Here is a 273,853-nt window from a genome sequence, read left to right as displayed (position 1 = left end):
ACAGCCAAATACACTTTCCTCAAAAAAATATTTTTTTTTTTTTGCTAAATATATTTTTGTTTAAAAAAAATAAAATAAGAATAAAGAGAAAAAAAAAACCTAAAAAAAGGAGAAAAATAATAATAAAAAAAGGAATTAAAAACAAAGAAAAAAAAGTTTTCAGCGCTTCTTGCTAAATGACAACGCTCTGCTTTGAGTTCCCTGTCGTATTGGGGAGGGTCGAAGGGGGTTAATCCATCAAAACTTGAAGAATGCACTTAGCAATTTTGAAGGGGGGGCGGGAATCTGCATTTTTAATGGTTATTTTTTGCACAGATGTAAAATGTTGTGATTTTTTTTTTCTAACAAAAACAGCTGAAAAAAAAAAGAAAAAAAGCCCCGATCCCTTTTTGAACTGTTAAAATTGTGCTATTTTCCCTTCTGCTCATAAAGGATGCACTTACTTTTCAATAGAAGATGCCCATGAAGGATGCAGCATTTGGAGCATTACTGGACGCCAGGACTTGGGGCCCTCGGCCACATCTGTCTGGGGGCCCCGCACCGGACCGCTCCCCAGTTTTGGGCCTTTCAGTGTTTATTTGGAGGATTTGCACCTTTGCCTTCTGTGTGACTTTTTATTAACCTGATTTTTTTTTAATTTTTGTTGTCTGAGGAGCCGGTACCTGTTCTTACCCCTGACTTCTCAGACCTGTTTGTGTTCTCCCTTCCTCCTCGGTTTAATGTTTTTTATTCTGCTTTTGTTTACAAACTGTCCCGACGTGGACACCAATGTCAGAGATGGCGGACCCCCTCGGACAGACTTTCCCAAGGGTCCGGAGGAAGAGACGACTTAGCTTTGGGCGTGTACGGTGCCGTTGCCTTAATATTGACACCGCCGCTCTGCGGAGCAGACGGGACCAGCTTCTACGACCCTTCTTCAGGAGCTGCTCCGGCAGTCGGGAAGCTGTGGGTCTCTACGAAAACTTTAGGAGTGCCACCTTCTAACAAGCTAAAAGGGTTTATCTGTGGACTGGCCGAGAGACTTGGACCCACGAGTGGGGGAAATCACAACGTGAACCCTTCCAGGAGGTGCGCTCCAACAAAGCAGTGTTTAAAGGCCGACCAAGGCCGCTGGACATTGTTAGGACTTCCGGGGGCCAGGGATGGGGGGACCTTTATGTCTCACACCCCACCCTCCAAAAAAAAAAATAAAACTTGCAAACTTTCTGGAGCTATACTGTGTACATAGGACTTTAAAGTAGAAAAAAAAAACGCTAATTTGCCTAAAGCGAAAGGAAGGCGTCTGATGTTTGCTGTGGGCTTCATGTTTCCCTTCACCACAAGAATGTATTAGGGCAGGAGCTGGTATCCAGCACGCCCGCTGCTCCTGGTCCCCACCATCATGGGGGGCCACGTGTATATATTCGGTGCCCTTGTTTTCTGGGGTCGTGTACTGTGAGGCCCCTGCACTCGGTGACGCCCCCACTGCTTGTATATAATTCTCGTATATTGTGCTGAATGTATAATGTGTGCATATGACGTCTGTACGGACGAGCCGGGGGGCTGTGCACCGCAATGCTGTGCCGCGGCCCCCAGCTCCTGCATACAGACCTAGGGCAGGTACGCTCCCAGAGCCGGGCTGTCGGCTGTGTGACTGTATCGGCCCCTTGATATGTGGCCCCCGGATTCTGGGCGCTCCTGTCCGTCCTATAATCCGGGGGGTCTGTCTCCATCTCCGTACGTGTTATGGCGTACGCCCGCGTTCACTCTCTACTGCTATTTTGCCTGGTTAATTCCTCTTTAAGGTTTTCTGTTTTTTTCTTTCTTGTTTTTTTTTTTTTTTGTGATATTTTGCCTTATTTCAGTATTAAAAAGAAAAAAAAAATAAGGTTGACGTGAACAGAATTAGCTTTACCTGCTCGCAAGTTGGCTCCGCTGCGCACCGCGAGTCCTGTCGCTGGGCTGACCATGGTCCTGTTAGTATGTACACCCCTCTGCTTATGACGTGGGGTCCAGACTAGGGGGCGGACGGAGGGATAGCCGCAGCCTCCAGTAGTCTGCTTATTTTACAAGACCCTCGCCGCTCCATGTAGCGACTTATCCTGAGTGTTAAAGCTCTATGGACAGTGGCCTACTCTAGTCACTACCGGAGCTGCAGTCACACACACAGCAGCCGAGCACCAATCCCGCTCTGCTGTGTCGCATCGTGTGGGATGTAGTGTTTAGGTTTTTTTTTTTTTTCTTTTAACCATACAGTGCCTGGTAAAAACACCATATCTCCCATAATGCAGCGCAGCAGGACTCACTCCGCAGCCTTCACAGGAAGCCAGTAGATTTGTGTCTGCAGCACTGGATGTGACTGAAGTATAGGAAGACATGATGTAAATTACAAGCAAAAAATAGAACATAGAGCAAAGTCATTTAATTTTTTCTTTTTCTTTTTTTTTTTCTTTTGTACATTAAACCTGGAAAATGGTGATCAGAGGTGGAGCGCTGCAGAAATATAGAAAGCGCTAGGCGTAGGGATAAACCTGGAGAATGGTGATCAGAGGTGGAGCGCTGCAGAAATATAGCGCCAGGCGTAGGGATGAACATGGAGAATGGTGATCAGAGGTGGAGCGCTTCAGAAATATATAGTGTCAGGCGTAGGGATAAACCTGGAGAATTGTAATCAGAGGTGGAGCGCTGCAGAAATTATAGTGCCAGGCGTAGGGATAAACCTGGAGAATTGTGATCAGAGGTGGAGCGCTGTAGAAATATATAGTGTCTGGCGTAAGGATTAACCTGGAGAATCGTGATCAGAGGTGGAGCGCTGCAGAAATATATAGTGTCAGGTTTTTTCTCATGACCACAGGATGGCGCTGTTGTATTGATATCTCTATGATGGAGCAGTTACCACTATGATGAATAAAGAGCTTCTCTGTGCAGATATTAAGCTGTTGCCCATGTATTTGCCGAACGTAGAAAATGTGACAATAAATCTGACTGTACAAAGGAGGAGAGGCTGTGTGTGTTCTCTGCTGGTGGGGGATCGGGGTGGTCACTGCTGCCATGGATCCAGGGGGACGGCCGGGGGCTAGTGCTTTCCATTGTGGCAGGAGCTGCCAATCACCGTACAAACCCCCATACCCAGTCACCGGCTGAGCGGGTTATAACTTGCAGAGCACGGCCCCCAGAGAGGACAGATGTCCAGGGGTGCGCACATCAATCCAAGGTGTCCCAAAGAGGCCGGACGTCCAGGTGTTGCCATTGTCTGGGCGTGTAGGGTGGTACCAGAGAGGCTGGACAGGAGGTGCCCAAGTCAGTCCAGGGGTGTCCATGTCAGTTGGGGTCCGAGAGGCTGGACGTTCATGGGTGCCCATGTCAGTCCATAGGTGCCCATATCAGGTCGGGAGTCCAGGAGAGCCCACATAGGTCCAGGGGTGCCTTTGTGAGTCTGGGTACCCAGGCCGGAGCCTATCACACACTCGTATCGCTCCTCGTCTCGGATGTGAAAGTTTTAAAAGAAAATCTGCAAAAAGAAATAAGCTTGGTTCTCCCCGGATTGATTGCTTTCCACATATATTACAGGCAGCATTAAGGGCTACATTTGGATAGCAGACATTAATGGCTACCCCACCCCTGTAGACCCTGCCCAGGAGGAACTTGCTTTCTTGGGATGTGATGTATATCTGCTCTCCGGAGGTGAAGGTGCCGAGTGGTGTTTTTTTTTAGGCTAGACGGGAGCGATGTCTCTTCGCTCTCCTTTCACATCGGTATCAGTCAGAAGGGATTGTGTGCCAATTCCTGATTGTCAAGTTACTAATTTGTCATGAAATAAGTCTTACTGTTCAATCACGCACACTGAACTCTGCTACATCTCCTTGATTTTGTGACTGTCATGCTGCAGCCACAATTCCCCCTTACAGCTCTCCCTTTCCCCTCCAGCTACACACTCCGTGCAACGTGATGCTGGTGGGCTGGCAGCCCCCACTGTGAAGTTTTATGGCCCTAACTGGTTAGAAGCAGCCCAAGCACGAGACGTTCTTTGTCTAAGACTGGGTTTATTACAGATGAAATATAATGGCCCCAATTATTGATATAGGTGTGAATCTCACATTTTCGGCATCTACATCGGTAAGAGCCACCACCCCATGAATTTCCTAAGCACCAGCAGAATCCAAGAAATGGATTTCCACGTAACCGGGTCATACAGCCACTTCATGTTTAGGCTTAATAGAACATTAATTCAAAACAAGAGTAATGATGGACCCGCCATCGCTCGGTGAGGTTTCCAGCCAGAAATATGGAATTAATAAGGTGTTACTAAGTTTTCACTCCTTCGATCATCTCTGTTCTCCAGCAAGATTTCCTGCTGCTAAATCACATTCTGATTTTGAGATCCCAGGAGAATTTCTTAGGGTCGCACTATTCTTAGGGTACTTAGTCCCTTGTTTTCAATTCACCACTGTCCCTTGTGGTCGGCCTTCATCCCTTTGGTCTTCAAGAAAGTTAACTGTTGATCCTCAGAAATCAAGGAGTATTTCTTGTCTGGACAATTGGTTTCTGACTCAAAATGTGAGCAGCTTCCCTCACGTAAACGCCACCATCACTGTCGACATACAGACCTCTCCAGTGAAGGGAAAAGAACTGACATTTAACCTTGTGAAGTAGGCCTTCACATTGAACATATGGGGAAGTGAAAAGAACTAATTAAAACAAAGGAGCAACGGCCCCCTGCAGTGGCCAGGTAATGAAACAAGATGATCTGTTCTGGGAAACTGACAATCATTCTGAAATTTGTTTACCGTGGATGAAGCATGCTTTCCCAGGCATAGGGCTTTCATAAACCACAGATTGCAGATGTGCCAGTGGTTGGGAATGAATATTGAGGTCTGCATTTATCTGATATTTATGGGGTATAGATTTTTGATGTTATAACGAAGGGACGAATGGAACGCATTCATAACAGTCCGATAAATGATGTGACCATATTTGGTCTCTAAAGTAAAATTACGATAAATGAGATCTGCTCAGAATCCCCAGGGTCGAAGATATCTTGTAAGCCGGGGATCTCCTTAAATGTTAAGAGACCCAGCACATCCCACAATCCTCCACATAAGCTCATCAAGGGACGGTGTGTAGGCGTAACCTTAGGGCTAATAAAATACAGAAACTGGATTTGGTCTTTGTCATTCTGGGAAGACTTAGTTCGTTGTGTGTCCATTTTCCAAATCTGGAGTACCTCCCTCTGCTAATCTCAGCCATTTCTGTGACCAGGTTTGGTAAGTTTATTTTGTTATCCCTTTTACTTTATGTAATAGTATACATCGTGTTTTCTCTTATCCCCATGACGGCACCACGGAGAGAGGGATCTGCCCTCAGGGACCGGAAACCTACAGGTGAAAAAGGCGGTACCTCCCACATCAGTTCGGTTTCCTGTCCCCTGACTGGGAACCTGCAGCATGATCGTCGTGGGATGCCGGGGGTCCATCGCTTTGATTACTGGCAGCGGGGGGCCCTGCGTCGGACGCGGTGGATATCCCTCCCCCCGAAGGCCACGATCCCAGGGTCGGTGGGCCTTGTGCATGAGCGGGGGAGAAGCAGTGAAGAAAGACCCAGTCTGTTTCTCATAAAAAGATTTAGCAGCCGGTAATAGGTGACGGCGGTCACCTGGTCTCTTACCACCGGTTTTTCCTGCTGCAGCGGTGCTCCCTCCGTTGTGGAGTGCGCCTGTAATCCCAGGGGAGGCTGATTGGATGCGGTGGTAGCGGTTTGGCAGGTGATGGAATGGGGAGCTCCAGCCAGGAAGCAGGACGCCGGGGGAATGAGCACGCGTGTACTGGCCGCAAGGCATTATGGTATTCCCAGAATGCTCGGCGGCGGGGGTCACTTTCAGGGCAGCGCACGGCCTCTCTGGGTAATGGATGCAGCGGTGCGCTGCCCCGCTTAAGGATAAAAAGAAGCAGAATTCAGCGTGACCGGTGCTCAGCAAATTGTCTCGCCATGAGTGAGGAGGAGCAACCAGCAGAAGAACTTCTGCAGTCCCTGCCGAAAAAGCGCCAACCGCAGCAACGTCAGCAGCATCATCACCAGCAGCGGCGACAGCATGACACTCCTTCCCAGCGTCGCAGCTCAGGATCTGAACGTAGCAGAGGCTCGGGTGGATCCGGAAGACCAGTAACGGTTCAAGTCAAGGAAGCTACTCCTACGCCAGAACCGGTATCCCCCTTAAATTAGGAGGGTAAGTGATCTTCGTGAATGCTCATTTTCTAAAAAGGTTTTTTTTATTGTGTTTTCCTTAGGGGATGAAGTGTAAAACGAAAACCAGACACAGAGTATGTCCCATCTGCTCGATAGAACTGCCCGCTATGTGGGTAAAAAAATCTCTGTGCCATATGCATAGAAAACACCATTTCAGAAGAGTCCGCAAGTTTCGCATCCGACTTAAAACAGTTAATTAAGTCCCAGGTAGAGGATGCATTAAAAAGTGCCAAAGGTTTAAAAAGGAAACACAGGTCTAAATATAGATCCCCGGAGCCAAGTTCCAGCGAAGAAAATAGCGATACCTCTAATTCAGAAAGTTCGCTCTCCTCTCTATCATCCTCTTCCTCCTCGGAGGGTGGCCGCAATTGCTTTCCCATTGATGAAACAGACGCTTTAGTAAAAGCGGTAAGAACTACCATGGGACTAGTAGAGACCAAATCTAAAAAACCGCGCAAGAACAAAGGAAACCAAGGGCGTTTCCAGTAAATGATAAAATACATGCCCTAATTAAAAAAAGAGTGGAAAAGGCCAGACAAAAAAGTCCTCTTAACCCCCAAAAGGAAATATCCTTTTGACGACCCGGCCTGTTCTTCCTGGAGTAAGGTGCCAAAACTAGATGTCGCCATTGCAAAGGCATCGAAAAAATTTGCTTTGCCTTTCGAAGATATGGGGACCCTAAAGGAACCCATGGATAAGAAGGCTGAGGTATTTTTAAAAAGATCTTGGGAAGCTGCTGGGGGGGGACACTAAAACCAGCTATAGCCGCCACATGCACCGCCAGAGCGTTAATGGTCTGGTTAGATCATTTACAGTCACAGCTAAATGATAGATCTCCGAGAGTCAATATCAGATTCAATCTCAATAAAGAAATGAGCAGCTGCGTTCCTAGCAGACGCATCTATAGACTCTGTGAGACTGGCAGCAAGGGCTGCTTCCTTTTCAAATGCAGCTAGGAGGGCTTTATGGCTCAAATGTTGGACGGGGGACCTACAAACGAAAGCCAAATTATGTTCCATACCCTGTGAAGGAGAGTTCCTATTCGGCCCTACCCTAGATGACATTCTGGAAAAAGCAGGGGACAAAAAGAAAGCCTTTCCGGGGTTCCCTAACCAATTATATAAACGGTCCTTTCGGAACAGAAAATTCATGCGTAGAAGGCCCCCAAAAAATCAGAAAGGATGGGACGATAAAAAATTTAAAGGAAAGGGCTACTTGTTTAACAAGCCTGACACCAAAAAACAACCCCAATGAAGGTGGTCCCCTGGTGGGGGGGAAGACTGGCACACTTTCTCCCAGCCTGGGAAGAGATATTGGGGAGCCTATGGACCCTAAATATAATAAAAACTGGGCTGAAACTAATTTTCCATACAATGCCGTCTCGTCACTTTGTAATAACACCACAAAGGAAAGCGGAAGCTGAACAACTGGCCCTTCAAAAGGAGATTCAAACGCTATTAGAAAAGAATGTACTACAGGAAGTCCCAAACCAGGAGAAAGGCATGGGATTCTATTCTCTATTTCTTCGGACGAAGCCAGATGGAACTTACAGGACGATAATAAATTTAAAAAAATTGAATCAGTACCTAATGACGGAGAGTTTCAAGATGGAAACAATAAAGACATGTGTGAGAACGCTTTATCCGTCTTGTTTTATGACTGTCATCGATCTAAAGGACGCATACTACCATGCGCCCATACACCCAGACTACCAGAAATTTCTCAGAGTGGCGGTATTAATGCAGGGAGAATTAAAGCACTACCAATACAGTGCCCTTCCCTTCGGCCTAGCCATAGCCCCGAGGGTATTCACGCCGTTGATGGCGGAGGTCATGGCTCACGTAAGAGAGCAAAACATTAATAGTTCCATATTTGGACGACCTCCTGGAAGTGGGCAAAACTCCCCGCCACTGCACTCAACAATTGAACAAAGTAATGACATCCCTGACAATCCTAGGTTGGATGTTGAACCTAGCTAAGTCCAGAATTATTCCAACCCAAATACAACAATACTTGGGGTTAATAATAGACTCAAACTGGCAAGAATGCCGCCTTCCAGGGGGAAAAGTTTCAAACATGGTCCAACTGGTAGCACATCTCAGAAAGTCTCCAGTAGTAAATCTATGAAAAGCAATGTCCATACTGGGATCGATGACAGCCTGTCTTCCAGCGGTCCAATGGGCCCAGAGTCACACCAGAGACCTCCAGTGGGAGATCTTAGAAGCAGATTCTATATTAAAAGGGGACTTAAAAATCTCCTTGCAAACAATACATTCCCTAGCTTGGTGGGTGGACCCACACAATCTAACCAGGGGTGTTCCATGGGTGGGTATGGCCAACATCTATAACCCTAACTACCGACGCGAGTCCTTGGGGTTGGGGGGCTCATGTAGACAACCAGGTTGCTCAAGGGCCATGGTCGGAGGAAGAAAAACTGGGTTCCTCCAACATGAAAGAACTCCTAGCAGTAAAATATGCACTCATCCACTTCCTACACTCCCTCCATTCCCATCACGTGAGGGTATTATCGGACAACAGGGTAGTGGTAGCCTACTTAAATCACCAGGGGACACGAGATCTCGTACACCGATGGAAGTGACAAAATCCATTCTATTAGCAGAGGCCAATCTGTCGTCACCGTCAGCCCTTCACATCAGGGGGTCGGAGAATCAAACTGCAGATTTTCTAAGTCGAACACAACTCAAACAAGGAGAGTGGGAATTGAATCAGGCAGTCTTCAACCACATAGTACAATTGTGGGGTCTCCCAGAAATAGATTTATTTGTGAACAACCAGAACCGAAAGACTCGGGCCTTTTGTTCAATAGACCCGTGCGGGAACCCAGTAACCCTAGATGCCTTCTCAATTCCATGGAATTTTCATCTAGCCTATGTGTTTCCCCCAATAGCGCTAATTCCTTTAGTGTTGAAAAAGATCAGGGAAGACTGAGCAGGAGTCATCATGATCGCTCCTTTCTGGCCAAAGAGAGCATGGTTTCCATGGCTAAGGATAATGTCTGTAACAGACCCCTGGGTCCTTCCAGAAATTCTGAACCTGCTGTATCAGGGGCCGGTAAATCACCCGCAAGTAAACTGGCATATGACGGCTTGGAATTTGAGAGGAAGCTTCTAATCAAGAGAGGGTTCTCTTCAAATCTAGTCTCTACTCCTGCTGAGTAGAAAACCAGTGACTACTAGGGCATATGGGAAGGTTTGGCGTAGATTTTTATCAGTATCAGGGGCCAGTTTATCTGAGGCAATCCCAATTCAAAAGGTGCTAGAATTTCTTCAGATGGGGCTAGAAAAAGGCTTAGCAACGAGCACGCTTAAAGTCCAGGTAGCAGCGCTGGGGGCCCTTTACAACTGTGATTTGGCGAGGAACCGCTGGGTAAAGAGATTCATTAAGTCCTCGACCAGATCTAGACCAGTGGTACACCATACTACACTTCCCTGGGATCTCAATTTAGTTCTCTCTGCACTAAATAAAGCACCTTTTGAGCCATTGTCCCAAGCCTCTTTAAAAATATCGCTCAAAACTTCCCTTCTTGTGCCACTAACATCAGCACGCACGGAGGATTAGTGACTTGCAGGCCCTATCAGCATATCCACCCCTGACACGCATACTAGATGACAGAGTAATCCTTAAAACCGATCCATCCTACCTTCCTAAAGTGGCATCACGTTTCCATAGATCGCAGGAAATCTCGCTACCCTCTTTCTGTCCAGATCCCAGAAATAGGAAAGGGGAACATCTACACACACTAGACGTTAAAAGATGTTTAGTCCAATATCTAGCGGCCACAAAAGACTATAGGAAGGATAGGTCTCTGTGTGTTTTCAGGGTCCAAATAAAGGGCATAAAGGCCACTCTTGCGAGATGGATAAGGGACACCATCATCCTCTCGTATTCGTCAAGTAATGAAGCCATTCCAGGGGGAAGTCAGAGCTCCTCAACAAGATCGGTGGTGACCTCCTGGGCAGAGAGAGCAGGAGCATCAATTGAACAGATATGTAGGGCGGCCACTTGGTCGTTTCCTTCCACATTTTTTAAGCACTACCAACTAGACCTAACTCCCTCTTCAGACCTCACCTTTGGCAGAAGGGTTCTAGAGGCAGTGGTCCCTCCCTAATGTACATCTATGAAATTCTCTCTGGTGCCATCATGAGGGTAAGAGAATATCGTAGTTACTTACCGATAACGGTATTTCTCTGATCCCATGACGACACCCGTACATTCCCTTCCTTCACGTGTGTGAGTGTGAACACTAGAGTTAGTCTTAATACTTAGTCACGCGGTGCCTCTAATAAGTTAAAGTAAAATTTTTTGTTTGATAACATTTAAGTTACAGCTGAAGTTCTGTTAAGGCTCTGTAAACCAACTGATGTGGGAGAGAGGTACCGCCTTTTTCACCTGTAGGTTTCCTGTCCCTAAAGGCGGATCCCTCTCTCCGTGGTGCCGTCATGGGATCAGAGAAATACCGTTATCGGTAAGTAACTATGATATTCTTCCCATTTTTTATCATCTTGCATATCTTTTATAAATGCTGCCTATCTTTCCGGATTAAATATAAAATTTATTAGCTCTGTTACTCTTGCTCTATAAACCACACCCCTGAAGCCATACGATGCCTGTAACCGGGGGTCCAATCGACCCGTATAAAAGACTGATGGAGCCAGTTAGTAGTGGTTCTTGTTTCTACGCAGCTGGTAGTGACCGTACTGAGGTGTCTGTAGATGTACGAGGGGCGTTCATTAAAGATTTCCCCTGACTCACTTCCTGTGGACTGAGAGCGATGAAACTTGGCAGTTACTGTTGAGGGAGGATCTAAAATTACCCTTCAGGGTTGACTCAGTGATTTTCAAATTGATCCACAGGGCATTGCCGGCAACTGAAAATGACCAGACGGAGACGTGTGTCTCTGGGAGGATCGAGCAGATCTCTAAGCCCCATTTATGGTGTCACACTTTTCATAATCTTAACAAGTTACAATTCAACCAATCAACATAAGAACACGCTCACAGTCCTTAACCTATAAGAATGCAGGAACTGCCTGTACGTCAAGGTCTTCATAGAACAATACACCTTCAGTCTTATGTCTTGTTCAGATTGAAACAATCAAGGTCTCATAACAACTATGAACTTTAACCTACTAACAAAAATGTATCTTAAAACAGCAAGATGGAGTCGAAAAGCACAAAATGAAGCCTGCTTTAATATTTCTTAGTTTAACCCTTCACATTATTAGTCCTTCTCTACATAGGTGCCACCTAGGGACACACACTTCTCCCATCTCTTTATGCAACTGTAAACACCTCACTTGTAGAGGTCGACAGGATGCTCCAAAAGCCACGTTGCGACTTTGGAAATCAGTCTCATCTGGAAAACGCTTACCCTTCAAAAATAACTTAATTGTTGGAAAGAGGTGGAAGTCAGATGGCACGAGGTCGAGTGAATAAGGGGATGTGGTAGAATTTCACAGCCACAGGAGCATGCTTTCCATTTGGGCAACATGTGAGTTGTGAACTGGTGCATTGTCTTGCAGAAGGCGGACATCTTTGGTGAGCATGCCACGTCTCTTGGTTCTGATGGCCTCCCGCAATTTCCGCAGCTGTGAAGCATAGTATGCCCCAGTGATCATGGTACCCTTTACTAGAACATCCATCACTACTACTCCATGCTGGTCCCAAAATACTGTGAGCATGACCTTGCCTGCCGAGGATTGGGCAATGGCCTTCTTTGGAGACGGCGAGTCACGCTTTTGTTGCATCAACTGGACATTAGTCTCAGTGTCACAGTGATGGACCCAGCTTTCATCCTTTGTGATCAGTCTGTTCAAAAAGTCCTCCTGGTCTCCATGGCACATCGTCAATAGAGCCTGAGAGCATTCACCTTGTTCCTGCTTCTGGAAAGGTATGAACAGCTGGGGAACCCAGCGAACCGCTACTTTATGCAGGTGAAGATGGTCTTGGATTATTTTTTTTTCCATGGACCCCACACTAATCTTGACATTTTGGGCTAGGTGGTTACGTGGTGATTTTCCATAATGGTGACCTCCACTTGCTGGATGGTGTGTTCATCAATAGAGTGGGGTCTCCCTGGAATTGGAGCTGTTTGCACTGAAGTCCAACCACATGTGAATTGACGATGCCAGATCTTGACTACATCATATGATGGGAATTATCACCATAAACCTCTTTCATCTCATCGAACGTCTCCTTTGGTGTGCGGCCTTTCCAGTAAAGGAACTTGATGACTGCTCTGTATCCAATGGGTCCATTATGAAACCTCACACCACGTCAGCCCTGTAACACCAGGATTGGTATCAGTTCTGAGCTGCAAATTGGCACAAAACCTATAGAGGCTTATATCATTACTCATGTGCAGTGTCAGCGTCCTGTGACAAATAGAAATGGTCAGGGTACAGCTTTAATCAATGCCCCTCGTTTATATTATATATATTTTGCATGTGTTGTACTCTGGTGTATACACCATATGCTCACTGTGAGTCACCCAGTCACTGCCTAGTAGTGGAAGTAGCTGCAGCCTCGTCCATCACTTGTCAGCCAATCGTGTCATTGTACTGATTGGAGGTGGCGGAGTTGTTTCCTTGACAACTGGTGAGATCTCTCTGGTATCATCTGTGACAAACTGGTAACAGTGGGTATATGCCAGGTGAATTGGGGCAGAACAATATGGCGTCAGACAATGAGCGATATACACATTCATTTTGCCTTGGTGATAGACATTTCGGTCACTCTTTTTGGCCAGAAAGGACCTGGTTTCTGAATCATTAGAAGGGCGTTTAGTAGTAAATATTCCCCTGTAGAACTGACCCCCATTACAAAGAGTTTCGGCTCAACCAGAAAAGTTTTATCTGACATCTTATAATCTGAAGGATAAATGATTAATGAGAAAGGGTCTGGAGAAGTCTTTCTGAAGGTCTCCGAGCCTCCAAGTGGACCACCCGATGTTTCTCTTTCCTGGTGCTCAGAATGTTTGATGTTGTCTTCTCAGTGAAAACCTCACATTCATTATTGTAGGGTTGGTTCTCTGGGAATCTCCAGCGGTGATCAGGTCGGCAGGAGGAGAAGCTGAGACATTAGTCTCATTCTCTTCACTGGTCCACGTTTTCTACAGCAAAAGTTTTAACCTCCTTAAGAATCTGAATAGTTTTATGTCTCCACTTCTACTTAGAGATAGTTTTTATTGTTCCTTCAGCTTAGTTATATGAGGGCTCGATGTTTGTGTGACAAGTCATAGTTGTTAATGACACCATTTATTTTTTCATATAATGCACTGAGGCAAAGCAAAAAGGCATTCTTCAAAACCATTAAAGGGGGGCGGGGGAAGAATTCAAAAACTGCTGATTAGCTCAGCAGAGTGAATTTCCCATAGAAATGAATTGGAGCTTTCCTCGAGTTTTTGAGAAGATCACCTTCAAAAAATCTAAAAACCTACAAGTGAGTATAACTTTACCTAAAAAGTCTGCCATCTCACGATCCAAAAAGAATACACTTCGCAACTAGGCCATCAAAACATTTATAGCCAGAGGAGAGATTTGTGTTACATTCATTTTCATATCCTCCCCCAACATCCCGGCAGGAGCTAGTGCCTCTGATCCACATATCGTCCCACAACGTCCCAGCAGGAGCTGGTGCCTCTGATCTGCATGTCCTCCCAAAACGTCCCGACAAGGGCTGGTACCTCTGATCCTCATGTCTTCCCACAACGTCCCAGCAGGAGCTGGTGCCTCTGATCCAATCATCCACAACATCCCGGCAGGAGCTGGTGCCTCTGATCCAATCATCCTCCCACAACATTCCAGCAGGAGCTGGTGCCTCTGATCTGCTTGGCCTTCCTCAATGTCCCTGTAGGGGCTGGTGCTTCTGATCCACATGTCTTACTACAATGTCCTGGCAGTACCTGGTGCCTCTGATCCAATCATCCACAACATCCCGGCAGGAGCTGGTGCCTCTGATCCACATATCGTCCCACAACGTCCCAGCAGGAGCTGGTGCCTCTGATCTGCATGTCCTCCCAAAACGTCCCGACAAGGGCTGGTACCTCTGATCCTCATGTCTTCCCACAACGTCCCAGCAGGAGCTGGTGCCTCTGATCCAATCATCCACAACATCCCGGCAGGAGCTGGTGCCTCTGATCCACATATCGTCCCACAACGTCCCAGCAGGAGCTGGTGCCTCTGATCTGCATGTCCTCCCAAAACGTCCCGACAAGGGCTGGTACCTCTGATCCTCATGTCTTCCCACAACGTCCAGGCAGGAGCTGGTGCCTCTGATCCAATCATCCTCCCACAACATTCCAGCAGGAGCTGGTGCCTCTGATCTGCTTGGCCTTCCTCAATGTCCCTGTAGGGGCTGGTGTTTCTGATCCACATGTCTTACTACAATGTCCTGGCAGTACCTGGTGCCTCTAATCAACACGTCCTCCCACAACATTCTGACAGGAGCTGGTGACGGAGTCTCTGATCCACACGACTTTCGACAACATCCCGGCAGGAGCTGGTGCCTCTGATCCACACGTCCTCCCACAACAATCCGGCAGGGGCTGGTGACTCTGATTCACATGTCCTTTGATAACATCCTGGGAAGAGCTGTGCTTCTAATCCACACGTCCTCCCACAACATCCCGGCAGGGGCTGATGACTGATCCACACATCCTCCCACAACGTCCTGGCAGAGGCTGGGGACTGAGATCCGCTTGTCCTCCTGTAAGCAGGTTGCAGGATGCAGTGACAGAAGGCAGAGCAAGGGTTAACCAAATGTAACAATTTAATAGAACAGGGCATTCTCTCCTGGCAGGGAGATAAATAGTTAAAGAATGGTTAATAAGAATAATAAAAGTAAAACAATAGCAGTCCAGTTAAAGAACTTATTGCGTCCTTTATGCTCCTCCTCAGCAGGTGGCCCTGCAGGGGTTGTAGCATCGGGGGCGTCCGGGGAGATGTCCTCAGATGGGGTCCTTTAAACAATGGTCCGTCTTCTGGCGGCATCGGTCGGTCTCCGGTACCGTCTGCTGAGCCCTTAGTCCATAAAGATGCGTGGCCAAAGCAAACAAGGCCGCGGCACTTTCAGTGTCAAACAGGAACGAGCGCGAAGTCACTGGCAGGGAAGGCTGCATGGTTCTGTCCGGTGCTCGGCTTCCTTTCTGCTCGTGCGCGGTACTCTGAGCACACAGTACCTCTCCTCAGCGGTCCCGCTGGAGACGGTGGGGGCCAGCCAACGCAACCTATTGCGGCATCAGTACTCAAGGGACGGAGCACGGTGCTCACCCGGCTGCGTGCTGCTAGTTCGCCAAACTGCCGGCTGATGTGCGCACTATTGTTTATATCTTGCCCCTCCTACCCAGGTCATGAGATTGGTCTGTGTCACGATAATGTAAAAATGTCATATTGTGAGTTTCAGAACATTACATGGCTTTCCAGACACACGCTGCATTCGCTCACACAAAGACAAAGCCCTATGGCAGACACTCTGCAACTTGATACCAATGTGTGAGCAGTTTATTGCTTTTAGCTGCAGCAGACAAATCCCCCTAAAACTTCTCATTCCCTCCTCCCAACCAATACCAGCCCAAACTGGTATAGCCCCTTCCAAACTGCATGAGATCCTTTGTTCTGTTAAAGTGATATATATGGGCACCAATCCGGGCTAGGAATATAAGAATTATATATTCTGGATATCCATCGATAGATCTATCACTCATTGAAAGCGTTAGTAGCTAAATGCAATGAGTGCAAAGCGTGGACTTCTCCTTAAGCGGTTCATGTAAGTACGCCGTGCTTACACGTAAAAGAATCGCCTCGACATGGTGCACCTCAGGAACCTGGTGTATTTCCTATACGAGATTCATACAGCGAGATATGCATAAAAATTGTTTTCATATTCTAAGTAAAGGGGAGGTGTTAGCCTCTAAGTGATGTCACCACAGGGGGAGTGCCTGGGTTTTGGGCTAGGAATAACTTAGTGAGACAGCATTCTTGCAGTGCCTTTTGTCCAACTCTAGCAGTGGACTGACAATTTGGGTGAAGCCCTTCACTAACCGCTGATAGTACCCCGTAAGCCCCAGAAAGGCCCGCATGTCCTTCACTGTCTTCGGAGTGGGCCATTCCTGTACTGCTGCTGTCTTTTCACGTGCAGGTTGCACTCCCTCAGCGGATTAATGTCCGAGGTATTCAATTTGCTGGCGGAAGAGGTGACACTTCTGAGGTTTCACTGTCAAGCCGTGCTTCTGCAACCGACTCAACACCTGCTCCAGCCGTCAAAGATGTTTCTCGAAAGCTGCATAGACAATGATGTTGTCCAAATAAATGAGTGTGGCTTCAAAGTTCATGTCTCCTAAGTACCGCTCCATCAGTTGCTAAAAGGTGCCAGGAGCGTTGGTAAGACCGAAGGGCATCCGGATGAATTCGAACAACCTCATAGGCAGTATGAGCGGTGTCTTCTGCCGGTCTTGCTCAGGTATGGGCACTTGCCAATGTCCACTGGCTAGATCTAATGATGAGAAGTATTTGGCTTTTCTCAGGGCAGACGACTCCTCAATTCTCAGTAGGGAATAAAAGTCCAGGCATTTAGTCGGCGGTAGTCAACACAAGCGCAGGGTTCCGTCCTTTTTCCAAACTAAAATGATGGGAGCTGCCTATGGGCTCTGGCTCTCCCATATGACCCCACTCTGCAGAATACAGCACTCCCTAATCAGTGTGGCACTTCCTGTAGGAATCCCGTAAGTTATGGCTGTGGTGCACCTGAAATCATCCTCATGACAGCCGAAGACATACTGATAACGCCCTAGCATAGCTTCTACCTGCTGCACCTGTTGCGATGAGAGTCCCATCAGTTCAGCCCGCATCTGCTCCAGGAACCAGCACCCCTTTTTCATGGTGTTAGATGAAGTTTCTGAAGGCACGTTCATGGCTACAGTCCAGGGATCGCCTTGTTTCACCACTAACTGAATGGCCTCTGGTTGCATCAGTACTTCTGGCATGCCCAGTACTTGCGCCACTTCACTCTTGGGCAGGAGCACGAGATTGTCCTCTAGGTTGACACACCGCACCACTACATTACTGTTGTGGATGGTGACTAATGTCCAAGCAATGAGGAGTCCTCAAGGCAGTTGATCCATCAGAGATGGCTCTATTTGGACTTCCATTCCTTTGAGGGGGGGTACAGGCTCGCACGGGCAGCATGAGCATTCTGGCCAGGTGGCAAAACAAGTTTGGCAGAGGCCGGCACAATCACCTTCCCCAGGACTTTTCCTTCTCTCAATGTCTGTTGAGCCTGGGCTACCTGTATCAGCTGTTGGAATACCTTCCTTTGGGGGGTGCGGAGGCTCCATTGATGAAGAAAAGCATCTCGTGACTTACTGACTAGGATGGTCCCAAGTTCCTTCAGCACATTCATCCCTAGCATCACGGTGGGGCCACTGCCAGGGTTTCCAGAGGTCAATACTACTCCTTTTCATCCCACATCCTTGCCACACACGGTAATTTGCATCCAGACCATCCCTGTGACCGGGATGGGCAATTGGTTGGGCGCCGTCAACTTGATCACTGGGTCCCATTCAGGCCTCATCGCCTCGGAGAAGTGAAATAAGTCTCTGGCATGGTAGTCACTTGGGTATCAACTAGACAGCGGACGGCCACAGAGCCCACTAGTTTAACGGTAGACGGGTCGGTGGCCTACCCTGTCTGGTGTATCCTCGGGCATAATGTCTAGTGTCCCCATGTCTAAAAAAAAAAATCTCCTGCCTCCCTGCTCGGCATGGCCCTATTTCCGGATGTGGCTCGGAGTTAGTTTTGCCTCCGGAAGAGTTCGGCACTTCCAGGGGGATTTTTCCCAAGCTGGACCTCTCTTCTCGTATGTCCTGAATTTCTTTCTGGATTTCTCTAACCCAACCTGGTTCAGCTGTGGGCAGATTGGGTACCTCCCTCTTCTGGATCTTCCCTGTCGAGGCCGCCATCCCCTGCTTTTTCTCGTAGGCTCTTCCGCCCCAACTTCTAGAAGACATACGCGGATTGGCTTGCAAGCGCACCTGCTGGGCCTGTTTAAGCAGCGCATCCCTCAGGCCTTCCACAAGTTGGTCCCTCAAAATTACATCAGGGGGCCCCACATCATCCCTCTTAGCAATCGCTGCGTGGATCTCCTGCAGCACGTTCATATATTGGGTCACAGGCTCCCCCTCCCTTTGGACGCAGCTGAACAAGCGTATCCGCAATTCACCGATATTCGTGGGGTCCCCATGCATCTCTTCCAAGATCTGTAACACTTTGGTGAACGTATCCCGCACGAGTGGGGGCCGGAATATAATAGAACATCTAGCCTCTCCATCTAGGGCCATCACAGCAAGCTCAGCCTGAATAGTGGGGGTCACGGGGTGCATCCTTAACATGCCCTTAACCTGATTGGACCAGTCTCATAACAGTGAATTGCTCCCTGTAAACTTTGGGAGATCTCGGAGCATGGCCCCCAACGGTAAGCTGGCCCTTGGGACACCCACGGCCGCTTGGTCTGCCACCTCTGTGCGAGTGGACTGCATCCTGCTGACTACGCCAAGTGTAAGCAGGTTGCGGGATGCAGTGACAAACAGAAGGAGGAGCAAGGGTAATCCAAATGTAATAATAGAACAGGGTATTCACTCCTTGCAGGGAGGTAAATGGTTAAAGAATGCTTAATAAGAATAATGAAAGTAAAACAATAGCAGTCCAGTTAGAGAACTTAGTGTCCTTTATGCTCCACCTCAGCAGGTGGTCCCTCAGGGACCGGGGAGATGTCCTCAGATGGGGTCCTTTAAGCGACGGTCCGTCTTCTGGCGGCAGCAGTCGGTCTTTGATACCTTCCGCTGAGCCCCTAGTCCATAAACACGAGCGGCTGAAGCAAACAAGGCAGAAGTCACTGGCAGGGAAGGCCGCACGATACTGTCCGGTGCTCGGCTCCCTCTCCTCTGCTCATGCACCGACCTCTCTCCTCAGCGGCCCCGCTGGAGACGGCGGGGAACAACCAACGCAGTCTGTCATGGTGCCGGTACTCGGGACGGAGCACGCGGCACGCGCTTTTATCTTGCCCCTCCTACCCAGGTCATGAGGTTAGTCCGGCTCCTCATTCTTTCCCCCGGGCAACAAGGGCGGTAGCCTCACTGGTTCCACACCCGGCTCGGTACAGGTACCCGCGGTCCGGTCTTCCTCCTTACACTCCCACAAGTGTATGCCATGATGTGAAGTGCTGCTCTGCTCATCCTGGGCCCTCCTGGTGCATGACTAGAAGTCACAGATGTGAATGCATCAGACTGCAGTGGTGGTCCTGAGGGGAATCTGAGAATCCATCGTTCTGCACAGAGGCAGGATAGCACAAAACCAGCAGGCGGGCAGTGCGTGCATGCTGAGAGTTGTAGTTTTCTACTCAAGATCCCCAAGATGGTGGAGGTGGAGCTGTAATGAGAAGATGAGGCACAATCCTGATAAAAGTCCTAGAAAATGAATTAGAAAAGGCTCATTGGCAGAACTCACTATTGTGCAGCTTCAGAGCTGAAATCTGACACTATACAATTTATATTCCTGCGTACTACCCGATGCTGCACCATGTCAGTAGCAGGGTACAAATGGTACAGTGCCGCTTTAAGAGCACCCTCCTCCTCTCCGAATTCTTTAAAATCAGCCGACACAATAGTTTCTTAAAGGGTTTATGAGTGGCATTCGTGTAAGCCAATGAGGATGCAGATATGTGTCAGGCCCCCTCTCTCATTGGATCCTGCCCAGAGCTGGCAGCAGCAGGCGGACTCCTGGTTAAAGGGGCAGGAGGTGATGATCAGAGCTGCCCAGACATCGTGTCCTCAGGTGTCCAGACAGGATGAGTGGAGGAGTGTATGGGGGAGGTAAAGCTGCACTGCACCCCACTGCATGCTGGGAGCAAAACCGGCTGTGTAGCATGAGCTGTGCCCCCACCTGCCAGAGCTGCCATCCCCATGCCACAACCTGCTCCACCTGTGCAATGCACCCTGCTCCACCTGTGTAATGCACCCTGCTCCACCTGTGCAATGCACCCTGCTCCACCTGTGCAATGCACACTGCTCCACCTGTGCAATGCACCCTGCTCCACCTGTGCAATGCATCCTGCTCCACCTGTGCAATGCACCCTGCTCCACCTGTGCAATGCACCCTGCTCCACCTGTGTAATGCACACTGCTCCACCTGTGCAATGCACCCTGCTCCACCTGTGTAATGCACACTGCTCCACCTGTGTAATGCACCCTGCTCCACCTGTGCAATGCACCCTGCTCCACCTGTGCAATGCACACTGCTCCACCTGTGTAATGCACCCTGCTCCACCTGTGCAATGCACCCTGCTCCACCTGTGCAATGCACCCTGCTCCACCTGTGCAATGCACCCTGCTCCACCTGTGCAATGCACCCTGCTCCACCTGTGCAATGCACCCTGCTCCACCTGTGCAATGCATCCTGCTCCACCTGTGCAATGCACCCTGCTCCACCTGTGCAATGCACACTGCTCCACCTGTGCAATGCATCCTGCTCCACCTGTACAATGCATCCTGCTCCACCTGTGCAATGCACACTGCTCCACCTGTACAATGCACCCTGCTCCACCTGTGCAATGCACACTGCTCCACCTGTGCAATGCACCCTGCTCCACCTGTGCAATGCACCCTGCTCCACCTGTGCAATGCACACTGCTCCACCTGTGCAATGCACCCTGCTCCACCTGTGCAATGCACCCTGCTCCACCTGTGCAATGCACCCTGCTCCACCTGTGCAATGCACCCTGCTCCACCTGTGCAATGCACACTGCTCCACCTGTGCAATGCATCCTGCTCCACCTGTACAATGCACCCTGCTCCACCTGTGCAATGCATCCTGCTCCACCTGTACAATTCACCCTGCTCCACCTTTACAATGCGCCCCGAGGGGTGGATGGTGGTCTACAGACGCTGTGCGGTTTGGGGGTCTTCCCTTGTTTGTTTGGCCTTCACTTTATGAATATATTAATTATTTATTAACTTCCCTATAAAATCCCCATAAATCTCGGCGGCTTCATATCCGCCCCGACGCGCGTCAGAGGAAGAGGCAGAAATGCAGCATTAATCGGAGCAAATTGTTATTGTAGTTTGCTGATTTACGCTCTGTGTGAACAGGGCCGGAAGGTGAGAGATTAGCGACCTCCCATCCAGCCTCCGGGGACACCGGAAGGTGAGAGATTCACAGCCTCCCATCCAGCCTCCGGGGACGCCGGAAGGTGAGAGATTCACAGCCTCCCATCCAGCCTCCGGGGACGCCGGAAGGTGAGAGATTCACAGCCTCCCATCTAGCCTCCGGGATGTTGGAAGGTGAGAGATTCACGACCCCCCATCCAGCCTCTGGGGACACCAGAAGGTGAGAGATTCATGACCCCCTGTCCAGTCTCCGGGAACTCCGGAAGGTGAGAGATTCACAGCCTCCCATCCAGCCTCCAAGGATGCTGGAAAGTGAGAGAGTCACGGCCTCCCGTCCAGCTTCCGGAGAATCAGGAATGTGAGAGATTCAAGGCCTCCCATCCAGCCTCTGGGAACGTTGGAAGGTGAGAGATTCACGACCCCCCGTCCAGCCTCCAGGGATGCCAGAAGGTGAGAGATTCGTGGCCTCCCGTCCAGCCTCCGGAGACGGCGGAAGGTGAGAGATTCACGGCCTCCCATCCAGCCTCTGGGGACGCCGGAAGGGGAGAGATTCACGACCCCCCGTCCAGCCTCCAGGGATGCCGGAAGGTGAGAGATTCGTGGCCTCCCGTCCAGCCTCCGGAGACGGCGGAAGGTGAGAGATTCACGGCCTCCCATCCAGCCTCCGGGGATGCCGGAAGGTGAGAGATTCACGGCCTCCCATCCAGCTTCTGGGGATGCTGGAAGGTGGGAGATTCGTGGCCTCCCCTCCAGGCCCTGGGGACACCGGAAGGTAAGAGATTCGCGAACTCCCGTCCAGCCTCTGGAGACATCGGAAGGTGAGAGATTCGCGACCTCCCCATCCAGCCTCCAGGATCGTCTTTTACGCCTCGTTTCATCCATGGGGGCGCTTCGCCCTTGCAGGCTGCATGATGCTGGTGACTTGGCTGCTAGGACCAGGTGTTGAGAGGTCCAGTGACGGAGACCACTGGCCATCAATAAGCGTCTCCTTACTGAACGGCATCTCGGCGGATGATGAGGAGCAGATGGCGGCCACAACGTCACCAAAGTTTCCTCCAGAACATGGAGCATATTCTGGCACGTTTTCTGCTCTCCTCCTGGAGGTCTTTTGCCTCAGCCGGCATCTGCACCATCACCACCTCCCAGCACAGTACTTCGGGGGTCTCTCCGGTCTCCAATAGCGGTACCACCATGCAGTAACAGAGTCCTGTACTCATTCTCCAGCCTGGGGAACGCCCTCTCTTCGTCTCCCGTTCTTGGCTCTGTCCTGGTCATTACATCTCTATCCCGTTCTGCAGGCGGCCCGTGCTGCTGGTGGCTCGTACTGTGGTTGGGCTGTCCCACACCTGTCTCCAGTGCGTCACTGTCTTTATGTAGCTTTATTTTGTCCCTTCTCCGGATCTCGCCATTCGCTGCCTCAGTCTCCTCTCACATCGGGGATACCCAAGTAAAGCGGCTTTGCTCAGTGATCAGATAGTAGGTCTGCCTCTATTGCAGGCTGGGCCCTATCTGACAGAAAACTGTCTCTGTCCCTTCACTTCAGCTCTTCCCACTCTGAGCTAGTCACAACTATTAACCCTAATTGTACCTGTTTACTCCCTGCTGCAGGACAATACACAATCTATCACTAATAACGAACATTACTAAACACATTACACATCAAAATACACTACAACAATCCACGTGTCTTTCAGGGGGAATGTGGGCAGGATGTCCTTCTCCTTTATAGATTCACAACCACTTGTCCAGTCGTCAGGGACCAATGACGTGGACCGGAGTCCTGGGAATCGATCCACTCCTCTCTAGTCCTGGATACAATGGACATCCCCAGATCTGGTTTTATGTCCTGCGGTCTCAGGCATCTGCAGAGCATCACGCACAGCCATCGCCCTTCTGACATGTCCTCCCACCAGGGGAAGAAGACATGGCTCTGGGTGTGGATGGAATTTGCGACATCCCATGACTTCTGCTAGGTGGGCTGGTGTGCATGTCTGGCTTTAACAGCAGCTGCATGGCACTGTGTCACGTACATAATGGCCGCTGCCACTGTCTGTCTGGCAGGTGTATTATAACTCTATAACGGACCCTCTGCCTCCTTCTCTCTTGCAGATGAGGTCGGGGCGCTGGTGTTTGACATCGGATCTTATTCGGTTCGGGCCGGTTACGCCGGTGAAGACTGCCCCAAGGTATCAATGTTCTCAGGGAGCTCTAGAGGTCCTTGGTGGGCATTTCACCAGTGGGTCCCACCTTGTATGGACTGAGACTGGCAGAGGCCATGTCTCCACTGGTGACAAACGTGGCCCCTCACTGCACCTCCCTTATGACCCATCTCTCTTCTCCCCCGTTCAGGCTGACTTCCCGACCACGCTGGGGGTCTTCTCTCCGGATGAGTCTCTGTCTTCGGAGCTGGAGAAGGATCGGAAGCTGAGTCGAGTGTATTACATCGACACAACATGTCTGCACGTCCCAAGGCCGCTCACCGAGGTCACGTCACCGCTGAAGAACGGCATGAGTGAGACGCCAAAACTCAACCAAGCCATGTGTTGTCTGCAGCTCCGCGCTCACCATGTGCCATCTTGTGCTTCCCGCTGCCCTGGCCATGCTGCAATCATTACCCATAATTCTTCATTATCAGGGGTGAGGGTGCGAGAGGCAAAATACCATAACTCTATACCGACTAGTGATGGGCAGTCCGGCTCTTTTTGGTGATCCGGCTCTCATGGCTCCGCTCACCAAAAAGAGCCGACTCTTTCAGCTCACGAACCGGCTCTTTTTGGATCCTAAATGGATCCCTATTTAATATCTGATCAGGCGTCCAAAACTCCGCCCACCTACCGCAGAAACTCCGCCCACTTCTGAGAGCCAATTAAATTGAAGAGTGGGTGGAGTTTTGCTCAGGTGGGCCGAGTTACACATGCCGAAGTCCGGGATTTTACGCCCAGTGAGAGCCATTCAGGAATTTTAGTGGCTCTCACTGGTGTGCCGGCTCCCATCGTTCACAGCAGGGAGCCGGCTCTTTGTGTTGGCTCGTTCGTGAACGACACATCACTAATACCGACCACCTCGCTGGGAGACATCACTGATGCTGGGGCATTGCCATAATGTCTGAGAATATAACTAATGAAAAAATTCAATATTCTAAACTCCAAATACAAAAATCACAAAAGAGGAAACTCGCAGTCAGGTTTTGTGGCCTGAAATGTGTCTCCCACAGCTCGGGCCACTGACCTGAGACCTCACCTACACAGAGCACCCTCTAGAGGCTGCAGACACCCTTGAAGCTCCCTCCACTGGAAGCTGTAGATAGTAGAGACCCGTCCTCAGTGCTCCCTCTAGTGGTGCCTGTAGATACTAGAGACCCATCCTCAGTGCACCTTCTAGTGGTGGCTATAGATAGTAGAGACGCGTCCTTAGTGCTCCTTCTAGTGGTGGCTATAGATAGTAGAGACCCGTCCTCAGTGCTCCCTCTAGTGGTGACTGTAGATAGTAATGATACTTCCTCAGTGCTCCCTCTAGTGGTGGCTGTAGATAGTATAGACCCGTCCTCAGTGCTCCCTCTAGTGGTGCCTGTAGATACTAGAGACCCATCCTCAGTGCACCTTCTAGTGGTGGCTATAGATAGTAGAGACGCGTCCTCAGTGCTCCCTCTAGTGGTGGCTGTAGATAGTAGAGACCCGTCCTCAGTGCACCTTCTAGTGGTGACTGTAGATAGTAATGATACTTCCTCAGTGCTCCCTCTAGTGGTGGCTGTAGATAGTATAGACCCGTTCTCAGTGCTCCTTCTAGTGGTGGCTATAGATAGTAGAGACCCATCCTCAGTGCTTCCTCTAGTGGTGGCTATAGATAGTAGAGACCCGTCCTCAGTGCTTCCTCTAGTGGTGGCTATAGATAGTAGAGACCCGTCCTCAGTGCTTCCTCTAGTGGTGGCTATAGATAGTAGAGACGCGTCCTCAGTGCTTCCTCTAGTGGTGGCTATAGATAGTAGAGACGCGTCCTCAGTGCTTCCTCTAGTGGTGGCTATAGATAGTAGAGACCCGTCCTCAGTGCACCTTCTAGTGGTGGCTATGGATAGTAGAGACCCATCCTCAGTGCTTCCTCTAGTGGTGGCTATAGATAGTAGAGACCTGTCCCTAGTGTTCCTTCTAGTGGCTGTAGATAGTACAGACCCGTCCTCAGTGCTTCCTCTAGTGGTGGCTGTAGATAGTAGAGACCCGTCCTCAGTGCTCCCTCTAGTGGTGGCTATAGATAGTAGAGACCTGTCCCTAGTGTTCCTTCTAGTGGCTGTAGATAGTAGAGACCGATCCTCAGTGCTCCCTCTAGTGGTGACTGTAGATAGTAGAGACCCGTCCTCAGTGCTTCCTCTAGTGGTGGCTGTAGATAGTAGAGACCCGTCCCCAATGCTCCCTCTGGTGGTGGCTGTACATATTAGAGACCCATCCTCAGTGAAACCTCTAGTGGTGGCTGTAGATAGTAGAGACCTGTCCTTAGTGCTCCTTCTAGTGGCTGTAGATAGTACAGACCTGTCCTCAGTGCTCCCTCTAGTGGTGGCTGTACATATTAGAGACCCATCCTCAGTGAAACCTCTAGTGGAGGCTGTATTATTATTTTTTTTATTATTATTATTTCTTTCTATAGCACCATTGATTCCATGGTGCTGTACATGAGAAGGGGTTACATACAAATTACAGATATACTGTAATTTACAGTAAGCAAACTAACAATGACAGACTGATACAGAGGGGCGAGGACCCTGCCCTTGCGGGCTTACATTCTACAGGATGGTGGGGATAGAGACAATAGGTTGGGGGTTGCAGTAGCTCCGGTGTTGGTGAGGCGGTAGCTCCGATAGTGATGAGGAGGCAGCGGGGTCAGTGCAGGCTGTAGGCTTTCCTGAAGAGATGGGTTTTCAGGTTCAGTCTGAAGGATCCGAATGTGGTTGATAGTCGGACGTGTTGGGGCAGAGAATTCCAGAGGATGGGGGATATTCGGGAGAAGTCTTGGAGGCGGTTGGGTGAGGAGCGGATAAGTGTGGAGGAGAGGAGGTCTTGGGAGGACCGGAGATTACGTGAGGGAAGATATATGGAGATTAGTTCACAGATATATGGAGGTGACAGGTTATGGATGGCTTTGTAGGTCAGTATTAGTAATATGAACTGGATACGCTGAGGGAATGGGAGCCAGTGAAGAGATTTGCAGAGGGGAGAAGCGGAGGAGTAGTGAGGAGCGAGATGAATTAGTCGGGCAGCAGAGTTAAGGATGGACTGGAGAGGAGCAAGGGTGTTAGCAGGGAGGCCACAGAAAAGGATGTTGTAGTAGTCGAGGCGGGAGATGATTAGGGCATGCACAAGCATTTTAGTAGATTGAAGGTTGAGGAAAGGACGAATTCTGGAGATATTTTTGAGCTGGAGGCGACAGGAGGTGGAAAGAGCTTGGATGTGCGGTTTGAAGGACAGGGCAGAGTCAAGGGTTACTCCGAGGCATCGGACTTCTGGTATGGGGAAAAGCGTGATGTTGTTAATTGCGATAGATAGGTCAGGTAAGGAAGATCTATGAGATGGAGGAAAGATGATGAGTTCAGATTTGTCCACATTGAGTTTGAGGAAGCGAGAGGAGGAGAAGGAAGATATGGCTGATAGACACTCGGGGATTCTGGACAGCAGAGAGGTGACGTCTGGGCCAGAGAGGTAGATCTGAGTGTCATCAGCATAGAGGTGGTACTGGAATTCATGGGACTTTATGAGTTGTCCCAGGCCAAGTGTATAGATTGAGAAGAGTAGGGGTCCTAGAACAGAGTCTTGGGGGACTGCAACAGAGAGAGGGTGGGATGAGAAGGTAGTGTGGGAGTGGGAGACGCTGAATATGCAGTTGGAAAGGTAAAAGGAGATTCAGGATAGGGTGAGGTCTTTGATGGGAAAGGAGATGATCTGTAGTAGGAGGCAGTGATCAACTGTGTCGAAAGCAGAGGACAGGTCTAGAAGGAGGAGTACAGAGTATTGTCCATTAGCTTTGGCTGTAAGTAGGTCGTTAGTAATATTGGTCAGGGCAGTCTCAGTTGAGTGATGGGGCAGAAACCAGATTGTAACATAGCAACATAGTTAGTAAGGCCGAAAAAAGACATTTGTCCATCCAGTTCAGCCTATATTCCATCATAATAAATCCCCAGATCTACGTCCTTCTACAGAACCTAATAATTGTATGATACAATATTGTTCTGCTCCAGGAAGACATCCAAGCCTCTCTTGAACCCCTCGACTGAGTTCGCCATCACCACCTCCTCAGGCAAGCAATTCCAGATTCTCACTGCCCTAACAGTAAAGAATCCTCTTCTATGTTGGTGGAAAAACCTTCTCTCCTCCAGACGCAGAGAATGCCCCCTTGTGCCCGTCACCTTCCTTGGTATAAACAGATCCTCAGCGAGATATTTGTATTGTCCCCTTATATACTTATACATGGTTATTAGATCGCCCCTCAGTCGGCTTTTTTCTAGACTAAATAATCCTAATTTCGCTAATCTATCTGGGTATTGTAGTGCTCCCATCCCCCTTATTAATTTTGTTGCCCTCCTTTGTACTCTCTCTAGTTCCATTATATCCTTCCTGAGCACCGGTGCCCAAAACTGGACACAGTACTCCATGTGCGGTCTAACTAGGGATTTGTACAGAGGCAGTATAATGCTCTCATCATGTGTATCCAGACCTCTTTTAATGCACCCCATGATCCTGTTTGCCTTGGCAGCTGCTGCCTGGCACTGGCTGCTCCAGGTAAGTTTATCATTAACTAGGATCCCCAAGTCCTTCTCCCTGTCAGATTTACCCAGTGGTTTCCCGTTCAGTGTGTAATGGTGATATTGATTCCTTCTTCCCATGTGTATAACCTTACATTTATCATTGTTAAACCTCATCTGCCACCTTTCAGCCCAAGTTTCCAACTTATCCAGATCCATCTGTAGCAGAATACTATCTTCTCTTGTATTAACTGCTTTACATAGTTTTGTATCATCTGCAAATATCAATATTTTACTGTGTAAACCTTCTACCAGATCATTAATGAATATGTTGAAGAGAACAGGTGCCAATACCGACCCCTGCGGTACCCCACTGGTCACAGTGACCCAGTTAGAGACTATACCATTTATAACCACCCTCTGCTTTCTATCACTAAGCCAGTTACTAACCCATTTACACACATTTTCCCCCAGACCAAGCATTCTCATTTTGTGTACCAACCTCTTGTGTGGCACGGTATCAAATGCTTTGGAAAAATCGAGATATACCACGTCCAATGACTCACCGTGGTCCAGCCTATAGCTTACCTCTTCATAAAAACTGATTAGATTGGTGACAGGAGCGATTTCTCATAAACCCATGCTGATATGGAGTTAAACAGTTATTCTCATTGAGATAATCCAGAATAACATCCTTCAGAAACCCTTCAAATATTTTACCAACAGTAGAGGTTAGACTTACTGGCCTATAATTTCCAGGTTCACTTTTAGAGCCCTTTTTGAATATTGGCACCACATTTGCTATGCGCCAGTCCTGCGGAACAGACCCCGTCGCTATAGAGTCCCTAAAAATAAGAAATAATGGTTTATCTATTACATTACTTAGTTCTCTTAGTACTCGTGGGTGTATGCCATCCGGACCCGGAGATTTATCTATTTTAATCTTATTTAGCCGGTTTCGCACCTGTTCTTGGGTTAGATTGGTGACCCTTAATATAGGGTTTTCATTGTTTCTTGGGATTTCACCTAGCATTTCATTTTCCACCGTGAATACCGTGGAGAAGAAGGTGTTTAATATGTTAGCCTTTTCCTCATCATCTACAACCATTCTTTCCTCACTATTTTTTAAGGGGCCTACATTTTCAGTTTTTATTCTTTTACTATTGATATAGTAACTTGTCAAAGAGCAAGTTAGATGGGAGGTGGGAGGAAAGTTCCGCGTGGACATGCTGCTCCAGGAATAGCGATATTGGGCGGTAGCTGGGCATAGCAATTGGATCGAGGGTTGGCTTTTTAAGGATAGGCGTGATTGTCGCATGTTTGAAAGCAGAAGGGAAGGTGCCAGAAGTTAGTGATAGATTGAAGAGGTGGGTTAGGGATGGGATGAGTGGTGGTGAGGTTGGGGAGAAGGTGGGATGGGGTCGAGCGCACAGATGGTGAGGGGCAATTTGGAGAGGAGACAAGCCCCCCTTCAGTGATATTGGATAGGGAGGTTATGGGGTTTGGGCATTGGTCTGGTATACAAAGGGGTTGTGGTGGTTGAACAATGAAGACTTGTCTTGTTTGGTCGATCTTATTTTTAAAGTGTGTGGAAAAGTCCTCACAGAGATGAGGGAGGTTGGAGGGGGCAGTGGGGGGCGGAGGAGGGAGTTAAAGGTTTTTAGATAACTGTTTGGGGTTGTAGGATAGGGAGGATACGAGGGTTGTGAAGTAGGCCTGTTTAGCAGACGTGAGAGCAGATTTAAAAGCGTGTGTTGCTTGTTTGAGTGAAGTGAAATCATGTTGTGAATGCGTTTTCTTCCAGCGCCGTGCTGCAACCCTGGACAATTGCCAGATCTTTTTAGTGATGTTCTTGTGCCAGGGTTGTCTATTGATACATCGCACTCTGCCATGAATGAGAAGGGCAACCGTATCAATAGCTGATGAGTGGCATTGTAGAAAGCAGTGGCAGTGTCTGTGTTGTGGAGTGAGGATATGGATGCCAGTGGTAGGATAGAGTCAGTGTGTGGGTGTCTAGGTATGCGAGGATTCTGCGGGGGTGCGCATGTTGCTGGACATGGGTGACCGGTGAGGAGGACAGGAATGAGAAAGCAGATGGTCTGATAGAGGGAGAGGGAAGGTGGTGAAGTTAGATAGAGAGCAGAGACAGGTGAAGACCAGGTCTAGTGTATGTCCATCTGTGTGGGTGGCTGCGGAGGACCACTGAGTAATTCCAAAAGATGAAGTAAGGGACAGAAGTTTGGAGGCTGTTGACTGAAGGGTATCAGTGGGGATGTTAAAGTCACCCATGATGATGGTGGGAATGTCAGCAGAGAGAAAGTGAAGAAGCCAGGTGGAGAATTGGTCAATAAAGGCAGTGGCCGGTTCCTGGAAGTCGGTATATGATGGCCGGTTGGAGGTTGGAGGGAGAGTAGATGCGGACAGATTGGACTTCAAAAGAGGGGAGGGTAGAGGTGGGATTGGGTTAAAGGTGCAGTTAGAAGAAAGGAAAAGACCCATTCCTCCACCATGTCTGTTGCCGGGGCGAGGAGTGTGGGTGAAGTGGAAGCCGCCGTAACATTAACGCAGCAGGGGAGGCTGTGTCAAAGGGTGTTAGCCATGTTTCTGTGAGGCCGAGGAAGGCAAGCTTGTGAGAGAGAAAAAGGTCAACAATCACATGAAGCATATTTCAGATTAAGCGGGCATTCCAGAGTGCTCCAAAGAGAGGGAGCACGGGTTTTAAGTTGGAAAGATTGCGATAGTTCATATTAGATAGGGAGTGGTAGGAGGAGTAGTAATGGGATGTATGAGCTGTGGGGGTCCAGTGTTGGGAGATATGTCATCAGCAGTGAGGAGAAACAGAGAAAGGAAGAGCAGGTGGGAGGAGAGTGGGCTGCTTGTACATACTAGAGACCCATCCTCAGTGCTCCCTCTAGTAGTGGCTGTACAGAGTAAAGAATCATCATCCGTGCTCCCTCTAGTAGAGGCTGTAGATAGTAGAGATCCTTCCTCTGTGCTCCTTCTAGTGGTGGCTGTAGATCGTAGAGACCCATCCTCAGTGCTCCCTCTAGTGGTAGCTGTAGATAGTATAGACCCGTTCTCAGTGCTCCCTCTAGTGGTGGCTGTAGATAGTAGAGACCCATCCTCAGTGCTCCCTCTAGTGGTGGCTGTAGATAGTATAGACCCGTTCTCAGTGCTCCCTCTAGTGGTGGCTGTAGATAGTATAGACCCGTTCTCAGTGCTCCCTCTAGTGGTAGCTGTAGATAGTATAGACCCGTTCTCAGTGCTCCCTCTAGTGGTAGCTGTAGATAGTATAGACCCGTTCTCAGTGCTCCCTCTAGTGGTGGCTGTAGATAGTATAGACCCGTTCTCAGTGCTCCCTCTAGTGGTGGCTGTAGATAGTATAGACCCGTTCTCAGTGCTCCCTCTAGTGGTAGCTGTAGATAGTATAGACCCGTTCTCAGTGCTCCCTCTAGTGGTAGCTGTAGATAGTATAGACCCGTTCTCAGTGCTCCCTCTAGTGGTAGCTGTAGATAGTATAGACCCGTTCTCAGTGCTCCCTCTAGTGGTGGCTGTAGATAGTATAGACCCATCCTCAGTGCTCCCTCTAGTGGTAGCTGTAGATAGTATAGACCCGTTCTCAGTGCTCCCTCTAGTGGTGGCTGTAGATAGTATAGACCCGTTCTCAGTGCTCCCTCTAGTGGTAGCTGTAGATAGTATAGACCCGTTCTCAGTGCTCCCTCTAGTGGTGGCTGTAGATAGTAGTGATCCTTCCTCAGTGCTCCCTCTAGTGGTGGCTGTAGATAGTAGTGATCCTTCCTCAGTGCTCCCTCTAGTGGTGGCTGTAGATAGTAGTGATCCTTCCTCAGTGCTCCCTCTAGTGGTGGCTGTAGATAGTAGTGATCCTTCCTCAGTGCTCCCTCTAGTGGTGGCTGTAGATAGTAATGATACTTCCTCAGTGCTCCCTCTAGTGGTAGCTGTAGATAGTAGTGATCCTTCCTCAGTACTCCCTCTAGTGGTGGCTGTAGATAGTATAGACCCATTCTCAGTGCTCCCTCTAGTGGTGGCAGTAGATAGTAGAGACCCATCCTCAGTGCTCCCTCTAGTGGTGGCTGTAGATAGTAATGATACTTCCTCAGTGCTCCCTCTGGTAGTGGCTGTAGATAGTATAGACCCATTCTCAGTGCTCCCTCTAGTGGTGGCTGTAGATAGTAGAGACCCATCCTCAGTGCTCCCTCTAGTGGTGGCTGTAGATAGTAATGATACTTCCTCAGTGCTCCCTCTAGTGGTGGCTGTAGATAGTAGAGACCCATCCTCAGTGCTCCCTCTAGTGGTGACTGTAGATAGTAATGATACTTCCTCAGTGCTCCCTCTGGTAGTGGCTGTAGATAGTATAGACCCATTCTCAGTGCTCCCTCTAGTGGTGGCTGTAGATAGTAGAGACCCATCCTCAGTGCTCCCTCTAGTGGTGGCTGTAGATAGTAATGATACTTCCTCAGTGCTCCCTCTAGTGGTGGCTGTAGATAGTAATGATACTTCCTCAGTGCTCCCTCTAGTGGTGGCTGTAGATAGTAGAGACCCATTCTCAGTGCTCCCTCTAGTGGTGACTGTAGATAGTAATGATACTTCCTCAGTGCTCCCTCTGGTAGTGGCTGTAGATAGTATAGACCCATTCTCAGTGCTCCCTCTAGTGGTGGCTGTAGATAGTAGAGACCCATTCTCAGTGCTCCCTCTAGTGGTGGCTGTAGATAGTAGAGACCGATCCTCAGTGCTCCCTCTAGTGGTGACTGTAGATAGTAATGATACTTCCTCAGTGCTCCCTCTAGTGGTAGCTGTAGATAGTATAGACCCATTCTCAGTGCTCCCTCTAGTGGTGGCTGTAGATAGTAGAGACCCATCCTCAGTGCTCCCTCTAGTGGTGGCTGTAGATAGTAATGATACTTCCTCAGTGCTCCCTCTAGTGGTGGCTGTTGGTGGCTGCAGGGTTCTGAGCACTTTTCAGTCTAGATAAAATTTGTGTCTCAATATTTGTGAACCCTTCAGGATTTTCCATATTTTCCATCAGATTTACAGAAGCAAATTAAAGAAATGAGTCAGAAATCTGAGACTTTGTCATTTTATAATGAGGACAATGCTCCAGTATCACGTTTGATAACAGTATGTGAACCCTTGGCTCTGTGCCTGCTGTGTCCCTCGTGCAGCACTGACGGCATCTTAACCTCCCCGGTAATTGCCGATTACTCCGGCACATTGGATGGAGGCGTTTTCGCCGCATTCTCCCTATAAATCAGCTTCTCCTCTGATGTTGGGGTTTTTTCTTCAGCTCTGGATGAAGGTTGGGATGTGACTCGGCCGCTGCAGAACTTCTTCTTTATTCTTCCTCAAAGCGACTTGTGTCTTTGCGTCGTTGTTTTGCTAAAAAACGTAACGGAAAAAGATGCGGCATCACCAAGAGCAGGTGAGATACCAGCGCACCATCAGGGGGCATCAGGCAGACCCCCGTGATACCGGCGGGGGCAGCACCAGCCACAAAGTTATGCAGACAGTCATAAACCTCCGAATCCACAGAGGGGCGTCTATAGGGCGTTCTTATTGTGGGGTGCACTTATATAGCGCTGGGCAGCCGGCTGATCTAACAGTATGGGGGTCTTCACTAGTCTGTGAGCTGACACCGTGCACCACACACACCTGTGTGACTGGCGTCCTACACAAGCTCCATCTGGCCGCAGGTTTACCACTACACAGCCCCTCCATGACTCGCGGGGTCTACCATCAGTATTTGGCATCGGTGCTGCCCCGCCTGTATTGTGGGGGTCTGCTGCCCGCTGCTGTTGAATTGGTGATCTCACCTGGTGTTAGTCAGACCCCGGTACACATCCTGGTGATTCCTGCACCGGAGAAACCAGAACTGGATACGTCAGCGTGACGTCCGTGTGCTGTCAGTGTGACGTCCGTGTGCTGTCAGCGTGACGTCCGTGTGCTGTCAGCGTGACGTCCGTGTGCTGTCAGCGTGACGTCCGTGTGCTGTCAGTGTGACGTCTGTGTGCTGTCAGCGTGACGTCTGTGTGCTGTCAGTGTGACGTCTATGTGCTGTCAGCATGACGTCCGTGTGCTGTCAGTGTGACGTCCGTGTGCTGTCAGCGTGACGTCCGTGTGCTGTCAGTGTGACGTCTGTGTGCTGTCAGCGTGACGTCTGTGTGCTGTCAGTGTGACGTCTGTGTGCTGTCAGCGTGACGTCTGTGTGCTGTCAGGGTGACGTCTGTGTGCTGTCAGTGTGACGTCTGTGTGCTGTCAGCGTGACGTCTGTGTGCTGTCAGTGTGACGTCCGTGTGCTGTCAGTGTGACGTCCGTGTGCTGTCAGTGTGACGTCCGTGTGCTGTCAGCGTGACGTCCGTGTGCTGTCAGTGTGACGTCCGTGTGCTGTCAGTGTGACGTCCGTGTGCTGTCAGCGTGACGTCCGTGTGCTGTCAGTGTGACGTCCGTGTGCTGTCAGTGTGACGTCCGTGTGCTGTCAGCGTGACGTCCGTGTGCTGTCAGCGTGACGTCCGTGTGCTGTCAGTGTGACGTCCGTGTGCTGTCAGCGTGACGTCCGTGTGCTGTCAGTGTGACGTCCGTGTGCTGTCAGTGTGACGTCCGTGTGCTGTCAGTGTGACGTCCGTGTGCTGTCAGCGTGACGTCCGTGTGCTGTCAGTGTGACGTCCGTGTGCTGTCAGTGTGACGTCCGTGTGCTGTCAGCGTGACGTCCGTGTGCTGTCAGTGTGACGTCCGTGTGCTGTCAGTGTGACGTCTGTATGCTGTCAGCGTGACGTTTGTGTGCTGTCAGCGTGATGTCGGTGTCAGTGTGAACTCTGTATGCTGTTAGTCTGCTGGTTAGTAAAATATAGGGGGACCCCACATCATTTATTTTTTCCTATAATAACCAGTAAAGGCTAAGCTAACAGCTGTGAGCTGATATTAATACACTGGGAAACGTTATGGCTATTGGCCGATTCCCCGAATATTAACATCAGCCCCCAATTGTCAGCTTTCCCTCAGCTGGTTAGTAAAATAAAGGGGACCCCAGGCTGTTTTTTTTTTCTAGTATATGCTATACACAGACAGCGGGTGCTGACTACAACTCACATCAGTGTCGCCAGATCACTGGAGACCAGGCGACAACGCTGAGCTGCATTCAGCACCTGAGAACAGCGCTAATTGTACTGCTTTTCCCAGGCGCCGGTATGTGTCTCTCCAACGACAAGCAGATGTCACCCGTGTCATCAGAGTGCACGTGTACAGAACGCATTTTTTCCGTGCTGCGTGAAAAAGAAAGACGTCTGATTTTTTGAGACAGACACATGGTCCATGTGAAAAATCTGACATGTGCACACCACCACTGAATACAATGTCTGTGCGTGTGTCCGTACTTGTGAAGGGGCCTCAGGCTGTCTTTTTTCTGTTATGTTTTTTTTTTCCTTTGTTCGCCAGTCGTTTTTCTGCAGGATCCTGGTTCTCCTGAGATTTGGCTCATGGGCAGAAGTCCGGATAATTTCCTTTACAACTTACTAGTATATATTCATTGACCATCATGGCCCAGATCCAGTACTGTCCTGATGCCACCATGACCATGAGTCACAGACGGAGGAGGTTGTATCCTGTAATGCAGTTTTTCTTTCTCCAGACATAACTCTTCTGTTATACCAGAAGTCTTCATTTTGGTCTCGTCCACAGAACATTGGTCCAGGACCTTCTGACTTGTCCATTGCAACAATGTTCTCATGGAGAGTAGCAGCTTTCACCTTGCAATCCTGCCTTGCACACCATTGTTATCTTGTGTCCTCCTCATGAACATTTACACCAGCCGATGTCAGAGAGTCCTTTAGTTGCTTAGAGGTGACCTTGGGTTTCTTTGTGTTCTCGTGGGTTACTATTCACCTTCCCCTTGGAGTGATGTTTTTTGGTCGCCTGCTCCAGGGGAGGGTAATAATGGCCCCAAATTTCCTCCATTTATACACAAACTGTCTGACTGTGGATTGGTGGAGTCCGAACTTTTCACAGATGGTTCTATAGACCTCTCCTGTGTTTGTGCTGTGGGACACTTCCACAAACATAGTGCCATAGTTATACAGGTCATAAACATCGGGCCGACAGATCCTGCATGTTATATATAACATGTCGCCCACTCTCATCTGACCGTGGTCCCATTGATTGAAACCAGCAGACTCCAATGTCAGCTGCACATGATCAGCTAATCCTGAGGGTGCACATACTTTTACCACTCATAGACCTGTTACATCCGGTCACTTAATGACAAAGTCTCAGATTTTTGCTCATTTCTTTGATTTTGGTTAGGTTTTAGGTCAAATGTATGCAGAAATCTGGAGAATTCTGACAGGTCCACAAACTTTCAGTGGTTGCTGTAAAAATGCGATGATGGTGACGGCTGTGTCTGTGCTGTATCACACGCCCCTGTATCTGAGCCTTACCGCGTTTCACCTCTGCCCTCCACAGTAGAAGACTGGGACGCCTTTCAGGCCATCCTGGACCACACCTTCACCAGGCACCTGAAGTCGGAGCCCGCGCTGCACCCCATCCTCATGTCTGAGGCCCCCGTGAGTAACTGGTGCTCCCAACATGTTACCCTGCAGGGGGTGGAGCCGGCTCCCAGTATCACTATCACCCTGCAGGGGGCAGAGCCGACTCTTAGTATCATTATCACCCCGCAGGGGCGGAGCCGGCTCCCAATATCACTATCACCCCGCAGGGGGCAGAGCCGACTCTTAGTATCATTATCACCCCTCGGGGCAGAGCCGGCTCTTAGTATCACTATCACCCTGCAGGGGGTGGAGCCGGCTCCCAGTATCACTATCACCCTGCAGGGGGCAGAGCCGACTCTTAGTATCATTATCACCCCGCAGGGGGTGGAGCCGGCCCTTCGGTATCACTATCACCCCTCGGGGCGGAGCCGGCTCCCAATATCACTATCACCCTGCAGGGGGCAGAGCCGACTCTTAGTATCATTATCACCCCTCGGGGCAGAGCCGGCTCTTAGTATCACTATCACCCTGCAGGGGGTGGAGCCGGCTCCCAGTATCACTATCACCCTGCAGGGGGCAGAGCCGACTCTTAGTATCATTATCACCCCTCGGGGCAGAGCCGGCTCTTAGTATCACTATCACCCTGCAGGGGGTGGAGCCGGCTCCCAGTATCACTATCACCCTGCAGGGGGCAGAGCCGACTCTTAGTATCATTATCACCCCGCAGGGGCGGAGCCGGCTCCCAATATCACTATCACCCTGCAGGGGGCAGAGCCGACTCTTAGTATCATTATCACCCCTCGGGGCAGAGCCGGCTCTTAGTATCATTATCACCCCTCGGGGCAGAGCCGGCTCTTAGTATCATTATCACCCCTCGGGGCAGAGCCGGCTCTCAGTATCACTATCACCCTGCAGGGGGTGGAGCCGGCTCTCAGTATCACTATCACCCTGCAGGGGGTGGAGCCGACTCTTAGTATCATTATCACCCCGCAGGGGCGGAGCCGGCTCCCAATATCACTATCACCCTGCAGGGGGCAGAGCCGACTCTTAGTATCATTATCACCCCTCGGGGCAGAGCCGGCTCTTAGTATCATTATCACCCCTCGGGGCAGAGCCGGCTCTTAGTATCATTATCACCCCTCGGGGCAGAGCCGGCTCTCAGTATCACTATCACCCTGCAGGGGGTGGAGCCGGCTCTCAGTATCACTATCACCCTGCAGGGGGTGGAGCCGACTCTTAGTATCATTATCACCCTGCAGGGGCGGAGCCGGCCCTTCGGTATCACTATCACCCCTCGGGGCGGAGCCGGCCCTTCGGTATCACTATCACCCCGCAGTGCGGTGCTTATTTTGTGTCTTGTTTTGCAGTGGAATGCCCGGGCGAAGCGTGAGAAGCTGACAGAGCTGATGTTTGAGCACTACAATATCCCCGCATTCTTCCTGTGTAAGACGGCCGTACTCACCGCGTATCCTGCCCGGCGGATGCTGCACACTTGCCACATCTCGTGGGATATTGAGGGTGATGTCCTAGGATGATACTCTGGAGTGGGCTTCTCAGGGGCGATGCGCTGCAGGAGGCTTCTCAGGGGCGATGTGCTGCAGGAGGCTTCTCAGGGGCGATGCGCTGCAGGAGGCTTCTCAGGGGCGATGCGCTGCAGGAGGCTTCTCAGGGGTGATGCGCTGCAGGAGGCTTCCCAGGGGTGATGCTCAGGGGCGGTTCTCTGCAGGGTGAAGCTCGGGGGCGGTACTCTGCAGGGTTAAGCTCGGGGCGGTGCTCTGCAGGGTGAAGCTCGGGGGCGATGCTCTGCTCATTCTCGTTCCTTAACCCTTCTCTGTAGTTTTGCAAACGGCAGATCCACAGGTTTGGTACTAGACAGCGGAGCCACACACACCACTGCCCTGCCAGTGCATGATGGGTATGTTCTGCAGCAAGGTGAGTGACATGACACCCCCAGCACAGGCTGAGTGCGCCCCACCCCAGTGATCCGGACCCTCTTCTCTGCTGCAGGGATTGTGAAGTCGCCCCTGGCCGGAGACTTCATCACGATGCAATGCAGGGAGTTATTCCAGGAGATGGGAGTGGAAATCATCCCCCCCTACATGATCGCATCCAAGGTGAGGCCAGGAGGGGGGCGCCACACCGCGTTTACAACAGAGGCACTGAGTGTATACAGCAACAGGGGGCATACAGGGGCCATACCACTCGTATAACACTATAGGGGATACACTGAGTGTATACCGCTGCAGGGGATATAAAGGGGCCACACTGTGGGTATAACGCTACGGGGCCAGACTGCGGGTATAACGGTACAGGGGGTATACAGGGGCCATACCGCGGGTATACAGCTACAGGGGGCATACAGGGGCAACACTGAGTGTATAAAGCTTCTCTTTATCCAGGAACCAGTGCGGGAAGGATCACCCCCAAACTGGAGAAAGAAGGAGAAGCTGCCGGCTGTGACCAAATCCTGGCAAAACTACATGAGTAACGTGAGTGTGTGATTGTATGCAATTGTGTGATTGTATGTGTGGGTGTAAGGTTGTAAGTGTTCATGTAGGATTGAATGTGGCTGTATGGTTGTATGTGGGTGTATGGTTGTATGTGTGGGTGTATGGTTGTATGTGTGGGTGTATGGTTGTATGTGGGTGTATGGTTTTATGTGGGTGTATGGTTGTATGTGTGGGTGTATGATTGTATGTGTGGGTGTATGATTGTATGTGTGGGTGTATGATTGTGTGTGTGGGTGTATGGTTATGTGTGGGTTTATGATTGTATGTGTGGGTGTAAGGTTGTATGTGGGTGTATGATTGTATGTGTGGGTGTATGATTGTATGTGTGGGTGTATGGTTGTATGTGTGGGTGTATGATTGTATGTGGGTGTATGATTGTATGTGGGTGTATGGTTGTATGTGTGGGTGTATGATTGTATGTGGGTGTATGATTGTGTGTGTGGGTGTATGATTGTATGTGGGTGTATGGTTATGTGTGGGTGTATGATTGTATGTGGGTGTATGATTGTGTGTGTGGGTGTATGATTGTATGTGTGGGTGTATGGTTGTATGTGTGGGTGTATGATTGTATGTGGGTGTATGATTGTATGTGGGTGTATGATTGTATGTGGGTGTATGGTTATGTGTGGGTGTATGATTGTATGTGGGTGTATGATTGTGTGTGTGGGTGTATGATTGTATGTGTGGGTGTATGGTTGTATGTGGGTGTATGATTGTATGTGGGTGTATGGTTGTATGTGGGTGTATGGTTGTATGTGGGTGTATGATTGTATGTGTGGGTGTATGATTGTGTGTGTGGGTGTATGATTGTATGTGTGGGTGTATGATTGTATGTGTGGGTGTATGATTGTATGTGGGTGTATGATTGTATGTGGGTGTATGATTGTATGTGGGTGTATGGTTATGTGTGGGTGTATGGTTGTATGTGGGTGTATGGTTGTATGTGGGTGTATGATTGTATGTGTGGGTGTATGATTGTGTGTGTGGGTGTATGATTGTATGTGTGGGTGTATGATTGTATGTGTGGGTGTATGATTGTATGTGGGTGTATGATTGTATGTGGGTGTATGATTGTATGTGGGTGTATGGTTATGTGTGGGTGTATGATTGTATGTGTGGGTGTATGATTGTATGTGGGTGTATGATTGTATGTGTGGGTGTATGATTGTATGTGGGTGTATGATTGTATGTGGGTGTATGATTGTATGTGGGTGTATGATTGTATGTGGGTGTATGGTTATGTGTGGGTGTATGATTGTATGTGTGGGTGTATGATTGTATGTGTGGGTGTATGATTGTATGTGGGTGTATGATTGTATGTGGGTGTATGATTGTATGTGGGTGTATGGTTATGTGTGGGTGTATGATTGTATGTGTGGGTGTATGATTGTATGTGGGTGTATGATTGTATGTGGGTGTATGGTTGTATGTGTGGGTGTATGATTGTATGTGGGTGTATGATTGTGTGTGGGTGTATGGTTATGTGTGGGTGTATGATTGTATGTGTGGGTGTAAGGTTGTATGTGGGTGTATGATTGTATGTGGGTGTATGGTTGTATGTGTGGGTGTATGATTGTATGTGTGGGTGTATGATTGTGTGTGGGTGTATGATTGTATGTGGGTGTATGGTTATGTGTGGGTGTATGATTGTATGTGTGGGTGTATGATTGTATGTGTGGGTGTATGGTTGTATGTGGGTGTATGGCTATATGTGAGTGTATGGTTGTATGTGTGGGTGTATGATTGTATGTGTGGGTGTATGATTGTGTGTGTGGGTGTATGGTTGTATGTGGGTGTATGGTTGTATGTGTGGGTGTATGGTTATGTGTGGGTTTATGATTGTATGTGTGGGTGTATGGTTGTATGTGGGTGTATGATTGTATGTGGGTGTATGGTTATGTGTGGGTGTATGATTGTGTGTGTGGGTGTATGATTGTATGTGTGGGTGTATGATTGTATGTGGGTGTATGGTTGTATGTGGGTGTATGATTGTATGTGTGGGTGTATGATTGTGTGTGTGGGTGTATGGTTGTATGTGGGTGTATGGTTGTATGTGGGTGTATGGTTATGTGTGGGTGTATGATTGTGTGTGTGGGTGTATGATTGTATGTGTGGGTGTATGATTGTGTGTGTGGGTGTATGGTTGTATGTGGGTGTATGGTTGTATGTGTGGGTATGATTGTATGTGGGTGTATGGTTGTATGTGGGTGTATGGTTGTATGTGGGTGTATGATTGTATGTGGGTGTATGATTGTATGTGTGGGTGTATGATTGTATGTGGGTGTATGGTTGTATGTGGGTGTATGGTTGTATGTGTGGGTGTATGGTTGTATGTGTGGGTGTATGATTGTATGTGTGGGTGTATGGTTGTATGTGGGTGTATGGTTGTATGTGGGTGTATGATTGTATGTGTGGGTGTATGATTGTGTGTGTGGGTGTATGGTTGTATGTGGGTGTATGGTTGTATGTGGGTGTATGTATGTGGGTGTATAGTTGTATGTGTGGGGGTATGATTGTATGGGTGTATGGTTGTATGTGTGGGTGTATGTATGTGGGTGTATGGTTGTATGTGTGGGTGTATGATTGTATGTGGGTGTATGGTTGTATGTGTGGGTGTATGGTTGTATGTGTGGGTGTATGATTATATGTGGGTGTATGGTTGTATGTGTGGGTGTATGGTTGTATGTGGGTGTATGATTGTATGTGGGTGTATGGTTGTATGTGTGGGTGTTTGGTTGTATGTGTGGGTGTATGATTGTATGTGGGTGTATGGTTGTATGTGTGGGTGTATGATTGTATGTGGGTGTATGGTTGTATGTGTGGGTGTATGATTATATGTGGGTGTATGGTTGTATTTGTGGGTGTATGATTGTATGTGTGGGTGTATGGTTGTATGTGGGTGTATGATTGTATGTGGGTGTATGGTTGTATGTGGGTGTATGGTTGTATGTGTGGGTGTATGATTGTATGTGGGTGTATGATTGTATGTGTGGGTGTATGATTGTATGTGGGTGTATGGTTGTATGTGGGTGTATGGTTATATGTGGGTGTATGGTTGTATGTGAATGTATGGTTGTATGTGTGGGTGTATGGTTGTATGTGTGGGTGTATGATTGTGTGTGGGTGTATGATTGTGTGTGGGTGTATGATTGTATGTGGGTGTATGATTGTATGTGGGTGTATGATTGTATGTGTGGGTGTATGATTGTATGTGGGTGTATGGTTGTATGTGGGTGTATGGTTGTATGTGGGTGTATGGTTGTATGTGTGGGTGTATGATTGTATGTGGGTGTATGGTTGTATGTGGGTGTATGGTTGTATGTGTGGGTGTATGGTTGTATGTGGGTGTATGATTGTATGTGGGTGTATGATTGTATGTGGGTGTATGGTTGTATGTGTGGGTGTATGGTTGTATGTGGGTGTATGATTGGATGTGGGTGTATGGTTGTATGTGGGTGTATGATTGTATGTGGGTGTATGGTTGTATGTGGGTGTATGGTTGTATGTGTGGGTGTATGGTTGTGTGTGGGTGTATGATTGTATGTGGGTGTATGGTTGTATGTGTGGGTGTATGGTTGTATGTGTGGGTGTATGATTATATGTGGGTGTATGGTTGTATGTGTGGGTGTATGGTTGTATGTGGGTGTATGATTGTATGTGGGTGTATGGTTGTATGTGTGGGTGTTTGGTTGTATGTGTGGGTGTATGATTGTATGTGGGTGTATGGTTGTATGTGTGGGTGTATGATTGTATGTGGGTGTATGGTTGTATGTGTGGGTGTATGATTATATGTGGGTGTATGGTTGTATTTGTGGGTGTATGATTGTATGTGTGGGTGTATGGTTGTATGTGGGTGTATGATTGTATGTGGGTGTATGGTTGTATGTGGGTGTATGGTTGTATGTGTGGGTGTATGATTGTATGTGGGTGTATGATTGTATGTGTGGGTGTATGATTGTATGTGGGTGTATGGTTGTATGTGGGTGTATGGTTATGTGTGGGTGTATGATTGTATGTGTGGGTGTATGGTTGTATGTGGGTGTATGGTTGTATGTGGGTGTATGGTTGTATGTGGGTGTATGATTGTATGTGGGTGTATGGTTGTATGTATGGGTGTATGGTTGTATGTGTGGGTATGATTGTATGTGGGTGTATGGTTGTATGTGAATGTATGGTTGTATGTGTGGGTGTATGGTTGTATGTGTGGGTGTATGATTGTATGTGGGTGTATGGTTGTATGTGTGGGTGTATGATTGTATGTGTGGGTGTATGATTGTATGTGGGTGTATGGTTGTATGTGTGGGTGTATGGTTGTATGTGGGTGTATGATTGTATGTGGGTGTATGGTTGTATGTGTGGGTGTATGATTGTATGTGGGTGTATGGTTGTATGTGTGGGTGTATGATTATATGTGGGTGTATGGTTGTATTTGTGGGTGTATGATTGTATGTGTGGGTGTATGGTTGTATGTGGGTGTATGGTTGTATGTGGGTGTATGGTTGTATGTGTGGGTGTATGATTGTATGTGGGTGTATGATTGTATGTGGGTGTATGGTTGTATGTGGGTGTATGGTTATATGTGGGTGTATGGTTGTATGTGAATGTATGGTTGTATGTGTGGGTGTATGGTTGTATGTGTGGGTGTATGATTGTGTGTGGGTGTATGATTGTATGTGGGTGTATGATTGTATGTGGGTGTATGGTTGTATGTGTGGGTGTATGGTTGTATGTGGGTGTATGATTGGATGTGGGTGTATGGTTGTATGTGGGTGTATGGTTGTATGTGGGTGTATGGTTGTATGTGGGTGTATGGTTGTATGTGGGTGTATGGTTGTATGTGTGGGTGTATGATTGTATGTGTGGGTGTATGATTGTGTGTGGGTGTATGATTGTATGTGGGTGTATGATTGTATGTGGGTGTATGGTTGTATGTGTGGGTGTATGGTTGTATGTGGGTGTATGATTGGATGTGGGTGTATGGTTGTATGTGGGTGTATGATTGTATGTGGGTGTATGGTTGTATGTGGGTGTATGGTTGTATGTGTGGGTGTATGGTTGTATGTGTGGGTGTATGATTGTATGTGTGGGTGTATGGTTGTATGTGGGTGTATGGTTGTATGTGGGTGTATGGTTGTATGTGGGTGTATGATTGTATGTGGGTGTATGGTTGTATGTATGGGTGTATGGTTGTATGTGTGGGTATGATTGTATGTGGGTGTATGGTTGTATGTGAATGTATGGTTGTATGTGTGGGTGTATGATTGTATGTGGGTGTATGGTTGTATGTGGGTGTATGGTTGTATGTGGGTGTATGGTTGTATGTGGGTGTATGGTTGTATGTGTGGGTGTATGATTGTATGTGTGGGTGTATGATTGTGTGTGGGTGTATGATTGTATGTGGGTGTATGATTGTATGTGGGTGTATGGTTGTATGTGGGTGTATGGTTGTATGTGTGGGTGTATGGTTGTATGTGGGTGTATGATTGTGTGTGGGTGTATGATTGGATGTGGGTGTATGGTTGTATGTGGGTGTATGATTGTATGTGGGTGTATGGTTGTATGTGGGTGTATGGTTGTATGTGTGGGTGTATGGTTGTATGTGTGGGTGTATGATTGTATGTGGGTGTATGGTTGTATGTGTGGGGGTATGGTTGTATGTGTGGGTGTATGATTGTATGTGGGTGTATGGTTGTATGTGGGTGTATGATTGTATGTGGGTGTATGATTGTATGTGGGTGTATGGTTGTATGTGGGTGTATGGTTGTATGTGGGTGTATGGTTGTATGTGGGTGTATGATTGTATGTGGGTGTATGGTTGTATGTATGGGTGTATGATTGTATGTGGGTGTATGGTTGTATGTGTGGGTGTATGATTGTATGTGTGGGTGTATGATTGTATGTGTGGGTGTATGATTGTATGTGGGTGTATGGTTGTATGTGTGGGTGTATGATTGTATGTGTGGGTGTATGATTGTATGTGGGTGTATGGTTGTATGTGTGGGTGTATGATTGTGTCACGGTTCACGGGGATTGTGTGATTGTGAGTGAGTGTGTGATTGTATGTGTGGGTGTAAGGTTGTAAGTGTTCATGTAGGATTGAATGTGGCTGTATGGTTATATGTGGGTGTATGGTTGTATGTGTGGGTGTATGATTGTATGTGTGGGTGTATGATTGTATGTGGGTGTATGGTTGTATGTGTGGGTGTATGGTTGTATGTGGGTGTATGGTTGTATGTGGGTGTATGGTTATGTGTGGGTGTATGATTGTATGTGTGGGTGTATGATTGTATGTGTGGGTGTATGATTGTGTCACGGTTCACGGGGATTGTGTGATTGTGAGTGAGTGTGTGATTGGATGTGTGGGTGTATGGTTGTATGTGTGGGTGTATGATTGTGTCACGGTTCATGGGGAGGGTACCTTCATCATCCCCATCACTAACACTAATAATAATAATAATTTTATTTATATAGCGCCAACATATTCTGCAGCGCTTAATTTGTCATGAACCGGGGTTGTTTGGTTGCCCCTGGTTCTTTCTGAAGGGGATTTATCTATATCCCAGTTCTCAGTTCCAGTTTGGAACTTACAGCTCTCTGGCGCCCCCCTTACCCTCAAGTCAGACACGGTACTGCACCTAGGATAGTTAGTTGCCAGAAAGGCTGCCTTACTTTGTACTGGCTAATGGGCACACTGCTGCAAGGGCAATATAACTACTCCCACTCAGGCGGGAACAATAATTATAAACGCCGCCAGTCTCTACAAAGACTCCCAACACACACAGGACAACTTCGCTGCCACCAGCTCCGATTTCTTAATTATTAATGGGTCCAGAGCAACCCAGATTAGCAGCGTAATTCACTTCAGAGGACGTGACAGTTCGTTATAGAGCAAGGAATGACAAAGCTAGTAATTTTATATATTTTACTCCAAAAAAGGTAGGCAGTGTTTACAGAAGTATAAAAAGATATTATAAAGAAGACAAGTATAGTATGTACAGTACAATTGCAAATACACTGGGATTAAAGATGAAAAGAACACTTACATTGCGCTCAGATCATTTCATCTCATGGCTGACCGTGTGCTGTGGGGGATGGGCGACACATCTAGTTGCATATCACACATCTGTATAGCAGCTAGACCCCGGACAAAAGACACTGAAAGACTGCTGCTTCACTCACTTATTTCCCAGCCTAGAACCAAGACACTCCCCCTGTGATGACCTCACTCAGGGCTGAATCCTCCTCTTTCTTAGCGCTGTGACAAACCATTTTTATACATAGCTCGCTGTATGAGCCTTGTATACGAACGACACAATGATCAGGATGTGCAACACGTCGGGGGGATTCTTTTAAGTGTAAACACGGTGTAGTTACATGACCCGCTTATGGAGAAACCCACTCCTTACACTTGTTGGGTTTAGCTCCTTGCGATTTCCGTGAGCTGTTTATCTCTCGATGGACATCCGGAATATATAATGCTTTTATCTCTAGCCCGGATCGGTGCCAATATACATAACCTTAAAAGAACAATAGACTCCCATGCTTGCTGTACCAATTTTAGCCAGTATCAGGTGGGAGGGGGGATGAGAGGTTTTAGACAGAGTCTGGCTTTCGCAGCACCAAGCCATAAACATTCCTGAAGGAGGGGGGAAATGAGGGGTTTAGGATTACACACGCAGGCACAGGAAACTGCAGCTGAGAGCTCTGTATGTGCAATTGAAGTAATCAGAACTTTCCTATTTCCTGACAGGTTGTATGTGTGGGTGTATGGTTATATGTGTGGGTGTATGGTTATATGTATGCATGTATGATTGTATGTGGGTGTATGGTTGTATGTGTGGGTGTATGATTGTATGTGTTGGTGTATGATTGTATGTGTGGGTATATTATTGTATGTGTGCATGTATGGTTGTATATTTATTATATTATTTATTTATATATATATCACCATTAATTCCATGGGGCTGTACATGAGAGAGGGGTTATATACAGAGTTATAGATATCATTTACGGTAAACGAATTTACAATGACAGACTGGTACAGAGGGGAGAGGACCCTGTCCTTGCGGACTTACCTTCTATGGGATAATGGGGAAGAGACAGAAGGTCGGGGGTGCGGCTGCTCTGGCGGTGGTGAGGCGGCAGAATGGTTATTGCAGGCTGTAGGCGTTCCTGAAATGATGGGTTTTCGGTTCCGTCTGAAGGATAGGAGGGTGGTGGATAATCGGACATGTTGAGGTGTAGAATTCCTGAGGATGGGGGATATTCGGGAGAAATCTTGGAGGCGGATGGGTGAGGAACGAATAAGTGTGGTGGAGAGTAGGAGGTCTTGGGAGGATCGGAGATTACGTGAGGGAAGATATTGGGAGATTAGTTCAGAGATATAGGGAGGGGACAGGTTGTGGATGGCTTTGGCTACTTTCACACATCAGTTTTTTGCCATCAGGCACAATCCGGCGAATTTTGAAAAAAATGGATCCGGCGCAAATTGTGAAAAACTGATGCGACGGATCAGTTTTTTTGCTGGATCCGTTTTTTTGTTTGTTTTTTTAAACCCGTTGATAGAGTTTGGACTTCCTGTCCCAGGGAGGAGACAGAGGAGAGAGAGAGAGACCAGAATGGAAAATTCATGATTTGAATGGAAAATGCATGATTTGTGTAAAAAAACGGATTCGGTCGCTGGATTCGGTCATATCACCTCACGTTTCATACGTTTTTCGCTGGATCCATCGCTGGCCGTTGTTTTGCCACACAGAGAAAACGTTCCTATGTAGGTTTTCTCGGGCCGCCGGAAAAATAATTTTCGACGAATCCGGCAAAAGACGGATGAAACCTGAGGCCATCCGGCACAATCCAGCTCAAGCCTGACTCATCAGGAGCTCCAGTGAACACCATGTAGCCGCTTAGTCATGCTCCTCCACGATATTCCTGGTCCCATGGTGCAGTGGGTCCACACCCACCAACGAGACAAAAGTAAACAATGCGCGACCAATGTGTGGAAGCGAACAATTCCTGACCTACAGTGGGTATGGAAAGTATTGAGACCCCTTTAAATTTTTCACTCTTTGTTTCATTGCAGCCATTTGGTAAATTCAGAAAAGTTCATTTTTTCTCATTACTGTACACTCTGTACCCCATCTTGACTGTAGTAATTTTTGCAAATTTATCAAAAAAGAAAAAACTGAAATCTCCCATGGCCATAAGTCTTCAGCCCCTTTGCTGAGTATTGAGTAGAAGCCCCTTTTGAGCTAGTACAGCCATGAGTCTTCTTGGGAATGATGCAACAAATTTTCACCCCTGGATTTGGGGATCCTCGGCCATTCTTCCTTGCAGATCCTCTCCAGTTCCGTCAGGTTGGATGGTGAACGTTGGTGGACGCCATTTTCAGGTCTCTCCAGAGATGCTCCATTGGGTTTAGGTCAGGGCTCTGGCTCGGCCAGTCAAGAATGGTCACAGAGTTGTTCTGAAGCCGCTCCTTTGTTATTTTAGCTGTGTGCTTAGGGTCATTGTCTTGTTGGAAGGTGAACCTTCGGCCAAGTCTGAAGTCCAGAGCACTCTGGAAGAGGTTTTCATCCAGGATATCTCTGTACTTGGCTGCATTCATGTTTCCTTCATTGAGAACCAGTCATCCTCTCCCTGCAGCTGAAAAACACCCCCATAGCATGATGCTGCCACCACCATGTTTCACTGTTGGGATTGTATTGGGCAGGTGATGAGCAGTGCCTGGTTTTCCCCACACATACCACTTATAGTCTGGGAGTCCTTCATGTGTTTTTTTTTGCAAACTCTGTGCGGGCTTTCATATGTCTTGCACTGAGGAGAGGCTTCCGTCGGGCCACTCTGCCATAAAGGCCTGACTGGTGGAGGGCTGCAGTGATAGTTGACTTTGTGGAACTTTCTCCCATCTCCCTACTGCATTTCTGGAGCTCAGCCACAGTGATCACAGAGAGCCAGATCTGTGCCTTGCCACAATTCTGTCCCTGAGCTCCTTGGCCGGTTCCTTTGGCCTCATGATCCTCATTTGGTCTGACATGCACTGTGAGCTGTGAGGTCTTATATAGACAGGTGTGCGCCTCTCAAAATCAAGTCCTGTCAGTTTAATTAAACACAGCTGGACTCCAATGAAGGAGGAGAACCATCTCAAGGAGGATCACAAGGAAATGTTCAGCATGTGACTTAAATATGAGAGTCTGAGCAAAGGGTCTGAATACTTATGACCATGTGATATTTCAGGTTTTTCTTTTTTATTAAATTTACAAAACTTTCTACATTTCTGTTTTTTATCAGTCAAGATGGGGTGCAGAGTGTACATTAATGAGAAAAAATGAACTTTTTTGAATCTACCAAATGGCAGCAATGAAACGAGTGAAAAATTTAAAGGGGTTTGAATACTTTCCGTACCCACCGTAATCAATTCCTGACCAATGTGTGAAAGTGAATAATGCCTGACCTACTCAATGCCCAACCAATGTATGGAAGTAAACAATGCCTGACCTACTCAATTGTTGACCAATGCCCAACCTACGCAATGCCCAACCAATGTGTGGAAGTAAACAATGCCCAACCTACTCAATGCCCAACCTACTCAATTGTTGACCAATGCCCAACCTACGCAATGCCCAACCAATGTGTGGAAGTAAACAATGCCCAACCTACTCAATGCCCGACCAATGTGTGAAAGCGAACAATGCCTGACCTACTCAATGACTGACCAATGTTTAAAAGTGAACATTGCTTGAACTACTCAATGCCTGACCAATGTGTGGAAGTGAACAATGCCCGACCTACTCAATGCCCGACCAATGTGTGGAAGTGAAAAATACCCGACCTACTCGATGCTTGACCAATGGGTGAAAGTGAACAATGCCCGACCTACTCGATGCCCGATCAATGTGTGAAAGTGAACAAGGGCTGAACTACTCAATGCCCGACCAATGTGTGAAAGTGAACAATATATGACCTACTTAATGCCCAATGTGTGAAAGTGAACAATGCCTGACCTACTCAATGCCCGACCAATGTGTGAAAGTAAACAATTCCCTGCCAACTCAATGCTTGATCAATGTGTGAAAGTAAACAATGCCCTACCAACTCAATGCCCAGCAATGTGTGAAAGTGAACAATGCTTGACCTACTCAATGTGAAAGTGAATAATGCCTGACCTACTCAATGCCTGACCAATGTGTGAAAGTAAGCAATTTCCTACCAACTCAATGCCTGACAAATGTGTGAAAGTAAACAATTCCCTACCAACTCAATGGCTGACCAATGTGTGAAAGTAAGCAATTTCCTACCAACTCAATGCCTGACCAATGTGTGAAAGTAAGCAATTTCCTACCAACTCAATGCCTGACCAATGTGTGAAAGTAAGCAATTTCCTACCAACTCAATGCCTGACAAATGTGTGAAAGTAAACAATTACACAGGTCTGCAAAAAAAATTTTTTCAAGAGCTGTTTTGGTTACTCCACATAATCTTTGTTTTTAAGTGCGCTGAATCCGAAAATGACCTCTGTTTTGTCATAGGACATCCCGTTTTCAGACAATTTAAGTAACTATGTTAAATAAGACAATACCTCAAAATACATGAAAATAGACTCATAAAATTATTTTTTTATTACAAATGTTTAATGAAAATAATTTTGTAACTGCAATGAGCTCACTAACACTCACTAACATCGGTTCTTCTTCCCTGTGCGGCTTCTCTTGGGCCATTTACGCTTGTGAGGAGCATCTGCAATGTCTCTGAAGCCTCCAATAGTCGTCTGCCATCATGTAATGCTCCATCTTCCCTGGTATCTTCTGTCCACCTCTTTAATGTCCTGGTGGAATCGCTCACCTTGCTCTTCACTCACAGCTCCCACATTTTCAGGAAAGTTGTCAAGGTGGGAAGGGAGGAAATGCACTTTCAGACTCATCAGGCCACCTAAGGCTACTTTCACACTAGCGTCGTACGACGCACGTCGCAATGCGTCGTTATGTAGAAAAAAACGCATCCTGCAAAGTTGCCCACAGGATGCGTTTTTTTTCTCCATAGATTTATACATAGCGACGCATTGCGACGGAGTGCCACACGTCGCAACCATCGTGCGACGGTTGCGTCGTGTTTTGGCAGACCGTCGGCACAAAAAAAGTTACATGTAACGTTTTTTTGTGCGTCGTGTCCGCCATCTCCGACTGCGCATGCGCGGCCAAAACTCCGCCCCCTCCTCCCCGGACATTACAATGGGGCAGCGGATGTGTTGAAAAACTGCATCCACTGCCCCCGTTGTGCAGAATTAACACACTGTCCGTCGGCTGATGGTTTGCGACGGCCCGTACCGACGGACTAGTGTGAAAGCAGCCTAAAGCTTGAAATGCTTTCAGCATTTGTCCGACGATTGTTTTGCATTCAAGGTCTTGTATATTTTCAATGCATTGATGTGACTTAATTAATGGTAATTTTGACTTTCAAAACCCTAAGATAAAAAAAATACCAAAAATTGAGAAAAATATACTAAATTTGAAGATAATTTTGCATTTTGTGGCAAATCCTGAGGTCCAGGATTTTTTTCAATATTTTTTTCGTTTTCAGCACACCAAAATACATGGAAATTAGATGAAAATAATCAAACAGCTTTTTAGTCGCAGACCTGTGTTATCTAACAACTCAATGCCTGACCAATGTGTGAAAGTGAACATTGCTTGACCTACTCAATGCCTGACCAATGAGTGAAAGTGAACATTGCTTGACCTACTCAATGCCTGACCAATGAGTGAAAGTGAACATTGCTTGACCTACTCAATGCCTGACCAATGAGTGAAAGTGAACATTGCTTGACCTACTCAATGCCTGACCAATGAGTGAAAGTGAACATTGCTTGACCTACTCAATGCCTGACCAATGAGTGAAAGTGAACATTGCTTGACCTACTCAATGCCTGACCAATGAGTGAAAGTGAACATTGCTTGACCTACTCAATGCCTGACCAATGAGTGAAAGTGAACAATTCCCTACCAACTCAATGCACTGCCATTATCTTAGGCAAACTATTCCAGATCAATTCTACTCCCCCACTGTTACATTTTGTAATTGAGTATTAACTCATATGAACTTTTTTGTTCAGAATAGTCACATTTTCTTCCAGACGTAAAAATCTTTTTCCACTAAACAATTTGACCAATTTGCCCTCTTTCCCAAAAATGTTTCATGGGGTCACATACGTCTTGTATTAATGGCCAAAAACCTTGCATTATTCATGCTTGTATTGAGAAAGGAAAGCTGAACTGTAGGATCCTGAAAAACTCATCAAAAACAGCAAAAAAAGGCAGGAAACCCTGGTTATTTACTGTAGAAATAAAAAGCAGCAAAAAAGCAACATGTGAACATAGCCTAGTAGTAGAGAAAGCACCAGATGAGTCAGAAATCTGAGATTTTGTCCTTTTTTATTGTGGAAAATGCTCTAATATCACTCCTGTGAGAGGCAAAAGTATGTGAGCCCTTAATCTGTTGCTTGTAATAAATAAGGTGAGAGTGGGGGACCTGATTTATGGAACCACTTACAGACCGCCCTCGACTTTTGTGACCTGGGTGGTCCTGCTCCTACTCCTTACATAGAGGTCATGTGATCGCTGTGTGTAAGGAGAGAACAGGCAGATTCCCCTGTAACTGGGACTTATAATATACCAATCACAGTTACAGGGGAAGTAAAGAAATAAACAAAATCACTATTTCAAATGTGTAAAATAAATAAAAATAAATAATAATTACAGGTAAAAAACAAATAAAAAGATAAAAGTTCCATTGGCAATCCGAGTCGCTGTTTTTAGCCCTGGAAAAAAATGTGTTCGAGATATAAAATTATTAATTACAGACAGGGAAACCAATTCTCACATGTATTCTAGTGACCTGTGTGCTCATAAAAAATAGGAAAATCAAACGCTTATTACCATTATTTTTTCACCCCTCCTTGTCATGAAAAGGGGGGGGTGACCTTTGGCCGACACACGCTATCACATGTGCAGGGGGGCTTATCTTAGTTATCCCTCTGCTGCTAACAATGTGATGAAACACAAACAAGGCTATTGACCTATCAATTTACCGCAGGGGCTGATTTTAGTTATCCCACTGCTGCTACAATATGTCAAACTGCAGGGATTTATGTATATCCTGCTTTCCAGTTCCGCGTTGGAACTTGCAGCTCTCTGGTGCCCCCTTTACCCTCAGGTCAGACTAGGTACTGCACCTAGGGTAATTAGTCGCCAGAAAGGCTGCCTGCTATGTACTGGCTATTGGGCATGCTACAGCGAGGGCGATATAACTACTCCCACTCAGGCGGGAACAATAATTATCAATTCTGCCGGTCGCTGCAAAGAAGCCCAATCGCACAAGACAAAGTCACTGCCACCAGCTCCAATTTTCGCAAGGATTAACAGGTCCGGAGCCTACCCAAATTACTAGCGTAATTAACTTCAGGCACGTGTAAATTCGCTATAGAGCATGGAGATGACAAGACTAATAAATTTAATATTTAACTCCAAAAAAGTAAGGCAGTGTTTACAAAAGGTATAAAAAGATTTTACACTATGAGACAACGTATGTACAAAGCAATTACAAAGAAAACAGGGATTAAAACAGAAATGAACACTCACATGTTGCTTAGATCATTCCAGGCTCACCATGCTGGTGGGAGGAGCCAGACTTCACAATGCATTGAGGGTCTTGTGGCAGCAGCTGCCCAGGTAAAACTGAAGGCTGGGCTGAGTGCAGTAACTTATACTTCTGGGCTTGTGGCATCACTAAAGGGGGTTGAGTTACCACCACCCTCCCCTTTTCTCAGAGTTACAGATTTTCTAGCAATACTTATAATTATCATAACTTGGCTTGAGAACCTAGCAGAATAACAGCACACACATCACTTACATTATATTGAAATTAGCTTTCTAATGATTCCAAACTCAGACTAGCTATTCCACTCACTTCAGGAGAACTTCATTTCTCGGCTTCTTTTGGTGCTAGAATTTAGCAAAAGGTGCCGTAGCGAAGCTCTATCAAAGCACGTTCCAAATATTCCCTGTCATATTTCTATCATACACTGGTGTCGCATTATGGCTTCTCTATTATCTCCCCCATACAGCAAGCACATGGGCTTTTTAGACAAAGGACTTCTCTTTTGCTAATTAACATTCCTGAAGGAGGAGGGAAGAGGAAGGAGCGTAGAGTTACAGGCTGTGTGTGAAGAAGCTAGGGAGAACAGACTGCTGGCGAGGAGGGGCGGTGGATCAGGAAGCCTGGGTCTGCAGCTATGAAGGTAGCAGAAAGTTCTAGAAAGGCATGTGAATTAACAAGGAAAACCATTCGTCATTTTCACATTATCGTGACACTCCCAAAAAAGGAACATGACTGAGACATAAAAATGAGGTCCCAGGTATCATGTTAAAAAGATGCAAAAAATAGTTGAAATTATGAATGAAAAAAAAAACATTTTGCAGTAAACTGAAAATGTCTGTGGTCAGGAGAGGTGGTAAGCGGCACAGAACTGGTTAACAAAGAGCGACGTATGAGTCTGATCACCACCAAGTCTGTATTATGGCCGGACAAAGGAGATTTCTGAGGAGCTGAGAGGAAGAGATGTCAATACTGAGCAGAATGGAAAGGGTTACACAACCATCTGCGAGAGTCCGGACTCCACCAATCCGCAGTCAGATGGAGTGAGCGCAAATGGAGCAATATGGCTGTGTGCGCAAGTGTGTGCGAGGGTGTGTCGTATGTGAGGGTGTGCGAGTGTGCCCTGAGTGTGCCCTGAGTGTGCCCTGAGTGTGTGCTGTGTATGCTGAATGTGCTAGCGTACACTGTGTGAGAGGGTACTCTGTATGTCCGAGTGTGCGTGAGGGTGTGCTGTATGTGTGAGTTTTCGCTGTATATCCGACAGTGCGCTGTTTATGCGAGTGCTTGCTTTATGTGTGAGGATACGCTGTATTGTGAGGGCGCGCTCTAGGTGCGAGTGTGTACGAGGGTACGCTGTATGTGTGAGGTACACTGTGTGCGATGGTGCTCTGTATGTACGAGGGAGCGCTCTATGTGCGAGTGTGTGCGAGGGTGCGCTGTATGTGCGAGTGTGCACTTTGCACTGTGTGTGAGTGTGCACTGTGTGTGAGGGTGCACGCTGTATGTGCGAGCATACACTGTGTGCGAGGATATCCTGTATGTGCGAGAGCGTGCTCTGTGTGTGAGGGTGTGCTGTATATGTGAGGGTGCGCTGTATATATGAGGGTATGCTGTATGTGCGAGCGTACACTGTGTGCGAGGATATCCTGTATGTGCGAGAGCGTGCTCTGTGTGTGAGGGTGTGCTGTATATGTGAGGGTGCGCTGTATATATGAGGGTATGCTGTATGTGCGAGCATACACTGTGTGCGAGGATATCCTGTATGTGCGAGAGCGTGCTCTGTGTGTGAGGGTGTGCTGTATATGTGAGGGTGCGCTGTATATATGAGGGTATGCTGTATGTGCGAGCGTACACTGTGTGCGATGGTGCTCTGTATGTACGAGGGAGCGCTCTATGTGCGAGGGTGCGCTGTATGTGCGAGTGTGCACTTTGCACTGTGTGCGAGTGTGCACTGTGTGTGTGAGGGTGCACGCTGTATGTGCGAGCATACACTGTGTGCGAGGATATCCTGTATGTGCGAGAGCATGCTCTGTGTGTGAGGGTGTGCTGTATATGTGAGGGTGCGCTGTATATATGAGGGTATGCTGTATGTGCGAGCGTACACTGTGTGCGAGGTGCGCTGTATGTATGAGGGCATGTTCTATGTGCGTGAGAATACGCTGTATGCACGAGGGTGCGCTGTATGTGCGAGTGCAGAATGTGTGCGAGGGTAATCTGTATGTGCAAGGATGTGCTCTATGTGCGAGTGTGCGCGAGGGTGCGCTGTATGTGCGAGTGCAGAATGTGTGCGAGGGTAATCTGTATGTGCTGTATGTGCGAGTGTGCGCGAGGGTATGCTGTATGTGCAAGTGTGCTCGAGTGTACACTGTGTGCGAGTGTGCGCTGTGTGCGCGCTGTATGTGCGAATGTGCACTGTGTGTGCTAGGGTGCTCGCTCTATGTGCGAGTGTGCACTGTGCGTGCGAGGGTGCGCGCTGTATGTGTGAGCGTGCACTGTGTGCAAGTGAGGGTGGACGCTGTATGTGCGAATGTGTACTGTGTGTGTGAGGGTGCGCGCTGTATGTGTGAGCGTGCACTGTGTGCGAGCGTGCGCTGTGTCTGTGAGAGTGTGCGCTGTATTAGACTATATGTCAGTGTATGATTGTGTATGTGGGATAATGAGGGCAGTAGTTGGCTGGGGATTTCTGTAATGTCTCCTCCCACTTGTATCTTCAGGAGGTGATCCAGGACTTTCAGGCTTCCGTCCTACAAGTGTCTGACTCCCCCTATGATGAGCAGTAAGTGTATTCTTCATATCTATCACCCGCCTGGGCAGGACAAAACACTACATGCCGTTCATGATAGTATAAGTCCATATATACAGTGATCATCATAAATGAGTACACCCCAACCGATGTGTCAGAAAATCTTTAGTTTCCTTTCTGGATCACCATTTTCTATGGGACACTGCACTACAGAACACTCCACAAATGTCAGCCATTAGGGCAAATAAGATTTGTTATTTTCCTAACAAATTAATTCAAGACCATGTTGCAAAAATGAGTACACCCCAATCAAAGCTAAAGTTTAGACTACAAAATTCAAATTAACAAGAATTCCCCCCAGGTCAGTCTGATCATTCATTACACCAGTGTCCAGCAGACGGGCAACTATAAAGCTTGATACCTAACACAGAAACCCTCCTGCCCATTACATGTGTCAGCAATGGCACCACATGGAAGAGAAATGTCATTAGACCAAGAAAGGTGAAGGCTTAAAGGAGATCAGCGAAGCTTTAATTATCAGTCAGTTACTGGAGATAAAGTGATAGAAAATGGAAGAAAGATGGAGGTGCAGCACCTCACAGAGACGTCCAGCGACTATAGAAGTGTCCACCAAAATACAGTGTGTCCGTAAAGTCATGGTGCACTTTTGACCAGTCACTGGAAAGCAACAAAAAACGACAGAAATGTGAAATCTGCTCCAAATAAAAGACAAACTCTCCCAGTTTCATACCTATTGAGTGCAGTTCGATGTGGGCTCCATTTGTTGCCCTACACACATCCAAACGATAGTGAAGTTCTTGCCACACACGGCTAAGGACGTCTGGTGTAACAGAGTGAATAACGTCTGTAATTCTCTGTTTTAAGTGATTAATGTCGTTGATACGTTAAATGTACACATGTTGCTTCACATAGCCCCAAAAGTAAAAGCCTAAGGGCGTCAGATCCGGGGATCGTGGTGGCCATGGCTTCACAGAACCCCTGCCTATCCACCGCCGGGGAAATGTTCTATCCAGAAACTTACAAACAATGGTGGCATAGTGTGGAGGAGCGCCGTCCTGTTGAAAGTTGACACCTTCTGGAATTTGTGGCACTGCGTACAATTCCAACATGTCAAGATATGTGTTTGCCGTCACAGACCGAAAAAGATGGGCCTGTCACACTGCACCAGGCCACACCACACGTTCACTTTAGGGGTGTTACATTTGTACTCAACATAGGCATGAGGATGTTCAGCAGCCCATATTCGGACATTATGGCGATGAACGTGTCCACAGATAAACACAATCTTCTGCAAAAATCTTGCATCATTGTCGATCTCATGAAGCATATCTGTAGCAAATGCACATCGTTTGGGTCTATCCGCCATTTGATAGCGTGCAACAGCCGCAACCCTGTAAAACAGAGACATTTCTTTAACACCTTATGAACCGTAGTCTTGCTTAGGTGTAACTGTCGAGCACACGCATGCACAGATTTTAAGCAGGTCTGATATGATTGGGCCAGAGAAAGGGCGCCAAAATGTAAACTATACATAGATTCTGTGACTGGTCAAAAGTGCACCATGACTTTACGGACACACTGTAAGAGCGTCTTCTGATGAGAAGGGAAGAAAATCCACATGTAAGTTCCCTGCAGTCATCTAAAGAAAGCCGAACCAGGGGACACAATCCGATGCACACTGCAGAGGAGCCGCAGCATTGGGGGCGTCCACGGAGGAATCACTCCTAAAGCCCAATCGCAAAGAAGCCGCCCACAATGGCAGATAAAAATTGTTCTATGAAGCCCAGAAAATGTGGAAAATGTTCTTATGTCCAGTGAGATCATGCTGAAAATGTTTCCTCTTCATAGGGGGTGTACTCACTTATGCGAGCACTGTGTGTTTGTGTGTATATATATATAAATATAGTAATGATTGAAAGCCTTGGCACCCTTGAAATTGTCCCAGAAAATGAAGAATTTCTCCCAGAACATTATTACAATTACACGCGTTTTGTTATGCACAGGTTTATTTCCTTTGTGTGTATTGGAACAACACAAAAAAAAGAGAAAAAAAAGGCAAATTGGACACAATTTTGCACAAAACTTCAAAAATGGGCTGGACAAAATTGTTGGCACCTTTTGTAAAAATTGTAATAAACATCTTTGTTTCCTGCATGTGATGCTCGTTCAGACTCACCTGTGTCAAGCAACAGGTGCGGGCAATATGAAAATCAAACTGAAACCATATAATTAAGGGAGAAATTGCCTCAGTCTTTGCATTGTGTGTCTGTGCGTGCCACGCTAAGAATGTAGTACAGAAAAAAGGAGAAGAGAACTGTCTGAGGATATGAGAACTAACATTGTTCAAAAATATCAACAATCTCAAGGTTATAAGTCCAACTCCAGGGATCTTGAAGTTCCTTTGTCCACGGTGTGCAACATAATCAAGAAGTTTACAACCCATGGCACTGTAGCTGATCTCCCTGGATGTGGACAGCAGAGAAAAATTGGTGGAAGGTTATAACTCAGGATAGTCCTGATGGTGGATGAGCCGCCCCAGTCAAGGTCCAGAGAAATCCAAGCTGTCCTACAGGTTCAGGGGCAACAGTGTCAGCGAGAACTATCCATCCACATGTGAATAAAATTAAACACTATGGCAGGATACCCTGGAGGACGCCACTGCTGACACAGACCTGAAAAAGCTAGACTGCAGTTTGCTAAAATGTACGTAAGCCAAAATCCTTCTGGGAAAGCGTCTTGTGTACAGATGATCCCAAGATCAAGCTTTTTGGTAAAGCACATCATTCTACTGTTCACTGAAAAGAAATGAGGTCTACAAAGAGAAAAACACAGTACCTACAGTCAAATATGGTGGAGATTCATAGATGTTTTGCAGTTTTACTGCCTCTTGCACTGGTGGATTTGACTGTGTGCAAGGCATCATGACATCTGAATATTATCAAAGGATTTGGGGTGGCAATGTAGTGTCCAGTGTCAGGAAGCTGGATTTGTGTCCTATGTCATGGGTCTTCCAGCAGGACAATGACCCCGAAAATACTTCAAGAAGCCCCCCCAAAAACGGATGGAAACAAATCACTGGAGACTTCTGAAGTGAAAGCATCAAGTCCGGATCTAAATCCCATTGATTCCCTGTGGAGAGATCTTAAGATTGCTGTTGGGAGAAGAAACCTTCATATATGAGAGACCGGGAGCATTTGTAAGAAAAGTCATCTGAAATTCCTGCTGAGAGGTGTAAGAATGTGAGGAATTGGCCATTTACTTAAGACTAATGGATGAATGCCCGTAGCTCGGAGTCCACTGCTTTGCAGGATGCAGACTTTTCCAGCACGTAGCACCATTGGCGTCGATATTGTTGTCTTTTTGTGATTTTTGCTTGCGGTGTTTTATTAGTGATTTTCTTGCTCGTCAGTTCATCCTCAGGAATCAATGTTTACATTCATTGACAGTAAGCAGAAGAAGATGTGCAGGTTGGATCTTATGTAAACCTAAGGCCAGACAGGAGATTGCTAGAGGTAACTGTAATGGACAAGGCAACTGTTAGGTGGATTCATAACTGGCTTAGTGATCGGACCCAAAGAGTCGTTGTAAGTGGCGGCACATCCAGTTGGAAGAATGTCTCAAGTGGGGGACCACAGGGTTCTGTCCTGAGCCCTGTATTGTTCAACATCTTTATCAATGATTTAGATGAAGGAATTGAGGGTACACTGATTAAATTTGCTGATGACACAAAGCTAGGAGGGATAGCTAATACTAGAGAAGAGAGAGGATTCAAAAGATATACATAAACTGGAGCAGTGGGCAGCAACTAACAGAATGGTTTTTAACAGGGAAAAATGCAAAGTACTACATCTGGGCAATAAAAATGAAAAAAGCATATACAGAATGGGAGAAATAGGGCTAAGCAACAGCACGTGTGAAAAAGACAGGTAAGACACTAATAGATCACAGACTGAACAGGAGTCAACAGTGTGATGCAGCAGCAAAAAGAGCAAATACAATTCTGGGATGTATTAACAGAAGCATAGAGTCTAGATCACGTGAAGTCATTATTGCGCTCTACTCCTCTTTGGTCAGACCTCATCTGGAATACTGGGTCCAGTTTTGGGCACCACATTTTAAAAAAGACATCAACAAACTGGAGCAAGTTCAGAGAAGAGCGACCAGAATGGTGACTGGTCTGCAAACCATGTCCTATGGGGAACGGTTACAGGATTTGGGAATGTTTAGCTTACAGAAAAGAAGACTGAGAGGAGACTCAATAGCTGTCTACAAATATCTGAAGGGCTGACACATTGTAGAAGGATCATCTTTATTCTCATTTGCACATGGAAAGACTAGAAGCAATGGGATGAAACTGAATAATAATAATAATAATAAATAATAATAATCATTTTTATTTATATGGCGCCAACATATTTCGCAGCACTTTACAATTAAGCGGGGACATATACAGACAAATTGGATACAAGTTAAGACAATTTAAACAGTGACATTAGGGGTGAGGTCCCTGCTCGCAAGCTTACAATCTACAAGGAAATGGGGGGACACAATAGGTGAAAAGTGCTCGTTATTTCAGGTCTGGCAATTATAATACATAGGGATTTTCATATAAAGCTGCATGATCCGGTCATCAGCCCGTGTGTTTACATGCAATAGTCAAGTAGCAAGTGCAGTTATCATGTGCATGGAGGGTGTGGAGACAGATGGATAGTAGGGTGCAGATTCAGAGTAATATTTGGAAGGAGGGAACAGGGCAAAGTTAGTTTACTGAGTAGTTGATGTGGTAGGCCAATTGTCACGTATCCCTTCTCCGTGGTGTCACTTATTCGTCACATGCCTGCTCTCACACGTGACTTGGGATTGCGCCTGCAAGGGTTAATCTATCTCCCCTCTCTCAGTCCAGCATTCAACCTCTGTCCTATGCTGTAATGGGAGCATAAATCACACACTGACCCAGGCCACACACCCGCTCATACACGCTGCCACCACTCATCGAATACACGGGCGATGAGTCCCGGACTAATAATAATACTAATAAAAATATGTCTATCACTCATAAGGCTCACACACCTTTAGGCTATGGATTCTTTAGAACATTCAAGGTTCAACTTGTTAAAGTTTTATACTATAATAACAAAAGGGTCAGTGCTTACAATAAGAAAAGGTATAAAAATATAATAATAAAAAGACATACAACTTATGCAAAACAGTATCAAAATAAACAGGAGAAACTTACAGAAGTTATCTAACTGGTAGTTGCTTCTGCTCCCTGAGGGTAGGACGAATGTAGATTGGATCACACCAGCTTCTCAGGCTGCCCTCACATGTGAACACAATTCTCTGTCTGCAGCCTAAATTTATAACTTTGGCCTGGAGGTCAGGTTTCTAGACCGGCCCCTCAGGCCAATATCATAACTGTTGCCTGTTTGATTGGGCCACGGCTGCGCCCCCAATGAATATATTATTCTCATTTGTGGAGAGGTTCTCAGGGTAATCTCCTCAGGCTGCAATTTAGCATCTCCCCTCCAAGACCTCAGAGGTGTCAAGTGTTCCTTTGTTCTTGGCCTTAGCCAGACCCCCTGGTGAGATCTGGAGACAGCATTTCTACTCATCCCAAGGAAGTACCTATTAACACCTAGCTGCGACTTGCCTTCAGGACAGATGTTACATTATCACTAGTCACACATATAACCCTAGACATATGTTACTACACACATATAGATATATATATATACATATTTCACCACACCTCCCTCCTTCTGAACGTGCATGGGGGTTGACTTACAGGTCAGCTCCCGAGCACGTATCCAGTTCTGCCCCATCTTGGCGAGACAGGCCATCAGCATTGCCATGATCAACCCCCTTGTGCTGAATTGTGAAATCATATTGCTGAAGTATCAAACTCCATCTAAGCAATTTCCCATTGAATGGGAGGAGACACAGGTTAGATATTAGAAAAAACTTCTTGACAGTTATGGTGATCAATGAGTGGAACATAAAATAACATATATAATCAAAGCACTCGTACAGGATAAGGTTTGCTTCAAGTGAATAATTGTGATCAAAGCCACTGATTGGCCAAAACGTTAATTTTTTCTGTCGGGAGGGGGGACAGAGTCCCACACTGGAGTTTCATGTTACAGCTGTATTGTCAGAAGGGAGCAAATGTTGGGAGGAATGGGGGTCGGAAAGCCCGCAGCACGTGTCTGTGCTCTGCTTTAATGGATGTAGCAGAGCTCAGTGTGCATGATCATAGACAAACAAATATATCATATTCCTGACAGGGTCTCACATGCAATTCCAGGTGATGGGGCTCAGGCTGAGTGAGACGCCCCTACCAATGCACATTTAGCTTTGGGAGGGGAATGTTTCTCGAGGGCCGGGCTCAATTCCGTGGGACGGCTTGAGAACAGACGAGGAAATGTTGTTGGAGTGATGTTGAGGGGAGAAAATGTTCTAGGCTGTGATCCTGGAGACATGGATTGATGTTCTGTGGAGTTTTGGAGATCAGTTGCTGGCTGAGCTGGATCCTCCTGCCACGGTAGAGGGATCTGTTGTCTGGATTTCGCTAATTTTCTGAAGGATTGTTGGTCCTGGAAACATGGACTTCGGTTGCGATATTTGTCACCTGGAGGAGCCTGGACTGTGACTACAGACTATACTGGCAGGAGATGGGGAAAGATCTTTAAAGGGGAAATGTTCGTGACGCCACCTGTGCTATTCGGTCAGGGTGACCGACGCTGCTTAAAGTAGTCCGCTGGGGTGATGTTATGGCAGCTAGATAGTATACCTTCCCACAGGTGAAGTGTATCCCCAGGGCTTCCCCGTGTGTAGATGGTGGATGGTGAAAGGCGCAGAGAAGAACGAGGACACAAGGTTGCAGTCTCTTTACCTTTACTGACGGTTTCAGCATCCACAGTCCAGAGTACCAGATCACAGGGCAGGCAGAGTCTGGCCGGTTTGGAGGCAAGTCCAGAGTCCCCTTATCCAGGTAGAAATCAGTAGCCTTCCTCTAGCGCCTTTCTGCTAAGCTTCTCATAAGGTCTTCACAACTGTTGAAGATGTTGTAGATGTTATATCTTTCTCTCTGTCCCCCAGATGGATAGGACAAACCCGTATGACCGGTGGCTTGAGGCGTTTTACAGGGACTCTATCATGCCCCAGCCTCTCATGGGTGCCACCGTGCCTCCTGTGTATAGGGCGGGCAGGTAACGTGAAATTAGCTGTCCTGCCAGTCTCTGGAGCAAGGCATAAAGGACTGTTGCTCCCTCGGTGTTCCAGCTACCGGGATCTTGCACCTCAGAAAGAGGCAGCCTGTGCAGGGCAGAACTCCTCAGATATCCACTCTTTTGCTCCGACTTCTTCACCCTCTCTACAATACAGTTCTCCTTCAATGTCTCTTTCTGGGAGGCTGCCGCACTCAGGGCAGGTGCAGCTCCGTGTCCTTCTGTCTCAGCCTCTGACAAGATCCCACCCCTGTCAGGGACCAACTAACTGAGCGGAGCTCAGCCAGCAACTGTCTCACTTCCTATCCAGGCAACCAGTTTTACCTAAGTGTGAAGAGTGCCCTAATAAATAGGAGCATAGCTCCCCCTGGTGGCCTGGAGTGCGAAATGTGTTGTATGTTTGTGATACCTGGATTCAGTGGTCTTTCATTGCCTCCAAACGTAACACCACTCCCCCCAGAGGAGAATGATATTACTGCAACGACCAGGACCCTGGGGCGCTGCATTTACAGTTCAATGTAAACCTATGGAAAACAAAAAACGCTGTGCACATGCTGCTGAAAAAAATGCGTGGAAACACAGCGGTTTACATTCCGCAGCATGTCACTTCTTTCTGCGGATTCCACAGCAGTTTTACAGCTGCCCCTATGGAAAACCGCAGTTGTAAAACCGCAGTGAAAACCGCAGAAAAACCGTGGTAAATCCGCGATAAATCCGCAGTGGTTTTGCACTGCGGATTTATCAAATCTGCTGCGGAAAGATCCGCAGTGGACCAGAATACGTGTGCACTTAGCCTAAAAATCCTGAACGTGCGCACATAGCCTTAAGGAGGGCGCCAACAATTTTGTCAGGCTCATTTTGGGGGTTTTGTGTGACCTTATGTCCAATTTACATTTTTTCTATTTTTTTGTTTTTCCAATAAACACAAAGGAAATAAACCTGAGTATAACAAAACATGGGGAATTGTAACAATGTTGTGAGAGAAATACTTCATTTCCTGTGACAATTTCGAGGGTGCCAACACTTTTGGCCATGACTATGTCCTGGTGACACATAATTCAGTTTCATTACCACTCCTGTCTCCTCTCTGAAGAGTCGCTGCTCAGATGCCAACTGTCCATTATGAGATGCCCAACGGGTACAACACGGACTACGGAGCCGAGAGACTGCGCATCCCAGAGGGACTGTTCGACCCGTCCAATGTAAAGGTCTGTGATTATACCCATCGCCATAGCGTAGTACGGACCCCGTGTGATGTCGCACATATCATGCACGGCTGCTCTATTCTGCAGGGTCTCTCTGGGAATACAATGCTCGGCGTGGGACACGTGGTCACCAGTAGTATCGGCATGTGTGATATAGACATCAGGCCTGTAAGTGTCAGACACCATATATACAATGTGTGTGTGTATACTGTATATATGTGGGGTAGGGGCCGTGCATTAGGGGCCACTAGGAGAGTCCTCGTCACAGATGATCAGACATGTCACCTGCAGCTGGTTTTTCATCAGGTCCAGACAGTATTATCCGACCTGCCCCAGAGTGGGGCATCTGCTGGAGGTGACAACCCATGTGCTCACTGTTGGTGCTGTTGGTGCTCTGAGGAGCGTGGGAAAGTCAGCTAATGTCCTCATGTTGTTCCTCAGGGTCTGTACGGCAGCGTCATTGTTACTGGGGGGAACACTCTGCTCCAGGGCTTCAATGACCGGCTGAATCGGGAGCTGTCACAGAAGACCCCACCGGTAAGGTGATCAGATGACCAGGAGTGTCTTGCTGATGGGCTCCCTGGGTCTCGGTACCCCTCGTACATGCATGATTTCCACAAAGATTCTCTGCAACCTGAGAGCCGCAGTCATCGCTGATCTGTATCTCTGATGACTTCGTATCCCACGATGTATTGCTCAAGCCTCACATAGGTGGGGGTGAGCGGACCCCAACTATCAGATCAGTCCATGTTACTGGCTGCTACATAATAGGAAGCAGAGTAGAAAGAGGTAGCACTGACCAGTCTGAGCAGCACCATAACCTGTAGGCATGGATCCTCCATAAAGCTGTGGATCACAAGGAGACTGCACGGGACATAGGGAACAGCAAGAAACACGGAGGTTACAATGTTCTTCACATTGTATTATGCTGACAGGACAACGATAAGGCAGATCATCAAGCTTCCTCAAGGCTCTGAATCAGAAGCATCCACACTTAGTAATTAAACCTTGATATCAATTATATCTGAGAGAAGGTTCATAAGAAAAAGAGGAAAAAAACATAAAATACGACAGAAAATAAATTAAAAAAAATTATTTAGCATCTATCTATTACACAGGTCAACAAAAAAAAAAAATTTTTCTGGTGTCCAAAATATTTTAATGAATTTGGGGTATTTTTGGGGTGCTGATTCTGAATATGTCATCAGTTTTGCCAGATTGGCTCAAGTTTTTGAGATTTTTGGTATCTTATTTATAGCACTTGTTGGTAAATGCGACGCATCATCTCATTAATTTCTTTGGATTAGTACTTGAACTGAGCAGTTCTCAATATAGTTTTGTGTTAATTAGTGTTCTAAAAGTTTGTTCATAGCTTGATTTTTGCACTAACTTTATGTTGTTGTCTGTTTTCCAGTGAAAAGCATGAACTCATCAAGAAGAAGTTGTCTTAACGATCCAGACTCATTCTGTTACATTTGTGGTGAATACACACTGCCAAAACATAGAAGAAACATAACAGACTTCGTAAAAAAAGTGTATTTTGCCTATTTTGGGGTTATGCTTGGGGACCAAGACAAGTTTTGGGCACCACACATAGTGTGCAAAGCATGTATCGAATTATTACGAAAATGGAGCAAAGGACAAAGAAAAAGCTTCAAATTTGGTGTTCCAATGGTGTGGAGAGAGCCAAAAAATCATCATGATGACTGTTATTTCTGTGCAGTGCATGTGCAAGGATTCAATAAGCATAAGAAACGAAAATGGGAGTAACATGGAATCTGCAAGAAGGCCTGTCCCTCATTGTGAAGATGTGCCTGTACCTGTGTTTACCATAAATAACAGTCATCATGATGATTTTTTGGCTCTCTCCACACCATTGGAACACCAAATTTGAAGCTTTTTCTTTGTCCTTTGCTCCATTTTCGTAATAATTCGATACATGCTTTGCACACTATGTGTGGTGCCCAAAACTTGTCTTGGTCCCCAAGCATAACCCCAAAATAGGCAAAATACACTTTTTTTACGAAGTCTGTTATGTTTCTTCTATGTTTTGGCAGTGTGTATTCACCACAAATGTAACAGAATGAGTCTGGATCGTTAAGACAACTTCTTCTTGATGAGTTCATGCTTTTCACTGGAAAACAGACAACAACATAAAGTTAGTGCAAAAATCAAGCTATGAACAAACTTTTAGAACACTAATTAACACAAAACTATATTGAGAACTGCTCAGTTCAAGTACTAATCCAAAGAAATTAATGAGATGATGCGTCGCATTTACCAACAAGTGCTATAAATAAGATACCAAAAATCTCAAAAACTTGAGCCAATCTGGCAAAACTGATGACATATTCAGAATCAGCACCCCAAAAATACCCTAAATTCGATGAAATATCTTTGGCACCAAAAATGCTGTTGACCAGTGTTATCTATCTAGCTATCTATCTATTATCTATCTATGAATCTTGTCATAGAAAATATAAAAATCTCTAAGCACTGACCCCTCTCCCTCCTCCACTGTCACGATATGTAACGACCCAACAGGGGTCGGTCAGCGGACTGCGCAACAAACACTCAGCAGGATAGAAATGAGGAGAGGAAGGCCCTACCAATAGGCAATGAGGGATGGACACCTCCTGTGCTCCAACCTGAGTCTGTCCCTGCACTCCCCTAACGTCATAAGTGAGTCCTTCCCCCCACCGCTGTCACGAACCTCGTCTTTCGCTGTCACCTTGCTCTGCTCTGGCTAGGTCACTGGCCAGCAAGGGCGCTAGCCTCACCACTGCAGATGGTGCAACACAGGGGGTGTGGTGACAAGCACGAGACAGATAAAAACACCACACTTAGCTTCCAGACTCCACTGCCAAGGTCCACACCGCAGATGACACAGAAACAGGATTCCAAACTCGAGAAGTAGCTGACACCAGAGAGCGGCAACTGCAAGCCTGGTCTCCATAGAGAAACTCTATCACTGTTACAGACTGACCTGGTTGGAGTAGTGATATTGCAACCACAAGGCGCAGTGCCGGGCAGGTAGTGTAGTCTGGAATAGCGAAGGAGTCGATACGCAGGAACAGCAATGTAGTTTGAAGGAATAAGCAGAAATCGTAGTAATGGATAGCCAGAGGTCGTTTACCAGGAGCAGCAGTGTCGTTTGGAGGAATAGTAGGTTGAAGGAGGCTTGACTGAAGGCAGATAGCTCAATAATCACGCAAGTAATTGAGAGCAAGGTCAGGTTTAAATAGGGTGTGCAATCAAAATGAATCAATCAGGCACTCAGGGTGGTAACCAACAGGAAACTCAGGGAGGAGACATCAGCAACAACATAGGTTCAAGTATTTGGATAAGCATGGAACTGTCCAGCGAGCTGAATAGCTCAGAAGGAAGAGCTGCTGACTGGTGCACAGGAGCTGCTTGGCTCGAATCCTCACAATCACCAACAGTCAGCTGATGCATCAGGTGACCATTTAAAGGATGGTGGGAGTGGTCACCACCCACATCAGCTGACCGAGCAACTCTACAGTGGCTGCCAGCAGAGGGAACTGACATTAACCCCCGCTGGCCTGAAAGGAAAAAAGCTACATTTAAATCATAGTGGAACCAGAGCTGCCATGAATCCAAATATGGATCTTGACACTATCCCCCTTTCAATGAGGGGCCTCTGGACCCTTAACACCGGACCTCACTGGAAATGACATACGGTGAGGTCGCCTCGATCCACAAAGATTCACCTCCGCAGTCACCTGACCATCAGGTTTACGGCAAATGCAGCCCAATGGAGATGGCAATAACGTAGGCTCCAGTGGCGCAACAAATCTACAGAGCGCCGACCTGTGGAATACGCTGTGTACGTGCATTACTGGGGGTAACTCCAGCTGGAAAGTTCCCGGGCTGAGAATGGCCGACACCTGATCACCCTAGAACTCCAGGTCCTGGAAGCATACTTCCACCTGATGTTTTTGGTGGACACCCACACGTACTTATTCACACACAGATCCGGACCTGCACGTTTATTTCCACGCATTCGTTTGCCAAAGGATGGAGAACTCTTTCAGGAACCGACAGCAGAGGCTTCCCTCTGTGTAGCCAAACTCATACCCTTACTACATACAAAGGGAATCACCACCCTCCCCTGATACCTCCTCCCTCAAGGACTATGAGACTCAGGGTTTACTTGTGGTGAGGGTTGAGTCTTGCCCCAACTCCCTGGCAGCACCTCTGCTGCTCCCACTGGAGAAGAAGGGGTAGGTTGGAGAAGGATGGCAGAGATCGTAGCTCTCAGGCAGCAGTCCTTACACGACTGGTCCCAACTACTTCCCTGGACCGCCAATTTATGACCAGGTTGTGTCTCTTCAACCAAGGAAGGCCTAAGACGATGGGAGTTGGCATATCCTCCAAGATGTAGCATGACAAGGACTCCTCATGAAGAGTCTCTATGCACATGTTAATATTATCTATGACTTGGGTCACACTCTCCTAGCTGAAAGGAACAGAGTCAGTTGCCTGACAGCTAAGGGGTCTCGCCAGCATCCTACCCATCAGACCATGGGTCTGAACAAAGCGAGAATACACCAAATTGACTCCAGCTCCACAAGCACCGATATAGTCTCAGTAACACCGCCAACCACCACTTCAGCAGGAATGGTAGACTGAGTTGAAAAGATGGAGGAAATATATACACCCTATTCGCCTCCCTCCACACGACCAGGGGGACGTGGCTTTGGAGATGCAGTACCAACTTTGGCGTAAGATGAGAAAACATTAATGTAATGACCCGAAAGACCACAGTAGAAACATGCCCCAATCCCACGGCGAACCGCGGGCAACCCTGTTTGAGAAGAGACTTCTCCCATCTGCATGGGTTCGTCCGTCAGCACCAGTGTGTTCTTCCTAGAAAGAACAACAGGGGGCAGATTCGGTGTATGTCTCTCCCTAAGGCGTCCTAAGACTCCTAAGAGCATGGTCATTCCACTGTGTTTCAGTGGCCCACCTCCTAAACTCTGAGCAGTACTCCTCACCCGGCCTGCCCCCCGGCTTGATTTAACTGGGTTTAGACTTAGCCAGGGAGATGCCATCAGGATCCCCATACACCAGTGCCAATGCCGCAAAAAACTCATCCACCGACTGCAAAGATGGTGAATCGGTCAGCAGAGAGAAGGCCCAGGATTGGGGATCACCCTTGAGAAGGGAGACCATAATCCCCACACATTGTTCCTCACTCCCTGAAGAACGAGCATGGATCCTGAAATATAGCTTACAGGCCTACTTACAAACCAAAAAATTATCTCTCCCTCCAGAGAACCTGTCAGGGAGAGATATCTTGGGTTCCGGTTGAGCCTGGACTTGAGCCGAGACCCAGAACCCCGACACCTGCTGAAGTTGCTGCACCACCTGACACCACAGCTCATTAACCTCATCTGTGAGGGTCTGGGTCAGCTGAGCAAAAGTCTGTGCTTGAGCCATCAGTTCACCAGAAAAAAGTATGGGTTGGTGATAATGTCACGATATATAATGACCCAACAGGGGGTCGGTAAGCGGACGGCACAACAAGCACTCAGCGGGATGGAAATGGGGAGAGGAAGGCCCTACCAATAGGTAATGAGAGATGGACACCTCCTGAGCTCCAACCTGAGCTTGTCCCTGCTCTCCCCTAATGAAATAAGCGGTCATTGCCCCCGCCGCTGTCACGAACCTCGTCCCTCGCTGTCACCTGGCTCTGCCCTGGCTAGTGCACTGGCCGGCAAGGGTGCTATCCTCACCACTGCAGATGGTGCAACGCAGGGGGTGTGGTGACAAGCACGAGACAGATAAGATAAAAACACCGCACTTAGCTTCCAGACTCCGCTGCCAAGCTCCACACCGCAATGACACAGAAACAGGACTCCAAACTCCAGAAGTAGCTGACAGCAGAGAGCTGCAACAGCAAGGCTGGTCTCCATAGAGAAACTCTATCACCAACAGTCAGCTGATGCATCAGGTGACCATTTAAAGGATGGTGGGAGTTCTCACCACCCACATCAGCTGACCTAGCAACTCTGCAGTTGCAGCAGGCTGCCAGCAGGGGAAACTGTCATTAACCACCGCTGGCATGAAAGGAAAAAAAGCTTCATTTAAAACATAGTGGAACCAGAGCTATCATGAATCCAAAAATGAATCATGACATCCCCTCTCTCTTTACAATATGACAACAGCTGACAGTTTGTGTCACTGATCCCACCAATATGTCACGGATCCCAACAAATATGTCAGGGATCCCACCATTCTGTCACAGTGTATCATCCCCACCACTCACACCAATTTGCCATGAACCGTGGTTGCCTCTGGTTCCTTCTGAAGGGGATTTATCTATATCCCACTTCCCAGTTCTGGGTTGGAACTTGCAGCTCTCTGTTGCCCCCCCTTGCCCTCAGGTCAGACTAGGTACTGCACCTAGGGTAATTAGTCGCCAGAAAGGCTGCCTGCTATATACTGGCTACTGGGCACGCTGCAGCGAGGGCGATACAACTACTCCCACCCAGGTGGGAACAATAATTGTCAATGCCGCTGTCGCTACAAAGCCTCCCAAACACACAGAACAAAGTATGTTGCCGCCAGCTCCAATTTCCTAAGGGTTAATGGGTCCGGAGCCAACCTAAATCAGTAGCGTAATTCACTTCAGAGGATGCGACAGTTCGTGTAGAGCAGGAAGAGACAAGCTAGTAAATTGTATATTTTACTCCAAAAAAGGTAGGCAGTGTTTACAAAGTATTAAAAAGATATTATAAAGAAGACAAAATTATGTGTACAATACAATTACAAATAAAAGAAGTATTAAGATTGAAAAAACACTTACATAGCTGTTATGATCCGGTGACCCTGGAGCCGCATGGGACTATCTCTGGAGTTAGTGGTACCTGTACTGACCGCAATCCTAATACTGACACCGCAACTAGAAGTAGCCGTGGGATGTACCTGACATGGCCTAGACACCTCGACACAGCCGGAGGACTAATTACCCCTAAAGATGGAATCGGGAAATCCTATCTTGCCTCAGAGCAGAGTCCCCAAGGATAGGCAGCCCCCCACAAATATTGACTGTGAGTTTAAGAGGAAATACGTACACAGGCAGAAAAGACAGAGTTTAGCAAAAGAGGCCCTTCTAGCTAGATAGAAAGGATAGGACAGAGTTCTAAACGGTCAGTATTAAAACACTAGAAAAATCCACAGCAGAAGATACAATATGCTACATCTAACTAAAGACATAGAATGTATATCTGCATCTCCAGAGAAACCAGCATGACTGAAAAATCCAAACAAGTCAAAGCTGGATAAAAACACAATAAATTGCACTGCACATAAAAGCACACTGCATACGTGCTACAGAGAACGAAAACGGACACTTATCTTAAGCTGAAAGACAGCAGGGCAAGTGGAGCCAGACAGAGAAGCAATCCCTCCAAGATACAATGGACAACTGGCAGGGATTGATGGATCCAACAAACCTAAATACCTAATAGGACTGCAATAAGCAGAAACACCTGCCCAGCTTACAATCCAGAGACCACTGCACTACCACTAGCAACCACCGGAGGGAGCCCAAGAGCAGAATTCACAACAGTACCCCCCCTTGAAGAGGGGTCACCGAACCCTCACCAGAGCCCCCAGGCCGATCAGGACGAGCCAGATGAAAGGCCCGAACCAAATCAGTAGCATGGACATCAGAGGCAAAAACCCAAGAATTATCCTCCTGGCCGTAACCCTTCCATTTGACAAGATACTGAAGTTTCCATCTCGAAAAACGAGAATCCAAAATCTTCTCAACCACATACTCCAACTCCCCATCAACCAACACAGGAGCCGGAGGATCAACAGAGGGAAGAACGGGCGTCACATATTTTCGCAATAAAGATCTATGTAAAACATTATGGATGGCAAAAGATGCTGGAAGGGCCAAACGAAAAGAGACCGGATTGATAATCTCAGAAATCCTATAAGGACCAATAAACCGAGGCTTAAACTTAGGGGAAGAAACCTTCATAGGAACATGACGGGAAGACAACCAGACCAAATCCCCAACCCGAAGCCGGGAACCAACACACCGACGACGATTAGCAAAACGTTGTGCCTCCTCCTGAGACAACACCAAATTGTCCACCACATGAGCCCAAATTTGCTGCAACCTGTCCACCACGGAATCCACACCAGGACAATCAGAAGGCTCAACCTGCCCTGAAGAAAAACGAGGATGAAAACCAAAATTACAAAAGAAGGGCGAAACCAAGGTGGCCGAACTAGCCCGATTATTAAGGGCAAACTCGGCCAATGGCAAGAAGGTCACCCAATCATCCTGATCAGCAGACACGAAGCATCTCAAATAAGTTTCCAAAGTCTGATTAGTTCGCTCGGTTTGGCCATTTGTCTGAGGATGAAATGCGGAAGAAAAAGACAAATCAATGCCCAGCTTTGTTGTGATTCGGTTCGTGGGCTCCCCCGGTGGTCTCTTGTGGTACTGGTGTCCTGCAAGCTTTGCCTTCTCAGTTCACCTGTTCCTATCAGGATGTGGGAGTATCCTATTTAACCTTGCTCCTCAGTCATTCTAATGCTGGCCATCAATGTATCCAGAGTGATTCTGTTGCATGTTCCTGCTCCCAGTTTTCTGCTCAGCTAAGTTGGACACTTTAGTCCTTAAGTCTATTTTTGTATGTTTTGTCCAGTTTGCACTTATGTGAATCTCTGCAGCTGGAAGCTCTTGTTGGGCTGAAATTACCACTCCAGTGGCATGAGTTGTCACATGAGTTAAGGTAATTTCAGGATGGTGTTTTGAAGGGTTTTGCAGCTGACCGCGAAGTCCTCTGTTGTATCTTTCTGCTATTTAGTTAGCGGGCCTCTCTGTGCTAAATCTGCTTTCATACTACGTGTGTCTTTTCATCTGCTCTCACATTCTTAGTACCTGGCAGATACGAAACCACAAAATTAAACCGGGAGAAAAACAACGACCAGCGCGCCTGTCTAGGATTCAGACGTCTGGCCGACTCAAGATAAATCAAATTTTTGTGATCAGTCAAGACCACCACCTGATGTTTAGCACCCTCAAACCAATGACGCCACTCCTCGAATGCCCACTTCATCGCCAAAAGCTCCCGATTACCGACGTCATAATTTCGCTCGGCGGGCGAAAATTTTCGAGAAAAGAACGCACAAGGTATGCTAAATCTGCTTTCATACCTTGTGCGTTCTTTTCTCAAAAATTTTCAATATGGAATTTTTACATTATCGTGACAGTTTGAACAGAATATCTTAATTAACATGCAGGAGCTCCTTTTCGGACAAAAGACTCCGGCAGTACCAAGGAGGATTTTTTTTGTGCATAGACAAAGAGTTATAGTTTGGACAGGTAATTGAGATAGGAGAACTCTTTACAGAGGGTTGGACAACCATAGAGTACATGTGTCTACACATAAATAGCAAAGTGGAAGGGTCTTTGTCCACAGGAAATGCATTTTGAATTCAAGTGACACTGTGGTTTACAGCAAGGGAAATTGTTGTGAACTGTATTTCTTGGCTCCCTCTTGTGATCACTAGCGGTATGACACTTGGATTGTCTTTCTCCAGGTTGGTACCCACCTGGTTCGTTAGGCCTTGGGTGTTCCTATTTAGACTTCCTGGATACTCAGTCTAGTGCCTGGAATCGATGTAGTCAGTCTATGTCTTTTTGCTCCTGTCTCCTGGTCTCCTGCTTTTTGCAAGATAAGCTAAGTCCTGCTTTCTTATTTTTGTTTATTCGCATTACTGCTATTTTGTTCCAGCTTTTTACAATGTGATTCCTGATTTTTGCTGGAAGCTCTAGGGGGCTGATATTCTCCCCCCACACCGTTAGTCGGTGCGGGGGTTCTTGGATATTCAGCGTGGATATTTTTGTAGGGTTTTTGCTGACCGCATAAGTCCTCTTCCTATTTTCTGCTATTAATTAGTGGGCCTCACTTTGCTAAATCTAGTTCATACTTATGTTTGTCTTTTCTTCTTACCTCACCGTTATTATTTGTTGGGGGCTTGTATCATAACTTTGGGGTCCTTTCTCTTGAGGCAAGTGAGGTCTTATTTCCTCTGAAAGGGTTAGTTAGTTCTCCGGCTGGTGCGAGACGTCTAGAATCAACGTAGGTACGTTCCCCGGCTACTTCTAGTTGTTGTGCTAGGATCAGATATACGGTCAGCCAAGTTACCACCTCCCTATGAGCTTGATTTTGTGTTTGCGGACTTAGCTGGAATTTCTGCGATCCTCTACCACTAGGATCATAACAGGAAATGCTATAATAGCCAGCCCAGATGTATGTCTCGAAAAGAAAATTATGAATATTGGAGTTTGTATATATCCGATAGCCATGGGACATACATTTTCAGCTTCAGTGTGAATAGGGGAAGCATATGCATATTTATTCTTAACTGTGACACCTACCTATAAGCTCCAAATCAATAGTGACCTGATCAGGTAACTGACACCAGCCATGTCTTGTTTGTTCTCTGGGTAATGGTAGAATCCCAATAAAAAATATGACGGCGGTCACGAACTTCTGTGTTCATCTGGACAGAAGTTATCGCATAAGTTGAGAATTTCATAAAATCCTGAAGGGCGGAAAACAACCCATAAACAGCCTATGTGAGGTCATCAAGAGGGGGTGTAGGTGTAATTCAGGTGCTGATAAAAGGTCAAACCAAATTATGATCTTGGTTCCTTTAGAGAGATATACATCGTGTATGCATGAATCTCATTCGCTGAACATCCCCAATCAAAGTGCTCTCCTTTGGCTAAGCTGACTCACCCATGTGAGTGGCGTAGTAATTTTCTTCCATTATTACTTTTTATTTTAAGTAATTGTATATGCTTTATTGTTTTGTCCAATTTGTAAAATCTTTTATACATTTTTTAATGAACACTACCTCATTTTGGATTAAGTATAAAATGTAATAGTTCTGTTCCTTTTGTTCTGTAACCCTCACCCTGGAGCCACATGCTATCAGAAATCAGGAATCCAGTCAGCCTGTAAAAAATGAGTGGTGATGACAGCGAGTAGTCTGGGGTTATCATGGAGTTTGCAGTGACTGTATCGGGGGTATGTACAGTGGGTAAAATAAATATTTGATACACTGCCACTTTTGCAAGTTTTCCCACCTACAAAGAATGGAGAGGTCTGTAATTTTTATTGTAGGTGCAGTTCACTTGTAAGAGACAGAATCTAAAAAAAATCCAGAAAATCACATTGTATTATTTTTACATAATTAATGTGCATTTTTTTGCTTGAAATAAGTATTAGAAACAATAGAAAAACAGAACTCAGTTTTTGTACAGAAACCTTTTCTTGCAATTACAGAAGGCAGACATTTCCTGTAGTTCTTGACCAGGTTTGCACACACTGCAGCAGGGATTTTGGCCCCCTCCTCCAAACAGATCTTCTCCAGATCTTTCAGGTTTCGGGGCTGTCGTTGGGCAATGTTGAGTTTCAGCTCCTCCAAAGATTTTCTATTGGGTTCAGGTCTGGAGACTGGCTAGGCCACTCCAGGACCTTGATGTGCTTCTTACAGAGTCACTCCTTATTTGCCCTTCCTGTCTGTTTCTGGTCATTGTCATTCTGGAAGACCCAGCCACGACCCATCTTCAATGCTGTTTCTGAGGTAATGAAGTTGTTGGCCAAAATCTCGCAATGCACGACCTCATTCATCCTCCCTTCAATATGGTGCAGTCGTCCTGTTCTCTTTGCAGAAAACACCCCCTAACATTCTTTGCGGTTCTGACAGTGTTCTTGGGGTTGTACTCATCCTTCTTCTTCCTCCAAACATGGTGAATGGAGTTGATACCAAAAAGTTCTGCTGTGGTCTCATCTTACCACATGACCTTTTCCCATGCCTCCTCTGGATCATCCAGATGTTCATTGGTGCTCTTAAAACAGGCCTGGACATGTGCTGGTGTGAGCAGGGGGACCTTGTGTCCCCTGCAGGATTTTAATCCATAGTAGAGTAATGTGTTACTAACGGTAATGTTTTAGCCTGTGGTCCCATCTCTCTTCAGGTCATTGAACTGGTTCTTCCGTGTAACTCTGGGATGATTCCTGACCTTTCTCATAATCATCCTTACCCCAGGAGGGGAGATCTTGCATGTAGCCCCAGACCAAGGAATATTGACAATTATCTTGTGTTTCTGCCACTCTAATTATGCCAACAGTTGTTCCGTTCTCACCCAGCTGCTTGTCTATTGTCCTGTAGCCCATCCCAGCCTTGTGCATGTTTAAAATGTTGTCGCTGGTGTCCTTAGACAGCTCTTTGGTCTTGGCCATGGTGGAGAGGTTAGAGTGTGACTGAGTGTGTGAGTGTATTTTATACAGGTAACACATGAGCAATTAATCCAGGTAATGAGTGCAGAGTAGGAGGCTTCTTTTGAAGAACAACTAACAGGTCTGTGAGAGCCAGAATTCTCGCTGGTTGGTCGGTGATCAAATACTTATTTCATGCAATAAAATACAAATTAATTATGTAACAATCCTACAATGTGATTTTCTGTATTTTCTTGTTAGATTCTGTCTCTCACAGGTGAAGTGTACCTATGATAAAAATTACAGACTTCTCCATTCTTTGTAGATGGGAAAACTTGCAAACTCTCCAGCGTATCAGATACTTATTTTCCCCACTGTACATATATTCCATGTGTGGGACTCGGAGGTGTATAAACCATACGCTCACTGTTATTTTCCTGATAACTGGCCTATTAGTGGAAACAGCCGCGGCCTCCTTGTCGATCAATCGCATAATTGCCCTGACCGTAGGGGGCAGCAGAGAGCTGCTCGCTCCAAAGTTAACAGTGGATGGAGCTGAGATACGACCCCTCGGCTGCGATCTTTGACAAACCTATTGTCTATCTAAATACCTGAGCAGCAGCTGCTAAGTGTGAATATGTGCAAGCCGCGATGACCACATTATATATATAAAAGGAAACACCGCAGCCTCTGTGTGAGCGAAGACCTGTAAACACTGGAAACATTAAAGCTAAACTATGTTACTACTCAGTAATACATACTTACAAATATATTATTTTTATTTCATAAATTGGCCAATTCATGCGTGCCCATCAACCACGGCAAGGTGACCTCCCTCTACTGATAGTACCGCCCCATTGTCCATTAACCGTTCCACGGCTGATCTATCCCCTGATCGCAATGATTTCTCATGATGTGTTATATTCTCCATCTCTTCAGCTTTAATGTCTTACAGTCTTTACATCTCCCACATGTGAAACCCTCTGATATTTGTGCTAGGACTCTGGACATCTGATTTTGGGAACACTACAAATCCCAGCTGCACAATGGCAGCTTTCTCTTCCTTTAAGCCCATTGCAATGAGTGGGTGTAACAATGGTTTTGTGACATATGTTGTCTCCTACGAATACTGTAAACTCATCCCAGTAATGGGGTCTTGTCCTGAGAACTTTACACCCACCACACAGGAACTGTCTGAACTTCCTACTGTCACTGTCCCAAATAATGAGAATCGTCTACGTACCGGCACCACTCCTCTGACTCGGGTGACACAGCCACACAAAGTTTTTAGAGACTAAACCCTTTTTGTATTATCGGAATCACCAATTATAAATTCTATGCGTGGGTTGCTTTTCTTACTATTTTATTTTATTTTTCCCCCTTTTTTATCTTATGAACCTTGGCTTGAATATATTTGATAGCAATGTTTAAATATCAGATGTGGATGTTTCTGAGATCCCTGTCACGGGGTTACCGTGACGGAGCAGAGCCAGAGGACGGCAGTGTCTGGTTGCTCCTACTCTGGCGCTGAGAAGAAGCACTCCTCCGGCTAATTAAATGTGTTTATATCTTCTAGCAGAACAGGGGTTAATCGGCCCTGTGCTCAGCTGAGCTCGGTTAGCCACTCCTTTTCCCTATATAATCTGGGCTCTGTTACTAATCCTCATCAGAGTTAGCTCTTTGTTGCATGGCTAAAGGATGGAGAGAAGTCGGTATGAGAAGGAGAGCTGGAGGAGTTATAAGCGACTGTTTGGTTTGTACGCTTGGTAATCCCTTATCCTTCCCTGGTTTGCTTTCTTCCCTTCCTGCACACCCCGGTCGATTCCTCTTTTATATGTGAGTGAATATTTTGTGTGTGTGGGCTCACAATCTAAATTCCCTATCAGTATTTCTTTGGAATGTGGGAGGAAACTGGAGAACCAGGAGGAAACCCACACAAACACGGGGAGAACATACAAACTCCTTGCAGATGTCCTTCGTGGGATTTGAACCCACGACTCCAGCGCTGCAAGGCTGCAGTGCTATCCACTGAGCCACCATGTAAGGGCGGAGGCCCCGGTGTCTTCATCATCTGAAGTATCCCGGGGAACACGGTGAGCTAGGGTGCCTTAGGGCCAGAAAAAGAGCCCCTGGTCCCGGGTCACCCAACAGCTGTGTGGTGACAATCCTCCTGAGAAAGCCTGTTGAGGCGAAACCAGTTTTGTGCGGCTGATGTTTTCTCCTATGAGCCTGTCTTCTCTGCACATCCTGTAAGTATAACATTGAGGTGAGGAGGTGTAACTTCTCATTAGTATCTGCACTCCGTATTTTTTCTCGTCTTCCCTATCCCCTGTAGGGTCTCATTATAATTCACAGCTTTGGAGAAGGATGAGGAGCAGTTGGCTCTCACAGCTGCATGGATCCTCAGTGGAAGTGGATTGGAGATGAGCTTGTGTCCATTTGATGGGGCCGAGTTTGACTGAGAAGAAAGAAAATGTTATTCACAGCCTAAAACAGTGAAGGGACAAATAATTCTCAGTGACACCTAAAACTCTCCCTGACAAGGGGGTCCGGGTTCTCCGGTTTCCTCCCACATTCCAAAGACATACTGATAGGGAATCTAGATTGTGAGCCCCATCGGGGACAGCGATGATAATGTGCTCAAACTGTAAAGCGCTGCGGAAAATGTTAGCGCTATATAAAGAAAAAAAAAAAGGAAAAGAACAAGAGATGGCGCTGGTCATAGTCTGAGCAGGTGCTGTAGAAACGCAGGAAGTGTAAGGCCCAGGAGAGGTCGTAGCTTGCGCTCTGTGCAGCAGCATATCACAGGCTGTGGAGAAAATTCTGCTTACATTGTATCCAGAGGGGTAAATCTGTATCGGGCCACCCCCCCACTATAGCCACACCACTGCTGAGTATAGGAGTCACCGGGACGTCCTCCTGCAAGAGATCGACTCTCAGTATTCACTTTTGTCCCTCGATGTTAGAGACCATGGACCATCACAATCTTCTGCTCTCATTCTAGATGTTATGAGCTCCCATTTAAATATAAGATGTCTCATCCCTCTGCATCTCCTCTACATCTCCTCTCTTCACATTTCATCTTTCCACATCTCCTCTCCTCGTGTCTCGCCTTGTTTTCTTGTGTCTTCTCTCCCTATCTCCCCATGTCTCCTCTCTCCGGGTCTCCTTACCTTGTCTCCCCGCGTCATGTGTCCCCGAGTCTCCTCCCCACGCCTCATTTCCTCCTATTTATGTCTCCTCTCCCCATGTCTCCTCCTCTCAACGAGTTTTCTCTCACCACATAGTCTTCTCTCCACATCTTCCTACACCTCCTTTCCCTGCATATCCTATCACCACGTCTCCTCTCCCCACATCTCCTCTCCCCATGTTTCCTCCTCTCCCAACATCTCCTCATCTCCCCACATTTCCTCTGTCTGCCTCTCCTCTCTTCTCATCTCCTCCTCTCCTCATGGCACCTCCACTTTTTACATCTCCTCTACCCACATCTCCTCTCTTGGCATCTCCTCCTCTCGTTACATCTCCTCCTCTCTCCGTGTCTCCTCCTGTTCCCACATCTCCTCCTCCTGTCTTCTCCTCTGTCCGCACCTCCTCCACTCTCTGCATCGCCTCCTCTCCCCACATCTCCTCCTCTCTCCTCGTCTCCTCCTTTTACCGCATCTCCTCCTGTCTTCTCTTCTCTATCCGCATCTCCTCCAATTTCTGCATCGCCTCATCTCTCCAGATCTTCTCCTCTCTCCGCGTCTTTTCTCCCTGTGTCCCTCCTCTTTTTACATCTCTTCTTCTTTCCGCATCTCCTTGCCTCCTCTTCCTGCATCTCCTCTCCTCCTCTCACCTTGTCTCCTTTGCTCCCCTCCACTCCTCCCCATGTCACCTCTTCTTCCTGTATCTCCTCCACTTCCCATGTCTCTTCCTCTCCCCACGTCGCTTTCTCTTCCCACGTCTCCTCTCCCTGTTTCTCCTCCTTTTCCCACGTCTCCTCTCCTTACAACTCATCTCCTCCTCTCCCCGTGTCTCCTTTCCTTACGTCTTGTCTCCTCTCCCCGCATCTCCTCTCCTTGTGTCTCCTTGTTTCCTCTCCTCCTCTCCTCATGTCTCCACTCTTCCACTCTCCATGTCTCCTCTCCCCATATCTCCTCCCCATGTCTCCTCTGCCTGTGTCTCCTCTGCCTGTGTCTCCTCTGCCCGCTTCTCCTCTTCTCTGGTCTCATCTTCCCGAGTCTCCTCTCCTTTTCTCTCTCCATATCCTCACCCCCTCTCACAGCATATTCTCTCCCCAGTTCTCCTCTCCCGCATCTCCTCTCCCCATGTCTGGTCTCCCTCACTACTCCTCTCCCCATGTCTCCTCTCCCATGTCTACTCTCCTCTTCTCCTTATGTCTCCTCTCCCCCATCGCCTCGCCCCCTCTCCTAGAATCGCCTCTCCCCATGTCCCCTCTCTTAATTTCTCCTCATTCCGCGTCTCCTCTCTGAATGTCTGGTCTCCCCTCGTCTCCTCTGCCTGCGTCTCTTCTTCGTCTCATGAGTCGTCTCCCTTGTCTCCGCTTCTTCTCTTTTCTCCTCTCCCCACATCTCCTCCTCTTTCTACGTCTCCTTTACCCGCATCTCCTCTTCCCGAGTCTCAACTGCTACTTTCCCCTCATCTCCTCTCCTCATCTCCCTGCGTCTCCTTTCTTTACAGCTTGTCTCCTTTCCTTACGTCTTGTTGTCTCCTCTTCTCTGCACATGCCCTCTCTCTGCATCTCCTTGTCATGAATCACAGGGGGATATTTTTATCATCCCCACAGCTCTCACCAATATGTCATGAACCGGGGTTGTTTGGTTGCCCCGGTTCTTTTCTGAAGGGGATTTATCTACAGTACCGACCAAAAGTTTGGACACACCTTCTCATTTAAAGATTTTTCTGTATTTTCATGACTATGAAAATTGTACATTCACACTGAAGGCATCAAAACTATGAATTATCACATGTGGAATTATATACTTAACAAAAAAGTGTGAAACAACTGAAATTATGTCTTATATTCTAGGTTCTTCACAGTAGCCACCTTTTGCGCTTATGACTGCCTTGCACACTCTTGGCATTCTCTTGGTGAGCTTCAAGAAGTAGTCACCGGAAATGGTCTTCCAACAATCTTGAAGGAGTTCACAGAGATGCTTAGCACTTGTTGGCCCTTTTGCCTTCACTCTGCGGTCCAGCTCACCCCAAACCATCTCGATTGGGTTCAGGTCTGGTGACTGTGGAGGCCAGGTCATCTGGCGTAGCACCCCATCACTCTCCTTCTTGGTCAAATAGCCCTTACACAGCCTGGAGGTGTGTTTGGGGTCAATGTCCTGTTGAAAAATAAATGATGGTCCAACTAAATGCAAACCGGATGGAATAGCATGCCGCTGCAAGATGCTGTGGTAGCCATGCTGGTTCAGTATGCCTTCAATTTTGAAAATCCCCAACAGTATCACCAGCAAAGCCCCCCCACACCATCACACCTCCTCCTCCATGCTTCACGGTGGGAACCAGGCATGTAGAGTCCATCCGTTCACCTTTTCTGCGTCGCACAAAGACACGGTGGTTGGAACCAAAGATGTCAAATTTGGACTCATCAGACCAAAGCACAGATTTCCACTGGTCTAATGTCCATTCCTTGTGTTCTTTAACCCAAACAAGTCTCTTCTGCTTGTTGCCTGTCCTTAGCAGTGGTTTCCTAGCAGCTATTTTACCATGAAGGCCTGCTGCACAAAGTCTCCTCTTAAAGGGACACTGTCACCCCCCTCCAGCCGTTATAAACTAAAAGAGCCACCTTGAAATCCGGCGCCTGCGCTGTGTATCGCTGTTTGGTGCAGGCGCAGAGAGCTCTGGCCGTCTGACGTCACAGCCAGGCTTGCAGACTGCGCCTGTGCGGCGAGTGCGGCCACCCACCTTGGTAATCCCAGCCCCGCAGTTATGCATTATGCAGAGTGCGGGGCTGGGATTCACAAGCAGGGCGGCCGCACAGGCGCAGTCTGCAAGCCTGGCTGTGACGTCAGACGGCCAGAGCTCTCTGCGCCTGCACCAAACAGCGATACACAGCTCAGGCGCTGGATTTCATGGGTAAACAGCGCTGAGGGGGGGGAGGTGCCCGGCGTGCCCGGCACCCCTGAACATTTGAGTGACGGCAATGTGGCGTTACAAGCAGGGGGGTGAGGACCTGCCTCCCTGGCTAAAGAAAGGTATTTTGGCGAAAATATAAAACCCTTTATTTTGGTAATACATGCATCTAAAACTAAAAGAGCCACCTTGTTAGATTGCAGCATTACTGCTGCACAAGGTGGCGCTTTTAGTTTATAACGGCTGGAGGGGGTGACAGTGGCCCTTTAACAGTTGTTGTAGAGATGTGTCTGCTGCTAGAACTCTGTGTGGCATTGACCTGGTCTCTAATCTGAGCTGCTGTTAACCTGCGATTTCTGAGGCTGGTGACTCGGATAAACTTTTCCTCAGAAGCAGAGGTGACTCTTGGTCTTCCTTTCCTGGGGCGGTCCTCATGTGAGCCAGTTTCTTTGTAGCACTTGATGGTTTTGCAACTGCATTTGGGGACACTTTCAAAGTTTTCCCAATTTTTTGGACTGACTGACCTTCATTTCTTAAAGTAATGATGGCCACTCGTTTTTCTTTACTTAGCTGCTTTTTTCTTGCCATAATACAAATTCTAACAGTCTATTCAGTAGGACTATCAGCTGTGTATCCACCAGACTTCTGCTCAACACAACTGATGGTCCCAACCCCATTTATAAGGCAAGAAATCCCACTTATTAAACCTGACAGGGCACACCTGTGAAGTGAAAACCATTCCCGGTGACTACCTCTTGAAGATCATCAAGAGAATGCCAAGAGTGTGCAAAGCAGTCATCAAAGCAAAAGGTGGCTACTTTGAAGAACCTAGAATATAAGACATAATTTCAGTTGTTTCACACTTTTTTGTTAAGTAAATAATTCCACATGTGGTAATTCATAGTTTTGATTCCTTCAGTGTGAATTGTAGCATGGCTAAAGGTTGGATAGTCGACGGGAGGTATGTATCACAGAGAAGGCTTGTCGCTGTGATGTAACCCGGAGTGTTTTCTTTAAATCTCATAAAGTAATAAGGCATTGTTTGGTATATTTGGGTCCGGGTTACGGGTAGCTATGAGAGATGGGAGGGTCTGGCTACCCATATACCTCACCCCTGGGTAAGGGGCATAACCATACCTATCTATGTTTGTTTCAGGACCTGTGGTGATGTCAGAACCACATGTCTAATCATGTGACAGGTACCTGGGTGTGGTTTCAGGCTACATAATGGAGGTATGTTTGGCACATGCTAGTAAGTGTTTGGAAGTCTGTCAGGGTGGACAGATTTCCACGTGTCCAGGCGGGACACTACAGACAGGAGTCTGTGTATTGAGAGGAAGAAGCCCTACAGAATGTACAATTTTCATAGTCATGAAAATACAGAAAAATCTTTAAATGAGAAGGTGTGTCCAAACTTTTGGTCTGTAATGTATATCCCACTTCCCAGTTTCGGTTTGGAACTTGCAGCTCTCTGGTGCCCCCCCCAGACAGGGAACTGCACGTAGGATAACTAGTCACCAGAAAGGCTGCCTTGCTATGTACTGGCTAATGGGCACACTGCAGCAAGGGCTATATAACTACTCCCACTCAGGCAGGAACAATAATTATCAATGCCGTCCATCGCTCCCAGCGTTACCCAACAGCGCAGGACACTTCCGCTGCCACAAGCTCCTATTTCTTAATAAGAAACCCAACCCAATTGGTAGCGTAATTTACTTCCGAAGATGTACAGGTACGTTATAGAGCAAGGAGAAATGAAGCTAGTAATTTTATATATTTTACTCCGAAAGGTAGGTAGTGTTTACAAAAGTATAAAAAGATATTATAAAATGAGACATTTATGTATATACAGACAGTTACAAAATAAAAAGTGATTAAATGAAGAAAATCACTTACAGTTCTTTCATATCATGGTTGGCCATGCAGCTGGGGGGAGGGGAGCATATATCCCAATGCATTACAGAGTGTCTCTCAGCTAGTTCCCTGGACAAAGACTCAAGGAAAATGAGGTCTCACTGTCTTATACCTGTGGCCAAAACCAAGGCACTCCCCCTTTGCTGACCTCACTGGGTGGCTGATTACTCCCCTTTCTGGAAGATATGAAAAGCCATCTCTAAACATATCTCGGCATATGGACCTCGTAGGAGGATGACACCAGTGTTGTTATGCTCAGCAAGACATGGGGGTTCATTAAAGTATAAACACGAGGTGGATACATGACCTGCTTACAGAGAAATCTGTTCCTTGCATTTCGTTGGGTTTTGATCCTAGCGATTTCAGTGAGTTATAGATCTCTCGGTGGACATTCGGAATATGTAACTTTTATATCTCTATCACTAATTGGGGTCAAGTTATGCCCTAATATTAAGTTTTTACTTGAACAAAAGAGCACATGTTACCACAGCTGCCTTTAGCCAGCTTAAGGCCATAAGCTACTCAGTGGGGGCTGCTGCACATTGGTATCAAGTTGCACAGAGTGTGTAGTGAGAAGAAGAGTTTCCTATGCAGTGTGAAGAGGGGGTTCAGAAAGCCCACAGCATGTGTCTGTAAAGCCATGGAACGTTCTGGAAGTAAACTCAGAATATGGCATATTTATATTATCGTGACACTCCTCTCCCTGTGTCTCCTTGTTTCCTCTCCTCGCATCTCATCTCCTCCTTCCTCCTCATGTCTCCACTCCTCCTCTCTCCATGTTTCCTCTCCCCATGTCACTTCTGCCTACGTCTGCCTCTGCCCGCCTCTGACTCTTTCCACGTTTTCTCTGCCCTTTCCCCTTCTCCAAGCATCTCCTCTCCCCATGTCTTCTCTCTCCATTTCTGGTTTTCCTCGCTTTTCCTCTCCCCATGTCTCCTCTCCTTCTCTCCCTATGTCTCCTCTCCCCATGTCTCCTCAACCCCTCTTTCAGAATCTCCTCTCCCCATGTCTCCTGTCTTCCTCTCCCAGTTTCTCCTCTCCCAGCATCTCCTCTCCCCATGTCTGGACTCCAGTGCTTCTCATTTCTTCCTCTCCCCATGTCTCTCCTTCCCTGGTCTCCTCTCCTCTTCCCTCGTCTCCTCTCCTCTACTTCCGATATCTCCTCTCCCCACATCTCCTCTCCCTGTGTCTCCTTGTTTCCTTCTCCTCTCCCCTCTCCATGTCTCCACTCCTCCTCTCTCCATCTCTTACCTCCCCATTTTTCCTCTCCCTATGTCTCCTCTTCCCGTGTCTCCTCAACCTCTCTCCCAGAATCTCCTCTCCCCATGTCTCCTGTCTTCCTCTCCCAGTTTCTCCTCTCCCGGCATCTCCTCTCCCCATGTCTGGACTCCAGTGCTTCTCATCTCTTCCTCTTCCCATGTCTCCTCTTCCCTCGTCTCCTCTCCTCCTCTTCTGATATCTCTTCTCCCCGTGTCTCCTTGTTTCCTCTCCTCGTCTCCACTCCTCCTCTCTCCATGTCTCCTCTCCCCATTTTTCCTCTCACAACATCTCCTCTCCCTATGTCTGGTCTCCCCTGAGTCTCCTCTCTTCCTCTCCCTGCGTCTCCTCTCCTCACATCTCCTCTTCTCCCTGCTCCTCACCTCTTTGTGTCCTTCTACAGAGTATGCGGCTGAAGCTCATTGCCAGTAACAGCTCCATTGAGCGCCGCTTCAGCTCCTGGATCGGGGGCTCCATCCTGGCCTCCCTGGTGAGTAATATATTGGATGAGGATCTCTGCTTGCTGTCAGTGATTGGAGGTGTACATTGTTAGCTTACATCCTGCTCACACAGCTGATGGTTTGTTGCAATGAGTTGCAGTGCAGGAAGTAGAAGTTAACCTTTTGTCTCGTCTTCTAGGGAACGTTCCAGCAGATGTGGATATCCAAGCAGGAATATGAGGAGGGTGGGAAGCAGTGCGTGGAGCGGAAGTGTCCCTGACCCCCGGACAGAAACCCAGTCACTGAAAGATATGACTCTCGCAACACCGAGACCCCCGGAATCATCCACCCTGTCTGCTCACAAGAGAGCTGAGTGACAACCTGTCCGTCCACCATTCCGGCTCCCACATGGGTTGTCACTAGTCTTGAGCGATACCGTCCGATACTTGAAAGTATCGGTATCGGAAAGTATCGGCCGATACCGGCAAAGTATCGGATCTAATCCGATACCGATACCCGATACCAATACAAGTCAATGGGACTCATGTATCGGACGGTATTCCTGATGGTTCCCAGGGTCTGAAGGAGAGAAAACTCTCCTTCAGGCCCTGGGAACCATATTAATGTGTAAAATAAAGAATTAAAATAAAAAATATTGCTATACTCACCTCTCCGACGCAGCCTGGACCTCACCGAGGGAACTGGCAGCGTTCTTTGCTTAAAATTCGCGCTTTAACTTCCTTACGCGAAGTCCCGGCTTGTGATTGGTCGCGCGCCGCCCATGTGACCGCGACGCAACCAATCACAACGCCGGAACGTAATTTTAAAATCCTGAAGGACCTGAAATTACGTCACGGCTTGCTGTGATTGGTTGCGTCCCGGCCACATGGGCGGCGCGCGACCAATCACAAGCCGGGACTTCGTGTAAGGAAGTTAAAGCGCGAATTTTAAGCAAACAACGCTGCCGGTTCCCTCGGTAAGGTGCAGGCTGCGTTGGAGAGGTGAGTATAGCAATATTTTTTATTTTAATTCTTTATTTTACACATTAATGTTGTTTCGATACCGATACCCGATACCACAAAAGTATCGGATCTCGGTATCGGAATTCCGATACAGCAAATATCGGCCGATACCCGATACTTGCGGTATCGGAATGCTCAACACTAGTTGTCACCCATGTTTCCCAGGAACAGATACAAATAGGTGACAACATAAAGGGAGACTCCCCCACAGTCAATACATCCCCCATGTATAAGACTCATCCTGGAAACATAATAAAACGACCAGAAATCAAAGCGTCCACAGCGTGTGTAATATCAACCCCAGGCCTGACAACCGGCATCCTCTGGGGTGAAAGGTTGTCACCTGGGGGTGTATGCCAACGCATCTGACACCGTCTAATCAGAGCTGACAAATGGTGGACTCTCACCTGCAAATTGAGATTCTGGTTTGGCTATTATCCTAAGTCATTTGACAAGGCTCGTTAAAGGGTCGACATTGACTTGTAGGATTGCTACTTCCAATAGGTGGTGGAGCGCCCCCTAAGTAGGGCAATGGGGTACTCGGTACCGGGTCCTGCGGTTCGGGGGATGTTACGGTGGCTGACCCGGTCCGTGGCCCTCAGGGGTGTCCAGTAAAAGCGTTTATATATGGGCAAGGTGCAATGAAGAACAAGGAGACAGGTTTGCAGTCTTTTACCTTGTTTACTGAAGACTTCAGATGGTATCCTCAGCCCGGAGCGCCAGATGACAGGGCAGGCAGAGTCTGGCCGGTCTGAAGGCAATTCCAGAGTCCCCTTATCCAGGTGGAAATCAGTAGCCTCTAGCGCCTGTGTGTTGTAGTACCTCCCTGCTGAGCTTCTCGGTATAGTCCTCACAACTTTTGTAGATGATTCTGATGTTATCTCTCTCTCTGTCCCCCAGATGATATGGATAGGACAACCCGCATGACGGGGTAGGCCTGGAGCTTATTTATAGGGACCCTAGAGATGCCCCTCTCCCACAATTTGCCTCTGTGTCTTCTTAGGTATTAAGGTCGGGCAGCCAACTTGGAATTGACTGTCCTGCCGGTCTCTGGAGCAAGGCTTAGAGACAGTTGCTCCCTCGGTGTTCCCAGCTATCGGCTTCTGCGCCTCAGAAATGAGCAGCTTGTTCCTGGCTGATCTCCCTATGATATTCCTCTCCTGTGCTCTGCTTTCCTGCACACTCTCTGCAGTATGTTCACCTGTTTGTGTCTTTTTCCAGGAGTTGCAGCACTTCAGGCCAGCAGAGCTCCACTTCTTCTCTCTGCCTGACAGGAACTGAACTCCTTTCCCTCCAAATCAGGATGTAAATAGGGGAGTTCACCCTAAACAGGCTTAGAGCTCCCCCTTCTGGCCTGGAGTGTGAACATGTTGCATGTGTGGAATACCTGAATGTGGTTGTCTTTCATTGCCTTCAGACATGACATCACTTCTCCCCTGAAAGGATAATGACATCACTGCGACAACCAGGACACTGGGGCACCGCACTCCCCCCCCCCCCTGTTAATTCCAGTACTCCGGGACTGGGAAAAGAAGAAGAACAATACATTAGCAAAAAGGCATACAAATGTTTTGGAATGCTTTAAAACAGGTTAAGATAACAATGCTTCCCTTTATGGAAGGTGAGGACACTTGAACGTTGCGAAAGTCTTGGTCATGCACAGTTCATGACTCCCAGTTCAGTGAGTGGAAACTTGAAAAAGCAAGGATCCCGGGTAAACAAAGGGATACTTTTAAAAGTATAATGAAAGTTTTTGAGTAATTCACTGTCCATTACTCCATTGTCCATTTTAAACCTGTAACAAAGATATATATACAGACATTTTCAAACAAACAGCAGCAACCATTAATATTTCCAATTTTTGTAGCGAATTGGGGTCTGATTCTTAGTGCTACGTGTAGACCTCCGCAGTGCAGGGGTTGCTAGTGACCTAACAGGGTCCTTTGCGCTTGCTATCGCTGGTGTAGTGCACTGTCTTCTGGCTACACTTCTAGTGAGTCTAGGTAGCACTGGTATGTGTCAGGGGGAGACTAGGTGGGTGAGAGCTAATAACCCGGGCCCCTGCAATTTCCGTCAGACTAGGGAAATGCTGACTGACCCTCTACCTGAAGTTTACACTGATGGTGTGCATGTCCAGGCCTCGAACCTCACCCTGCCTCCTGTTACAACCCTAAGCTGAAAACCTCCGCCCTCCACCCAGTGAATGTAATACACCAATACCCACAGTTAGCACAGACAAGGATAAAGGAAAATATACACCACGCCGCAGTCACTCAGGAATACACTATAAATGTGCAGGGCAAAATAAACACAAATATAGGAAGGAGTAAATAAGACAAAGGAAAATACACCACCAGCAACGATTCTCCAACAACCAGCTCTCCACTCCAGACCGAGATAACAACGCAAGACAGAAGCTATAATCGGTGACGTCCAATGATCCGGAGAACTATTTAAAGGCCATGGGCATGGCCCAGCTTCCAATCCGAGGATCAGGTAAATTAACCCTGGAACAGCTGGACAAAACCTAGCCGACGCCAATGAGCAAATAGTGGTCAAAAGCGGAATTACCGCTGTCTGTCGAACGACCTGGTCTGAACAGCGTCCCACATGACAGTATGCTGGAGCTCTCAGGACTGCTGCTACTAATTGTGGGCATGGCAGATTCACCGATAGCCGAGGGTGGACTTGCCGATTCAACTGTTGGCATGGCATCCTCTGTTGGAGTCTGCTGTGGCTGAGTTACGGCAGGGATCACTTCGGCTATTGGAATCTGTTGGTGCAGAGTCTCTTTTGGCTCCAGATGATCTGGCATCACATTTGGTTCCGGCGGTTTCGGCTGACGAAACGTCAAAACAGGTACCACGATGGCCTGATTTATTTGAGTCCAAGACTGGGGAAAGTCTCCAGAACAGTGTGTATCATCTTCTCCTCTTCTACGGGTGGAGATGTTCCTGGATCTGTTTCCCTATCTCTCAACTTATCAGGGCATATTTTGAGGTGGTCTCTGGATATTGCTGTGGAGGTTTCTCCTCCATCTTTGCTGATGAGACAGACCTTTGTATTGTCAAAGTCGGATGGCAGGATGGTATATGGTTCCACTTCCCATTGGTCGTCAAGTTTGTGTAGTCTCCTCTTCCGTTTCAGTACTTGTTCACCTGGCGACAAGGGAATTGCAGGAGCATGCTGGTTGTAGTCCCTTTCTTGTTTTTGTCTGGCTTGGGCTAGACTTCTTTCCACGCATTCCTGTACTTTGTGGTACCTTTGCTGTCTTTCTGTATCCCAATCTGCATCTGGTGAGGTATCTTCTGGGGTTAGGACTCCCATGTCTAGATCAACAGGTAACTTACTGGATCTTCCTCGCATCAGGTATGCTGGAGTGCAGTTGGTGGAATTCACTGGGATGTGGTTGTACATGTCTACCAAGTCAGGCAACTTTGCTGGCCATAAGTTCCGTTCCTCCACAGGCAAAGTCTTCAGTAAGTCGATTACCACTTGGTTCATCTTTTCGCACATCCCGTTGGTTTGTGGGTGATACGGTGTCGTTCTGATCTTCTTACACCCGTATAAATTGCAGAATTCCTGGAACACTTCCGCTTCAAATGCTGGTCCTTGATCAGTCAGTACCTTGTCTGCTGGAAGGCTTTGGCTGCTGTCCTGGCCACCAGATCTTTGACAGGCACAACTACCAGAAATCTAGAGTAGTGGTCCACGATGGTTAGAGTGTAGACATAGCCTGACCGGCTGGGTGTTAGCTTTACATGATCTAGCGTGACCAGTTCAAGCGGCCGTTTGGTGATGATGGGCTGCAAGGGAGCCCGTTGGCTGTCACGGTCCTTCTTGCGTAGACTACATGGGCCACACTCTCGACACTTCTCGATGGCTTTCTTCATGCCAATCCAGTAGAACCTCCCGCGGAGTAGCCTCTCCAGCTTCCTCCATCCGAAGTGTCCTTCCCCATCGTGGTACGCTCCCAGAACCATTGGCACATCTTGTCTGGGGACCACAATCTGCCATACCAATTCATGAGTGCGTGGGTCGATGCTTCTCCGGCACAGCTTACCATCGTGAATAAACAGTCTGCCTCTCCCCTTCCACAGCTGTTGTGTTTCTTGTGGATCATCCGGGCCGGGATGCAAACCTGCCTGCGTCAGAAGCTCTTTCACCCAACGGACCGCGGGATCACCATCCTGGGTCTCTGCCCACCCGTGATGGGGCAGGGGATTCAGCGTGGCACCCTGCTTATTCTTGCGCCTGTTCTCCACCTGATGGGAACACTGGGTGGCCTTGGGGCGATGGATAGCGGACAGCTCTACCTCCTCAAGTGCCTCCGGGTCTTCCCCCATTTCTGGCAAGTTGGGCATCCGGCACAATGCATCGGCATTCGCATTCTTGTGCCCTGCCCGGTACTTGATGGTGAAGTCGTAATTAGACAACCGGGCCATCCACCGCTGCTCCAAGGCACCGAGTTTTGCTGTGTCCAAGTGCATTAGTGGATTATTATCCGTGAAGACGGTGAATTTTGCTGAGGCCAGGTAGTGCTTGAGCCTCTCCGTCACTGCCCAGACGATGTCGAGGAATTCCAGCTTAAAGGAACTGTAGTTGTCAGGGTTCCTTTCAGTGGGGCGAAGTTTCCGGCTGGCATAAGCAATTACTCTCTCCTTGCCTTTCGGGACCTGGGACAGCACGGCTCCCAGTCCCACATTACTGGCATCCGTATACAGCACAAACGGTTGGTCATATTCAGGGTAGGCCAGTACCTCTTCTCCTGTCAGCGCCAACTTTAAGCAAGTGAATGATCCTTCCAGTCCATCGTTCCAATCAAATGGGGTACTCTTGCCCTTGGTTTTCTTGGATTGGCCCACCAACAGGTCTTGCAATGGCGCGGCCTTCTTGGTGAAGTCCTTGATAAACCTCCTGTGGTAGCCTACCAACCCGAGGAACTGCCGGACTTCATGGAGGTTACCGGGCTTCGGCCAGTCCTTGATCACCGTGACTTTGTCGGGGTCTGGGGCCACTCCTTCAGCACTCACCACATGGCCCAGGTACTGCACTTTGGGTTTCAGCAGATGGCATTTGGACGGTTTCACCTTTAAGCCAAAGTTGGACAGGGCTTCAAACACCTCGGCCAGGTGCTTCAAATGGTCTTCATAGGTCTTAGAGAAGACAATGACATCGTCCAGATATAGCAGCATGGTTTCAAAGTTCTTGTGTCCCAGACAGCACTCCATCATCCTCTGGAACGTTCCCGGGGCGTTACACAATCCGAAGGGCATGTAGTTGAATTCGCAGAGACCCATTGGCGTCGTGAAGGCCGTCTTTTCCTTGTCTGCCTCTGCCACGGGAACCTGCCAGTACCCACTGGTGAGATCCAAGGTAGAGAAGTAGTTAGCAGATTTTAAAGCAGCCAAGGACTCCTCTATCCTGGGCAGTGGGTATGCATCCTTATGTGTAATGCGGTTTAGTTGCCTATAATCAACACACATCCTCATGGTGCCATCTTTCTTCCTAACGAGGACTAATGAAGCTGCCCAGGGGCTACAACTGTCTCTCACTACCCCAGCCTCCTTCATCTCTCGCAACATGTCTTTGGTACACTGATAATGAGCTGGGGGTACAGGACGGTATCTCTCTTTTATGGGTGGATGATCTCCTGTGGGGATATGATGTTTAATCCCTTTTACCTGCCCGAAATCTAGGGGGTGCTTGCTGAATACTCGCTTATACTCATGAACCACCCTGTAGGCCCCCTGTTTCTGGTGAGATGGGCTAGAGACAGTGCCCACATGTAATTCCCGACACCAATCTTTCAGTTGCCCTGCAGAGCCGTTGTTCTCCGCCGAATTGGATGGGACCAAGGGCCCGGGTGCCTGTATCACGCTATTATTAACAGTAAACAGTTTGGCAAGTGTGGCACATTTGGTTAGGTGGACTTCTTCCTCCCCACAGTTAAGGACACGCACTGGCACCCTCCCCTTACGGACATCAACCACCCTTCTGGCTGTCAGGAGGGTGGGCCTACTATCTGAATACACAGGTTCTACCAGGGCCTGGTAGTCTTTACCTCTGAGGCCTATTGCTGCCCGACACCATATTAACATTTCACTCTTGGGAGGTATCGCAATGGGGTTTGAATCACTCACTGTGACACGGCCAATTTCACCACCAGTCAGCTCCACCTGCTGTTTCTGCATCAGAGCTCTGATTTCTTTCTGCAAGGCAAGTTGTTCACTGTAAACAGCTGTTTCTGCTACAACAAGACAATAACCTCTGCAAGACAATTTTCTATGACATTAGTACCAATGGTCATCATGGGGTTACATTCATGTCGGTCAATATCAACAATGACAATTCCTTGGGCCTCCAATTCTACCCGCCCCACTTTAATGGTGACCTCTTTGTACCCCACTTGTGGCAATGGCTGACAGTTACTGGCTATTATGGTGAAATCATCATCAGGGCCACGAGTAATGTCGGTGTCCTCCCAATAGCGTTTATAAAGGATGTAAGGCATAGTTGTCACCTGAGAACCGGTGTCCAACAGAGCGTTCATGGGAATACCGTCGATCACAATGGGGAGAACAGGTCGTTCACCAATGTACTTGGCTCTCCAGTTTTGTGGGCCTGGTCGTCCTACTCCTGGGGGTTGGCCCTCTGCGCCAGGGGTTGCTCGTTTAAATGACAGTACCTTGCAATGTGGCCCACCTGGTTGCAGCGGCGGCAGATGGGTCGTCCGTCCTGATGAAAGCGATCTTCGTCTCTGCCTCTGGTCGGCGGGATCCTCCTCTGTCGTCGCCAGGGAACACCTGTTGTGAATTCTGTTCTCGAGCTCCCTCCTGTGGTTATGAATGGTACTTCGGCGAGTTCTGTTCATGGACTCCCTCTGGTGGCTGTGAGTGGAGCTGCTGGTTCTGAGATTCATTCTCCAGCTGATCTCGTTGAGGCCTTGGCTGGCTGCTCTATTTAACTCCACTCAGATCGTTACTTGATGCCAGCTGTCAATGTCGACAAATAAGCCCAAAATGGAGGGTATATTAGTCAGATACACCACCATACTCCAAAAACCCACTGGAATGAAGCACGTGGAGAACGAAGTAGGTACCACTAACATGTACCAGGACACTCCAAGCAATAGGTTATAACAAGAAAAAAACGGAGTAAATGTCCATAAACTAAATAAATAAGATATTTATTAGATCAATACGTCACAGAAAATCAATACATACAATTTACAAAAACAAGTAGTTTTACAAATTTATTCAGCTAGAAAGGGCCGGGTAGCACAGACAAACAATGGTGTGGAAACCACTAGATGCCTACTAAGTACAGTAAAGTGCATAGTGCAACTATGTTTAGGTATATACCCCTGGGGTATGGTAATAAAATTGTATATGCACTCACTTGAGCCCTGTACACAGGCTCAGAGGTAACGTATGCATAATAGAAAACCACCAGGTTCTTACCACACTGCCAGCGTCAGGTACGAGTCCACACCGTCACCCCAACGCGCGTTTCGCGTCGGCTTCTTCGGGGGGGGTGAAAGCTGTCAATGTCCTAGTACTGGTTCAGTTCTCTTGGATCTTTCAGATGACCTGTCTACTTCAGCAAAAGCTAAGTCCCTGCTAGCTTATTTGTTACCACTGTTTTTTTGTCCAGCTTGCTATCATGATTTTGTCCTGTTAGCTGGAAGCTCTGGGATGCAGAGTGGCACCACCGCGCCGTGAGTCGGTGCGGTGGTTTCTTTTGCACACTCTGCGTGGTTTTTTGTTAGTTTTTATGCTGACCGCAAAGATACCTTTTCTATCCTCAGTCTGTTTAGTTAAGGCTGGCCTCCTTTGCTGAAACCTGTTTCATTCCTGTGTTTGTGACTTCCATCTTAACTCACAGTCAATATATGTGGGGGGCTGCCTATTTCTTTGGGGAATTTCTCTGAGGCAAGGTAGGCTGTATTTTCTATCTTTAGGGGTAGTTAGCTCTTAGGCTGTGAAGAGGCGTCTAGGCAGAGTCAGGAACGCTCCATGGCTATTTCTAGATGTTGTGATAAGATTAGGACTTGCGGTCAGCAGAGCTCCCTCTTCCCAGAGCTCGTTCTGTAATACTAGTTTGCTCATCTGGTCATTTCTAGTGCTCCTAACCACCAGTTCAATCATAACAGTACAGCTGGCCCGCAAAGTGTTAATGCATCTCAATAGAGGGATAAGAGAAGTTCTGAGACCTTTTTTTTTTCCTCTGCAGTGTGTTTTGTTTCTTTTTTCCCCTAAATCTCTGGGTGGTTCAGGACACAGGTGTAGATATGGACATTCAAGGTCTGTCCTCTTGTGTGGATCAACTCACTGCAAGGGTACAAGGCATTCAAGATTATGTAGTTCAGAACCCGATGTTAGAACCCAGAATTCCAATTCCTGATTTGTTTTCTAGGGATAGATCTAAGTTCCTGAATTTCAAAAATAATTGTAGACTGTTTTTTGCTTTGAAACCCCGCTCCTCTGGTGACCCCATTCAGCAAGTAAAAATCATTATTTCTTTGCTGCGTGGCGACCCTCAAGACTGGGCATTTTCCCGTGCACCAGGAGATCCTGCATTGCGTAATGTAGATGCGTTTTTTCTGGCGATTGGATTGCTTTATGATGAACCAGATTCAGTGGATCAGGCAGAGAAAATTTTGCTGGCTTTGTGTCAGGGTCAGGATGAAGCGGAGGTATATTGTCAGAACTTTAGAAAGTGGTCTGTGCTTACTCAGTGGAATGAATGTGCCCTGGCGGCAATTTTCAGAAAGGGTCTTTCTGAAGCCCTTAAGGATGTTATGGTGGGATTCCCCACGCCTGCTGGTCTGAATGAGTCTATGTCCTTGGCCATTCAGATCGATCGACGCTTACGTGAGCGCAAAAATGTGCACCATTTGGCGGTGTTTTCTGAGCAGAGGCCTGAGCCTATGCAATGTGACAGGACCTTGACCAGAGCTGAACGGCAAGAGTACAGACGTCAGAATGGGCTGTGTTTTTACTGTGGTGACTCCACTCATGCTATCTCTGATTGTCCTAAGCGCACTAAACGGTTCGCTAGGTCTGCCACCATTCGTACGGTACAGCCAAAATTTCTTTTGTCCATTACTCTGATTTGCTCTTTGTCGTCCTATTCTGTTATGGCATTTGTGGATTCAGGCGCTGCCCTGAATTTGATGGACTTGAAGTTTGCCAGGCGCTGTGGTTTTTTCTTGGAGCCCTTACAGTATCCTATTCCATTGAGAGGAATTGATGCTACACCTTTGGCCAAGAATAAGCCTCAGTACTGGACTCAATTGACCATGTGCATGGCTCCTGCACATCAGGAGGATATTCGCTTTTTGGTGTTGCATAATCTGCATGATGTGGTCGTTTTGGGTTTGCCATGGCTACAGGTCCATAATCCAGTATTGGATTGGAAATCAATGTCTGTATCCAGCTGGGGTTGTCAAGGGGTACATGTGGATGTACCATTGTTGTCTATTTCGTCTTCCCATCCTTCTGAAGTCCCTGAGTTCTTGTCAGATTACCGGGATGTATTTGATGAGCCCAAATCCAGTGCCCTACCTCCTCATAGGGATTGCGATTGTGCTATTAATTTGATTCCTGGTAGTAAGTTTCCGAAGGGCCGACTGTTCAATTTATCTGTGCCAGAACACGCTGCAATGCGGAGTTATATAAAGGAGTCCTTGGAGAAAGGGCATATTCGCCCGTCGTCATCACCGTTGGGAGCAGGGTTCTTTTTTGTGGCCAAGAAGGATGGTTCTCTGAGACCTTGTATAGATTACCGCCTTCTCAATAAAATCACCGTCAAATTTCAGTACCCTTTGCCGCTACTGTCTGATTTGTTTGCTCGGATTAAGGGGGCTAGCTGGTTCACCAAGATAGATCTTCGAGGGGCGTATAATCTTGTGCGTATTAAACGGGGCGACGAATGGAAAACAGCATTTAGCATTTAATACGCCCGAGGGCCATTTTGAGTACTTGGTGATGCCATTCGGGCTTTCTAATGCTCCATCTGTGTTTCAGTCCTTTATGCATGACATCTTCCGAAAGTACCTGGATAGATTCATGATTGTATATTTGGATGATATTTTGGTCTTTTCGGACGATTGGGAGTCTCATGTGAAGCAGGTCAGAATGGTGTTCCAGGTCCTTCGTGCTAATTCCTTGTTTGTGAAGGGGTCTAAATGTCTCTTTGGAGTTCAGAAGGTTTCATTTTTGGGTTTCATTTTTTCCCCTTCTACTATCGAGATGGACCCTGTTAAAGTTCAGGCCATTTATGATTGGACTCAGCCTACTTCTGTGAAGAGCCTTCAGAAATTCCTGGGCTTTGCTAATTTTTACCGTCGCTTCATCGCTAATTTTTCTAGTGTTGTTAAACCATTGACTGATTTGACCAAGAAAGGTGCTGATGTGGTCAATTGGTCCTCTGCGGCCGTTGAGGCTTTTCAGGAGCTGAAGCGTCGTTTTTCTTCTGCCCCTGTGTTGTGTCAGCCAGATGTTTCGCTCCCGTTTCAGGTCGAGGTGGATGCTTCTGAGATTGGAGCAGGGGCTGTTTTGTCTCAAAGAGGTTCTGATGGCTCTGTGATGAAACCATGTGCTTTCTTTTCTAGAAAGTTTTCGCCTGCTGAGCGCAATTATGATGTGGGCAATCGAGAGTTGTTGGCTATGAAGTGGACGTTTGAGGAGTGGCGACATTGGCTTGAAGGAGACAAGCATCGCGTGGTGGTCTTGACGGATCACAAGAATCTGACTTATCTCGAGTCTGCCAAGCGGTTGAATCCTAGACAGGCTCGATGGTCGCTGTTTTTCTCCCGCTTCAATTTTGTGGTTTCGTACCTTCCGGGTTCTAAGAATGTGAAGGCCGATGCCCTTTCAAGGAGTTTTGTGCCTGATCCTCCGGGAGTTCCTGAGCCGGCTGGTATTCTCAAAGAGGGGGTAATTTTGTCTGCCATCTCCCCTGATTTGCAGTGGGTGCTGCAGGAGTTTCAGGCTGATAGACCTGACCGTTGTCCAGCGGAGAAGCTGTTTGTCCCTGATAGATGGACTAGTAGAGTTATCTCTGAGGTTCATTGTTCGGTGTTGACTGGTCATCCTGGAATCTTTGGTACCAGAGATTTGGTGGCTAGATCCTTTTGGTGGCCTTCCTTGTCACAAGATGTGCGTTCTTTTGTGCAGTCCTGTGGGACTTGTGCTCGGGCTAAGCCCTGCTGTTCTCGTGCCAGTGGGTTGCTTTTGCCCTTGCCGGTCCCGAAAAGGCCCTGGACGCATATTTCCATGGATTTTATTTCGGATCTCCCTGTCTCTCAGAGGATGTCAGTTATCTGGGTGGTTTGTGATCGCTTCTCTAAGATGGTCCATTTGGTACCTTTGCCTAAATTGCCTTCCTCCTCTGATTTGGTTCCATTGTTTTTCCAGCATGTGTTATGTTTACATGGCATTCCGGAGAACATCGTGTCGGACAGAGGTTCCCAGTTTGTTTCAAGATTTTGGCAGTCCTTTTGTGCTAAGATGGGCATTGATTTGTCTTTTTCTTCAGCTTTCCATCCTCAGACAAATGGCCAAACCGAACGAACCAATCAGACTTTGGAAACATATCTGAGATGCTTTGTTTCTGCTGATCAGGATGATTGGGTGTCCTTCTTGCCTTTGGCTGAGTTCGCCCTTAATAATCGGGCCAGCTCGGCCACTTTGGTTTTGCCTTTTTTCTGTAATTCTGGTTTCCACCCTCGTTTTTCTTCAGGGCAGGTTGAGCCTTCGGACTGTCCTGGTGTGGATTCTGTGGTGGACAGGTTGCAGCAAATTTGGACTCACGTAGTGGACAATTTGACATTGTCCCAGGAGAAGGCTCAACGTTTCGCTAACCGCCGTCGCTGTGTTGGTCCCCGACTTTGTGTTGGGGATTTGGTTTGGTTGTCGTCTCGTTTTGTTCCTATGAAGGTTTCGTCTCCTAAGTTTAAGCCTCGTTTCATTGGTCCTTATAAGATTTCTGAAATTCTTAATCCTGTGTCATTTCGTTTGGACCTTCCAGCTTCTTTCACCATCCATAATGTGTTCCGTAGGTCGTTATTGCGGAGATATGTGGCTCCTATGGTTCCCTCCGTTGATCCTCCTGCCCGGTGTTGGTTGAGGGGGAGTTGGAGTATGTGGTGGAGAAGATTTTGGATTCCCGTATTTCGAGACGGAAACTTCAGTACCTAGTCAAGTGGAAAGGTTATGGTCAGGAGGATAATTCCTGGGTGGTTGCCTCTGATGTTCATGCTGCCGATCTTGTTCGTGCCTTTCATTTGGCTCATCCGGATCGGCCTGGAGGCTCTGGTGAGGGTTCGGTGACCCCTCCTCAAGGGGGGGGTACTGTTGTGAATTCTGTTCTCGAGCTCCCTCCTGTGGTTATGAATGGTACTTCGGCGAGTTCTGTTCATGGACTTCCTCTGGTGGCTGTGAGTGGAGCTGCTGGTTCTGAGATTCATTCTCCAGCTGATCTCGTTGAGGCCTTGGCTGGCTGCTCTATTTAACGCCACTCAGATCGTTACTTGATGCCAGCTGTCAATGTCCTAGTACTGGTTCAGTTCTCTTGGGTCTTTCAGATGACCTGTCTACTTCAGCAAAAGCTAAGTCCCTGCTAGCTTATTTGTTACCACTGTTTTTTGTCCAGCTTGCTATCATGATTTTTGTTATGATCCGGTGGTAGGATCTCAAAACTGACCTGATACATATAACCAGAATGTTAGGACAAGTTCTGGGGATGTGGAAGCTATACTGACTGCAATCCTGATCCTATCCAACACACTAAAGGCAGCCGTGGAGCGTTACCTAAAAACCTAGACGCCTCTTCACAGCCTGAGAAACTGACTGCCCCTAGAGAGAAAGCAAAGACCTCACTTGCCTCAGAGAAATAACCCCAAAGTTATAGACAGCCCCCCCACAAATAATAACGGTGAGTTAAGGGGAAAATACAAACGTAGAAATGAAACAGGTTTAGCAAAATGAGGCCCGCTAACACTAGATAGACAGAAAATAGATAGGAATCTGTGCGGTCAGTACAAAAACTATCAAAAATAAACCACGCAGAGAATACAAGAACCCCCACACCGACTCACGATGTGAGGGGCGCACTCTGCACCCCAGAACTAACCAGCAAGCAAAAAATCACATAAAAGCAAGCTGGACTGAACTCATCATATACTGAGAAACGTTTTCAAGGAAATAATGAGCAAAATGAACAAGCAAACTTAGCTTCTCCAGCAGGAGACTGGTCAAAAGGAATCTTCAGGAGAGCTCAGAATCAGGACTGAATACACCGACAGCAGGCAACAAATGAAGGTCCAGGTGAGTTAAATAGGCCCAGCATAGAAGGAAATGAAGCAGCTGAGCCCAGCCATATCGCTAAAGGCCACAAGAGGGAGCCCAAGAACAAACTCACACAGTACCACTCATGACCACAGGAGGGAGCCCGAGAACGGAATTCACAACAGTACCCCCCCCTTGAGGAGGGGTCACCGAACCCTCACCAGAGCTCCCAGGCCGATCAGGACGAGCCGAATGAAAGGCACGAACCAAATCGGCCGCATGGACATCGGAGGTGACAACCCAGGAATTATCCTCCTGACCATAGTCCTTCCATTTAACTAAGTACTGAAGCTTCCGTCTCGAAATATGAGAATCCAAGATCTTCTCCACCACATACTCCAACTCCCCCTCGACCAAGACAGGAGCAGGAGGATCCACAGAAGGGACCACAGGCACCACATATCTCCGCAACAATGACCTATGGAACACATTATGAATGGCAAACGATGTTGGGAGGTCCAAACGAAAAGACACAGGATTAAGGATTTCCAAAATCTTATAAGGACCGATGAAACGAGGCTTGAACTTAGGAGAGGAAACCTTCATCGGGACATAACGAGAAGACAACCACACCAAATCCCCCACAAGAAGTCGGGGACCCACACAGCGACGGCGGTTAGCAAAGCGCTGAGCCTTCTCTTGGGACAACGTCAAATTGTCCACCACATGGTTCCAAATCTGCTGCAACCTATCCACCACAGAATCCACCCCAGGACAGTCAGAGGGCTCAACCTGACCCGAGGAAAAACGAGGATGAAAACCAGAATTGCAAAAGAAAGGTGAAACCAAAGTAGCAGAACTAGCCCGATTATTGAGGGCGAACTCAGCCAATGGCAAAAAAGTCACCCAATCATCCTGATCAGCAGAAACAAAACATCTCAAATAAGTTTCCAAGGTCTGATTAGTTCGTTCGGTTTGGCCATTCGTCTGAGGATGGAAGGCCGACGAAAAAGACAATTCAATGCCCATCTTAGCACAAAAGGACCGCCAAAATCTGGACACAAACTGGGATCCTCTGTCAGACACAATGTTCTCCGGAATACCATGTAAACGAACCACATTCTGAAAAAACAGTGGCACCAAATCGGAGGAGGAAGGCAGCTTAGGCAAGGTACCAAATGGACCATTTTAGAAAAACGATCACAAACCACCCAGATGACAGACATCCTCTGAGAGACAGGAAGATCCGAAATAAAATCCATGGAAATATGCGTCCAAGGCCTCTTCGGGACAGGCAAAGGCAAAAGCAATCCACTGGCACGAGAACAGGAAGGCTTGGCCCGAGCACAAATCCCACAAGACTGCACAAAGGAACGCACATCCCGCGACAAGGAAGGCCACCAAAAGGACCTCGCCACCAAATCCCTGGTACCAAAAATCCCAGGATGACCCGCCAACACCGAAGAATGAACCTCGGAAATAACTCTACTGGTCCATCTGTCCGGGACAAACAGTCTCTCCGGTGGACAACGGTCAGGTTTATTGGCCTGAAACTCCTGCAACACCCGTCGCAGATCAGGAGAGATGGCAGACAAAATCACCCCCTCTTTGAGGACACCAGTCGGTTCAGAAACTTCCAGGGAGTCAGGTACAAAACTCCTAGAAAGGGCATCAGCCTTCATGTTTTTCGAACCCGGAAGATATGAAACCACGAAATTGAAACGAGAGAAAAACAGCGACCATCGAGCCTGTCTCGGATTCAACCGTTTGGCAGACTCGAGATAAGTCAAATTCTTGTGATCCGTCAAGACCACCACACGATGCTTGGCTCCCTCAAGCCAATGTCGCCACTCCTCAAATGCCCACTTCATTGCCAACAACTCATGATTACCAACATCATAATTCCGCTCGGCAGGCGAAAACTTTCTTGAAAAGAAAGCACATGGTCTCATCACAGAGCCATCAGAGCTTCTCTGCGACAAGACAGCCCCTGCTCCAATCTCAGAAGCATCAACCTCGACCTGAAAGGGAAGAGAGACATCGGGCTGGCGCAAGACAGGAGCCGAAGAAAATCGACGTTTCAGCTCCTGAAAGGCCTCCACGGCCGCAGGAGACCAATTCGTCACATCAGAACCCTTCTTGGTCAAATCCGTCAAAGGCTTAACCACACTAGAAAAATTAGTGATGAAGCGACGGTAAAAATTAGCAAAACCCAAGAACTTCTGAAGACTCTTCACTGATGTAGGTTGAGTCCAGTCATGAATAGCCTGGACCTTGACTGGATCCATCTCAATAGTAGAAGGAGAAAAAATAAAGCCCAAAAAGGAAACCTTCTGGACTCCGAAGAGACATTTAGAGCCCTTCACAAACAAGGCATTGGCACGCAGGACCTGAAATACCATCCTGACCTGCTTCACATGAGACTTCCAATCATCAGAAAAGACCAAAATATCATCCAGGTACACAATCATAAATCTATCCAGATACTCTCGGAAGATGTCATGCATAAAGGACTGAAACACAGAGGGGGCATTAGAAAGCCCAAAAGGCATCACCAAGTACTCAAAATGGCCTTCGGGTGTATTAAATGCTGTTTTCCATTCATCGCCCTGCTTTATGCGCACAAGATTATACGCTCCTCGAAGATCTATCTTGGTGAACCAACTGGCCCCCCTAATCCGGGCAAACAGATCGGACAACAGTGGCAAAGGGTACTGAAATTTGACCGTGATTTTATTTAGAAGGCGATAATCTATACAGGGTCTCAGAGAACCATCCTTCTTGGCCACAAAAAAGAACCCCGCACCCAAAGGGGACGAGGATGGGCGAATATGCCCCTTCTCCAAGGACTCCTTTATATAACTCCGCATAGCAGCATGTTCTGGTACAGATAAATTAAAAAGTCGTCCCTTAGGAAACTTACTACCAGGAATCAGATTTATAGCACAATCACAATCCCTATGAGGAGGTAGGGCACTGGATTTGGGCTCATCAAATACATCCTGGTAGTCCAACAAAAATTCAGGGACTTCAGAAGGAGTAGAAGATGCAATTGACACCAAAGGAGCATCGCCATGAAATCCCTGGCATCCCCAACTTGACACAGACATTGCTTTCCAATCCAGGACTGGATTATGAGCCTGCAGCCATGGCAGACCCAACACGACAACATCATGCAAATTATGTAGCACAAGAAAGCGAATCACCTCCTGATGTGCAGGAGCCATGCACATGGTCACTTGGGTCCAGTACTGAGGTTTATTCTTGGCCAATGGCGTAGCATCAATTCCCTTTAGTGGGATAGGGAATTGTAAAGGCTCCAAGATAAAACCACAGCGCCTGGCAAATGACAAATCCATCAAATTCAGGGCAGCACCTGAATCCACAAAAGCCATAACTGAGTAGGATGACAGAGAGTAAATTAAAGTAACAGACAAAATGAATTTAGGTTGTACAGTACCAATGGTGACAGACTTGGCAAACCTTTTTGTGCGCTTAGAACACTCTGAGATAACATGAGTAGAATCACCACAGTAAAAGCACAACCCATTCTGACGTCTGTGGTTTTGCCGTTCAACTCTGGTCAGAATCCTGTCGCATTGCATAGGCTCAGGTTTCTGCTCAGAAAATACCGCCAGATGGTGCACAGGTTTGCGCTCCCGCAAATGCCGATCAATCTGAATGGCCAAAGACATTGACTCATTCAGACCCGCAGGCGTGGGGAACCCCACCATAACATCTTTAAGGGCTTCAAAAAGACCCTTTCTGAAAATCGCCGCCAGGGCGCACTCATTCCATTGAGTGAGCACAGACCACTTGCTAAACTTCTGACAGTAAACCTCTGCTTCATCTTGACCCTGAGAGAGAGCCAGCAAAACCTTCTCTGCTTGGTCTACCAGATTAGGTTCCTCATAAAGCACTCCAAGCGCCAGAAAAAACAAACGCATCCACATTTAGCAATGCAGGATCTCCTGGCGCCAGAGAGAATGCCCAATCTTGAGGGTCACCACGTAACAAAGAAATAACAATTTTAACTTGCTGAACAGAATCACCAGAGGAGCGAGGTCTCAGAGAAAGGAATAACTTACAATTATTCTTAAAGTTCAAAAACCTAGATCTATCTCCGGAGAACAGCTCAGGAATTGGTATTTTAGGCTCTGACATAGGACTGCGGACTACATAATCCTGAATGCCCTGTACCCTTGCAGTGAGATGATCCACACTAGAAGACAGACTCTGAATGTCCATATCTGCAGCTGAGTTCAGAACCACCCAGAGATTAAGGGGAGGAGAGAGGCAAAACACAGTGCAGAGGAAAAAGAAAAAAAAAAAAATAACTTCAGGATTTCTCTTCTCCCTCTTCTGCTGCATTAACACTTTGTGGCCTGCTGTACTGTTATGATCCGGTGGTAGGATCTCAAAACTGACCTTATACATATAACCAGAATGTTAGGACAAGTTCTGGGGATGTGGAAGCTATACTGACCGCAATCCTGATCCTATCCAACACACTAAAGGCAGCCATGGAGCGTTACCTAAAAACCTAGACGCCTCTTCACAGCCTGAGAAACTGACTGCCCCTAGAGAGAAAGCAAAGACCTCACTTGCCTCAGAGAAATAACCCCAAAGTTATAGACAGCCCCCCACAAATAATAACGGTGAGTTAAGGGGAAAATACAAACGTAGAAATGAAACAGGTTTAGCAAATGAGGCCCGCTAACACTAGATAGACAGAAAATAGATAGGAATCTGTGCGGTCAGTACAAAAACTATCAAAAATAAACCACGCAGAGAATACAAGAACCCCCACACCGACTCACGATGTGAGGGGCGCACTCTGCACCCCAGAATTAACCAGCAAGCAAAAAATCACATAAAAGCAAGCTGGACTGAACTCATCATATACTGAGAAACGTTTTCAAGGAAATAATGAGCAAAATGAACAAGCAAACTTAGCTTCTCCAGCAGGAGACTGGTCACAAGGAATCTTCAGGAGAGCTCAGAATCAGGACTGAATACACCGACAGCAGGCAACAAATGAAGGTCCAGGTGAGTTAAATAGGCCCAGCATAGAAGGAAATGAAGCAGCTGAGCCCAGCCATATCGCTAAAGGCCACAAGAGGGAGCCCAAGAACAAACTCACACAGTACCACTCATGACCACAGGAGGGAGCCCGAGAACGGAATTCACAACAGATTTTGACCTGTTAGCTGGAAGCTCTGGGATGCAGAGTGGCACCACCGCGCCGTGAGTCGGTGCGGTGGTTTCTTTTGCACACTCTGCGTGGTTTTTTGTTAGTTTTTATGCTGACCACAAAGATACCTTTTCTATCCTCAGTCTGTTTAGTTAAGGCTGGCCTCCTTTGCTGAAACCTGTTTCATTCCTGTGTTTGTGACTTCCATCTTAACTCACAGTCAATATATGTGGGGGGCTGCCTATTTCTTTGGGGAATTTCTCTGAGGCAAGGTAGGCTGTATTTTCTATCTTTAGGGGTAGTTAGCTCTTAGGCTGTGAAGAGGCATCTACGCAGAGTCAGGAACGCTCCATGGCTATTTCTAGTTGTTGTGATAGGATTAGGACTTGCGGTCAGCAGAGCTCCCTCTTCCCAGAGCTCGTTCTGTAATACTAGTTTGCTCATCTGGTCATTTCTAGTGCTCCTAACCACCAGTTCAATCATAACAAACACCCTCCGGTCTGGAAGCCAGCTTGATCTTCTCCTTGGGGGCCTCCTGTAGGGCCTGCACGGTCCGAGCTAAGGCAGCAACGCTCTTGGTCAGCTCCTGCATCTGGAGGCATAGTCCTGCAGGGGAATAGTCTTCCAGGATCTGGGCATCGGCCTCGGCAGAAACTTGAGCATCTGGCGCCACCTCCTGGTGGTACGTGAGGGCTTGATGCCTGGGAAGTACTGCACGGCTGGGCTGTCGCTCCTGAAGCACTTGGATGGCCTTGTCTTTAAATTGTGCAAAGGTCAGGTCAGGATTCTGCATGGCCAGGAGGTGCAGTTGGGCCCTTTGGTGACTGCACAGGAGCCCCTCGATGAACCGCTCCTTTAAGAGTTTATCCTCATCTTGCATGCTGTCTGGATCATCCTGCTTGATTGCCCGTAGTGCCTAGTAGGGCATAGTCCCGTAAGCTATCCTGCGGCCTTTGCTTGCACCCATAGAGCGTCAATTTAATTTCTGTAGCGGTGCGGGTGTCAAAGGTGGTTTTAAGCTTTGCAAAGACCTGCTGCGCAGTTCTCTTATCCGCAGCGGGCCGGACTTCACTTCTCTTAGAGCCGCTCCAAACATTTGGCCCGTTACCATGTGAACTTTCTGAGGCTCTGTCAAGGGATAAAACTCAAGCAGGCTGCAGATCCCTACCTTAAAGTCAGTTAATGTATGCGATTCTCCAGAGTATCGTGGGAGCCAGGCTGCTCCCGGTAGGTATGGCATGGAGAAGGGCATTATGGCCGCTGTAGCCGTGGCGGTGTCCGGCTGGCTGATGGAAGCGGCAAACTCTGCGGAACCCGGCGGCGGTACAAGGCCTGCGGCTGCGCCTATTGCGGGCCTGGAGGCGCTTCCAGGTCTGCGGCTGCGACCGCCGCTACTTCCCTTCCCGGATTGGACATGGCCGTTCCTCCCCTCTGCTAACCTGGTGGAAGTCGGGGCTCCTCTCCGGAATCGGCACTTTGCAGCGTCTCTGCTGGTGGCTCTGCTGCACGGTGTCTCCACTTCCGGCTTTCCCAGGCAGCAGCAGGGCACCCGTCTTCTTGCTTCGCGCTCTATTTCGTCTGGCTCCGTCCACGAAGCTATGGCTCCTCCCGTCGCGCTCCACACGGCGCGGCAATGGCGGATTTTTGGCGGCAATTTGCAACACACAGTCTTTAAGCAAATCGCAGTTCACATAGAGTTCTGGCACAGTTCTTAGGCGCACATGACACGATCTTTCCAGGCTTAAGTAGATCCTGTTCGTGACGCCAAAATGGAGCACCCCCTAAGTAGGGCAATGGGGTACTCGGTACCGGGTCCTGCGGTTCGGGGGATGTCACGGTGGCTGACCCGGTCCGTGGCCCTCAGGGGTGTCCAGTAAAAGAGTTTATACATGGGCAACGTGCAATGAAGAATGAGGAGATGGGTTTGCAGTCTTTTACCTTGTTTACTGAAGACTTCAGATGGTATCCTCAGCCCGGAGCGCCAGAGGACAGGGCAGGCAGAGTCTGGTCGGTCTGAAGGCAATTCCAGAGTCCCCTTATCCAGGTGGAAATCAGTAGCCTTCCTCTAGCGCCTGTGTGTTGTAGTACCTCCCTGCTGAGCTTCTCGGTATAGTCCTCACAACTTTCGGAGATGATTCTGATGTTATCTCTCTCTCTGTCCCCCAGATGATATGGATAGGACAACCCGTATGACTGGGATAGCCTGGAGCTTATTTATAGGGACCCTAGAGATGCCCCTCTCCCACAATTTGCCACCGTGTCTTCTTAGGTATTAAGGTCGGGCAGCCAACTTGGAATTGACTGTCCTGCCGGTCTCTGGAGCAAGGCTTAGAGACAGTTGCTCCCTCGGTGTTCCCAGCTACCGGCTTCTGCGCCTCAGAAAGGAGCAGCTTGTTCCTGGCTGATCTCCCTCTGATATTCCTCTCCTGTGCTCTGCTTTCCTGCACACTCTCTGCAGTATGTTCACATGTTTGTGTCTTTTTCCAGGAGTTGCAGCACTTCAGGCCAGCAGAGCTCCCCTCCTCTGTCTGCCTGACAGGAACTGAACTCCTTTCCCTCCAGATCAGGATGTAAATAGGGGAGTTCACCCTAAACAGGCTTAGAGCTCCCCCTTCTGGTCTGGAGTGTGAACATGTTGCATGTGTGGAATACCTGAATGTGGTTGTCTTTCATTGCCTTCAGACGTGACATCACTTCTCCCCTGAAAGGATAATGACATCATTGCGACGACCAGGACACTGGGGCGCCGCAGTGGCACTAGAGTTCTAGTTCGCTTCCTCTCTGAAGAGACAATTTGCATAATTACCATATTTCCCAGAGGAGCATTGCGGCTTTAAGTCTCCTCATCTCGGCATGCTTAGCATGTCAATTTCTGCAAGGAGAAACGATACTTCTTGGATACCTTTAACAAGAGGAATGGTAAATGCTTCCATTTCTAAGAGGAATAAAAGACGAACAGCCTGACGCGGGATTATGTACTGAGAGCTCAGGGGCCTGACCTACCAGACATGGGCCTGACCTACCGAACATAGGTCTGACCTATCGGACATGGGCCTGACCTACCGAACATGGGCCTGACCTATCGGACATGGGCCTGACCTATCGGACATGGGCCTGACCTATCGGACATGGGCCTGACCTATCGGACATGGGCCTGACCTACAAGACATGGGCCTGACCTACCGAACATGGGCCTGACCTACCGGACATGGGCCTGACCTATCGGACATGGGCCTGACCTATCGGACATGGGCCTGACCTACCGGACATGGGCCTGACCTACCGAACATGGGCCTGACCTACCCGACATGGGCCTAACCTACTCTACATGAATCTGACCTACCTGACACGAACCTGTCCTACCCGACACGGGCCAGCACTACACAACACGGACCTGACCTACCCGACACGGGCCTGACCCACCCGACCAGGGCCTGACCTATTGGACACGGGTTGACCTGCCGGACACGGACCTGACCTATCAGACATAGCATCACCTGTCCTGCCACGTGGTAGAAGATGCTGGACACGTGCCCTGATGCCAGGCGGTGCCTGTCCCATCACCAGCATCATGTCCTGTCCACATGTAATCATATGATATCCACACCTATCACCCACACAGAGGGGAGCAGGGCGTCTGACCCATGGCGCCAGAAGGCTGCAGACAGGAGACGGGTTGCCAAGGCGGCACACTGAGCACGGGTCACTTGTTTACCAGGATGAGAGGACAGCGGGCGTCAGCCCAGATGATTGCGGTAACTCCACTTACACAACATACTGAGGTCCGGGAGGCTGCGGCTCCCTCCTGCCTGGACTTTGCTTTATTTAGACATTGCAGGAGAGCTAGGAAGGTAAGGAGCAAAAATCGACATTGTGTCGGCACGGCTCTGGATATTGGTGGATGGGGCATGGATGTGGGGGACAGGGGGCACCACAACAAGCCTCTGTGAGGGCAACAAACTAAAATCCTGCCCCTGAGGGATGGGAGGTCTAACTACAGCTCTATGTATGAGCACGGTCTGTGTATATCTATCTATAAGTATTGAACATGTATAGAATATATAGCTATGTGTGTGTATATATGTATTAGCATGGTGTGTATGTATATGTGTGTGTATATATGTATTAAAATGGTGTGCATGTATGTGTGTGTGTGTGTGTGTATTTATGTATTAGTATGGTGTGTAGGTATGAGCATGTAATGTATATATGTGTGTGTGTGTTTATTACCATGGCGTGTGCATGTATGTGTATATATGTGTATTATTATTTCTATAGCAGCATTGATTCCATGGTGCTGTACATGAGAAGGGGTTACATACAAGTTACAGATATCACTTACAGTAGACTAATAATGACAGACTGATACAGAGGGGCGAGGAGCCTGCCCTTGGGGGCTTACATTCTGCAGGATTATGGGGAAGGAGACAGTAGGTTGGGGGTTGCAGGAGCTCCGGTGTTGGTGAGGCAGTAGCTCCGGTAGTGGTGAGGAGGCAGCGGGGTCAGTGCAGGCTGTAGGCTTTCCTGAAGAGATGAGTTTTCAGGTTCCGTCTGAAGGATCCGAATGTGGTTGATAGTCGGACGTGTTGGGGCAGAGAGTTCCAGAGGATGGGGGATATTCGGGAGAAGTCTTGGAGGCGGTTGGGTGAGGAGCGGATAAGTGTGGAGGAGAGGAGGAGGTCTTGGGAGGACCGGAGATTACGTGAGGGAAGATAATGTATTTAAGTATTAGCATGGTGCCTCTGTATATGTGTGTATGTATTTATGTATTAGCACAGTTTGTGTATAGGTGTGTGTATTGCCATGGTGTGTGCATGTATGTGTATATATTTATGTATTAGCATGGTGTCCATGTATTTGTGTATATATTTATGTATTAGCATGGTGTGTATGCATCTGTGTGCGTATGTATGTTTGTAGATGTTGTTACTCACTACCTGGCAGCGCTTCACATACCGTACACACAATCACCGGAATTTTGTCAAACAAGGTGGGGCTTGTTAAACTTCATAAATGTTCATGGCATATGAACGGTAAAAAACAGCACAAAACGTATAATCAAAAACAGTCCACCCAGTGGGAAGGCAAAGTATATCTGAGCGGCCTCACCCCTTCAGACTCTGGTCCAGCTCTCAGGATCTGCTCCTCGTACACTTAGGACCATCAGCCAGATTGACTGTATCTCCAACTCCGCACACCTGAGTGAATTCAGCAGCTATTTATATGAGCTGCAAAATCTGAACTGGAGACATGGGAGCGGTCATTCCCACCCAGGCTCTTATGGCCGCTCCTAAAACCCAGACCCAAAATCCGATGGCGTTAAAATCTTTTCAGCAATCTACTATTGCTGGGACCTTCATCTCCAGGATCTTCATCACCAAAGAGAGCCACCTCGGTGACACATATCTCCCATCCAGGACTTTACCAACTGCTTCTTTACAATATATATGTATATATGTGTGTATGTTTATGCGTAAATATATATATATGTATATGTGAGTGTATGCAAATGTGTCTTTGCATGAGCATGATGTGAGTGTATATAAATGAGTGTAGGGTGTTTGAATGTATGTATGTGTGTATATTTATGTTAGCGTGGTGTATATGTATGTGTATGTATGAACAAGGTGGGTATATAGATATATGTATACAATGGCTTGCAAAAGTATTCACCCCCTTGGCTTTTTATATATTTTGTGACATTACAACCATGTGCATATGTATTCACCCATTTTGCTATGGAGCCCCTAAAAACTTCTGGTGCAACCAATTCCCTTCATAAGTCCCATGTTTAGTGACAGGATGTTTCCCTGTGAGCAATCTAAGTGTCACATGTCGGACAGTATATACACTTTACCTTTACTGAAAGGTCACAGAGGCTGCAACACCAAGAGGCACCAATAACCAAACACCATTAACAGGAGGCACCACTAACCAAACACCATGAAGACCAAGGAGATCTCCAAACAACGCCATGAAGACCAAGGAGATCTCCAAACAACACCAAGAAGACCAAGGAGATCTCCAAACAACACTATGAAGACCAAGGAGATCTCCAAACAACACCATGAAGACCAAGGAGATCTCCAAACAACACCATGAAGACCAAGGAGATCTCCACACAAGTCAGGACAAAGTTGTTAAGAAGTACAAGTCAGGGTTGGGTTATAAACAGATCTCCCAATCTCTGATGATCCCCCTGAGCACCATCATATCCATTATCATCAAATGGAAAGAACATGGTACCACAACAAACCTGCAAATTGAGGGCCACCCACCAAAACTATGAGCCCGGGCAAGGAGGGCATTAATCAGAGAGGCAGCACAGAGACCAAAGGCGACTCTGAAGGAGCTGCAGAATTCCTCAGAGACTGGAGTATCTGTCCACTTGACCACAATAAGCCATACACTCCATAGAGGTGGCCTATATGGAACAGTGGACAGAAAAAAATCCTTTACTTACACATAGAAATTGTAAAGCTCGGTTTGAGTTTGCTAAAAGACATATGAGAGACTTCGCAAATGTATGGAGGAAGGTACTGTAGTCATGTAACGGTTCCCAGGGTGGTAGCCGCAGGCGAGTGTCATATGTCCGACACCCCGGAACGTTACAGACATTTGTGGTTCCCGGCTGGGTGTTGGTGTTAGTGTTGTGAGGACCTTATGCCCATGCAGGCCCCAGTAACCAGTAGGCTGGCCAGGACCACAAGTTCTTCAGATTACTAAAGGAGACTTCCTGTCAATCATGGGAGCTATTCTGAACTTGATGAGGGTTACGTACAAGGGACAGCAAGAACACGGTCTTAAGCACGTTTCATTCACAGCAAGAAGCTATTTCACTAGCACCTTTTCCTTCCACTGTCATCTGCATCAGGGCCGGCCAAGCACACTGTTTCCCCTTACTTTGTCACAGCCTAGCAGGGACAGGGAAAATGGTCCATGTCGAGGAGAAGATGGATAGTGCAAAATACAGGGATATTCTTGAACAAAACCTTTTTCAATCTGTGATTTGAGCCTGGGACGAAGGATCACCTTCCAACAAGACAACAACCCAATGCATACTGCTAAAGCAACACTCGAGGGGTGTAAGGGGAAACGTCGAAATGTTCTGGAGTGGCCTAGAGAAAGTCCAGACCTTTATCCAATGGAGAATCTGTGGTCAGACTTGAAGATTGCTGTTCACCAGAGGAAACATCTAACGTGAAGGAGCTGGAGCAGTTTTGCCCTGGGGAATGGGGGAAAATCCCAGTGGCACGATGTGGAAAGCTTATTGAGACTTATGCAAAGCGACTTACTGCTTTAATTGCTTCTAAAAGGAGGCTCTACAAAGTACTGACTTAAGGGGGATGAATAGTTATGCACACTGAAATTTTCAGTTATTTTGTCCTATTTGTTGCTTGCTTCATGATAACACAAAACCAAATGTTCTCAGTTGTCGGCATATTCTTTACAACAACTGATGCAAACCCTGAAAAACAGTGAAATTCCAGGTTGTGAGGTAGCGAAACACATATATTGCCAAGGGGGTGGGGGAGTTAAATATTTTCGCAAGCCAATGTATATGTCGGTTTATGTATATCTGTATGAGCCTGGAATGTGCATCTGTGTGTGAATATGTATTAGCATGATATTTATGTTCTATTCGATATCTTCATGGGACAACACTGAAGATCTGACCCTGTAATACAATGTGCAGTAGTCGGTGTACTTCTTGTATAACTGTAAAAATGTGGTAGCTCTAAATGACAGCCATTAATGTCTAAACCGCTGGCAACTAAAGTGAGTACACTCCTAAGTGAAAATGGCCAAATTGTGCCCAAAGTGCGAATATTTTGTGTCCACCATTATTTTCTGCCTTACCTCTCTTCATCATGGAGGTAACTGGAGATTCCTCCTCCCCCTCCATGACGACATCAAGGAGCTGGTGGATGTTAGAGACATTGTGCTGCTCCACCTTCCGTTTGAGGAGGCCCCACAGATGCTCCATACTCGATAAGGCCTAGGTCTGGATACATATTTGGCAAGGCCAGCAAGTGGCCTCCATGTGGTAGTCTTGGAGGTGTTTGTGGTCATTATCATGTCTGAACACTGCATTGCAGCACAGTTTCCATAGAGAGAAGATCATGCTCTCATGCTCTGCTTCAGGATGTCACAGTACATGTTGGCATTCATGGTTCCCTCAGTGAACAATAGCCCCTCAAAGCCATCAGCACTCACATCGCCCCAAACCATGACACTTCACCACCATGCCTGACTGTAGGCAGGACACACTGGTCTTTGTCCTCCTCACCTGGTTGCCGCCACACAAGCTTGACACCATCTGAACCTAATAACTTTCTCTTGGTCTCATCAGAGCACAGGATGCGGCTCCAGTAATCCCTTTCCTTAGTCGGGTGTCTTCAGTGTTGGCGGCTTTCTTGTGCATCATCTTTAGAAAAGGCTTCCTTCTGGAATGACAGCCATGCAAACAATTTGTGATGTACTGTATGGTCTGAGCACTGACAGGTGGACCCCCACCCTTATAACCTCTGCAGCAATGTGTATGGTCTGATCACTGAAAGGTGTACCCCCCACCTCTGTAACCTCTGCAGCAATGTGTATGGGCAGCACTGACAGGTGGACCCCCACCCCTATAACCTCTGCATCAATGTGTATGGTCTGAGCACTGACAAGCGGACCCCCACCCCTGTAACCTCTGCAGTAATGTGTATGGTCTTAGCACTGACAGGTGGACCCCCACCCCTATAACCTTTGCAGCAATGTGTATAGTCTGGGCATTGACAGGAGGACCCCCGCCCCTGTAACCTCTGCAGCAATGTGTATGATCTGAGCACTGACAGGCGGACCCCCACCTCTGTAACCTCTGCAGTAATGAATATGGTCTGAGCGCTGACAGGCGGACCCCCCACCCCTGTAACCTCTGCAGTAATGTGTATGGTCTGAGCGCTGACACGCGGAACCCCCACCCCTGTAACCTTTGCAATAATGTGTATGGTCTGAGAACTCACAGGCGGTCCTACCACCCCTGTAACCTCTGCAGCAATGTGTATGCTGTGAGCACTGACAGGTGGACCCCCAACCCTATAACCTCTCCAACAATGTGTATGGTCTGAGAGTGATAGGCGGACCCCCACTTCTGTAACCACTGAAGCAATGTGTACGGTCTGAACATGGACAGGCAGACACCTCACCCCTGTAACTTCTGCAGCAATGTGTATGGTCTGAGCACTGACAGGCGGACCCCCACCCCTGTAACCTCTGCAGCAATGTGTATGGTCTGAGCACTGACAGGCGGACCCCCCCACCCCTGTAACCTCTGCAGCAATGTCTATGATCTGAGCACTGACAGGCGGACCCTCCACCCCTGTAACCTCTGCAGCAATGTGTATGGTCTGAGCACTGACAGGCGGACCCCCACCCCTGTAACCTCTGCAGCAATGTGTATTGTCTGAGCACTGACAGGCGGACCCCCACTTCTTTAACGTCTGCAGTAATGTGTATGGTCTGAGAGCTGACAGGCGGACCCCCCACCTCTGTAAACTCTGCAGTAATGTGCATGGTCTGAGCACTGACAGGCAGACCCCCCAGCCCTGTAACCTTTCCAATAATGTGTATGGTCTGAGCACTCACAGGCGGACCCCCCACCTCTGTAACCTTTCCAATAATGTGTATGGTCTGAGCACTCACAGGCGGACCTCCCACCCCTGTAACCTCTGCAGCAATGTGTATGCTGTGAGCACTGACAGGTGGACCCCCCACCCCTATAACCTTTCTAACAATGTGTATGGTCTGAGACTGATAGGCGGACCCCCACCCCTGTAACCTCTGAAGCGATGTGTATGATCTGAGCACTGACAGGCGGACCTCTCACCCCTGTAACCTCTACAGCAAATGTGTATGGTCTGAGCACTGAAAGGCGAACCCCCACCCCTGTAACCACTGAACCACTGAAGCGATGTGTACAGTCTGAGCATGGACAGGCAGACACCTCACCCCTGTAACCTCTGCAGCAATGTGTATGGTCTGAGCACTGTCAGGCAGACCCCCCACCCCTGTAACCTCTGCAGCAATGTCTATGGTCTGAGCACTGACAGGCAGACTCCCCACTCCTGTAACCTCTGCAGTAATGTGTATGGTCTGAGCACTGACAGGTGGACCCTCCACCCCTGTAACCTCTGCAGCAATGTGTATGGTCTGAGCACTGACAGGCGGACCCCCACCCCTGTAACCTCTGCAGCAATGTGTATGGTCTGAGCACTGACAGGCAGACCCCCCACCCCTGTAACCTCTGCAGCAGTGTGTATGGTCTGAGCCCTGACAGGTGGACCCCCAACCCCTGTAAGGCTACGTTCACATTTGCGTTGCGTTGGGCGCAGGTTCGGCGATGCATAGCGATGCATGCGTCATGCGCCCCTTTATTTAACATGGGGGCGCATGGACATGCGTTGTCTTGCGTTTTGTGATGCATGCGTCATTTTTGGCGCAAGCGCCAGGGCGCACAGGACGCTACATGTTGCATTTTTTTTGCGTCCAAAATCAAGCCAAAAATGGACACATCATCACAAAACAATGCGTTTTTGCATGCGTTTTGCATGCATTGTGCGTTGCGTCACCAACGCAACGCAAAACAATGCAAATGTGAACGTAGCCTTACCTTTGCAATAATGTGTATGGTCTGAGCACTCACAGGTGGCCCTCCCACCCCTGTAAACTCTGCTGCAATGTGTATGCTATGAGCACTGACAGGTGGACCCCCACCCCTATAACCTCTCTAACAATGTGTTTGGTCTGAGACTAATAGGCGGATCCCCACCCCTGTAACCTCTGAAGCGATGTGTATGGTCTGAGCACTGACAGGTGGACCCTCACCCCTGTAACCTCTGAAGCGATGTGTATGGTCTAAGCACTGACAGGCGGACCCCCCACCCCTGTAACCTCTGCAGAAAATGTGTATGGTCTGAGCACTGACAGGCGGACCCCAACCATGTAACTTTTGCAGCAAATGTGTATGATCTGAGCACTGACAGACGGACCCCCACCCCTGTAACCTCGGCAGCAATGTGTATGGTCTGAGAACTGACAGGTGGACCTCCCACCCCTGTAACCTCTGCAGCAATGTGTATGGTCTTAGCACTGACAGGAGGACCCCCCACTCCTGTAGCCTCTGCAGCAATGTGCATGGTCTGAGCACTGACACGCGGACCCCCCACCTCTGTAACCTCTGCAGTAATGTGTATAGTCTGAGCACTGACAGGCGGCCCCCTCACCCCTGTTATCTCTGCAGTAATGCTGGCAGTACTCATACATTTATTCTGACCAGACGACCTGTGGATTTGACTCTGAGTGTGTACCCTCACCTTCTGTGGTTGTTCCTGGTGAGGTCAGTCCTGAGTGGACCAGTCTTGTTATGTGGCACCCCAGGAGTTCGGGTACCACAGTGATGCTGCCTTCCTCTCGGGGAGGGTAATGCCATGCCTGGAGACAGGAGGGATCCCTTTGGCAGGTAATCTCATATGCAACACTTTCTGACTCCAGGCCAGAAGAGGGGACTCAAAACCTGGTTTTCAGGGGAACTTCCCTATTTTCCATCCTAGTCAGGAGGAGGAGTTATTCAGTCTGGAGCAGACAAGAGACAGGGAAAGAGCAGAGGAGTGATAGGAGCTTGAGGAGGGCTGTGATTGAGCCCCTCAGAGATGAAGCGCAGAGGCCAGGCATCGGGAGCCCGAGGTTGTGGGCAACTGCAAGTCCCACAGCAGAACTGGAAGGTAGAGAGCTGAAAGTAATTTGCCCAAATTAAACCTGAGGTACAGCTGCATTCCAGAACCCGGAGTCACCGTATTCAGAGACTCAAGAGAAATGGCGACTCAACCTTGGGGTCACTAACAGGATTTCGTGCCCTGGTATCGCTAGGTACTGTGTGCCAGAGACTGTGATAGTTTGCTTGCAAGCCGCCATTGCCATGCCGCGTGGAGCGCGAGGGGAAGAAGGAGGCGTACCTTTGTGGGCGGAGTCAGTAAAAGAGCACGAAGAGGAAGCTGGTGCTGCGCTGCCAGAGGAGCCGCAAGTGAAGTCGCCATGCAGCAGAGCCGCAAGTGAAGAGGCGATGACGGAGCCCCGGAAGGAGGACCGGGAGGAGCGCCCGACCGCATACATCAGGAACCGATACAGACTGCGGTGGCAAGACGTCAGTCCTGCAAGGCTAGTAAGGGGGAAGGGGACATGTCTGACCCAGGAGGAGAATTGGTGGCAGTCCAAGCCACAGGCCCCATGATGCCCCCTGGCCCCGCGGTGGTCGCAGCTGCAGGCCCCATGATGCCACCAGGCCCCGCGGTGGACGCAGCTCCTGCAAACCGGCAGGACCCCGTCTAAGTAAGAGCTCCAATAATGCCGCCATCCATGCCCTATATACTGTACCTGGAGTGGCCTGGCTGCCAAAATATTCTGGGGAGTCCCATACGTTAAGTGACTTTAATTGTCTGGTGGAGAAGTTGAACGTGTCACAGTGAGTGATCCGATCCCCATTGCAATACCTCTCAGGAGTGAAATGTTAATATTGTGTTGGGCAGCAATAGGCCTCAGAGGTAAAGACTACCAGGCCCTGGTAGAACCTGTGTATTCAGACAGTAGGCCCACCCTCCTGACAGCCAGAGGGGTGGTTGATGTCCGCAAGGGGAGGGTACTAGTACATGTCCTTAACTGTGGAGAGAAAGAGGTCCACTTACCCAGATATGCCACACTTGCTAAACTGTTCACTGTTAATGTTAATGCAATAAAAGCAACAGACCTATTGGTCCCATCCCACCAGGTGGAGGACAATGGCTCTGCAGGACAATTGGAGGATTGGTGTCAGAAGTTACACGTGGGCACTGACTCTACCGCATCACAACAAAAACAAGGGGCTTACCGGGTGGTCCATGAGTATAAGCGGGTATTCAGCAAACACCCACTTGATTTTAGGCAGGTAAAAGGGGTTCAACATCTTATCCCCACTGGAGGTCATCCACCTGGTAAAGAGAGGTACCGGCCTGTACCTCCAGCTCAATACCAATGTGCCAAAAGTATGTTATGAGTGATGAAGGAGGCTGGGGTAATCAGAGATAGTTGTAGCCCCTGGGCAGCTCCACTAGTCTTCGTCAGGAAATAGGATGGTACAATGAGGATGTATGTTGATTATAGGGAGATAAACCGCATTACACACAAAGATGCATATCCACTGCCCAGAATCGAAGAGTCATTAGCTGCTTTAAAATCTGCTAACTATTTCTCCACCTTTCGATTTCACTAGTGGGTATTGTCAGGTTCCCGTGGCGGAGGCGGATAATGAAAAGACGGCCTTCACGACACCAATGGGTCTCTCTGAATTCAACTACATGCCATTTGGACTGTGTAACACACCAGGAACATTCCAGAGGATGATGGAGTGCTGTCTCGGGCACAAGAATTTTAAAACCGTCCTGTTGTACCTGGATGACGTCATCGTCTTCTCCAAGACATATGAAGACCACCTGAAATGGTGTTTGAAGCTCTGTCTGACTTTGGCCTGAAGGTAAAGCCATCTAAGTGTCACCTGTTAAAGCCCAAAGTGCAGTACCTGGGCCATGTGGTAAGTGCCAAAGGAGTGGCACCAGACCCTGACAAGATCACCGTGATCAGGGACTGGCCAAAACCCAGCAACATCCACAGTTCCTTAGGTTGGTAGGCTACTACTGAAGGTTCATTAAAGACTTCACTAAGGTAGCTGCACCCCTGCAACACCTGTTGGTGGGCCAATCCAAGAAGACCAAGAGTAAGAATACTCTGTTTGAGTGAAACGACGGGCTGGAAGGATCCTTCACTCGGTTGAAGTTGGCTCTCACGGGAGATGAGGTACTGGCCTCCCCTGATTATGACCAACCGTTTGTGCTCTACACAGATGCCAGCAATGTGGGATTGGGAGCAGTGCTGTCCCAGGTGCAGAAAAGCAAGGAAAGAGTAATTGCCTATGCCAGCAGGAAGCTTCGTCCCACTGAAAGGAACCCTGAAAACTACAGTTCCTTCAAGCTGAAGTTCCTTGCCATAGTCTGGGTGGTAACAGAGCGGTTCAAACACTACCTGGCCTCAGCAAGATTCACCATTTTCACAGACAACAACCCGCTGACCCACCTGGAAACTGCAAAACTAGGTGCATTGGAGCAGCGATGGATGGCCCGGTTGTCCAAAAATGAATTCACCATCAAGTACCGTGCAGGGCACAAGAACGCAAATGCCGATGCGCTATCCAGGATGCCCAACTTACCAGAGGTGGAAGAAGATCCAGAAGCACTTGAAGAGATTGAGTTACCAGCTTTCCATCGCCCCGGAGCGACTCAGTACTCCCATTATGTGAGGAACAGGCGCAATAACAAGCAAGAAGCCACGCTGAACCCATTACCCCACCATGGATGGGCAGAGACACAGGACAGTGCCCCAGCAGTCCATCTGGTCAAAGACCTGCTGATGCAAGCAGATTCACACCCTGGTCCAGATGCTCCACAAGAGACTCAACAGCTGTGGAAGGAGAAGGGCAAATTGTTTATCTACGACGGTAAGCTGTGCCAGAGGAATGTCGACCCACGCACTCATGAGTTGGTCTGGCAGGTGGCGGTCCCGAGACAAGATGCGCCAATGGTCTTGGAAGTGTACGACGATGGAGCAGGACACTTTGGATGGAAGAAGTTAGAGATCCTACTTCTTGGAAGGTTCTACTGGATTGGCATAAGAAAAGCCATTGAAAAGACATACTGATAGGTAATTTAGATTGTGAGCCCCATTGGGGACAGCGATGATAATGTGTGCAAACTGTAAAGCGCTGCGGAATATGTTAGCGCTATATAAAAATAAATATTATTATTATTATTGAAAAGTGCAGCCGAGAGTGTGGCCCATGTAACCTGCGCAGAAAAGACCGTGACAGCCAGAGGGCTCCCCTACAGCCCATAGTCACCAAACAGCCACTTGAACTGGTGACCTTAGACCACATGAAGCTTAGGGTACCGTCACACATTGAAATTTCCATCGCTACGACGTTACGATTCGTGACGTTCTAGCGATATCGTTACGATATCGCTGTGTCTGACACGCTACTGCGATCAGACACCCTGCTGAGAATCGTACGTCGTAGCAGATCGTTTGGAACTTTCTTTCGTCGCTTGATCACCCGCTGACATCGCTGGATCGTTGTGTGTGACAGCGATCCAGCGATGTCTTCGCTTGTAACCAGGGTAAACATCGGGTAACTAAGCGCAGGGCCGCGCTTAGTAACCCGATGTTTACCCTGGTTACAAGCGTAAACGTAAAAAAACAAACAGTACATACTCACCCGTCGGTGTCCTTCAGGTCCCTTGCCGTCTGCTTCCTGCTCTGAGTGCCGAACGGAAAGTGAGAGCAGAGCGCAGCGGTGCTGCGCTCTGCTCACTGTACGGCTGCACTCAGAGCAGGAAGCAGACGGCAAGGGACCTGAAGGACACCGACGGGTGAGTATGTACGGTTTGTTTTTTTACGTTTACGCTGGTAACCAGGGTAAACATCGGGTTACTAAGCGCGGCCCTGCGCTTAGTTACCCGATGTTTACCCTGGTTACCCAGGGACTTCGGCATCGCTCCAGCGCCGTGATTGCACCGTGTGACCGCAGTCTACGACGCTGGAGCGATAATCATACGATCGCTGCGACGTCACGAATCGTGCCGTCGCAGCGATGAAAATTTCAATGTGTGACGGTACCCTAACTCCAAGCCGATCAGGGTATGTCTATGCTTTGACCACAGTGGACCATTACTCCAGATTCCTGGTAGTCGTGCCTGTCAAGGACCAGACAGTGAAGACGGCAGCCAGCAACACTTTTGTCGACCACATGGATACCCTGAGAAGTTACTTACCGACCAAATCCCAGCCTTTGAAGCGGAAGTGTTCCAGGAGTTCTGTAACCTGTTCGGATGTTAGAAGATAAGAGCCACACCGTACACCCACAAACAAATGGTATGTGTGAAAAGATAAATCAAGTGGTAATCGACTTACTGAAAACCTTGCCTTTGGAAGAAAGAAACTTATGGCCAGAGAAGTTGCCAGATTTAGTAGATCTGTACAATCACATCCCAGTGAATTCCACCAATTGCACTCCAGCCTACCTGATGAGAGGAAGATCTAGCAAATTACCTGTTGATCTTGAAATGGGAGTTCTCACACCAGAAGCAACATCACCAGATGCAGATTGGGATACTGAGGGACAACAGAAATACCGTCACGTACAAGAGTGTGTAGAAATTAGCTTGTCCCAGGCAAGACAAAAACAAGAAAGAAATTACAACAAACGTGCCCCTGCAATTCCCTTGTCACCAGGTGAACAAGTGCTAAAGCGAAGAAGAATGCACAAACTCGATGACCTGTGGGAAGCAGAACCATATACCATCTTACCATCAAACTCGGACAGTAGTAAAGTGTGTCTTATAAGCAAAGATGGAGGAGAAACCTTGACTGCGGTATCAAGGGATCGTCTTAAAATATGTCCTGACAAACTGAGAGACGAAGAAAAAGACCTAAGTACTTCTCAACACATGGAAGAAGAGGAAAAGAGAATCCATACTGTTCTTGGAGACTTTCCCCAGTCTTGGACTCAAGTGCATTAAGCCATAGTGATACCTGTTTTGACTTTTCCTCATTTGAAAATATCAGAAGCAGATGTGATTCAAAACCGTCCTGAAACAGAAGAGACTCTAGACCAGCATGCTCATGCAACAGAGGTCACACCAGCAGTGGAACCAGAGAATCCACCCTCTGCTATCTGTCAGACTCATGGTGAGTTTAAGAAGTCGCAGACGGTTGCCCAGGTTACCAATACAATGCAGGCCTACAAGTAGCACAGACACTAGTGGGTTCACAACCGCAGCAGACATGGTAGACCAGGCTAGATCAACAGAAGTACCTGAACTGCGTAGGTCTAAAGGCCCCGTCTCACATAGCGAGATCGCTAGCGAGATCGCTGCTGAGTCACTAGTTTTGTGACGCAACAGCGACCTCAGTAGCGATCTCGCTATGTGTGACACGTACCAGCGATCAGGCCCCTGCTGCGAGATCGCTGGTCGTGTCGGAATGGCCTGGACCTTTTTTTGGTCGTTGAGGCCCCGCTGACATCGCTGAATCGGTGTGTGTAACACCGATCCAGCGATGTCTTCACTGGTAACCAGGGTAAACATCGGGTTACTAAGCGCAGGGCCGCGCTTAGTAACCCGATGTTTACCCTGGTTACCAACGTAAATGTAAAAAAAAACAAACAGTACATACTCACCATCTGATGTCCGTCAGGTCCCTCGCTGTCCGCTTCCTGCTCTGACTGAGATCCGGCCGTACAGCGAGAGCGCAGCACAGCAGTGACGTCACCGCTGCGCTCTGCTCTCACTGTACGGCGGAACTCAGTCAGAGCAGGAAGCAGACGGCAAGGGACCTGACGGACACCGAAAGGCGAGTATGTAGTGTTTGTTTTTTTTCGTAACCAGGGTAAACATCGGGTTACTAAGCGCGGCCCTGCGCTTAGTAACCCGATGTTTACCCTGGTTACCCGGGTGCTGCAGGGGGACTTCGGCATCGTTGAAGACAGTTTCAACGATGCCGAAGTCGTTCCCCTGATCGTTGGTCGCTGGAGAGAGCTGTCTGTGTGACAGCTCCCCAGCGACCACACAGCGACTTACCAACGATCACGGCCAGGTCGTATCGCTGGTCGTGATCGTTGGTAAATCGCTATGTGAGACAGGGCCTTAACTGTAGTACCAGAGGTCAAATCCCAGCCCATTACCGGGACTAGTAAAATGTCAATAATTGTTGTTATCCGTTTTAAAATGTTTGCCTATGCTTATCACAGGTTTAAAATGGACAATAGGGTAATGGACAGAGAATTGCCCAAAAACTGATATTGTAACTAGTTGGCACCCTCAAGGTGCACCTTTGGTTCTACCCACATTGCCAGCGTGGGTAGTGCCTTGCTTGTTCACAGACCTGAAGCAAAAACCGTCTGGAGTGGCTGAACCCCGGGTCTGGATGCAAGCATTGTAGCCCGCACAAGACCTACATTGGGGGTTTATGATGGGTCCCTCGCATCAGTACTGTTACTAATGAATAAGGACACCCTGGTATAAGACCAGTTGTATTTTTGTAAATAGGTTTGCAACATTTAAAGCCAAAAGTGCCTCCCGTAAGGGAAGAAAACGTTTAAACCTGTTTACCCTGTTAAATGCTGTTTTCAAAATGTTTTGCACTATCTAACCTGTTTGTTTATGTTTTCCTTTCCCAGTCTGGGAGTACTGGATTTAACGGGGGAGGGGGAATGTGGCACCCCAGGAGTTCGGGTACCACAGTGGTGCTGCCTTCCTCTCGGGGAGGGTAATGGGATCCCTTTGGCAGGTAATCTCACATACAACACTTTCTGACTCCAGGCCAGAAGGGGGAGCTCAAAACCTGGTTTTCAGGGGAACTTCCCTATTTTCCATCCTGGTCTGGAGGAGTAAGTCAGTCTAGAGCACACAAGAGACAGGGAAAGAGCAGAGGTGTGATAGGAGCTTGAGGAGGGCTGTGATTGAGCCCCTCAGAGCCGAAGTGCAGAGGCCGGGCACCGGGAGCCCAAGGTTGTGGGCAACTGCAAGTCCCACAGCAGAACCGGAGGGCAGAGAGCTGAAAGTAATCTGCCCACATTAAACCTGAGGTACAGCAGAATTCCAGGGCCTAGAGTCACCGTATACAGAGACCCCAGAGAAACAGCTCAAGTTGCCTACCATACAGGTACTGTCCCAGGACAGGCAAGAACGAGGACCTTGTTAGGACACTACAGGCAGCAAGGGACTAATAGCGCAAAGTGGAAGGCTCCCAACCTGACCTGTCAAGGGGGTTTCCACCTGTCTTTAGGCTGTCTGGACTGCATCTACACCTGTTGCCAGTATCCTGGACTGTGGCCTGCTACCATCAGTAAACCAGGTAAAGACTGCAACCCTGTGTCCTCCGTTTATTTACCGGCAACCCACCATCCTTGTTCACTCCACTGGGAGCCCTGGGGACCCCGCTTCACCTGTGGGAAGCGTCACCATCTAAGCTGCAGTAACATCACCCCAGATAACCCCTTTAAGCAGCGTCGATCCCCTCTGACCGAGAACCACAGTTGGCGTCACGAATACAAACTTTATTACAAAGCCCCCTTAAAAGACTTCCCTATTAATTGAGTGCCCAGGGCCACAGACAGGGTCTCAGCCACCGTGACATTCCCTTTAAGTGCTTTTCTACATGCATTTGCATATTTCCCTTTAGGGATGGGGGCAGTGTTCTGGATCACTGCGTTGAGAAACACGTGATGGTGTCTCCGCGGTGTTAGATGTTTTGATCTCCCCGAGGTCATTCATCCTTATGTTTACAGTCTTTTCACTAGGCACTGCTCCTAATAGCCAGTTTCCTACTCCACACTGATGAGGGGCAAATACCCCGAAACAGCTGTCTGTGGATGGATACCATGTTTTGGCATAGGTGGTTTTCCTTTATTGGATGCTGCCCTTCCCGTGGTTGTTCCTTCCCGGTGAAAGACCTGGCTATTCATTGCTTACGTTGAGAAACACGTGATGGTGTCTCCGCAGCTTTTCTACATGAATTCCCTTTAAGTGCAACCGGACCCGGTACCGAGTATCCCCATTGCCCTGGTGGGCGACTCAGTTACACTACTGTATGATCTGGGCCCCGTGCTGTGGCTCAGTGTCGTGGTGTCGGCGATCGTCTTATAGCCTTGGCCATCTTTATATAGAGTAACAAGTCTTTTTCTCAGATCCTCAGAGCGTTCTTTACCATGATGATGCAGCGCCCCCACTGTCGCAGGGCCGAGGGGTACCCGGTACCGGGCCTCTGAGTCTCTGTTCTGGGGTTGTCACGGTGGCTAGGCCCGGGCCGTGACCCTGCTGAGGGGCGTACAATGAAGGTGGAGGTATGGTGATGATATTGTGGTGGTGCAGTGCGGGTCGCAGTAAATAACGAGGACACCAGGTTGCAGTCTCTTTACCTCTTTACTGAAGGCTTCAGGATCCTCAGCCCGGAATACGGTTAACCAGGCTGCGCAAGTCCGGCCGGTCCGATGGCACCTACAGAGTTCCCTTTGCAGGTGGAAATCTGTGCCTACCTTCTAGCGCTTGTGTGTTGTGGTCCTCCCCTGCTGTGCTTACGGGATAGTCCCCACAACTGTTGTGTCTGTTTCTGAAGTTCCCTCACAACTCGATTATGATGTTCTTCTTCGTCCCCCAGATGATATGGCTAGGACGCACCCGTATGACGGGTAGGCTCGGAGCTCTTCCTGGACCCTAGTGTCACCCCTCTCCTGTTGTTGCCCCCTATGTCTTCGTAGGTGATTTGTGTGAGACAGCCCGCCTATAACTGACTGTCCTGCCGTAGGTTTGAAGTATTGCTCGGAGCCTAGTACTTCCTCGGCGTTCCGGCCACCGGCTGCGCGCCTCAGTAGGATGTTGCCTCGTCTTACAGCACGACTCCTACTGGTATTTCTCCTTGTTGAGTTGATCTCGTTTCTCACTCAGCACAATGAACCTCGCTTCTTATCCTTTCTTGGGGTACCGCCGCTATCTCGTGCAGGCGCGGTCCCGTAACGTTCTCTCTGTTCGCTAGGCCTCTGTCAGGGTCCCACCCCTGACAGGGACCCCCCTGAGTCTCTCCCCGCAACACCCTCTGCCACAGAGTGTTAGCTGTTCGATTCCCAGTCAGCTTCTGTCTAACTTTCTGCCTAACCCCCAGTTTTACCAGATTGTGAGGAGTGGCCTAATACATAGCACCCTTAGCTCCCCCTGGAGGCCAGACTGTGAAGTGTATTGGTGACTGTGATACCTGGTCAGAAGAACTCCTTCAGTGCCATCAGATGTACCATAGCCCCCCTTAGCGGCGGAGCATCAGTACTGCAACGACCAGGACTCTGGGGCGCTGCACTCCCCCCCGGTTAAATCCAGTACTCCTGGACTGGGAAGAAAACAACAATACATGTCAGCAAAAATACATACAATTTTGAAATGCAATAACAATAAGCAAGTTTGAACAGAGCTTCCCTTTATGGGAGGTGAGGACACTTGAACGTTACAAAACATGGTTAAATATTTTAAATAACACACTATAAATAACTTTTCTTACCCAACCGGGTATTCTACTTAGTGCAAATTTCTGAACAATAGTTTAACATTGCCTTTAAGGACGTACACGCTAAATCCACTAAAGACCTTCTTATAAAACATTATAAGGCTAATCAACTTTTTCTTCATTTTCCATCTTTACATCTGCAGGACCGCCTGTCTACTTGCCCAGGCCTACCGCCTCTCGTTCTATTACAGGACTGCCCCTTTCTGCCCGGGCCTACTGCCTTTCTACTACTATACACAGTATAGAACTTATCACCCATCTCTCATTTTAGGACCGCGGAGCCATCTCTGTATGGCTCCTAGGAGGACTCAGTGACTAACCCCGTACGGGTTTACTTCCTGTCCTCATTCTTCTAGCAACATTATTAAACATTTCTCACAATTAACTAGCTCACTACATATAACTTTTTTATACGTAAGCATTATTAATACTTTCTTTTAAAGCATAATCATTCTTTAAGTGCTATCGATGAACGTTCCCTTTAAGAAGGAACCAAGTCTCTATGAGGTAGTGCAACTTCTCAAGCTGCAAGTCCATACGCAGCAAGGACTCCGGTACTGCTTCCAGGAACAGTTTCTTCGCAAAGTGTCCTTTCTTTTATAAAACCAGTAGAGGGCACCTTTAAGAAGGTGCAAACTATTTACAAGGAGTTTGTAATCATGCAGTGTTCATGATCCAGCAGTTCTTTCAACAATGATAAAACAGGAAACAAAACAAAAAGCAGAAGAAGGGATCCCGGGTAAACAAAGGGATCCCTTTAAGAGTTAACCCTAATCGGGTTGCAGCAGCAATAAAGCAGGAAGACAAACAGTTAAATAACTATATACAGTTTCAGGTTTCCGAGGTTTACTCCTGCTCTGGCGGCCGTAGCTCCGCATAGACTTCGCCCGGCAGGGTGATCGGCGAGATCAGGGCCTTTAAGAAGTGCTCCATACCCGGGGCCTGATCCCCGGGTGTATGGCGCTGGAGTCTATAGGTCCCAGGGAGAGGGGGTGCCGCAACGGGGCCTATCAGCAAGTCCTCTGCTGGCGGGGCAGGGTCATTCTTCATACCTGCTTCAGATGCGGTCCTTCCGGTGCCAATCTGCTCCGTCTCCGCTGGGATCTGGAACGCTGGTTGCAGGGCCTTGCGCTGCGGCGTTGTCATCTCCGTTTGCAGCATCTCGCTTTCCAGCAGGGCCTTGCCTTCTGGCCTCGGAGCACTGGAACTTCTTTCTTACTCCGGACCAGACGAGGCTGCCAACAGACGGCTGATGAGGCTCCCGATGAAGGTCTTCTTCCACCCGGCCTCAGTGCTCAGCTGCGTCCGCCGGAGTTGGTCGCCGAGCTCATCCACTCCGGCCCCACGCTCCGGGTGGCTAGCCATGGCGTCCTCCATGTCGCTGACGACTCCTTCCTCGTCCTTTTCCCGCTCTCTCCTTCGTGGGCGGTTTCGCTTTCTTTGTCTCCGCCCTCCATTGAGAATTAGGAGGCGGATCTCGGCTGCTGACGGACACGTCCTCAAGGGGCAGAAATACTTAGACTGGGCGGCCATTGTCTTTCGCGCTTTTCAGCTTGCCTACGCCCACTCCGCGCCCTTCTTCTCCTGCGCTCCCCTTAGCGCTGTAATGGCGGCGGTTTTGGCGGGAACTTCTGGCGGCAAGTGGCAATACACAGTCTTTGCAATGTCACAGTCCAAGCACAATAAATCACAGTTCCAAGGCACACATGACCTGATTCTTCAGGCTTAAGTAGATCCTGTTCGTGATGCCAAGTTGCAGCGCCCCCACTGTCGCAGGGCCGAGGGGTACCCGGTACCGGGCCTCTGAGTCTCTCTTCTGGGGTTGTCACGGTGGCTAGGCCCGGTCCGTGACCCTGCTGAGGGGCGTACAATGAAGGTGGAGGTATGGTGATGATATTGTGGTGGTGCAGTGCGGGTCGCAGTAAATAACAAGGACACCAGGTTGCAGTCTCTTTACCTCTTTACTGAAGGCTTCAGGATCCTCAGTCCGGAATACGGTTAACCAGGCTGCGCAAGTCCGGCCGGTCCGATGGCACCTACAGAGTTCCCTTTGCAGGTGGAAATCTGTGCCTACCTTCTAGCGCTTGTGTGTTGTGGTCCTCCCCTGCTGTGCTTACGGGATAGTCCCCACAACTGTTGTGTCTGTTTCTGAAGTTCCCTCACAACTCGATTATGATGTTCTTCTTCGTCCCCCAGATGATATGGCTAGGACGCACCCGTATGACGGGTAGGCTCGGAGCTCTTCCTGGACCCTAGTGTCGCCCCTCTCCTGTTGTTGCCCCCTATGTCTTCGTAGGTGATTTGTGTGAGACAGCTCGCCTATAACTGACTGTCCTGCCGTAGGTTTGAAGTATTGCTTGGAGCCTAGTACTTCCTCGACGTTCCGGCCACCGGCTGCGCGCCTCAGTAGGATGTTGCCTCGTCTTACAGCACGACTCCTACTGGTATTTCTCCTTGTTGCGTTGATCTCGTTTCTCACTCAGCACAATGAACCTCGCTTCTTATCCTTTCTTGGGGTACCGCCGCTATCTCGTGCAGGCGCGGTCCCGTAACATTCTCTCTGTTCGCTAGGCCTCTGTCAGGGTCCCACCCCTGACAGTGACCCCCCTGAGTCTCTCCCCGCAACACCCTCTGCCACAGGGTGTTGCCTGTTCGATTCCCAGTCAGCTTCTGTCTAACTTCCTGCCTAACCCCCAGTTTTACCAGATTGTGAGGAGTGGCCTAATACATAGAACCCTTAGCTCCCCCTGGAGGCCAGACTGTGAAGTGTATTGGTGACTGTGATACCTGGTCAGAAGAACTCCTTCAGTGCCATCAGATGTACCATAGCCCCCCTTAGCGGCGGAGCATCAGTACTGCAACGACCAGGACTCTGGGGCGCTGCAATGACTCCAGAGACCGGTGTGAGAATATGAGACCATTGACCCTGAATGTTACACCCCTGCTCCCCCTTTACACCTGACACCTAGTAACACTAACGAGTCACATGCCGCCGGGGCGGGAACACGGGTAATTGGGCACAATTTGGCCATGTTCACTGAGAGGGATGTACTCACTTTTGTAGCCAGCAGTTTACACATTGATGGCTGTGTTGAGTTCTTTACACTGTTACACGAGCCACGCGCTGACTACATTGTATCACAGACAGATCTCCAGTGTTATCCCAGTAAAAGATAGAATAAAATATTTACAAAAATGTCAGGGGTGTACTCACTTTTGTGATACACGCTAAGTATTTATATGTGTGTATATGAACACATTTAAGAGCATGTTATGTATCTATGTGTACATGTATGATGACCCCACAGTACCGCCGGCAAAGTATGATCTGTATAATAGCCACTCGGCATTAGAGCCCCCATTAGCCTTCAATCAGTATAAGGGCACCCACCAGCCCCCACTCACTATAAAGACCGCACCAGCCCCCCACTCAGTATAAGGGCTCCCACCAGCCCCCCACTCAGTATAAAGGAGGCTGGTGGGAGTGATATTACCAGGGATATTATACACAGGAGCTCTGTATATAGTGTATAGTGTACAGGTAATACAGTGATTGTCACGATAATGTGAATATGCCATGTTTGAGTATCTACGTAACTTTACAAGACACACGCTGTGGGCCATTCCGTCCCCCTCTCTTCTCTCTCTGCCTGCTGCTTGTGTGTGTGCGCACGCAAATCCTAAACCCCTCCTTGAAGAATTTTTATGGTTCTATGCTGGACAGACAATTCTCCCTAGACTCCTCATTCCCCCCTCCTATCAAATACTGGCCAAAACTGGTACTTTCATTGTTGAGATTCTTTGTTCTATTAATGTGATATATAGTGGCACCGATCCGGGCCAGAGATATAAGAATTATATATTCCGGATGTTCAGTGATAGATCTATCACTTACTGAAAGCGCTAGCAGCTAAACGCAACAAGTGCAAAGCATGGATTGCTCCTTAAGCGGTTCATGTAAGTACGCCTTACACTTAAAAGAATCGCCCCGACGTGGTACACCTCGGGAACCTGGTGTATTTCGAGTATGAGATTCATACAGCGAGTTAGGTAGAAAAAATAGTTTTCATATTCTAAGTAAAGGGGAGGTGTCAGCCTCTAAGTTATGTCAAGCAGGGGGAGTGCCTGGGTTTTGGGCTAAGAATGACTTAGTGAGATTGCATTCTTGCAGTGTCTTTTTGTCAGGGGAGTAGTGGCTATACAGATGTGTGGCATGCATCTAGATGTGGCCCCTCCTCCTCCTCAGAATACGGCCAGCCATGTGGATATGAAATGATCTGAACGACCTGTAAGTGTTCTTTTCAATTTTAATCCCATTTTATTTGTAATTTGTATTGTACATATTATATTGTCTCCTTTATAATATCTTTTTCTATTTTGTAAACACTGCCTACCTTTTTTGGAGTAAAATATAAAATTACTAACTTGTCTCTCCATGCTCTAAACGAACTGGTGGGGATGATAAAGGTATCTTCCCCGTGAACTGTGACATATTGGTGAGATCCCTGACATAGCACGGCAGGATCTGTTGTGACATATTGGTGGCAGCACGGTGGTGGGATCCGTGACAGTGATCACTGGTGACATTATACACAAGAGCTCTGTTTATAGTGTATAGTGTACAGGTAATACTGTGATCCCCAGTGATATTATACACAAGAGCTCTGTGTACAGTGTGCAGGTAATACAGTGATCACCGGTCACATTATACACAGGAGCTCTGTATATAGTGTGAGTGTACAGGTAATATAGTGATCACAGGTGACATTATACACAGGAGCCCTGCATATATAGTGTCAGTGTACAGGTAATACAGTGATCACCGGTGACATTATACACAGGAGTTATGTATGTAGTATACAGTCTATAGTGTCAGTGTACAAGTAACACACTGACTCACCGGTGACATCTTTAGTTAAAGTCCTTTATATTCGCTTTTATTCTTCATCAGGCACAGACCTCCAGCACTTCTTCCAGCCAGGACTTGTCTCTGCAGAAAATAACACACAGTTATCTAGAGCACCGCTTGCAGAACATATTCCCTGATTATACACTACGCCTAATGAAAAATATTGCGGCCCTTCAAGGTAACAGGACCTCCCTTTTTATCCCCCCATGGAAAACAGTATTGTATAAAGTAAATTATGTTACAGCAGTAATAATAACCCTAATTGACCCCTACAGTAATTATGTCTCCCACTTGCCACCATAAACTAATGTATGTTCCTACTTTTGGCCTCCATACAGTAATAAATTCCCTCAATCTGGCTCCTTTAATTAACAATGTCCCCCATCCTGGTACTCTATTTTGCCCCATCTTGAGCCTCTATATTCTTCTTTTTGTCTCCTATGCCCACCATCCAGGGACCCTATGTTCCCCTATCTTGGGCCCCTATGTCCCTTGTCCTGGCCCCATATGTCCTTTGTCTTGGATCCCAAATGCCCCTTGTCCTGAGCCCCATATTTTTCTTGTCCTGAGCCCCATATGCCTCTTGTCATTGGTCCCATATGCCCCTTGTACTGGGCTCCATATGTCCCTGTCCTGGACCCCATATGCCCCTTGTCCTGGGCCCCATATGTCACCTGTCCTGAGACCCATACATTTTCCACTCGTCCTGGGCCCCATATATATTCCGCTTGTCCTGGGCCCAATATTTTCCTTGTCCTGAGCACCATATGTCCCCTGTCCTGCTGTCCTGGTCCCCATATGCCCCTTGTCCCGGGCCCCTTATGTCCTTTGTCTTGGATGCCAAATGCCCCTTGTACTGGGCCCCATATGTCTTATCCTGGGCCCCATATTTCTCTTGTTCTGAGTCCCATATGCCCCTTGTCCTAGATCTCATATGTCCTTGTCATTGGTCCCATATGCTCCTTGTACTGGGCCCCATATGCCCCTTGTCCTAGATTCCATATGCCCCTTGTCTTGGACCCCATATGTTCCTTGTATTGGATCCCAAATGCCACTTATGCAATATATGCCCCTTGTCATGGGACCTATAAGTCCCGTGTCATGAGCCCAATATTCCCCTTGTACTGGGTCCCATATGCCCCTTATACTGGGCCCCAAATGCCCCTTTTCTGGGCAGCATATACCCCTTGTCCTGGGCCCCATATGTTCCTTTTATTGGATCCCAAATGCCCCTTGTCCTGGGCAACATATGTCCCTTGTCATGAGTTCAATATTTCCCTTGTACTGGGTCCCATATGTCCCTTGTCTTGGATCTCAAATGCAACTTGTCCTGGGCCCCATATGTCCCTTGTTCTGGGCTCATTGCACTTGTCCTGAGCCCCATATGTCCTTGTCCTGGGCCCCATAAATTTTCCACTCATCCTGAGCCCTATATATATTCCGCTTGTCCTGGGTCCCATATTGCACTTGTCCTGAACTCCATATGCCCCTTGTCCTGGGCCCCATATGCCCCTTGTACTGGGTCCCATATGCCCCTTGTCCTGGGTACCATATGCCCCTTGCCATGGGCACCATATGTCCCTTGTCCTGAGCCCCATACGTCCCCTGTCCTGGGTCTCATATGACAGTTGTCCTGCATCCTATATGTCCCTTGTCCTGAGCCCCATATATATTCCCCTTGTCCTGGACCACCTATGTCACTTGTACTGGGCCCAATATTTCCCTTGTCCTGAGTACCATATGTCCCTTGTCCTGGTCCCCATATGTCCCTTGTCCTGGGCCACATATGTCCCTTGTCTTGGATCCCAAATGCCCCTTGTCTTGGATCCCAAATGCCCCTTGTCTTGGATCCCAAATGCCCCATATTCTAGGCCCCATATGCCCCTTGTCTTGTGCCTCATATGTCACTTGTGCTGGGCCCCAAAAATGTTCCGCTCGTCCTGGGCCCCATATGCCCCTTTCCTGGGCCCCATATGCCCCTTTTCCTGGGTCCCTTGTCTTGGATTCAAAATGCCCATTGTCCTGGGCCTCATATGCCCCTTGTCTTGAGCCCTATATTCTCCTTGTCATGGGTCCTATATGCCACTTGTCCTGGGCCCCATGTGTCCCTTATCCTGGGTCGCATATGTCACTTTTTCTGGGTCCCATATTGTAATTGTCCTGGGTCCCATATGTCCCTTGTCTTGGATCCCAAATGCCCCGTGTCCTGGGCCCCATATGCCCTTGTACTAGGCCTCATATGACACTTGTCCTGAGCCCCAAAAATATTCCACTCGTCCTGGGCCCCATATGTCCCTTGTCCTGAGCCCCATATATATTCGCCTTGTCCTGGATCACCTATGTCACTTGTCCTGGGCCCAATAATCCCCTTGTCCTGAGCCCCATACGTCCATCGTCCTGGCCCCCATATGCCCATTGACCTTGGCCCCATATGCCCCTTGTCTTGGACCCCAAATGCCCCGTGTCTTGGATCCCAAATGCCACATATTCTAGGCCCCATATGCCCCTTGTCTTGTGCCTCATATGTCACTTGTGCTGGGCCCCAAAAATGTTCCGCTCGTCCTGGGCCCCATATGCCCCTTTCCTGGGCCCCATATGCCCCTTTTCCTGGGTCCCATATATCCCTTGTCTTGGATTCAAAATGCCCATTGTCCTGGGCCTCATATGCCCCTTGTCTTGAGCCCTATATTCTCCTTGTCATGGGTCCTATATGCCACTTGTCCTGGGCCCCATGTGTCCCTTATCCTGGCTCGCATATGTCACTTTTTCTGGGTCCCATATTGTAATTGTCCTGGGTCCCATATGTCCCTTGTTCTGTGCCCCATATGCCACTTGTCCTGAGCCCCATAAATATTCCGCTTGTTCTGGGCCCCATATATATTCAGCTTGTCCTGGGCCCCATATATATTCAGCTTGTCCTGGGCCCCATATGTCCCTTTCCCTGGGTCCAATATGCCCCTTGTCCTGGGCACCATATGCCCTTTGTACTGGGTTCCATATGGCCCTTGTCCTGGGCCCCCTATGTCCTTTGTCCTGGGCCACATTGGCCCCTTTTCCTGGGCCCCATATGTCCATTGTCCTGGGTCCCATATGCCCCTTGTCCTGGGCCACATATGTCCATTGTCCTGGGCCCCCTATGTCATTTGTCCTGGGCCACATATGCCCCAGGTCCCGGGCCCCACATGTCCCTTGCCCTGTCCCCATATGCCCTTTGTCCTCAGTCCCTTATGCCCTTGTCCTGCACCCTATATGTTCCTTGATCTGAGCCCCATATATATTTCCCTTGTCCTGGGCCACCTATGTCACTTGTCCTGGGCCCAATATTCCCCTTGTCCTGAGCCCCATATGTCCCTTGTCCTGGTCTCCATATGCCCCCTGTCCAGGGACCCATATGTCCCTTGTCCTGTATCCCATATGCTTCTTGTCCTGGGCCCCATATGTCACTTGTTCTGAGCCCTATATTGCACTTGTTCTGAGCCCCATATGTCCCTTTTCTGGGCCCCATATGCCCTTTGTCCTAGGTCCCCCATAGTCCCTTGTCCTGGGCCACAAATGTCTTTTGTTCTGAGCGCTATATACAGTTAGGTCCATATATATTTGGACAGAGACAACATTTTTCTAATTCTGGTTATAGACATTACCACAATGAATTTTAAACAAAACAATTCAGATGCAGTTGAAGTTCAGACTTTCAGCTTTCATTTGAGGGTATCCACATTAAAATTGGATGAAGGGTTTAGGAGTTTCAGCTCCTTAACATGTGCCACCCTGTTTTTAAAGGGACCAAAAGTAATTGGACAATTGACTCCAAGGCTATTTCATGGACAGGTGTGGGCAATCCCTTCGTTATGTCATTCTCAATTAAGCAGATAAAAGGCCTGGAGCTGATTTGAGGTGTGGTGCTGCATTTGGAAGGTTTTGCTGTGAAGTAAACATGCGGTAAAGGAGCTCTCCATGCAGGTGAAACAAGCCATCCTTAAGCTGCGAAAACAGAAAAAACCCATCGGAGAAATTGCTACAATATTAGGAGTGGCAAAATCTACAGTTTGGTGCATCCTGAGAAAGAAAGAAAGCACTGGTGAACTCATCAATGCAAAAAGACCTGGGCGCCCACGGAAGACAACAGTGGTGGATGATCACAGAATAATCTCCATGGTGAAGAGAAACCCCTTCACAACAGCCAACCAAGTGACCGACACTCTCCAGGAGGTCGGCGTATCAATATCCAAATCTACCATAAAGAGAAGACTGCATGAGAGTAACTACAGAGGGTTCACTGCACGGTGCAGCCACTCATAAGCATCAAGAAGAAAAAGGCTAAAAACATCTAAAAAAGCCGGCACAGTTCTGGAAGAACATTCTATGGACAGATGGAACCAAGATCAACCTCTACCAGAATGATGGAAAGAGAAAAGTATGGCGAAGGCGTGGTACAGCTCATGATCCAAAGCATACCACCTCATCTGTAAAACACGGCGGAGGCAGTGTGATGGCTTGGGCATGCATGGCTGCCAGTGGCACTGGGTCACTAGTGTTTATGGATGATGTGACACAGGAATGAATTCTGAGGTCTTCAGAGCCGCCATACTGTGTGCTCAGATCCAGCCAAATGCAGCCAAACTGATTGGTCGTCGTTTCATCCTACAGATGGACAACGACCCAAAACATAAAGCCAAAGCAACCCAGGAGTTTATTAAAGCAAAGAAGTGGAATATTCCGGAATGGCCAAGTCAGTCACCTGATCTCAACCCAATTGAGCAGCATTTCACTTGTTAACCCCTTCCCGACCCATGACGCCTATGTGGCGTCATGGAATGATCGCATCCCTGCAGATCGGGTGAAAGGGTTAACTCCTATTTTACCCGATCTGCAGGGAGAGGGGGAGTTGTACTTCAGCCTAGGGGGGGTGGCTTTGCCCCCACGTGGCTACGATCGCTCTGATTGGCTGTTGAAAGTGCAACAGCCAATCAGAGCAATTTGCAATATTTCACCTATGAAAATGGTGAAATATTGCAATCCAGCCATGGCCGATGCTGCAATAGCATCTGCCATGGCTGGAAATCATGTTCTGGCCCCCCCCCACCGCCCCCGATCTCCTCCCCAGTCCTCCGTTCTGTCCGGTACCCCCCTCCGTCCCCCTGTTCGCTCCCCTGTGCTCCTGTCCGCTCCCCCGTGCTCCTGTCCACTCCCCCCGTCCTCCGATCCCCCCCCTGTGCTCCGATCCACCCCCCCACCACCCCCTCATACTTACCGAGCCTCCCGAAGTCGGTCCGTCTTCTCCCTGGACGCCGCCATCTTCCAAGATGGCGGGCGCATGCTCAGTGCGCCCAAAGAATGTGCCGGCTGGCAGATTCGTTACAAGTACATTTTGATCGCTGTGGTAGGTTCTATCACAGCGATCAAAATAAAAAAAATAATAAATAAACCCCCCCCTTTATCACCCCCATAGGTAGGGACAATAATAAAATAAAGAAAATATTTTTTTTTCTTTTTCCACTAGGGTTAGGGTTAGAACTAGGGTTAGAACTAGGGGTAGGGTTAGGGGTAGGGTTAGGGGTAGGGTTAGGGTTATGGCATGTGCACACAGTGCGGATTTGGCTGCGGATCCGCAGCGGATTGGCCGCGGAACCACAGCGGATTGGCCGCTGCGAATTCGTAGCAGTTTTACATCAGGTTTACAGTACCATGTACACCTATGGAAAACCAAATCCGCTGTGCCCATGGTGCGGAAAATTCCGTGCAGAAACGCTGCGTTGTATTTTCCGCAGCATGTCAATTCTTTGTGCAGATTCCGCAGCGTTTTACACCTGTTCCTCAATAGGAATCCGCAGGTGAAATCCGCACAAAAAAACCACTGGAAATCTGCTGTAAATCCGCAGGTAAAACGCAGTGCCTTTTACCTGCAGATTTTTCAAAAATCGTGCGGAAAAATCTCACACGAATCCGCAACGTGGGCACATAGCCTTAGGGTTAGGGTTGGAATTAGAGTTAGGGTTGGAATTAGGGCTAGGGTTAGAAATAGGGTTAAGATTAGGCTTGTGGTTAGGGTTACGGATAGGGTTAGGGGTGTGTTGGGGTTACAGTTGTGGTTAGGGTTGGGATTAGGGTTAGGATTAGGATTGGAATTAGGGTTACGGGTGTGTTGGGGTTAGGGTTGTGGTTAGGGGTGTGTTGGGGTTAGGGTTGTGATTAGGGTTATGGCTACAGTTGGGATTAGGATTAGGGGTGTGTTGGGGTTAGTGTTGAAGTTAGAATTGAGGGGTTTCCACTGTTTAGGCACATCAGGGGTCTCCAAACGCAACATGGCGCCACCATTGATTCCAGCCAATCTTGCGTTCAAAAAGTCAAATGGTGCTCCCTCCCTTCCAAGCCCCGACGTGCGCCCAAACAGTGGTTTACCCCCACATTTGGGGTACCAGCGTACTCAAGACAAACTGGGCAACAACTGTTGGGGTCCAATTTCTCCTGATACCCTTGCAAAAATAAAAAAATTACTTGCTAAAACATAATTTTTGAGGAAAGAACAATTATTTTTTATTTTCACGGCTCAGCGTTATAAACTTCTGTGAAGCACTTGGGGGTTGAACGTGCTCACCACACATCTAGATAAGTTCCTTGGGGGGTCTAGTTCCCAAAATGGGGTCACTTGTGGGGTGTTTCTACTGTTTAGGCACATCAGGGGCTCTGCAAATGCATTGTGACGCCCGCAGACCATTCCATCAAAGTCTGCATTTCAAATGTCACTACTTCCCTTCCGAGCCCTGACGTGCGCCCAAACAGTGGTTTACCCCCACATATGAGGTATCAGCGTACTCACAACAAACTGGGAAACAAATATTGGGGTCCAATTTCTCCTGTTACCCTTGTGAAAATAAAAAAATTGCTTGCTAAAACATCTTTTCTGAGGAAAGAAAAATGATTTTTTATTTTCACGGCTCTGCATTGTAAACGTCTGTGAAGCACTTGGGGGTTGAACGGGCTCACCACACATCTAGATAAGTTTCTTGGGGGGTCTAGTTTCCAAAATGGGGTCACTTGTGGGGGGTTTCTACTGTTTAGGCATATCAGGGGCTCTGCAAACGTAACATGATGCCCGCAGACCATTCCATCAAAGTCTGCATTTCAAAACGTCACTACTTCCCTTCCGAGCCCCGGCATGTGCCCAAACAGTGGTTTACCCCCACATATGGGGTATCAGCGTACTCAGGAGAAACTGGAAAACAACTTTTGGGGTCCAATTTCTCCTGTTACCCTTGCAAAAATAAAAAATTCTGGGCTAAAAAAATATTTTTGAGGAAAGGAAACACATTTATTAATTTCACGGCTCTGCGTTATAAACTTCTGTGAAGCACTTGGGGGTTCAAAGTGCTCACCACACATCTAGATAAGTTCCCTTGGGGGTCTAGTTTCCAAAATGGAGTCACTTGTGGGGAGTTCCTACTGTTTAGGCACATCAGGGGCTCTGCAAACGCAACCTGATGCCCGCAGAGCATTCCATCAAAGTCTGCATTTTAAAACGTCACTACTTCCCTTCCGAACCCCGACGTGTGCCAAAACAGTGGTTTACCCCCACATATGGGGTATCAGCGTACTCAGGAGAAACTGGACAACAACTTTTGGGGTCCAATTTCTTCTGTTACCCTTGGGAAAATAAAAAAATGTGGGCTAAAAAAATCATTTTTGAGAAAAGAAAAATTATTTTTTATTTTCACGGCTCTGCGTTATAAACTTCTGTGAAGCACTTGGGGGTTCAACGTGCTCACCACACATCTAGATTAGTTCCTTGGGAGGTCTAGTTTCCAAAATGGGGTCACTTGTGCGGGAGCTCCAATGTTTAGGCACACAGGGGCTCTCCAAACGTGACATGGTGTCCGCTAATGATTGGAGCTAATTTTCCATTCAAAAAGCCAAATGGCGTGCCTTCCCTTCCGAGCCCTGCGGTGCGCCCAAACAGTGGTTTACCCCCACATATGGGGTATCATCGTACTCAGGACAAACTGGACAACAACATTTGGGGTCCAATTTCTCCTATTACCCTTGGGAAAATAAAAAATTCTGGGCTAAAAATCATTTTTGAGGAAAGAAAAATTATTTTTTATTTTCACGGCTCTGCGTTATAAACTTCTGTAAAGCACCTGGGGGTTATAAGTGCTCACTATGCATCTAGATAAGTTCCTTGGGGGGTCTAGTTTCCAAAATGGGGTCACTTGTAGGGGAGCTCCAATGTTTAGGCACACAGGGGCTCTCCAAACGCGACATGGTGTCCGCTAATGATTGGAGCTAATTTTCCATTCAAAAAGTCAAATGGCACGCCTCCCCTTCCGAGCCTTGCCGTGCACCCAAACAGTGGTTTACCCCCACATATGAGGTATCGGCGTACTCAGGAGAAATTGCCCAACAAATTTTAGGATCCATTTTATCCTGTTGCCCTTGTGAAAATGAAAAAATTGAGGCTAAAAGAAACTTTGTGTGAAAAAAAAGTACTTTTTAATTTTTACGGATCAATTTGTGAAGCACCTGAGAGTTTAAAGTGCTCACTATGCTTCTAGATAAGTTCCTTGGGGGGTCTAGTTTCCAAAATGGGGTCACTTGTGGGGGAGCTCCAATGTTTAGGCACACAGGGGCTCTCCAAACGTGACATGGTGTCTGCTAGCGATGGAGATAATTTTTCATTGAAAAAGTCAAATGGCACTCCTTCCCTTCCGAGCCTTACCATGTACCCAAACAGTGGTTTACCCCCACATATGAGGTATCAGCGTACTCAGAACAAATTGGACAACAACGTTCGTGGTCCAGTTTCTCCTTTTACCCTTGGGAAAATAAAAAAAATTTTGCTAAAAGATCATTTTTGTGACTAAAAAGTTAAATGTTCATTTTTTACTTCCATGTTGCTTCTGCTGCTGTGAAACACCTGAAGGGTTAATAAACTTCTTGAATGTGGTTTTGAGCACCTTCAGGGGTGCAGTTTTTAGAATGGTGTCACTTTGGGGTATTTTCAGCCATATAGAACCCTCAAACTGACTTCAAATGTGAGGTGGTCCCTAAAAAAAATGGTTTTGTAAATTTTGTTGTAAAAATGAGAAATCACTGGTCAAATTTTAACCCTTATAACTTCCTAGCAAAAAAAAAATTTGTTTACAAAATTGTGCTGATGTAAAGTAGACATGTGGGAAATGTTATTTGTTAACTATTTTGTGTCACATAAGTCTCTAGTTTAACAGAATAAAAATTCAAAATGTGAAAATTGCGAAATTTTCAAAATTTTTGCCAAATTTCCATTTTTTTCACAAATAAACTCAGAAATTATCGACCTAAATTTACCACTAACATGAAGCCCAATATGTCACGAAAAAACAATCTCAGAATCGCTAGGATCCGTTGAAGCGTTCCTGAGTTATTACCTCATAAAGGGACACTGGTCAGAATTGCAAAAAACGGCAAGGTCATGAAGGGGAGACTAAACTTCAGACAGAAAGGCCACAAACAAACAGCAACTGAAACCACCGCAGTGAAGGCCGAGCATCAAAAAGGAGGAAACACAGCGTCTGGTGATGTCCATGAGCTCAAGACTTCAGGCAGTCATTGCCAACAAAGGGTTTTCAACCAAGTACTAGAAATGAACATTTTATTTAAAATTATTGAATCTGTCCAATTACTTTTGGTCCCTTTAAAAACAGGGTGGCACATGTTAGGGAACAGAAACTCCTAAACCCTACATCCAATTTTAATGTGGATCCCCTCAAATGAAAGCTGAAAGTCTGAACTTCAACTGCATCTGAATTGTTTTGTTTAAAATTCATTGTGGTAATGTCTGTAACCAAAATTAGAAAAATGTTGTCTGTGTCCAAATATATATGGACCTAACTGTATATTCCCCCTGTCCTAGGCCCCATATGCCCTTTGTCCTGAGCCCAACATAGTAAAATCTCCTTGTCCTGAGCCCCACATATATTGCCCTTGTCACGGGCCCCATATGTCCCTTGTCCTGAGCCACATATAAATTCCCCTTGTCCTGGGCCACCTATGTCATTTGTCCTTGGCCCAATATTCCCCTTGTCCTGAGCCCCATATGTCCATTGTCCTCTTGTTATGGCACCCATTTGTCCCTTTTCCTGGGCCCCATATGTCCCTTGTCCTGAGCCCTATATACATTACCCTTGTCCTTGGCCCCATATGCCCCTTGTCCTCAGTCCAATGTATATTGCCCTTGACCTGGGTTACCTATGTCTCTTGCCCTGGGTCCCATGTGTGAATTGTCCTGGGTCCCATCTGTACCTTGTCGTGGGCCCCATATGTCCTTTGTCCTGAGCCCCAAATATATTTCCCTTGTCCTGGGCCACCTACAGTGGGTACAGACCCCTTTAAATTTTTCACTCCTTGTTTCATTGCAGCCATTTGGTAAATTCAAAAAAGTTCATTTTTTTTTCATTAATGTACACTCGGCACCCCATCCTGACTGAAAACAAACCCAAAAATGTAGAAATTTCTGCAAAATTATTAAAAAAGAAAAACTGAAATATCACATTGACATAAGTCTTCAGACCCTTTGGTCAGTATTGAGTAGAAGCCCCTTTTGAGCTAGTACAACCATGAGACTTCCTTGCAGATCCTCTCCAGTTCCGTCAGGTTGGATGGTGAACATTGGTTGACAGCGATTTTCAGGTCTCTCCAGAAATGATCCATTGGGTTTAGGTCAGGGCTCTGGCTGGACCAGAACAGAGTTGTTCTTAAGCCCCTCCTTTGTTATTTAAGCTGTGTACTTAGGGTCATTGTCTTGCTGGAAGGTGAACCTTCCACCAAGTCTGAGGTCCAGAGCACTCTGGAAGAGGTTTTCATTCAGGATATCTCTGTATTTGGCCGCATTCATGTTTCCTTCAATGACAACTAGTTGTCCTGTCCCTGCAGCTGAAAAACATCCCATAGCATGATGCTGCCACCACCATGTTTCACTGTTGGAACTGTATTAGGCAGGTGATAAGCAGTGCCTGGTTTTCTCCACACATAGAATTATCACCACAAAGGTTTATCTTCGTCTCGTCAGACCAGAGAATCTTATTTCTCATAGTCTGGGAGTCCTTCGTGTGTTTTTTATCAAACTCTTTGCGGGCTTTCATATGTCTGGCACTGAGGATAGGCTTCCGTCGGCATAAAGGCCCGACTGGTGGAGGGCTGCAGTGATAGTTGACTTTGTGGAACTTTCTCCCATTTCCCTACTGCATCTCTGGAGCTCAGCCACAGTGATCTTGGGGTTCTTCTTTACCTTCTCACCAAGGCTCTTCTCCCACGATTGGTCAGTTTGGCTGGACGGTCAGGTCTAGGAAGACTTCCGGTGGTTCCAAACTTCTTCCATTTAAGGATTATGGAGGCCACTGTGCTCTTAGGAACCTTGAGTACTGCAGAAATTCTGTTGTAACCTTGGCCAGATCTGTGCCTTGCCACAATTCTGTCTCTGAGCTCCTTGGCCAGTTCCTTTGACCTCATGATTTTCATTTGGTCTGACATGCACTGTCAGCTGTGAGGTCTTATATAGACAGTTGTGCGCCTTTCCAAATCAAGTCCTATCAATTTAAACATAGCTGGAAATGGACAGCATGGGCCTTAGATATGAGTGTCTGAGCAAAGGGTCTGAATACTTATGACCATGTGATATTTGAGTTTTTCTTTTTTAATAAATATGCAGAAATTTCTACATTTCAGTTTTTTTTTAGTCAAGATGGGGTGCAGAGAGTACATTAATGAGAAAAAAATGAACTTTTTTAAATTTACCAAATGGCTGCAATGAAACTATATATATATACTGTAAATATATATATACATATATATATATATATGTTGGTGTGTAAATATTCGTAGAAGGTACAACCTGGCAAAAAGTTTATACAGGTGAGAGGTCTACACTGGATTTGGACTTGTGACTATACAATATGCACTGGTGATTATATGAATTTGACTTGTGGCCACAAGATTTGGACTAATGACTTAGTGATGAGGCTTTTTACATTTCCTGCCTTTCTTGCTCTATATTTCAGTAGCCTGATAATGTAGAGTCGCAGCACGCTATTTGCTTCTGTCTTTAGCTTCAGGGGTGTGGGTGTGACCCCATTACGGTTCCACATTAAACACATGTTAATGGATAGATAGTCTTATCTTAGGCGTGTCATGACACCCCTCTGACTGATCACTGGCAAAGAGTTGCTACAATGAATTATCCATCGTCATCGCACATCGTACTCCAGAATTCTTATAATATCCAGTATATTACTGAGAACCCTGCCCCTCCCCCCACACCAGTGCATCTCCTGGTATTTGCTGACTCTGTAATATATCTCACTGGATGGAAACCTTATGATCTACACTGTAATATACTGTAACTCACACACAGGTATATATATATATATATATATATATATATATATATATATATATATATATACAGGTGTGTGTGCATGTTTCCTTGGTTTGTTTAACAAAATGTAAAGACAACGAGCAAAGTGAAATCCATATTTTAGTGTGATCGTCCTTTTCCTTCATTATTTCTTCTATGTACGCTTCCAAAATGTCAGGGCTTTTGTAGGACTATAGTCGGGTGTAAGAGCAACAAATGGGTGAGGAGCAGTCAATCTATGCCACAAAGATGAGGTTATAGAAGACAGTTTTGATGTCACAGGTCATAAATCATGGCAACACTGAGCACAGCAACAAGATATAAGGTCTCTCCCAAGCAAAGATTTCTTCGCAGAGTGGGAGGTTTCATGATGTGCAGTTCAAGCTCTTTTGAAGAAACACCAAGAAATGAGAAACATGGAGGACCGTAAAAGCATCAGTCAGCCAAGAAAAATTAGACCAGCAGATGAGACACATCCTGAAGATGTCCAGAAGTGCCATCAGCTCAGGGCTGGCAGCGACCAGTGGGATCAGAAACACCATGTACTGTGTGGAGATGTCCGGCCAGAAGTTGTCAACATGAAAGAAATGTGGGCAAAAAGCCCAAACCTTCTACATGGAAACAAGAGCAAGTTACGCACCTCTACACAAAAACATAGGACCAGGGAACAGATAATGGCAGCAGGTCTCCAGACTAAGGAGTACAATATTCACCTGTAGCAGACGTAGATTGTTCCTGAAGGTGCAGAGAGCAGCACAATAATGAGGGTCTTCAAAGCAGTGACACCCAGTGGAGGATCCAACAGGGCTAGGGCTGCAGTTCATCAGATGGAGATGTGGTTTTAGCCAAAATTAATGTCTTCAAAGCTGAGAAATCCCGGCAGACACTGACCCACCATCTGATACCATCAGGAGGTGTCTGATCACCTCCAATTACACTCTGCAGCCAGACAACATCCCCCAACATCCAGCTAATATCATTAGGAACGAGGAGTCCTGAGCCCCGATCTCACATCATTTAGTTTGCCAGGGATCACATGAAGAGACAGAAGGATCCACACAAACCTCATACACAGGAGATCTGAGGGAAGTTCTCCAAGATGTTTGGCCCAACCTCCTGCCGAGATCCTCCATAACCTGTGTGCAAGTGATGAGAAGTGATGGAGGTGTAGAGCGGTCACCAGATACTGACAACGGAGGCGTAGGGCATTCACCAGATACTGATGATAATGGCAAAGGGCAGTCATCAGATACTGACGATGGAGGCAAAGGGTGGTCACCAGATACTGACGATGATGGCAAAGGGTGGTCACCAGATACTGACGATGGAGGCGTAGAGTGGTCACCAGATACTGTTGATGGTGGTGAATGGCAGTCACCAGATTCTGATGATCGAGGTGTACGGCAGTCACCAGATACTGACGATGGTGGCAAAGGGTGGTCACAAGATACTGATGATGGTGGTGAAGGGCAGTCACCAGATACTGGTGATGGTGATGAATGGCGGTCACCAGATACTGACGACGGGCAGACACCAGATATTGATGATGGTGGTTAATGGCGGTCACCAGATACTGATGATGGTGGCGAACGGCAGCCACCAGATACTGATGATGGTGGCAAGGCTTAGGGTGGTCACCAGATACTGACGATGGTGGCAAAGGGTGGTCACCAGATACGGGTGATGGTGGTGAATGGCAGTCACCAGATACTGACGATGGGCGGACACCAGATACTGTTAATGGAAGCAACAGACGGTAACCAGATACTGATAATGGAGGCGAAGGGTGGTCCCCGGATATTGATGGTGTCAAAAGACGGTCACCAGATACTGATGATGGTGGCGAGGCGTTGGGCGGTCACCAGATACTAATGATGGAGGCAAAGGGCGGTCACCAGATACTGACGATGGTGGCGAAGGGTGGTCACCAGATGCTGATGATGGTGGAGAGTGAAAAATTTAAAGGGATCTGAATACTTTCTGTACCCACTGTATTTTAATGCACACCTGAAATACACTGTTTCTATGTGTAGCATCATGGGAGAGTCTCAAGAAATCAGCCAAGATATCAGGAAGAGAATTGTGGACTTGCACAAGTCTGGCTCATCCTTGGGTACAATTTCATGATACCTGAAGGTGCCTCGTTCATTCGTACAAACAATTGTACACAAGTACAAGCAAGATGGGAATGTCCAGCTATCATACCACTAAGGAAGGAGACGGGGTCGGTGTCCCAGAGATTAATGTGCTTTGGTCCGACATGTGCATATCAACTCAAGGACAAAAGCAAAAGACTTTGTGAAGATGATGGCGGAAGCTGGTAAGAATATGTCAACATCCACAGTGAAACGAGTACTGTATCAACATGGGTTGAAAGGCCACTCGGCCAGGAAAAAGCCATTAATCCAAAAGAAACATAAAAAAGCCAGATTAATGTTTGCAAATGCACACAGGAACAAAGACCTTAATTTTTTGAGTCCTGTGGTCTGATCAAACTAAATTGGAACTTTGTGGGCATAATGACCATCGTTACGTTTGGAGGAAAAAGGGAGAAGCTTGGAACCCTAAGAACACCATCCCCACTGTGAAGCACGGTGGTGGCAGCTTCATGTTGTGGGGTTATTTTGCTGCAGGAGGGACTGGTGTACTTCACAAAATAGATGACATCGGGGAAAAGAAGGTTATGTGGCAATACTGAAGCAACATTTCAAGACATTAGCCAGGAAGTTAAATCTTGGGTGATAATGGGTCTTCCAAACAGACAATGACCCAAAGCATACTGCCAAAATGGTAACAAAGGGGCTTCAGGATAACAAAGTCAATGTGTTGGAGTGGTCATCACAAAGCCCTGATCTCAATCCTATTGAAAATTTATGAACAAAGCTGAAAAGGTCCGTGAGGGCAAGGTGACCAACAAACCCGGACCAGTTACACCAGTTATGTCAGGAGGAATGGGCCCAAATTCCGACCAACGATTGTGAGAAGCTTGTTGAAGGAGATCCCAAACGTCTAACCCAAGTCATTCAGTGTAAGGGGCAATGATACCAAATACTAATCAAATGGATGGAAACTTCTGACTTTGCAGTAAGTAATAAAAATGCCTTAAAACGTTCTTTCTCTCTTATTATTCTGGCATTTGGCAAATATTAATAATTATGGTAATCCTAATCTTTTTATATAGTGTATGGAAACTTCTGGTTTCAACTGAATGTATATTATATAGCGAAAGATGGGGTCATTTACTTACAGTAATGCCTCTCCTCACTAGCTGCAATAACCCCAGTGGATGTTTGGTGTCATAAGCAGATGACGACAATCAGCTGCCAATATATCATTTGGTCACTTATCTCTTGGGTGAATACAGTATCACATGTGATAAATTCCAACATGCCAAACCTTGTTTCCCCGTGGAGCAGACACCAGGGCACAGCGGGTACCCAGCATTGTGCCCCTGTATAAATATGATATTATTATCAAGTCAGGTCAAAAACCTACCTGGAGGTTCCTTCCGCCGTGGCTTCCTACAGTAGCTCCTTAGAGTGCCCATCCTCCCCACATCCAGCACTCCAATAATACCATCTTTGTTACTATGACTGGCACCACCATGATCAATATTCCTACCACTGGCAGTGCAGTGATGGTGACTAAATTCACTGGCACCAGGATGATGGCATGGTGGTGTCAATTGATAAAGCCGCTATCGTGGATGTTCCAGTGGTTGTAGAATTGATCATGGTGGTGCCAGTGCTGGATGCTGTTATTTCCTTTTACGAGTAACACCACCATGATAGAAGCTTCACCACAGGCAGACCAGTGATCACTTCTACTGGGTCCAGTTCTGGGCTCCACATTTAAAAAAAAGACATTGAAAACCTGGAGCAAGTTCAGGGAAGAGCGAACAGGATGGTGAGCGGACTGCAAAGTATGTCCTACGAGGAACGGCTACAGGATCTGGGAATGTTTAGCTTTGTATAGAAGAAGGCTGAGAGGAGACTTAATAGCTGTCTACAAATATCTGAAAGGCTGTCACAGTGTAGAGGGATCATCATTATTGTCATTTGCACAAGGAAAGACTAGAAGCAATGGGATGAAACTGAATGGGAGGAGACACAGATTAGATATTAGAAAGAACTTTGAAAGTGAGAGTGATCAATGAGTGGAACAGGCGGCCACGAGAGGAGGTGAGTTCTCCTTCAATGGAAGTCTTCAACCAGAGGCTGGACAAACATCTGTCTGGGATGGTTTAGTGACTCCTGCATTGAGCAGGGGTTGGACACGATGACCTTGAGGGTCCCGATGACCCCGGAGGCCCTGATGACCTGGGGTCCCTTCAAGCTGTAATATTCTAGGATTCTATGATCATTGGCACCACCATGCCATTAGTTCCCACTACTGGTACCACCATGCCATCAGCTCCACCACTGGCACCACCATGCCATCAGCTCCACCACTTGCGCCACCAGCTCCACCACTGGAACCACCATGCCATCAGCACCACCACTGGCACCACCATGCCATCAGCTTCACCACTGGCGCCACCATTCCATCAGCTCCACCACTGGCCCCACCATGCCATCAGCTCCACCACTGGCATCACCATGCCATCAGCTCCACCACAGGCGCCACCATGCCATCAGCTCCACCACTGGTGCCACCATGCCATCAAACCACCACTGGCGCCACCATGCCATCAGCACCACCACTGGCCCCACCATGCCATCAGCTCCACCACTGGCCCCACCATGCCATCAGCTCCACCACTGACACCAACATGCCATCAGCTCCACCACTGGCACCACCATGCCATCAGCACCACCACTGCCTCCACCATGCCATCAGCTTCACCACTGGCGCCACCATTCCATCAGCTCCACCACTGGCCCCACCATGCCATCAGCTCCACCACTGGCATCACCATGCCATCAGCTCCACCACTGGTGCCACCATGCCATCAAACCACCACTGGCGCCACCATGCCATCAGCACCACCATGCCATCAGCTCCACCACTGGCGCCACCATGCCATCAGCTCCACCACTGACACCAACATGCCATCAGCTCCACCACTGGCACCACCATGCCGTCAGCTCCACCACTGGCACCACCATGCCGTCAGCTCCACCACTGACACCACCATGCCATCAGCTCCACCACTGGCACCACCATGCCATCAGCTCCACCACTGGCGCCACCATGCCATCAGCTCCACCACTGGTACCACCATGCCATCAGCTCCACCACTGGCACCACCATGCCATCAGCTCCACCACTGGCACCACCATGCCATCAGCTCCACCACTGGCGCCACCATGCCGTCAGCTCCACCACTGGCGCCACCATGCCGTCAGCTCCACCACTGGCGCCACCATGCCGTCAGCTCCACCACTGGCGCCACCATGCCGTCAGCTCCACCACTGGCGCCACCATGCCGTCAGCTCCACCACTGGCACCACCATGCCATCAGCTCCACCACTGGCACCACCATGCCATCAGCTCCACCACTGACACCACCAGCTCCACCACTGGCACCACCATGCCATCAGCTCCACCACTGGCGCCACCATCACCTATATCTGGTTTCAGAGCCCTGGCCATCTCTTAGACTGGTGTAGTTGCCACCTAACAGTCGGTGTTTCTGAGATCACACATATTGGCACCGTACATGTGTGATTGTGGATGGGAGTGGACTTCAGCTGGGTGGATCTACATGTGGGACACTCTGATATCTGACTTTTCTCTTGCTCTCTGCAGGTCATAAGATGGAATCAGTGAGAAAGATAATCCACACGGCGGTAAGTACAAGCTCCATGCAATTCCGATCCAATAATATGTGATAACATGTGCAGCTAATAACCTGTATATAATATATCCTTCTCTATATTAGATACATGTATGTAATATAACCCATGTAACATTACCTGTATATAATATATCCACATCCTCCCCTATATATGATACATGTATGTAATAACCCATGTAATATTACCTGTATATAATATATCCACATCCTTCCCTATATATGATACATGTATCTAATAATCCATGTAATATTACCTGTATATAATATATCCAAATCATCCTCTATATATGATACATGCATGTAATAACCCATGTAACATCACCTGTATATAATATATCCATATCCTCCCCTATATTAGATACATGTATGTAATAACCCATGTAACATCACCTGTATATAATATATCCATATCCTCCCTATATATGATACATGTATGTAATAACCCATGTGGCATCACCTGTATATAATATATCCATATCCTTCCCTATATATGATACATGTATGTAATAACCCATGTGACATCACCCGTATATAATATATCCATATCCTCCCTATATACAGTTAGGTCCATATATATTTGGACAGAGAGAAAATTTTTCTAATTTTGGTTATAGACATTACCACAATGAATTTTAAGCAAAACAATTCAGATGCAGTTGAAGTTCAGACTTTCAGCTTTCATTTGAGGGTATCCACATTAAAATTGGATGAAGGGTTTAGGAGTTTCAGCTCCTTAATATGTGCCACCCTGTTTTTAAAGGGACCAAAAGTAATTGGACAGATTCAATAATTGTAAATAAAATGTTCATTTCTAGTACTTGGTTGAAAACCCTTTGTTGGCAATGACGGCCTGAAGTCTTGACCTCATGGACATCACCAGACGCTGTGTCTCCTCCTTTTTGATGCTCGGCCTTCACTGCGGTGGTTTTCAGTTGCTGTTTGTTTGTGGCCTTTCTGTCTGAAGTTTAGTCTTTAACAAGTGAAATGCTGCTCAATTGGGTTGAGATCAGGTGACTGACTTGGCCATTCCGGAATATTCCACTTCTTTGCTTTAATAAACTCCTGGGTTGCTTTGGCTTTATGTTTTGGGTCATTGTCCATCTGTAGTATGAAACGACGACCAATCAGTTTGGCTGCATTTGGCTGGATCTGAGCACACAGTATGGCGGCTCTGAAGACCTCAGAATTCATTCCTGTGTCACATCATCCATAAACACTAGTGACCCAGTGCCACTGGCAGCCATGCATGCCCAAGACATCACACCGCCTCCGCCGTGTTTTACAGATGATGTGGTATGCTTTGGATCATGAGCTGTACCACGCCTTCGCCATACTTTTCTCTTTCCATCATTCTGGTAGAGGTTGATCTTGGTTTCATCTGTCCACAGAATGTTCTTCCAGAACTGTGCCGGCTTTTTTAGATGTTTTTTAGCCTTTTTCTTCTTGATGCTTATGAGTGGCTGCACCGTGCAGTGATCCCTCTGTAGTTACTTTCATGCAGTCTTCTCTTTATGGTAGATTTGGATATTGATACGCCGACCTCCTGGAGAGTGTTGGTCACTTGGTTGGCTGTTGTGAAGGGGTTTCTCTTCACCATGGAGATTATTCTGCGATCCTCCACCGCTGTTGTCTTCTGTGGGCGCCCAGGTCTTTTTGCATTGATGAGATCACCAGTGCTTTCTTTCCTTCTCAGGATGGACCAAACTGTAGATTTTGCCACTTCTAATATTGTAGCAATTTCTCGGATGGGTTTTTTCTGTTTTCGCAGCTTAAGGATGGCTTGTTTCACCTGCATGGAGAGCTCCTTTACCGCATGTTTACTTCACAGCAAAACCTTCCAAATGCAGCACCTCACCTCAAATCAGCTCCAGGCCTTTTATCTGCTTAATTGAGAATGACATAACGAAGGGATTGCCCACACCTGTCCATGAAATAGCCTTGGAGTCAATTGTCCAATTACTTTTGGTCCCTTTAAAAACAGGGTGGTACATGTTAAGGAGCTGAAACTCCTAAACCCTTCATCGAATTTTAATGTGGATACCCTCAAACGAAAGCTGAAAGTCTGAACTTCAACTGCATCTGAATGGTTTTGTTTAAAATTCATTGTGGTAATGTCTATAACCAAAATTAGAAAAATGTCTGTCCAAATATATATGGACATAACTGTATGATACATGTAATAACCCATGTAACATCACCTGTATATAATATATCCATATCCTCCCTATATATGATACATGTAATAACCCATGTAATATTACCTGTATATAATATATCCATATCCTCCCTATATATGATACATGTAATAACCCATGTAATATTACCTGTATATAATATATCCATATCCTCCCTATATATGATACATGTAATAACCCATGTAATATTACCTGTATATAATATATCCATATCCTCCCTATATATGATACATGTAATAACCCATGTAACATCACCTGTATATAATATATCCATATCCTCCCTATATATGATACATGTAATAACCCATGTAATATTACCTGTATATAATATATCCATATCCTCCCTATATATGATACATGTAATAACCCATGTAACATCACCTGTATATAATATATCCATATCCTCCCTATATATGATACATGTAAATAACCCATGTAACATCACCTGTATATAATATATCCATACCCTCCTCTATATATGATACAAGTATGTAATAACCCATGTGACATCACCTGCATATAATATATCCATATCCTCCTCTATTTATGATACATGTAATAACCCATGTAATATTACCTGTATATAATATATCCATATCCTTCCCTATATGATACATGAATGTAATAACCCATGTAATATTACCTGTATATAATATATCCATATCCTCCTCTATTTATGATACATGTAATAACCCATGTAATATTACCTGTATATAATATATCCATATCCTTCCCTATATGATACATGAATGTAATAACCCATGTAATATTACCTGTATATAATATATCCATATCCTCCCTATATATGATACATGTAATAACCCATGTGACATCACCTGTATATAATATATCCATATCCTTCCCTATATGATACATGAATGTAATAACCCATGTAATATTACCTGTATATAATATATCCATATCCTTCCCTATATATGATACATGTAATAACCCATGTGACATCACCTGTATATAATATATCCATATCCTTCCCTATATATGATACATGAATGTAATAACCCATGTAATATTACCTGTATATAATATATCCATATTCTTCCCTATATATGATACATGTAATAACCCATGTAATATTACCTGTATATAATATATCCATATCCTTCCCTATATATGATACATGTATGTAATAACCCATGTAACATCACCTGTATATAATATATCCATATCCTTCCCTATATGATACATGTATGTAATAACCCATGTGACACCACCTGTATATAATATATCCAAATACGTGTTGCCCCCCCCCCCCCATTACGTAGAATGTCCTGCGTACATTACAGTTATATATGTTCCCTATCCTGATATAGATACGTTTCTCATCCTGGTGTATATGTATCCCATCTTGGTATATAGTATATACCAGGTAGGCATATATATACCAGGAAGGGCCCAGGATGGGGAAACCTATTTTCTGGAACAATTTCAACGATGCTAGCACTTTCAGCCATGACTGTATGTCCCCCATCCTGGAATATATATCCCACCTCCTGGTATATGTGTCCCTCATTCGGGTATACATGTCCCCCATCCTGAGCTTATCCTGGTATATACAGTGTGGGAAATAAGTATTTGATCCCTTGCTGGTTTTGTAAGTTTGCCCACAGACAAAGACATGAACAGTCTATAATTTTAAGGGAAGGTTAATTTTAACATTGAGAGACAGAATATCAAAAATAAAATCCAGAAAGTCACTGGTATAAATTATATCAATTTATTTGCATTTTGCAGTGAGAAATAAGTGTTTGATCCCCTACCAACCATTAAGAGTTCTGGCTCCTATAGACCAGTTAAGAGCTCGTTACCTGTATTATAGACATCTGTCTTACATAGTCACCTTTATAAAAGACTCCTGTCCACAGACTCCATTAATCAGACTCTAACCTTTACAACATGGGCAAGACCAAAGAGCTTTATAAGGATGTCAGGGACAATATCATAGACCTGCACAAAGCTGGAATGTGCTACAAAACCATAAGTAAGACGCTGGGTGAGAAGGAGACAACTGCTGGTGCAATAGTAAGAAAATGGAAGAAATAGAAAATGACTGTCAATCGACATCGATCTGGGGCACCATGCAGAATCTCACCTTGTGGGGTATCCTTGATCATGAGGAAGGTGAGAGATCAGCCTAAAACTACACGGGGGGAACTTGTTAATGTTCTCAAGGCAGCTGGGACCACAGTCACCAAGAAAACCATTGGTAACACATTACACCATAAAGGTGTAAAATCCTGCAGTGCCCGCAAGGTCCCCTGCTCCAGAAGACACATGTGCAGCCCGGCTGGAGTTTACCATTGAACACCTGGATGATTCTGTGAGTGACTGGGAGAAGGTGTTGTGGTCAGATGAGACAAAAATTGAGATCTTTAGCATTAACTCAACTCACCATGTTTGGAGAAAGAGAAATGCTGCCTTTGACACAAAGAACACCATCCCCACTGTCAAGCATGGAGGAGGAACCATTATGTTTTGGGAGTATTTCTCTGCTAAGAGCACAGGACTACTTCACCGCATCAATGGGAGAATGGATGGAGCCATGTACCATAAAATCCTGAGTGACAACCTCCTTCCCTCCGCTAGGACATTAAAAATGGGTCGTGGCTGGGTCTTTCAGCAAGACAATGACCCAAAACATACAGCAAAGGCAACAAAGGAATGGCTCAAATAGAAGCACATTAAGGTCATGGAGTGGCCTAGCCAGTCTCCAGACCTCAATCCCATAGAAAACTTATGGAGGGAGCTGAAGCTCCAAGTTGCCAAGCAACAGCCTCAGAATCTTAATGCTTCAGAGATGATCTGCAAAGAGGAGTGGAGCAAAATTCCTCCTGACATGTGCGCACACCTCATCATCAACTACAAAAACGTCTGACTGCTGGGCTTGCCAACAAGGGTTTTACCACCAAGTGTTAAGTCTTGTTTGCCAGAGGGATCAAATACTTATTTCTCACTGCAAAATGCAAATACATTTATACAATGTGATTTTCTGGGTTTTATTTTTGATATTCTGTCTCTCAATGTTAAAATTAACCGACCCTTAATATTATAGACTGTTCATGTCTTTGTCACTGGGCAAACTTACAAAATCAGCAAGGGATCCAATACTTATTTCCCCCACTCTATGTCCCCCATCCTTGTATATATGTTCACCATCCTGGTATACACACATGGTCAAAATTGTTGATCCCCTCGTTTGATGACCGAAAAACCCACAATGGTCACAGAAATAACGATTTCATGAGTTTTATTTGTTTTTAATTCTGTGGAAGCATGGCTGAAGAGCAATGTCTGACTTTAATTTGTTCATTTTCATAGATCTTTTATTATTACTTTTGTCAGATTCAAGTTATTTCTGTGACCATTGTGGGTTTTTCCGTCATCAAACGAGGGGGACCAACAATTTTGACCACGTGTGTGTATGTCCCATATCCTTGGCCCAATCCTGGTATATACAGCTCTGGCAAAAATGAAGAGACCACTGCACAATGTTCAATTTTTGTCTGATTTTTCTCTTTATATTTTTGAGTAAAATGTAAATTGTTCTTTTATTCTATAAACTACTGACAACATCTCTCCGAAGTTCCAAACAATACATTTTGTATTTTTTTTCTGACAAAGAAAATGGTAAAAAAAAAAAAACAACAACTGTGCTTTCTGACCTCAAATAAGGCAAAGATAACAAGTTCATAATCATTTAGAAACAACAATACTAATGTTTTACCTCCGGAAGAGTTCAGAAATCAATATATTGTGGAATAACCATGATTGTTAATCCCAGCTTTCCTGCGTCTTGGCAGCTTTCCTCCAGTCTCTCACACTGCTCCTGGGTGACCTTATGCCTCTCCTGGTACAATAATGTCAGCCGTTCTTCTGTGTTTGATGGCTTGTGACTTTCCATCTTCCTCTTGATTACATTCCAGAGGTTTTCAGTGGAGTTCAGGTCTGGAGATTGGGCGGCCATGACAGGGATTTGATGTGGTGGTCTCTTCATTTTTGCCAGAGCTGTATATTCCCCATCCTGGCATATATGTCCCCCCTCCTGGTGTGCATGTCCCCAGTCCTGGGCCCCATCCTGGTATACATGTCCCCAGTCCTGGGCCCCATCCTGGTATACGTTCCCTGTCCTGGGCCCCATCCTGGTATAAGTTCCCTGTCCTGGGCCCCATCCTGGTATACGTTCCCTGTCCTGGGCCCCATCCTGGTATACGTTCCCTGTCCTGGGCCCCATCCTGGTATACGTTCCCTGTCCTGGGCCCCATCCTGGTATACGTTCCCTGTCCTGGGCCCCATCCTGGTATACATGTCCCCCCTCCTGAGCTCCATCCTGGTATACATGTCCCCAATCCTGGGCCCCATCCTGGTATACATGTCCCCAGTCCTGGGCCCCGTCCTGGTATACATGTCCCTTGTCCTGGGCCCCATCCTGGTATACATGTCCCCCCTCCAGGGCCCCATCCTGGTATACATGTCCCCCCTCCAGGGCCCCATCCTGGTATACATGTCCCCCCTCCAGGGCCCCATCCTGGTATACATGTCCCCCGTCCTGGGCCCCATCCTGGCATACATGTCCCCAGTCCTGGGCCCCATCCTGGTATACATGTCCCCCATCCTGGGCCCCATCCTGGTATACATGTCCCCCCTCCTGGGCCCCATCCTGGTATACGTCACCCACCCTGGAATGTGTCCCCGTCCTGGTATACATGTCCCCCCTCCTAGGCCCCATCCTGATATACATGTCCCCAATCCTGGGCCCCATCCTGGTATACATGTCCCCCCTCCTGGGCCCCATCCTGGTATACATGTCCCCAATCCTGGGCCCCATCCTGGTATACATGTCCCCAATCCTGGGCCCCATCCTGGTATACATGTCCCCTGTCCTGGGCTCCATCCTGGTATACATGTCCCCTGTCCTGGGCCCCATCCTGGTATACATGTCCCCTGTCCTGGGCCCCATCCTGGTATACATGTCCCCTGTCCTGGGCCCCATCCTGGTATACATGTCCCCTGTCCTGGGCCCCATCCTGGTATACATGTCCCCTGTCCTGGGCCCCATCCTGGTATACATGTCCCCTGTCCTGGGCCCCATCCTGGTATACATGTCCCCTGTCCTGGGCCCCATCCTGGTATACATGTCCCCAATCCTGGGCCCCTTCCTGGTATACATGTCCCCCCTCCTGAGCTCCATCCTGGTATACATGTCCCCCCTCCAGGGCCCCATCCTGGCATACATGTCCCCAGTCCTGGGCCCCATCCTGGTATACATGTCCCCCGTCCTAGGCCCCATCCTGGTATATGTTCCCCGTCCTGGGCCCCATCCTGGTATATGTTCCCTGTCCTGGGCCCCATCCTGGTATATGTCCCCAATCCTGGGCCCCATCCTGGTATACATGTCCCCAATCCTGGGCCCCATCCTGGTATACATGTCCCTTGTCCTAGGCCCCATCCTGGTATATGCTGCCTGTCCTGGGCCCCATCCTGGTATATGTCCCCAATCCTGGGCCCCATCCTGGTATACGTCACCCACCCTGGAATGTGTCCCCGTCCTGGCATACATGTCCCCGTCAGCTGATGTCAGTGTGCAGGCCCTGGACAGCGCATGATGTCACTGCCATGAGCCACCAGTCACGTGCACACTGACATCAGCTGCTGCCCTGAGTGGCCCGGCGGCGTGTATCGAGGTGTAGAGACCCGGCGGAGGACTAAGTCGAAGGATATAGATCCAGCTGAACTATGGGCCGGTGTCAGCAGCATGGGCCCGGTCGCTCCCTCTGTGACCGCAGTCGTTACGACCCTGCCTGTATATAAGATATCTATAGCCTTCTCTAAATAACACATGTATGTAATAACCTGTGTAACTTAGGTTTATCAAATATATCCAAAAAAAAAACCATCTGGTCCTTAGAAGCTCTTAAAATTATTTAACAAAAACTAGGTCAAAATGTAAAAGCTGTGGGAAAAATTAAGTACACCCTTCCTGCTTCCATGAGCATCAGTCAGGGGCAGTCAATCAGATGCCCTGGATTACCTGTTTGTCTGTAAGTCTGAGCCCCTCTATAAAAGCAGAAGTTCTGGCAGTTTGATGGTCTGGAGCATTCATGTGTGTGTTACCACAATGCCAAAGAGGAAAGACATCGGCAATGATCTTAGAGAAGCGATTGTTGGTGCCCATCAGACTGGAGTCCATCAGTCCACAGTGAGAAAGATGGAAAACTTTCAAGAGAGCTCAAAATCTTCCCAGGAGCGGACGATGCAGCTAAATCACCCAAGTTATGCTCATGGAAACAAGCAGGAACCTAAGAACTGCAGCTCAGACTCCAAAGGCCCAGACTTGTTGTCCAGGGTTATGATGGTACAATTAGAGAAGACTGAACATGTACGGCTTGTTTGGAAGTGTTGCCATGGGCAATGGAAGTCGTAAGAAAGTGATTTTTTTAAAAGGTGGTTCCACAAGTTATAGAGTCAAGAGGTGCACGTACTTAGCCACACACTGCTCCTGCACCTTGGCTTAGGACTTGGTAAATAATGACTTGATGTCATTTATATCTTGTTTAGTAGTTACAGAAATCTCTGACCTTCTAAGATGATTATTACGTCCCGATGCGCAGCCAAAGAATTCAGTGGGTGTACTTAGTTTTTGCCATGGCTGTAGGTGTCTGCCTGTACATATGATATATTTATGTACTGCCCTTTCACTCCTATGTGTTACGTGTCCACTTTCTGACCTCCATCCGGAAATCATCAATAGACCCAAGGATTGGAATCTAGGGCACTGTTCGGATGGGGTGCAGATACTTTTGCAATGCTCTGCGTATGGTGCAGTATGTAATGTCTGTCCCTTGTACAGATGCCATCCCGGTCATATTCAGTCTATAGAGGGGTGGAAGAGGAAGACGAGGCTGAGCTTCATATAGAGAGCCCTCCATGTGACGACCAGAGGCCAAACCCAAAACTTCCCCGACTCTGGATCTCGCCCCAACACCAAAAACTCATCCTGGCCGTGATCCTGACAGCGCTCGTCGGTGAGTGATGTGTGCGGCGCATGCGCTCCCCGGGAGAGGGGGGGCTGACAGGGACGTCCCCCGAGGACGCTGCACCCCGCGTCTCACACCTTCCTTCTCGTCTCCTCCGCAGCTTTTCTCGTTGGATTTTTGGCCACTAGACGACCGTGCGCAACGTGCGGCATCAATGGGGATGACTTCACGTCAGATGAGGCATCTCAGCAGGAAGAAAGTGAGCCCATAAAGATGGACTGGTCAGAGATCAAGGATCTATTCACCAAGTATCTGACGGACGGGCAACAAATACAGCAGAAAATAAAGTGAGAACCAAGACCCCGCCCCCTGCAGGGTGATACAGAGAGGAGGGAGCTGTGACCCCGCCCCCTGCAGGGTGATACAGAGAGGAGGGAGCTGTGACCCCGCCCCATGCAGGGTGATACAGAGAGGAGGGAGCTGACCCGCCTCTGCAGGGTGATACAGAGAGCTGTGACCCCGCCCCCTGCAGGGTGATACAGAGAGGAGGGAGCTGTGACCCGCCTCTGCAGGGTGATACAGAGAGGAGGGAGCTGTAACGCCGCCCCCTGCAGGGTGATACAGAGAGGAGGGAGGTGTGACCCCGCCCCCTGCAGGGTGATACCTCCCTATACAGAGTGGTCACCGCAAACCCCTATATGGTATAATGTCCCCCACAGCTCCCCATACAGAGTGGTCGCTGAAAACCCCTATACAGTATAATGTCCCCCACAGCTCCCTATACAGAGTGGTCACCACAAACTCCTATACAGTGTAATGTCCCCCACTGCTCCCCATACAGAGTGGTCACTGCAAACCCCTATACAGTATAATGTCCCCCACAGCTCCCTATACAGAGTGGTCACCGCAAACCCCTATATGGTATAATGTCCCCCACAGCTCCCCATACAGAGTGGTCACCACAAACCCCTATACAGTATAATATCCCCACAGCTCACCATACAAAGTGGTCACTGCAAACCCCCATACGGTATAATGTCCCCCACAGCTCCCTATACAGAGTGGCCACTGCAAACCTCTATACAGTATAATGTCCTCCACAGCTCCCTATACAGAGTGGTCACCACAAACCCCTATACAGTGTAATGTCCCCCCACAGCTCCCCATACAGAGTGGTCACTGCAAACCCCTATACGGTATAATGTCCCCCACAGCTCTCTATACAGAGTGGTAACTGCAAACCCCAATACAGTATAATGTCCTCCACAGCTCCCTATACAGAGTGGTCACCACAATCCCCTATACAGTGTAATGTCCCCCCACAGCTCCCCATACAGAGTGGTCACTGCAAACCCCTATACGGTATAATGTCCCCCACAGCTCCCTATAGAGTGGTCACCGTAAACCACTATACGGTATAATGTCCCCCACAGCTCCCTATACAGAGTGGTCACCACAAACCCCTATACAGTGTAATGTCCCCCCACTGCTCCCTATACAGAGTGGTCACCGCAAACCCCTATACGGTATAATGTCCCCCACAGCTCCCTATACAGAGTGGTCACCACAAACCCCTATACAGTGTAATGTCCTCCCACTGCTCCCTATAGAGTGGTCACCGCAAACCCCTATACGGTATAATGTCCCCCACAGCTCCCCATACAGAGTGGTCACCGCAAACCCCTATACAGTATAATGTCCCCCACAGCTCCCCATACAGAGTGGTCACTGCAAACCCCTATACGGTATAATGTCCCCCCACAGCTCCCCATACAGAGTGGTCACTGCAAACCCCTATACGGTATAATGTCCCCCACAGCTCTCTGTACAGAGTGGCCACTGCAAACCTCTATACAGTATAATGTCCTCCACAGCTCCCTATACAGAGTGGTCACCACAAACCCTATACAGTGTAATGTCCCCCCACAGCTCCCCATACAGAGTGGTCACCGTAAACCACTATACGGTATAATGTCCCTCACAGCTCCCTATACAGAGTGGTCACCACAAACCCCTATACAGTGTAATGTCCCCCCACTGCTCCCTATACAGAGTGGTCACCGCAAACCCCTATACGGTATAATGTCCCCCACAGCTCCCTATACAGAGTGGTCACCACAAACCCCTATACAGTGTAATGTCCCCCCACTGCTCCCTATAGAGTGGTCACCGCAAACCCCTATACGGTATAATGTCCCCCACAGCTCCCCATACAGAGTGGTCACCGCAAACCCCTATACAGTATAATGTCCCCCACAGCTCCCCATACAGAGTGGTCACTGCAAACCCCTATACGGTATAATGTCCCCCCACAGCTCCCCATACAGAGTGGTCACTGCAAACCCCTATACGGTATAATGTCCCCCACAGCTCTCTGTACAGAGTGGCCACTGCAAACCTCTATACAGTATAATGTCCTCCACAGCTCCCTATACAGAGTGGTCACCACAAACCCTATACAGTGTAATGTCCCCCACAGCTCCCCATACAGAGTGGTCACTGCAAACCCCTATACGGTATAATGTCCCCCACAGCTCCCTATAGAGTGGTCACCGTAAACCCCTATACGGTATAATGTCCCCCACAGCTCCCCATACAGAGTGGTCACCGCAAACCCCTATACAGTATAATGTCCCCCACAGCTCCCTATACAGAGTGGTCACCACAAACCCCTATACAGTGTAATGTACCCCACTGCTCCCTATACAGAGTGGTCACTGCAAACCCCTATATGGTATAATGTCCCCCACAGCTCCCTATAGAGTGGTCACCGTAAACCCCTATACAGTATAATGTCCCCCACAGCTCCCCATACAGAGTGGTCACCGCAAACCCCTATACAGTGTAATGTCCCCCACTGCTCCCCATACAGAGTGGTCACCGCAAACCCCTATACAGTATAATGTCCCCCACAGCTCCCTATAGAGTGGTCACCGTAAACCCCTATACAGTGTAATGTCCCCCCACAGCTCCCCATACAGAGTGGTCACTGCAAACCCCTATACGGTATAATGTCCCCCACAGCTCCCTATAGAGTGGTCACCGTAAACCCCTATACGGTATAATGTCCCCCACAGCTCCCCATACAGAGTGGTCACCGCAAACCCCTATACAGTATAATGTCCCCCCCAGCTCCCTATACAGAGTGGTGACCGCAAACCCCTATACGGTATAATGTCCCCCACAGCTCCCCATACAGAGTGGTCACTGTAAACCCCTATAAGGTATAATGTCCCCCCCAGCTCCCTATACAGAGCGGTCACCGCAAACCCCTATACAGTATAATGTCCCCCACAGCTCCCCATACAGAGTGGTCACCGTAAACCCCTATACGGTATAATGTCCCCCACAGCTCCCTATAGAGTGGTCACCGCAAACCCCTATACAGTATAATGTCCCCCCCAGCTCCCTATACAGAGTGGTGACCGCAAACCCCTATACGGTATAATGTCCCCCACAGCTCCCCATACAGAGTGGTCACTGTAAACCCCTATAAGGTATAATGTCCCCCCCAGCTCCCTATACAGAGCGGTCACCGCAAACCTCTATGCAATATAATGTCCTCCACAGCTCCCTATACAGAGTGGCCACCGCAAACCTCTATATGGTATAATGTCCCCCCACAGCTCCCTATACAGAGTGGTCACCAGAGACCCTAGTGTGTTCCCTAGAGCCCCCTATACAGTATGGTATTTAAAAACCGCTTTACAGTATTATGTCCACCACAGCCAGCCCCCACTATTAAGTTCCCCACAGCCAGCCCCCAGTATTATGTTCCCCACAGCCAGCCTCCAGAATTATGTTCTCCACAGCCAGCCCCCAGAATTATGTTCACCAAAGCCAGCCCTCAGTATTGTGTTCCCCACAGCCAGCCCCCAGTATTATGTTCCCCACAGCCAGCCCCCAGAATTATGTTCTCCACAGCCAGCCCCCAGTATTATGATCCCCACAGCCAGCCTCCAGAATTATGATCCCCACAGCCAGCCTCCAGAATTATGTTCCCCACAGCCAGCCCTCAGTATTGTGTTCCCCACACCCAGCCCCTCTTTTGATGTATCCCATTCAGTGGCAAAATAATGTAACAAAAATTATAATAAAAGCTGATACTCACCTAATCCAGGCTCTCGTCCTGCGCAGCCTCTGTCTCTTCTGTCTAGTAAAGCAGTGGGCCCTGGATGACGCAATGATGTCACTGCACTGTGCCATCCAATGTCTGTGTGCATTACAGCTTCTCTACTCCTGTCCTGGGCGGTGCTCACACAGCGCCCCCCGCAGTATTAACTTCACACAGCGCCCCCCACAGCACTGACCTCACACAGCGCCCCCCACAGCACTGACCTCACACAGCGCCCCCCACAGCACTAACCTCACACAGCGCCCCCCACAGCACTAACCTCACACAGCGCCCCCCGCAGTACTGACCTCACACAGCACCCCCCACAGCACTGACCTCACACAGCGCCCCCCGCAGCACTGACCTCACACAGCGCCCCCCGCAGCACTGACCTCACACAGCGCCCCCCGCAGTATTAACTACACACAGCGCCCCCCACAGCACTGACCTCACACAGCACCCCCCACAGCACTGACCTCACACAGCACCCCCCGCAGCACTGACCTCACACAGCGCCCCCCACAGCACTGACCTCACACAGCGCCCCCCGCAGTACTGACCTCACACAGCGCCCCCCACAGCACTAACCTCACACAGCGCCCCCCGCAGTACTGACCTCACACAGCGCCCCCCACAGCACTGACCTCACACAGCGCCCCCCACAGCACTGACCTCACACAGCGCCCCCCACAGCACTGACCTCACACAGCGCCCCCCACAGCACTGACCTCACACAGCGCCCCCCACAGCACTAACCTCACACAGCGCCCCCCGCAGTACTGACCTCACACAGCGCCCCCCACAGCACTGACCTCACACAGCGCCCCCCACAGCACTAACCTCACACAGCACCCCCCGCAGCACTGACCTCACACAGCACCCCCCACAGCACTGACCTCACACAGCGCCCCCCGCAGCACTGACCTCACACAGCGCCCCCCGCAGCACTGACCTCACACAGCGCCCCCCGCAGTATTAACTACACACAGCGCCCCCCACAGCACTGACCTCACACAGCACCCCCCACAGCACTGACCTCACACAGCACCCCCCGCAGCACTGACCTCACACAGCGCCCCCCACAGCACTGACCTCACACAGCGCCCCCCGCAGTATTAACTACACACAGCGCCCCCCACAGCACTGACATCACACAGCACCCCCCACAGCACTGACCTCACACAGCACCCCCCACAGCACTAACCTCACACAGCACCCCCCGCAGCACTGACCTCACACAGCGCCCCCGCAGCACTGACCTCACACAGCGCCCCCCGCAGTATTAACTACACACAGCGCCCCCCACAGCACTGACCTCACACAGCGCCCCGCACAGCACTGACCTCACACAGCGCCCCCCGCAGTATTAACTACACACAGCGCCCCCCACAGCACTGACATCACACAGCACCCCCCACAGCACTGACCTCACACAGCACCCCCCACAGCACTAACCTCACACAGCGCCCCCCGCAGTACTGACCTCACACAGCGCCCCCCACAGCACTGACCTCACACAGCGCCCCGCACAGCACTGACCTCACACAGCGCCCCCCGCAGTACTGACCTCACACAGCGCCCCCCACAGCACTGACCTCACACAGCGCCCCCCGCAGCACTGACCTCACACAGCGCCCCCCACAGCACTGACCTCACACAGCGCCCCCCGCAGTATTAACTACACACAGCGCCCCCCACAGCACTGACATCACACAGCACCCCCCACAGCACTGACCTCACACAGCACCCCCCACAGCACTAACCTCACACAGCGCCCCCCGCAGTACTGACCTCACACAGCGCCCCCCACAGCACTGACCTCACACAGCGCCCCGCACAGCACTGACCTCACACAGCGCCCCCCGCAGTACTGACCTCACACAGCGCCCCCCGCACAGCACTGACCTCACACAGCGCCCCCCACAGCACTGACCTCACACAGCGCCCCCCGCAGCACTGACCTCACACAGCGCCCCCCACAGCACTGACCTCACACAGCGCCCCCCACAGCACTGACCTCACACAGCGCCCCCCACAGCACTGACCTCACACAGCGCCCCCCACAGCACTGACCTCACACAGCGCCCCCCACAGCACTAACCTCACACAGCGCCCCCCGCAGTACTGACCTCACACAGCACCCCCCGCAGTATTAACTTCACACAGCGCCCCCCACAGCACTGACCTCACACAGCGCCCCCCACAGCACTGACCTCACACAGCGCCCCCCGCAGTACTGACCTCACACAGCGCCCCCCGCAGTACTGACCTCACACAGCACCCCCCGCAGTATTAACTTCACACAGCGCCCCCCACAGCACTAACCTCACACAGCGCCCCCCGCAGTACTGACCTCACACAGCGCCCCCCGCAGCACTGACCTCACACAGCGCCCCTCCACAGCACTGACCTCACACAGCGCCCCCCACAGCACTGACCTCACACAGCGCCCCCCACAGCACTGACCTCACACAGCACCCCCCGCAGTATTAACTTCACACAGCGCCCCCCACAGCACTGACCTCACACAGCGCCCCCCACAGCACTGACCTCACACAGCGCCCCCCACAGCACTGACCTCACACAGCGCCCCCCACAGCACTGACCTCACACAGCGCCCCCCACAGCACTGACCTCACACAGCGCCCCCCACAGCACTGACCTCACACAGCGCCCCCCACAGCACTGACCTCACACAGCGCCCCCCGCAGCACTGACCTCACACAGCGCCCCCCGCAGCACTGACCTCACACAGCGCCCCCCGCAGCACTAACCTCACACAGCGCCCCCCGCAGCACTAACCTCACACAGCGCCCCCCACAGCACTGACCTCACACAGCGCCCCCCACAGCACTGACCTCACACAGCGCCCCCCACAGCACTAACCTCACACAGTGCCCCCCGCAGTACTGACCTCACACAGCGCCCCCCACAGCACTGACCTCACAGCGCCCCCCACAGCACTGACCTCACACAGCGCCCCCCACAGCACTGACCTCACACAGCGCCCCCACAGCACTGACCTCACACAGCGCCCCCCACAGCACTGACCCCACACAGCGCCCCCCGCAGCGCTGATCTCACACAGCGCCCCCACAGCACTGACCTCACACAGCGCCCCCCACAGCACTGACCTCACACAGCGCCCCCCACAGCACTAACCTCACACAGCGCCCCCCGCAGTATTAACTACACACAGCGCCCCCCACAGCACTGACCTCACACAGCGCCCCCACAGCACTGACCTCACACAGCGCCCCCCACAGCACTGACCTCACACAGCGCCCCCCACAGCACTAACCTCACACAGCGCCCCCCGCAGTACTGACCTCACACAGCGCCCCCCACAGCACTGACCTCACACAGCGCCCCCCACAGCACTGACCTCACACAGCGCCCCCCGCAGCACTAACCTCACACAGCGCCCCCCGCAGTACTGACCTCACACAGCACCCCCCACAGCACTGACCTCACACAGCGCCCCCCACAGCACTGACCTCACACAGCGCCCCCCACAGCACTGACCTCACACAGCGCCCCCGCAGCACTAACCTCACACAGCGCCCCCACAGCACTGACCTCACACAGCGCCCCCCACAGCACTAACCTCACACAGCGCCCCCCACAGCACTGACCTCACACAGCGCCCCCCACAGCACTAACCTCACACAGCGCCCCCCACAGCACTGACCTCACACAGCGCCCCCCACAGCACTAACCTCACACAGCGCCCCCCGCAGTACTGACCTCACACAGCGCCCCCCGCAGCACTAACCTCACACAGCGCCCCCCACAGCACTGACCTCACACAGCGCCCCCCACAGCACTGACCTCACACAGCGCCCCCCACAGCACTGACCTCACACAGCGCCCCCCACAGCACTGACCTCACACAGCGCCCCCGCAGCACTAACCTCACACAGCACCCCCCACAGTATTAACTTCACACAGCGCCCCCCACAGCACTAACCTCACACAGCGCCCCCCACAGCACTGACCTCACACAGCACCCCCCACAGTATTAACTTCACACAGCGCCCCCCACAGCACTAACCTCACACAGCGCCCCCCACAGCACTGACCTCACACAGCACCCCCCACAGCACTGACCTCACACAGCACCCCCAGCAGCACTGACCTCACACAGCGCCCCCACAGCACTGACCTCACACAGCGCCCCCCACAGCACTGACCTCACACAGCGCCCCCCACAGCACTGACCTCACACAGCACCCCCAGCAGCACTGACCTCACACAGCACCCCCAGCAGCACTGACCTCACACAGCGCCCCCCACAGCACTGACCTCACACAGCGCCCCCCACAGCACTGACCTCACACAGCACCCCCAGCAGCACTGACCTCACACAGCGCCCCCCACAGCACTGACCTCACACAGCGCCCCCCACAGCACTGACCTCACACAGCGCCCCCGCAGCACTAACCTCACACAGCGCCCCCCGCAGTATTAACTTCACACAGCGCCCCCCACAGCACTAACCTCACACAGCGCCCCCCACAGCACTGACCTCACACAGCACCCCCCACAGTATTAACTTCACACAGCGCCCCCCACAGCACTGACCTCACACAGCGCCCCCCACAGCACTGACCTCACACAGCGCCCCCCACAGCACTGACCTCACACAGCGCCCCCGCAGCACTAACCTCACACAGCACCCCCCACAGTATTAACTTCACACAGCGCCCCCCACAGCACTAACCTCACACAGCGCCCCCCACAGCACTGACCTCACACAGCACCCCCCACAGTATTAACTTCACACAGCGCCCCCCACAGCACTAACCTCACACAGCGCCCCCCACAGCACTGACCTCACACAGCACCCCCCACAGCACTGACCTCACACAGCACCCCCAGCAGCACTGACCTCACACAGCGCCCCCACAGCACTGACCTCACACAGCGCCCCCCACAGCACTGACCTCACACAGCGCCCCCCACAGCACTGACCTCACACAGCACCCCCAGCAGCACTGACCTCACACAGCACCCCCAGCAGCACTGACCTCACACAGCGCCCCCCACAGCACTGACCTCACACAGCGCCCCCCACAGCACTGACCTCACACAGCACCCCCAGCAGCACTGACCTCACACAGCGCCCCCCACAGCACTGACCTCACACAGCGCCCCCCACAGCACTGACCTCACACAGCGCCCCCGCAGCACTAACCTCACACAGCGCCCCCCGCAGTATTAACTTCACACAGCGCCCCCCACAGCACTAACCTCACACAGCGCCCCCCACAGCACTGACCTCACACAGCACCCCCAGCAGCACTGACCTCACACAGCGCCCCCACAGCACTGACCTCACACAGCGCCCCCCACAGCACTAACCTCACACAGCGCCCCCAGCAGCACTGACCTCACACAGCGCCCCCCACAGCACTGACCTCACACAGCACCCCCAGCAGCACTGACCTCACACAGCGCCCCCCACAGCACTGACCTCACAGCGCCCCCCACAGCACTGACCTCACACAGCGCCCCCCACAGCACTGACCTCACACAGCGCCCCCGCAGCACTGACCTCACACAGCGCCCCCCACAGCACTGACCTCACACAGCACCCCCCACAGCACTGACCTCACACAGCACCCCCAGCAGCACTGACCTCACACAGCGCCCCCCACAGCACTGACCTCACAGCGCCCCCCACAGCACTGACCTCACACAGCGCCCCCCACAGCACTGACCTCACACAGCGCCCCCGCAGCACTAACCTCACACAGCGCCCCCCGCAGCACTGACCTCACACAGCGCCCCCCGCAGTATTAACTTCACACAGCGCCCCCCACAGCACTGACCTCACACAGCACCCCCAGCAGCACTGACCTCACACAGCGCCCCCCACAGCACTGACCTCACACAGCGCCCCCCACAGCACTGACCTCACACAGCGCCCCCCACAGCACTGACCTCACACAGCGCCCCCCGCAGTACTGACCTCACACAGCGCCCCCCGCAGCACTGACCTCACACAGCACCCCCCGCAGCACTGACCTCACACAGCGCCCCCCGCAGCGCTGATCTCACACAGCGCCCCCCGCAGCACTGACCCCACACAGCGCCCCCTGCAGCACTGACCCCACACAGCGCCCCCTGCAGCACTGACCCCACACAGCGCCCCCCACAGCACTGACCCCACACAGCGCCCCCCACAGCACTGACCCCACACAGCGCCCCCCACAGCACTGACCCCACACAGCGCCCCCCACAGCACTGACCTCACACAGCGCCCCCCACAGCACTAACCTCACACAGCGCCCCCCACAGCACTAACCTCACACAGCGCCCCCCACAGCACTGACCTCACACAGCGCCCCCCGCAGCGCTGATCTCACACAGCGCCCCCCGCAGCACTGACCCCACACAGCGCCCCCTGCAGCACTGACCCCACACAGCACCCCCCACAGCACTGACCCCACACAGCGCCCCCCGCAGCACTGACCCCACACAGCGCCCCCTGCAGCTCCTGTACTCTGCTCCTCTCACCACAGGGTATATAATGACTTCTGCCTTACAGGAAGATCTCTGGGGTGGCTCACCCGGCTGGATCGCAGGAGGATGGGGAGCTGGCTGACTACGTCCTGCAGGCGTTCAGGAGCTACAATATGGACCACACCTGGGTGGAAAGTCATTTTGCTCAGCTGCAGTTTCCTAACAGGTAAGAAAATGTCATAATCACCCATCACCTGTGAGGAAACAGCCGGGAATCGCACAGATCCTACCACTGCCTCCAATCATCAGGACAATTACACAACTGACTGACGAGTGGAGGCCGCGGCTGCTTCCACTACTAGGCCGGATATTGGGGGATTCACAGTGAGCGTATGGTGTATACACATGGAATATATACATATACCCCCATATGGTCACTGCCAGCTCTGCATTAACTATAAAGAACCACTAGCTGCCACCAGGTGTTTATACAGGATGATTGGACGCCCGTTACAGGCAGCGTATGGCTTTAGGGTGCTGTTACTGGGGTGTCATGCTCCTTTTCATTGAGGGCCACATCCACATTAGGGCTCGGAAAGGCGCCTCCCGGGTAGTAGGGCTAGGAGGGGTGCCCCCCTGGGTAGTGGGGCTAGGAGGGGTGCCCCCGGGTAGTGGGGCTAGGAGGGGTGCCCCCGGGTAGTGGGGCTAGGAGGGGTGCCCCCGGGTAGTGGGGCTAGGAGGGGTGCCCCCGGGTAGTGGGGCTAGGAGGGGTGCCCCCAGGTAGTGGGGCTAGGAAGGGTGCCCCCGGGTAGTAGGGCTAGGAGGGGTGCCCCCTGGTTAGTAGGGCTAGGAGGGGTGCCCCCGGGTAGTAGGGCTAGGAGGGGTGCCCCCTGGTTAGTAGGGCTTGGAGGGGTGCCCCCAGGTAGTGGGGCTAGGAGGGGTGCCCCCCTGGGTAGTGGGGCTAGGAGGGGTGCCCCCAGGTAGTGGGGCTAGGAGGGGTGCCCCCGGGTAGTGGGGCTAGGAGGGGTGCCCCCGGGTAGTGGGGCTAGGAGGGGTGCCCCCGGGTAGTGGGGCTAGGAGGGGTGCCCCCGGGTAGTGGGGCTAGGAGGGGTGCCCCCAGGTAGTGGGGCTAGGAAGGGTGCCCCCAGTTAGTGGGGCTCAGAAAGGTGCCCCGGGTAGTAGGGCTAGGAGGGGTGCCCCCTGGTTAGTAGGGCTAGGAGGGGTGCCCCCGGGTAGTAGGGCTAGGAGGGGTGCCCCCTGATTAGTAGGGCTTGGAGGGGTGCCCCCGGGTAGTGGGGCTTGGAGGGGTGCCCCTTGGTTAGTAGGGCTAGGAGGGGTGCCCCCATGTAGTAGGGCTAGGAGCGGTGCCCCCTGGTTAGTGGGGTAGGAGGGGTGCCCCCGGGTAGTGGGGCTAGGAGGGGTGCCCCCGGGTAGTGGGGCTAGGAGGGGTGCCCCCGGGTAGTGGGGCTAGGAGGGGTGCCCCCGGGTAGTGGGGCTAGGAGGGGTGCCCCCTGGTTAGTTGGGTAGGAGGGGTGACCCCGGGTAGTGGGGCAAGGAGGGGTGCCCCCGGGTAGTGGGGCTAGGAGGGGTGCCCCCGGGTAGTGGGGCTCGGAGAGGCATCCCCGGGTAGTGGGGCTCGGAGAGGCGTCCCTGGGTAGTGGGGCTCGGAGAGGCGTCCCTGGGTAGTACCCCACTTGTGCAGGCTGTACAATGATCACTCTGATAAAGATGATGCCTGCTCCTTGTGCTTGCTCTGCATCTACTCAGATTTGAAGATGGCAGCTGCCTTCTGTGCCGGCTCCTCTCCCCTCCCCCGCAGCCAGCACATAGTAGGGGGTGTCTCCAGCACAGGGGGTGGCTGCCATCTTAAATTTTGAGCTCCGGAGCTCACTCCAACACTGCTCTGACCAGCGCTCCACTTTTCCCCTATCAGAGCAGTGTAGAAGTGTCTTCTGACCTCGCAGACCGCGGAGGGCCGGATCCAGTCCGTGGGCCTTGAGTTTGACACTAGTGATGAGCGAGCTTGGATATGGTGTTATAAAGTGTTATCTGAGCATGCTCGTGTAAGTGAGTGACTTTGGAGTGCTCGAATACTATGTTCGAGTCCCCACGGCTGTTCGACAGCCTCAACACATAAATGCAGCGATTGCCTGTTTTAGACTTGCAGCCACCGGGACTCGAACATAGTCTTCGAGCGTGCAGATGTCACTCGGTTAGCACCGAGCATGCTCAGATAACACCTTATCGCCTTATCCAAGCACACTCACTCACCGCAGTTCTACACCTTTCAGCAGGATATTTAATCTGAAAAGTAGAAAACCCACTTTAATTACCTGTTCACAGGAGGAGGCCATCGAGCAAGCAGGGTCAGATGGAGCGTTAGCTGTTTCTTTCCATTTTAATTTATGATGACAGCGTTCTTTTATGCCCAGTATTGGGGTGACATCCGCTCTGAAGAAATGCTTGTATAGATCCGTCCTATATTGCCATTACATTATGACACTTCCCCCTAATTCAACCTCCCTGGGTCCAGGAATACCCTCTCCTCTTGGATTCGGACATGGGCGGCTCCGCAGGGACCTGCAGTGGGTCAGGAACTGGTCCTGTTATCCTCCCTGGATGATTAGAGTCCAGAAGGCTGTCTTCATGGGGATAACAACACTTTCCGACCATCCTGACAGGCCAAGGATAACTACACTTTCTCACCATCCTGACAGGCTGGGGATAGCGACACTTTCCCGCCATCCTCACAGGCTGGGGATAACACTTTCCCATCCTCCGTCTGTAGCAGTGCTAGTCAGGGGGCAGCTACCAGTTGCCATGTCACTGTCCGTCGTGACACTGGCTAGATGCACGTGACCACCTTCCTCATGGTCCTCGTACCTGCCCCCTTCAGCCTTAGCACTGATTCTCGCTCCCCTGATTGGATCATCACCTGTAGCGTGACATGCCTGAGCTCTCCTGTACAATGAGGCTCATCATCATGCTCATCTTCTTCGTCATCACCATGCCCGTCATCCATCACCCATCCACATTTGTATCACACGAAGCCGCAGATCTGGGAGGGTTGTCAGGAACATATTGAGCCACCAACAGTCTCTGATCGGACCCCAATAACACATTTGTGGAGAGGTTGTCGGACACCTCCACTTCCCTCACCCCCTCCTGGTATCACAGTCTAGCAAAACCTGGACCATCGGCGAACACCCCCAATCCTGGTGAGTCAGGGTCTTCCCAGGGATTAGTTCTTCAGGGAACACAAACTCAGGGTGGATGAGGGTTGGTCCAGCATCTGTGTCATGTGTGTCCACCATAGAAACCGGCTGCAAGTTGTCAGGGGCCCTCCCAACAGCCCCACCCACATAAAGAAGGCCTGTATGAGGTCCCTGGTAGGGTTGAGCAAAACGGATCGGACAATTTCAAAAATCGCCAACTTTCTGCAAAGTCAAGTTTTGTGAAACCCGACCCGATCCTAGTGTGGGATCGGCCATGAGATCGGCGATCTTCGCGCCAAAGTCGTGTTTCGTATGACGCTTAAAGCGCCATTTTTCAGCCAATGAAGGAGGACGCAGAGTGTGGGCAGCGTGATGACATAGGTCTCGGTCCCCACCACCTTAGAAAAGGGCATGACAGTGATTGGCTTGCTTTCTGCGGCATCACAGGGGCTATAAAGGGGCATGCACGCCGACCGCCATCTTACTTCTGCCGATCTGAGCGTAGGGAGAGGTTGCTGCAGCTTCGTCAGAAGAAGGGATATTGTTAGGGAGGGAAGATTAACCCCCAAACCGCTTGTGCTGTAGCGATTTCCACTGTCCAACACCACCTTTTCTTTGCAGGGACAGTGGAGTCTAGATTTCTGTGCATCAGCTCTGTAGCTTACTAGGCTCCCTGATAGCTGCATTGCTGTGTGTACGCCACTGTGCAAACCAACTGCTTTTTTTCAAAGCAAAAATCCTGTTGCTCCTTCCTTTCTGCACAGTTATCTTGTTTATTTGTCCCCACTTTTGTATGCAGCAGTCCTTTTTATTGCTGGCTGCCATACTTGTCCTGAGATCATTGTAGGGAGATTGTTATTGTAGTACAGTCCCTTTTTTTTATATATTTTCCAGCCACGTTCTGCCACTTACATTGTGTAGTGTAATACAGCGGGCCTGGTTTTTGCAGCAGTCTCCCACACCTAAAAAGGGAGAGTTAAATTCTCAACAAGTTTATATACACCTTCTACCTTGTTTTACAGTACCATATAACGGTTGTTAGTTTGGTTGCATTTTCCCAAGAATGAGGAAGTCTGGTGGAAGAGGTTGTGGCCGTGGGCGGTCATTGCCAGCTGGTAATGGTGGTTGTGGTGGTGGTGGAGCATCTGGTGGTAGTGGGAAAAGCAAAATAGCACCTAAGGCTGGAGGTGTTGAGCCACCGTCATCGTTTGGCTACACAAGGCCTCGAAGTCTCCCTTTTCTGGGAGTAGGAAAACCGCTTTTAAAGCCGGAGCAGCAGGAAAAAGTTTCGGCTTTCCTTGCTGACTCAGCCTCTAGCTCTTTCGCCTCCTCTTCCGAAAGTTCCAAATTTAAAAGCAGTGAGTCGTCAGGGGATGCTCACGGTCAGGAACAAGTCGCTTCCTTGTGTCCTTCACCCAAAGCAAAAGTGAAGGATGCGTCAGGTGACACTACAGGTTACTCCATAGAGCTCTTTACACATACCGTGCCAGGGTTAGAAAGGGAAATAGTTCACAGCCCATTACAAGATGACATGGAGTGCACAGATGCACAGCCACAGCTAGATTATTATGCTGTTCCATTGACTCAGATCACTACATTGCCCTCGCAGTATACTGAGCCAGAACCTGACCCTGATGAGACTATGGTGCCCCATCCCGAACGCTATAGCACCTTACACGATGACACAGAGGAAGGTGCACATGACATTGAAGAGGAGGTGATAGATGACCCAGTTGTTGACCCCGATTGGCAGCCATTGGGGGAACAGGGTGCCGCTGGCAGTAGCTCAGAAGCGGAGGAGGATGATCCGCAGCAGGCATCAACATCACAACAGCTGTCATCTGGCAGGCCCATATCAGGCCAAAAACGTGTGTCAAAAACAAAAACAGTTTTAGGACAGCGTGGCCATCTGGTGAAAGTAGCACAGCGTGCAATGCCTGAAAAGGTATTCGATAGTAGGAAGAGTGCAGTGTGGCAATTTTTTAACCAAGATCCGAATGATCAGTGCAAAGTTATCTGTAAGAAATGCTCAAAGACCTTTAGCAGAGGGAAGAATGTCAAAAATATAAATACAACGTGCATGCGTAGACATTTAACCAGCATGCACTTGCAAGCCTGGACTAACTACCAAACGTCCTGTAACGTTTGTGCACCTGCTCAGAATGAAGGTAGTCAGCAACGCTACATTGCTTCCCTCACTGTAAGCCCACCGATTAGGACACCACCAGCAGCAAATGTGGAGGTATCGTCGCAAGGCCAAAGCAGTCAGGGAATCACCAGGTTCTTGGTAGGAAACACTGTATGTAGGCCACCATCAAGAATACCATCACCAACCCTCTCTCAATCCGCCATGTCCACCACCACCCCCGCTAGTTGCACCATATGCAGCTCTCCAGTCCAGCTCATCCTACAAGAGACTCTCGTTAGGAAAAGAAAGTACTCATCCTCTCATCCGCGTACACAGGGTTTGAACACCCACATTGCTATACTAATCTCGTTAGAGATGATTCCCTACCGGTTAGTTGAAAGCGAAGCTTTCAAAGCCCTGATGGCCTACCCAGAACCACGCTATGACCTACCCAGTCGGCACTTCTTTGCGAGAAAAGCCATCCCAGCCCTCCACCAGCATGTCAAAGACCACATTGTCCATGCACTCAGGCAATCAGTCAGTAGAAAGGTGCACCTCACAACAGATGCATGGACCAGTAGGCATGGCCAGGGACGTTACGTGTCCATCACGGCACACTGGGTTAATGTGGTGGATGCAGGGTCCACAGGGGACAGCCATAGTGGGACAGTTCTGCCTAGCCCACGGTCAAGGAAACAGTTGGCTGTAGGCGTTCGCCACCCCTCCTCCTCCTCCTCCTCCTCCAGCAGAAGCGAAAGCTCGTCCACAGAGCACAGTCGCACGACCACTCCATCCGCAGCTGCCAGTGTTGCACACGAGGTGTCCCATTATGGAACAGCTAGTGGTAAGCGTCAGCAGGCTGTGTTACAAATGAAGTGTTTGGGCGATAACAGACACACCGCGGAAGTTCTGTCCGAGTTCTTGCAGCAAGAAACTCAGTCATGGCTGGGCAGTGTACATCTTGAGGCAGGCAAGGTAGTGAGTGATAACGGAAGGAATTTTATGGCTGCCATAGCCCTTTCACAACTGAAACACATTCCTTGCCTGAATATGTGAAGAAACACACCAGCGCTACACTGGAGGGTGTACCCTCAACAGCAGGAATCGAGACAGATAGGTGCTGAGAAACTGTCGTGGATAAACCAATAGTAAATAAAAAAGATTCGAAACCGCGCTTGAGGGAATAAAAACACTAAAGCATTAGTGTGTGGCCTACATATACGATAATAAAATGCCTGAATGAGGAAAAAAGGGGGGAGATGAAACTGTGTGTGTGTATATATATATATACCTGGAGGAAAAGGAGAGGAAGAACAAACTGATGCACTGGAGGGCCCACGTAAGATGGATGGTACGTGTCTACAATGACATAAAATATATATACAATATAGAAATGGTCATAAATACAGAATGGGTAAAACGTGAGGTAATAGCTGACCTATTGTGTAGAATCCAGCAGGTGAGATACAAGTGGCTGAAGATAGGTGGTATACCTTTGATGGATCCAATGTATATAGCACATTAATACCTGGATGAGTCTTTATATACTTTATTCACACTGTGTCTTAGCCCTGTTTTTGTGTAGCCTGCAGGAGTCCAGGTATTAATGTGCTATATACATTGGATCCATGAAGCTGAAGCTTCCCCAGCACCGCCTAATAATCAACGTTGCAACAAGGTGGAACTCCACACTGCACATGCTTCAGAGGCTGTGCGAACAGAGGTGTGCTGTAATGTATTTGTGGGAGGATACACATACACGGGCAGGCACTTGGATGGCAGACATGGAGTTGTCTGGTGTGCAGTGGTCGAAGCTCCAAGACCTTTGTCAAGTCCTTCAGTGTTTTGAGGAATGCACACGGCTGGTTAGTGCAGACGACGCCATCATAAGCATGAGCATCCCACTAATGCATCTGCTGATGCAAAGTTTGACGCACATTAAGGAGCAGGCGTCTGCAGCCGAGGATGAGGGAAGCCTTGATGACAGTCAGCCATTGTCTGCTCAGGGAACTCTCCTGCACGAGGTGGTGGATGAAGAGGAGGAGGAGGATGATGGGGAAGAATATTTATGGGAGGAGGATGCTTCTCAGGGGGCAATAAAAACTGGTGGCGTTGCAAGGTCAGGTACAGGGTTTTTGCGGGAGACAAGTGATGTTGATTTGCAAGAAAGTGCTCCTCAACCCAGCACAAGCAGTGAATTGACAGCTGGAACATTGGCCCACATGGCGGATTATGCCTTGCGTATCCTAAAAAGGGACCCCCGCATTATAAAAATGATGACCGATGATGATTACTGGTTGGCCTGCCTCCTGGATCCACGATATAAAGGAAAATTGCAAAATATCATGCCACATGAGAACCTTGAGCAAATATTGGCTACCAAACAAGCAACTCTTGTAGACCGTTTGGTTCAGGCATACCCAGCACACAGCGGCAGTGATGGTTCTCACACGAGCCGTAGGGGGCAACATGGCAGAGGTGTTAGAGGTGCACAAATCAGAAGTGGCGTTGGACAGAGGGGTTTTCTGACCAGGTTGTGGAGTGATTTCGCAATGACCGCAGACACGACAGGTACTGCAGCATCGATTCAAAGTGACAGGAGACAGCATTTGTCCAGTATGGTTACTAACTATTTTTCCGCCCTTATCGATGTTCTCCCTCACACGTTATTCCCCTTTGATTACTGGGCATCTAAAATAGACACCTGGCCTGAATTGGCAGAATATACATTACCGGAGCTCGCTTGCCCAGCTGCTAGTGTGCTATCAGAAAGAGTCTTCAGTGCTGCTGGTTCAATACTGACCAAAAAAAGGACTCGTCTGGCTACCCAAAATGTGGATGATCTAACCTTCATTAAAATGAACCAATCATGGATTTCTAATTATTTGGCCCCACCTTCCCCTGCTGACACGTAGCTTTCCTGTAAAAAGGTCTTGCTTTTGGCCTCCTCTTACTGCCTGCTCCAATTCCTCCATTTGCAGCTGCGGAATCTCCACCATAGGCCATTTTTTTACCTCCATAAATGGGCTGACTCCCCCCCACAGGGCCGTGGTCACCACTTGGTGCAAGCACCCGTGCGAGTGGCGTTTGCCTGGACAGGTGGGTGTGCCCACTCTTGAGCGACGGCACAGGGTCCCTCATAGTACAATGAAGTGTCTCTGGTGGTGGTGGTGCACAACCAACGTCAGACACACCGTCGTAATATGAGGGGCCTCGTGCCAGTACCGCAGCCCACGAGAGAGTGTTCCCCCCCAGCTCAAACAGTGCCCTACCACTTGCAATACTTACCTCTCCCTGCTCCACCACTGTGTAGTCTGTGCTGATAAATCCTTCAATGGCACTGCCAATACCAATTTGTTGAAATGAGAGATGATAGTTAAAATATACAGGGGCCCTGTCCTACATTTAGACCAGTTAATACTTTGCACCTACTACCACTGTCTGCTACTCAGCAGAGGAGCCCACCCCTGTACCTAGCTATGCCACCTGTTTATTTATGAACATTTGTTTGGCAGACATATACCTCACTTAATTGTTTTGGCCTACTAACTGTGTCATCCACTCCTTACAGTTGTCCTCCACTCCTTACAGTTGTCCTCCACTGAACAAACCTATGCCGCCAGTTTACTCCTGTTACCAGTTTTGAACTGCATAGAGCCTACTTTTTTTTATTTTAGGCCTAGTAAGTCTGTGCCACTCCTTGCAATCGTCCTCCGCTGACCAAACCAATGCTGCCTGTGTACCCCTGTAACCCATTTTAAACTGCATAGAGCCTACTTTTTTATTTGAGGCCTACTACCTGTGTCTGTCTGCGCCACTCAATACAGCTGTCCTCCACTGAACAAAGCTGAGCTTCAATTTTCAGGCTTTCGGCCTATATCAGATATTAAACTGCATTTGGCCTACTTGTTTGTTTGGGCCTACTAACGGTGTCTGCCGCTGCTTGTTGTTCTCCTCCACTGATCAAAGCTGAGCTTCAATTTTCAGGCTTTCAGCCTATATGAACTATGAAACTGCATTTGGCCTACTTGTTTGTTGGGCCTACTAACGGTGTCTGCCACTCCTTGGTATTCTCCTCCACTGAACAAAACTGAGCTTCAATCTTCAGGCTTTCGGCCTATATCAGATATTAAGCTGCATTTGGCCTACTTGTTTGTTTGGGCCTACTAACGGTGTCTGCCGCTGCTTGTTGTTCTCCTCCACTGAACAAAGCTGAGCTTCAATTTTCAGGCTTTCAGCCTATATGAACTATGAAACTGCATTTGGCCTACTTGTTTGTTGGGCCTACTAACGGTGTCTGCCGCTCCTTGGTGTTCTCCTCCAATGAACAAAGCTGAGCTTCAATTTTCAGGCTTTCAGCCTACGTAAAATATGAAAATGCATTTGGCCTACTTGTTTGGTTGGGCCTACTAACGGTGTCTGCCGCTCCTTGATGTTCTACTCCACTGAACAAAGCAGTGTTTACTCCTGTTACCAATTTTGAACTGCTATTGGCCCAATTTATTACTTGGGCCTACTAACTGTGTCTGCCACTCATTACAGTTTTCCTCCACTGAACAAAGCAATGCCGCCTGTTTAGTCCTGTTACCAATTTTGAACTGCATTTAGCCTACTTTATTAATTGGGCCCATATCTGTGTTTCCTCCTCATCCTGCCCATTGCCCAGCCAGTGCTACATGAGTCTGCTGGTACATTGACCCAGACCACTACATTCCCCTTGCACTCTACACAGCCAGTATCTGACCCTGCTGAAAGTCTGGTTCCCCTTCCCGCATACTATACCACCTGTAGTATAGTGACCCCTGTGGCAGCTAGGGGGCGCTGTGTGTGCTCCTTGGGATATGCATGGAGGCATATTTGTCATTATAATCATGGTGAAACAGTGACTAGCAGTGTTGTGAATGGCCGATATGTGTCGCAGAGGGAGTCTGCGTGGTAAGTCTGATGCAATGTTGTTGTTCTGGGACCTGTAGTCCCTCAAGAGTGTGTATGTCTATGGTGTAGTTGTAAGGGAGACTTATTAGGCTAGTTGTGTGAGATGGGCGGGACAAACTAGCCACACAAACGCACTCCCATCTAGGGGAGTGGTTGGTAGCATATAATGTGACTGAGGTTTGGTCACATGGGGCTCTCTCCAGGACCTTCCAGCACAGACCATTCAGATCCACACTCAGAGCCCATGTGACCAAACATCAGTCACAACTAGTCACGCCCCAACCACACCCATTTAGCACTTCTGATAACAATGTTTCGTAAACAATAATTATAAACAAAAAAAATATGGCTACACATGATGCTCCATACTGTATAATAGCCCCACATGACGCTCCATACTGTATAATGGCCACACATGACGCTCCATACTGTATAATGGCCACACATGATGCTCCATACTGTATAATGGCCACACATGACGCTCCATACTGTATAATGGCCACACATGACGCTCCATACTGTATAATGGCCACACATGACGCTCCATACTGTATAATGGCCACACATGACGCTCCATACTGTATAATGGCCACACATGACGCTCCATACTGTATAATGGCCACACATGACGCTCCATACTGTATAATAGCCCCACATGACCCTCCATACTGTATAATGGCCACACATGACGCTCCATACTGTATAATGGCCCCAAATGATGCTGCGTACAGTGTACTGGCCCCACGTGATGCTCCATACAGTATAATTGGGCCAACATGATGCTCCATACTGTATATTGGCCACACAGTGCTCCATACTGTATAATGGCCACACATGATGCTCAATACTGTATAATGGCCACACATGATGCTGCGTACAGTATAATGGCCACACATGATGCTCCATACTGTATAATGGCCACACATGATGCTCCATACTGTATAAGCGACCTGCTGCAGCTTGCAGTGTGCACATAGATGGACCTGCTGCAGCTTGCAGTGTGTATATAGTTACATAGTTACATAGCTATTAAGGTTGAAGGAAGACTTTAAGTCCATCTAGTTCAGCCCATAGCCTAACATGCCCTAACATGTTGATCCAGGGGAAGGCAAAAAAAACCCCATGTGGTAAGAGTAAGCTCCACCATGGGGAAAAAAATTCCTTCCCGACCCCACATACGGCAATCAGACTAGTTCCCTGGATCAACGCCTTATCAAGGAATCTAGTGTATATACCCTGTAACATTATACTTTTCCAGAAAGGTATCCAGTCCCCTCTTAAATGTAAGTAATGAATCCCTCATTACAACATCATACGGCAGAGAGTTCCATAGTCTCACTGCTCTTACAGTAAAGAATCGGCGTCTGTTATTATGCTTAAACCTTCTTTCCTCCAGACGTAGAGGATGCCCCCTTGTCCCGGTCTCAGGTCTATGACTAAAAAGATCATCAGAAAGGTCTTTGTACTGTCCCCTCATATATTTATACATTAACATAAGATCACCCCTTAGCCTTAGTTTTTCCAAGTGTAATAACCTTTCTTGGTATTGCAGACCCCCCAGTCCTCTAATAACCTTGGTCGCTCTTCTCTGCACCCGCTCCAGTTCAGCTATGTCTTTCTTATACACCGGAGACCTGCTGCAGGTTTTTGGAGGAGATGTGTCCCTGTTCTGGGGGTCTGTGATGCTCTGGGGGGGTCTGTGATGCTCTGGGGGTCTGTGATGCCCTGGGGGGTCTGTGATGCCCTGGGGGGTCTGTGATGCTCTGGGGGTCTGTGATGCTCTGGGGGGTATGTGGTCCTCTGGGGGTCTGTGATGCTCTGGGGGTCTGTGATGCCCAGGTTGTAGCCCCAGGCTGCTGGCTGATGTCGATGAGCATGGCAGATAAGAAGTGCCGCTTATTGCTAGATATATTGGTAAATGGAGACAGTAGGTCTGCTGCAGCACCAGGGTAATTACAGTAATGCAGGAGCAGAGGCAGCAGAGTGTGTGAGCCCTGGCACACGGACACTGCCATCTGAGCAGTAAAGTTCCTGGTGTGCTCTCGGCCAGGGAGTGGTGAGCTGTCAGCTGTGATGGAGCGCAGACAGTGCACTTAACTTTCCAGCAGCAGTAGCAGCGTGTGCTGAGTGCATTAGCCTCCCCTCTCGCCTCCCTTGTAACTTACCCTCCTCATCCTCCCTCCGTTCTCTACAATCGAGGAAATAAATCAGGGAGGAAGCGGAGAGAGGGAGACTGGAGTGGAGATCTCCTCCCAAAGTGTCTCTGATGGCGGCTGATCAGACCTGGCTGCGAGAGTAGCTGTGCTCAGCCTCTGCACGGTCACTGCCTGGAGTTTATTCTTCGCTGCTTCCATCCCATCCCTGCCTAATACAAGGGGGCGTGTCGGCTGCTTCTGCTGTGTGCGGGACTGCGGGGCACAGCCTCAGAATCGGGACAGTCCCGCAGTATGAGGGACGGTTGGGAGCTATGATGACAGGAAAATCCTCAGGACGGGGTTGAAGGTGTTAACATTACTGGACACTTTGCTCGGTGGGGTGGATCACCTAATCTGGAGTCTCTGCTTGTGCCTGTTGCTCTGCAGCATCTTTCTCGACTTGCGTCTGTCATGGCTTGATGCGCGGCCTGAGGCTCTGCTCTATCTAGGAATTGCTCATTGAGCTTCAGTAGTCCCTCACGATAGGCTGCGCTCAGTGGCAGTAGGGCGACCTGCCACTGGGGGTCTACGCTACCCTTGATGCTAATGTGTCTCTGGTGACGGACTTGTTCCACGTCCCATTGCAACAGTTCAGAGATCATAGGCTGCCTGTCTTTGGTAGTGGCGTCAATCTGTTTTGTAGTACAGAGCGCAGCAAGAACCTCCTTGGTCTGTTGGTTGTAGCCGGCCTTCCCCAACTGAGGCCACGATTGCCAAAAACAAGATACGGCAGGAAAACAAGAGAGGGGAGGGGTGTAACTGCTACCCGTACAGTAATGTCCCAGGTATAATAAATACTAAGTCCAACACTTAAAACTCATCACAGAATCCTCGCAGGGACCGGGCAAGCTTTTAGTGACAGGAATGCGTGCTCACCCCAGATCACTAATGCTCTGTATCCCACTGCTTGCCACCTGTTTGTCAAAGTGAGGGGATCATGCAGAGCCCAACGCTACCACCAATTTCCCACGATAAAGCGATAAAGCACGCCACTGCTTCTAATCGTAAGGACAATTAAGTATTGGCTGACGAGTGATGGACGAGGCCGTGGCTGCTTCCACTACCAGGCCGGTTATTGGGGAACTCGCAGCTAGCGTATGGTGTATACCGTACATCAGAGTCCAACACATGGAATATATATATATATATACATACACTCTGTTATGGTCACCACTAAGCTCCGCAATAACAAACAAAAAAAACTATCTGGCACCACCAATTGTCTATACACCCGGTCTCATTTGCACATGGAAACACGAGAAGCAATGGGATGAAACTGAGAGGGAGGAGACACAGATTAGATATTAGAAAAAACTTTTTGATAGTGAGGGTGATCAATGAGTGGATCAAGCGGCCACGGGAGGTGGTGAGTTCTCCTTCAAGGGAAGTCTTCACACAGAGGCTGGACAGACACCTGTCTGGGATGGTTTAGTGACTCCTGCATTGAGCAGGGGGTTGGACCAGATGACCCTGGAGGTCCCGATGACCCTGGAGGTCCCTTCCAACTCTGACATTCTATGTATAAGATATGAACAGGTACATAAAATAAAGAGGGGTAACAGGAGAAAAGTACCTGACCTGATGTCACAGAAATAGGGCTGCTCTTTGTGAAGGGAAGCTCTTTGTTCTGGAAAGGATCCAGGACTTCAGCGAGTTGTATCTCCCAGCACTGAGCAATGATTATAGGTCAGAATCTGCTTTTATTAGATAAGTCTTGCCGACTTCCCTCCACTTGGTGACCTCAGCTGGTGGCAGGTAGATGAGATGCTGTTCAGGTCCCCAAAAATGATGGGATCTCCAATCTTGAGTACGTCTGCCCCCCTGGAGGTCCCAGGCAGGAGATATTAATGCCATATTCCTCATCCTGAGTTTAGCTTTCTATAGGTAGGAGACGTGGCGTAAACTACCTTATCCATCCGGCCGATATTAATTCTGGTGTGATGCGCAGACGGCGCAGTGATGTAAGTAAATGCGTTCCGTCGGTCTCTTTATCACATCGCAGAATATATGTCTCCTATAACTGCAGAACTTACGCTTGCCACAAAAAAACAATAATCATAACTGAACTTCCGTGCCCGAGCATCTCGTATCATTGGTCTGCAAAGTCTTCCTGTGCTGAAAGGCCTATGGATCAGTATTTTACCTTTCAGGATTCGCTGTACCTTTAAATCTGCAGAATCTCAATTCTTTGTGTGCTTTTGACCCATTGAATGCACAGGAAAAAAAACCATGCAAAACGCTGCAAATATTCCTCAGCGTTTTTACTGCAAAGACATGCAGAAATTTCTGCAAGAAAATACTCCGTGTCGTCCCACAGCCTTTAGTATAACCTTTGCATCTGCTCTCCATCAGAAAATCCACTTTAATTACCTGTTTACAGCAGGAGGTCACAGAACAAGCGGGGTCAGGTGGAGTGTGAGTTGTTTTGTCCTTTTCAATTTGTGATGAAGCCATGATATAGTGCGCAATATGGGGGTGACGTCCGCTCTCGAGAGGTGGTCTACAGACTGGTCCGATTTACCATTGCATTATGACATCGCTTTGAGCCCCCAGTATCATTGTGTCCTCCGCAGATCTCGCCCCAACACCCTGGACATTATTGATGACAGCAGCGCGATTGTGCAGACGCTCGACATCGGTGACCCAGAAGTGTATTGTCCGTACAGCGCCACGGGGAAGGCGGAGGTAAGGCCCTGTTATTATGGGGGGCACTGAGGATTTCACTGTTATTATGGGGGGCACTGTGGATATCACTGTTATTATGAGGGGCACTGTGGATATAGCTGTTATTATGGGGGCACTGTGGATATAGCTGTTATTATGGGGGCACTGTGGATATCACTGTTATTATGGGGGAACTGTGGATATCACTGTTATTATGGGGGCACTGTGGATATCACTGTTATTATGGGGGCACTGTGGATATCGCTGTTATTATGGGGGCACTGTGGATATCACTTATGGGGCACTGTGGATATCACTGTTATTATGGGGGCACTGTGGATATCACTGTTATTATGGGGGCACTGTGGATATCACTGTTATTATGGGGGCACTGTGGATATCACTGTTATTATGGGGGCACTGTGGATATCACTGTTATTATGGGGCACTGTGGATATCACTGTTATTATGGGGGGCACTGTGGATATCGCTGTTATTATGGGGGCACTGTGGATATCGCTGTTATTATGGGGGCACTGTGGATATCACTGTTATTATGGAGGCACTGTGGATATCGCTGTTATTATGGGGGCACTGTGGATGTTGTTGTATTACAGGGGGGTCTGTTGTACGTGAATTATGGACGTGTGGAAGATTTCCAGGTCCTGAGGTCTCGAGATGTTAATGCATCGGCCGCTCTGGTCATCGTCCGTGCCGGGCAGATCAGCTTCGCAGAGAAGGTGAGGGGCACCAGGGGTCGGGCCCCGAGGCCACTTGTAGCCTCCATCACTGCAGCATATTCATCCCCTGCAGGTCTACAATGCACAGGAGGCCGGAGCTGTGGGGGTGTTAATATTCCCAGAAAATGTGGAGTCCCCGGTGTATGGACACGTGAGTAACGGTGACAGTCCTCCCCCTGTAGCCTGCCCGCAGAGAGCATGGCTCCTCCCCCTGTAGCCTGCCCGCAGAGAGCATGGCTCTTCCCCCTGTCGCCTGCCCGCAGAGAGCGCGGCTCCTCCCCCTGTCGCCTGCCCGCAGAGAGCGCAGCTCCTCCCCCTGTAGCCTGCCCTCAGAGAGCGCAGCTCCTCCCCCTGTAGCCTGCCCGCAGAGAGCATGGCTCCTCCCCCTGTAGCCTGCCTGCAGACAGCATGGCTTCTCCCCCTGTAGCCTGCCCGCAGAGAGCGCGGCTCCTCCCCCTGTAGCCTGCCTGCAGAGAGCACAGCTCCTCCCCCTGTAGCCTGCCCGCAGAGAGCGCAGCTCCTCCCCCTGTAGCCTGCCTGCAGAGAGCATGGCTCCTCCCCAGTAGCCTGCCTGCAGAGAGCATGGCTCCTCCCCTGTAGCCTGCCTGCAGAGAGCATGGCTTCTCCCCTGTAGCGTGCCAGCAGATAGCGCAGCTCCTCCCCCTGTAGCCTGCCCGCAGAGAGCATGGCTCCTCCCCCTGTAGCCTGCCTGCAGAGAGCATGGCTCCTCCCCAGTAGCCTGCCTGCAGAGAGCATGGCTCCTCCCCTGTAGCCTGCCTGCAGAGAGCATGGCTTCTCCCCTGTAGCGTGCCAGCAGATAGCGCAGCTCCTCCCCCTGTAGCCTGCCCGCAGAGAGCATGGCTCCTCCCCCTGTAGCCTGCCTGCAGAGAGCATGGCTCCTCCCCAGTAGCCTGCCTGCAGAGAGCATGGCTCCTCCCCCTGTAGCCTGCCTGCAGAGAGCATGGCTCCTCCCCTGTAGCCTGCCAGCAGAGAGCGCGGCTCCTCCCCCTGTAGCCTGCCCGCAGACCGTGACTCTCGTATCCCTTCCTCTGATGGGGTCTGTCTCCTTCTGTCCTTCCAGGTTCACTTTGGCACTGGAGACCCCAACACTCCCGGGTTCCCGTCCTTCAATCACACGCAATTTCCTCCCTTCAGATCCTCCGGGCTCCCAAAAATGCTGGTGCAGGCGATCAGTCTGTCGTCTGCGCGCTCATTACTGGGGTAGGTACGAAGCTGCGGCAATCTCTGCCCTCCAGTCACATCCAGAGCATCACGTGTCATGTGAGTGGGGCGTAAGACAGGATGTGTAAGTGAGTACACCCCTGTATTATCAGTACATTCTATACACAGAGCTCTGTATAAGTGAGTACACCCCTGTATTATTAGTACATTATATATACAGTGTTCAGTATAAGTGAGTACACCCCTGCATTAATAGTATAGTATATACTCAGAGCTCAGTATAAGTGAGCACACCCCTGTATTATTAGTACATTATATATACAGTGTTCAGTATAAGTGAGTACACCCCTGTATTATTAGTACATTATATATACAGTGTTCAGTATAAGTGAGTACACCCCTGCATTATCAGTATAGTATATACTCAGAGCTCAGTATAAGTGAGCACACCCCTGTATTATTAGTACATTATATATACAGTGTTCAGTATAAGTGAGTACACCCCTGTATTATATTGAACACTGTATATACTGTACTGATAATAGAGGGGTGTACTCCCTTATACTGAGCACTGTATTTACAGTGGGTACGGAAAGTATTCACTGTTTGTTTCATTGCAGCCATTTGGTAAATTCAGTAAAGTTATTTTTTTCTCATTAATGTACACTGCACACCATCTTAACTGAAAAAACAGAAATGTAGAAATTTTTGCAAATTTATTAAAAAAAAACTGAACTATCACATGGTCATAAGTCTTCAGACCCTCTCCTCAGACTCTCATGTGTAAGCCACATGCTGTCCATTTCCTTGTGATCCTCCTTGAGATGGTTCTACTCCTTCATTGGAGGCTAGCGGCATGTAATTAAACTGATAGGACTTTATTCTGCCACCGATATACGTGGATGAGATGTGTCTGAGGGATGTGATCACGAACCTCTGTATAAACAATGACGGATAGCGTTACTCGCCAACCTGTGCTCCTAGTCCTTATCAGCTGCGTGTGGTGGTCCAGAAGGATGATGCAGTGCTGAATTCAACAGGCTTTATTTACAGTACTTTGATGAGATGAGACATCAGGGAAGATGAAGGAATTAAGATGAGGTAGGAGTGAGGACTGTAGGTTAGAGATAATAGAAGCTCAAGGTTAGAGGTAACAAGAGAATCCTTCTCCAGCTCTCCAGCAATAGATGATAGAACTAAGTGTATTACCATTACATAAATGTCCATGTATGACTGAAAGTCTATCAGAATAAACTGAACAGCACACTCCCCGTCTGAAATCCTTGGATTTCACTATACCAACAGTCTCGAATTGGGAGTATTTACCTGAAGTGCATGGAGAGATGCCTCAACCTGTAAGATAAAAACAACGCATGCAATGCAACAATAACATATTGTATAACAAGATAGATGAATGTCTATAACGAGTTCCTGACGTAATCCAAAGGATAACCCATCTTCGGATTGGAGTAGCCACGCTAGGCCAAACTGTCTCCAACCCATTTGTAATCCAAAGGTTCAAATTCCTTGAAACAGTTCTTACTGACTGGATGGATAATCAATCCTCAACCGGTATGAGTAAGATAATCTCTGATATAGGCCTAATGAAAGATTTGGGGTCATCTTGCTTAGTAACTGTCACTTCTACCTTGCGTACCTTGCCATCGTCACTTGGAAAGGTTTTAGATATAAGTCCCATAGGCCATGCGTTTCTTTCCTCCTTCTGGTCTTTCATGAGGATAATATCTCCTACTTGTAAATTTGGCTTTACTTGTTGCCATTTTCTTCGTTTTTGGAGAAGTGTCAGGTATTCCCTCTTCCATCTATTCCAGAAACAATCAGCCAGATGTTGCACATGTTTCCACCGTTTCTGATATTTGTTACCGGACACGGAGTCTTCAGGCGGGTTAGGAACAGTTCCAAGTTTCTGGATGAGGAGAGTTGCCGGAGTGAGAATAGTAGGAGATTCTGGATCCATAGATATGGGTACAAGAGGTCTTGAGTTTACTATAGCAGAGACTTCTGCAGAAAGTGGTCAAGGTCTCGTGAGTGAGTCTTGAAAGATTTGAGTCCATTAGCATAGATTCCAGTATCCGACGAGTAATGCCTATCATTCTTTCCCATGATCCGCCAATATGGGAAGCATGAGGAGGATTGAAGACCCAGGAACAGCCATTGGTTGTCAAGAAGTTCTGGACTGGTGTTGAATTCAGTTGTAGTTCTTGACAGGCACCTACAAAGTTTGTTCCACAATCAGATCTTAATTGTTTTACTGGTCCTCTGATGGAGAAGAATTGTCTTAGGGCATTGATGAAACTGGAGGAATCCATGGACTCTATCACTTCTATGTGTATTGCTCGTACACTCATACACGTGAACAACCCTGCCCAATGTTTACTTTCCACATGTCCGCCTCCGGTCTGACGTGCAGCGACTGCCCATGGGCCAAAAACGTCCAAGCCAACATAGGTAAATGGAGGCTCTGTGCTTGTCCTATCAGCAGGCAAATCAGACATCTGTTGTTGTTGCAGTTTTCCCCTTGTCTTACGACACTGAACACAATGATGATTTAAATGGGAAACCGGTCTCTTTGCTCCCACAATCCAGAGGCCTGCAGCTCTTAAGGCTCCTTCAGTGAAGTGTCTGCCTTGATGTTTGATTTTTTCATGGTAATGTCGTATTAGTAGAGCGGTGATATGGTGATGACCAGGTATAATTAGAGGATTCTTTTCTGCCTCATCCAATTTAACTTTGCTTAAACGACCACCAACTCTCAATAAACACCTCTCGTCTATTACTGGGTTTAGGTTGACAATGGGCTGTTCTTAGGAACGTCTTGTTTTTTACGTATACATTCCAGTTCCTTGTGAAAAACATTCTGCTGCACATTGCGTATCACAATGAGTTCACTCAGAGCAATGTCTTCTGCAGAGAGAGGCTTATGGCAGATATGCCAACCGTGACAATCAGTGTTACTGTCCTTATTGCGATAGCATTGTACAATGTGTACTAACCTTGCAATGGCATGAACCAGCCTCGTCCATCTTGAGAAGCGATCAAAACGCAGACAGTCCAAGCCAACCTTCTCCTTGAATTTGGTGATGAAGGTGCTGACATCAGGATGGATCTCCGGGTCGACATCTGGATCCTGAAGGTTGAAGCTGTCTTCAATGGCAGTCTCTTCGCATTGGTCATGAAGGAACTCTGGTCCTGTTAACCAAGAAGAGCTTGCGAAGGCACCAATAGACACTGGTCTAGTAGCAAGGTCCGCAGGGTTAAGATGGGATGGAACATGCTGCCATTGCTGGGGTTTAGAGAATTTCCTGATCCTTTCCACGTGGTTACTGACATAGACGTAGAAGCGTTTCGTCTGGTTATATATGTAGCCCAGAACTACCTTACTGTCTGTGTAGAATTTTGTGTCATCCACGTGAATAGCTAGTTCGCTCTGTATGAAGTCTGCGATCTCTATGGCTAGTACAGCCCCACAGAGCTTGAGTCTGGGTATGGTGTGCTCGGGACTAGGAGCCAGTTTAGCCTTTCCAAACAGAAATCCAACATGGGCTTCATTGTTAGAGTCTACAACCTTCAAGTAAGCAACAGCGGCAATAGCTTCAGTGGAGGCATCAGCGAATACATGAATCTTTTTCCTTTGACTTGTAGCTAGGGATGCCGGAGTGTAACAACGTGGTATGTGGATCTTATCCAAGGCGCAAAGAGATTCTCTCCACGACTTCCACCTTAGTTGTTTGTCCACAAGGAGTGGTATATCCCAGTCCTTAATGCACTCTGAGAGTTGTCTCAACAGGAGCTTGCCTTGTATAGTCAGGGGTGCGACAAACCCAAGTGGATCATATAGACTGTTCACCACTGACAGAACCCCACGCTTAAAGAATGGTTTTTCTGCACCACTAACCTGAAAGCTGAAGGAGGCCTTTAGCAAGTTCCACCTCAGGCCTAGGCGTCTCTGTACTGGTGGATTGTCTGGGCCTAGATTCAAGTCCCTAAATTCTGCGGCATGATCATTAGGGTGAAAAGCCTTCATGACAACAGCACTATTGGAGGCAATTTTATGCAATCTTAAATGAGCTTTAGAAAGCATACCTTGTGTCCGTTTGAGCAGATGTATGGCTTCTTCCGCTGTGGGTAGGGATTTAAGACCCATCGTCCACGTAGAAGTCCTTTTCATTGAACTGTTGGGCATCCTTCCCAAACTCTGCTGCGCCATCGGAGGCGGTCCTACATAGGCCGTATGTAGCGACTGCAGGAGAAGGACTGTTTCCGAACACGTGCACCTTCATGTGGTATTCGACCATTTCCTTGTTGGTGTCGTTGTCTCGGTGCCATAGAAAACAGAGATAATTTCTGTGATCTTGTTGCACGATGAAACAATGGAACATTTGTTCGATGTCGGCGGTAATGGCGACCGGTTCCTTTCTGAATCTCATGAGCACTCCCACCAGGTTATTAGTCAGGTTCGGACCAGTGAGGAGAACGTCATTCAGAGATACGCCATCATGTTTGGCGCTTGAATCGAACACCATTCTGATTTGTTTCGGCTTTCTTGGATGATTCACTCCTAAGGAAGGTAGATACCAGCATTCTTCATCAGCTTGCAATGGTGGAGCTGGCTCTGCGTGGTCATTGTGAAATATCTCGTACATAAAGGCTATGAAATGTTCCTTCATTTCAGGCTTGTTCCTTAATGTTCTCTGCAGTGAGATGAATCTAGATAAGGTCTGTTCTCTGTTGTTAGGAAGACTGGTCCTTGAAGCCTTGAAGGGTGAGGGAGCAACCCAACGGTCAGATTCATTTTAGAAGAATCCACTGTCCATCATTTTAAGAAACTCCTTGTCTTCTATGGATAAGGCAACTTTGTTGTCATCCTTTGTTGTGTGAAACACTGTTCTCCCTAAGTCATCACCGTAGGGAGTGGGGATGATGTCAGGCTCCTGGATGCAATCAGAGAACCTTTCTTTCACTTCGTAGTGATGAGGGCATGGCTTACAGTGAGTTGCACGACCATTTTGGAGCACATACGTTTTACAGGCGTTGACTTCGGATGCCTTGTGACTCCTATCCAGACATACATCGCCCACGATTACCCAGCCTAGGTCGAGTCTTTGGGCGTATGGAGCATCATCTGGGCCATTGCATTGTTGACGCATCTTGTGGACCTTCAAAATGTCCCTCCCGAGTAGGATTAGAATATCAGCATTCATGTCCAGAGGAGGAATTTCATTAGTCAGGTGCCTCAAGTGGCGATGATGAAGCGCGGCTTCCGGAGTGGGAATCTCCTCCTTGTTATCAGGTATCTGGTCACATTCAATTAGGGTTGGCAAGGGTATATGCACGTTTCCCTTGATTGAAGAGACTATGTACCCAGAGGCTCTCCTGCCAGAAGTCTCAATACGACCAGAGCAGGTGTTGAGGGTGTATGGAGTCGTTTGTCCCTTTATGATGAAGATCTCAAAGAATTTGGGCCTTGCTAGAGATCGGTTACTTTGCTCATCTATTATGGCGTACATTTTGGAGGCCTTGTTGGGTTGTCCTTCTGGATAGACCTTAACCAGACATACCTTGGCACAGCATTTAGGAACGATCCCTTCTCCACATACCTCAGTACATGAGGAGGAAACAGCAGTTGCAGTTGGGTCAGGGACTTGTGGCTCCCCGCCATGCTTTTCAGCAGGATTGGATGCTGCAGAAGGTTGTGAGTTGTGTGGAGCTGGCGTGGGATGCATGGCTGTGACGTGCTTATCACTGCTGCATTCAGTGCACTTAATGGTGGCCTTACGGTCCTTAGCGAGGTGGTGTGAGGAGGCGCAACACTTATAACATATCCCAAGCTCCTTGAGGGTATCTTTACGCTCCTGCAAAGTCCTTGCTCTGAATCCACGGCATCCTTTAAGTGGGTGAGGCCTTTTGTGGATAGGGCACATACGGTTACTGTCCATGACTTTAGGAGCAACATTTGTTTTGGTGAAGGCAGGTGTAGTAAGTGGAATGTCCGTCTTTCTCACGGATACTGTGTTCCTTGAATCTCTACGTTTGGCAATGTTATCATACCTTGTAGATGATGATGATGCTGGTGGAGTCGGCTCAGTGAAGTCGAAGCTGGGATCATTCTTCTTCCGAGCTTGGTCACAGATGAACCTGGAAAAATGTGAAAAGGAGGGAAAGGACACATCATACTGCCTTTTATACCGTGAGCCATGGTCTGCCCATTTATCCTGCATGCCGTGTGGCAACTTGGACACTATTGGATTAACGCCATGAGCAGTATCTAGGTAGCTCAGTCCTGAGAGACGTGGGTCTAATTCTGCCAATTCTATTTCCTTTAGCAGGTCGCTCAAATCTTGAAGTTTTCTATTGTCCTTGTCAGTTATCTTTGGGAAGGTTTGCAGTCTTTTAAATAAGGCACTTTCTATGGCTTCTGAGCTGCCGTAGCTTTGTTCCAGTCTCTCCCAGGCCGCAATAAGACCTGCATCTGAATAGTCCACATGAACTGCCCTTATTGTCTTTATGCGCTCTGCCGATTCAGGGCCTAACCAGTTAACAAGCAAATCCAGTTGTTCCTTGCCAGTGAGATTAAGGTCTTGGATCACTAGAGACTAATGTTTATTAACTCCCGGTGAATCATATATCTGGCAAAGTCAGACATGTCCGATCTCCCAGTCACTGTTGCAGGATGAACTTGTGATATCCATGGGGGATGTAAGTTCTCTGGCTTATATGACTGCGACAAATCAGGACGAAATGATGCAGCATACGGGTTAAACTGCGGTTTAGTCTCTATAGGTTCTGCTGGCTGTGGCCTAAGTTGTGAGTTAGTGCTGGAAGTTACCTTGTCGGCAGTAGGTGGCGACATTTCTTGACTGCTGGCGCATCCGTGTTAGAAACTGGAGGTGGTGCTGGTGCAGATGTTAAATGTCTTAGCACGTAGTCAGAAGTGCGATCAGCTGAGTCCTCCATTTCTTCTGGAATAAGACAGTCCGAATTATCTTCTTGTCCCAATGCTTGTTCAAGGACCTTCAGTTTAGCAAGGGCTGTTGCTTCTTCCCTTTCTGCTTGGAGTATTTTTAATTTCCTTTGAGCTTCCATTTTGTTTCTTTGAGCCTCCGTCTCATTTCTTTGAGCTTCCATTTGGGCTTCTACTTCCACTTCAGCCTCCCTCTTAGCAAAGGAGCTTTTTACTCTAGCTTCTTCTGCAGCTGCACGGATCTCCAGTAGCTTGTCGGACAATGTTGACTTCCTGGAGTGAGATGATCTGGAAGACCGAGCTGTGATTTTGGTCGATGTTGTGCGCTGTGACCTAACCTCTTGGAGGTGAGCGATGCGGAGTTCTGCTTTATCCTGGGCATCTCATACTAATGAGGTCTTTTCTTGGAGAACAGTTTCCCTTTCAGCTAGTTCTGCTGGGGCATCTTCCATGTCACAGTTACTCAGGAATGTGATGTACTTTGCAGACAGTCTCTGGTAGCGATCATAGGCGGCAGATAAACTCTTCAATGTGGCGGTTAAATCTGCAGCGTTACTGTGAGAGCGTCGAACAGCTGCTAAATAGTGATCAATTGTACCCCATAAATGTTCTAGGTTATCATGGAACTCGTCTCTAGTAGTCTCAAAGTTCTCTCTGGCCTTTTGTGTCGGCTAGGTTACACATCTGGGTCGTACGTCTTACTCAGCAGTAAGTGTGGACTCTGCTCCTGCAGCATCTATGGTGTCGGGAACCTGATGTGCTTCACTTGCAGATGGGTCCACGGTGCCTTTGTGGACATGTTTTAGCTAAGATGGCGGAAAGTTAAGACTTGCTAGCAGACAATGCATATGCACACAGACACTGTAGACTTAGGTCTCTTGTTACTATTCTGCCACCGATATACGTGGATGAGATGTGTCTGAGGGATGTGATCACGAATCTCTGTATAAACAATGGCGGACAGCGTTACTCGCCAACCTGTGCTCCTAGTCCTTATCAGCTGCACGTGGTGATCCGGAAGGATGATGCAGTGATGAATTCAACAGACTTTATTTACAGTACCTTGATGAGATGAGACATCAGGGAAGATGAAGGAATGAAGATGAGGTAGGAGTGAGGACTGTAGGTTAGAGCTGTTGTAGAAGCACCAGATAGAGATAATAGAAGCTCCAGGTTAGAGATAATAGAAGCTCTAGGTTAGAGGTAACAAGAGAATCCTTCTCCAGCTCTGCAGCACATGTGTGTTCTAAGAGGGCACGGAGTACAAACAGGAAGAGAAGGAAAAAGATAGGAGAAGCTATAGACAGAGAGGTATTATGGGAAAGTACCATAACAAAATATTACAGTGTAATACAGCAATGGCCAGTAGATCACAGCAAAGTATAACATATACAATAGATGATAGAACTAAGTATATTACCATTACATAAATGTCCATGTATGGCTGAAAGTCTATCAGAATAAACTGAACAGCACAGACTTGATTTGGAAAGGCGCACACCTGTCTATATAAGACCTCACAGCTCACAGTGCATGTCAGACCAAATGAGAATCATGAGGTCAAGGGAACCGGCCAAGGAGCTCAGAGACAGAATTGTGGCAAGGCACAGATCTGGCCAAGGTTACAACAGAATTTCTGCAGCACTCAAGGTTCCTGAGAGAACAGTGGCCTCCATAATCCTTAGATGGAAGAAGTTTGGGACCACCAGAAGTCTTCCTAGACCTGGCCGTCCAGCCAAACTGAGCAGTTGTGGGAGAAGAGCCTTGGTGAGAGAGGTAAATAAGAACCCCAAGATCACTGTGGCTGAGCTCCAGGGATGCAGTAGGGAGATGAGAGAAAGTTCCACAAAGTCAACCATCACTGCAGCCCTCCATCAGTCAGGCCTTTATGGCAGAGTGGCCCAACGGAAGCCTCTCCTCAGTGCAAGACATATGAAAGCTGCATAGAGTTTGCTAAAAAACACACGAAGGACTCCCAGACTATGAGAAATAAGATTCTCTGGTCTGATGAGATGTAGATAGACCTTTCTGGTGATAATTCTAAGCGGTATGTGTGGAGAAAACCAGGCACTGCTCATCACCTGCCCAATACAATCCCAACAGTGAAACGTGGTGGCAGCATCATACTATGGGGGTGTTTTTCAGCTGCAGACACAGGACTACTGGTTGTCATTAAGGGAAACATGAATGCAGCCAAGTACAGAGATATCCTGGATGAAAACCTCTTCCAGAGTGCTCTGGACCTCAGACTTGGCCGAAGGTTCACCTTCCAACAAGACAATTACCCTAAGCACACAGCTAAAATAACAAAGGAACGGCTTCAGAACAACTCTGTGACCATTCTTGACCGGCCCAGCCAGATCCCTGACCTAAACCCAACTGAGCATCTCTGGAGAGACCTGGAAATGGCGTCCACCAACGTTCACCATCCAACCTGACGGAACTGGAGAGGATCTGCAAGGAAGAATGGCCGAGGATCCCCAAATCCAGGGGTGAGAACTTGTGGCATCATTCCCAAGAAGACTCATGGCTGTACTAGCTCAAAAGGGGCTTCTACTCAATACTCAGCAAAGGGGCTGAAGACTTATGGCCATGGGAGATTTCAGGTTTTCTTTTATTAAATTTTAAAAAATTTCTACATTTCTGTTTTTTTTTTTCAGCCAAGATGGTGAGCAGAGTGCACATTAATGAGAAAAAAATGATTTTTCTTAATTTACCAAATGGCTGCAATGAAACAGAGTGAAAAATTTAAAGCGGAATGAATACTTTCCGTAAACACTGTATATATTGTACTGATAATACAGGGGTGTACTCACTTATACTGAGCCCTGTATATACAGCTCTGTCAAAAATGAAGAGCCCACTGCACAGTTTTATATAAATCCGCTTCTCTCCATGTGTGACAGCCATTCCATTCCAGTGTCAGTTGGATTCCAACCAGAGGACGCCTCATTCTACCTAATGTGCTTCTGATTAGGTGATGACCTGAGCCAAATCTTATTTAACGAAGGAAAGTATAAAATCCCTGCTGTGGTGTCCACAATCCTCCTGCAATAGCACAAGCTGGAGGGCAAAACAAGTGCTAGTAATAGCCCAAAAGTAATAGGAATGAAGAAATAACTTTTAGCCATGCCAAAGGAGTAGAAAAGAAAAGTCTTGAGTAAGGCTACTTTCACACTAGCGTCGTACGTCGCACGTCGCAATGCGACGTGACGACGTACCGACGCATACTGTGGCAAAAAAAAACACAACGGGGGCAGCGGATGCAGTTTTTCAACGCAACCGCTGCCCCATTGTGATGTCCGGGGAGGCGGGGGCAGAGTTCCGGCCACGCATGCGCGGTCGGAAAAAGTAGACACGATGCACTAAAAAACGTTACATGTAACGTTTTTTTGTGCCGACGGTCCGACGCAACGCGATGCATCCGTCGCACGACAGATGCAACGTGTGGCAATCCGTCGCAATGCGTCGTTAATGCAAGTCTATGAGAAAAACGCGTCCTGTAAGTAATTTTGCAGGATTCGTTTTTTTTCCAAAACGACGCATTGCGACGTGCGTCGTACGACGCTAGTGTGAAAGCAGCCTAAGGAAAAGAAGGGCTCAATTCTGGCTTTACTAGCAGAAGGACACAGTGAGCGCCATGTTGCCTCCATCCTTAAAATTCCTAAGATGGCAGTCCATTACAACAAGGTCAAGCAGCAGACATTGGGGACAACAAAGCTACAGACTGGCAGAGGGCGAAAACGACTCTCCACTGACCGGGATGACCATCATCTTATTCGAATGTCACTCAGACTCAGCAACTGCAGGATGACATCAAGTGACCTACAAAAGGAAAGGCAAATGGCAGCTGGGGTGAAGAGCACAGAAAGAACAGTTCGTAACAGGCTCCTAGAGGCAGGACTCAAGTCATGTAAAGCTACAAAAAGCCTTTCATCAATGAGAAGCAGAGGAGAGCCAGGCTGAAGACTGCCAAAGACCATAAGGATTGGACCATAGAGGACTGCAGTAAGGTAATCTTCTCTGATAAGTCTAATTTTCAGCTTTGCCCAACACCTGGTCATCTAATGGTTAGATGGAGACCTGGAGAGGTGTACAAGCCACGGTGTCCTGGACACACTGAGATTTGGTGGAGGATCGGTGATGATCTGGGGAGGCTTCAGCAAGGCTGGAATTGGGCAGGTTGTTCTTTGCGAAGGACGTATGAATCAAACCACATACAAGGTTATCCTGGAAAAAACAGCTGATTCCTTCTGCTCAGGCAATGTTCCCCAACTCTGAAGACTGTTTTTTTCCAGCAGGACAGTGCGCCATGACACACAGCTAGGTCAATCAAGGTGTGGATGATGGACCACCACATCAAATCCCTGTCATGGCCGCCCAATCTCCAGACCTGAACCCCACTGAAAACCTCTGGAATGTAATCAAGAGGAAGATGGATAGTCACAAGCCATCAAAGAAGAACTGCTGACATTATTGTACCAGGAGTGGCATAAGGTCACCCAGGAGCAGAGTGACAGACTGGTGGAAAGCTGCCAAGAGGCAGGAAAGCTGGGATTAACAATCATGGTTATTCCACAATATATTGATTTCTGAACTCTTCCGGAGGTAAAACATTAGTATTGTTGTTTCTAAATGATTATGAACTTGGGTTCTTTTCATTATTTGAGGTCTGCAAGCAAAGCATTTTTCGTTATTTTGACCATTTCTCATTTTCAGAAAATAAATACAAAAAATGTATTGCTTGGAAATTCGGAGACATGATGTCAGTAGTTTATAGAATAAAAGAATAGTTTACATTTTACTCAAAAATATGAAGAGAAAAATCAGACAAACTGAACATTCTGCACTGGTCTCTTCATTTTTGCTAGAGCTGTATATTGTACTGATAATACAGGGGTGTACTCACTTATACTGAGCACTGTATATACAATATATATTGTACTTATAATACAGGGGTGTACTCACTTATACTGTGCACTGTATATATAATGTACTGATAATACAGGGGATGTACTCACTTATACTGAGCCCTGTATATATAATGTACTGATAATACAGGGGTGTACTCACTTATACTGAGCCCTGTATATATACTGCACTGATAATACAGGGGGTGTACTCACTTATACTGTGCACTGTATATATAATGTACTGATAATACAGGGGATGTACTCACTTATACTGAGCCCTGTATATATAATGTACTGATAATACAGGGGTGTACTCACTTATACTGAGCCCTGTATATATACTGCACTGATAATACAGGGGGTGTACTCACTTATACTGTGCACTGTATATATAATGTACTGATAATACAGGGGTGTATTCACTTATACTGAGCCCTGTATATATAATGTACTGATAATACTGGGGTGTACTCACTTATACTGAGCATTGTGTATATAATGTACTAATAATACAGGGGGTGTACTCACTTATACTGAGCCCTGTATATATACTGTACTGAAAATACAGGGGTGTACTCACTTATACTGAGCTCTGTATATATACTGTACAGATAATACAGGGGGTGTACTCACTTATACTGAGCCCTGTATACATAATGTACTGATAATACAGGGGGTGTACTCACTTATACTGAGCCCTGTATATATTATAATGTACTAATAATACAGGGGGTGTACTCACTTATACTGAGCCCTGTATATATACTGTACGGAAAATACAGGGGGTGTACTCACTTATACTGAGCCCTGTATATATAATGTACTGATAATACAGGGGTATATTCACTTATACTGAGCCCTGCATACATAATGTACTGATAATACAGGTGTGTACTCACTTATACTGAGCCTTGTGTATATAATGTACTGATAATACACGGGGTGTACTCACTTATACTGAGCCGTGTGTATATAATGTACTGATAATACACGGGGTGTACTCACTTATACTGAGCCCTGTACATATACTGTACTGATAATACAGGGGGTGTAGTCACTTATACTGAGCCCTGTACATATACTGTACTGATAATACAGGGGTGTACTCACTTATACTGAGCCCTGTATATATAATGTACTGATAATACAGGGGGTGTACTCACTTATACTGAGCCCTGTATATATAATGCACTGATAATACAGGGGGTGTACTCACTTATACTGAGCCGTGTGTATATAATGTACTGATAATACAGGGGTGTACTCACTTATACTGAGCCCTGTATATATACTGTACTGATAATACAGGGGTGTACTCACTTATACTGAGCCCTGTACATATAATGTACTGATAATACAGGGGGTGTACTCACTTATACTGAGCCCTGTATATATAATGTACTGATAATACAGGGGGTGTACTCACTTATACTGAGCCCTGTATATATACTGTACTGATAATACAGGGGGTGTACTCACTTATACTGAGCCCTGTATATATACTGTACTGATAATACAGGGGGTGTACTCACTTATACTGAGCCCTGTATATATAATGTACTGATAATACAGGGGGTGTACTCATTTATACTGAGCCGTGTGTATATAATGTACTGATAATACAGGGGTGTACTCACTTATACTGAGCCCTGTACATATAATGTACTGATAATACAGGGGGTGTACTCACTTATACTGAGCCCTGTATATATACTGTACTGATAATACAGGGGGTGTACTCACTTATACTGAGTCGTGTGTATATAATGTACTGATAATACACGGGGTGTACTCACTTATACTGAGCCCTGTATATATAATGCACTGATAATTCAGGGGTGTACTCACTTATACTGAGCTCTGTATATATACTGTACTGATAATACAGGGGTGTACTCATTTATACTGAACAGTGTGTATATAATGTACTGATAATACAGGGGTGCACTCACTTATACTGAGCTCTGTATATATACTGCACTGATAATACAGGGGTGTACTCACTTATACTGAGCCTTGTATATATACTGTACTGATAATACAGGGGGTGTACTCACTTATACTGAGCCCTGTATATATACTGTACTGATAATACAGGGGGTGTACTCACTTATACTGAGCCCTGTATATATAATGTACTGATAATACAGGGGTGTACTCACTTATACTGAGCCCTGTATATATAATGTACTGATAATACAGGGGTGTACTCACTTATACTGAGCTCTGTATATATACTGTACTGATAATACAGGGGTGTACTCACTTATACTGAGCCCTGTATATATACTGTACTGATAATACACGGGGTGTACTCTTTTATACTGAGCCCTGTATATAAACTGTACTGATAATACAGGGGTGTACTCACTTATACTGAGCCCTGTATATATAATGTACTGATAATACAGGGGTGTACTCACTTATGCTGAGCCCTGTGTATATACTGTACTGATAATACAGGGGTGTACTCACTTATGCTGAGCCCTGTGTATATACTGTACTGATAATACAGGGGTGTACTCACTTATACTGAGCCCTGTATATATACTGTACTGATAATACAGGGGTGTACTCACTTATACTGAGCCCTGTATATATAATGTACTGATAATACAGGGGTGTACTCACTTATACTGAGCCCTGTATATATACTGCACTGATAATACAGGGGTGTACTCACTTATACTGAGCCCTGTATATATAATGTACTGATAATACAGGGGGTGTACTCACTTATACTGAGCAGTGTGTATATACTGTACTGATAATACAGGGGTGTACTCACTTACACTGAGCTCTGTATATATAATGTACTGATAATACAGGGGTGTACTCACTTATACTGAGCCCTGTATATATAATGTACTGATAATACACGGGGTGTACTCACTTATACTGAGCCCTGTATATATAATGTACTGATAATACAGGGGGTGTACTCACTTATACTGAGCCCTGTATATATACTGTACTGATAATACAGGGGTGTACTCACTTATACTGAGCCCTGTATATATACTGTACAGATAATACAGGGGTGTACTCACTTATACTGAGCTCTGTATATATACTGTACTGATAATACAGGGGTGTACTCACTTATACTGAGCCCTGTATATATACTGTACTGATAATACAGGGGTGTACTCACTTATACTGAGCCCTGTATATATACTGTACTGATAATACAGGGGGTGTACTGACTTATACTGAGCCCTGTATATATAATGTACTGATAATACAGGGGTGTACTCACTTATACTGAGCCCTGTATATATACTGTACTGATAATACAGGGGTGTACTGACTTATACTGAGCCCTGTATATATACTCTACTGATAATACAGGGGTGTACTCACTTATATTGAGCACTGTATATATAATGTACTGATATATGTACATTATACTCACACTGCTCAGTATAAGTGAGTACACCCCTGTATTATCAGTACAGTATATATACACAGGGCTCAGTATATGTGAGTGCACCCCTGTATTATCAGTACATTATATATACAGGGCTCAGTATAAGTGAGTACACCCCTGTATTATCAATACAGTATATACACAGTACTCAGTATAAGTGAGTACACCCCTGTATTATCAGTACAGTATATATACAGGGCTCAGTATAAGTGAGTACACCCCTGTATTATCAGTACATTATATATACAGGGCTCAGTATAAGTGAGTACACCCCTGTATTATCAGTACATTATATATACAGGGCTCAGTATAAGTGAGTACACCCCCTGTATTATCAGTACAGTATATATACAAGGCTCAGTATAAGTGAGTACACCCTGTATTATCAGTACAGTATATATACTGGGCTCAGTATAAGTCAGTACACCCCTGTATTATCAGTACAGTATATATACAGGGCTCAGTATAAGTGAGTACACCCCTGTATTATCAGTACAGTATATATACAGAGCTCAGTATAAGTGAGTACACCCCTGTATTATCAGTGCAGTATATATACAGAGCTCAGTATAAGTGAGTACACCCCTGTATTATCAGTAGAGTATATATACAGGGCTCAGTATAAGTGAGTACACCACTGTATTATCAGTACAGTATATATACAGGGCTCAGTATAAGTGAGTGCACCACTGTATTATCAGTACAGTATATATACAGGGCTCAGTATAAGAGAGTACACCCCTGTATTATCAGTACAGTATATATACAGGGCTCAGTATAAGTGAGTACACCCCTGTATTATCAGTACAGTTTATATACAGGGCTCAGTATAAAAGCGTACACCCCGTGTATTATCAGTACATTATATATACAGTGCTCAGTACAAGTGAGTACACCCCTGTATTATCAGTACAGTATATATACAGGGCTCAGTATAAGTGAGTACACCCCTGTATTATCAGTACAGTATATATACAGGGCTCAGTATAAGTGAGTACACCCCTGTATTATCAGTACAGTATATATACAGGGCTCAGTATAAGTGAGTACACCCCCTGTATTATCAGTACAGTATATATACAGGGCTCAGTATAAGTGAGTACACCCCTGTATTATCAGTAGAGTATATATACAGGGCTCAGTATAAGTGAGTACACCCCTGTATTATCAGTACATTATATATACAGGGCTCAGTATAAGTGAGTACACCCCTGTATTATCAGTACAGTATATATACAGGGCTCAGTATAAGAGAGTACACCCCTGTATTATCAGTACAGTATATATACACAGGGCTCAGTATAAGTGAGTACACCCCCTGTATTATCAATACATTATATATACAAGACTCAGTATAAGCGAGTACACCCCTGTATTATCAGTACAGTATATATACAGGGCTCAGTATAAGTGAGTACACCCCTGTATTAACAGTACATTATATATACAGGGCTCAGTATAAGTGAGTACACCCCCTGTATTATCAGTACAGTTTATATACAGGGCTCAGTATAAAAGAGTACACCCCGTGTATTATCAGTACCGTATATATACAGGGCTCAGTATAAGTGAGTACACCCCCTGTATTATCAGTACAGTATATATACAGGGCTCAGTATAAGTGAGTACACCCCCTGTATTATCAGTACATTACATATACAGGGCTCGGTATAAGTGAGTACACCCCCTGTATTATCAGTACATTATATATACAGGGCTCAGTATAAGTGAGTACACCCCCTGTATTATCAGTACAGTATATATACAGGGCTCAGTATAAGTGAGTACACCCCAGTATTATCAGTACATTATATATACAGGGCTCAGTATAAGTGAGTACACCCCTGTATTATCAGTGCAGTATATATACAGGGCTCAGTATAAGTGAGTACACCCCTGTATTATCAGTACAGTATATATACAGGGCTCAGTATATGTGAGTACACCCCTGTATTATCAGTACATTATATATACAGGGCTCAGTATAAGTGAGTACACCCCCTGTATTATCAGTACAGTATATATGCAGGGCTCAGTATAAGTGAGTACACCCCTGTATTATCAGTACATTATATATACAGGGCTCAGTATAAGTGAGTACACCCCCTGTATTATCAGTACAGTATATATACAGGGCTCAGTATAAGTGAGTACACCCCTGTATTATCAGTACATTATATATACAGGGCTCAGTATAAGTGAGTACACCCCTGTATTATCAGTACAGTATATATACAGGGCTCAGTATAAGTGAGTACAACCCCTGTATTAGCAGTACAGTATATACACAGGGCTCAGTATAAGTGAGTACACCCCCTGTATTATCAGTACAGTTTATATACAGGGCTCAGTATAAGTGAGTACACCCCCTGTATTATCAGTACAGTATATATACAGGGCTCAGTATAAGTGAGTACACCCCTGTATTATCAGTACATTATATATACAGAGCTCAGTATAAGTGAGTACACCCCCTGTATTATCAGTGCAGTATATATACAGGGCTCAGTATAAGTGAGTACACCCCCTGTATTATTGGTACAGTATATATACAGAGCTCAGTATAAGTGAGTACACCCCTGTATTATCAGTACATTATATATACAGGGCTCAGTATAAGTGAGTACACCCCTGTATTATCAGTGCAGTATATATACAGGGCTCAGTATAAGTGAGTACACCCCTGTATTATCAGTACAGTATATATACAGGGCTCAGTATAAGTGAGTACACCCCCTGTATTAGCAGTACAGTATATACACAGGGCTCAGTATAAGTGAGTACACCCCTGTATTATCAGTACATTATATATACAGGGCTCAGTATAAGTGAGTACACCCCTGTATTATCAATACAGTATATACACAGTACTCAGTATAAGTCAGTACACCCCTGTATTATCAGTACAGTATATATACAGGGCTCAGTATAAGTGAGTGCACCACTGTATTATCAGTACAGTATATATACAGGGCTCAGTATAAGTGAGTACACCCCTGTATTATCAGTGCAGTATATATACAGAGCTCAGTATAAGTGAGTACACCCCCTGTATTATCAGTGCAGTATATATACAGGGCTCAGTATAAGTGAGTACACCCCTGTATTATCAGTACAGTATATATACAGGGCTCAGTATAAGTGAGTACACCCCCTGTATTATCAGTACATTATATATACAGGGCTCAGTATAAGTGAGTACACCCCTGTATTATCTGTACAGTATATATACAGGGCTCAGTATAAGTGAGTACACCCCCTGTATTATCAGTACATTATATACACACGGCTCAGTATAAGTGAGTCCACCCCCTGTATTATCAGTACAGTATATATACAGGGCTCAGTATAAGTGAGTACACCCCCTGTATTATCAGTACAGTATATATACAGGGCTCAGTATAAGTGAGTACACCCCCTGTATTATCAGTACATTATATACACACGGCTCAGTATAAGTGAGTCCACCCCCTGTATTATCAGTACAGTATATATACAGGGCTCAGTATAAGTGAGTACACCCCCTGTATTATCAGTACAGTATATATGCAGGGCTCAGTATAAGTGAGTACACCCCGTGTATTATCAGTACAGTATATATACAGAGCTCAGTATAAGTGAGTGCACCACTGTATTATCAGTACAGTATATATACAGGGCTCAGTATAAGAGAGTACACCCCTGTATTATCAGTACAGTATATATACAGGGCTCAGTATAAGTGAGTACACCCCCTGAATTATCAGTACATTATATACACACGGCTCAGTATAAGTGAGTACACCCCTGTATTATCAGTACAGTATATATACAGAGCTCAGTATAAGTGAGTACACCCCTGTATTATCAGTACATTATATATACAGAGCTCAGTATAAGTGAGTACACCCCTGTATTATCAGTACAGTATATATACAGGGCTCAGCATAAGAGAGTACACCCCTGAATTATCAGTACATTATATATACAGGGCTCAGTATAAGTGAGTACACCCCTGTATTATCAGTACATTATATATACAGGGCTCAGTATAAGTGAGTACACCCCCTGTATTATCAGTACAGTATATATACAGGGCTCAGTATAAGTGAGTACACCCCCTGTATTATCAGTACATTATATATACAGGGCTCAGTATAAGTGAGTACACCCCTGTATTATCAGTGCAGTATATATACAGGGCTCAGTATAAGTGAGTGCACCCCTGTATTATCAGTACAGTATATATTCAGGGCTCAGTATAAGTGAGTACACCCCTGTATTATCAGTACATTATATATACAGGGCTCAGTATAAGTGAGTACACCCCTGTATTATCAGTACATTATATATACAGAGCTCAGTATAAGTGAGTACACCCCTGTATTATCAGTACAGTATATATACAGGGCTCAGAATAAGTGAGTACACCCCCTGTATTATCAGTACATTATATACACACGGCTCAGTATAAGTGAGTACACCCCTGTATTATCAGTACAGTATATATACAGGGCTCAGTATAAGTGAGTACACCCCTGTATTATCAGTACAGTATATATACAGGGCTCAGTATAAGTGAGTACACCCCCTGTATTATCAGTACAGTATATATACAGGGCTCAGTATAAGTGAGTACACCCCTGTATTATCAGTGCATTATATATACAGGGCTCAGTATAAGTGAGTACACCCCCTGTATTATCAGTGCAGTATATATACAGGGCTCAGTATAAGTGAGTACTCCCCTGTATTATCAGTACATTATATATACAGGGCTCAGTATAAGTCAGTACACCCCCTGTATTATCAGTACAGTATATATACAGGGCTCAGTATAAGTGAGTACACCCCTGTATTATCAGTACAGTATATATACAGGGCTCAGTATAAGTGAGTACACCCCTGTATTAACAGTACATTATATATACAAGGCTCAGTATAAGTGAGTACTACCCTGCATTATCTGTACAGTATATATACAGGGCTCAGTATAAGTGAGTACACCCCTGTATTATCAGTACAGTATATATACAGGGCTCAGTATAAATGAGTACACCCCTGCATTATCAGTACAGTATATATACAGGGCTCAGTATAAAAGAGTACACCCCGTGTATTATCAGTACAGTATATATACAGGGCTCAGTATAAGTGAGTACACCCCCTGTATTATCAGTACATTATATATACAGGGCTCAGTATAAGTGAGTACACCCCTGTATTATCAGTACAGTTTATATACAGGGCTCAGTATAAAAGAGTACACCCCGTGTATTATCAGTACAGTATATATACAGGGCTCAGTATAAGTGAGTACACCCCCTGTATTATCAGTACAGTATATATACAGGGCTCAGTATAAGTGAGTACACCCCTGTATTATCAGTACATTATATATACAGGGCTCAGTATAAGTCAGTACACCCCCTGTATTATCAGTACAGTATATATACAGGGCTCAGTATAAGTGAGTACACCCCTGTATTATCAGTACAGTATATATACAGGGCTCAGTATAAGTGAGTACACCCCCTGTATTAGCAGTACAGTATATACACAGGGCTCAGTATAAGTGAGTACACCCCTGTATTATCAGTACATTATATACACACTGTTCAGTATAAGTGAGTACACCCCTGTATGATCAGTACAGTATATATACAGGGCTCCGTATAAGTGAGTACACCCCTCTATTATCCCCTATATTATCAGTACAGTATATATACAGGGCTCAGTATAAGTGAGTACACCCCGTTTATTATCAGTACAGTATATATACAGAGCTCAGTATAAGTGAGTACACCCCGTGTATTATCAGTACAGTATATATACAGAGCTCAGTATAAGTGAGTACACCCCTGTATTATCAGTACAGTATATATACAGGGCTCAGTATAAGTGAGTACACCCCTGTATTATCAGTACAGTATATATACAGGGCTCAGTATAAGTGAGTACACCCCCTGTATTAGCAGTACAGTATATACACAGGGCTCAGTATAAGTGAGTACACCCCTGTATTATCAGTACATTATATACACACTGTTCAGTATAAGTGAGTACACCCCTGTATGATCAGTACAGTATATATACAGGGCTCCGTATAAGTGAGTACACCCCTCTATTATCCCCTATATTATCAGTACAGTATATATACAGGGCTCAGTATAAGTGAGTACACCCCGTTTATTATCAGTACAGTATATATACAGAGCTCAGTATAAGTGAGTACACCCCGTGTATTATCAGTACAGTATATATACAGAGCTCAGTATAAGTGAGTACACCCCTGTATTATCAGTACAGTATATATACAGGGCTCAGTATAAGTGAGTACACCCCTGTATTATCAGTACAGTATATATACAGGGCTCAGTATAAGTGAGTACACCCCCTGTATTATCAGTACAGTATATATACAGGGCTCAGTATAAGTGAGTACACCCCTGTATTATCAGTACAGTATATATACAGGGCTCAGTATAAGTGAGTACACCCCCTGTATTAGCAGTACAGTATATACACAGGGCTCAGTATAAGTGAGTATACCCCTGTATTATCAGTACATTATATACACACTGTTCAGTATAAGTGAGTACACCCCTGTATGATCAGTACAGTATATATACAGGGCTCCGTATAAGTGAGTACACCCCTCTATTATCCCCTATATTATCAGTACAGTATATATACAGGGCTCAGTATAAGTGAGTACACCCCGTTTATTATCAGTACAGTATATATACAGAGCTCAGTATAAGTGAGTACACCCCGTGTATTATCAGTACAGTATATATACAGAGCTCAGTATAAGTGAGTACACCCCTGTATTATCAGTACAGTATATATACAGGGCTCAGTATAAGTGAGTACACCCCTGTATTATCAGTACAGTATATATACAGGGCTCAGTATAAGTGAGTACACCCCCTGTATTATCAGTACAGTATATATACAGGGCTCAGTATAAGTGAGTACACCCCTGTATTATCAGTACAGTATATATACAGGGCTCAGTATAAGTGAGTACACCCCCTGTATTAGCAGTACAGTATATACACAGGGCTCAGTATAAGTGAGTACACCCCTGTATTATCAGTACATTATATATACAGAGCTCAGTATAAGTGGGTACACCCCCTGTATTATCAGTGCAGTATATATACAGGGATCAGTATAAGTGAGTACACCCCCTGTATTATCAGTACATTACATATACAGGGCTCGGTATAAGTAAGTACACCCCCTGTATTATCAGTACATTATATATACAGGGCTCAGTATAAGTGAGTACACCCCCTGTATTATCAGTACAGTATATATACAGAGCTCAGTATAAGTGAGTACACCCCTGTATTATCAGTACAGTATATATACAGGGCTCAGTATAAGTGAGTACACCCCCTGTATTATCAGTACAGTATATATACAGGGCTCAGTATAAGTGAGTACACCCCTGTATTATCAGTACAGTATATATACAGGGCTCAGTATAAGTGAGTACACCCCCTGTATTATTGGTACAGTATATATACAGAGCTCAGTATAAGTGAGTACACCCCTGTATTATCAGTACATTATATATACAGGGCTCAGTATAAGTGAGTACACCCCTGTATTATCAGTACAGTATATATACAGGGCTCAGTATAAGTGAGTACACCCCCTGTATTAGCAGTACAGTATATACACAGGGCTCAGTATAAGTGAGTACACCCCTGTATTATCAGTACATTATATACACACTGTTCAGTATAAGTGAGTACACCCCTGTATGATCAGTACAGTATATATACAGGGCTCCGTATAAGTGAGTACACCCCTCTATTATCCCCTATATTATCAGTACAGTATATATACAGGGCTCAGTATAAGTGAGTACACCCCGTTTATTATCAGTACAGTATATATACAGAGCTCAGTATAAGTGAGTACACCCCGTGTATTATCAGTACAGTATATATACAGAGCTCAGTATAAGTGAGTACACCCCTGTATTATCAGTACAGTATATATACAGGGCTCAGTATAAGTGAGTACACCCCTGTATTATCAGTACAGTATATATACAGGGCTCAGTATAAGTGAGTACACCCCCTGTATTATCAGTACAGTATATATACAGGGCTCAGTATAAGTGAGTACACCCCTGTATTATCAGTACATTATATATACAGGGCTCAGTATAAGTGAGTACACCCCTGTATTATCAGTACATTTAATCATAGACCTGAGACAGGGACAAGGGGGCATCCTCTACGTCTGGAGGAATGAAGGTTTAAGCATAATAACAGACGCGGATTCTTTACTGTAAAAGCAGTGAGACTATGGAACTCTCTGCCGTATGATGTTGTAATGAGTGATTCATTACTTACATTTAAGAGGGGACTGGACACCTTTCTGGAAAAGTATAATGTTACAGGGTATATACACTAGATTCCTTGATAGGGCGTTGATCCAGGGAACTAGTCTGATTGCCGTATGTGGGGTCGGGAAGGAATTTTTTTCCCCATGATGGAGCTTACTCTTTGCCACATGGTTTTTTTTTTGCCTTCCTCTGGATCAACATGTTAGGGCAGGTTAGGTTAGGTTATGGGGTGAACTAGATGGACTTACAGTCTTCCTTCAACCTTAATAACTATGTAACTATATATACAGGGCTCAGTATAAGTGAGTACACCCCTGTATTATCAGTACATTATATATACAAGACTCAGTATAAGTGAGTACACCCCCTGTATTATCAGTAGAGTATATATACAGGGCTCAGTATAAGTGAGTACACCCCCTGTATTATCAATACATTATATATACAAGGCTCAGTATAAGTGAGTACACCCCTGTATTATCTGTACAGTATATATACAGGGCTCAGTATAAGTGAGTACACCCCTGTATTATCAGTACATTATATATACACGGCTCAGTATAAATGAGTACACCCCTGTATTATCAGTACATTATATATACAGGGCTCAGTATAAGTGAGTACACCCCTGTATTATCTGTACAGTATATATACAGGGCTCAGTATAAGTGAGTACACCCCTGTATTATCAGTACATTATATATACACGGCTCAGTATAAATGAGTACACCCCTGTATTATCAGTACATTATATATACAGGGCTCAGTATAAGTGAGTACACCCCTGTATTATCAGTACAGTATATGTACAGGGCTCAGTATAAGTGAGTACACCCCAAGTATTATCAGTACAGTATATATACAGGGCTCAGTATAAGTGAGTACACCTCCTGTATTATCAGTGCATTATATATACAGAGCTCAGTATAAGTGAGTACACCCCTGTGAAATGTACGATTTTTACCCAGTATCTCCCTGGACACGAGCAGTTTCCACTTTCTGACAATTCTCGTTTTCACAGAACGTTTCCCCCATTACAGGATACGGAGGTTATAATATAACTTATTACAGAATCTTCAGCTTTACTTCAATTAGCTGATGGAGAAATGAGTACACCCCCATCAGTATCTCCTCCATCTAGTGTTGTGTGTGGAGGCATCGCTTCTTCTCGGCCTGGGAGGAGCAAGGTGGCAACATATCACAGCGTCCATCTTTCTCCATCTCCAGAACGAGCTGTAGAGCCGGGATGCCGGAGGGAGAGTGCTGACAACTTGTCTCCAGGACTGCCCATAGGGGTCTGGTTGTCAGATCAGGAGACACTTGGCCCCGAGACACCGTCACTTGTTCTCTAGAAATGCAGCAGATGTGAGGGTGACATCTTTGTCATGTGGAGAAGAAAAGCAGTCCACCGGGGGCCGGAATCATGGCGCCATCTTCTGTCACTACAGAGCAGCACATCTGTGGCTTCACGATACCATAAGTGACATGAAGCCCCTCAACACCAGCAGCTCATGTGCCCCCCCCCCCCCGACACTGGCAGCTCTTGTGCCCCCCCTTCCCCGACACTGGAAGCTCATGTGACCCCCCCCGACACTGGCAACTCATGTGTCCCCCCCAACACTGGCAGCTCATGTGTCCCCCCCGACACTGGCAGCTCATGTGTCCCCCCCGACACTGGCAGCTCATGTGTCCCCCCGACACTGGCAGCTCGTGTTCCCCCCCCCGACACTGGCAGCTCTTGTGCCCCCCCTGACACTGGCAGCTCATGTGTCCCCCCCCCGACACTGGCAGCTCATGTGTCCCCCCGACACTGGCAGCTCGTGTTCCCCCCCCCCGACACTGGCAGCTCTTGTGCCCCCCCTGACACTGGCAGCTCATGTGCCCCCCAGACACTGGCAGCTCATGTGTCCCACATAAGGACACTGCCCTCACCAGGTCTCCCTGGAATCTTGTGACATTTCTCTTCCATGTGGTGCCATTGCTGACACATGTATTGAGCCGGGGAGGGCTTCTGTGCTCCATATCGCCCTCTCGTAGTCGCCCGTCTGCTGTCCACTGCTGTAATGAAGGATCAGACTGACCTCGGGGTTAATTCTTGTTCATTAGAATCTTTCTAAACTTTCTTTGCTTCTAAGGCTTTCATTGGGGTGTACTCATTTTTGCAGTATGGTCTTGAATGAATTTTTTAGGAAAATTATTTTTTGGGTGAAAAGTAACAAATCTTGTTTGTCCTCAGCTGTCGACATTGGTGGAGTATTGTGTAGTGCGGTGTCCTATAAGAAACCAAAGGGGTCAGAGGAATCTGTTGGGGTGTACTCATTTATTCTGTGCACTGTAACTGTGCAGATGCAGCTTTGGCTGTGACTGGAGTATAATGTTCCTGTCCGTGTTTGCAGGAGCCTGTCCGGTGTCAGTGTCCCTGACACTTGGAGGCCTCCAAATTCCCTGCCCTACAGTTTGGGCCCCACACTGACCTCCAAGGGCCACAAGGTTCGGCTGCAGGTGCACAATGTTCCGAGAAGCGAAGAGCTGCACAATGTGTTTGGCAGCATCACTGGCCGCCATGAGCCTGGTGAGTAGACCGCCCCTTGCCCTCTCCTCCACCCTCGCCTCCATGATCACCTCCACCCTTACCTCCACCCTCACGTGTACCCTCTCCTCCACACTCACCTCCACCCTCGCCTCCACGCTTGCCTACACCCTTGCCTCCATGATCACCTCCACCCTTACCTCCACCCTCACGTGCACCCTCTCCTCCACACTCACCTCTACCCTCGCCTCCACGCTTGCCTACACCCTTGCCTCCATGATCGCCTCCACACTCGCCTGCGCCCCACTAACCCTCTGTGTCCCCAGAGCACTACATTGTGGTCGGAGCCCAGCGCGATTCCTGGGGCCCCGGAGCAGCACGGTCTGGCGTAGGCACTGCCATCTTACTGGAGCTGGCCCGCACTATGGCCATGATGGTGCACAATGGTGAGTGAGGCAGTGCGGAGCATAGCAGAGCCGGCAGTGTGCAGTGGTGACGCTGCAGTGTCTGTGTTCCAGGTTTCCAGCCCCGCCGCACCATCCTGTTCGTCAGCTGGGACGGAGGAGACTTTGGCAGCATTGGAGCCACGGAGTGGTTGGAGGTATGACATGGGTGCGATGGCCGTTCCCCTCTGGTGGTGCCCCCCACACTGACCGTGCTGCTGTATTTCAGGGGTACCTCAGCATGCTGCACCTGAAGGTGGCCGCCTACGTGAGCCTGGACACCCCAGTACTAGGTAACGCACCCCTGCGGCTCCCAGAGAGACGACGTTCCATCTGCAGTCAGCGCATCTCTGCTATCAAATGGTGGCAAAAAGGGTTTCCATTCACTGACAGAGAGCCGAGATGGAGCCGCAGCAGAGATGGAGTCGCAGCCGCACAGCTCACACTGACCGCTTATTCTGACCTCTGTAGGTGATGAAAACTTTATCGCGAAAATGAGTCCTCTGTTCACAAGCCTGATAGAAAACATAATAAAGCAGGTATGCAGCTCCTCTCCCCACCACGGGTCCCGCACTCCTCTTCTCACCACTGTTCCCCTGCTCCGCTCCTCTCCTCACCACGGGTCCCCTGCTCTGCTTCTCTCCTCACCACTGGTCCCCCGCTCCGCTCCACTCCTCACCACTGGTCCCCCGCTCCGCTCCTCTCCTCACCACTGGTCCCCCGCTCTGCTCCTCTCCTCACCACGGGTCCCCCCGCTCTGCTCCTCTCCTCACCACGGGTCCCCCCGCTCTGTCCTCTCCTCACCACGGGTCCCCCCGCTCTGCTCCTCTCCTCACCACGGGTCCCCCCGCTCTGCTCCTCTCCTCTGTGTTCCTCTTCTCTCTTTTAGGTGGAATATCCTCGTCAGAGTAAACAATCCATCTACGAACGTGTGAAGATGAAAAGTGGTAACTGGAAATCAGAAGTGTAAGTACACCAGTACCAGCAGTGCTCCGCAGGGCTCCTCTGCCAACCACAGGTTAGATGAATGTCCTCAGGGTTGACCTGTCGTTAGACCGACACCGTGACATCTTGTACATATGGCCACCAGATCATGAACCACACCGCGTACTTCTGTGCCTACAACCATCCGAAAACTTGGGAGTTTCACACAGGAGTCGATCTCAGGTCGTTTTTATGACTTGAAAGAAATGAGAAGCTACAATTGGCCTGATGGCTCGTAAGAGTGGTGTCATGGGTACAATCCCACCGCTGCCACCAATCTGTCAAGAAACGCAGCTCCACTGCCTCCAACTGTCATGACAATTATGCTATTGACTGATGCGTGATGGACGGGACCGCGGCTGCTTCCACCACTAGGCCGGTTATTGGGGTATATACAGTGTATGTGTATATATATTTATTTGCATTTTACAGTGAGAAATAAGTATTTGATCCCTCTGGCAAACAAGACTTAATCCTTGGTGGTAAAACCCTTGTTGGCAAGCCCAGCAGTCAGACGTTTTTTGTAGTTGATGATGAGGTGTGCGCACATGTCAGGAGGAATTTTGCTCCACTCTTCTTTGCAGATCATCTCTAAATCATTAAGATTTTGAGGCTGTCGCTTGGCAACTTGGAGCTTCAACTCCCTTCATAAGTTTTCTATGGAATGAAGGTCCGGAGACAGGCTAGGCCACTCCATGACCTTAATGTGCGTCTTTTTGAGCCATTCTTTTGTTTCCTTGGCTGTATGTTTTGGGTCATTGTCGTGCTGAAAGACCCAGCCACGACCCATTTTTAATGTCCTGGCGGAGGGAAGGTGGTTGTTACTCAGGATTTTACAGTACATGGCTCCATCCATTCTCCCATTGATGCGGTGAAGTAGTCCTGTGCCCTTAGCAGAAAAACACCCCTAAAACATAATGTTTCCACCTCCATGCCTGACAGTGGGGATGATGTTCTTTGTGTCATAGGCAGCATTTCTCTTCCTCCAAACACTGCGAGTTGAGTTAATGCCAAATACCTCAATTTGTGTCTCATCTGACCACAGCACCTTCTCCCAGCCACTCACAGAATCATCCAGGTGTTCATTGGCAAACTTCAGACGGGCTGCACATGTGCCTTCTTGAGCAGGGGACCTTGCGGGCACTGCAGGATTTTATACCCTTACAGTGTAATGTGTTACCAATGGTTTTCTTGGTGACTGTGGCCCCAGCTGAAGTTCCCCCGTGTAGTTTTATGCTGATCTCTCGCCTTCCTCATGATCAAGGATACCCCATGAGGTGAGATTTTACATGGTGCCCCAGATCGATGTTGATTGACAGTCATTTTGTATTTCTTCCATTTTCTTACTATTGCACCAACAGTTGTCTCCTTCTCATCCAATGTGAGGACTGGCGGAATGCACCGAGTTAATATGGATGTTATAATTGGTGCGTTCGCAGCCTGGGGTCCACCATGCAGGAGACAAATTGCTGCTAGAAAATGACGGCACTATATGGCGGTATAAGTGAACTCAGTTACTTCACTGAGTCACACAGAAAAGAACACGCTGTCCCCTGTTAGCGTCACAGGGGAACAGAGCTAACTGCTGAGCTGATGGCAGTCAGTGGTCACGCACACAGAGAAGCACACAAACACTCCTCTCCGGAGGTGCCGGTATTCTAGGGGCTTATTTCAGCCGGGTCCCTGAATATAATCATACAATTAGCAAGCTCATGACGTGAAGTGATACTAGCGCATGGCCATGCAAACCTTTTATAGCTGCAGCAGCTACAGGACCTTCCTAGAGGACCAATGGGAGCTGCAGCTGTACCTGAGCATGTGACCCCTGACCTCCAATGAGAGGACTTACCATGGGCATGCTCAGAAGAGAAAAAGCAGGACTTAGTCCCAGAGACATCTGCTCGCCGCTGACCAGTACTGGTTACAATGGCTGAGGCTGGGAAAACAGCAGAAACCATCCGCACAGTATCAGGCCGAGCCAGACGCTGGGACCGACGTCTCCGCTGAGCAGGCTCCACTGCGGCTGGAGAAGAATGAGAGACCGCAGAGGAGATGGCCCAAGATTCCCCCTGTGCAGAGGCAGGAACTCGACCCCTAACACCCAATGTCTTATGGTTTTGTAGCCCATTCCAGCTTTGTGCAGGTCTATCATCTTGTCCCTGACCGTCACATCCAAACATAGACTAAGTGTGAACAGGTGCTGAACCTAGAGTCACCGACTCGTATACAGTCAAATAAATAAGGCTTCTTTCACATTTCCGTCGGCGTGACGTACCGACGGACGTTGTGAAAATTCTGTGCAACGTGGGCAGCGGACGCAGTGTTTCAACGCGTCCGCTTCCCATAGTAAAGTCCCAGGGAGGAGGGGGTGGAGTTCTGGCCGCACCTGCGCACTTAAAATTGCAGGACCCGACGTACGAAAAAATGTTCCCTTGAACGTTTTTTCGCTACGACGGTCCGCCAAAAAACGACGCATCCAGTGCACGACGTATGGAACATGTGTCCATACTTTGCGATGCGTCGGTAATACAAGTCTATGGGGAAAAAACTTTGCAAGATGCGTTTTTTCAACAGAATGAGGCATTGCAACGCTTGGCAAAAGACGGAAATGTGAAAGTAGCCTAAGGCAGCACACTGTGACAGTCACTTTTTTGAAATTTGTATTCATTAGCCTTCTGACCGAGCACTTCTCCGCCTCTTAGCCACAGGTGTTTTAATCGCAGCAGGTCCGTTACCCCTCCATAGACAGAGAGAAATTATAGTCTAAGAGGTTTCACAGGTACCCATTCAGATGAAGACGTTTATTCTCAGCGAGGAAAGGAAAGTTTAGGACCTGGTATACGAGAGATGCCTTAATGTGGCTACCAGGTACACATGAATTGGCCAATTTATGCGCTTAACGCTCTCATTTTTCATATTTCTAGTGCAGTAATGCAGTTCCATTTTCATGCTTGCATGTTTTAGCGCCGCAGTGTGCTGCCTTATTTATTTGAGTATCATCTTGTCCCTGACATCCTTAGAAAGCTCTTTGGTCTTGCCCATGTTGTAGAGGTTAGAGTCTGATTGATTAATGGAGTCTGTGGACAGGAGTCTTTTATAAAGGTGACTATGTAAGACAGCTGTCATTAATACAGGTAACGAGCGTCTAACTGGTCTGTAAGAGCCAGAACTCTTAATGGTCGGTAGGGGATCAAATACTTATTTCTCACTGCAAAATGCAAATACATGTATATAGTTTATACAATGGGATTTTCTGGATTTTATTTTTGATATTCTATCTCCCAATGTTAAAATTAATCTACCCTTAAAATGATAGACTGTTCATGTCTTTGTTAGTGGGCAAACTTACAAAATCAGCAAGGGATCAAATACTTATTTTTATATACCTCTGTAAGGTCACTGACAGCTCAGCAATAACAAAAAAAAGCACTAGCTGCCATCACCAATCGTTTATATAGGCCGATTGGACACTTATTACAGGTAGCATATGGCTTCAGGGTGCGATTTATAGAGCAAGAGGATCAGAGCTATTAAATTTTATATATTCAAGCCGAAAAGTAGGCAGTGTTTATAAAACATTTGCAGAGATGATACAAAATGGACAAAACAATACGGTTTATCAACTACATAAAATATAAAGGATAAACAGAAGAAATGCACTAGACCTGTCACAGAAATGGCTGAGCTTAATGGAGGGAAGCTTTACTTAGGGCAATGGATAGAACCACAGCGCACTGTGTCTATCAGGACTGACACTGATCATAGTTCGGCATTTGCTTCTATTTGCACACATTACTCCTACCTACCTCCCCTCCACTGACTTATAACAAAGCTGCTCAGGGATGTGACTGACCTTCAGAAAATTATGGGATCTTCAACTACCATGAAATTTTCGCCCCTGGAGGCCCCAGGCAGAAGATATCAACGTCATATCTCGATGTTATGTTTCTATAGATAGAAAACATGGCATGGATATTGTCATCCATCTGTCCGATATTAATTTGGAGGTGTTGCCGTGACGACCAGCGATATAAGACACTGCGTTACGTTCACCACGAGTTACGAATGGTGTGACGCCTTCTACGAGTGGTGTGACGCCCGCTACAGGTCATCAGTAGGCAGTCTTTTTTGCTTGCATCCTGGGATAATCCCTCTCGATTTTGTGGACTTCTCTTCTTTCTGCAGAATCGTTCCTCTGGTGAAGGACAGCAGCGCCTTTGCGTTTACTGCATTTGCCGGGGTTCCCGCGCTGGAGTTTTCATTTCTTGAGGTGACGCCTCCATTCTCTCTCTTCCCATCCCTGTAGTTGTCCTTGCACGGCTCCACACCACCTAATGGTTCTGCTCACATATCTTCTAGAACTTGCAGCCATATAAATGCCTGGACACGAAGCAAGATACATATGAGAGCCTGGACCAGGTGACGAATGGCCGCCTTCCAACGGTCGCGCTCAGTGTGGCAGAAGTCGCTGGACTTGCTCTGATCAAGCTTTCCCATGATCACATCCTTCCTCTGGATTACACGGCGTACAATGATATTCTGCTGAAGCATCTGGTCAAGCTGCAAGGTTATCAGAAGAAGCTGAAGGTGAGGGTTCAAGCTGATGGTCCCCTCTGTAGTGTGTAGAATGACGGGTTCCCAAACACTGCCTTGCCCCATGACAAGTGGTTCACAGGGCACAAACCCCATAGGTCTATTTTAGGGGTGTCCTACAGATAGTCACGTGGGCTTACGGGATAATTCAGAAATCTTCTTACTATTAGTAGACCATTATGGACATAGTCCACGAAGCAGTAAGACCCCACACACTCCGGCAACATCGGAGATTGAGAGGATGAACTCTGTCTATGGCCTCAGCCGTACATGACTAAGTACTAATGCTCAGATTCACTTCAAAATCGGGAGGGAGACCGTCAGAAGGGCATAAAAATAACTTGTGTTTGGATTTTGTGCAGTCTCGGGGTCTCACTCTTGACTGGCTGTACTCTGCCCGGGGCGATTACACACGAGCTACACAAAGACTGAAGAAGGCCATCAGCCAGTCCGATATCCACAATGAGAGGGTCATCCAGTTCTTCAACGTGCGCATTATGAGGGTGAGTGTCCTCTGTGGGTGTATTTTGAGAGTGGGTGCATTTTGAGGGTGCACTGTGAGGGTGGGTGTATTTTGAGGGTGCATTGCGAGAGCAGGTGCCTTCTGTGGGTGCACTGTGAGGATAGGTGCACTGTGACAGTGGTTGTCCTCTGTGGGTGCACTGTGAGGGTAGGTGCCATCTGTGGGTGCATTGTGAGGAAGGGTGACCTCTGAGGGTGCATTGTGAGGGTGGGTGACCTCTATGAGTGCACTGTCAGGGTGGGTGTCAATTGTGAGTACCTTCTGTGGGTGCACTGTGAGGGTGGGTGTCTGTTGTGGGTGCACTGTGAGGGTGGGTTGAATCTCGGGGCAGGTGCCTTTCATGGGTGCACTGTGAGGGTGATTATCGTCTGTGGGAGCACCATGAGGGCGGGTGCCGCCTGTGGGAGCACCGTGAGGGTGGGTGCTGTCTGTGGGAGCACTATGAGGGTGGGTGTCTGTTGTGGGTGCACTGTGAGGGTGGGTTGAATCTCAGGGTGGGTGCCTTTCGTGGGTGCACTGTGAGGGTGATTATCGTCTGTGGGAGCACTGTGAGGGTGGGTGCCGTCTGTGGGAGCACCGTGAGGGTGGGTGCTGTCTGTGGGAGCACTATGAGGGTGGGTGTCTGTTGTGGGTGCACTGTGAGGGTGGGTGTCTGTTGTGGGTGCACTGTGAGGGTGGGTTGAATCTCAGGGTTGGTGCCTTTCGTGGGTGCACTGTGAGGGTGATTATCGTCTGTGGGAGCACTGTGAGGGTGGGTGCCATCTGTGGGAGCACCGTGAGGGTGGGTGCTGTCTGTGGGAGCACTATGAGGGTGGGTGTCTGTTGTGGGTGCACTGTGAGGGTGGGTGTCTGTTGTGGATGCACTGTGAGGGTGGGTTGAATCTCGGGGCAGGTGCCTTTCGTGGGTGCACTGTGAGGGTGATTATCGTCTGTGGGAGCACCATGAGGGCGGGTGCCGCCTGTGGGAGCACCGTGAGGGTGGGTGCTGTCTGTGGGAGCACTATGAGGGTGGGTGTCTGTTGTGGGTGCACTGTGAGGGTGGGTTGAATCTCAGGGTGGGTGCCTTTCGTGGGTGCACTGTGAGGGTGATTATCGTCTGTGGGAGCACTGTGAGGGTGGGTGCCGTCTGTGGGAGCACCGTGAGGGTGGGTGCTGTCTGTGAGAGCACTATGAGGGTGGGTGTCTGTTGTGGGTGCACTGTGAGGGTGGGTTGAATCTCATGGCGGGTGCCTTTCGTGGGTGCACTGTGAGGGTGATTATCGTTTGTGGGAGCACCATGAGGGTGGGTGCCGTCTGTGGGAGCACCATGAGGGTGGGTGCCGTCTGTGGGAGCACTGTGAGGGTGGGTGCCGTCTGTGGGAGCACCGTGAGGGTGGGTGCCGTCTGTGGGAGCACCGTGAGGGTGGGTGCCATCTGTGGGAGCGCCGTGAGGGTGGGTGCCGTCTGTGGGAGCGCCGTGAGGGTGGGTGCCGTCTGTGGGAGCGCCGTGATTGTAGGTGAGCTCAGTTGCGCGATCTGTCCCACTTCTTGGATGAGATTTCGTGCTGACAGATGAGAAAAAATATGTCTGAATGCTTCTCCTTTCTCGTCTTCTACAGGTGGAGTTTTACTTCCTCTCCCAGTATGTGTCGGCCATTAGTTCTCCGTACCGCCACATCCTCCTTGGCCGGGGTGAGCACACCCTGGAGGCTTTGATGGAACATCTTGGGCAGGAAAAGGATACTATTAATGACAATGAACTTCGCAAGCAGATCGCCCTCTTCACGTGGACACTGGAGGGGGCTGCCAATGCTTTGAGCGGAGAAGTGTGGGAGGTTCAAAGAAGTTTCTAGACCCCAGAAACGTTTGACCTTACAATGACCACTCTATAGCCTTGTGTTTCATGTTGACCGCGTGAATGTGCCCGCTCCGGCAGGTGCCAGGAATAATGAAGTAATGTCTATCAGCGACAGGGCTCGCTATAACCTACTGTTACAACTTCATTATCTGGTGCCATTTCGAGGGGAACTTTACAGTATGTTCATTTATCTCCTCCATGAAGTCGGGTAGGATTTTGGAGAGGACCCATATCCCTACTCGGAAATCTCTGACCTTGACTTTTCCATGAGTCTGGGTTCTCCATGTCGCTCCAGCGATCTTCACCAAGGAAGTTGGTGGATGGCCGAGCTTATGGCCTCCCACCAGTGTTTTCTGACATGTCTATATGGTGTTAAGAGGAGGGATTCCCCACTAAAATCCACTTGTGGCTTCTACTAATGCAGATATGGTTTGCGCTTTGGTCTTGCTGCTTGTGCTCCATGTGAAGCTGATCTTATGGTTCCTGATGTGCAGAAATCAGCCGTTATTACGGTTTATCACTGACAGTGCTCAGTAGAACTGTACCTTGTTGTGTGGCTGATGTCTCCAGTGTTCCTGTATGAGTCTCTGAAGGGTTTGGTTTTCTATTAAAGGTCGAACGTGTCTTGAGATTGTTATTTCTACGTAGGATTTGATCCATGATAAAGTCCTTGTATGTGGCTCAGTGACCACTTCTCACATCCAGCCATCTAGCATGAGGCTGGACCACCAATTGCTCCTCAGCTAGCTTGCATTGTTCTTGACCTTGAATCTCCAGGTTGTAGACCCAAAAACGGACTAGATGAAACCTCAGATGAAATGGGGTCCTGTGTATTGATTTGTCATCGCTTCTCTTCAGATATTTCCCATCACTTCTCCTTCCTGACAGGTCCTATATATACTGTGTATATATATACAGTATATATATATAAAGCTCTATCACCATCCTAAGGGCCACCAAAGGAAGGAAACAAAATGTTCACACAGTGGAGAAGCCCTTCAATGATCGAATCGGTGGAGAATGGAGAGCGTCAACATGGAGGCAATTTACATTTTAAAACTAATCTACCTCCTTCCTCTCGTTGAATCCCAAAAGTGGTAAAAACTGAATAGTACATTAAATACAGAAATGTGACAGCAGGTAAATAACCCAAGTACATCCACACGTCTATCGGCAAGAAGCTGTCACCGCAGACCTCTCCTCCTGCATCTTGCAGACCATCATAGGAGCAGCCTCAGGTGAAGAAGTGTGCGGGCTGTGTTGTATGGCATCTACTGTTAACCCCTTAAGCCATGCGATCCTGCCCGTCTCTTCCAGGCGACCTTGTGACGTGATCGCAGCGTGCCGATGATTGTCACCAACAAGCCGCTCTCCATAGGAGCGCAATTTGTCCTATACACTGCACCACCATTTAAATAAATAATTCAAAAAAACAGCGTGGGATCTCCCCATTTTTGACAACCAGCCTTGCTGAAGCTGACAGCTGACGGTTGCAGCCCCGAGCAGTAAGTTTTGCCTGGCTGGTTATAGAAAATACAGGAGAACCCTGGATTTTTTATTTATTTATAGCGCAGGCGGCGGGTGATGAATACTCCCATCAGCCACTCCTGCTCTCACTGTTATTAGCGGCAGCAGGTGTAGGCTGATGGGACTATATCACTTGAATATAACTCTCATCATTCTCCCTTGCTCACGCTGATCGCTGGCAGAGCAGAGGAGAATGATGAGAGCTGTCTTCAGCACCCGGCGCTGGGGAACATCGCTTACTGTACCGCTGCTTCTCAGGCACCGGGACGTGTCACATGGATGACATCTCAGTGTGTCATCCATGTACAGGACGTTTTCTGGCTCGTGGTGCAGGTAAAAAACGGACATGTCTACGTGTGGGTCACACGGAATATGAATGTGTCTACTTGTGTAAGTGTCTTCAGTATGTGTGAAAACTGTCACCACACCTACTGGAGACACTGACGTGTGAAAGAACTTTTAAAGAGAAATGTAAAAAATAAGAGCACATAAAGTATCACCGAGTCCATAAAATACCGCTGCATAAAAATATTTCATCAACACTGTAAATGTCGTAAAGAAAAATACAAGTTTGATGATGACACCATTGCTCTGACCGGGAGAATCACGCGACCAGGTCATTTTTACCCCACAAAGAACAATGGTTGAATTGCAGTTTTTTCACCATTTCATCTCAGTTGGACGTAATTGAAAAGTTGTTCCTCAAATAACAAGCCGACATATAGATACAGTATGTAAATATAAAAGTTAAGGCTCCTAGAAAAAGGGGGAAAAACACGAAAATTCGCTGTGTTTTTAGCAACTCACCCCAATAGGGTGTACATTTATGTCATATTGCCGCTCCATGACTTTGATGCGGGCTCATAAGCCGAGCCCGCATCTTTCCCAGCAGGTGATTGCTGTGACATTCCGCCATCATCTGCTTCTAGCAGACAGGCATGGAGTGGCAATCCACCCGCAGCTGTCATGACAGCAGCATTTACAGCGTGTCAGCAGGGGAGCAAGCGGTTCTAACTGCCCATTGGGGCTCCTGTGATGCGATCGCACAGCGCTGATGCGTTTCCATTATGGCTAGAGGACTTATGAAGGTCATATCTACCAAAAAACGGTATCCATAAAAAACGTCAGCCCAGGGCACAAAAACGAGGAATCACAGAGCCCATATCCTAACAACTGTAAACGTGTCACAAATGGAAGTGGAGGCACAGGTGATGAAGTTCACATTCGTTTTTATTTTATGAGTGGAACCTCAGGACCTCTGTCTGCGGGGCTCCGAAGGGGGCGTAACTTGTGAGCCCCAGGTATCCATAGTAAGATCCATTGAACAGGACCAGAATGGAATACCTGGGGGGCACAGGTGCTACCTCCAGTTAGACCCCGGACACGTGGCAGCTGTCCCAGTGGGACAAACGGATAAACAGATATGATGGAGCTGACCGGTGGACACCGGGTATGAGATATGAAGCTGGCTTTGGTGAGGTTAGCCAGATTCCAGGTAGATGGGAGGAGGCTGGCTCCAGCACCTTTAGCGTAGTCCAGGGGTTTGGATGATGGCGAGTGGCGGAACGGGATGGCACTTGAGTATAAAGGTACAGGTGTCATCTTAGGATAGCCGTACCACTGGTCACTGATATTCTGCGGAAACAAAACAGTATAAGTATAACAAAACGGAATGCTATAACAGCGCAGACAGAACAGGAACAAAACCGGAAATAGCAAGAGTAGATACTTGTTGCTCCAGGATCCTCCCTATGACGGAGGGGCCAAAAGTAGTAATCAGTGCGCTGCCATTGGTTAACTGGAATTTAAAAAAAATGCGCGCTGTCCTCTTAAGAGACTGGAGGTAAGCTTGCGCTGTCCTAAGAACTATCCCTGGAGGCCTGCTGGCAGCGTGCCAGGAAGTGGGGGAGAGCGAAGCAGCAGGACCCCGAGGAACAGAGAACAAGGATCCAGACAGGGACCTCCCAGAGGTACATGGGCAGCCTCAGGAGCGGGTGAGGGACCAGAACTGGGGGCAGCACCAGAACCGGGTGCAGGGCCAGAACCGGGTGTAACAGTATCCCCCTCTTTACGCCCCCTCTTTTTCAAGCCTGCATGAGATCTTTTAAGAAGGAGAGGGGCCTGGATGTTCTCTTTAGGCTCCCAAGACCTCTCCTCAGGACCAAAGCCCTTCCAGTCCACCAGGTAATATGTCTTACCCCTTGCATTCTTAGTGGCCAAGATATGTTTTACCTCAAAAACATCATCCTCAGAGACAGGATCTAAAGTGGTACCCGGGTCCTTAAAGAAGGAACTCAAAACAACTGGTTTGAGGAGGGAAACGTGAAAAGAGTTAGGCACACGTAAGGAAATAGGCAATTTCAGTTTGTAAGAGACTGGGTTGATTTGTCTCAAGACTTCAAAGGGCCCAATGAAACGGGGACCCAATTTGTAGGAAGGCAACTTCAGACGGATGTACTTGGAGGAGAGCCATACCTTGTCTCCGGGGCGAAAGGTGGGAGCATCTAGGCGTCTTTTGTCCGCATGCCTTTTCATACGTTGAGAGGCTTTCTCCAAATCAGTCTTGAAATCTCTCCAAACTTTCGAGAAATCTTCGGTAAAGGTATCGGCTGCCGGAACGCCAGATGATCCAGAGTTAGGAAGAGGAATTCTGGGTTGGAGTCCAAACACAATCTGAAAAGGAGATTTTCCAGAAGATTCACTCACTTGGTTGTTGTAGGAGAATTCTGCCCAGGGCAGTAACTCTACCCACTTGTCGTGGTATGCGTTGACGAAGTGGTGCAGGAGTCCGGCCAGGATTTGATTGGTCCTCTCCACGTGCCCATTAGATTGGGGATGGTATGCCGAAGAAAAATCCAGTTCTATTTTTGCCAGTTTACAGACCGCTCTCCAGAACTTTGAGGTGAACTGGACGCCCCTGTCGGACACGATGTGGAGAGGAAATCCATGGAGATGGAAGCTGTGCTGAAGTGATCCGCAAGTTCAGGAGCAGATGGGAGACCAGGTAGCGGAACGAAGTGAGCCATCTTAGAGAAGCGATCTACCACAACCCATACCACTGAACAGCTGGAAGAAATGGAAAGATCCATGCTGAAATCCATCGCAATGTGCTGCCAGGGAGAGGATGGAATCAGAAGAGGCTGAAGTCTACTGGCTGGAAGATGTTTATCAATCTTGTTACGGGCACATGAAGGACAGGCTGCGACATACTCCTGGATATCCTTACCCATAGCAGGCCACCAGTAGTAACGGAACGACAATTTTATATTACAGGAGGATTTATGTAAACTAGAAGCTTGGGCTGATAAATGGCAAATGAGCTTTAATGGGGATAAATGTAAGGTCATGCACTTGGGTAGAAGTAATAAGATGTATAACTATGTGCTTAATTCTAAGACTCTGGGCAAAATTGTCAATGAAAAAGACCTGGGTGTATGGGTGGATGACAAACTCATATTCAGTTGGCCAGTGTCAGGCAGCTGCTACAAAGGCAAATAAAATAATGGGATGTATTAAAAGAGGCATAGATGCTCATGAGGAGAACATAATTTTACCGCTATACAAGTCACTAGTTCGACCACACTTAGAATACTGTGCACAGTTCTGGTCCCCGGTGTATAAGAAAGACATAGCTGAACTGGAGCGGGTGCAGAGAAGAGCGACCAAGGTTATTAGAGGACTGGGGGGTCTGCAATACCAAGATAGGTTATTACACTTGGGGCTATTTAGTTTGGAAAAACGAAGACTAAGGGGTGATCTTATGTTAATGTACAAATATATGAGGGGACAGTACAAAGACCTTTCTGATGATCTCTTTAATCATAGACCTGAGACAGGGACAAGGGGGCATCCTCTACGTCTGGAGGAAAGAAGGTTTAAGCATAATAACAGACGCGGATTCTTTACTGTAAGAGCAGTGAGACTATGGAACTCTCTGCCGTATGATGTAATGAGTGATTCAATACTTACATTTAAGAGGGGACTGGATACCTTTCTGGAAAAGTATAATATTACAGGGTATATATATTAGATTCCTTGATAGGGCGTTGATCCAGGGAACTAGTCTGATTGCCGTATGTGGGGTCGGGAAGGAATTTTTTTCCCCATGATGGAGCTTACTCTTACCACATGGGGTTTTTTTTGCCTTCCCCTGGATCAACATGTTAGGGCATGTTAGGTTAGGCTATGGGGTGAACTAGATGGACTTACAGTCTTCCTTCAACCTTAATAACTATGTAACTGTGTTATATTCGATTTACATACAAATACGATTCGCTTTTACATAGAGTAATTCTCCATGTCATTTACACAGATTTCCACGGAAATATTTTTCTTTTTCTCTTTTCTCCCGTCTCTCTCTATAGAGATTATTCAGATAGATACAAATATGATATATAATATAATTAGTGCTTCGTGTGTACAGCTTACTGCACATGTATTTTATTAATCATTTTCTTAAAAAAATGGCGTGAGATCTGACGATATTTTATTAACTATTATTATTATTATTATTATTATTATTAACCAGCAGAGGGAAAGCGGACAGCTTGGAGCAGCTCACAGCTGTATACTTAGCCTATGCTGGTTATTAAAATGGGGTCCCCCAAAAAAGACACTGAGGCGAGCAAGCACGTGCAGCTCAGTGTCATGCAACCTGCCATCTAGATGTAGCAGAGCTAGATGCGTGGTGGGACAATTGGATTATTATCTTCTCAGCGGATGGGTGAGAAATATGGTAGTTTATTATTTCAATTCTTTTACACGGGACATTGGCTTCAGTGGACTGAGCGTGAGGTGAGTATGGTGTTTTTGGTTAATTTTGTAGTCAATAAAGGAGTCTGTGTCTTCTGTTCAAATAAAGGATTTTATTCTGAGTGTTATTTTGTTCACAATTTTACTATGGTGTTAGTAATGGGGGTGTCTTATGGACGACTCTCCATTACTAACCTCTGAGCTTGATTTTATCTGACAATACAAAGTTGACATCAATCCCCCAACTATTACCCCACTTACCACCGCACCAGGAAAATTGGGAAGAGTGAGGCTAAGTGGCAGAATTCGATGCGCCATCTCGATACAGTATTAGGGGCACCACATAGTGCTCCATACAGTATAATGAGCCCATATATTGCTCCTTAGAGAATAATGAGCCGTATGTATTTCTCCATACAGAATAATGGACCCCATATATGTTGCTGCATACAGAATTATGAGCACCACATAGTCCTCTATACAGAATAATGAGCCCATATAGTCCTCCATACAGTATAATGGGCCCCATATTATGCTCCATAGAGAATAATGAGCCCCATATATTGCTCCATACAGAATAATGAGAGCCATATATTGCTCCATACAGAATAATGGACCCCATATATGTTGCTGCATACAGAATTATGGGCACCACATAGTCCTCCATACAGAATAATGAGCCCCATATAGTCCTCCATACAGTATAATGGGCCCCATTTAATGCTCCATACAGTATAATGGGCACCACATATTCCTCAATACAGTATAATGAGCCCCATATAGTCCTCTATACAGAATAATGAGCCCCATATAGTCCAAACAGTATAATGGGCCCCATATAATGCTCCATAGAGAATAATGAGCCCATATATTGCTCCATACAGAATGAGAGCCATATATTGCTCCATACAGAATAATGGACCCCATATATTGCTCCATACAGTATTATGGGCACCACATAGTCCTCCATACAGAATAAGCCCCATATAGTCCTCCACACAGTATAATGGGCCCCATATAATGCTCCATACAGTATAATGGGCACCACATATTCCTCCATACAGAATAATGAGCCCCATATAGTCCTTGATACAGTATAATGGGCCCCATATAATGCTCCATACAGTATAATGGGCACCACATATTCTTCCATACAGAATAATGAGCCCCATATAGTCCTTGATACAGTATAATGGGCCCCATATAATGCTCCATACAGTATAATGGGCACCACATATTCCTCCATACAGTATAATGAGCCCCATATAGTCCTCCATACAGAATAATGAGCCCCATATAGACCTCAATACAGTATAATGGGCCCCATATAATGCTCCATACAGTGTAATGAGCACCACATAGTCTTCCATACACTATAATCAGAACCATATAATGCTGCATAAAGAATAAAGAGCCCATATATTGCTCCATAAAGTATATGATGGGCACCATATAATGCTCCATAATTGGACCCCCTTTAAAATTCCATACATAACGGGCCCAATATAATGCTCCATACAGTATATGATGGGCCCCATATATTACTCCATATATAATGAACCCGATATAATGATCCATATATAGTGGCCCCATATAAGCCCATTAAAAAAAAAAAAAAAACTTAAACCATGATCAGGTTCCTCGCATCATGTCCTCATACACTTTATGCAGTTAATAGCCCTCTGTGTCTGTACTGCTACATATTTAGGCTGTTAACTGGTTCATGCAGCTTTACATGAACACCCGAGCCTTACACTATGGCTGGTCCAAATAACTAAAGCTATTGTTACCATCCACCTCTCGTGTCTCCCCTTGTCCTCATAGGTTGTAAGCTTGCGAGCAGGGCCCTCATTCCTCCTGGTATCTGTTTTGAACTGTGATTATTGTTATGCTGTCACGATTCCCACTGTGTTGACACCAATATATCACAGATCGGGGTGACCTTTGGTCGCACACGGCTATCACATGTGCAGGGGGCTTATCTTAGTTATCCCCCCACCTCTACACTGTGATGAAAACACAAACAAGGCTATCGAACTATCAATTTACCGCAGGGGCTTATTTTAGTTATCCCACTGCTGCTACAGTATCACAAACTGCAGGGATTTATGTATATCCCACTTTCCAGTTCTGCTTTGGAACTTGCAGCTCTCCGGCGCCCCCTTACCCTCAGGTCAGTCAGGGAACTACACCTAGGATAATTAGTCGCCGGATGGGCCGCTTCACTGTGGACTGGCTAGCAGACACGCTGCAGCGAGGGAATTATAAATGCTCAGGCCGCAGCCAGACAATAGCTTATAAAACCCTGTTCCGTAGCTGCCAGCGGTACCCACCTACCCAGAACACACTTCGCTGCCACCAGCTCAGATTTCTCACAGAGAGGGGTTCGAGCCAACCCAAATTAGTAGCGTAATTAACTTCAGAGGACTTAGGGTACGTTTTAGAGCAAGGGAACAAAGCTAGTAAATATTATAACTTTTACTCCATAAAAATATTAGGCAGTGTTTATAAAAGGTATATCAAGATTTTACAATATGAGACAATTTAAAGTATGTACAGCAATTATAAAACAAATGGATTAAAGAAAGATAAAACTCACATTTGCTTAGATCATGTCAGCTAACCCTGCTGGTAGGTGGAGCCAAATATCCCAGTGCATCAGGTCTTTCTGTGGTGTAATCCCAGGCAAGAATGAAGGCTGGGTTGAGTGCAGTAACTTATACCTGCAGGCTTGTGACATCACTAAAGGGGCTGGTTTGCCTTCACCCTCCCCTCTCCTCAAAGTTACAGATTGTACCAGCAATAATTATAATTCTCATATCTTGGCTTCAGAACATGGCAGAGTCACAGCACACCCATCATTCATCTTATATTAAAATTTGCTTTCTAATGATACTGCACTCGGACTAGTTGGTCCACGCGGTTCAGGAGAAATCAGCACTTTGTACTCGTTGTGTTTCGCTGCTAGCGCTTACAGTGGTTGACAGATCAGTAGATGGAAATTCGCAATATGTACTCCTTATTTTTCTAGCCCAAATCAGTGGCCCAATATCTTACTATAATAGAACAAAGAACCTTATGTCTTTTGAGAGAGACTAGACCACTTTCAGCTGGTACTAGATGGGAGAATTGTCTATTGCAGCTACAGTGGTCGTAAACATTCTTGTGGTGGGAGGACACGAGAGGTTTAGGATTCACACACACCCACAGCAGCAGAAGAGAGAAGGGGGGGTCAGAGCCCACAGCGTGTCTGATAACAGGGAAAATGAAAAATCTTACTCCGTTTTAAACTTTATCATGACATGCTGTAATGTCTATTGTCTGTACAAGTCCCCTCTATAATATAAAGCGCTGCGGAATATGTTGGCGCTATATAAATAAAATGATTATTATTATTGCTCCATATATAATAGGCCCCATATAATGCTCCATACAGTATATGATGGGCCCCATATATTGCTCAATTGGCCCCATATAATGCTCCATACAGAATTATGAGCCCCCTATATTGCTCCATACAGAATAATGAGCCCCATATAGTGCTCCATACAGAATAATGAGCCCCGTATAATGCTCCGTACAGTATATAATGGGCCCTAAATATTGCTCCATACAGTATATGATGGGCTCCATATATAATGAACCCCATATGCTTCATATATAGTGGCCCCATATATTGCTCCATATATAATGGGCCCCATATAATGCTTCAAACAGTATACAATGGGCCCCATATATTGCTCCATATATAATTGCCCCCATATAATCCTCCATACAGTATATGATTGGCCCTATATATTGATCCATATATAATGGTCCCCATATATAATTGGCCCCATATAATGCTCCATATAGTATATCATGGGCCCCATATACTGGCAGGCACGGTACTAATTAAGGAACATGCCTCTGACTGCGGAGCCCCTATGGGTCCCCAGGTGATGCCATAATTGGGATGCCCAACTGACCAACAGGAGGAGTCCGGCTACACCCTCAGGGGTTAAATTCAGGTGCCTGGGGTCAGTGCCTTCCTATTTCTCCCCGGCTGACCCTTGGAAGCTGTTGTGGATCACAGAGCCCTGCTACAATGTCTGACCGCATGACCGAGGCCCTGTGGCCATGTCGGATCCCCTGGTGGAGGCCCTACGGCCGAGTGCAGCACAGGAAGGTGAGTAATGGTTACAAGTCCTTATAGCTGGCCTCCGTACTCACCTCCCTGTACCCTCTCATGATCCCCTAACAGGGCCACAGGCTTCCCCTTCACTCCCCGGGGACCATGCACCTCTACCCCTCCCGAACTCTCCTTAGGCCCCATGGTTTCCTCCCTGTCAGCCTCCCAGAGGGACCCACCACCTTCGTCCTCCAGCTCCTTAGGCCCCACAGCTTCCTCCCTGTTGGTCTCCCCGATGGACACACCTCCTTTGTCCTCCTCGACCCCTGGTCCATCGTCAGCCCCCTCCACCTTGGGCTGCACTTCCCCGTCGATGCTGCGGTGGAGCGGACAGATGCTCCGTGCGATTCTCCCACACCCTGGAGGGTCTTCTCGTCGGCGGTGGGGCGGCGCGCTCGGGTACTTGTCCTGCGTCCCTGGGTGTGCGGCAGGGGCCGCGGGTCTCGCTGCTCCCATGTTGCAGTCCCAAACGGCCTGGGCCCGGACCCCTGCGGCTTCCGCTTACGTCGCAGTGAGGACAGGACATGCCCCGCCAACTTCTGCCCCGAGTGGCTGCAGGCCAGGAACAGCCAGTCCCAAGCCCAATCAGCCTCAACATCAGTGGCGCTTTTCTCCTCCCGCCCCCGGGCTCAGGTCGGGACGCGCAGGGCCCAGGCACATCATAACCAGGCCCAGCCTACCTTCACACATGACTTCTGGCCATCGTCACAGCATTTCCGGCACTGCCCCGGCCCAGTCCACTGCATCCCACTGCAGGCACAGCTGCTCTGCCTGCATGGGGGAATGCAGAGGATAGTCCAAGGTCCCGCAATCCTGCTGTAGAGCGCGCTAATTGGTCCAATCCGACCGATCTGCACGCTCTGCAGCATCAACAAACCAATAGCCCCATACACGTATTTGCACCAAGCATCGATGCACTGCTAACTAACCCACAAACACAAGCAAATAAAGATGGTGCATTAACCCCTGCCCTCCCATATACAGCCATTAATTTTGATGATAGGAACATTTTACCACCACCTCCCTCACAACACAGCACACCGCTACCAGCCAACCCAACCACCAGATCAACCCAGGAGTTCCCCCGTCAACGGGGTCACTCAGGCTCAGGCACATGACAGAGATCAAACGTCACGTGCTCCATCACTGGCTGTCACCCTTCACCCATGATGGTCAGCCGGAGGGAACCATCTACACCCCCCCATCATTGACAATGCGAGAGCCGGAGTTCCACCATCAGCGGTAGCCTTTCGGCCTCGGGCACACGACAGATCTCATCCATCACTTGCTCCGTCCTTGGATGCTGAACAGGGAGACCCACCCATATCTCCCTGGCCCACCAGCCAGCACCGAACCATCGAGGCAACAATCACGTGCCACGGCATTGGCCACAGGCCAGGGAGTCCCATCACCATCTCCCTGGGCTTCCTGCCAGCTTCAAGTCATCGCCACGGCGGGAGGCAGAGTCCCTCTGTCCCCGGGAGACATGCAGCCTGCGTGTGACAGCTGCCTTCGAAGTCTTTCTCACCAACGCGCAGCCATCGGGCATACAGTGTACTCCTTCCCTTTGGGACACGGTGGCCAATCACTGATGTCAATAATGCGTGCTTCAGTGATACCGGCTACCTGGCAGGTTTATGGTAAGGTGCGGGAAGAGTGGTGCTCTCTAATTCCAGGAAGACCAGTCAATAGGTGCGATCAGGTGAGAACTCTTGAATCATCTCAAGCGTAGAGGCGCGTCAGGCACATCAGCACAACGGTATTTATCAGGAACAGCCTTTTTCTTTCAGCTAATGGGATGGGTGGACGTAACTAAATATTTTTTCATCAAGCAAGCTGTTAAAGGCTGGAAAAGGCTTCAACCTAGTCAGGAGTGTCGTCGCCCCATTTAATTGAGTCTGTTGCACGATATTATCGCAATTTGTTCATCAGTGTGCAAGTCCCAATACGAGTCAATCCTAGTATCTGCAGCGTTCGCTATCGCCTTTTTCGGGGCACTTCGCATTTGCGAACTGGCGGCGCAATCAAAAACAGCATCGGAAGGCGGGTTAATCAATGAAGACCTCGTCATATGCAGCGACGCTCTGTGCATTAGAGTGCGGAAATATAAATGCGATCCCACCGGTAGAGATGGCCCTATATGCCCCATAAAAATAGTCATATGTTATATGGTAATAAGACACGGGGGTAGATTCTTTCTCTCACGTACGGACGGGTCCCCTCTTACTAAATATCAGTTTCACGCAATTTTTAAACAGTGCTTAGAGGCAGTCGGCGTTAACCCAAAGGAATACGGGACACATTCCTTCCGGATAGGAGCCGCCACCGAAGCAGCTGGAGCCAGTGTATCGGAAGTACAGAGAATGGGTCGCTGGAAATCCGCATGTTTTGCCAGATATACAAGACCCGACCTGCTCTAACAAATCTTGCTTCTTCAGGTGGCTATAGTTCATCAATATGTCCACAATAATTGTATGGCACTTCCCAAAACGTATAACAACAATTTGAACACTCAGTCGAATTAACTCCTGAGTCCAATGAAGGGGACCATAAAATACTGATAAAATTACCTTTTATTATCACAAAAAAATATTTTTAAAAAAGGTTACAGAACACATAATACAAAAAATACCCAGGGGGCCAGAAAAATACCCTACAAGAATATATTTATTATTACCACGATGCAGCGAATAAAGAAATCTGCCGCTGTTTAAATTAAATGTACAATGCAAATATACTGTCTAGCCAGATCCACCTGATGCACGCGTTTGTACATATACCAATCAACTGTACCCCTATGGGGAATACCTAATACATTACGTAGGCGTGCACATACCGGTAACACACAATACAAAGTGCAAAATGCAGAGTACAAATTATCTCACCGCCGTAACTCGTGTAATATCGGGTGATTCGGCGTTCCCCTGTCGCCCCGACGCGCGTTTCGCCCATAGCTTCTTCTGGGGGCGTGCCCAAGGGATGATAGGTGCGACTATTTAAATGAGAGACTACCAATGACCATGCAAGGAAGGGCTGTAATGTAAGTAATTGTCTATTAGGTGCTGCCGTATCCAGGTTACCCATCAGTGAATAACAGTTGGCTGTGTCGTTGCTAAGTTACCTCAACACGGAAGTGAGTGAGCCGACGAATATGCTAATAAAGCGTGCAGATGTACATCAAAATAGAATTACCGGCGCATGTGGTCAGCCAAGTCCACCGTATAAGTGCGCTTACCAGGCCCAATATGGAGCGCCCTGGGAAGAGCACGGTGACTGGATGATCAACGCATGCGCGCCTTCTATCCGGTGTACAGTGAAATTAGAAAGAGCTGTAACTGCCAATATATTACGGTGATCATAAACCATAAGTGAAGTACAGTGGGGCAAAAAAGTATTTAGTCATTCAGCAATAGTGCAAGTTCCACCACTTAAAAAGATGAGAGGCGTCTGTAATTTACATCATAGGTAGACCTCAACTATGGGAGACAAACTGAGAAAAAAAAATCCAGAAAATCACATTGTCTGTTTTTTTATCATTTTATTTGCATTTTATGGTGGAAAATAAGTATTTGGTCAGAAACAGAATTTCATCTCAATACTTTGTAATCTATCCTTTGTTGGCAATGACAGAGGTCAAACGTTTTCTGTAAGTCTTCACAAGGTTGCCACACACTGTTGTTGGTATTTTAGCCCATTCCTCCATGCAGATCTCCTCTAGAGCAGTGATGTTTTTGGCTTTTCGCTTGGCAACACGGACTTTCAACTCCCTCCAAAGGTTTTCTATAGGGTTGAGATCTGGAGACTGGCTAGGCCACTCAAGGACCTTGAAATGCTTCTTACGAAGCCACTCCTTCGTTGCCCTGGCGGTGTGCTTTGGATCATTGTCATGTTGAAAGACCCAGCCACGTTTCATCTTCAATGCCCTTGCTGATGGAAGGAGGTTTGCACTCAAAATCTCACGATACATGGCCCCATTCATTCTTTCATGTACCCGGATCAGTCGTCCTGGCCCCTTTGCAGAGAAACAGCCCCAAAGCATGATGTTTCCACCACCATGCTTTACAGTAGGTATGGTGTTTGATGGATGCAACTCAGTATTCTTTTTCCTCCAAACACGACAAGTTGTGTTTCTACCAAACAGTTCCAGTTTGGTTTCATCAGACCATAGGACATTCTCCCAAAACTCCTCTGGATCATCCAAATGCTCTCTAGCAAACTTCAGACGGGCCCGGACATGTACTGGCTTAAGCAGTAGGACACGTCTGGCACTGCAGGATCTGAGTCCATGGTGGCGTAGTGTGTTACTTATGGTAGGCCTTGTTACATTGGTCCCAGCTCTCTGCAGTTCATTCACTAGGTCCCCCCGCGTGGTTCTGGGATTTTTGCTCACCGTTCTTGTGATCATTCTGACCCCACGGGGTGGGATTTTGCGTGGAGCCCCAGATCGAGGGAGATTATCAGTGGTCTTGAATGTCTTCCATTTTCTAATTATTGCTCCCACTGTTGATTTCTTCACTCCAAGCTGGTTGGCTATTGCAGATTCAGTCTTCCCAGCCTGGTGCAGGGCTACAATTTTGTTTCTGGTGTCCTTTGACAGCTCTTTGGTCTTCACCATAGTGGAGTTTGGAGTCAGACTGTTTGAGGGTGTGCACAGGTGTCTTTTTATACTGTTAACAAGTTTAAACAGGTGCCATTACTACAGGTAATGAGTGGAGGAAAGAGGAGACTCTTAAAGAAGAAGTTACAGGTCTGTGAGAGCCAGAAATCTGGATTGTTTGTTTCTGACCAAATACTTATTTTCCACCATAATATGCAAATAAAATGATAAAAAAACAGACAATGTGATTTTCTGGATTTTTTTGTCTCAGTTTGTCTCCCATAGTTGAGGTCTACCTATGATGTAAATTACAGACGCCTCTCATCTTTTTGAGTGGTGGAACTTGCACTATTGCTGACTGACTAAATACTTTTTTGCCCCACTGTATATACATAGTTACATAGTTACATAGTTATTAAGGTTGAAGGAAGACTTTAAGTCCATCTAGTTCACCCCATAGCCTAACCTAACATGCCCTAACATGTTGATCCAGAGGAAGGCAAAAAAAACCATGTGGCAAAGAGTAACTCCACCATGGGGAAAAAAATTCCTTCCCGACTCCACATACGGCAATCAGACTAGTTCCCTGGATCAACGCCTTATCAAGGAATCTAGTGTATATACCCTGTAACATTATACTTTTCCAGAAAGGCATCCAGTCCCCTCTTAAATTTAATTAATGAATCACTCATTACAACATCATACGGCAGAGAGTTCCATAGTCTCACTGCTCTTACAGTAAAGAATCCGCGTCTGTTATTATGCTTAAACCTTCTTTCCTCCAGACGTAGAGGATGCCCCCTTGTCCCTGTCTCAGGTCTATGATTAAAAAGATCATCAGAAAGGTCTTTGTACTGTCCCCTCATATATTTATACATTAACATAAGATCACCCCTTAGCCTTAGTTTTTCCAAGTGTAATAACCTTTCTTGGTATTGCAGACCCCCCAGTCCTCTAATAACCTTGGTCGCTCTTCTCTGCACCCGCTCCAGTTCAGCTATGTCTTTCTTATACACCGGAGACCAGAACTGTGCACAGTATTCTAAGTGTGGTCGCACTAGTGACTTGTACAGAGGTAAAATTATGTTCTCCTCATGAGCATCTATGCCTCTTTTAATACATCCCATTATTTTATTTGCCTTTGTAGCAGCTGCCTGACACTGGCAACTGAATATGAGTTTGTCATCCACCCATACACCCAGGTCTTTTTCATTGACGGTTTTGCCCAGAGTTTTAGAATTAAGCACATAGTTATACATCTTATTACTTCTACCCAAGTGCATGACCTTACATTTATCCCCATTAAAGCTCATTTGCCATTTATCAGCCCAAGCTTCTAGTTTACATAAATCATCCTGTAATATAAAATTGTCCTCCTCTGTATTGATTACCCTGCAGAGTTTAGTGTCATCTGCAAATATTGAAATTCTACTCTGAATGCCCCCTACAAGGTCATTAATAAATATGTTAAAAAGAAGAGGGCCCAATACTGACCCCTGTGGTACCCCACTGCTAACCGCAACCCAGTCCGAGTGTGCTCCATTAATAACCACCCTTTGTTTCCTATCCCTGAGCCAGCTCTCAACCCACTTACACATATTTTCCCCTATCCCCATTACTCTCATTTTATGTAACAACCTTTTGTGTGGCACCGTATCAAAAGCTTTTGAAAAGTCCATATACACTACGTCCACTGGGTTCCCTTGGTCCAGTCCGGAACTTACCTCTTCATAGAAGCTGATCAAATTAGTCTGACAGGAACGGTCCCTAGTAAACCCGTGCTGATACTGGGTCATGAGGTTATTCCTCCTCAGATACTCCAGTATAGCATCCCTTAGAATGCCCTCCAGGATTTTACCCACAGTAGAGGTTAAACTTACTGGCCTATAATTACCGAGTTCAGTTTTTGTCCCCTTTTTGAATATTGGCACCACATTTGCTATACGCCAGTCCTGTGGTACAGACCCTGTTATTATGGAGTCTTTAAAGATTAAAAATAATGGTCTATCAATGACTGTACTTAATTCCTGCAGTACTCGGGGGTGTATCCCATCCGGGCCCGGAGATTTGTCAATTTTAGTGATTTTTAGACGCCGCTGTACTTCCTGCTGGGTTAAGCAGGTGACATTTAATGGGGAATTTTTATCACTGATCATATTGTCGCCATGGGATTTTCTTTTGTAAATACTGATGAAATAAAGTCATTTAGCATATTGGCTTTTCCTCATCCTCATCCACCATTTCACCCAGACTATTTGTAAGGGGGCCAACACTGTCATTTTTTAGTTTCTTACTATTTATGTAGTTAAAGAATATTTTGGGGTTATTTTTGCTCTCTCTAGCAATGAGTCTCTCTGTCTCAATCTTTGCTGCCTTGATTTGCTTTTTACAGAATTTATTTAATTTTCTGTATTTATTTAATGCCTCATCACTACCTACTTCCTTTAATTCTCTAAATGCTTTCTTTTTGTTCCTTATTGCGCCCCTTACAGCTCTATTTAGCCATATTGGTTTCCTCCTATTTCTAGTATGTTTATTCCCATACGGTATATACTGTGCACAGGTCCTATCCAGGATGCTAATAAATGTCTCCCATTTTCTTTGTGTATTTTTGTGTCTCAGGATATCGTCCCAGTTAATTGCACCAAGATCCTCTCTCATCCGTTGGAAATTTGCCCTCCTGAAGTTTAGTGTCCTTGTCACCCCTCTACTACCCATCTTATTAAAGGAGACATGAAAACTTATTATTTTGTGATCACTATTCCCCAAGTGACCCCCAACCCTTATATTTGATATGCGGTCTGGCCTGTTGGTTAATATTAGGTCTAGCAGTGCCCCCTCCTTGTTGGGTCCTGAACCAGTTGTCAGAGGTAATTGTCTCTCATAGTTGTCAGACACCGATCACCTTTGCTGGAACTGCAGGTTTCTGTTCCCCAATCTATTTCAGGGTAGTTGAAGTCCCCCATAATAATGACTTCTCCTTGAGTCGCAGCTTCATCTATTTGCTTTACGAGGATATTCTCCATTGCTTCCATTAGTTTTGGAGATTTATAACAAACCCCTATCAGTAATTTATTATTTTTCCCCCTCCCCTTATCTCCACCCACAGGGACTCTACATTTTCATTAAATTCACCTATATTATCACGCAGGATGGGTTTTAAGGAAGATTTTACATACAGACACACCCCACCCCCTCGCTTATCTGTACGGTCATTTCTGAACAGGCTATAGCCCTGCAAGTTAACAGCCCAGTCATGGCTCTCATCCAGCCACGTCTCAGATATCCCCACCATGTCATCATTATGCTCCAACAACATTAGTTCTAATTCGTCCATTTTGTTGGCGAGGCTTCTGGCATTAGTATACATGCACTTGATGTTACTCTCTGTACCTCTATTCTTTCTTAAATTACTAACTGTTCTTACCCCACCCCCCATGCCACCGCCACCCCCAACTTCCTTATTTGTGCCCAGGTCTCTATCTGCACTATCTTCCCCTCCTATAAAATGAATACCCTCCCCCCCAATCCCTAGTTTAAACACTCCTCCAACCTTCTAACCATTTTCTCCCCCAGCACAGCTGCACCTTCCCCATTGAGGTGCAGCCCGTCCCTAGCGTAGAGCCTGTAGCCAACTGAGAAGTCGGCCCAGTTCTGCAGGAACCCAAACCCCTCCTTCCTACACCAATTCTTGAGCCACTTATTAACCTCCCTAATCTCCCGTTGCCTCTCTGGCGTGGCACGTGGTACAGGCAGTATTTCGGAAAATACCACGTTGGAGGTCCTTGCTTTCAGCTTGCAGCCTAATTCCCTGAAATCATCTTTAAGGACCTTCCACCTACCTCTAACTTTGTCATTTGTGCCAATGTGCACCATGACCGCTGGGTCCTCACCAGCCCCTCCCAGTAATCTGTCCACCCGATCAGCGATGTGTCGGACTCGAGCGCCAGGTAGGCAGCACACCGTCCGACGATCCCTGTCTTTGTGACAGATTGCCCTATCTGTTCCCCTAATAATTGAGTCCCCCACTACCAGCACCTGTCTGGCCGGCCCTGCTCTCCTATTTCCCTCCTTACTGGAGCAGTCACTCCTCCGGCTTTCAGAGGACATGCCTGGCTGCAGCAGTGCTACCCCTGTACTGGCACCCCCCTCATCTGCCAACTTAGCAAACTTATTGGGGTGAGCCAGATCAGGACTAGCCTCCCTGGCACTCTTCCCTCTACCCCGCCTTCTATCTGTCACCCAGCTACCTACTTCACTGTCCTGCAGCTCCATCCTACCATCCCCCTCCCCATCTATCACATTGAGCGTCTGCTCAGTGAGCAGAAGACTCCTCTCCATATTGTCTATGGATCTCAGTGTTGCCAGCTGCACATTTAGATCCAGAATCTGGGCTTCCAAATGCACAATGTGCTCACATCTCGCACAGCAGTATGCACCCTCGACCGGCTGGTCAAGGACTGCATACATGTGGCAAGATGTACACTGGATGGCATTAACAATTGTGGAGCACATTTCCTAATGGGGATTGCACCACACAGAAACTTTAATTAAAAATAAATACAAAGTATTAATTTAAAAAAAAAAAAAAAAAAAAGCAGAAGCAATTCCTCCCTTGGAAACTCCCTGATTCCAAAGTCACTGAATCACAAGTCACACACTTACCGCCGTTCACACTTACGCTCAGGTCACACTCAGCTCGCTCACACTCGCTGTGCTGAAGATTTATAGATTTTTTTTTTCTCTCTATCTCCCCTCAACAGCAATCCACCTTGCTGTTCAGATGCACTTCCAGCACTCACTGTGCCGAGTGAGAAAAATGTATGAAAAAATGTGCATAAAAAAATATATTTAATAAATATACATATAGCTTATATATAAAAAAGCCAATATACATTATAAAAGCCGGTAATAGGCATGCCATATAAAAATAACATCCTAAAATACATAAGTGCATAAACTGTACATATTGGATAACAATAAAGTGCATTATCATTAAACATGATCGTTAATAATACATTGAGGAAATTGGTGAACATTGGAAGGGTGGGTAAACGCGCGTCGGGGCGACAGGGGAACGCCGAATCACCCGATATTACACGAGTTACGGCGGTGAGATAATTTGTACTCTGCATTTTGCACTTTGTATTGTGTGTTACCGGTATGTGCACGCCTACGTAATGTATTAGGGATTCCCCATAGGGGCACAGTTGATTGGTATATGTACAAACGCGTGCATCAGGTGGATCTGGCTAGACAGTATATTCTTGTAGGGTATTTTTCTGGCCCCCTGGGTATTTTTTGTATTATGTGTTCTGTAACCTTTTTTAAAAATATTTTTTGTGATAATAAAAGGTAATTTTATCAGTATTTTATGGTCCTCTTCATTGGACTCAGAAGTTAATTCGACTGAGTGTTCAAATTGTTGTTATTCTTTAGGTGGCTGTAAGGCCCACAGTTTGGGTAGTGGGACAGTTTTTGTCTATTGGACGAGGAAAAGGGCCAAACTATGGCTTGGTAGTAAAAATCTAGGCTTCCCAAAACTGGAGGTCAACTGGAGAGGCATGAGAAGGTTCCAGTGGTGTCAGATCTTCCGGGAAATGGTCAACATTGGTAAGAGGACCAAATGGCCGGTGATACTGGTGCTACATGCTGGCGGTAACGAATTGGGCAAACAAAAAGATGCCAAGCTCTATACAGTGATGTCAACAGACATAGAGCATTTTTCCTGTTTATTATCGGATATGGTGGTGGTGTGGACGGAGATAGTGCCATGAACCGTCTGGCACGGAGCTAAGATGCATGGAGAAATCAAGAAGAAGGATCAACGCGAGGATGGCGAAGTTAGTGAAAGGAAAATATGGCATTGTGGTTCGCCACTACGAGCTGGAAGGAGATAACTAAGCACTACAGAGACCGGACGGCATTCACCTCATGGACATTGGGCTCGACATATTTTTGTCCGGCTTGCAGGATGGAGTTGAACTGACCCTAAAGATGTTGGTGGGGATCGGAGTCCTGTGTACGTCATACACATGATCCTCCGTGTCGGAAGTGTAGAGAGGGGCAAAGGTTCGTAACCTCCCATCGGCTTGCTTGCCTGGCGGTCACAGACGGGGCCTTCAGCGATGAGTCCGTTGTGAAATGTAATTGGCCCTCTCTGCTTATCAAATTAATAAACTGTGACCGACCTGTTCAACCCATCCAGGCCTGTGTTTTCATTACAGGATTGGCGGTAGGGGGGAAGGCACTGTTTACGACACACGGGTCTCCGCAGTCTGCTCCATACAGTATATGATTGCTCCATATATAATGGGCTCCATATATAATGGGCCCCATATAATGCTCCATACAGTGTATGATGGGCCCCATATATTGCGGGGAGAGGTAAGTATTGCAAGTACCGGGGCCCTGAGCTGGCGGTGGGGGCCCACTCGCAGGCACTGGCTCCGGGCCCCCATGGTGTGCCTGTGTCCCCAATGGCAAGTAGGCCCCCCACCAGCTCAGGGCCCGACACTTGCCAGGGTGCATCGGGAGCTGACGCCAGCCCTTGAGTAGTACTGGTCCCCTTTGGATCTTCTCTGGGGTCTGCCATGGACCATGTAATGAGGAAACAATGAGGGTGTAGAGGGAGATAAAGAGTTGGATGTGTTGGCGAACAAGGCAGCCATGACGTATCCTGCCCCAAAGAGAACTTGCCAGTATGGACACATCCACAGTTCTTCGGAGGAATGAATCCTTCCAGGATGGGTGGGCTGGAGAAGGATGATGTGTTTAGGGTCCCTGATGAAGGATTCTGGAAGTCGTCAGATCTAGTGTGGAGTAAGGAGATATAGTAAGGGGATATAGTGAAGCTGATGAAGACCTTCCAGACTGAGGGATGAGGAGATGGTCGACTGATGGCCAGCCTAGAAACATCGATCTTGGTTCTGCTCCTTACTGAGGTAAGAAGTTAAGCCTTTTCTCGGGCCTGGAGGGCCTCCCCTATAATAAGATGCAGATGGGTCCATTCTTGTAATGGGGCACATTGGCCACGCTTTTGGGGGCTTCCTCTGGCGTCCATTTTCCTTTGAAAGATTATGGGGAAGATGTTTGGCTGCTTTGCAGGAATCTTGCACTTTCCATTTCGGCCACGAGATGTCAGCAGATCTGCATAAAGCGTAAATGTGTACGTCAGTGTCTGGAGGAACGAGATCAGCAGCTCACGGAAACTGTCCGTGTACCAGAGTCTACGGAGAGACTAAAGACTGGCTCCATATCTGGAGAAACTCTCGGACCCCAGAGACCGCCAGATCCTGAGCCGGTATAGACTCAGTGCCCACAATCTGGCCATCGAGGTCGGCCGGCACAGACAGAGCTACAAGCCCAGGGAGGAAAGACTGTGGGTACACTATTACCTGGAGGATGAAACCCACTTCCTGCTACACTGCACCAAATACTCAGCAGTGAGGGACACTCACTTCAGGAGACTCTCAGACCTCTTCCCGGATTTCAGCTCCATGAAGGAGGAAGACATATATCCTGCTGGGGGCAGAAAAGAGCGCGATGGAGATAGCAGCGCAGTATGTGAGCGCGTGCCATAGACTGCGAGAAAGACAACCATGATATGCCATGGACTTCCTTACCCCCACCCTGCACCCCATCCATCATCCCCGCAGTCCCTACTCCCTACTGTACTTGTGCTTTGGCAAAACTAATGTTTATTTGGTCCTGCCAATAAAGCTTCTTTGAATTTGAATTTGTGTCCCTACAATGACTGTGACTCCTGGGGAAACTGTCCACACTGCAACCCCCGGGTACTGTCCTCACTGCAACCCCCGGGTACTGTGCACACTGCAACCCCCGAATACTGTCCACACTGCAACCCCCGGGTACTGTCCACACTGCAACCCCCGGGTACTGTCCACACTGCAACCCCCGGGTACTGTCCACACTGCAACCCCCGGGTACTGTCCACACGGGAACCCCCGGGTACTGTCCACACTGCAACCCCGGGTACTGTTCACACTGCAACCCCCGGGTACTGTCCACACTGCAACCCCCGGGTACTGTCCACACTGCAACCCCAGGTACTGTCCACACTGCAACCCCCGGGTACTGTCCACACTGCAACCCCCGGGTACTGTCCACACTGCAACCCCCGGGGTACTGTCCTCACGGGAACCCCCGGGTACTGTCCACACTGCAACCCCCGGGTACTGTCCTCACGGGAACCCCCGGGTACTGTCCTCACGGGAACCCCAGGGTACTGTCCACACTGCAACCCCGGGTACTGTCCTCACGGGAACCCCCGGGTACTGTCCACACTGCAACCCCGGGTACTGTCCACACTGCAACCCCCGGGTACTGTCCACACTGCAACCCCCGGGTACTGTCCTCACGGGAACCCCCGGGTACTGTCCTCACTGCAACCCACAGGTACTGTCCACACTGCAACCCACAGGTAGTGTCCACACTGCAACCCACGGGTACTGTCCACACTGCAACCCCAGTGTACTGTCCACACTGCAGGTACTGTCCACACTGCAACCCCCGGGTACTGTCCACACTGCAACCCCCGGGTACTGTCCACACTGCAACCCCCGGGTACTGTCCACACTGCAACCCCCGGGTACTGTCCACACTGCAACCCCCGGGTACTGTCCACACGGGAACCCCCGGGTACTGTCCACACTGCAACCCCGGGTACTGTTCACACTGCAACCCCCGGGTACTGTCCACACTGCAACCCCCGGGTACTGTCCACACTGCAACCCCCGGGGTACTGTCCTCACGGGAACCCCCGGGTACTGTCCACACTGCAACCCCCGGGTACTGTCCTCACGGGAACCCCCGGGGTACTGTCCTCACGGGAACCCCAGGGTACTGTCCACACTGCAACCCCGGGTACTGTCCTCACGGGAACCCCCGGGTACTGTCCACACTGCAACCCCGGGTACTGTCCACACTGCAACCCCCGGGTACTGTCCACACTGCAACCCCCGGGTACTGTCCTCACGGGAACCCCCGGGTACTGTCCTCACTGCAACCCACAGGTACTGTCCACACTGCAACCCACAGGTAGTGTCCACACTGCAACCCACGGGTACTGTCCACACTGCAACCCCAGTGTACTGTCCACACTGCAGGTACTGTCCACACTGCAACCCCCGGGTACTGTCCACACTGCAACCCCCGGGTACTGTCCACACTGCAACCCCCGGGTACTGTCCACACTGCAACCCCCGGGTACTGTCCACACTGCAACCCCCGGGTACTGTCCACACTGCAACCCCGGGTACTGTTCACACTGCAACCCCCGGGTACTGTCCACACTGCAACCCCCGGGTACTGTCCACACTGCAACCCCAGGTACTGTCCACACTGCAACCCCCGGGTACTGTCCACACTGCAACCCCCGGGTACTGTCCACACTGCAACCCCCGGGGTACTGTCCTCACGGGAACCCCAGGGTACTGTCCACACTGCAACCCCGGGTACTGTCCTCACGGGAACCCCCGGGTACTGTCCACACTGCAACCCCGGGTACTGTCCACACTGCAACCCCCGGGTACTGTCCACACTGCAACCCCCGGGTACTGTCCTCACGGGAACCCCCGGGTACTGTCCTCACTGCAACCCACAGGTACTGTCCACACTGCAACCCACAGGTAGTGTCCACACTGCAACCCACGGGTACTGTCCACACTGCAACCCCCGGGTACTGTCCACACTGCAACCCCAGTGTACTGTCCACACTGCAGGTACTGTCCACACTGCAACCCCCGGGTACTGTCCACACTGCATCCCCCGGGTACTGTCCACACTGCAGGTACTGTCCATACTGCAACCCCCGGGTACTGTCCACACTGCAACCCCCGGGTACTGTCCACACTGCAACCCCCGGGTACTGTCCACAATGCAGGTACTGTCCACACTGCAACCCCCGGGTACTGTCCACACTGCAACACCCAGGTACAGTCCACACTGCAACCCCCGCGTACTGTCCACACTGCAAACCACGGGTACTGTCCACACTGCAATCCATGGGTACTGTCCACACTGCAACCAAAGGGTACTGTCCACATTGCAACCCACGGGTACTGTCCACACGGTAACCCCCAGGGAACTGTCCAAACTGCAACCCCGGGGTGCAGTCCACACTGCAACCCCCGGGTACTGTCCACACTGCAACCAAAGGGTACTGTCCACACTGCAACCCCCGGGTACTGTCCTCACTGCAACCCACAGGTACTGTCCACACTGCAACCCACAGGTAGTGTCCACACTGCAACCCCCGGGTACTGTCCACACTGCAACCCCAGTGTACTGTCCACACTGCAACCCCAGTGTACTGTCCACACTGCAGGTACTGTCCACACTGCAACCCCCGGGTACTGTCCACACTGCAACCCCCGGGTACTGTCCACACTGCAGGCACTGTCCATACTGCAACCCCCGGGTACTGTCCACACTGCAACCCCCAGGTACTGTCCACACTGCAACCCCCGGGTACTGTCCACACTGCAACCCCCGGGTACTGTCCACACTGCAACCCCCGGGTACTGTCCACAATGCAGGTACTGTCCACACTGCAACCCCCGGGTACTGTCCACACTGCAACCCCCAGGTACAGTCCACACTGCAACCCCCGGGTACTGTCCACACTGCAAACCACGGGTACTGTCCACACTGCAATCCATGGGTACTGTCCACACTGCAACCAAAGGGTACTGTCCACATTGCAACCCACGGGTACTGTCCACACGGTAACCCCCAGGGAACTGTCCAAACTGCAACCCCGGGGTACAGTCAACACTGCAACCCCCGGGTACTGTCCACACTGCAACCAAAGGGTACTGTCCACACTGCAACCCCCGGGTACTGTCCTCACTGCAACCCACAGGTACTGTCCACACTGCAACCCACAGGTAGTGTCCACACTGCAACCCACGGGTACTGTCCACACTGCAACCCCCGGGTACTGTCCACACTGCAACCCCAGTGTACTGTCCACACTGCAACCCCAGTGTACTGTCCACACTGCAGGTACTGTCCACACTGCAACCCCCGGGTACTGTCCACACTGCAACCCCCGGGTACTGTCCACACTGCAGGTACTGTCCATACTGCAACCCCCGGGTACTGTCCACACTGCAACCCCCGGGTACTGTCCACACTGCAACCCCCGGGTACTGTCCACACTGCAACCCCCGGGTACTGTCCACAATGCAGGTACTGTCCACACTGCAACCCCCGGGTACTGTACACACTGCAACCCCCAGGTACAGTCCACACTGCAACCCCCGGGTACTGTCCACACTGCAAACCACGGGTACTGTCCACACTGCAATCCATGGGTACTGTCCACACTGCAACCAAAGGGTACTGTCCACATTGCAACCCACGGGTACTGTCCACACGGTAACCCCCAGGGAACTGTCCAAACTGCAACCCCGGGGTACAGTCCACACTGCAACCCCCGGGTACTGTCCACACTGCAACCAAAGGGTACTGTCCACATTGCAACCCCCGGGTACTGTCCACACTGCAACCCCCGGGTACTGTCCACACTGCAACCCCCGGGTACAGTCCACACTGCAACCCCCTGGTACTGTCCACACTGCAACCCCCGGGTACTGTCCACACTGCAACCCCCGGGTACTGTCCACACTGCAACCCCTGGGTACTGTCCACACTGCAATCCCCGGGGACTGTCCACACTGCAACCCCCGGGTACTGTCCACAATGCAGGTACTGTCCACACTGCAACCCCCAGGTACAGTCCACACTGCAACCCCCGGGTACTGTCCACACTGCAAACCATGGGTACTGTCCACACTGCAACCCATGGGTACTGTCCACACTGCAACCAACGGGTACTGTCCACACTGCAACCCACGGGTACTGTCCACACGGCAACCCCCAGGGAACTGTCCAAACTACAACCCCGGGGTACTGTCCACACTACAACCCCCGGGTACTGTCCACACTGCAGGTTACGTCCACACTGCAACCCCCGGGTACTGTCCACACTGCAACCCCCGGATACTGTCCACACTGCAACCCCCGGGTACTGTCCACACTGCAACCCCCGGGTACTGTCCACACTGCAACCCCTGGGTACTGTCCACACTGCAACCCCCGGGTACTGTCCACACTGCAACCCCCGGGCACTGTCCACACTGCAACCCCCGGGTACTGTCCACACTGCAGGTACTGTCCACACTGCAACCCCCGGGGACTGTCCACACTGCAACCTCTGGGTACTGTCCACACTGCAATCCCCGGGTACTGTCCACACTGCAACCGCCAGGTACTGTCCACATTGCAACCCCCGGGTACTGTCCACACTGCAACCTCCGGGTACTGTCCACACTGCAGGTACTGTCCACACTGCAACTCCCGAGTACTGTCCACACTGCAACCCCCAGGTAATGTCCACACTGCAACCCCCAGGTACTGTCCACAATGCAGGTACTGTCCACACTGCAACCCCTGGGTACTGTCCACACTGCAACCCCCGGGTTCTGTCCACACTGCAACCCCCGGGTACTGTCCACACTGCAACCCCTGGGTACTGTCCACACTGCAACCCCCGGGTACTGACAACACTGCAACCCCTGAGTACTGTCCACACTGCAACCCCCGGGTACTGTCCACACTGCAACCCCGGGGTACTGTCCGCACTGCAACCCCCGGGTACTGTCCACACTGCAGGTACTGTCCACACTGCAACCCCCGGGTACTGTCCACACTGCAAACCCCGGGTACTGTCCACACTGCAACCCCCAGGTACTGTCCACACTGCAACCACCGCGTACTGTCCACACTACAACCCCCAGGTACTGTCCACACTGCAACTCACGGGTACTGTCCACACTGCAACCCACGGGTACTGTCCACACTTCAACCCACGGGTACTGTCCACACTACAACCCCGGGGTACTGTCCACACGGGAACCCCCCGGGTACTGTCCACACGGTATCCCTCAGGGTACTGTCCACATGGTATCCCCGGGTACTGTCCACATGGTAACCCTCAGGGGACTGTCCACACCACAACCCCCAGGGGACTGTCCACACCGTAACCCCCAGAGTACTGTCCACACCGTAACCCCCGGGGTACTGTCCACACCGCAACCCCCAGGGGACAGTCCACACAGCAATCCCCAGGGGACTGTCCACACCGCAACCCCCAGGGGACTGTCCACACCGTAACCCTCAGAGTACTGTCCACACCGCAACCCCCAGGGGACTGTCCACACCCTAACCCCCGGGGTACTGTCCAAACCGCAACCCCCAGGGGACTGTCCACACCGCAACCCCCAGGGGACTGTCCACACCGCAACCCCCAGGTACCGTCCAGACCATAACCCCTGGGTACTGTCCACACTGCAACCCCCGGGAACTGTCCACATGGTAACCCTCAGGGTACTGTCCACACTGCAACCCCCAGGGGACTGTCCACACCGTAACCCCCAGGGGACTGTCCACACCGCAACCCCCAGGGGGGATATACTGTGGGTATACATATGAGGGATATACTGGGGGTGTATATCCTGGGGGGGTATATAGGGGGCATGTACGGGGGGTATATATAAAATTTTTGGTGAAGCATCAACAAGTGGAACACAATTGTGAAGTTGAATGAAATTTATTGGTTATTTTACATTTTTGTGGAAATTCAAAAACTGAAAAGTGAGACGTGCAATATTATTCGGCCCCTGTAACTTAATACTTTGTTGCGCCCCTTTTGCTGCGATTACAAGTCACTTGGGGTTTGTCTCTATCAGTTTTGTACATCGAGAGACTGAAATTCTCGCCCATTCTTCCTTGGCAAACAGCTCGAGCTCAGTGAGGTTGGATGGAGATCGTTTGTGAACAGCAGTTTTCAGCTCTTTCCGCAGATTCTCGATTGGATTGAGGTCTGGACTGTGACTTGGCCATTCTAACACCTGGATACGTTTATTTGTGAACCATTCCATTGTAGATTTTGCTTTATGTTTGGGATCATTGTCTTGTTGGAAGACAAATCTCCGTTCCAGTCTCAGGTCTTTTGCAGACTCCAACAGGTTTTCTTCAAGAATGGTCCTGTATTTGGCTCCATCCATCTACTCATTAATTTTAACCATCTTCCTTGTCCTGCTGAAGAAAAGCAGGCCCAAACCATGATGCTGCCACCACCATGTTTGACAGTGGGGATGGTGTGTTCAGGGTGATGAATTGTGTTGCCTTTATGTCAAACATATCGTTTGGCATTGTTGCCAAAAAGTCCGATTTTGGTTTCATCTGACCAGAGCACCTTCTTCCACATGTTTGGTGTCTCCCAAGTGGCTTGTTGCAAACTTTAAACAACACTTTTTATGGATATCTGTGAGAAATGGCTTTCTTCTTGCCACTCTTCCATAAAGGCCAGATTTGTGCAGTGTACGACTGATTGTTGTCCTATGGACAGACTGTCCCACCTCAGCTGTAGATCTCTGCAGTTCCTCCAGAGTGATCATGGGCCTCTTGGCTCCATCTCTGATCAGTCTTGTCCTTGTTTGAGATGAAAGTTTAGAGGGACGGCCGGGTCTTGTTAGATTTGCAGTGGTATGATGCTCCTTCCATCTCAATATGATCGCTTGTACAGTGCTCCTTGGGATGTTTAAAGTTTTGGAAATCATTTTGTATCCAAATCCGGCTTTAAACTTCTCCACAACAGTATCACGGACCTGCCTGTTGTGTTCCTTGGTCTTCATGATGCTCTCCGTGCTTCACACAGAACCCTGAGACTATCACAGAGCAGCTGCATTTATACGGAGAATTGATTACACACAGGTGGATTATATTTATCATCATTAGGCATTTAGGACAACATTGGATCATTCAGAGATCCACAATGAACTTCTGCACTGAAAGTAAAGGGGCGAATAATATTGCACGCCCCACTTTTCAGTTTTTGAACTTCCACAAAAATTTTAAATAACCAATAAATTTTGTTCAACTTCACAATTGTGTTCCACTTGTTGTTGATTCTTCACCAAAAATTTACATTTGGTATCTTCATGTTTGAAGCATGATATGTGGGAAAAGGTTGAAAAGTTCCAGGGGGCTGAATACTTTCACAAGGCACTGTATATAGGGGTGTATATACTGGGTGTATATAGGGGGATATACTGGGTGTATATATATGGGGGGATATACTGGGGGTGTATATAGGGTATATACTAGGTGTATACAGGGGGATATACTGGGGGTGTATATAGGGGGATATACTGGGTGCATATACGGGCGATATACGGGGTGTATATACAGGGGGATATACTGGGGGTGTATATAGGGAGATATACTAGGTGTATACAGGGGGGATATACTGGGGGTGCATATAGGGGGATATACTGGGTGCATATACGGGCGATATACGGGGTGTATATAGAGGGGATATACTGAGTGTAGATACTGGGTGTATATATGGGGGGATATACTGAGTGTATATATTTTGGGGGATATACTGGGGGTATATACTGGGTGTATATAGGGGGATATATACTGGGTGTATATAGGGGATATACTGGGTGTATATATATGGGGGATATACTGGGTGTATATGGGGAGGATATACTGGGTGTATATAGGGGGATATATACTGGGTGTATATGGGGGATATACTGGGTGTATATAGGGGATATACTGGGTGTATATATGGGGGATATAGTGGGTGTATATGGGGAGGATATACTGGGTGTATATAGGGGGATATACTGGGTGTATATAGGGGGATATACTGGGTATATATAGGGGGATATACTGGGTGTATATATATGGGGGATATACTGGGTGTATATAGGGGGGATATACTGGGTGTATATAGGGGGATATACGGGGTGTATATAGGGGGATATACAGGGTGTATATAGGGGGATATACTGGGTGTATATAGGGGTATATACTGGGTGTATATAGGGGATATACTGGGTGTATATATATGGGGGATATAGTGGGTGTATATGGGGGGATATACTGTGTGTATATATATGGGGGGATATACAGGGTGTATATAGGGGGATATACTGGGTGTATGTAGGGGATATACTGGGTGTATATAGGGGGATATACTGGGTGTATGTAGGGGGATATAGTGGGTGTATATATATGGGAGATATAGTGGGTGTATATGGGGAGGATATACTGGGTGTATATAGGGGGATATACTGGGTGTATATAGGGGATATACTGGGTGTATATATATGGGGGATATAGTGGGTGTATATGGGGGCATATACTGAGTGTATATAGGGGGATATACTGGGTGTATATATATGGGGGATATAGTGGGTGTATATGGGGGGATATACTGGGTGTATATATGGGGGATATAGTGGGTGTATATGGGGGGATATACGGGGTGTATATAGGGGGATATACTGGGTGTATATAGGGGGATATACTGGGTGTATATATATGGGGGATATAGTGGGTGTATATGGGGGGATATACAGGGTGTATATAGGGGGATATACTGGGTGTATATAGGGGGATATACTGGGTGTATATAGGGGGATATAGTGGGTGTATATGGGGAGGATATACTGGGTGTATATAGGGGATATACTGGGTGTATATAGGGGGATATACGGGATGTATATACAGGTGATATACAGGGTGTATATAGGGGGATATACTGGGTGTATATAGGGGGATATACAGGGTGTATATGGGGGGATATACTGGGTGTATATAGGGGGATATACTGGGTGTATATAGGGGGATATACGGGATGTATATACGGGCGATATACAGGGTGTATATAGGGGGATATACTGGGTGTATATAGGGGGATATACTGGGTGTATATAGGGGGATATACGGGGTGTATATGGGGGATATACTGGGTGTATATAGGGGGATATACTGGGTGTATATATATGGGGGGATATACTGGGTGTATATGGGGGATATACTGGGTGTATATGGGGGGATATACTGAGTGTATATAGGGGGATATACTGGGTGTATATAGGGGGATATACTGGGTGTATATAGGGGGATATACTGGGTGTATATAGGGGGATATACTGGGTGTATATATGGGGGATATACAGGGTGTATATAGGGGGATATACGGGGTGTATATAGGGGGATATACTGGGTGTATATAGGGGGATATAGTGGGTGTATATGGGGAGGATATACTGGGGGTGTATATAGGAGGATATACTGGGTGTATATAGGGGGATATACTGGGTGTATATAGGGGATATACTGGGTGTATATATATGGGGGATATAGTGGGTGTATATGGGGGGATATACGGGGTGTATATAGGGGGATATACTGGGTGTATATAGGGGGATATACTGGGTGTATATATATGGGGGATATAGTGGGTGTATATGGGGGGATATACAGGGTGTATATGGGGGGATATACGGGGTGTATATAGGGGGATATACTGGGTGTATATAGGGGGATATAGTGGGTGTATATGGGGAGGATATACTGGGTGTATATAGGGGATATACTGGGTGTATATAGGGGGATATACGGGATGTATATACAGGCGATATACAAGGTGTATATAGGGGGATATACTGGGTGTATATAGGGGGATATACAGGGTGTATATAGGGGGATATACTGGGTGTATATAGGGGGATATACGGGATGTATATACGGGCGATATACAGGGTGTATATAGGGGGATATACTGGGTGTATATAGGGGGATATACTGGGTGTATATAGGGGGATATACGGGGTGTATATGGGGGATATACTGGGTGTATATAGGGGGATATACTGGGTGTATATATATGGGGGGATATACTGGGTGTATATGGGGGATATACTGGGTGTATATGGGGGGATATACTGAGTGTATATAGGGGGATATACTGGGTGTATATAGGGGGATATACTGGGTGTATATAGGGGGATATACTGCGTGTATATAGGGGGATATACTGGGTGTATATATGGGGGATATACGGGGTGTATATAGGGGGATATACTGGGTGTATATAGGGGGATATAGTGGGTGTATATGGGGAGGATATACTGGGGGTGTATATAGGAGGATATACTGGGTGTATATAGGGGGATATACTGGGTGTATATAGGGGATATACTGGGTGTATACATATGGGGGATATAGTGGGTGTATATGGGGGGATATACTGGGTGTATATAGGGGATATACTGGGTGTATATATATGGGGGATATAGTGGGTGTATATGGGGGATATACAGGGTGTATATAGGGGGATATACGGGGTGTATATATATATATGGGGGACATACTGGGGGTGTATATAGGGGGATATACTGTGTATATAGGGGGATATACTGGGTGTATATAGGGGGATATACTGAGTGTATATAGACGGATATACGGGGTGTATATATATGGGGGATATACGGGATGTATATAGGGGGATATACTGGGTGTATATAGGGGGATATACTGTGTATATAGGGGGATATACGGGGTGTATAGAGGGGATATACTGGGGGTGTATATATATAGGGATATACTGTGTATATAGGGGGGATATACTGGGTGTATATAGGGGATATACTGGGTGTATATAGGGGGATAAAGGGGATGTATATACAGTGGGGCAAAAAAGTATTTAGTCAGTCAGCAATAGTGCAAGTTCCACCACTTAAAAAGATGAGAGGCGTCTGTAATTTACATCATAGGTAGACCTCAACTATGGGAGACAAACTGAGAAAAAAAAATCCAGAAAATCACATTGTCTGTTTTTTTTTATCATTTTATTTGCATATTATGGTGGAAAATAAGTGTTTAGTCAGAAACAAACAATCAAGATTTCTGGCTCTCACAGACCTGTAACTTCTTCTTTAAGAGTCTCCTCTTTCCTCCACTCATTACCTGTAGTAATGGCACCTGTTTAAACTTGTTATCAGTATAAAAAGACACCTGTGCACACCCTCAAACAGTCTGACTCCAAACTCCACTATGGTGAAGACCAAAGAGCTGTCAAAGGACACCAGAAACAAAATTGTAGCCCTGCACCAGGCTGGGAAGACTGAATCTGCAATAGCCAACCAGCTTGGAGTGAAGAAATCAACAGTGGGAGCAATAATTAGAAAATGGAAGACATACAAGACCACTGATAATCTCCCTCGATCTGGGGCTCCACGCAAAATCCCACCCCGTGGGGTCAGAATGATCACAAGAACGGTGAGCAAAAATCCCAGAACCACGCGGGGGGACCTAGTGAATGAACTGCAGAGAGCTGGGACCAATGTAACAAGGCCTACCATAAGTAACACACTACGCCACCATGGACTCAGATCCTGCAGTGCCAGACGTGTCCCACTGCTTAAGCCAGTACATGTCCGGGCCCGTCTGAAGTTTGCTAGAGAGCATTTGGATGATCTAGAGGAGTTTTGGGAGAATGTCCTATGGTCTGATGAAACCAAACTGGAACTGTTTGGTAGAAACACAACTTGTCGTGTTTGGAGGAAAAAGAATACTGAGTTGCATCCATCAAACACCATACCTACTGTAAAGCATGGTGGTGGAAACATCATGCTTTGGGGCTGTTTCTCTGCAAAGGGGCCAGGACGACTGATCCGGGTACATGAAAGAATGAATGGGGCCATGTATCGTGAGATTTTGAGTGCAAACCTCCTTCCATCAGCAAGGGCATTGAAGATGAAACGTGGCTGGGTCTTTCAACATGACAATGATCCAAAGCACACCGCCAGGGCAACGAAGGAGTGGCTTCGTAAGAAGCATTTCAAGGTCCTGGAGTGGCCTAGCCAGTCTCCAGATCTCAACCCTATAGAAAACCTTTGGAGGGAGTTGAAAGTCCGTGTTGCCAAGCGAAAAGCCAAAAACATCACTGCTCTAGAGGAGATCTGCATGGAGGAATGGGCTAAAATACCAACAACAGTGTGTGGCAACCTTGTGAAGACTTACAGAAAACGTTTGACCTCTGTCATTGCCAACAAAGGATAGATTACAAAGTATTGAGATGAAATTTTGTTTCTGACCAAATACTTATTTTCCACCATAAAATGCAAATAAAATAATAAAAAAACAGACAATGTGATTTTCTGGATTTTTTTTTCTATGTTTGTCTCCCATAGTTGAGGTCTACCTATGATGTAAATTACAGACGCCTCTCATCTTTTTAAGTGGTGGAACTTGCACTATTGCTGACTGACTAAATACTTTTTTGCCCCACTGTATATGGGGGATATACGGGATGTATATAGGGGGATATACTGGGTGTATATACGGGCGATATACGGGGGGTATATAGCGGGATATACGGTGTGTATATAGGGGGATATACTGAGTGTATATAGGGGGATATACTGGGTGTATATAGGGGATATACTGAGTGTATATAGGGGGATATACGGGGTGTATATATATGGGGGATATACGGGATGTATATAGGGGGATATACTGGGTGTATATAGGGGGATATACGTATATGTGGGAAAAGGCTGAAAAGTTCCAGGGGGCTGAATACTTTCACAAGGCACTGTATATAGGGGTGTATATACTGGGTGTATATAGGGGGATATACTGGGTGTATATATATGGGGGGATATACTGGGGGTGTATATAGGGTATATACTAGGTGTATACAGGGGGATATACTGGGGGTGTATATAGGGGGATATACTGGGTGCATATACGGGCGATATACGGGGTGTATATACAGGGGGATATACTGGGGGTGTATATAGGGAGATATACTAGGTGTATACAGGGGGGATATACTGGGGGTGCATATAGGGGGATATACTGGGTGCATATACGGGCGATATACGGGGTGTATATAGAGGGGATATACTGAGTGTAGATACTGGGTGTATATATGGGGGGATATACTGAGTGTATATATGGGGGATATACTAGGGGGTATATACTGGGTGTATATAGGGGGATATATACTGGGTGTATATAGGGGGATATATACTGGGTGTATATAGGGGATATACTGGGTGTATATATATATATATGGGGGATATACTGGGGAGGATATACTGGGTGTATATAGGGGGATATATACTGGGTGTATATGGGGGATATACTGGGTGTATATAGGGGATATACTGGGTGTATATATGGGGGATATAGTGGGTGTATATGGGGAGGATATACTGGGTGTATATAGGGGGATATACTGGGTGTATATAGGGGGATATACTGGGTGTATATATATGGGGGATATACTGGGTGTATATATATGGGGGATATACTGGGTGTATATAGGGGGATATACGGGGTGTATATAGGGGGATATACGGGGTGTATATAGGGGGATATACTGGGTGTATATAGGGGGATATACTGGGTGTATATATATGGGGGATATAGTGGGTGTATATGGGGGGATATACTGGGTGTATATAGGGGATATACTGTGTGTATATATATGGGGGGATATACTGAGTGTATATAGGGGGATATACTGGGTGTATATAGGGGGATATACTGGGTGTATGTAGGGGGATATAGTGGGTGTATATATATGGGAGATATAGTGGGTGTATATGGGGAGGATATACTGGGTGTATATAGGGGGATATACTGGGTGTATATATATGGGGGATATAGTGGGTGTATATGGGGGGATATACTGAGTGTATATAGGGGGATATACTGGGTGTATATATATGGGGGATATAGTGGGTGTATATGGGGGGATATACTGGGTGTATATATGGGGGATATAGTGGGTGTATATGGGGGGATATACGGGGTGTATATAGGGGGATATACTGGGTGTATATAGGGGGATATACTGGGTGTATATATATGGGGGATATAGTGGGTGTATATGGGGGGATATACAGGGTGTATATAGGGGGATATACGGGGTGTATATAGGGGGATATACTGGGTGTATATATGGTGATATAGTGGGTGTATATGGGGAGGATATACTGGGGGTGTATATAGGAGGATATACTGGGTGTATATAGGGGATATACTGGGTGTATATAGGGGGATATACAGGGTGTATATAGGGGGATATACTGGGTGTATATAGGGGGATATACTGGGTGTATATAGGGGGATATACAGGGTGTATATGGGGGGATATACTGGGTGTATATAGAGGGATATACTGGGTGTATATAGGGGGATATATGGGATGTATATACGGGCGATATACAGGGTGTATATAGGGGATATACTGGGTGTATATAGGGGGATATACTGGGTGTATATAGGGGGATATACGGGGTGTATATGGGGGGATATACTGGGTGTATATAGGGGGATATACTGGGTGTATATAGGGGATATACTGGGTGTATATATATGGGGGGATATACTGGGTGTATATGGGGGATATACTGGGTGTATATGGGGGATATACTGAGTGTATATAGGGGGATATACTGGGTGTATATAGGGGGATATACTGGGTGTATATAGGGGGATATACTGGGTGTATATAGGGGGATATACTGGGTGTATATATGGGGATATACAGGGTGTATATAGGGGGATATACGGGGTGTATATAGGGGGATATACTGGGTGTATATAGGGGGATATAGTGGGTGTATATGGGGAGGATATACTGGTTGTGTATATAGGAGGATATACTGGGTGTATATAGGGGGATATACTGGGTGTATATATATGGGGGATATAGTGGGTGTATATGGGGGGATATACGGGGTGTATATAGGGGGATAAACTGGGTGTATATAGGGGATATACTGTGTATATAGGGGGATATACGGGGTGTATAGAGGGGATATACTGGGGGTGTATATATATAGGGATATACTGTGTATATAGGGGGATATACTGGGTGTATATAGGGGATATACTGGGTGTATATAGGGGGATATACGGGATGTATATATATAGGGGATATACGGGATGTATATAGGGGGATATACTGGGTGTATATACGGGCGAAATACGGGGGGTATATAGCGGGATATACGGGGTGTATATAGGGGGATATACTGAGTGTATATAGGGGGATATACTGGGTGTATATAGGGGGATATACGGGGTGTATAGAGGGGATATACTGGGGGTGTATATATATAGGGATATACTGTGTATATAGGGGGGATATACTGGGTGTATATATATGGGGGATATACGGGATGTAAATAGGGGGATATACTGGATGTATATATGGGCAATATATGGGGGGTATATAGGGGGATATACTGAGTGTATATAGGGGGATATATGGGGTGTATATACGGGCGATATACAGGGTGTATATAGGGGGATATACTGGGGGTGTATATAGGTGGATATACTGGGTGTATATACGGGCGATATACGGGGGGTATATAGCGGGATATACGGGGTGTATATAGGGGGATATATTGAGTGTATATAGGGGGATATACTGGGTGTATATAGGGGATATACTGAGTGTATATAGGGGGATATACGGGGTGTATAGAGGGGATATACTGGGGGTGTATATATATAGGGATATACTGTGTATATAGGGGGATATACTGGGTGTATATATATGGGGGATATACGGGATGTAAATAGGGGGATATACAGGGTGTATATACGGGCAATATATGGGGGGTATATAGGGGGATATACTGAGTGTATATAGGGGATATATGGGGTGTATATACGGGCGATATACAGGGTGTATATAGGGGGATATACTGGGGGTGTATATAGGTGGATATACTGGGTGTATATACGGGCGATATACGGGGGGTATATAGCGGGATATACGGGGTGTATATAGGGGGGATATACTGAGTGTATATAGGGGGATATACTGGGTGTATATAGGGGATATACTGAGTGTATATAGGGGGATATACGGGGTGTATAGAGGGGATATACTGGGGGTGTATATATATAGGGATATACTGTGTATATAGGGGGATATACTGGGTGTATATATATGGGGGATATACGGGATGTAAATAGGGGGATATACTGGGTGTATATACGGGCAATATATGGGGGGTATATAGGGGGATATACTGAGTGTATATAGGGGGATATATGGGGTGTATATACGGGCGATATACAGGGTGTATATAGGGGGATATACTGGGGGTGTATATAGGTGGATATATTGAGTGTATATATGGTGGGATATACTGGGTGTATATAGGGGGATATACGGGGTGTATAGAGGGGATATACTGGGGGTGTATATATAGAGATATACTGTGTATATAGGGGATATACTGGGTGTATATATATATGGGGGACATACTGGGGGTGTATATAGAGGGGATATACTGAGTGTATATATATATATAGGGATATACTGTGTATATATAGGGGATATACGGGGTGTATATATATGGGGGATATAGTGGGTGTATATACTGGGTGTATATAGGGGATATACTGGGTGTATATATGGTGGGCTATACTGTGTGTATATACGGGCGATATACGCGGGGTATATAGCGGGATATACGGGGTGTATATAGGGGGGATATACTGAGTGTATATAGTGGGATATACTGGGTGTATATAGGGGATATACTGAGTGTATATAGGGGGATATACGGGGTGTATAGAGGGGATATACTGGGGGTGTATATATATAGGGATATACTGTGTATATAGGGGGGATATACGGGATGTAAATAGGGGGATATACTGGGTGTATATACGGGCAATATATGGGGGGTATATAGGGGGATATACTGAGTGTATATAGGGGGATATATGGGGTGTATATACGGGCGATATACAGGGTGTATATAGGGGGATATACTGGGGGTGTATATAGGTGGATATACTGAGTGTATATATGGTGGGATATACTGGGTGTATATAGGGGGATATACGGGGTGTATAGAGGGGATATACTGGGGGTGTATATATAGAGATATACTGTGTATATAGGGGGATATAGTGGGTGTATATAGGGGGATATACTGGGTGTATATATATATAGCGGGATATACGGGGTGTATATATATATATGGGGGACATACTGGGGGTGTATATAGGGGATATACTGTGTATATATGGGGGGATATACTGTGTGTATATAGGGGGATATACTGGGTGTATATATATAGCGGGATATACGGGGTGTATATATATATAGGGGATATACTGAGTGTATATATAGGGATAGACTGTATATATGGGGGATATACGGGATGTAAATAGGGGGATATACTGGATGTATATACGGGCAATATATGGGGGGTATATAGGGGGATATACTGAGTGTATATATATGGGGGATATACTGAGTGTATATATATATATAGGGATATACTGTGTATATATAGGGGATATACGGGGTGTATATATATGGGGGATATAGTGGGTGTATATACTGGGTGTATATATATAGGGATATACTGGGGGTATATAGGGGGATATACTGGGGGTATATAGCGGGATATACTGGGTGTATATAGGGGATATACTGGGTGTATATATGGTGGGATATACTGGGGGTGTATAGAGGGGATATACTGGGGGTGTATATATATGGGGGACATACTGGGGGTGTATATAGAGGGGATATACTGAGTGTATATATATATATAGGGATATACTGTGTATATATAGGGGATATACGGGGTGTATATAGGGGATATACTGGGTGTATATATGGTGGGCTATACTGTGTGTATATACGGGCGATATACGGGGGGTATATAGCGGGATATACGGGGTGTATATACGGGCGATATACAGGGTGTATATAGGGGGGATATACTGGGTGTATATAGGGGGATATATTCGGGGTGTATATATATGGGGCGATATACGGGGTGTATAGAGGGGATATACTGGGGGTGTATATATATAGGGATATACTGTGTATATAGGGGGGATATACTGGGTGCATATACAGGCGATATACGCGGGGTATATAGCGGGATATACGGGCGATACACCGGGAGCACACTGTGTCCCTCCCGCCCTGTCAGCCGCCGTGTACGGGGCGGCCCGGCCTCTCGTGCAGGGCTCAGGCCTCACTGTCTCTGTCGCCATTTTAATTCCCCTCACGGAAGAGAATGCGGAGACGACATTAGAACGTAGGGAGAGAGGGCGGGGAGCGGAGACTACAACTCCCGGCATGCCACGGACACGCCGGAGGCCCCTTCAGGCACACGGGAGGCGTCCAATGTGCGCCTGACGCGATATCTCCGCTCGATCCCAATTATCGGGAGGACTGAGACTTGTATCCCGACGTCCCGGAGGTAAGTACTGAGACGCTGATTTTTACGGTGCAGGCGTCTTCGTGCCGGTCCCGGAGAGCCGACCACACTCCCGGATCACGCGGGCGACGCCGGGGGCAACCTGCACAATGTTTACGTTTCTGATTGGCCTAAATCTGGGGGCGGATCCTCTTACCTCAGCTTATTATTGGCTAGTTCTGTCCTTCAGTCTTTATCACGTGATGAGAACTCAGCAGGAAAGGGGGCTTGGGTTGTCGTGACGTCGGGGCTGTGGGCGGAGTAAAGGTCGCCTATATAAGTGCGCGCACGACGCGGATTCGCACACAGACTCGCTCGCTCTCTTCCCGAGGTTTTGGTGCGCTTAGGGGCGTGGTCAGCGGTACGCATGCGCCGTGCAGCAGTTAGAGCGAGGCGTCGCGATTGGGCTGAGGTGGAGGGGCGTGTCCAGCGGAGGGAGTATAAATAAGGAGGCTCCCCCGCCATTTCGGTTAGTAGTCCGCGGCCGCTGCGGGTTGGGGTGGTTGCGGGAGTTTAGCGTCACTGTAGTTTCCCCTCACACCGTGCTGCGCCGTGCTCTGAGCCAGGGAACTAACGGAAGGATAATTTCTCCCTCTTCTTTTCTAGGCTCACCTGACATCTTGTTGTAGGAGGGAGTTACTCGGGGGCGTGTCTGTTGTAGTGGGCGTGGCCTGTGCATAGCCCACCTCCTAGGAGCCGGCTGTGGAGGACAGATGGGCCCCTGCGGAGTCCCGGTGTGTGACGCGGCGCAGTGAATGTGGACCGAGCCTTCTCCTGCCACCACATATCTGGACGCTGGAAGTTTCCTGGCCCCGGATGCACCCATGCAGGTTCTGCTAGAGATGGCGTCCTCCTCCCAGACCTTGCAGCAGGCTGTGGCTGTTGAAGTTGGCGGACGTGATGCCGACAAGACTTTTTTGGCTCCTGCTCCTCCCCCGCCGGCTGGTTCCCAGAGCCGAGGTGTTAAAGAGGGTCTGGAGCAGCCGCCACCGCGGGGCCCGCGGAACGGTTTCCAAGGCAAGAGGCGCAACAGCTTCAACGTTGGCTTCAAGCACCCCACCCCATTCAAGCGTCGCAGACGGGTCAACTCGGACTGTGACCCCGTCCTTCCCTCCAACTTCCTCCTGGGCGGGAACATCTTCGACCCCCTGAACCTGAACAGCCTCCTGGACGAAGAGGTGAATCGGGCGCAGAACGCCGAGACGCCAAGGTCCTCTCCGCTGCCGTCCCGCAATCGTGATCCAGTGGAGATTCTGATCCCCAAGGATCTGTCGGACCCGCTGAGCCTTAACACTGGCTCCGGAGATGTAGAGCTGCTGCTGTCCCCGCTGAAAAGTGGCCGGAAGCGGCACCGGAACCGCCATCACTGCCCCACCGACGGGGCCAACAAGGCGGAGGCCGAGCCCGTGCCGGAGGAGCTGCGACCGTATGAGCTGAACACCACCATAAACTGCCGGGACGAAGTGGTGCCGCTGCCTGCCCTCGAGAGCGAGGCTGCAGAGGGGTCCGCGCCGGCCGCCTCCGCTGCACCAGCATCCCGCCACCGCAAGAGGAGGAGGACCTCCAGCAAATCCGAGGGAAGGCACGGCAGCCCTGAAAAGGCCAAGAACCTGGCGAGTGTGGTGACGGCCGTGAGGGCACAGGGTGGCACCGAGGGCCCCAAGGTCTCATGTCGGGGGTCCCACAGTAAGGGCAAGGACAAAAAACGTTTCCAGTTTGGTAACTACTGCCGTTATTACGGCTACCGGAACCCGTCGCACTCTGACGACCCGCGGCTACGGGCTCTGAGGCCAGAGTGGTTCCGGGGGAAGGCCGTGCTGGACATTGGGTGCAACGTGGGGCACCTGACGCTGAGCGTGGCTCTGAAGCTGGAGCCGGCGCGGATCGTGGGACTGGACATTGATGGCTCGCTGATCCAGGCTGCCCGGCAGAACATCCGATATTACGTGTCGCAGTCCTCCAGGGACGGTGCTGGCTTCCCCGCAGCGCTGGCCGCCACCCGAGGGCCCATAGCGGCCCCCAGCATTCTGCCCTCTGCCAGGCAGAAGAGCCAGGACGAGAGCCACGCGTTTCCACACAACGTCGTGTTCGTGAAGGTGAGAGCGCCGACAGAAGGGTCCGTGCTATGGGGTGAGGGGATAAACATGGCGCGCGCTCGTGGACCCCCCGGGGGCGGTCACCTAAAGTCAACTGTAGCTGAGCACGGCCTCAACAGCACTGCCCCCCACCCCAAATGTCTGTAATCCTGACCCTCCTTGTACCCGGTTAATCCTGCCTCTCCCATCATATACCCTGTGATCCTGCCCCCCCATATCCCTGTGATCCTGCCCCCCCCATATCCCTGTGATCCTGCCCCCCCATATCCCTGTGATCCTGCCCCTCCATATCCCTGTGATCCTGCCCCCCCATATCCCTGTGATCCTGCCCCCCCATATCCCTGTGATCCTGCCCCCCCATATCCCTGTGATCCTGCCCCCCCATATCCCTGTGATCCTGTCCCCCTATATCCCTGTGATCCTGCCCCCATATCCCTGTGATCCTGCCCCTCCATATCCCTGTGATCCTGCCCCTCCATATCCCAATATCTCTAATCCTGCCCCCATATCCCTGTAATCCTGCCCCCCATATACCCATATCCCTGTAATCCTGCCCCTCCATATCCCTGTAATCCTGCCCCCATATCCCTGTAATCCTGCCCCCCATATCCCAATATCTCTAATCCTGCCCCCATATCCCTGTAATCCTGCCCCCCATATACCCATATTTCTGTAATCCTGCCCCTCCATATCCCTGTAATCCTGCCCCTCCATATCCCTGTAATCCTGCCCCCCCATATCCCTGTAATCCTGCCCCCCATATCCCTGTAATACTGCCCCAATATCCCTGTAATCCTGCCTCCCATATACCCATATTTCTGTAATCCTGCCCCTCCATATCCCTGTAATCCTGCCCCCCTATATCCCTGTAATCCTGCCCCAATATCCCTGTAATCCTGCCTCCCATATACCCATATTTCTGTAATCCTGCCCCTCCATATCCCTGTAATCCTGCCCCTCCATATCCCTGTAATCCTGCCCCTCCATATCCCTGTAATCCTGCCCCCCATATCCCTGTAATCCTGCCCCCCTATATCCCTGTAATCCTGCCCCTCCATATCCCTGTAATCCTGCCCCCCATATCCCTGTAATCCTGCCCCCCTATATCCCTGTAATCCTGCCCCCCATATCCCTGTAATCGTGCCCCCCCATATCCCTGTAATCGTGCCCCCCCATATCCCTGTAATCGTGCCCCCCATATCCCTGTAATCCTGCCCCCCATATCCGTGTAATCCTGCCCCCCATATCCGTGTAATCCTGCCCCCCATATCCGTGTAATCCTGCCCCCCATATCCGTGTAATCCTGCCCCCCATATCCGTGTAATCCTGCCCCCCATATCCGTGTAATCCTGCCCCCCATATCCGTGTAATCCTGCCCCCCATATCCGTGTAATCCTGCCCCCCATATCCGTGTAATCCTGCCCCCCATATCCGTGTAATCCTGCCCCCCATATCCCTGTAATCCTGCCCCCCATATCCGTGTAATCCTGCCCCCCATATCCGTGTAATCCAGCCCCCCCATATCCGTGTAATCCTGCCCCCCCATACACCTGTAATTCTGCCCCTCATATACCTGTAATCCTGCCCCCCCATATACCTGTAATCCTGCCCCCCATATCCGTGTAATCCTGCCCCCCATATCCCTGTAATCCTGCCCCCCCATATCCGTGTAATCCTGCCCCCCATATCCCTGTAATCCTGCCCCTCCATATCCCTGTAATCCTGCCCCCCATATCCGTGTAATCCTGCCCCCCCATATCCGTGTAATCCTGCCCCCCCATATCCGTGTAATCCTGCCCCCCCATATCCGTGTAATCCTGCCCCCCCATATCCCTGTAATCCTGCCCCTCCATATCCCTGTAATCCTGCCCCCCATATCCGTGTAATCCTGCCCCCCCATATCCGTGTAATCCTGCCCCCCATATCCGTGTAATCCTGCCCCCCCATATCCCTGTAATCCTGCCCCCCATATCCGTGTAATCCTGCCCCCCCATATCCGTGTAATCCTGCCCCCCATATCCGTGTAATCCTGCCCCCCCATATCCCTGTAATCCTGCCCCCCCATATCCGTGTAATCCTGCCCCCCATATCCCTGTAATCCTGCCCCTCCATATCCCTGTAATCCTGCCCCCCATATCCGTGTAATCCTGCCCCCCCATATCCGTGTAATCCTGCCCCCCATATCCGTGTAATCCTGCCCCCCCATACACCCATACACCTGTAATCCTGCCCCTTCGCGCCTAGAGGGTGAGAGGTGGCTCCGGACGCCGCTGATCCCGCTCATCTTCAGGGGACCCACTAAGCCCCCCTGTCGGCAGGGGGTGTCTCCTGTACATGATAGGAAGCCCCAGAGCGGGGTCGGCTGGGACTTGTGGTCCCTGGTTCCTCTCCAGATGCTGGGCTCAGGCCCTATAGATGTAGGAGCCGCAGCCCCCAGCCCACTATTACACGGAGTGGAGGAGCTGTGGGCGGGGGTCCTAGGGGGACACGGCGTGATTACTTGGTGTGGAGCATAGAAGAGACACGGGTTTGCTATTGTGAGCGGGGGTCTTGGTGGGGAGGGCTGCGTCCTCTGATCTGACCCCATGACTGCTCTTCCTGGCAGGGTAATTACGTGCTGGAGCGGGAGGACCTGGTGGAGGTGCAGAGGCCGGAGTACGACGTCATCCTGTGCCTGAGCGTCACCAAGTGGATCCACCTGAACTGGGGGGACGACGGCCTTAAGAGAATGTTCCGGAGAATGTACCGACACCTGCGGCCCGGGGGCGTCCTGATCCTGGAGCCGCAGCCCTGGTCCTCCTACAGCAAGAGGAAGAAGCTGACGGTGAGTGAGGTGACGGGGAGGATGGGGCAAGTGACGGGGGCGCTGGGGAGGAAGGGGCAAGGGATGGGGCAGGTGACGGGGGTGCTGGGGAGGAAGGGGCAAGTGATGGGGAGGTTGGGCAGGTGACGGGGGTGCTGGGGAGGAAGGGGCAGGTGACTGGGAGGATGGGGCAGGTGACGGCTCTGGGGAGGATGGGGCAGGTGACAGGGACGCTGGGGAGGAAGGGGCAGGTGATGGGGAGGAAAGGGCGAGGACGGGGGCCCGGGGAGGAATGGGCAGGTGACGCAGGCTGGGGGTGGTAGTCCCGGCAGTAACCCGCGCCTTGTTTTGCAGGAGGCCATCTACAGGAACTACAGTAAGATCTCGCTGAGGCCGGAGCTCTTCACCTCGTACCTCATGTCCTCCGAGGTCGGATTCTCCAGCTATGAACTTCTCGCCACACCGTGCACCTCCGCTAAAGGTAAACCGTGTGCGGACCCCATAGCCCCGGAGGACGGACCCTCGTAGTTTAGCATCTGTTACATTGTGTTAATTGATTAAAATTATGTTTAAGATAGAAATGTATAATCCCACCAGTGTCTGGTACTGACGGGGAGGGGGTGGTCCCTGGGGAGGGGGCTGTGGCAGGTTCCTGGGGGGGGAGGTGGTGGTCTCTGGGGGAGGGGGCTGCGGCAGGTTCCTGGGGGGGGAAGTGGTGGTCCCTGTGTCCTGGGGGAGGGGGCTGCGGCAGGTTGTTGGGGGGGGGGGGGGGGGAAGTGGTGGTCCCTGGGGGAGGGGGCTGCGGCAGGTTCCTGGGGGGGGGGGGGAGGGGAAGTGGTGGTCCCTGGGAGAGGGGGCTGCGGCAGGTTCCTGGGGGGGGAAGTGGCGGTCCCCGTGTCCTGGGGGAGGGGGCTGCGGCAGGTTTCTGGGGGGAGGTGGTGGTCCCTGTGTCCTGGGGGAGGGGGCTGCGGCAGGTTTCTGGGGGGAGGTGGTGGTCCCTGTGTCCTGGGTAGTGATGTGTCGTTCGCGAATGAGCCGACACAAAGAGCCGGCTCCCTGCTGTGAACGATGGGAGCCGGCACACCAGTGAGAGCCACTAAAATCCCTGAATGGCTCTCACTGGGCGAAAAATCCCGGGCTTCGGGGGGCGTAACTCCGCCCACCTGAGCAAAACCCCGCCCACTCTTCAATTTAATTGGCTCTCTAAGAAGTGGGCGGAGTTTCTGCGGTAGGTGGGCGGAGTTTCTGACGCATGAACAGGTACTCAATAGGGATCTAATACGATCCAAAAAGAGCCGGTTCATGAGCCGAAAGAGCCGGCTCTTTTTGGTGAGCGGAGCCATGAGAGCCGGATCACCAAAAAGAGCCGGACTGCCCATCACTAGTCCTGGGGGAGGGGGCTGCGGCAGGTTCCTGGGGGGGGGGGGAAGTGGTGGTCCCTGGGGGAGGGGGCTGCGGCAGGTTCCTGGGGGAGGGGGCTGCGGCAGGTTCCTGGGGGGAAGTGGCGGTCCCCGTGTCCTGGGGGAGGGGGCTGCGGCAGGTTCCTGGGGGAGGGGGCTGCGGCAGGTTCCTGGGGGAGGGGGCTGCGGCAGGTTCCTGGGGGAGGGGGCTGCGGCAGGTTCCTGGGGGGGAGGCGGTCCCTGGGGGAGGGGGCTGCGGCAGGTTCCTGGGGGGAGGTGGTGGTCCCTGTGTCCTGGGGGAGGGGGCTGCGGCAGGTACTGGGGGGGGTCACTGGGTACTGATGGGATTTACACTTCTCCTTATACGATTCGTTTTTAACCCTTCTGTTCCCGGCAATGTTTATTCCGTGCCTGCCTAAGACCTTTGCACAGTCCTGTGCGGACCGTCCCGGGGCTGACCCTGGCGCCGCTCGTACTGGGGGGTCTCTCAGCTGGGGGGGTGCTGTCCCGGGGCTGACCCTGGTGCCGCTCTTCCTGGGGGTCTCTCGGCTGGGGGGGGGGGGCTGTCCCGGGGCTGACCCTGGTGCTGCTCCTGGGGGTCTCGGCTGGGGGGGCTGTCCTGCGGCTGCAGCGTTAGTGTATCAGTGCGTCTTATGTCCCGCTCTCCTTCCTGCAGGGTTCCGGCGGTCCGTCTATGCTTTCCACAAGTCGGGGGTCCAGCAGGAGCCGCCCCCCACCTCCGCTGCTGTCCAGGGTTAGCAGATTTCTATGGAGCCTTCTTTTGTATTGTTTTTGGGGGGAGGGGAGAGTTTATTTTTTAATCTTCGCCGTTTCGGGGGTTTCTTTGCTGTTGCAGAAAAATTTGCAGAATATAAATCTGTTCTATGACGCGTCTCGTCCCTCATTGTCTGCGCCGCTGTCCTGTCGTATTCTGCACTGTCAATAAAGTTTCTTGAAGAGTCCTGCCCTGGAGGGGGGAGGAACTCAGCCTCTCATGAAACTTTGTTAACACAATGCAAACAGGCACCGAGGCATGCTGGGAAAGAGCACAGGGCGGCTGATGCTGCACAGGTGACACCACAACTCCCAGCATGGTGACCTCATCCCCGGGGTCACAGCTGCTGCCTCCACGTCACTGCGAGAATGTCCTCCAGGGGGCGCCAGTCTGTCAGAATGGAGTGAGGACTAGGGGCACATCAGCGAGGGAGTGCGGAGCAATATCGCAGCATGTAGTAAAGTGAGACTGTGGTGCTGCCACCTAGTGACCAACAGCAAAACAGGAGGAAGACGATCACTTATTCTCATCCAGCGGAGGAGCAGAGACCCCCAGAAAGAGGATGTGACCACCGCCTGTGTCCCCCCCCCCCCCCGACGGCCGAGCCACTGCCTGCGTCCCTCCCCTTCCAGACGGCCACTGCCTGCGTCCCCGACAGCCGAGCCACTGCCTGCGTCCCTCCCCTTCCAGACGGCCACTGCCTGCGTCCCTCCCCTTCCAGACGGCCACTGCCTGCGTCCCTCCCCTTCCAGACGGCCACTGCCTGCGTCCCTCCCCTTCCAGACGGCCACTGCCTGCGTCCCTCCCCTTCCAGACGGCCACTGCCTGCGTCCCCGACAGCCGAGCCACTGCCTGCGCCCCCCCCCCCATTCAGATGACCGAGCCTCCGTCTGCGTCCCTCCCTTTCCAAACCGCTGAGCCACCACCTGCTACATATGACAATAGAAGTGACCCCCAGACGTGAATAGTAATGAGCTTTATTACTGAAGGCAGCGGCTGCTGGAGGCACCAGTCACCTCCTGCAGAAGCCCCGCACTCTTCACCCAGATACCGAAGGAGAAAGGCCACAATGTCCACAGCAGAAGACCACAGCGTCACTGACGGCTCCCCGCAAAGGCCTCCGAGAGGTGGGCGAGGCGCTGGCGGAACTGCAACCAAACCTGAGGAGAGAAGCAACCGGTGATAGCGCATCATGCTGCCAGGGGTGGGGCCACAGCTCTAATACCACCCTGCCGGGGGCGGGGCCACAGCTTTAATACCACCCTGCCGGGGGCGGGGCCACAGCTCTAATACCACCCTGCCGGGGGCAGGGCCACAGCTTTAATACCACCCTGCCGGGGGCGGAGCCACAGCTTTAATACCACCCTGCCGGGGGTGGGGCCACAGCTCTAATACCACCCTGCCGGGGGCGGGGCCACAGCTTTAATACCACCCTGCCGAGGGTGGAGCCGCAACTCTAATATCACTGTCACGGTTCACGGGGAGGATACCTTTTTTCACCCCCACCACTCACACCAATTTGTCATGAACAGGGGTTGTTTGGTTGCCCCTGGTTCTATCTATATCCCACTTCCGGTTTTGGAACTTGCCTCTCTCTGGCGCCCCCTTACCCTCAGGTCAGACAGGGTACTGCATCTAGGATTATTAGTCACCAGAAAGGCTGCCTTACTTAGTACTGGCTAATGGGCACACTGCAGCGAGGGCGATATAACTACTCCCACTCAGGCAGGAACAATAATTATCAACGCCGCCGGTCGCTAAAAAGCCTCCCAATCGCACAGAACAAATTCCGCTGCCACCAGCTCCGATTTCCTAATTATTAACGGGGCCAGAGCCAACCCAGATTAGTAGCGTAATTCACCTCAGAGGACGTGACCGTACGTTATAGAGAAAGGAGAGACAAAGCTAGTAATTTTATATTTTACTCCAAAAAAGGTAGGCAGTGTTTACAGAAGTATAAAAAGATATTATAAAGTAGACAGGTATCGTATGTACAGTACAATTACAAATAAAATGGGATTAAAGTTGAAGAGAACACTTTAATTGCGTTCAGATCATTTCATCTCATGGCTGACCGTGTGCTGTGGGGGATGGCGACACATCTAGATGCATATCCCCCATCTATAGCAGGTAGACCCCGGACAAAAGACACTGGAAGACTGATGTCCCACTCTGTTATCTCCCAGCTCAAAACCAAGGCACTCCCCTGGTGGTGACCTCGCTCAGAGGCTGAAACCTCCCCTTTCTTAGAGTTATGACAAGCCATTTCTATACATACAGTACAGACCAAAAGTTTGGACACACCTTCTCATTTAAAGATTTTTCTGTATTTTCATGACTGAAGATTGTCACTGAAGGCATCAAAACTATGAATTATCACAGGTGGAATTATATACTTAACACAAAAGTGTGAAACAACTGAAATTATGTCTTATATTCTGGTTCTTCAAAGTAGCCACCTTTTGCTTTGATGACTGCTTTGCACACTCTTGGCATTCTCTTGATGAGCTTCAAGAGGTAGTCACCGGGAATGGTCTTCTAACAATCTTGAAGGAGTTCCCGGAGATTTACATCTGTGTGGGGTACTTTGGCATTCTAATCTTTTTGACTGGTTGAATAATCTTTCATGATGACTTGTACAGCCAGTAAATATGATATTAACAAATCAGTTTCATCAATTTTTTATCAGCAAGCTGATTAAACCTGAAGTGTGGCAATCATGCGATTTATTTGACTGGTCTGTATGTTAGGTACCGGGCATGTCTATCTGGTTCTGGACCTTTTCACCATTGCTCACGTATTCAAGCATAGGGTGCTGTGATAAAGCCGACATCCGGAATTATCGTCAGCGAAATATCATGTGATTTGTTACACACAGGTGTCCTATTTGTACTTTGTATTCTCTATCTCTGTACATGTGCCAATTGTATTAGGTCTGAGCGGTATCGGGCGCATGCGCGGATCTCCTCGTGTGTGGTCACATGGCGGATGGACTTCCGGTGTGAAGTTCAGCTGCGCACGTGTGGCGGTGAGTCTGACGTGCAGCGCCCGGCATATCGCAGCTACATGCAGGATGGAATAAATGGCGCTATAATAATAATACTATAAGGGGCTTTTGGCACAAGCATCACACTACCCCTGACGAAGCCACCGTGAGTGGCGACGCGCGTCGGGTCCTTCCAGGTGTGCTGTGCTTGTCAGTGTCATGGCGCAGGCCTGATATTCTGCATGGACACTCTGCAGGTAGACATTGCGTAACGGCATGCCTCTCACCATCTCTTACGTCAGTATTTTGGATCATTTATGACCATTAATCATAGACAGCATTGTTCACTGCCCTCTCGATCTCCGCTCTATCTCTCGGCAGTGCCTCTGATTCTGGTACATTGTTTCCAGCGATACGTAGGTTGGTATTTGTGCTCGGTTGTTTAGGACACAGGAG

General features: G+C 48.2%; 3 protein-coding genes and 1 long non-coding RNA gene across 7 annotated transcripts in view; 3 read left to right on the top strand and 1 right to left on the bottom strand.

The window, feature by feature from the left end:
• Positions 1–19,992: 19,992 nt before the first annotated feature.
• On the top strand, positions 19,993–88,240 carry LOC143774169 (actin-like protein 6B). 3 transcript variants are annotated; one of them, XR_013215486.1, is made up of 15 exons: positions 19,993–20,106; positions 23,509–23,585; positions 23,749–23,911; positions 36,593–36,693; positions 37,986–38,083; positions 38,456–38,550; positions 38,626–38,732; positions 39,018–39,107; positions 56,489–56,550; positions 64,858–64,972; positions 65,057–65,137; positions 65,411–65,506; positions 86,909–86,995; positions 87,145–87,360; positions 88,113–88,240. XR_013215486.1 is itself a non-coding variant. In XM_077261520.1 (14 exons), the coding sequence occupies exons 1-14, from the start codon at positions 20,082–20,084 to the stop codon at positions 87,223–87,225; spliced, it is 1,278 nt and encodes a 425-aa protein (XP_077117635.1). In that variant the 5' UTR covers positions 19,993–20,081; the 3' UTR covers positions 87,226–87,370. The 3 variants fall into 3 exon arrangements, 2 of the variants coding, with proteins under 2 accessions (XP_077117635.1, XP_077117637.1); XM_077261520.1 differs by lacking the exon at positions 88,113–88,240 and having other exon boundaries at positions 87,145–87,370; XM_077261522.1 differs by lacking the exons at positions 23,509–23,585; positions 23,749–23,911; positions 88,113–88,240 and having other exon boundaries at positions 20,028–20,106; positions 87,145–87,370.
• Positions 88,241–110,086: 21,846 nt separating this feature from the next.
• On the top strand, positions 110,087–222,758 carry TFR2 (transferrin receptor 2). The gene is made up of 19 exons (XM_077261519.1): positions 110,087–110,307; positions 150,673–150,713; positions 159,782–159,956; positions 160,069–160,255; positions 170,576–170,716; positions 185,537–185,648; positions 186,245–186,367; positions 186,441–186,518; positions 187,449–187,588; positions 213,621–213,796; positions 214,081–214,200; positions 214,273–214,355; positions 214,427–214,490; positions 214,669–214,736; positions 215,087–215,163; positions 219,367–219,451; positions 219,541–219,768; positions 220,137–220,277; positions 221,896–222,758. Exons 2-19 carry the CDS (start codon positions 150,681–150,683, stop codon positions 222,127–222,129), a joined length of 2,265 nt encoding a protein of 754 aa, XP_077117634.1. The 5' UTR covers positions 110,087–110,307; positions 150,673–150,680; the 3' UTR covers positions 222,130–222,758.
• A 40,833-nt stretch (positions 222,759–263,591) lies between these two features.
• Positions 263,592–270,524, top strand: MEPCE (methylphosphate capping enzyme). Of its 2 annotated transcripts, none has more exons than XM_077261518.1 (5): positions 263,592–263,698; positions 263,944–265,433; positions 268,039–268,257; positions 268,591–268,717; positions 270,313–270,524. In XM_077261518.1, exons 2-5 carry the CDS (start codon positions 264,093–264,095, stop codon positions 270,393–270,395), a joined length of 1,770 nt encoding a protein of 589 aa, XP_077117633.1. In that variant the 5' UTR covers positions 263,592–263,698; positions 263,944–264,092; the 3' UTR covers positions 270,396–270,524. The 2 variants fall into 2 exon arrangements, with proteins under 2 accessions (XP_077117633.1, XP_077117632.1); XM_077261517.1 differs by having other exon boundaries at positions 263,641–263,806.
• Positions 270,525–271,372: 848 nt separating this feature from the next.
• Positions 271,373–273,853, bottom strand: part of LOC143773233 (uncharacterized) — a 7,648-nt gene continuing 5,167 nt past the window's right edge. The window contains exon 3 of the long non-coding RNA XR_013215109.1: positions 271,373–271,571. This is a non-coding gene — a long non-coding RNA (uncharacterized LOC143773233). The remainder of the gene's footprint in view (positions 271,572–273,853) is intronic.

Source organism: Ranitomeya variabilis, chromosome 5, assembly GCF_051348905.1.
Source record: "Ranitomeya variabilis isolate aRanVar5 chromosome 5, aRanVar5.hap1, whole genome shotgun sequence".
NCBI lineage: Eukaryota > Metazoa > Chordata > Amphibia > Anura > Dendrobatidae > Ranitomeya > Ranitomeya variabilis.
Note: the sequence above shows the minus strand (reverse complement) of the source record. Positions and strands in the feature narration are given on the sequence as shown.

Coding starts and splice junctions, on each gene's coding strand:
- LOC143774169 (XM_077261520.1), top strand. CDS start 20,082: ATGAGTGGAGGAGTGTATGGGGGAG. Junction 20,107..23,508: donor TGGAGGAGTGTATGGGGGAG/GTAAAGCTGCAC, acceptor TCTCTCTTGCAG/ATGAGGTCGGGGCGCTGGTG. Junction 38,551..38,625: donor TGGGTATGTTCTGCAGCAAG/GTGAGTGACATG, acceptor TCTCTGCTGCAG/GGATTGTGAAGTCGCCCCTG.
- TFR2 (XM_077261519.1), top strand. CDS start 150,681: ATGGAATCAGTGAGAAAGATAATCCACACGGCG. Junction 160,256..170,575: donor CAAATACAGCAGAAAATAAA/GTGAGAACCAAG, acceptor TCTGCCTTACAG/GAAGATCTCTGGGGTGGCTC. Junction 220,278..221,895: donor TCAACGTGCGCATTATGAGG/GTGAGTGTCCTC, acceptor CGTCTTCTACAG/GTGGAGTTTTACTTCCTCTC.
- MEPCE (XM_077261518.1), top strand. CDS start 264,093: ATGTGGACCGAGCCTTCTCCTGCCACCACATATCTGGACGCTGGAAGT. Junction 265,434..268,038: donor ACAACGTCGTGTTCGTGAAG/GTGAGAGCGCCG, acceptor TCTTCCTGGCAG/GGTAATTACGTGCTGGAGCG. Junction 268,718..270,312: donor ACCGTGCACCTCCGCTAAAG/GTAAACCGTGTG, acceptor TCCTTCCTGCAG/GGTTCCGGCGGTCCGTCTAT.